This window comes from Camelus ferus, chromosome 34 (genome assembly GCF_009834535.1).
Source record: "Camelus ferus isolate YT-003-E chromosome 34, BCGSAC_Cfer_1.0, whole genome shotgun sequence".
In the NCBI taxonomy this organism is placed as follows: Eukaryota; Metazoa; Chordata; class Mammalia; order Artiodactyla; family Camelidae; genus Camelus; species Camelus ferus.
Window position 1 is genome coordinate 7422709 of NC_045729.1, and position 255197 is coordinate 7677905.

General features: G+C 37.4%; 2 protein-coding genes and 1 long non-coding RNA gene across 11 annotated transcripts; 1 reads left to right on the top strand and 2 right to left on the bottom strand.

The window, feature by feature from the left end:
• Positions 1-61226: 61226 nt before the first annotated feature.
• On the bottom strand, positions 61227-108957 carry ETNK1 (ethanolamine kinase 1). Its single transcript, XM_006184542.3, has 8 exons — positions 107542-108957; positions 97535-97794; positions 87243-87383; positions 82559-82701; positions 73551-73634; positions 71621-71781; positions 67324-67397; positions 61227-66998 (listed from the first exon to the last, which is right to left on the bottom strand). The coding sequence occupies exons 1-8, from the start codon at positions 107695-107697 to the stop codon at positions 66926-66928; spliced, it is 1092 nt and encodes a 363-aa protein (XP_006184604.1). The 5' UTR covers positions 107698-108957; the 3' UTR covers positions 61227-66925.
• A 2260-nt stretch (positions 108958-111217) lies between these two features.
• On the bottom strand, positions 111218-153933 carry LOC116661322. Its single transcript, XR_004317199.1, has 4 exons — positions 153739-153933; positions 121467-121513; positions 116453-116498; positions 111218-113631 (listed from the first exon to the last, which is right to left on the bottom strand). It is a non-coding gene; the product is annotated as an uncharacterized LOC116661322 (long non-coding RNA).
• Positions 153934-154204: 271 nt separating this feature from the next.
• C2CD5 (C2 calcium dependent domain containing 5) lies at positions 154205-230872 on the top strand. Of its 9 annotated transcripts, none has more exons than XM_032473171.1 (27): positions 154205-154376; positions 154533-154651; positions 162700-162786; positions 163389-163560; positions 166070-166165; positions 166749-166904; positions 168153-168351; positions 172238-172362; positions 178407-178492; positions 184262-184370; positions 196156-196270; positions 198881-198976; positions 201461-201652; positions 205099-205285; positions 208181-208345; positions 209833-209973; positions 212119-212182; positions 212551-212612; positions 212826-212924; positions 213386-213475; positions 213924-214011; positions 215024-215110; positions 223500-223550; positions 224453-224554; positions 225855-226045; positions 228733-228879; positions 229570-230872. In XM_032473171.1, exons 2-27 carry the CDS (start codon positions 154562-154564, stop codon positions 229699-229701), a joined length of 3129 nt encoding a protein of 1042 aa, XP_032329062.1. In that variant the 5' UTR covers positions 154205-154376; positions 154533-154561; the 3' UTR covers positions 229702-230872. The 9 variants fall into 9 exon arrangements, with proteins under 9 accessions (XP_032329062.1, XP_032329059.1, XP_032329061.1 ...); XM_032473168.1 differs by lacking the exon at positions 172238-172362 and adding an exon at positions 173358-173509 and having other exon boundaries at positions 154207-154376; positions 215024-215119; XM_032473170.1 differs by lacking the exon at positions 172238-172362 and adding an exon at positions 173358-173509 and having other exon boundaries at positions 154207-154376; positions 215024-215119; positions 224483-224554.
• Positions 230873-255197: the final 24325 nt, after the last annotated feature.

Here is a 255197-nt window from a genome sequence, read left to right on the forward strand (position 1 = left end):
AATTACAGTTCCTAAACATAAATCCTCGATGGTACTTTTCTCACCATTACTCAAGCAGATTCTCCTGGATACTTGAGGTAACCCTGTAAGTATTGAGGGCTTTCTTGAGCCCTATGTCTTCCTAATATTTTCTGTTGACTTCAAATTCCCAGTTGTCTATCATGCTTTATATGGGCAATCAATAAACACTCATTGACTGAATAAGGTTGTGTCACTTGGGTTTTAAGAGGTCAACAGAAAGGATCCAAGAGCAGTCACTTTGGGAAACTAAGCCTCTGTCTCTGTTTTTGGGATATTTGCCAATCTGCCTTTTTGAAATTTACCTATGAGAGCTCACGTTAACTAATAATGAATCTATTAAATATTTGGTGAATGACTTACACATACATTCACTTATCTCCAAAATCAGAGGGAGAATTGTATTTTAAGACATTGTGTTAATACCATATTTGATATAGTTTCAAAAGAAAAGAAAGTCATGAATTCATTTTTGGGCAACGCAGAACACAAGTGGATAAAATATGCATGCAGAATATCTGAAGGCTGCCCACCCCCACCTCACCCTTCTTATAAAGGAGCAGGTGCAGGATTCTTTGAGGTTCAGGAGACAGATGAGAAAGGCAGACAGAAAGAAGCTGGGCTGTGAATGGCATAGCAGCAAAAAGTATATAGGAGATGCTAAAAGAGTCAGGATGGGTCAGATCAGATCCAAAAGGGTTGATAGAGTGGAAATAAATGTGAGAACAAAATAAAGAGCCTGGGACCAGGAGGCAAGACCAGGAGACAAAATTGTGCAGAGACATGCTACATTCAAACAGAAAAGGCAGAGACAAGGAAGACAGTCCTGCACCCACCATTGCCTAGAGCAGTGTTTCTCAAATGTGGGTGAGTATGAGAATCACCCCAAGGTCTAATAAAGGGCAAAAGGCCAGAGGAGCTCCTGGGAGTAGGAGATGGCCTGGACCTTCATGCTTTCACCAAGTTCCCCAAGCCATCCTGATTCCAAGCAACGTTTGAGAATCACTGGCCTAGAGCATCAGCTGATGGATGAGGAGAGTGGACTTTGAAATATTTTAATGACTTCCATAAGTGAGAAATTAGATTTCCCTAAAATCGTCTGTGTTGGATTTCCTACTTCACAGACTGTGTTTTAGGATAGGCAATGACCCACCCCCCTGCGCCCTTCGCCGCAGGTCTGAGGAGGTGTGAGGTCTTCAGGCAGGTTCTCCTTTCTCCCCTCACCTGTGCCTCTGGCTGATTCATTTGTGTGGTCTAGTTCTGCCTAACTTCTGTCTGACTTAATTAACTAACTAGTTAGTTAATCAGTTAAGCTCAAAATTAAACAAAACAAAACATGCAAAAACTTATCTCAAACACATGACATTCTTGTTTAGGAAGTGTGCTTCATTCTCTTTTATGATAATGATTGACGTGTGGCCAAAAGATCTTCTTTAGGGCTTTATGCCATTTTGCCAGGTAGAGGAACATTGTAGAAAAAAGGGAACCATCCAAACTCTGATGTTTTAACAGCAACTGAGGTGTGTCTGTGTATGTGGAGGAGGGAGGGGGATGTGTCATCAGGGTGTTTGTGATGAAACAGGTTAGCTATTAGACTCATAAATTACACATACTGAATGCGAAGTCTTCTGTCACTTGAGAGAAATTGAAGGTCTTGCCCATAATTGACATGATCACTGACTCTAGCAGCCAAAATCTGTTTCGTTTCACGTGAAGAGCAATCTTAAGGTTTTTGTATCCTTCTATTCTTTAAGACAACTTACCTTTGAACCAGTCACATCAGAAGCATAAATTAAATGCTTAATGCATTCATTTAAAGCTGTCTGAGTTACTCTGCCAGGCCTTGGGTATTCAAGATGAAAAAGGCATGTCTCTATCCTCCAAAAGTTCACAATCTAGTAGAAAAGCAGACGTAATTGAAAAACAGACTGGCTTACCCCTTTCCAACAATCTCCGTTTTCTTGGGAATCCCTTGATATAGTGATGCTCTTCTGTGAGTCTCTTTTTTCAAATCTATATTTATTATCTTCTTGTCTTTTTCTTTTCAAATCAAAGTGAATTCCTTTGAGTTTCCTTTCTGAAGCAGATTCAGAAGCATTTCAGTTCTATGATCAAAATGCATAAGAGCAATGGCACTTAAAGCACTAGAGCTATCTAGTTCTAGGATTTGCAAAACCCAAAGAATTCAAAACCTCCCCAGGAATGTAAAATGAGTGTGTTAAAAAAAAAAAAAGTACCTATGTGTAATGAAAAGCTTAAGGAGACCCAGAGCTACACAGCTGTCCACGTCGCAAAGAGAGATACAATATTGAAGAGAAAAGAAGGTGGGCTTGGAAGCAAATAGAACTGAGGTTAAATTTAAACTCAAACATTTCTGGCTATGTGATATTGAGGCATGTTGCTGAAGCTTTTGAAATTTAGTTTTCCAACGTTTAGGAGCATGTAAAAACTGCCCTGAACAGTGATGGTAGGACCAGAAACACGGGGCATGCCTTGTACACAATGGCTTCTTTATAAATGGTGGCTACTACTGCTTTAACTCCTATCTCAGTCGCTTCTAAAAATTAAATTATTAAGAATGACTTGGTTAATTACACACCAATAAAATGACTTCAAAAATCTGGCTTCGTAATAAAGGCCTAGGATCAAATAGTTTTGCTTCTCAGAACAGTAAGTTTTCTTGCCTTATAGACTTAAAATTACATGATTACTGACTTAGCATGATCACTGCTGGAAGACGCCGAGTCATCGTAAGCCTGTCCTAGAAGAGGAAGAAGCGAAGAGCCTCACTCAGCATCTCTCTGGTCACTTGGTGGCTTCCTCAGCCCCGTGTCCCTTCTGCCCTTTCTCTTCTTCTTGCCACACATGCTTTGTGTGCTTCTCTCCTCTGTAGTACTTCCATCCTGGACAGGAGACATGAAAATCGTACAGGACGAAATATACCGAGTAGTCAGTGCTCCTTAGGAGCAATTTACAGAAGGAAGGCTCCCTCCCGATCTAGCTTCAGTCTTCCAAATTCTCCTTACATTGTCATGTGTTGACTAAAACTGCTAAAAATCACTAGTTATGGACAACGACTGCACCATGACAAGAGTCTGAGTACGCAAAGACCAATAAAAATACAAGCCTTCTAGATGAGGGTCCCCCAGACTAGTTCTAACAATTCCTAAATCTAAATAGCTTTATGACTAGTTTACTCATGATGAGGCTGAAAGGCAAAAAAAACCCCAAAAAATCTAATCTAATTGTTTCTCGTGAGAAATATAGCAACTGTGTGATCTGTCATCAATTATCTCATGCTGGTCAGAACCTTTGAGACTCACTTAGTGTGTATATAGCATTGAAAATAATGGGAAAACAAATCACTTTAACAACAACTGTGCCAAAGACAATGTTCCAAACCAAGGGATCTGTGAGTGAAAAAAATAAAGCCTATTATTTGGAAGGTCAAATTTTGTAAGACAGTCTGTCTCATTTATCTAGCGGCGAGAATTGTATTAAACCATAACATGTTCTCAGCAGCCCTCCTCGTCGCCAACATCACACCTCTCAGAAGGGAGGGACTTGTGGCCGGTGATTGCTTGGGTGAGCCCCTTTATCTGTTCTTGGTGGTATCACACAGTTTCTAATGCCTCTCGCTGGCTAAATCATCAGCCACCATAGCTCAATGGATGATCAATACGGAGAACTAAAAGAATTAACATATTTTGTAAATTAAGTGCATTCTTGTGTTTTCCAGAACTGCATAATTTATAACAAAAAAATCAATTAGTCAAACTCATTCATTGTAATATATTCACAGAATACCTCCAGAGCTACAGTTAGAAATAAAAGATACTGCCCTAAAGCGTTCTCAGGTCTGTTAACATCCAAATACCCAATTGTCAACCAAAGTATTTATCACAACAAACCTGCTATAATTAATTTTATTTATTTATGGGCCTCTCTTAATTGCATTTCCCTTAAAGGACTCACACCTTTCTAACACTGTATGGTAGGATAAAATATAAGTGTGTCTGCCAAGAACAAATTCTTGTTGGACAATTACTAAGGAATTTTGTCTATCAAGGTAGATATTAAAGGCCATTTCCTGTTGGTGAAATGGATGCTTGACTTGCCCAGCCAATCATTTCATCTCTGTGAAAGAAGAAATAATGAAGAAGACAATGGAAATGCTGAGTCCAGTGGTGTTTAAGAAGTGAAGCTGGCTGGAGAACAAAAAGACCCCTGGAGGAATGCAATCATCTCATCTCAGTTATATTAACAGCCAGTGATGGGAAGACCAGAGCCCTAAGAAGATAGATTTCAAAAAGATGAGTTGGGTAGGGTCAAGTCAGATCCTTAGATCTGAGAAAGGAGATGGCCCCCAAGAGGGAAGGAAAGCTCACAAACACAAAATTCTGACAACACAATGTGAAATAATCCCACTGAGGAGGAAGAAAGAGAAGCCATGGCAATCCAAGGTAGGTGAGCGACAGACAAGTGACATGGAACCCAAAGAGCAGTGTCAGGGAGGGTGAAAGCCAAGAATGAGAAAAGGCTTTCAAAAATGCCAACAATCGGGGGAGGGTATAGCTCAGTGGTAGAGCCCATGCTTAGCATACACCAGGTCTTAGGTTCAATTCCCAGTACCTCCCTTAAATAAATAAAAACCTAGTTACTTTCCCCCAAAAGAAAAAAATTTTTTCAGAAATGCTAACAATCAACAAAAAGAGCTTTTTTTCTTTGAAGCAGATAAAGAAACTTAAAAAAAAAAAGAAAGAAAGAAAGAGAGAGGGGAAGAGAGTTACATGAGTTGGGGCCATGAAAAGTGAAGAAATGACAGGGAGTCCAGGATATCAGTTTCTGTTTTGTGTGTACCTTCCACCAAAGGAAATGTTAGCTAGCCAGGAAAGGTGAGAGTGAACCTCAGAATGTGGAATTAAAGACCAAGACTGGGCAGAATCACCTTCAAAATGCCAGGCAGTTTTATGAGATGAGCCAAGTGCTTCTGACCACGTGAATCCCATCCCAGGCTTCTGTCAGAAACCACAAAATTAAGTGGCTGAACCTCATTGGAATTTGCATCAGGGAAACTTGGTCTGAAGGAAACTTGGATAAAGAGAAGGCACCAGAAGATGGGGATGAGCTAATATTGACTTAATATACTTAGAAGATGAGGAATGGAAGAGCGTGGGTTTCATTAATGCACTCTTAAAATCTGTGTTGATTCTGAGCAGGGCTGGAGTTGAGAAAATCAAACAGGATCTGTATGGAACCAACCTAGATTTGTGATGAACAATTCACACCAGACCTAGATCATTTCCTTTTTTGATAAAATGACTAGAGTTGGGAGACAAGGAAAATACTGCGGATGTATGTGTCTGAGTTTCCCAGGGCATTTGACAGGCTCTCTCATTTTACCTTTGCAGGGAGTATTTCCCAAATTGGTGTCTGCAGAGAACAGACTTCCATGGGATGTGCATAGGTATTCAGGGAGCAGGAGTCATACACAAGAACATTTGGAAAGTACGAGTTAAGCAAAATATAGATTTTAAAGAAGAGTATGTAAAATAATGCTCACTGTAGCTCTCCAAGAAGAGAATGCAGTGAGGAGCATCTCCTAAACCTTTAAAAATATGGCACTGAATTTTGTTTAGGTACATCTCTTAACATCTTCTTGAAATAAAATTTGAGAACCACTTTATTGAGATGAGAAATATGTATTGACTAAAATCCACAGTTAGAAAGTGTCCTGATTATTAGATCAACCATATCCATAAACAGAGTACTGAGCTGAAGAGAGCCCTTCAGTGGGGGGGACATAGAAGTTTTGTCTGTAATGCCCCCCTTTACATCATCATCATTGACCTGTTTGAAGAATTGCATGGTACTTTTCAAAACTATGGATGCTATAGAAAAGGAATGGATAATCAATATGTCACCTTACAGAATCAAAATCCAGAAGGATTTCAGTTGGGTGCAACCATGAGTTGATTCAGACAAGATGAAGTTGGTCCTAACATAATAATATAAGGTCCTACAAGAGGTAGGGAGAAAAGGTACAAGGGAAAAGTGGAGGTAGATTGAGGGAGGAGAAAAGTTAATAGCTGTGTATATGAAAAAAAAATAACACTTCAGATTTTGGCCAAAAAAACTCATCATAAAATAACAGCACAATTACCCCCCCAAAAAAAGATGCTAATATGGTCTTAGATATGAGTAGAATTCTAGAACTCAGGACAATGGAAGCAGTAGGCTACATCTACTCTGCTCTGGTCCCACCATATCTGGGAATCATGTTATGCTTCAAAAACACATCACCAAGCTGGAAGGGTCCAAAGGAGCTACCCATAAAGGGGTACACAATCATGTCATGTAGCACTAAGAAATGAGGCAGACGCTAAGACTACAGAAGGAGGACTGAGGGACACAATAGTTAGAGATATTTGGAGACATGTCTTGTGAAAATAGAACAATAAACTTCTACAGGACAAAACTGTTGCGTGAAGGCACCAGGAGGTACGGTTTTGCATGAACCTATTCTCATAATTAGAGCTGTTTGTAGATGAGCTGATGCTGACATCTGGGAATTCCCTGACCTTGGCGTGTTCAGAGGCTTGACAGCTGGTTAATGGAGACAGAGTAGAGGTGTCCTACAGGGAGAGGAATGGACCCTATGGTTTTTAGAACTTCCTTCAGATCCTACAGTTCATACTTTGGGCTCGGGACACAGGCATGTTGATCCTCACGTGATGGCCTAGAATTGTTGGAGAGACTCAAAAAGCCAGAACCTAAGCCAGAGCCTGTGCACTAGGACTAAAGTGAAGGAAGGCATAGGTCCTAAAATCCTAATCTCTTGGTCTTAGTCTTAGACTTGAGGGCAGCCAGGCCACTCCAGAAGCAAGAGGGAGCCTCAGCCTTTATGATAGGGTCATCAGGTCCCAAATCTTATCAAACAGGATGCGTTTGGAAATGTTGACCTGCCTCAAGTTATGTATTCCCACCATCAGAACAAGCCCAGCAACTGAAGCAAAACGAGCACGGGCCAGGAGCGGGTGGAGGGGCGCTAGGTTAAGATATTAGCAGATCCTTCCAACCGTGGGAAAGAAGAGCAGTAGACACCTGGAAATGATAAGTTCATTATTTATAAATCTTGGACCTGTAATTTTTTCTGCAAAAATATCATCTCCAATGTTACAATTTTAGATTAAATAGCAATAGTTTCTATTTAAGTTTTAGTCTTAAGATAGAAAAAAGTGGTTTCCTATTTGGGTCCAAAAATGAATTTGAGTATGACTATTTGAAAAAAAAAATCATAGAACACGTGACTGTAAGAGAGAACAAGTAGACTGAATTTAAGATGGCTACATCATGGAGAATACATTAAAATTCAAAATAACCAAGGAAAGCTGGATTATCTAACACATAAAAATGATTTTCAAAGAGAAAAAGCAATAATAATGACCATAAGGATAGCGAAAGCCATGTGCCAAGCACTTTTCTATGCAGTGTCTACAAGAAAACAACAACATTGAGGTAACTACTGTCACTATGTCATTTTTTACAGAGGGAAAAGTGAGGCATAGAAAGGCAAAGTAATCAAGGTAAATACAGCTGAAGGGTAATACATTTAACAGAAAACAACCAAAAAAACCCACAAATTTAAAATGGAGCACACATTATAAAAGAGAAAAGAAGAGAATGCTAAAACCTCATGATGTTCGGGGTATAGGAAAGCAGACATCTCATATGCTGATGGTGGGAGTATAAACTGATATAGCATTTCTGGAAGGGAATTTGGCAATAGGTACAAGAACTCTTAAAAATATCCATTCTCTTCTTCAATCCAGTAATTCCACTTCTGGAACTTTTCCTAGAGAAAACTAAGTATGTGAACAAAGGTTTCTCCGTAAGATTATGCCTTGTGTCATTGCTTATAATGGGAAACGAATTGTTCCTGTAAATATGATGGCTAAAAATACTAAGACGCAATGCAGTCTTTGAAAGTTGTGCGGTAAATACACCCATACACATGTAAACATACTCCTAATATCTTCTGAGTGAAACAAGCAGCCAATTTGTTCTGGGAAAAAAGCTAGAAACACATGTAATCAAAATTAAAATGGAAGTTTATCTAAATGGTGGGATTATCAGTCAACGTTATTTTTTTTCCTTCGAGGTTTTTTTTGTATTTTTGGATATTGTGACAAGGAGCCCATCATATGAGAAGTAGCTAAGGGTGAATTCTGGAGCCGACATATTGGAGTTCAAATCCCAGCTCTATGGTTAGTCACTGAGTGATGGTGGGGAAGTTACTTAATTTCCTCATCTGTAAAATGGGAATAAAAATGGTACTTCTCAGGGTTCATATGGGAATTAAATGAATGAACGTAGTTAAAGCACCTAGCACAGTGCCTGGACCCTGGTAAGCAACAAAAGAACTAGTAACTATTATCGCTCATAATATTAAATTCTTAGCAACAACATAAAAAATATCATCAGCCAAGTCACATGTTCAGAATAGGAACTCCTTAACTTTCAACCTGTGTATTTGTGAATTCTCAGAGATAATAACCACGCAACATTCTAAAGAAGGAGAAAACTTAGTCCACTTGACCTGTTACCAAAAGATGGTGGAAACGGTCACACACAGCCACTGCCTTCTCAGCACCTGTGTGTTGTGTCTGCGTCTGGTTCTGAGGTATTTTATAGTTTACAGCTATTATTAGCCACACCGTGCCCAGTTGAAAAGCAAGTTTAAAGTAGAGCAATAAGAAGTATGTGATTGATTGAAATAAAGAGAGAAAACATTTTTAAAAACTAAAAGGAGTGGGAAGAGGATGAACGATGAGGTGAGATGGATCATGGGAACCGTAAGGAAAATTCTTTAGGGAGAAAGACAAATCATGTGACATGTGAAACATGCCAGACCTGGTTGATCTACAGCAATCAGGAACAGATGAGGAAAAGAAGTGAATAAGGACAAGGAACGACTTTGAGGATGTGGCTGGTTGAAGAGTATCAAAACTGGACACCTGGCCACCTAATGGCAATTCTCTGTAACCAACCATTCGCTTGAGAACGTTAATGATAAGCATGGTTAATATGCTGCAGATGATACCTTTGTTACAACCCACTGGTGAGTCCATTGGTCAAGATCTTATCTGAATCTGCCCAACTTCCTTACACAGCCGAGAGGTGATCCGAACTTCACCCAAGTCTCGGCGTTCCTCCACAGGAAGTTATGCAGAGAACCAGGCAGCAAGATTTTAATGGCCTCAACAGATTTGCTATGTAGACAAAAACCAATATTGGGGGAAAGTTCTCGAATAGACTATGTGTTAATTGGGAGAACAGCGTGCCTTGTTTCAACTCTCCAAACCTATATTTTGTGGGAATGCGCTTGGAAAATGCAAGCTTATGCACTTTGTAGGAATATTGCTCTGGCTTTGTTATTAATTTTAGATCAAATCCTAAAGCCTGTATTAAAATTTTCAAGTAAAATTGTGTCATCCTAATTTATGTGCAAATGGATTTAGGAATGACTTTTTTTTTTTTTGTATGTAGAGGGACTTCTGTACTTAGCCTCAGTGATGTGCCCAGAAAACTTAGAAAGAAGGAAAATAAAACCAGCTGATGAATACATCATGTAGAGATACACAAAGCCATCTGGAGGAAGCAGAATGGTACCTGGGTCAGCAAGACTTAATGATAATTATACATTATTTTAATATATCAAAACAAAGAACAAATGAGGCAAAAAAAACCCAAAAGTGTTCAGCCTGGAAAGTTTTAAAAAGTCATTGAGGAAAAGGCTGGCGGGGCCCATCCTAGCGTTGCCCAGGAAACAGGAGATGAGGCTAATGGTTAACTCTATGGAAAGATGGGTACATCTTATTATATCAGTTTGATTCCATTAAACATGAAATTCATCTAATTCTGCCCATTCTGTTTACTTGATCAGCGAGCAACCCTTAAATTATGAGCTGGCTTCCTATGTAGATATCCCTACAGAGACATAATGCTGTGTTGACAAAGCTCACGATAAACATTCTGGCTCTTGTGGCCATAATTTCACATGGTATATTATTAAATTGGCTGATTACTGCTTTGCTTTCTGTCTAGCTTGACAACAGAGGAAAAAATCCAGATTAATACTATGTCCATACATATGAAGTCATTTCTCACTGAAATTTTAAAAACTGACAATCTTATTTCTACTCAGTCTTCCTAAACTTGGTTGATGTGAGTCGGCCCTTAAGAAATGGATCCATTCTTCTTAAGGAGACAATGGGGGACGGAGGAACCTGAACTTGGGCATAGGTAGCCAAGGCCATCCTGTTCAGTTCCCATTGACCTTCCCTGAGAGTGATACTCTGATATTGCTGTTAGCTTCCGGTAAGCCGTCTACACTTCTACAAGGAATAAATTCAAGAATTCTCTCTGTAGGCAGTGGTGTTCAGGCTCCACTGAAAGACTCATAAATTGGGCATCATCCCTCGGCATCCGCAGGGAATTGGTTCCAGGAGCCCAGCGGATGCTCAAGTCCGTTGCATAAAATGACCGCTATAGTTGGCCCTCCATATCTGCAGGTGCCACATTTCCAAACTCAACCAACTGCAGATCAGTTTCAAATTTTGGTTAACACCATGGTGAAGAACCAGTGGGTGCTGAGGGCTGATTATAATACTCCTTTTTAAACGCGGTGCTCTCCTTGGCACTGGCTTAGAAACACCGAGGATCTGAATGCACTATGATTCTCTGCCTAGTATATAGTCGCACTGCTTGCTGTCCATGATAGTTATTAATCATATAGAAGCTACTGGGCCAAGTTACAAAATGTTACCACTTTGAATTCACTGCACAAATTTTACAATACGTGTCTGCCCCACAGTCACTTGAATGACTTAATCTAGACACACAGATCCTTCATCCTTTCCTCTGCTTCCTTGAGACAGTGCTTCTGGTAAGTTCACTAGCAAGGACAGTTGACCCTCTCCTTAAGTCAGACTTTTTTTCCACTGCAAGAATGCGTCACCCACTAAAGCTCCTCAAGAGGTGCACAGAAAGGAAGCAGTTAAATGATAAAAATGTGAAATGTTATGTGGCAAGCTGTGTACAATTAACTAGAATTCAAATATACACCTTGTTCCAATCCAAGCCATTTATCAGATAAAAATAGTCTGCTACAAGAATGTCATGATTAATGAGGTGAGACTCCAGCTAATTACTGTTTCCTCCAGAAGTAATTAGGTTGGCATTGCTAATCAAGATGAATGAACACTCTGACCCGCTTTTTTAAATGTAAAACTATGAGCCGCTACTACAATAACAACATTTAGTTCAGGCAATGTAGTCTTTATTAGGCTTGTAGTTTGATTAAATTCTTTTGTTACACCAGGCTTTCCACACATGAACAGATGAATGCTGTGATGTTCAAAGAGTTTTTCACCCTTAATTAAAGACTGAAAAGGCTTGTTCAATTCACAGGGCAATACACAGGACAGCTCTAAATTGATAGCTTTTAAGGATAGAATCAGAGAAGGCGGCTGAGGGCTTGTCCACCTGCGAGAGGTTCCCCCTCCCCCTGTAATTCTACTTATTAGGGCTGAGAAATGAATGTGAAATACTTTTATTATGTTTTATAAAACAGCTTTTTCATTCCATCCCAGCCTCTTTTAAGGAACACAGTGCTTATATCTGTACTTACTTATTTTTTAATGCAATGAATACAAGTGGGGAAGAGCACAGCTGATTTAATAGCATCCATAGAACGACTGCGGTGTGCAACGCGGGGCTGTAAAAGGCCGCGGCGTACACTGCAGGTTCCTGCCGATTAGTGAGCGACTAATGTTTCATACTCATGGTTATGGTGAAGGAAAAAACAAATTTTTCTCAAATGTGATTATATTTTACTTCCTTTGGAGCAAGGGAACTAACTCCTTGATCAGCAGCTAAATTTATCTCACATGAACTCTGAAGATGATCACTTATTAATCGTTCCCCCAAAATGTCAGTATCTTTGCTCCCAAATTAGTTTGCTAGTGGTTCGCCTTAAATCTTGGCGACCTCATTCCTGCCACACACTTAACAAGTTTTCTTCATCTGTCTCCCCTTGCTTTCCTTCTTCCCAAATTTCCATTTTCTGATTCTCAATGTTTTTCTATAGTTATTCCAAAAGAGCGGGATTATGCTCCCCACTCTTTCTCTGCCAGTTGGTTTATATTTCCACTTGCCAGGTTGGGAAATCCTATTTTTACATCTTCTACTTAATTATATTCCCAGTCTAGAATGTGCTGTCTCCTCTTTGATTGGCATGTTTAGACCTCCTGCTGCTTTGTTTTTCTCTGCAATTTTGTATACAGGAGGATAAAATAATCTTAAATGTTGACACCTTGTCTAGGTAGGAGTCAGTTTCTTTTTCGGGGTTTTTCCTTGTTGTAGAATTGTATAAATGGCTTTCAGTATTAGCAATTTCCTTTTTTTTTTTTAATTCTGTCTTCATTTAGAACCATATAAATACAGCTGACCTGAAGGTCCTACAGTGTCTGCTCTGAACTCCTTTTAACAAGCAGCAGAAGCCAGGCACTCGAAGACACAGAGATGGAAAATGGGCCACAGTGGTACACAAAGCCCCATTGTGCACACAGAAAGCCAGACACCAGTGCCTGCAGCACCAGGATAGGTAAATGTGTCAGGACACGCCCCACTGCTCGAGGGTAATTGTCAGGGTGTCATTATACACGACACTTCATTCTCTTTCCTAATTTTCCAGTTGGGTTTTGAATTTGTCATAGTTCCGTGTCATTTACTTTACTCCATCATTATTCTACACCAGGCTGCCTCTCTTAAATGCGTCTCCCCTCACGTCTTCGGGTAGCGTTAGATTTCGTCTTAGGATGTTGTATTAAATAGCTCCCAAGCTTTTTTAGACTTGTCTCTCGGGTTCTCTCTTTTCCTTGGTGCCTGTCTGTTTAGCACGAGGATAGCTCCTGTTCTGCCTGATAAACCCAAGCTGGTATCTTGTGCTTTCTGCCATGTGTTATTTAATTAAAACATGTAGTTCTTTCTGGGTCTTCTAAATAGTTCTGGCATCAGAATAGTTGCTGAGACTCAGGGCAGCAAAAGAACTTAACACAGAGCTCTTGACCTTGATCTAGCCTTTTACAGTGTCAAAATTTTTTGTTTGTTTCTTGTATTATGTAGTCTCGACTCCCTGGTAAGAAGGATAAGCTCTTTGAGTTCAGATACAGTGCCAGGGACTTTCAACATATTTCCCTAAAGCTCCAATATATACAAGAAATTCTTATTGGACTGAATTATACTTTCTAAAAAAAAAAAAAAAAAAAGCACCTCAGAAGAAATTTTCTATGAGAAAATAATGTCTTTAAGTTGGGCCCATGACACATCCACTGGTTGAGTTTATACAGAAAAAATGAAATTACATATTAAACCTGTAGCACAATATCCATCAGTGAAGTCATTCACAGTATTACCCTCCTGTCTTCATTCTTTTAAAATATCATCATATTTCATTGAATTATTCGGGTTTTCCGCAACTCTATACTTCACCAGTTTGTTTTGAAAATATTGCATGAAAAATAAAAGTTAATCTAATCCTCCTCAGGCTCTCTGTTCATTTTTTTCCAAGTTAGAGTTCCCGTGTTTCTAACCCAAGACTATAAGTTTTGTGATTCAATTTCCTAATTTTAAGGCAGGATTCTTTTTTTTAACTGAATTTTACTGAATTCATCAGAGTTGCATAAACGCTCAGTAAATACTACTGGCTGATCCCCAGAATCATGACCTCTAGGAGTGAGCAGGAATGAAAATTCTATCAAGGCAGCAGTGATAAGTTTAGAAAGTCAGAATCTCTTTTCTCACATTGTTACTTCAGGGATGGACAAAGGATGGACAGTGGCTTCTTGAATAAGATAGGTGAGGAAGCCAGAAGTTTGTGCACACCAATCTACCGAGCCCAAGACGCAAACCCAGCCAGGCACACAGCAGGGGCTCTTAGCAGTCAAGCAAGGCAAATGTCCAGGAAGAGTGGCAAATTCTGTCTTGATTTAGCCAACTGTCAGCACTAGGGTTGCAACAGATGGCGCCAGGTCCCAGCACAGTGAATGGAATCCAGGGAACCGCTGACATTTCGAAGCTTTGAGATCAGCCATTTCTAATCTAAGGCTAATCTAATCTAATCTATCCATTTAAATCACAGTGACTGGGAAAGAGGAAAGAGGACCGAGAATAGCAAGGCTTTATTCCCTTGCTGAGTTTCAAGAGCAAGGCTCCAGGAAGGGACTGTAAGCCAAGATCAAAGAAACCAAAGCATCAGCCCAGTCCAAGACAGTGGAGAACAGAGGAGAAGCAAAGCTATGACTTGACCGGAGCAACCCACTGGCCAACTGGTCTACCGAGGCACACTCACTTAACATCATTCAATTAGTGCCCACAATGTGCACTGCAAGAATGAGGGTTCCAATCCTCTCAGGGTTTACAAATGAGTGAGAAGTTCACTACAAGTCACTGGCAGTAAGGAAGTATGAAAATATAATAAAACAGCAGGAGTCCCTAACCGAGTCTGAGGTGGAAGGAGGAAGAAGTCAGGAAAGACCTCCCTGGAGGAACTTGTGCTTAAGCTGAAGCCAAATCCAGAGTCAGATCAGCTGCAAAGGAAAACCTGGGAGCAATTCCAGAGACCCATGTTCAAGCACACCTGCTAGACCCATGAGAATATGACAGAGGAAGTTAGGAAAATACACATTATTTTCTCACTAGCTAGGGATTTGACACTAGACAATTTTGTGGAAACCTTGATCCTGGTGAACTCATATGAGCAGAGAGTAATACTTTCTTCTTGGATGATAAGGGCTTTAAGCCATCTAGACTCACATTTTACCAAAATACGTTCCATGGATCACTAGTTCCATAGAATAATTCATGTCAAAATGATTGTATGGTCAAGAGCTTTTGAAAGCTTTGAATACTATTACCATCTCTTCAAGAATCATAAATCACATTATACAATTAAATAACAAACATAGATTATCTAATTCATCGAATAAATACTATTTTATATTTATATGTACAGTTATGAGATCTAGAATATTTATATAAATATGTATCTTTGTTTAAATATATAAATGAATAAGGACATATTAATTAAATACATATGCATTTAAGTTACTAAAAAGATTTACCATTAATAAATGTGCTTGAAGTTTTACAATCATGGTAATTCACAAACTTATTTAACCATGGAACTCATTTTTATGTGAAAACTATTAATATTTCTTGGAATTAGTGTTCTACATGCTGTCCATCAGCAAATTTTTTCTGTTAAGGGATCAAATATTAAATATTTTAGGCTTGTGTGGCAGCCCATATCTGTCACACTAATCAATTCCATTATAGTGCAAAAGCTGTCATGGAAAATACATAACTAAAACTCCAGGTACAAAAAGTAGAAGGAGAAAGCTCAAGAGATTACACTGAATAAAAACAAAACATTTAAATGTATTTGCTGAACATACAATGCTGCCATCACGTAGGACCATGGACTAATCATGTTCTTGGCCAGATCCCTCATCAGCATTTTCCTGGGTAGAGTGAGTGAGCAACACCTCAAGTCCCCCCAGAACCAGCATGCAGAAATACTTCAAGTAAAACTGAAGAAAGCAGAGACTGGAAGGTAAGAGCAGAGGTTGGCAATTGTCAGAGATGCCTCTCTCCACTCGTCCTGCTCCCTGTCTTCAACTAGCCAGTAATCGGGGTCTGCCCAAAGTAGGGGGTGATAAGGCAGCTTTACACCTCCTCAGGTTTCTGCAAATCTCTCCCCTTGCCCAAAATTCCATCTTAGGGATCTAAGTGATCCTGCATATTTTGTAGGAATGCAGAGTAGACAAGGGAACTGATGCTAGAACAGTCAGATACGTACTGTCCATGCTTCCAAGTCAAGGACCATCAAGAACACATCTGCAGTTAAACCAAGTGGGGCTTATCGACGTGTTGCAATGGAGGGGCATACACACCATGGAGAGTCATGGGGCCTCACAGTAAGAAACTCTTAAGAGTGTATTATAGGACCGGGGCTTGTCTTAGATGATAGTGGGAGGGTTTAAGGAGTGGAGGTTTGTTCTGGGTTAGATTTTTGTGATTGGATGATGCTTAGGTTTGAGGCTTTGTTTGGACATCATTATGGAACGGACTTGTTTTGTCTTGGACCCTCACAGTCACAGCGTGTCCTTGCCTAATGTTAATGTTCTATAACATTATAATGTTCTATAAAAATTGTTAGGTTCAACAAGAGGCCATGGTGTCAGGCCAATTTGTAGCAACACATCTTAGCTGAGCATGCCAGGTCAGTTCCTAGCTGTCAGGAGCTGCTTTTCCCTTTCTCAGTGCTGCAGATTTGAGAATAGCAGATTTGAGAAATAGCAGAGAGAAGACATGTGATTCAACAGGCATAAGGGTTACAAGGAAAGGTATCTAAAAGAGAGGAGACATTCTAAAACATAAAGTTAGGCAACATAATGTCAAGAAATTTCCAATGAAGAAGAAAAGGAGTGTGTTAAAAAAAAAAAATTCACAGCAGTAGCACAAGAAATACTTACATGTTCCAGGTTTTAGAGGGCTTATACAAAAGAAGAAAGGAGAAACACAAAACTAATGTTGGCTGAGAAAAGAGAGCATGAACAAATGGAATAGCGTAAACCCAGTGTAGTTGGTGACTTCCTCTTACTGCAGAGAATTTTTGATGGGGAGGAACGCTAGACTAAGTGACTTCTATATCAGAGAACCAGCAGGGAACAGATGGTATGCTCAACTGGGTAACTGAGAAGAGATTAATAAAGAAAGTCTTACAATCATTTAGGAAAAGGAATAGGAATGGCGTAGGCCCCCGGAGTTAGTGACAGCAGCAAGCTGTCACTATCTCCAGGTCTGAAGAGGCAAAGGGAGGGACGATCACTAGCACCAGAGGAGAGACAGTATGGAGAAGGCTGATGGCAATATGGCCTTTGCCAAAAGAAGGAGCCCACAGTGACGCAGCAGTGAGCAATCCGGGGAAATGAACACCCCAATCTCACTTTTCTTCCTCCCTCCCATCTCCCGCTGGTGACTCCCATCTTCTAACTCCAACTGGATACCAAAAGGCAAGGAAATCTGTGAATGCAGCCCATCCAGTCAGCCTCCTGGGGCACAGAGAAGGGTAGAGTGCAGATGTAGAGGGAAAAATGGAAAATAAGTCATCTTCAGCTCAAAGATTTCACTGCTCCATGGTACTCTTGAGCACCTGCCATTCCCAACCTGGCCAAGCAAATCAGTGCATAAAAATGAAGCTGCAACAGTCACATCCTAGTTTCCCCTTTCAACGTGGACATACCTTGTAGGGTTTTTTCACTTTTTGCTAGTTGCCTGCAATCTTCACTCCCCTCCCCATCAGAGATCTACTCTCTCCTCTCCCTATTTGCACCAGTATCCTTCCCCCTGTTGCACTCAGCTAGTGGACCCCTCTGGGCTGGTTCCTGGATGTGTCTCCCCTCCTCCACTCCCAGCCTCATGGCCCTATTCATACGACCTATACACAACTCCTCCCAGGTGGTCTGGTGCTCTTAAGGCCAAAACAAGTCATAATTCTTTAATGTATTAATTTGAGGGGAGTGAGAATAAGGAAACGTATTCAGAGCCAAAATTATTCAGAAATTGACTTCCTGACCTTTCCACAAGGAAACTCCACAATCTCACCATCCTATTAGTCTCAAACTGTTCAAGACATTATACAACTTACGAGTTTACACAGGCTCGTTTATCACCACATCCTAATTTAGGCAACAATTGGATTCAGGAAAATTCCTTTAGACTACTGTCTTGGTTAAAGTTTTCAGGCTAGAAACAGAAGTTGACTGTAATCTCCATGAGGGCAGGAACAACTTCACATTTTGTTCACTAATATCTCTAAAGCACCTAGCCAAAGGTTTGGCATATTTTTGGTTCTTAAAATTACCTAAGTTGAGTAAGTAATTAAATGATGACATCTACTGGATTTCCAAAAACAAAAAAAGGTGGCATCCCAATTTTAAGCATTATGTATTTTATATATTTTTCTTTTTTTTTTCCCCCTTTAAAAAAAAAAAAACCTAGGCGCAGAAATGAGCTTATCATTCCTGTCAGCTTCTGGCTCATACTCTTAATCCATTGAAAGATCTGCTAACTTTTTACTCTATTTTCCCCTTCATGTCTGTGGCCCATTCATAGTCCCCTCCTCAAAATAGGAGGAAGCTTAATGTATTTTTTACTTAAACTTTTTATTTTTGAAATAATTATGGATTCCAATGCCGTTGTAAAGAATAATAGAGAGATCTCTTTACTGATTTTCAGCATCTTGCAAAGCCAGATCCCAACCAGAATATTGAGATTGACGCAGTCAAAATTCAAAAGAGTTCCATTATCACAAGAATCCTTCATGTGGCCCACTTATAATCATACAGCTTTCCCCCGGCCCACACTGCCTCATTCAGCCCTGGCAACTGCAAATCTGTTCTCTATTGCCAAAATTTTGTTATCTCAAGAATGCTATACAAATGGAATTGTACAGTATATAATCCTTTGGAGACTGGGGTTTTCACTCAACATAACTCTGAAGATTCACCCAAGTTATTGCAAGTATCAAACATTTGTTCCTTTTCATTGGCAAATAATAGTCCATTGTATAAATGTGCCACAGTTTGTTTACCCATTCATCTGTTGTAGGACATTTTGATTATTTCCATTTCTGGCCACTTACAAATAAAGCTGCTATGGCCATTCAGCTTTGAGTAATGCCCAGAGAGCAAGCTATAACCAGGAAGCCGCCATACCCAAGGTCACCTGAGAACCAAGCAGAGGGCGTCACACAAGATGTTACAAGCTCCTTATCTCTAGTGCTTGAGGAAATTGGCTTATTTCACAGCCGGGGCAAAATTCTACTTTATCAACTTTCAAAGGCCTGTATCAAATATCAATTGCTGTGTAACAAATTGCTTCAAGACTTAGCACTTGAAACAACAAACATTTATTATTTCATAGTTTCTGTGGGTCGTGAATTCAGTAGCAGCTTAGCTGATTGGTGTGGCTCAAAGTCTCTCATGAGGTTCCAGGATAGATGACAGGAAAAGCTGCAGGTACCCGATAGCTTGACTAGAGCTTAGAGGATTGGCTTCGCTTAAATAAATAAATACCTAATTACCTTCCCCCGCCAAACAAACAAATAAAATAAAGAAACTAAAAAAAAAAAACAAAAAAAGATTGGCAATCTGATTTTACAGTCTGACTCTGTTAATATAATAGGGACTTGTTCTTCATCAGATGAGAGATGACAGATTATCTAGTCTGTCTGACTTTTTGGTTTGTTCCTTAGTCTGCGTGTGAGCCCAACTCAATTAGGAAAAAGCTTTATGTGCCCTGAAAAGGAGAAAATCTCTTTGAGATACAGACTGGTGAGTTTTTTGCTTCTGTACACTTTAGACCTGTTTCTGTAACTGTAGAGTTGAAGCTTCAAGCCTTCTGCGTGTCTCTATGCCAATAATTGAGAAAAGCATTTACCTTTCAGCGTAAAGATGAACTATTTTCCTGCCTCTGGAGAGAATTAATACATTAAACCATAAAACCTCTTAAATTAAAGAAGCTCTATTCTGCTCGGGTACGGAGACCTTATAAGGGCTTGCATACATTTAGTATGTTCAGAATTATTATAAAATAAAGAAACTGAATTTCTAATGCTCTAGCAGAGTAGGCTTAAAAAAAAAACAGAACCTTTCACAGAAATTGCTAGCTCATAAGCATGTTTTTAGATAATAATGCAAGTTCAAATAGTAAAAGTGAATATTATTGGGCAAATCACAATGGATTTTCTAATTTTGCTTAAAAAGAGCTTCTTGTTGGGGGGAGGGGATAGCTCAATTGGTAGAGTGCATGCTTAGCATGCACGAGGTCCTGGGTTCAATCCCCACTACCTCCACTAAGTAAATAAATTAATTAAATAAATAAGTAAATAAATAAACCTAAATACCTCCCCCCTCAAAAAATAAAAATAATAAAATAAAATTTTTTTTAAGAGCTTCTTGTCTTTTCCCTTCTTTATCAATGTGAAGGATAATAAAAGCATACTTTTTTTAAGATTTGTATTTTTTTATCACAAAGATGCTAGACATCTGAAGTTCCTAGATTTTTTATTTTTTATAACTTTGTAAGTTCAAATAATAATATTACATGCTTTTTTAATTGAGGAAAATTACACATTCAACTAAATAGAATTATAATTCTGATAAATATTTTATACCAACAGTAATTATGCCCTGTAGTGTATCAGCTAAAACTTGTTTTCAAAGTTTTTTAACTTTAAAACTAATATTAAATTGAGTTAGTGATTGGATTGTTCTTGGATTCCTGACATAATATCTAAGTAAGCATAATTTTAATGTATGTGCTTTTGTTTTTTTTTCTTTCCCACTGTAAAGAGACTATACCTCTGAGTTCTGTTAGCAAATGTGTTAGTTTTTGCTACTTTAAGAAGGTATAGAAAGATGTGTGTGGCTGTAGGTATAAAAAGATACATGTGCTAAGTTTTGTGATCTGCTAAAACCCTTGTGTATCATGAACAGTTCAAAATGAACTACCTCCAAATTTTCTCTGATTAATAGAAGCTATTTACTTTAGTTAAACACTGTTATTGAAGGTGTGCTGGGACAATTATGTGCAAATGTGAATGCAAGAAAGTGGAGTGTCTCAGAATTTTTTCCCAAAGGAAAAGGAGATTTGGTTTTGTTTTAAAGTGTCTTGTTTCAGAACATGGAAGAGAATAGCGGAAGAAAAACTTAAATGGATATAGAAAGTCATAGAAGTTTACAGGGTAAACTTTATTTGCTTTGGTTATGAATACCTGCAAAAACAATGAGTCCGAAAAGAAGAAATGATATGTGTAAAAGACAATCAGCAAAATATGCTTAGTTTGATGCATTAATGAAAAATACAATGCTTTAATGAAAGACTAGAATTAGGTTTTCTCTCTACTGACATAAAAAATTGGTCTCAGAATAATTAATTTGCTCTTAATAAGAGATAGTGAAGAGATATTCTTCATATGCTCTGTTATCTGTGCAGGTAACAGAAATCCTATATATCACCAGGATGATGTTCTATGCTTTGTGCTGAATTTTTATGCTATTTATTTTTTAAAGTAAACAACAGAATCAAGACAGACAATAGAAATTATACAAACTGAAGGAGAAAGAAATAAAAGATTGAAAAACAAAATGAAGAGAGCTTAAAGGACTTGCAAAACACTGTTGAAATGTCTAATGTACATGTAATTGGCGATGCCAATGGTGACCAGGAGAAGTTGATTCTCTGTCTTATTAGCTACTCATCACCATAGGGCTCTAGATTTGTCCACCATATTCTAGAGAGGCTTACATGTGCACGTTAACATCACATCAATGTAAACGAACAGAACAAAACACAATGTAATGAAATTTTCATGATCAAGAATAATCTTTGGAGTTAATTATTATTATCATGGGGTATGAGTTGTTAAGAAAAACTGCCCAAAAGTTGAAAATAGAGCAAAATGATGACAGCTTATCTTTTCTATGTCATACTGTGGCATTCTCTAATTGGTCTGCCCAAAATCTATTTAATTGTCTACAAGAATGTCCTTTTGCTTGACTTCTTTACCATTGATTATAACCCAGACTCTGAAGTCACACTCTAATTTGCAGACTTTTATCCAGCAGCGACACAAATGGTTTCTTTGATACGTGTTCACTTTCTATTTGTACAAGTCATAATTTTAATTTTTTCAAATATTTAATGTGACAGGAGGAAATCCCTGTAAGTCAATTTTTGGAAAGTCAAATGGCCGCATAGGAAACGTTGGTTGTAGGCAGAGATTGACACAGAATCTCCTCCAAAGAGTCACTTTGTGTGCCTGTTTTTTAGGGGATGACCGAAGTCACCTTAGACACTTTCATGTAGTAGCTGATTTCATGAGGCAAACAAAACCTAGATGTAGAGGATTAAATGCTGCTTTATAAGTCATTAAAAAGCCATCCTAAAATCAATTCAAAAATTGACCAGAAGCCACTTCACTCTGCTCCAAAGAGAAACAACATGCTGAATAAGCAATGCAAATGCTCCTTACTCTTCTCCAGACTGAAGGAAGCTGCTGGCTCAGCGTGGGGACAACAGCAGTAAAGCCAAAAAACAGTGAAACCTGCTGAATAAAAGCCAAAAGATGGAAATTTCATTTACTCTGTTGTTAGCGAGTATGTAAGTTTCTAGGAAATGCATAATGGCAGGACGTGGCGTAAAATCACATCCAAAAAAACCATTTGAAATATGCTCTAGAAAGCCATCTCAAAAACAAGAGAAATGGCATCAGTTCCCATAAGAGAAGGTAATCAGTGTTTTCATATCATCTGATATGTATTGATCAAGAGCTCTAAACACAAATCAGTTAGAGGTTCTGACTTTAAAGGATCATGGCCACGCTGGTAACAGAAGCAGTATATTCTCACAGAAGACGTGGCTTCTTTACACGACTTTTTCTGAAGTCACCAGAATCAGGTCCTCTAAGCTCACGTAAATACACTAAGGTCTTGCTGGAATGGTACACTTAGAGCCCTCATGCTTTTACTGTAGGTGGTATTTTTTTTAAGTGTCCTCTGGAATCTCAACTTAAACAGGCTCAGCTGGGTTCAGTAAATAAGTACAATCGTTTCCTTGCCCTCATCACCACCAACAAAAAACATAAAATTTCCAGATGATGCCTTGTAGTAACGAGGGACGCGCTGCTAACTGAAGATGAGATGCACACCTAGAAAACAATCTGAGAAAATGGAACAGCAAATGCTCTTAAAATCTGATACTTCGGAAGATCTTCACATAACTGCGTTGCTGTTTGGGCCTGAGATGACTACTTCCGGAAGCTTCCATTGGCATTGTGATGACAGCCGTGACGTGGAAAAGGAGTGGAAAGAGGCTAACCTTTCAAGTTTGTTTTATTTTCCTCACAAAGTCCATGGATTGTGGGAGAAAAGTAAAAAACATGAGGAGAAAAATAAAGCATCATTTAGGGGACACAGTTTTCAACAAATTTGGGGGAAAAATGCGTATTTTTCTGTAGCTGTTTTGTTTCACTGTGTTTTATTTGTATGAGTCTGCTATGATCTGAGCTCTGTGGTCCTGGGGCTGTTCCAGTAACCCCAACTCCTAGTGCTTGTAGTACCGAGAATGTGGTAGGCACTATGTAAATATGTGTTAAGGACATGATAAAGTCAAATAACTAATGAGCTATTAAAAAGTGCTGTGACGATTACCGTTATTTATAGATCAGATTCTGGTTAAGGCTAGATATAAAGAAGTGTTTCCAGCCGGAGCTTCTCAAACTTCAGTGTTCATACAGATCACCTGGATGTCTTGTTCAAAAGCGGTTTCTGACTCAGTCATTTAGGGTGGGGCTGAAGAGTCAGCATTTCTAACAAATTCTTAGGTGATGCTAATGCTGCGGTTTCGTGGACCACATTGTGAGAACCAAGATTCTGGACCATCTGATGCTTTGTGTCAACAAGGAGGCTGCAGAGCAGGGTGTCCATGAGAAATGTTAGGACACAGGACCAGCTAGGAAAGAGGAAGGCTTGGGCTGGGCAGGGGCGGCAGTAGCGGGAGGAGAGATGACCATGCTACAGGTCTGCACACTGCCCCATTCCTTTCTGGCCCTGTAAAATGAAAGCTTTTAGTTCCTGTTTGAAAAAAAAAAAGTTCCAAGAATCAGCAGGCAAGTGGGAGAAGGGACCAGAAACTGTCTCCTTACCCTTGAAATCATATTATGACCATCCATGTGACTCTTTATCAGTATATATATGATAATAATGATTATTAAAATGTATATAATGTCTCAGGAAGGTATCCGGGACCTTCATTACCTGCTGGGGAACTAGTGAGGTCATCTCCTGGCTTTGTAATAGAAACACAACTTATTGTCTCCTATATAGATGATTGAGCATTCCTAATGCTCACGCTTTTCAAGGACTAACGGATAATAGCAAACATGTCAGTTTATACTATTGGGAGTCTAAATTTAATTCAGCAATAACCTATAGGTTTTATTGTCGTTGGTATGTTTCCAAACCTGAAGTAAGAAGGGAAAAATTAGTAAAATTTCAACAAGAAATATACAAGAAAGATGAGCCACCTATAACGTAATCTACCCAAAGAGAAAAATTAAATGAGTAGTTGTGTTTCAGGAGAAACGAAAGACCAATCATGACTGGCATGTGTAATCCTTACCAAAAATAAGCAATGTTAAATGCTTGCCATTTTAAATGTAATGTGAAAAGCCACTGTGCTTAATCTCATTTAATCCTATCAACAATCCTATAAAATTGGTACAATTATTGTCTCCATTTCACCCCTAAGCAAAGGAAAGCACAAAGGGGATCAGTAACTCACCCAAGGCCATCGACTGCTGAGTCCAGGCTGGCTGGCTGCAGAGCCCAAGACTTTGCCACTAAGAAGTACAAAGTCCTTAGAACCAAAACCCACATTCAGCCCTCTGTACCTGACACTGAGCTGAGTGTTTTACATATACTATCTAAAGTATTAACATAAATCCATGGCCATATTCAGTTCTACTACAGCTAGTCTGAAAAAAGAAAGAGGGCTAGAAAAAGTGAGTCAAAAGAGGAAGAATTTCTTAAAGTTCATCCAGGACAGTCTGGGGGAGACAGCATTCTGGCCAAATGGTGTGAGCAGTCCAAATAATTTAGCCAGAAGGAGGGGTATTTCAGATCAAGATCATCCAACCATCCCCTTGTGCTGATGCCATAATTACCAAACCTTCTGATTATACTTCTATTTCTTGGGTTTTCTTTTTCCCCGACAAGGAGAGGATGGAGGAACCACTGGCATCCGTTCACAGCTTTCTCTGAGTAGAGTAATGAGTTGGTATTTTGGTTTATACATCAGTGCTTGTGAGTTGGGATAAAGCAAGTCTATCTGACTAAACAGTCAAAGCCAAGTTCTTTGATCCTTTACATCAAAGATCGCTCCGAAGTTTGGCCATCTTGAGACACTGTTGGTAAGACAGCTGACTTCCTGGCCTTCCAAGAGGATATACCTATTTTGTGCCAAACTAAATGTGTATTGTGCTCATTTTTTCACATGTTGTTTCTGCAGTCAGTCCCACACAATTTTTTAAACTAGGGGAAACATATCTGTTGACTATGAATTAGTTGCCATGAATTCTAAAGTATACAATTTCCTTGCAAGACATTTGATCTTGTTCAAAATGTCCAGAAGACATATGATCCACACCAAAATGTCCTTGAAATGTGGTCCTATCCAAAACGTCCATGAGCATATTTGGTCCGTGCCAAATGGTTTTGAACAGAACCAACTATCAAGGAATTTTTGGTGTGGACCAAATGTCTTATGAACATTTTAGACAGGACCAAATGTCTGCTAATCATACAACTCAACAAAAAGATGAAAAAAAAGTGGAAAGAGAAGAGAAATAACCATTGATTAATAGCCAGTAGTAGTGCTTTTGGGAAAGAATGACTTTGAAAAAAAATTATTCATGTTCCCAATAGAAGAAGTTGAACAGAAATATAAACTAAAGTCACACAACATTAAGGCTAAAATAACAGCCTCAGAGAAAGTCAGAGTTCTTTGGTCTATTCCTAATTTCCAAAAACTGCTTTTTACAAATGGTCAGGCAACTGAGCATCTGAGATCTAATTGTGTCACATCTAACAAACTGGTTTGATGTTCTCCTTTTAGAAGAGCAGATGGAGTAAAGACTATGAGAAACCCCTGAAGAAAGATGTGACAGTCTGAGGAACAGACTTAAAACTAATGTTTAAAAACTAAATGCTTTCATGAATTAGCAAGGCTTTTGCGATCCAGATCTAAATGAGATTTTCATCATTCTTTAAACAATGCCAAAGTGATTTTCTGGTTTTAAAGAAGGAAAAGGGACAAAAATTTAAGACATTAAATAAAAAGCAATTGATGAGGGAGAGTTCAGCATGAATGCGACATCCAGGAAAATGGCTTTAGATAGCTTTTCTTCTATTAAAAATTTCTTTAAAACATAAGGCAGTGCAAAGAGTAATATCATAAACACTTATGCATCCAACACACAGTTTTAATAAATGCTAATATTTTGTCATACTTGCTTCAAGTCACTTTTGAGAGGAATAAAACCTTACATATACGGTTGAAGCTCCCTGTATTCAATTATTCCCATTCCCAGTTCAATTGTCCTCCTTTTCTACCCAAACCTCATTATAATGAGTGTTGATGTTTACTCCATTTACTGTCTATGTATGTAGTATAAAAACAGATAGTACCATATATGCAGGTATATAGATGAAATGTGGGTAGAATTAAAACACAGACTAGAAAAACACCAAACTTGTGTATTTCATGTAACTCATATTATCTCATATGTTTTCAAAATATGTTCTTACAATTGCTTTTAACCTGAGAAATTTTAGAGAATAGATTTCAGAGTTAGTTGATATGGCTAAAAACCAGTTGGCCATTTCTTCTTGGAAAATAATAAGAATAGAGACAAAATTCAGAGCAAGGACTTTCTGACAGCAAGCGAATTCTGACAGCTATTGTATAAATTCTGTGAAGATCCTGAGAGTGAAGAAGGAGTTCTCAGTTTGGTGATGTGACCGAAAATTCCACCAAGAAGCTCACATATTATAAATCTGAAATTAGAAATGAAACAAGTCCAGAATGGATTTCAAAGGTGAACTCAGGTACTATAAAACATTATGGTGGCTCATTGAACTCTCTTCCAAGCATGCTAAGTTTCTCTCTGGGAATAATTTACACAGATTCAGAAGTTACATTAACTCTTCAAACCTCTAGGGTACTGTTTAGTAGGTTATTATCTGATGTACTAAATTTTCTTAGCACCTAAATTATTCTCACAACATCAGCTATTCCTTGAGATTGTTATGGCCTCCATAAACCATATAGTTTTCCGATTGCATAAGAGTTCACATGACTTTCAAATGTGCTCAGCTTATTCACAGAAGTGATTTAGGCCACTTAGAAAGTCCAGCTAAATAAGTGAAATTCACTCTGATACCACTGTGTCCATATGCTTAAAGACAACAGCACGGGGAAGGTCAATCTGATATACACACGCCTACTAAAAATAGGATCTATTGACCGTACCGTCAGTCCAAATGGCCACTGTGATTGGCAAGCAAAGCCAATTAAATAAAGAATGGTTCACTTACTGGTTTTATGTAGTCAGAGCTTCAGTAAGTTATAAATGCTCCATAAATCTGGCTCGCAGTCCAATTTTCTGGGATCACTAACAGTCCCCTGGTAATTTTATCAGAGAAAGAGGTATCGATCCCAGTATCTCAGCCAAATTCTAACTTACGGAATTATAGTGTACCCTTCCCAAATTCCCTCCGATTAAGTGAGATATTCTGAGAAGCCATCGACCCCTAGCTCCTAATGTGCTTCTCCCAACCCGAGCCTCTCTGGGAGGCCAAAATCAACTCTCTCTGGCCAACTCAGTAACACAGAAACCTTGATGGATTCACAGAAATCTCTTCTTCCCCCACACTCAACAGAAAAATGAACCTATTCTAATCCTTTTTTTAGCAAGAAATGTGTTCTTAGTCATTCCATTGGTAAGATCAACTGAACATGACATGAACAGATATTTATTTACCTAATAGCTAATATCTCTTTACTTACCATCTACTATCTCCTGCTGGAAGAAGAGAAAATCAATAATTAGACCGACTGTGATCTCCCTTGGAAATAAACATTAGCTTCAGTGGTTCAGAAATGGAGGCTGGCAAACATTGTACAAATACTTACATACATTAAATAAAATACATTATCTTAGCCAGTTCAGAAATATAATAATTACTTTTTTCCCTAAGAACACTTAGGGGAGAGCATCTTGAAAGGGGTACAAAGTGGCCGGGCAGGTGAGGTAACCAATGTGGTGTCCCACCAGTCTGTAGGATAACCTGGGATGAGAAACCATGGACTAGGTGATTTTTTTTTTTTAATCGTCATCAGTTTTATACATATATCAGCAGGAAACTAAATAATAGGGTATTGATTTGTTTGACTTCATTTGAAAAATCAGTTGATTCAATGAGAAAAAAAGTGAAATATCATGGTTTGGTATCACATAGATTTTAATCACATAGACATTAACAGGTTGACAGAGTTTTAGTTTTCATATGCTTGTTTTGTACGCATCAAGCTACCTATCAGCTCTAGGGAGGAATTTCGTTGGTAATAAAGATTCAGAGGCATGGTTATTGTGGGCAATAATACAAATGACCATAGCTCAGAAAACATTAATGCCATTTCTGTGCATTTAAACTACAGCATAGTTGGCTGTGAAACTTAAATACATCTAGTTAACACATAAGCACATATTGAGGGTCTAAAAAATAATCTTTTCTCTTTTTAAGCAACACTGACACTCATTAGCACCTTTGAATATAATTTCATGCAATTTAATTTTTTTATTTATAAAACTGTTTCCAGGTGTGATTGTTATTCATCCATCACGAGATATATTTTTAAAAATAAAAACTGACAGCATTCACTTCCAAAATTTTATGTATGCTGGTAGAATACTCTAATTATACAACAGAGTAATTTTGTTCATGTAATTTTTTTTTTTTTTTTTTTTGGAATTAGGTTATACTCCCTAAAGATGTTTGCAAAGTTACAAAGAAAATTAAACTCCAAAGTCCGGATATTTTCCATTAACTCTATTCACTATTTCCTTGTGGATTATAACTATGTAACCCAAGGTAATGGCTGGTAATTCTTTCTCAAGTTCCTTTTCTTAATCTGCATAACTGGAAACCCCAAGGATGGGGAGAAATAGCGTCTTTGATAGAATTGTGGGCTTACGGTTACCAGAGCAAACTGTGACAGGAGAGTATGAAAGAATTACTTCAGAAGGAAGGTCCTAAAAGTGAGAAAATTCAGGAAATTTGCAGACAGACAATCTGTTTGGGATTCCAGGCAATAAAAGTACAACAAATTACCCCCAATACCAGAGAACTCCAGAAAGGGGTTTCACTTCAGGTCCAGATACATCCATTCATTCATTCAGTATTTATTGAGTATCTATTAGAGGATAGGTAATATACTAGGTCACAGAGATCCAAGGATTAACAGGATGGGTCTCTGCTCCAGACTGATGGGGGAGACAGATACACGAGGGATTTGCCTGTGGTGGTGAAGACTGGGTATGGCGGACGAGATTCTCCTGAAAATGATGGTTATTCAGGAGAAACAGCAGCTCTGTAGGAAGATCGTCAGGTTACAGATCAACAAAGAGCAAAAGACACTGGTCTCCAGGCTCCCCTCCCCGCAACTGAGCATCAGAGTCAGCTGGCAGAGACCACCCCCCTTGCGTTATGAGTGATCACAGACAATGAGTCCTATAGGACACCCCCTGACAATGGTGCCCTGTGGGACTTCCTGCCTACTGCATTGTTTATTTTTCCTCTCTCATAATTAAACCTTCTTCTAATCCTACAAGTTAATAATATTTGCAAATGGAGAACACCTGGCTATCCAACATGATAAATTTTCCGGGCTTCTGGGGAAAGAGTTTTTCAAACCAAGGGAAATCTAACACGCCCCCAGAAAGTAACCCGACCCCTTCGCAATATGAATACACGGGCGCAGGGGTTAAATGTTTAATGTATATTCAGCACCGAGAAACCATGGATCTCGTGCCTCTGTGTATGCGTGTGTGTGTGTGTGTGTGTGTGTGTGTATGCGCAACCACAGAATTCTAAGCTTGCAGGGTGTGCTTTACGTCTATATCATATGTTATCCAGATACCAGTTGTATATTATAAGCTGCATATGCAGTACCATATGGACACCATAAAATATCACATGTGTTGTCAGGACAATTCTACATTTAGTGCATGATTAAAATGTCTTATATTATATACCTATCTCTTCTGGGTGCACATGGATTTGTCTCACAAATTGCTTTCATTATCAAATTCAGATAGAAATCAAAGTTAAAGTCTCTTGACTTAAATTTAATAAAAAGCAATATGGAAACGTGAATACAGTTTGTTTTTCTTCACTAGGTTTTTCTGCCGCGCAGCATTTAACACTGGTGCAGCTGTCAATATCCACTCATCTGCTATCGGGCAGCTTTTTCCCTTCACTCACTGTGACATTTTTAAAGTGGCAAAAAAAAAAAAGCTTAAAACAGCATATTTGTCACTTTTTTCTTTCTAGTGACCTTTTAAGCACTAGGGAAAATGACTCTATATGTACTCAACTCTTTAATCATTACACATACCTTTCACAATAGTGCTTTATACAGAGATATCCTGTAATTAAATTTAAGAAAGTTACATTGTACGTACTGCTGTTCATTTAATTTTTCAAAAATGTAAACATGAGGAAATCTCACAGCGTTTAGCTATGCAACCATGTGATGCAACTTTAATTTATATTAAGAATCATTTTTTCTAAATAGAATTTCAGAAATAACTTTGTACCCTCAGTTTCCAGCCTTTAAATCCTGATAGCTACATGAAGTACTTTTCTTCAGTATTTAACAATTTAAATTTCAGTCTGGTGAAGAGAAACAAACTGTGTTTATGTTTCCATATTGCTTTTTATTAAATTTAAGAAAAGTTAATATACACAAGATCTTATGGTAGCTCACAGAGAAAAAAATGTGACAATGAATATATATATGTTCATGTATAACTGAAAAATTGTGCTCTACACTGGAATTTGACACAACATTGTAAAATGATTATAAATCAATAAAAAATGTTAAAAAAAAAAGAGTAAAGTTAAGAAATTCAAGAAAAAAGATGAGTGGATGATGAGGCATTGCAGAGAACATTTTGAGGAGGAAGATGTTAAGATCTCAACCCTCTTTTGGATCAGCTGTGTGACCTTGAGGGTGTCACTGTGTATTTCTGATTGCACCTGGCATCTCATCAGATACAAAATAAGATACAGATACCCATCACAGTGTGATTGTCAGGACCAAATTAGCAAATATTTATGAATATTCTCTGAAATCTATTTTAAAAATGAAGAGTAACATGACTTTTCATTCAAAAACAATTATTCTGTTTTCGAGAAGTGGTGAAGAAATTTTAAATTCTTGTAACACACCAGAAAGAAATCAAATGTTTCAAACAAGCTAAAATATCAACATTAGCCATACGTTATTAAAAATGAGTGTCCTTTCTAAAAATAGAAACCGAAATGCTGCCATACCTGCTATAAAATAGCATTAAAAATTGCAACAAGTAATAACTCTGGACTGTCCATTTAGTCTTATTTTCATTCTTATCACTTTCACCATAATTGGTATATCTTTAGAAGTAACCGGGTCTTTTTCCTCCTACCCTTGCTATTCTGTGACATCGAATAATGGAAAGTGAATGGTGTACAAAGCCTCAGACAAAATATCTACTTTACCACTTATGAGTAACTTAGCTTCTCAAAGCATCAGCTTCCTTGTCTCTGCAAAGAGAACATAATACCTGTAACATAAGGTTCTTTTGAGAGTCATAAATAGTGTATATTTAAGGTCTGGAACTTAATAAGCTCTGGACAAGTGGTATTTACCGCCGCTGTTCTGGTAAGACATGCCTTACCCATACTTGGTTCTAACATTGACATGGAAGATTTATTAACTCCAGAGTTCAGCAAGAATCCAGCCAGGAATCAAGGTGCAGGTCTCCCCATCCTTCAAGCAGTCCTCTTGGAGGACTCACCAAAAGAAGACATACACATGGCAAATAAGCACATTAAAAGAATGCTACACATCATGTATCATCAGGGAAATGCAAATTAAAGCAACAATGAATTATTACTCCCCATGTGGCTTTGGCATACCTGGTGAAGCAAAAGCTGGGAAGGACAGCCCTCTCCTCAAGGCCAAGGGAGGCTTACCTGGGAGCCTAACTTATGAGGCTTGTCTTGGGACCATAAGATGAGTAGACCTCCGCACCTGCTGGCCAGAATCTTAAAAGTTTTTTAGAGGCCTTAACTGGGTTCTTAGGTTTGACTCAAACTGTACAAAACACACTAACTATTACTCAGAAAATATGAGAAGGAAAAAAACTCCAATATCTTACCCCTTCTTTAGTTTTTAGAAGAAGTCTTATCTCTGTCTCTGAGTGTTGGTGTGACCCTAGGTAATTCGTGGACTATAACAGGAACTGCTAGTCCAGGGGTAGAGTTAGGAGCAAGATATGGAGGAGAACCACACTCTTGACTTTACCGCTGCCCTTGCCCTCTGCTTGGTTGAATCCCAAGGTGTTCTGGAGCTGGCTCACACTGGATCTAGAATTTTGTGAGCTGGCTGACAATATATTGGAAGCTTGTCACTGGCCGTGGCGATAGTATTTAAACCACAGAAACTGGGAGACACTACACGTCAGTCCTCTCCCCATTGCCCAGAGCCAGTTGTTAAGCATGTACTGGAGTTCTCCTCCATCCTTGGGAAAGTTTGTCCCTGGGAAGGCATTTTATAAAAGCCCATTATCCTCTACGTCCCGTCTGGCTTCACAGGCTGCTCAACATAACTGCTTGGTGACGATGCTTAACGTGTTACTTGTGGACTCTTCAGTACCGTTTCTCTGAAGCATCCATGCCAGGGTCTCATGGACAGGCAGCTAAAATGACTCACCCTAAATAGACATCTCTGGGAAATCCTGCACTTCTATCTGGCAAGGCGTGCATTCCAGTCCTCCCCTAACCCTCTTACAGCAGCTAAGCTTTACTCAACGCTTCAGCCTGGCCATCGGAACAGACTCACTCCTTCTTCACTCAGTTGGCTGCCCCTGCAAGAGCAAGCTGGGCGAAGAGGCACAGTAGCCCCCAAAGCAAGCTGACACTGACAAATCCCTGAGCTTCAGTTTCAGGGCCAAGGAGAGTGAAGAGTTTTGTCAGCCTCCAGTCACTAGAGGCTTCAGATGTCAGTCAAGTCTGCTGACTCAACACATTTTGCTTTAAATAGGAAAATGCCAACTGAAGTTGAGTGGCGAAAGAGATTTCCAGGGAGTGGTGAAATTAAGGAGAAGGCAGGAGAAGGGAACATGCAGTGATAGTAACTATTCCTACCGCAAACACTCTGACAGCAATTTTACTGGTCATCCTGACTCCTTTCTCCACCACATCCTCTGAGCTAAGTATTATTTTGGCAATTTTACAGGTGGCAAAATTCGATTGGTCAGGTAAATAAGCTAGTTCCAGGACATTTGGAGAAATCAGAACTAAAATCCTGGTCTCCTAAGATCTTCCTCTCACTCACTCTGACTCGAGGGGCGTGTTCCCCATTTGGTAACATGAAGATAACATAACTAAAATATCGCTTGAACTGCATCCATGCTTAGACTTTTATGTCCATGGATGTCTTTTAAAATAGTTGAAAATAGTCAAACATCCATTTAGTTCGATTGAATTCTAGTGCGTTTTTAAAAAAATCAATATGAGCTTTAATAACTCCATAAAGTATTCAATCCTTACACCTTTTTTCTCTTCTTCTTTTTTGAAAGCAGCTTTACTGAGATATACCAAGCATGCAATAAACATAGTGAAGTGTGCAATGTGCTAAGTTTTACACATGTATAAACTCATAAAACAATGACCACATTTAAGATAATGATTTTTCTATCACCCTCAAAATTTCCTCATGACTTTTGTAATTCTTCCCACTTACCCATCCGACCTACCCCCTCAAGCTACACCTGTCAACAAAAATAAGTCAACATAGGTAAGCTTTCATTTTAAAAGTTTTATCAAAATGGATTCATACAATATATACTCAATTCCTGGCCTCTTTTATTTAGATAGTAATTTTGAGACATTTCCATAATGTTTTACAGACCATTTTGTTCCTTCCATTTTATTATTGAGTAGTATTCCATTGCACGAATATGCCATGATTTGTTTATCCATTCACCTACTGAAGGACATTTGGCTATTTTCCAGTTTGGGGCTATTACAAAGAAAGCTGCTATGAACACTCATGCAAAAGTCTCTGTGTGGACGAATGATTTCTTTTCTCTTGGGTTCATACCTTAGAGTGGAATGGCTGCATCATATGTAAGTGTCTGTTCAACTGTTGAGAAAGTTAAAGTGCCAAACTTTTCCGAAGCGACTTTACCATTTTATATTCCAACAGTATAGTTTGAACATTCCAGTTCCTCCACATCCTGCCCAACACGTAGTTTGTCAATCGTTTTCATTTTAGCCACACTAATAGGTGTGCAGTAGTATCTCATTATGGTTTTAACTTGCATTTTCCTAATAAATAGTGATATTATGGATCTGTTCATGTGTTTATTTGCCATACATGTAGTTTCTTTGGTGAAGTCTGTTTAAATAAGTTGCCCATTTTTAATTGGATTATTTTCATATTATTGAGTATTGAGAGTTCTTTATATATTGTGGATACTGTGCTTTAGTAGCTTGTATTAATGTTTCACTGCATAGATCATATTTTCGGTGTCATATCTAAGAAATCTTTGTCTAAACAAATGTCACAAATATTTTTACTTATGTTTCCTTTTGGATGTCTTATAGTTTTAGGTTTTCCATTTAGGTCTATGATCCATTTTGAGATTCTGAGTTAATTTTTGTATATGGTATAAGGTTTGGATGGAAGTTTGTTTTTGTTTGTTTTGCAAATAGATATCTACTTTTTCCAGCATCATTGTTAAAAAGACTATCTTTTGTCCACTGAATGATCTTTGCACCTTTGTCAAAAATCAGTTCATATATGTGTGACTCTCTTTCTAGATCCTTCTGTTTCATTTATCTTTTTTCTATCTTTATGCTATCACCATAGTTTAGTGATTCCTGTAGCTTTATACATCTTGAAATTAGGTGATACTAGTCTCCTGATTTTGTTCTTTTTCAAAGTCATTTTGGCAAGTCTATTTCCTTTGCATTTCCATGTGAATTTTAGAGTCAGCTTGTCAGTATCACACACACATACACACACACACACACACACACACAAACACAGCCTGCTAGGATTTTGACTGGGTTTGTATTGATTCTACAGATCAATTTGGAAAGTACTGACAACTGTTTTTCTCTATATGTGCAACAAACATTCAAAAGTTCAGTATTAAAAATAATATCACTTACAATAGCATCAAAAATGTGAAATACTTAAAAATAAATATGATGGATGATGTGAAAGACCTGTTTCCCCAGCTCATAGAATCACAGAAGACCTAAATAACCAGAACAATATAGCTTGTTCATGAGTCAGAAGACTCAATGTTGGAATGATTTCTTCCTTTTAATAATAGAAGCTACTGTATTTTAGCTTCTCCTGGAGGGTAGATGTAGACATTGGACTATGATCAGCCTGAAAGAATCTGAGCAGGAGAAATATGTGTGACCGCTGGGTCATATCTTTCTTATTTTCTGGCTTTCCCTTCCCACGGGCTGCTGAGGATGGGGCCAGCAGGCCAGGGCAATGTCTCTTCAAGTGTAGTCCCTCAGCCAGCATCATCATCACCCAGGTTTTCAGAAATGCAGGTTCTCATACCCCAGCCCAGACATATTGAATCAGAAACCCTGGAGTTGAAGCCCAGCACTCTGTGTCTTAAAAAGCCTTCTGGGGGGACTGATACATGCTAACCTTTGAAAACCGCTGCCCTGGGGAGGAATGAAAAGCATCCATTAGGACCTGATTGACTGATCCCCTCGCTGAACAGAGTTGCCCACTCTCCCCAGTCTGCCAGCCTACCTCCATCCTCATATACGATGGAGAAAGAAACTTCTCTTGCTTGAGATTTCCATAATTTTTGTCCCTTTGTTATACCAGCTTAACCCATCCCTGACTAGGCCCCCTTCTCGCCTCCATGTGATGTTACCCTGTCCTCGCGTCAGGGAAGATTCTCTTTCAGGATATGCTGCTTACCTCAGTGATGTTGAGATCATCACTGCACGCCAAGGATTGTGTTTGGAAGGACTGCACACTGAGAGGTACATCATAATAATATGTCATACCTTTCCTTAATAAATTCTGACACTTCGAAAGTTGGATAAATAATAAAGTTATATAATATGCTATATTCAAACAGATACAAATATGTATATATGAGTCAGTCTTAAAAATTAAAATATAAAACATGCATTTTCTGCCATCTTCTCTTTCTGCATAACTTCCTTTCTCTTTCTGCATAACTTCCTTTCTCTTTCTCTAACTTTGAAGAGAATCTATGGGGGTTTTCTTTTCCCTTCAAAGTATTAACTTTTTCCAATCCACTCCCATCTCATGGTACTTCAGCTATCAATGGCAGCAGGAAGTGCTCTGAAGACTTGTTTAAAGGAACTGAGAAGGTATGAGTAGCCCTAGTTGCTGAGAAGCAAAAGAAAAATACTTTAAATAAAATTCACACTTGACTGTCCTGATAAAATCTTCAAGCAGGAAAACAGAGAAAGAATTATAATGTGGGGGAAAAATTCTTATTATTTTAAACATTTAGATAAGTAGATAGAAACCTTTAATCATATAGATTATATATGTATATATGTATAGTAGATGCTTCCCCACATATAGTAAAATACAATCCAATAACTCTTGGTGGAAATTTTTCGATTCCTCATGAAACACTCCTTGTAACGCTTGGATGAGGCTGTCAAACAACTTGAATACTTCTGGTGGCAGGGGATTCAAGTGCTCACAGCTCATTCAATCTTCTACTTACTTGCTAAGCACTACTCTGTACCCGGCAGCCTCTTCAGGTTTTGAACAGCTGTAATTGTTTAGGAGTTTTAACTCACACTGAGATGAAATCCTCCCACAAAGAGCTTCCACACAGCTCTGTGGCAGAAACACACTGTCCCGGGGGCGCTGGGGACTTAGACCCGATCGCCTTCCGGGAGGGCACAGTGTCCTGAAGGCAGGGGCAAGGGGTCTGACAACGGGATTAATAAACACCAGTACACGGGCAGCCCCAGTGCTTTGAGAAACTGGAGGCCGAAGCCCCTACCTCTGCTAAGGGAGGGGTCAGAGACACCTTCGGAGAGAACATGGTATTGGGCCTGAATGATGAATAGGGATCAAAAGAGAAAGAATATTCCAGGTCCAAGGAAAAGTACAAATTCAAGCGTGGAGGCGTAGAAGAGTGTGACATGTTCAGGAAACTTCAAGTCGCTCGGTCTGTTCAGAATAAAAGGTGGTGGCGCGGAAGGGAAGACCGACAGAAGTCTGTAAGAGAAATATCAGGAAGAGACTTGTGCTTCCCGATAAGGCGTTTGGACTTCTGTCTCCAGGCAACGGGGAATCAGGAACGAATGTGAAGTGAGGGGGGGGGACGCGATTACTTTCTGATTTGAACAATTACTGTGACTGGAGTCGAGAGGATGCGTCAGAGGACGGGGAAAACATAAGGAAGAACAGAGAAGAGAACTGAAAATGGTCTGTATCTTTCCCTTTCCTCCTCCTACCCTCTCTCGGTTCCTTCCTCCTGAAAGATGAAATACATCTAAACCAAGGTGGTAGAAGAGAGGAGAGAGATGAATGAAGAGATCCCAGAGAGAAGGAAGTAAGATCGTGGCCAATTCGATATGGGGACTGAGGGAGAGGACCCTAACTCTGTCCGAGCCCCCTGGAGCATCACAAAATTCTTCCCGAGGCTGACTCGTCATCTGAGAATAATGATCGCATCCTTTCCCTCGTCATTCAAACAAAGCACTCCTCCTCTTCAACCCCAAAACAATAGAAAGCCACTCCCCAGTCCTACTGACGGCCAGTGCCTGATTAGATAAGGGGGTGCCCCACCTAAAACCCCTCACCTCAACAGTGTCCTCCAAAGTCAGTGAGTAGGTAATGGATTCTTCCTCAGCCTATAGGTATTTACACCCCCCCAAAACATCTCCCTCCCTGATCAGTTGTCAGGAAAATATATTAACGCTTCTAAATCAAGAACAAAAATAAAAAGCACTCAGAAATAAAGTTGAACATTTCATTTTTTTTTTTTGGCACTTAAAATAGCCTTCTATTTGTGCTATCCTAACATAAGCATATGACTTGCAAAGCGAAGTAGCCATAAATCAGGCTACTCTAACACCCCTCCTCGCAGACATGTGTCAGGAAAAATAATTAATACACTGGCTAAGGGAACACTAATAAGGCAGTGCACTGCATTTCATTTGGTCCTTATTCAACAACGGCAAAGAGCTCCAAAGCAAAAGACAAAGAAAATTAGAATTATCATTATCCTATACTCTGCCCTACTGATGAAGCACATTCTTGATGCTGGCAAAACTCCTGGACCTAATCTCTATTTTTTAACCTACTGATCATTTTCCATCAGTGGCTGGCTTGTTCTGCCACAAGAGATGGGGTTCCAAATTGGCCTGAGGGAGGCATGTGGGTTAGAAACAATATTGTCATTGGCCTACTTTTGGCATGATTGGTAGAAAATCAGACAACTGTTCTGTTTTGGAGTTGTAGGCTAATCGTGCCCTCTGTTTCCCATTTTTGCTCCCATCAACAGAATTACCAGATGGCTAAGAAGCCGCTATAATAGAAATAATATTCCAATATAGTGGGGAAAAGATCAACCAATAAACACTCTAACATTGATCGAGTCGCTTAAAAATAGCAATCTCAATCTTTAAAGATAAAAATTTTTCAAAAAGGAAACATAGCAAAAAAAAAAAAAAAACCTCTTGAAGCCTCATTCCTTTCACCAATATACTTGGTTTTTTTAGAGCAATAAATTCATTGCAGATTTTAGCACTCTCAAATTATCTCACCCATCCTCCCAAATGCCAAACTTTACAATCCAGTGGACCACAACCACCTGAGAGATTGAAAGACTCTTCCTAAACCTCCCAGAGATTCTGAGTCAGGGTGGGTACGATGGAGCATAGGAATCCGTAATTTCAAAATAAATCTTTCCTGAAGATTCTGTTAGTCGCATTGGGGAAACATTTAGGGGAGTCTGAGGTCTACCTGTGGGAGGAATTTTCAAGCGAGGGTGCTCGACAGGGAGAAACATAATAAGTTGGGTAGCTTCTCAAGTTTATATGCGTCCTCTGCTCCCACTCCTGGGTTTCTATGTGTCTCCTAGTGGACAGAGGGCATAGCACCCAGGGTGAGTGTAACATGTGGGTTGGAAACCAGTGATCTTTGGAATAAAGAATCAAGGAACTGCCTGAAGAAAAAAAACAAAAACAGAAACAATTTCCTCTCTGAAAGTGTGACCACATGGAATGAGTAGAATTCAATGATCAAACCACTGTTTTCCTGTTTTCCTCATCACCACCCTCAATTTTGGTTCATTCTTCCTCTGCGCTTGTAAGAAATTCTTGGAAAATGGAATTGGTCTTTCCAGGTATTCTCAGATAGTAAAGTCATTTCCTCTGAAGTAGAGTCTCATCCTATAATGAACAGTTTAAGTCAAAACTACAAAATTTAAAGTTAAAATTTTCTTCCTTCCCCATTTGGACCTGCACTCCCATTTGGGGCCTGTACATTCAATCTCATCTCAGTTTCTTCTCTTGCTTCCCCTCCTCCCCCACCGCACTCAGTCAGCTCCGTCTCCCCTACGCAAGACTGCAAGTAGAACTGAGGTCAGGAGAGAGACGAGAGAAGAGGAAGGATACAGAGAGAAGGTGTTGCCTGGCCAGGACCGGTGCCGCCTGACACAGGCCGCCTCTGGTTGGCTGACGTTTAAAGCTGACTCACTCATGACATGCATGAAGGGCCCTTTCTAGAGCTCCTGCCCTCGCTGAGACCTCTCACCTGCAGAGCGAGGAGAATTCCTTTGCTCTGGCTCACGGCTCACAGGTCCTCCATCAGCTCCTGACATCCTGAACACACCTGCAGCCTTTCTTAATGAGCTCTCTTGCCCTCCATACCCCAAGTACTTGGGGAGGATTCAAGGCAGTTCAAGGCCAGCTTTCTTTTGTACATGTGGCCCAGGGAAAAGATTCATATGTCTTCCCCTGTCCCACCATCAAAGCAAAAAGCTCTAGCCAGAGAATCTTGCTTTTAGGTACTTCAAGCATGTGTCAGACATCAGTCAACTGTGCCCCTTGGACAACAGGAGACCAATGTGTTCCTCTGAAGCACAATTTCATCTCCTTGAGGAAAGGGGATGAGCAGCATATTAAAAACTCTAAAAACTCCTCTCATATCTCCAACCAGCTCCTCTCAGCCTCTCCACCTTTGCTCATAGATTGGAGGTAGAGCGTTTGCAAAATCAGTTCATAACTACCATCTTCTCAAAATGTGTTTAAATGATCTTGCACCCCCCCTTGGCACACAGTGCTCCTATTGTCTTGAGGACTCAGATGAAACAGCAATTTAAAGAGTCCCCTGTTACATTTGGGTGGCTAACATCCTAGTCTTTCAGACTGCCAAACTGAGAAGGGCAATGGATTTCCATTAGAGGATCTGAACATGTCCAGACTGGCAGGTCCCATTTGCCAAGGAGCAATTACTTCTGCAGTAATTAGGTCTAAAATCATGTTCCCTCTTTGAATCAAAAGTAGTCATCTGCACAAGAGAACATTCAACCAGTGCAGACACGGAAGAATACATAAACAACCAATGTTTCTTCAACCAGATGCGGCACTAAATTTCTTAGCAGATAAAGATTCTGAGAGCATTAAACATTACAAGACAACACTCATAAGGATACCAAAGAGATTTATTAACTGAAGCCAAAATCTGAAAACATAAGCCAAAGTTATTATTATTTATATCACAATAGGAAAGGAACAAAGGGACAATGAGAGAAAAAAAAGAAGAAATCTTAAGTGATAAAATGGAAAGCAAAAATTCAGATACATCAAGGATTCTGAAGATCAACTAGTTTGATTGCTTTGTTTTACAAAAAATAATACCAATAGGAATAGCCAAACCTGCTGAGCATTTACTTTGTTTTTAAGCATACAGTATATGTTATTTAATTTAATCATCATGTATATGAAAGGCCGTGGTAGATTAGTGTTGTTCTTGGGTCTTCCCTCGCTCCTTTTTCTGCTATGTAGCCTGACAGCACACTGCAGTGAGCAGAGTATATGTCTCTACCCCACTGATGTTGGGCTGAGCCAAGGTCAATCAGTGAGTATCTTGAAGCAGCTTTGGCCCAGCAAATTTGCAGACCTACAAGCTAGGAAAATGAAGGCTGGGGTAAGCCACTAAGCTCTGGGCAGATACAGATGTGGCATTATTTTGGCAACAGCTAACTAATATGGAGGCCTCGATAAGGAAAAAGAATTTCTGCCTATTCCCAATACTGAAATAAAGTTCAAAATAGTCGTGTTTCCAGTTTTCCCCATACTACCAATGTATCTCAATTTATGTAACTTGACTCTAACCCCTGGTCACTGCTGGAAGTTAAGGATTTTGTTTGGATAAAAGTTCTCTAAGAAACTCACAGAAATTCTGAATTACTAAAAGAATTAAAAGTTTTGCCCCTCCCTTTTTTTTTGTTTTTGTTTTTGCTCTGAGTGGGATATAAAAACAAGCAAATGGACATCTACAGTTTGACTCAAGCAACATATCAGCTTTAGCATGAGTAAGAATCAGCAGATTGGCAAAAGTTTCCAGGCAAAATGAACCATCGAATCCCAGGACTAGAAGCATATAAATCTTAGACATTAATCAATGGGTGTTTACTGAGTGCTTATGCAATATTAAGCTGAGGACAAAGGTGGCCGTGGTGGGTGGGTGCTTGTGGAGTGGTTAAAAATAAAAGTATGAAAGACAGTTCTTCCCTTGAGAAATTTTACCCTCATTAAAAAGTAACTCACTTTGCTTCAAACATCAAAACATTTGGAACTGCATGAAAAGTCATTATTTGCTTTGAAAATAAATTCCAAATTTGCTAACAAAAACATCCACCCAACTCCCAAATAAAACCTACAGCAAATATCAACACAGTAGTGAAATTTTTAAAGTATTAACTTTAAAATTAAAAACAAGACAAAAACTCTGATATTACGACTTCTATTCACATTATACAGGATATCTGAACCAGTAAAATAGGAAAGAAAAAACAAGTCAAAATCATGAGAATGGAACAGGAAAAATCAACAGCCATCATTATATAATTGTATACATATAAAACTCAAAAAATTATATAGATAAAGTATTAGAACCATATATAGATTTTAATAAGGTATCTGGATATAAGATTGTTAGTTTTTAAATCCATATTAAAAAGTCAGTTGCACTTCTACCTACCAGGAACAAACATTTAGAATATATAACTTTTAGAAATACCACTTAAAAATCAACAATAAAAAGAAGCTGTGTGAATAAATTGAACAAAATCTTTGCAAGAGCTCCAAGAAGAAAAATATAATACTCTACTGGAAGGCATGAAATATGAGTTAAATAAATGAGACATTGCCCCTGTTCATGGATTACGTGAACATGAATGTATTGTAATCATGTCAATTATTCCTAACTTGTTCTGTATATTTAATTCCAATCACAGATTAATAAAGTTTTATGGAACATTGAAAGCTAATTTTTGATCATACGTAGATTAAAGGATGGACAGAGAGATGGACAGTTCTGTGACAAGGCAATATAATAAAATGTTCTAAGTAGTGGGTTCATGAGTGTTTGCTATAAAAGTCTTTCAACTTCTTTTCATCTTTCAATAATATGGAAATCATATGGAAATGTCCACAGCTAAGAATAGCCCAGACATTCCTAAAAAGGAAGAACCAAGTGCTTTACCACATAGAAGTTTGAATTAAAGTTATAATAATTATATAATTATTTATATTTTGGAAATAATCCAAAACAAAGGTGTCACTGGCTTATACTTTACTTTGATAAATTTGGTAAAGCTTCTCTGAAGTATAATCTAGAAGCTTAAAAACCGTACAGGACTTCATGAAGTTCTTTTTTATTAGCTGCCCCAAAATTTACAAATTATAGCTAAGAATGCTTTTTCTGTTTTAGGAAAGACAGCAGGGGAGTGGAAATTATGATCAAATATCCTTCACTCCCTCCTTCCTTCCATCCTTTCTCTCTCCTTCTGCATTCGTTTTCTAATACTGTATAAAAATTTTTTTAAACCATAATCTTAAAATCAAGCAAATGTGTTATTTCACAATTTCAGGTCAGGAGCCTGGTCACGGGTTAACTGGGTCCTCCACTGAGGGTCTCGCCAGGCAGAAAACAAGGTAGTGACCAGGCCTGTGATCTCATCTGTGACTCTTCCAAGCTCATTCAGGTTGTTGTCAAAATTCAGTTCCTTGTGGTGGTAGGACTGAGGTCCCAGCAGTCTTTGCTCAGTGTTGACTGGGGGTCACTCTCAGATCCTAGAGGCTGCCCTCTGGTCCTAGTTTCATGACATTCTTCCAACCTGCAGCTTACTTCTTCAAAGGCAGTGGAAGAATCTCTCATGATTCAAATCTAACTTCTTTTAAGAGTTCACCTGATTAGGTCAGGCCATTCTAATCTCTCTTTTGATTAATACAAATTTAACTGAATTACCAGTCAGATACCACACATTATTTAAGATATCTGAAACTTAGAGTGAAAAGTGGCATTGAGTGGGAAAAAATTAAAGGAAAAAAGCTAAGTCACATAGGACTTTGTAAGCCATATATGGGATGTGGCTTTTATCCTAGCAACAGTCAGAACCCATTAACGGAGTAAAGGTTGTTAAGAACAAAAATGTTAGAATAGAATGGTTAGATCTGCATTTTAGAAGAACAGCTCTCAGGGGCAGTAAGAATGATAAAGAGGACAATTCATTTGAGCAAGTATTTTGGGGATGAAAGGGAAACCTGTGGTGACAATAACTCTAGAAACCCCCAGAATACAATGGCATGGTCTCAGAAATGCTTTAATTTGAAAAACAATTATTGAGTATCTAGTCTCTGCCCAAGAACAAAGATTATAACCCCCAAAACAGTGGGTGACATCAATGCAAGTGATTAATAGGGGCTCTCTAAGGTCTGGCGGGGGGATGCAGACAGACATTTCCCCCATGTGACAGTATAGGTCACCTCCTAATCAACCTTTGAAAACACACACCCTGATACTCTCCATACTAATGGAACATTTCTAATTAAGATTTAGACTATCCATAGGAATTCTGTTTTGCACTGGTACCAGCGGTTTTTCACAAGTGTATGAGACCTCCTCAGTGCTGTAAAACAGAATTCATTAACTCAACGTTGTTTAGTCATTCTAGAAGCATCAGTAGTAGCGGCAGAATGAAAGTCAAATCCAGGGTGAATCAGTCATAGTTTTCCTGTGATGCTGTTTTGAAAAAAGGGGCATTAGCTAACATTTTTATTCCATTGACCCCTGCACCGTCCTGGTTGTCTACAGCCTAAATACTCACCACGGAGAAGCACACTCCTGTCTTCTCTCTTCCTTGTCTATTTACAGCCTGTCATGCTATCTTGGGGCCTGAGAGTCATTTCATCCAAATATCCACTTTCGTACAAAATGTTCCGACACCTTCCCAGTACAATCCTTGACATTTTCTCTCCCTTCCCTGAGGGGCGTGTGCTGTGAACCTGCTCCTTTTCGCATGTGAAATGGCAGCTGGGCTCATTAATGGTTCCCTCAGATCCTCTACCTCCTTTATTTCTCAAAATGAGCTCTTTGGCTCAGTTCATAACAGGTCTGATGACACCCTAAATAAAGTGCCACCAAGATTCTGCTTCCCACCAAAGGGTACCGGTTAAACCCAGATGGAGGTGTAACACAGCACGTGTCCTATCAAAGCATTCCCAGATTCCCTTAATTACACTATGGAATCATTCCCTTTGACTCCTCTAAACGAGTGGCGAGCAATCTTTTCTTTCTCCCTCCGGGGCCACTAGCTTCCATTGTAATCATTTAACTAAGGATTGCACAGGTTATGCTAATGTCATTCATTTTATAAGCATCTGGTATAGCTAGCATTCCTGAGCATATATGGTTACCATGCACTATGTGAAGCAATTTATATGCATTATTTCCATCAATCTTTACAATGATTCTGCAAGATATGTTCAATTACCAATATCCATTTAAATGTAAGGAGACTGAGGCACAGGGAGGGTATGTAACTTGTCCAAAGCCACTCAGCTGGTGAGTGGCCAGACCAGGAGTCAGACCTGGTCTGCCTGGCCCCAGATCGTAGGCTGGACTCACTGACTGCCTTCCCCTTCACCATGGTGAAGCTGGGCTGTGGGTCCTAGAGTCATGTGGATAGATGAGTCACATGGATGCTGAAGACAATATTTCTGCCCCACCTCCACCTGGAGCATAAATTCCAAGAAAAACATGTAAAAATCTATTACAAGCACAGGAAAATATATTTAATTTCTTGTAATAATGTATAATGGAGAAGAATCTGAAAAGAAAAAATATATATGTATGTGTATAGATAACTGAATCACTTTGCTGTACACCTGAAACTAACACTGTAAGTCAACTACACATCAATAAAAAAGAAAAAGAAAAATCGTTAACCTCTGATCTACACCGCATACTTAACAATAAGTGTTCCTAGGAAAACTTTAAAAGGTGAAGTTCGACACGATTAGTCAATAGATTTTTTTGAAGAATGAAAGCCCTCGCAGACCACCATTCTCACCTGAAGCAAGGGCCAGGTGGTGCTACTGATTGATGATAAAACCGCATACGAGCTCCTCAGGTGAAATGTATTGGATCCAGCAAGGATATTATGATAGGATAATTATTTGGGCGTGTTTGTGGAACCAACTGATCATACAGAAGCATGATTTTGAAGGGAAAAAAAAATCTACTACAGAGCTAAGAACAGAGTGGCAGTCCAGCACGGTGAATGGAATAGCTAACAGCCTAGAGGATCTCAGAAAGCTTCCCCGGAGGGGTGACACTCAAGCCGTCAACGTGGTAAAGACAATATACTCTAAAGTACAGTGTTAGAGGCGGGGACAGACCAGCCAGGGCAAGAAACTTGACGTGATGGCATGGGACGTGGGACCGTGGAGAGAGGAAGAGAGGACAGTGACAAGAGACTGAAAGGTTAAGTGAGGCCTTAATTGCAATTCTAAAAAGTCTGGATTGTATTTTCAGGTAAGGGGGCCAATTGCTCTTAAGCAAAAGGATTACATTATTAATGTTAACTCTTGGATTTGTTTGTTTGTTTCAAGGAATATTAGCCAAGTTGAAGTGCAGATAATGGAGCAGAGAGAACGAGCAGAAGCAAAGGCACTTGTTTTGGACACCAAGGCAATAACAAAAGCAAAACATGAAGAGGACGTGAGCCAGACCAGTGCAGATGACAGATCAGAACAAGACACGTTAAAAAATTTCTCTAATTTTAATCCAATCTCACACTAATTACTGCCATCTTTCATACCATGTATTTCCTTAATAATTTGCTTATTTTCTGTCTCCCAGTAGATTGTAAGTTCCAGAAGAGCAGGGGTTTTTGCTGAATCCCTAGAGCCTGGGGTGCTGCCCCCAGAGAACCCCCATAAGTCTATTTAGAATAAGTGAAGTAAATTCAAGGGAATTCAGGGATTGACTGGATTTAATAGAGAAGAGAGTTAAATGACTAGAATTTCTAGCTTGGGAAACTGAATGGATGGTGTTAGAGATCAAGAATCCACAAGACAGTTTTTGAAGTGTCTACAGAATTTCAGATTGATACGTGTTGAAGGCTGTTGAATGTTTGGAACTGGAATGCCAGGGGAAAGCTGAGACTGGTTTTAGAGATTTCAGAGTCACCACTATAGAGCTGGAAAGAGTGCTGAAGTCACAGGAATGGACAAAACCAGGCAGAGCTTATGAGGGGTAAAGAGGAAGGAGGTAGGGAAACCATGAGCAACCACAAATTTTAAGAGTTAGTGTAACTGACAAAGACCCTGTGGGGTCTTCCCAGGACAGATCCCACCCCCACCCCCATGTCCTCTGCTTGCTTCCTGTCTGTAGGAAAAAATTTAGCCAAAGAATAAATTTAATCAGAGAAGTGAGAAAATGCAAAAAAAAAAAAAAAAAATGGAGAATAGTCAAACAAGATAAAATAATAATAGTTTAACCATTAAGCAAAGTCAAGGACCTTTAGTTCCTCCTCAAGGGCTACAGATAATATTCTGAGCCATGTCCTTTGAGCTGCCTTGCCGAGACTCAAACCCCCACCAGATGGAAGAAGTTAAGGACGAGGACCACACTGTAGCCATGACATAGCTGCTCCGTCTTACAGGCTCCTGAGAACTGGCCTCAAGGAAATGGGGAATAACAATCCTGGAACTGAAGATTAACTGTCCTTACAAGCATCAAGATAATGCTGATCAGACCACTGCATGACTAATTTCAAGATGACTGTCAGGGCTGACTGTGCTGTTCTGCACATAGCCCCCTCCCTCCTCCCATACACCCCCAGAATTCCTCTTTCAAAGCTCTTGCCCCGTGATCGGCAGCTGGGAGTTGGTTCTATGGAACATGAGTCTATCTTTTCCTCAAGTTGCCGGCCTCCTGAAGAAAGCGACCTTTCCTTTCCTATCAACACTTGCCTCTCAAATATTGGCTTTTGAGTGGCAAGCAGCCTGACTTGAGTTTGGTAACAGTAGGAGAGCCGGCAACAGAAATAAAGAAGAAACAAGGAGAAAGCTAAGCAGGAAACTGGGAGAGAAGGGCATTCTGGGAACACCAGAGGGGAGAGTCTTGAAAAGTAGAACCTGGGGATGACCAGTTGTGCCCTTAACCATATCCGAGTAAAATCAAATGAAAACAATCAAATGAACATACAAAATAGGGCTTTTTCCCCTTTATTAAAAAAAAAAAAAAGATAACTTGCACCAGGGCACCTGGCCTGGCAGGCAGAGTGACACCTCCTCTTGGGCTGAGAATCTTTGTGCAAAACAAAACCTGTCCGACACTATGAGGTGGGTCTTGCTAGGAATTAGGCAAGGAATTATTTCAGGATAATGAGACCAGAATGCAAGGACCAACAGCGCCGTCAATCTAAGATAAAGGAGAAAAGAAAACTAACGGAGATCAGGGCAGAAAATGGGAAGAATCCACCTTAGCGTTTAAGGAGCACAGGAGAGGTTGAAACAGAGGAAAACAGAACTTATTAGAGGCAAGAAAAGGGATGATCTGATCTGTTTTGATAGTTCACCTGACGTTGGATGCTAGTGCCCACGAATTGTACAGGTGTGTAATTTTTTTCCCACCAGGGTTCAGAAGCTCAGTAACAGGAACAAAGGAAACAAGTGGTTAGCTTCCTCTTAAATTTTTGGGAAAAAAATTGCAAAATGCTCGTATCCGTTTTAAAAATTGACAGCAATCAGAAGGGTCTAGACTTGTAGGAAACTCTAGGAAGAATAACTTTAGCTCCCTTAACAAATAAATTGCAAGGGGAAAGAAAGCAGGAATCTGTACAGTGTAAAAATATGAAAAGAAAGAGCCACTAATCACAATGTGTGGATTTATTTGGATTCTGATTCCAACAGGCAAATTATAAAATAATATTTTAAAACTGGCTTAGGGGGGGCATTGGAAACTTGAACATTAACTGGATCTTGTAATATTAAGGAATCATTAACATTTTTGGAGTGATACTGGCACTGTGGTTTAGTTTAAGAGTCTTCAGGTATGAGAGATAGATACGGATGTACTGACTTGGCACAGAACTGGAGCTTGCTTCAAAATAATTTGGGAAGCGGGAAAGTGAATGGGGATACAGGTAAAGAAAGCTTGGCTGTGAACTGACAACTTTGCAGCTGGATGATAGGAACCTAGGGACTCAAACTATTCTGTGCAGTTTCATATAGATATCAATATTTCTAAAACAGATTTTGTTTGAGGACAAAACAAGATTCTACTCAGTGAATAATGGAAAAATTGTATTCCTTCTAATGACGGCCAGTGAAGGAGATAAGAAATGAAAGACAAGGAAAAAATTTTAAAGGGAGGACACATAAGTCAGAAAAAGGCAGAAAGATGAAAAGGACTGGAACACAGAGAAATAAAGGCATAAATACAAACAGAAAAAGAGGAAGCAACCCAGTGAAAGACAGACTTGTGAAATGACATTACCACCTTGTGGTCTTCTCGGATATTGCCCCTAAATACGCAAGCCGTGATGTTTTTTCACACCTGTAGGCATTTGTGGGGATGGCGTGCCTGCACTTGCCCCGGTGTAACAGAGGTAACTGCCATACCTCAGCTTCGGTCTGCAGGTTTCTTATTTGTGACTTAAAGTTTGTTGACTCTCCTAATATTTTCAGACTATATCTCCCCTTGTTGTCACAAGGTCCCCACACTTACTAAGTTTTATTGTCTTAAATTTCCCATTTTACATATGCAGTGTTAGCTCCTCGTTTGGTATTTTGGGACTTTATGAATAAATCTTTTTGCACCTTATCCAAGCCTTTAATGATTTTCTTTTTGAAAAACAGCTTTATTGAGATATAACTGACATACAAAAAAACTGGACATATTTAATGTATACAATTTGATGAACTTGGAGATGTGTTTGTACCTTCTCCAAAATCAAGGTAATAAATATCGCCTTTACTTACTGTGTCGTCTATTCACCCGTCTGTCTCCAGCCTGCCTAACCTTTATTTCTAACTCCTCCATCTCCCTGGGCACTCAGCTCACCTTTTTCCAGCCATTTCCAGCTCCACAGAAGTCATTTTTCTTGCGCTCTGTGATAAAGCAGGGTACGGTATTCACACAGTGTGGGAGGGGCCCCCCAAGACAAGGGAAAGGGTTGGGGATGTGGAGCCACAGGGGTCCTACAGCTAAAATGGCCCCAGGATTCAGCCAGATGACCCAACTGAGAACACTCCGTCTCATACTTAACAGCCCAAAAGCCCCAGTGCTATCACCTCGTATTACCTTTTATTTTATTTTTTTACATTTTTTTATTGAGTTATAGTCATTTTACAATGTGTCAAATTCCAGTGTAGAGCGCAATTTTTCAGTCATACATGAACATACATACATTCATTGTCACATTTTTTTTCACTGTGAGCTACCACAAGATCTTGTATATATTTCCCTGTGCTGTACAGTATAATCTTGTTTATCTGTTCTGCATATGCTTGTCAGTATCTGCAAATTTTGAAATTCCAGTCTGTCCCTTCCCACCCCCCAACACCCTTAGCAACTACAAGTTTGTATTCTATGTCTGGGAGTCTGTTTCTGGTATTACCTTTTAAATTTCTCCTCCTCCCCAGCCACAATGCTCCTGTGTGAGCTCCTGCTGGCATCTCTGACAAGGACGATGCTGGACGCCAAGCCAGCCTCCTTGCTTCCAGCCGGTCGCCTCGCCTACTGACCCTCCACACTGCATCCACTTACTTCTCCCAAATGCAGATTCATCCTGTGACTCTTTGCTTCGTATCTTCAAGCATTTCCTAACATCCACAAGACAAGAATTGCAAATCCAGACAGCCAAGCTCTTCCTAACACAGCTCCTGCTTCCTAGCCTCACGTACTGCAGTGCCCCCAACTTACACACTCTGCTCCAGCCATGCCAGGCTGCTGGCTGTCCCCAACAAGGCCACTGTTTGTGTCACATTGCCTTGGTAGAGATCCTTACCCCTGTCTGAAAACCGACTTTTATGCCTGGTTAACTCCTAATCTTGGTTTGTCTTAACTCAGACAGAGTTAGGACTCAGACCTAAGACTCATGATTGACCTCCCTTCCCCACTGAGTGTTCCCATAGCATTTTCACACTATTACCCTTAACTCACTGTGTTGTGATGTGTTTACTGGTCTCTCTACACCCCTGCCTCCAGCCCCATTAGACTCCAATGGAAGGGAACTGGAACTGTGCTGTATTTATTTAAGCTTTCCTAGAACTCAGCACTGTGCCCAGCAAGGCATGGATATGCAATGAAGATTGACTGCTTTCTCCTCTGCAGACATTTGTGGAAATCTGATCTCCAGCAGACAGAGTGGGTGGCCAGAGCTTTAATGAAGAAAAGAGGTAACATTTGGGGTTTATTATATTGGGTATTTTTTTAATGATAATTAGCCAGTGTTAGCAAACATTCTCAAACTTCAGGTCGTGTGGAAGAAAATACAACAAAATATATCAAAATATGCATATCATTAAACCCAGAATTCCACTTGTAGAAACTGAAATTGACAATATGCGCTAAGATCTGGATATAAGACTATTTGTATTAATACAGCCTAAAAAAGCCTGGGAACCCAAAATGTCCAGAATAACAGCTTAAGAAAGCAAATTGTGGTATAACCACATAATGGAATTCTAGGCAGTCATTAAAAATTATATAATATGAAATTTAAAAGTATTCTCTTAAAAAGCAAAAAAAACAAATGCTGGTTATAAACAACTGTGGTCAAGTTTAGAGTGCACGTATGAATGCTGTTTGTGTGTGTGTGTGTGTGTGTGTGTGTGTGTGTGTGTGTGTGTGCGCGCGCGCGCGCGCGCATGCGTGCCTGTTTGTTTCCATCATGGACTAACGCAGTAGACTTACATACAAACACTTACACACAAACGGAAGGCCCCCACGCATAATGAAAGTTTGGAAAATACCTATAACCAAAACGAAAATAGGTTTATAAATAACTTACTTGCTGTCTTCTCTGTATTTTCTGATTTTTATCCAGTGAACAGGTATCACCTTTATCACAATAAGGGGGAAAAATTAGGGTTTTTTTTTTTAAGAGAAGAGGAAGAAGAAAGGAAAGGCGAATGAGTCCCTGAGGCGATCAAGACGAGAACCTAGGAAGCTGGCCTGAATTTAAAAGAGCATCTGAAGCTTAATAACAGAAAGGCCTATGGAGTTTTACAGAAGGTTAAGCCAATTGGTCATATGTGCCAAGTGTCAAGTACTCAGATCAATACGTACCTGAGGGTCCGCGTCAGTGGATGGAAATGTCTGGGAGAGGAGGCAGTTAGGAAGAAGAGGTGATATCTGCCGATATTATGGGTCAGACTATTCACATAACCCTTCTTTCCTTGGTTGCCCCAGCCTGCCCCTCCACTATGCTGCTGCTCTTATTAGTACAGGGAGTTGGAGAATACTAGAAGCTTCCTTTATTCATGGAAAGCAGGAAAGATATCTGTGGAGGTGGTGCACAGAGAGCACCCGGGCCACACGCCTGCCCGGGCAATCAGGATCTGCGTCACCAGACTCGGCAGCCCTCGCCTCAGCAGAGCTCAGCGGACAGACCGATTCTCCCAAGTGCTTGGAAATTTAAGTGTAGGTTTCATCAAAAACTTCATACTGTGATTTTCTTTATGAAAATCTCATCTCTTTAGAAGGCATATCAAATATTCATTCTGAAAACTCTTTTGTTCCAACAACAACAAAAAATAAAACATTAAAATCAGGCCAGATGAAAGAGGAAGTTGCGACGGTTCATTTTATGTGCCAACTTGACTGGTGCCAAGGGATACCCTGCGTGCGTTTCTGAGGCTGTTTCCTTTAGAGGTTAGCATTTGAATCGGTGGACTGGGTAGAGCAGATTATCCTCTAGAACTCTGACTGACAAATACAAAGATGAAGAAGTAGAGATAGCAAGTGTACACTAATTTTAAAATAGATAAACAACAAGTTTATACTGTATAGTACAGGGAACTATATTCAATATCTACCTTATAGGGACCTACAATAAAAAAAAATACGAAAACAAATAAATGTATGTATATGTAGGACTGAACTATTATGCTGCACACCAAAAACTGACACAACATTGTAAACTGACTATACTTCAATTAAAAAAAAAAAATAAGAGTACACTAATTTTAAAGAAATTTGGCTCTGAAGTTGAAAGAGACGGGTGCACGTAAAGCAAGGCATGTATTATTATTTTGTTCGCTTTAAGGCAAAAAGAGACTTACATTCTCATGTCTTATGAGGAAAGCCATTAAAGGAGAAATATTGAACATAAAGGAGGCGACACAGAAGGAGGCACTGGTATTGAACGAGGTAAAGAGCATCAGAGCGTCTCTACTTCTGAGGCTGCAGAAAGGTAGACGATGGGGACACGTAATATTTGTAGTTTTGAAGATGTAACGTGATGGGACTGTTTGATTCTTTGTGAAATTGGAAGCAAGATCAAGTGCTAGAGAGAAAAGAGGGTACAGGGGTGACATCGTGGTTTTAGGAGCATGATAGATTTTTGGAAAAGCCACAGAAGATACTATATTCTTGCAAAAGACAGATCTATCATCCCAGGTGACGTTCTCTGGGAAGGAGACGCTGGGACAGAGTTGGGAGTACCAGGGGTCTCTGGAAGGTAACACCTGTAGAGAGGAGTTACGCCATGCCACGGGCTCGGCGTCGTTCTCTGTTGTTGGCTGCATGGACACTCAGAGGAAGCAGATCCAACTTGGTAGGTAGGAATTCATGCTATTGATCTCACCCATCGTAGCCTTCATCCTTCATCACTGCTAATGTGGCCACCTCATCTATGTGCCCACCGGGCTAGCCCTAGGGTGGTCACTGACAAAGTCTGGCTAACATCAAACAGCCAAGCCATTTTAACTGCTCAGATGTTTAGTGCCTCTTCCATGGTGGATTCTAGCCAGGGCGTGGCTAATGTAAGAAAGATTTTTACACTTCGTGTCTACTCCGATGTAAGAAAGATTTTTACACTTCGTGTCCACTCGCATATATCCATCCCTATGTCTCTATCTTAGATCTTGTCACCAATCTTCCCACCTTTTTTCCTTCTGTCTCTGACTGGCTTGTCACTGCCACGAGTCCTTATATAGCATCACCTCCTTCCACACAAAGTGGACACCCTTGTGTATGACCCAGAACTCTGTCCACTGGAAATATTTTCCTTCCCACAGCTTTTCAAGACCACCCTGAATGGAGCAGTAATTCAGCTGCTGCCCCCATTTAGTTTACATCCATATACCAAGCCAGCCATCTATAAACCAAGCTGATGCCTTTTTCTCTTTCCTTCAGCTGGCCATACAGGCCCTCCCACAGGACCATAGGTGTGGACTGGAGGAAGGACCGATGCCAAGAGTTTGGAATGTAAAAGGCTTACTGGGAAATGGCACCTGCAAAAGGAAAGGGGAAGAAGCAGATTTCTCAGGGGGAAATTCCAGACGATGAAGCTGACCTGACAAAGTCTCCACCAGCTCAACGGGGACTTCTGTGGCAAAGATGTCATACCTGGGCAGAAATGGCTAGGTCTTTGTACCATTGCTGGGGGCTGCCCTGAAAAAAGTGTGATGTCAGTTTGAATGAAGTAGAGCCTAAAAGAGCTAACAGCTGAAGGCTGCCAGCTAATCACATTCCACACAAAGCAAGTTCTTTCTAGAAGGGAGATCTGAGCAGTGTATTTCCAGATCTGCCATAGATATTGATAGACATGCAAATATTGATAAGTTCAAATACCTCCTTCATTAGGATAAACAAATATGAGCATGGTCTACAAATTAAGGTCAACCACCATAGGAATAAAAATAGAATGTAAAAGTTTTAACCCAGCCCTGGTAAATTTTATATATACAACAGAAAGTAAAGAGTAAAAAGAAATGAGAATACAATACATAAAATGAAACAGTGAGATGGAACTGAGTTTTAATACAATAAATGCACCAAAAGTAAATGTTTTAACTCATCAATTAAAAGACAGAGACTCTCAGATTGAATTTAAAATGTACAATATGTTGTCTTCAAGAGCCACTCAAAGCAAAAAGACACAAAAATTTGAATATAATGGAAAAAAGATGTGCCAGGCAAATATGAACCAAAATAAATCTAGGAAATCCAATGGTAGCAGGTTTAATATCTGACAAAATATTTATATTCTGTATGAGGTAAGTGATAGATATAAATGTAGCAGAAACATTATTCACTGACAAAAGGAACATTAGAACAATCCAGAGAGCAATCTGGCACTTGCTGGTCAAAATAAACACAACGCATACTCTATGACCCAGCAAAAGCTAAGCAGAATGGCCTTTACTTGGCAGGAACCTACATAATATTTCAGAGATAAGAGAGTGGAAGAAGTAAAACTCAAAGGCTGAGACCTCCAAAGATAAGGTACCTCCCTGCGGTGGCCAGCGTTCAGACAAGGTGGAGCTAAAGGGACAGTCGGTTCGGGCACCAGCCGAGTGAGCTGGGAGCTGAAGTTGGGAGCACAAGGAAGGACGAGCAGTGACGTGCCCAAGTGCAGAATAATACCAAAGAGTTCTAATTTTTACATGAAATCCTTTCAAAAACTATTTTGGTTACCATATTCCAGCATTTTAGAACCAGAAGAGACTCCAGGGGTAATCTCATTTAATCTGATCACTTTACACATGAGAAAACAACCCCACAGCACTCCTGGTCATCACTGGGAGTTCCTGCCACCTGAACGGGATCCTTCCAGTATGCAACACGTTCCCTCCAGTTTCTGGCTGTCTCCATGACGATACGGAGTTGACAAGGAAACAGAACAGAAACTAAACTCCACTCAACCTACACAAAGACTGGTGCTACTAGGCACCTCCCCTTAGCTTTCATTTTTTTATTGCAAAAGATAAATGAGCTGACGTTGTCAACACAGTTATCAGGTAACAGTGAGACGAAGGAAAAGAACTCTGCTCCTCTAATCAAGGAAGGAAACTTGCTGGCAAATGTAGCCACATGGTTATGTTTTCTTTCTTGTTGATTTTTCTTTTTAGACCATTTCAAAAGCTGGAAATCTTTTTTAGCAGGATTGCTTTAAGTTCTTGTTAGGGATGTCACCACGACAGCCTTTTACAAGGCACCTACACAGCCTTCTGCTTTCGTGTGAAAAGGAGAAAAAAAAAAACTGCAAGAAGCACAATAAAATTTTAAATTTTTTTCAAAGTGTTACAAAGAGGAAAAAAGAACAGTTTGAGCTAGATTCTTAAAATGTGGTGAGATTAAAAAGGCAATCCTGTATCAATTAATTACTAAATAGATACAGTTTTTATAAAAGAGACTAAATAATTTCCAGCTAGTAAGATTTACAATATAAGGAGTTGTGAAAATCAACTAGAAAAATTGTGGTAGAAACTCAGATGTTTGATTCATGATCTTGTGTTGTACAGTAAAAATACTTGGTATGTCAGAGTCGTCTCAGGCCGATTCCTCTTTTGTGATATTCAGGTTGTGTCAAGGGAACAGGAGACAATCCAACGCAACTGCCGAATCTTTGGAAAAAAGTAGATTGTTGCCTGCATAACAAATTATTAATGATGGCCACTTTCAAAAAATAATAAATTTCCGGTATAAGTCAATAATGCTTGGTTTTACTGACATTACTCAATATTATGAGAAAAACAATTACAGCTTTTGATGGAAACTCATCTAGAGAGAACAAGTCTTTCACTGCTCGTTATTTTAATGTTACGGACATACATTTTTAAAAATATACACTGGTTGGGGGGGCGGCTTGAAAAGCTGCTGGCATGCTAGATTCTAAGAACACTGAATTCTGGTCATCTCTAGGAAATCAACAACAGTTAACGAAATATCTACATGCTCCTCTAAATTTGGGCTCAACTAAATAAAGTAAAACCAAGACGTGCAGAAGTATGCAGTGAAAAATAAAATGCATTTCTGACTTCCAAAGTAGTGAAGCACAGCTTCACCAGTGAAACAGCTTTCCAGGTGTCTCGTCAACTCGGGAAAAGTTCTTGCATTGTCATCTCCAAGGTTCATCTCTCTCCAGGATCAAATACTGATATTTTATTTACTTACTTTTTGCTTGATGGGAAATCTTTCCTAACCATTCAGTGCTTTGATTCATCCATCTAACAAACATAAAGTGAAACCCCAGTAGGTGCGCAGCACTGTGTAAAGTTATTACACCATAAAGACATATGAGACTCATGATGTCAAGGCCCACAGAGTCTATTCAGGGAGGCAAACTGATAAACAATGATAATGAGATAAGCTCATTGATCAGAGGCGTCCCTGGGTGCTGCAGTGAGGTAAGGGAAAAGGGCCAGGAGGGACACTTGTGCAAGCAGGGGTAGCTTTCTGGAAGTGACACTTCCAAAGCAGTTTGCAGAGGTTTTAAAAGCTTTACCAAAGTTAAGAATTAGCCTGGTCAAGAGGGTTAGAAGCACGGAAAAAAGCAGAGTTTTGAACAAGACTGCGACGTGCCAGAACTCTAAGCAGATGGGTGTGCCTCCGTCTGAAAGCACAAGGCAGGAGGGGAGGACTTGAAGGTGAAGAAAAGCGCTGAGACCAAGGAAGTTGTCGTAAATCGTGAAATCGCCAACAAAAAGCACAAAAATGCAAAAAAAAAAAAAAAAAAAGTGGTACTAAACACATAGTGAAAAAACATTTACGGTAAGAGAGCTGAAGCAAAAGGCAGAGTATCAGCTTGTTCAACCTTAGCTGGGAATTTAAGTGTCAGGTGCCTCACATTTTTCATCACTCTGCCCAGGCATGTGTCCGCAAATGGCAAGAAAAGTGCCCCAAAAACTGGCTTCGGGTTATAAATTTTAGCAGTCAGGCAAACTCACAGATATGGAATCCATGAGTAATGAGGATAGACTGTGTGTATACACACATGTACATAAATATATATATAAAACACATACACGCATAGCTGTGTGTATAACACCACCCACTGACAACAGAGAATATACCTTCTTCCCAAGGACAAAGGGAACATTCCCCAGAGTGGATCATATGTTAGGTCAGAACATCAATAGCTACCATAAAGTGGAAGTAGCAACACTCTCTGATTGCAATGGAATAAATTCAGATATGTTCTTAAGAACAAACTCAAAACTAAAAAGGCCATTCCACTTAGAAATTAAACAACTTTCTATTAAACAACTTGGGTAAGAAGAGAAACACATACAAATTATGCAATTTCTGAAAATTAATTAAAACACTGCAAGTTAGAATATATGGTATTTGTTGAAGTTGGTAATTGGAGAAAATTTCAGGACCTTTAACATCTATGCCAATTTACAGTATCAATTAAATCCCCAACTGAAAAAGCTACATTAAAGATTTCCACACTGAATGATAGAGGAATATTTCCTACTGAAACAAAGTTCCTACAGATAATTACAAAATTGAGATATGAAACTACCTAAAAGCACTAGAAAGCAATCAACAGCAAAAAGAAAACAGAGCAGATGTTACACTTAGAAAAAAGGAATGGCACTGAGTTTCCCATTTTATTAACCAGAGGACAAGCCACAAGTCAGAGGTTTGCAAGGCACCTAAAACTCAAAAAACCTGCTGCCTTCAGTTGCAGAACCAGAGAACAGAGTTCAAAGCAACCTCAAAGGCTAGAAAGTATGGAAACAAATTCCAAGAAAGATCCAGAGAGAGACGACACTAAAATCTGTGTACAGACTGCCCAGATCTCTGGCTGACCTCTGAACTACACACATGTGGGGCATAATCTCCAAATTTTAGTTGCGGTCCAAAGAGAAGCCAGAGTTTGAGGTTTGAGTACAGTCTAGTTATACGCCTGCTAAAACAAACAAAATCAATACTTTTCAGAGGATCGTAAGAGTCGAGAGTCTGTACAACGTATCAATCACAATGTCTAGGAAACAAATCAAAACTACTAGAAGCACAAGGAAACAAGATATAAACCACACTCAAAAGAAACCAAATCAGTACATGGTCCCTGAGATGACCCACTGTTGAAATTTGTGGACAAGGATTTTAAAGGAACCGTCGTGCTCAAGGACATACAGGAGACTATGCTTATACTGAATAAATAGAAAATTTTAAAAAAAGAAATAGAAACTCTAAAAAGAATAAAATGGAAATTATAGGACTGAAAATAATGTACAAAATTTAAAGTCACCGAATAGGCACAACAGCAGTTTGGAAATTAGAGGGGAGGAGAAAGTCAGTGAAGTGTGAAGACAGACCAACAGAAAGAATCCAGTCTGGGAAAGAGAAAACAGATACTGGAAACATAATGAACAGAGCACTGGAGACCTCTTAAACGATTTCACAAAGTCTAATCACGTGTAATTAAAGACTCATAAAGAGAAGGCAGAATGGGCCAAAACATATACTTGAAGAAATAATGGCCGAAAATTCCCCAAGTTCAGTAAAAGATAAATTTATGGATTCAAAATGGTCAAAACCAAAGGATAATAAATCAAAGAAAATCACATCTAAATGCAGCATAATCAAATTACTGAAAACCAGTTAAAAAGAGAAGGTCTTGAGAGCAAAAGAAAAATAACCCACTACAAACAGAGGAATATTCATCTGAACCAACACCAACTATCGGAGGAGGTCCAAAGAGACTGGTCTTTGGAAATACAAGTACTGAGAGGTAAAGATTTATGTGTGCAGACTGCTCAAGTAACTCACAAATTACGTGGAAAAGGATATATGGGAGCGCACTGAACTATTCCTGTGACTTTTCTAGCATTTCCTAATTCTGTCAAACTAATGGAATTTAGAAGCGGTAACACCCAACAATGGACACACCTGGTATCCAGGTCTTAATTTCTAAATATTCTCTAAAAATCAAATGTCAAGGCTCCTTGAAGAAATAGTTGAATTGAGGGTTGGGGCAGGGAAGGTACAAGCCTAGCTTGGAACACCTTACGTTGCCAGAAACGGAAATGCTCAAAAAATGATGTGGGCAACGCAGAAAGAATACAGCAGCCAACTTGAAGGAGCCGTCCATCACCAAGCTGGAATAAACCGAGCAACAGAATGTGTGTGATAGTTTATAGCCTATAGAATTAAATACTCTTGAGTCCTTACTGATACGGTTGGATAAACAAATCAAGTGTTTAAGTAAATAAAGGTACAGCTCTTCCTTACAGTGAAACTCCAATTACGAATATAGAAGAAAAGGGGAATCGAAAATCAACATCATGTAAACACCACAATTGCTGCAGGCAAAACCTGACGACGGACACTAAAATTAATAGCAAACAACCCTGCATAGTTTCAGAGTATCCTCTCCCACGAGATACTTATTTAAAGGAAAAAATGGGGAGAAACCTGACAGACACTTTAATCAGGTAACTAAGGTTAAAATCACTAGTAACATACATATAAACATCTTATGCCTCATATAATACAGTTAGAAGGGCACATTTCTATGGTATTCTTAACAAAAATACAAACCTGTATTATCAGAGTAAGGAAAAAGGAGGAAAGTATGAAATGGGAGAGGCAACTCTGAAGTTGAATCAGAAATTAGAGGTGTCAGCAAGGACACATGACTTTTAAAACATTATTTATATCTGAGTGTGTGTGTGTGTGTGTGTGTGTGTGTGTGTGTGTGTGTGTGTGTGTTTCCTTGCTCTGCCAGTTAACAGGTCCTAGGATCAGTGACATCTCAGGGGCAGTAAGCGTCCCTGGGTCTCAAATATAAGTTTCTAAATACTATTCCTCCCCAAAGGAACCAGGCTCCTTGGAGAAAACGGTTGATTCCAGGGCTCAGGAAGGGAAGTACAAAATTAGTCTGGAATTTCTTATTTTACTAGAAAGTAAGGAAGTGCTCGAAAAATGTTGGGGTCTGACAAGGGGCACAATGCCCCACAGACTGCTTGCTAGTTACAACAGGGACAACAACTGGACAGGGAAGACACAACAATACTTTGACCAGGTGGTCAAAGTGAACATCAACAGTGACTCCCTCGGAGGGATACCCTAACAAGGACACAGCACTTCTGTGGTTGCTACCCAACCTAGTCATCAGAAAACACCAGAAAAACCCAAACTGGGAAACATTCTATAACTCTCTCTCTCTCTCTCTCTCTCACACACACACACACACACACACACACAGAGCTGACTATTTTTGTTATAGAGAATTGACATTCATGATAAACTCTATCTTAAGGGGGAAATCACATCTTATCTTTGTATTTCCACCATCGATCACACTCCCTGAGAATCAGAAGGAGCATAATAAACCTTAGTTGAATGGACAGTCCCTGCGTAGACAGATGTGAAGTCCCAGATGGTGCCTTTATTCATCTGTGCCTCCAGCCCCAAGCACAGTGAAGACACAAAGTACAGTGGTTAGAATAATGAATTTTTAAACTAGGTAAACAGAATTTGTTCATAAGTGATACAATATTCTATACTCTATCAATCAAATTTTCAAAAGTAAAACTTTCTGAAAACTTTTTAACACTATAAAACCAGAGAATTAGGAATGTAAAGAATCACTTCAGATATACAAATAGTTATGCACTAACTTTGAGAAGTTTTGTTTTTCTACAAAAGGAAAACCACAAAATAAGTTGAAGTAACAAGATTTATGGATACAAGCAGTTAGAACCCAACTTTATTGTTACAATTTTTATTTACAGAATATAAATCTCTTCAAAAAGATACATTCCTTCATTTAATCAATGGTAAAAGGCCTTATGAAACAGAAATAAAGCCTGAACATCACTTATATTTAAACAGAAATACAAACAGATTCATTAAAAGTTTATGAACACATAGCAAGAATGTATTTTTATTTAAGCAGTTACATGAATGGGGTTGTTTTTAATTACCTTCACTGGCAACCCCATTTTAACCACAGAACAAATTTTACTTAAATTAACAGTAGTAAAAATGTAAAAATTAAGTTTTAAACATGAAAATATGCAATAACAACAACAACAACAACAAAAAAAAAAAACAGGAAGTATCTTCATTACCAAACAGATGAACAAGTTCTCAGACACTCAGATACTTTCCGAGGCGTATCAGAACACCTACATCAAACGCTGCGTTCATTTGAGAGGTATCGATACATTGTCAGTGCTGAGACTATCTGTAGCACTCACAGTATATACAGAGCAGCATTATACTACTGTGGTTCACATTTAATAAACACAATTTTAACCTCTAGGTCGCAATTTCCCAATTCAACATACAGCAAATGCAATGACAATTATTTTGTTTTTTTCTTCTGAAACTGATAAGGACGTTATCTTATAAGAACATGGAATAATGCCAGGTCTTCTTTCTTAAAATAACAGTGTATTTTAACATATTGTGGAAACTTCACACAGCTATACAAATGCTCCTAAATACAGTAGAGTTGAAACGTTTCCTCTTTGCAGATTCCACCAAACTATAGTTACTTTAAGTACACATAAGTAGCAGGAAACTTCTTCAGATTACTGGACAGTGAAAATTTCAGTGTGTCACTACGTAATCTAAGCAGCAGCACACCACTACCGTGTAAATACTCTCAATTCCTCCACTGCTTCTTAGGGGGTCTTTTCCAGTTCACAGGAGCTGGTTCACCTGGATACCATCAGGTCTCAACCTATCAAAGTCCTTTTCTTAAGAGTTTTGAAATGTAACTAATGGACCAATTCAAATCAGCCAGATTTTTCTTACCCCTTCAGTTATTAGTTCAAATAGAACATGTAATGTTTTCAATTTTTATAAACACCTTATAAGTGGTTTGTTAAAATGATTAATGGTATTTATCCATTAACAGGCAAGATGTAAACAAAAATATGCCTACATTTAGGGATTACGAGTATTTTACAGAGCAATTTTTCAGAACTAGAAAAGCCATAGGATGCATAATGAATAAATTTTGACTTGCTATTTGATAACATCAGAAGCATAGTAAGGGCATTAAGTAAAGAAGAGAAAGCAGATCTCAGGATAGAAACCTACTACAAACTTGAATTCCAAATGCCTCAGACTCAAAGGGGTATTTTCTACAAGCGCCATCATTATTTTTTCTATTCAAATAGTTGAAATCTGTCCATTTCAAAATATGATCCAGAAATGAAAATTTTAGTGTAAAAACTGTTCAGGAAAATCTAATTCATTATGTAATATATCTTCTTAATTTCAATTTTCAAGTATTCAAGTAATGCAAACCCAAGCATTTTCTTTTAGAGTAACATATTTACAGACTAAGCTTCAAAGACTAAATAATTGATACACTTTTCTGTCTGAAGACATCAAACTCAATCCATAACACTGTATTCACACAAGCGGTATGTAACAGGACCACAGGCAGTTCCATGTAACTAATGTCTTTCTTAAAAAAAAAAAAAAAAAGAAACAAAACAAAACAGACTGCCTTACATGTAACTAAGTTTTCAAAGACATTCTAAAATCTAGTGAACTACAGAAGAAAAATCAGAGCAAACCAGTTTTTTTCAATAAAGATAAAGCTGCCTTACCACACACTTAATAATTCACTTTGCGTTGCGCAAAACCGCTAGCACTTGCCTTTTGTGTGAAGTAGTGCAAGTCGCTGCCAATAACAAAACTCCCCCCCAGCATAAAGCGTTGTTAACTTTGTCTATCAACTGAATGACTGACTAGTAGTGAAAGCTTAAGTCTATATCACTTTGGAATGCAGTATAATATGCTTATTAAAAGCAATTTAAAGCAGAAAATCAAACTGTTAGTTTTCTCATTTATATCATGAAGGAATTCAAAAATGGTACAGAAGGCTTTGTGTAATTCAAAAAAGAAGTATCTATGTAAATTTAAAAGTCGAGGTTTTTAACTTTTAATTAAAAAGAGTATTTGGGTGAACTTTTTCCTTGAAATCTGGGAGCTTTCATAACATACTTCTGAAGTTAAATATTTTTCAGTTCAGCAAAAATGAAATTAGCAATCATTAAAAGATTACTTACATGTTTTCTATCTTTTACAACCCATAATGGTTTTTCTCTATACTCAGAGAAACCAACTGAGACATATGCTTAAGTTGAACTACGAGCTATTATTTATCATCTCTTGTATGGATGGGACCTAAGATTCACAATGAGATATATAAAAATTCAAAGATTATTTGTAGAAAAGGGTCAACAACCTTGAAAATAAGAAAGAATAATACTTCAGTATGCAATCATGAAATTATAATTTCAATTTGATTTAGCTTAGAATTATGACTCAAAAAATGGACGTCCTAACAATGTATTAATTTACTGCTTGCAGGAATATAACCCCTCAAAACTAATGGCCAACTAAAGAACGAAGGAAAGTCATATTAGGCACTGAGAGGCTAAATAAATATGTACTGACGTCAACAAAAATTGATAAACCCTATTTCCAGTTCCTCTTGTTATCCCACTGTGTGGCCAGAACTGTTGGCCATTTCCAGTCTAAAGCCAAAGAGCTGGATCATTCCCTTACACAAAAATGTCTACAAAAGGGGAGAGAATGCAAAAAACAATACACAATTGCCTATGCAAGATACAATTCACACTAATTTACAAATCTTTATTTACACTTTTTTATATACATTCCAGGCAGACCTAGTTGATGAGTTTTGTGCTCATATTGATCTCAAATGATCATGTGAACAGTATGATTTACTACCACGTCTCTGATTCTCAGAAAGCAGTGGTAGCATCAGGTCAGGAGGGAAAAACATCAAGTATTACTGGTCAGAAGATCATACAAGTATGTAAGGAACAAAGAGAACAAAATTTGTGGAATTTTGCTTATTAAAGCATTCAGGCCACTATGGTCTACTGACTAACAATCCGTTACACATGAATGCCACTTCGCTAACAACCATTTTCATATTTACACAATGAGCTTACTACCAGTTAAGTTATTAGGTAAGGCATTCAAGTTCCTTAGCTTAACATAAAAAGGCAAAAGACATCTCAGCATGCCACAGGACAAATTTTAGAGGGATGTCCTCCCTTTAGAATCCCTTAAATGGTCAATAAAAAGGGAAGCAATCTTGAACCCTATTATTAGCCTTAAGTGTGATCCCAAAAACCTGAATACGAAGTGGGAGAGTCAAAATAACCAAAATCTAGCCTAAGAGTTGGGGAAATATTTTAAATATCATATTTTGTTCCCAACACCCACTGCCTGGGGCTAAAGTGAGAGCCTTTATTCCCCTTTACATTCACTTCTATATGAACCTCTCTGCACCGCTTACAACAGTATCACAGCTCGCAGCTACGCACAGTCTACAGCAATGGCTCAGTGAATCTCTACTCAAAACAGTTTGAAGAACATGGAGTAAGGTAGAAAAATGATCTTCTCTCCTCCCATAGTTCTCCAAGATATACACCGCTGCACTTTAAGAAGTCAGAAAGCAAAAAAAAAAAAAAAAAAAAAAAAAAATCAAGAGTATTAAGCATTCTTCATTGTCTAAGAAAATGTTCCAACCACAGATGAAAATTCCATCAAAAACAACTTTTCAAGTCCATTCTAACATTACATAAAAAGCTATTGTTTAGTTGGTTCCTTTCATTTAGTTAATTACATAAAATTCTACTGATCCTACAGTAATATCGTTTATAAAAACAGAATTCAACATTTGTAACATTGGGGAGGTAGAAAACAAACCTTGGTCTAACACTGTTATAGATGCAAACAGATTTTAAGATTCTATTCATGTAACTAGAATTTACCATTTTAAATGGCCTGTAAGTGTTTCTACCTACTTTATTAACATTAAACATCTTGAGATAAGCCAAGTATTTCAAAGCACTTATCTGACACTCTAAGTCATTTGGAATAATACATCAGACTCCCCAGAAGATTTCTCAGAGGATAAATTTGTAGTTGCATATTCTGAATATGCAGATCCATTAAGCCAACTTTGTACATGGGCACTTATGTGACCAAAGTGCAAAGCTTGTCAGACTAATTTTCTAAGGGAAGTTAACCATGACTGCATAACCCCACATGGCAGTCTTCAGAACTTGAAGCCTGCTTATCTATCCCAACAACCTAACTTCCTTCCAAATAATAACTGCCATCCTCTCACTCTCAAACAAAACACTTAAACAAAAGCAAAAGAAATCAAAACAAACAGAAGCTCTCCTACCATGAATATTTCTGCTTAACTCATATTTCGTTGTATCAGATTTTACGTGTACAAGACCGATGTTCTAAAAGTTCCTTATTTAATTATTTTAACCACCTCAACTTATTTCTCTTAAACTACGTGTATCAAGGAATCATCTGCTATCATTCTAAAGACATGGAGCCAAACTAAAACATAAAACCAAAATGTAAGGAATGAATCTGGAAAGGTTAAAAAGAATTAATCCACATGACACTTTCTTGTTCCCAGGGATAATATGCATTCTACCTCTGCTTCAGAAATTAGCAACTGTTCTACTAGCGACTGTTTAGTAACAAACAAAACACAGAACATCTCAATAAGGAAAGCAAACTTTTTGGTTAGAAACAATTTGAGATAGTAAAATTTTAAAAACAAATTAGTAGTAACTAGTAACTAGTAACTTAAATGACCATATTTAGTATACGAAAACATCATTTAATGCAGGTTTTGGTAACATAACATCATCATATGTATTCCAGGATTATATGGTAAATACTAATATTTACACTGCCAGACTACATAGAAAGAGGGGAATTTAATTCTAAGGTATGTTCCCCCACCAAAAAAACTTTCTAACACTTCAGAAAGATGTACCACTAGCATAGATCGTGAATGTATTTCACTTTCCTAAACAGATATTTTTCTATGAACATCCTAAGTTACCTAAATCAGTGCCTGGCATTTCAAGAGTAAATGATTCACTTTACTTACAGTATGTCAAAATAAAAAGGTTATACTAAACATCTAAAATGCTTACTAAAATCAATCTTATTAAAGTAAAACTTAAAAAAACAATTTCTCTGGGAAATTTTCATTGCTTACACTCAACAAACATGAAACAGATGGAAGCAGTCGCAGAATCATGTTAAATTCATAATAAATAATTTACATATAACATAGATTAAATTATCAAAGGATTAAATCGACATCTTTATACCTTTTTGCTGATTTAACAAACTTCTAACCCACCACATACTGACAGCAGTAGGTATACTTCTCGACATCATTTGGACTATTTAAAAAATAAATTGGTTGTTTGGAGGCATAATTTGTAAAGCAAGATAACCAAATTAAAAGAATTTTAACAAATAATTGGCTTTTTGGAGTTTAAGATTCGCAAGCATTGTTCAGAATAGTTAAACGTCTTCTTTACTCAGGCACTTTTAATGCAGTAACCTCAGGCTTCATTTTAAAGTATTGGTTAAAGCGAACAATTGCATACCTAGTGAGAAACAAGAGTAACAACAGAATTAGAGCTAAAAATCTTAATCCTTCGTTATTTCCACTCACCCTTCTCAGCTGATTTTTTTAAGTTTTATAATTTTCAAAGGATATATTTTTAGTTTATTGCGCCACCTACTGGACATTTTTCTAACACTGAAAGCATTAAACAGATTCTACCAGATTTCTTTGCAGACCAATTAAATGCATGCAACCTTTATAACATTTAACTGAAAATAATAACTGCAATGTCCTCTGTGAGTTCTAAATGTTAATCCAAAAAAAAGTAGAGACAAACGTAATGCATACAGTCAAATTAAACTTACCCAAGGAAATCAAACTCAATAGTAGAGTATTTGGCTTGAATCAAAGCCCACAATCCCCAAAAGAAATGTGAAGCCTAAAAAGGAGGGAAGAAAAATCAAGAATTATGATAATGCATTTCTTTGTAAAATAAATATCACATTATTAATTTTTTTCTTTTTCATCAACTCCATGCACATTTTCTTGACGCTTTTTTAATATAAAGTGTCTAAAACATAGGTAATAGTTATCTGGGTGGTTTTTGATCACTTTTGTCCAAAAGACATTGTAGTAAATCATCATCACTTAAAAACAACAGAGCCCAGTTCCTGTAACCTGCTCGGTGTGGGCAGAGCTCAGCATGAGCACTGACAGACGTGGTTAGCTGTTTTTAATGGTTATAATCGCTAACAGGGTTTCCCATAAAACACATTATCAAAGGACTCTGTTACTTGCAATATAAACAAAAAGGAAAATCCAAATCTCAAAAACAAAAGATGTACTTGAATGTGAAGAATGTTCAAGGCATGCCAAATTTCTGAAACAATTTTTACTGACCCAACAATTCTGCAGAATCAACCGTGATAATAAAGTTACATAACTTGACTTAAGTTGGAGAAAAATGAGTCTTAGGACTTAAAAACATGACTGTGTGATTAGGAGCTGTGCCGCAATCTTGTGTGTGTGCTTTGCAATCTATTTTTAGTTAAACATGATATGTTAAGATTCTGGTAACACTTCACTTCCCAAGAAATACTCTGTTTTAACTAGAAAAAAATTACTAGTTGTGTGGCTGTGAGCAACTTAACCCCCCTGCACCTTTGTTTCCTCATCTGTAAAATGTAGATGTGACAATTTATAATAAGAGATATATATTTGGTCTTCATCCACTGTTCCTGGCTCATAGCTCCCAAATCCTTGGAACTTCCTAAGCACAAGAGAACCTGGAAGCCTCTTCTATTGCATTTTGCCTTTTGTTCCTGAAGTAGTTCCAGAGTCATGAAAGTAAAAGGAATTCCTGTCATTCTTAACAAGCCCCTTTCAACCACACCTGAGTTTCTGTTAATAAGGTGTCTTTTGGAAAGCTCCTAAGGATGAGGGCTGGCTGCCAGGGGGAGCCAACCACATGATTGGAAGGTTGGAACTTTTGGCCCCACCACTTCTATACCTCCAGGGAAAGAGAGAATGGAAATTAAGTTCAGTCAATGGCCAACGATTTAATCAATCTTGCCTAAGTAATGAAGAACCCATAAAAACCTAAAAGGAGGGGGTTTAGAGAGCTTCTAGACTGGTGAACCAGAACCCATGCACATTTTGGGAGGGTGGTGCACCCTAAACTTCATGAGAATAGAAGTTCCTGTGCTCAGGACATTTCCAGACCTCACCTTACTGTAAGCAGATAGGTTTAGGGGGTCCCTGGAGAAAAAGAACCAGGAATGGTTTTCTTGACATTCTGGCCTAAGTCATTCTGAGATCTAAGCCTGGCCAAAATGCTTGCCCTTGAACAGCTAATTCAGTAATTAATGAAAAGGTAATTCAGTAATTAATGATCTATGGGAACAAAGGAATGGCAGGAACAGAGAAAAGGCAGTCAACCAATAGAGCAGTGAGAAAGCAGAGTCCCAGTTCCTCCTCAAGGAATATACATAATGTATCTCTGAGTTCTGCGGGAACTAAGGCCCCCCATCCCAGTGGAAGATGGAATGATGATGTTGACCCTCTAGACCTCAATAAACTAAAGCTTGGACTCTGTTGCCCTTTGCCCCAATTCTATGCTGAATTCTCTGCTCAAGCCCCTTCATAAATATGCATGTACCCTTAGCTTAAAACGTCCCCAAATTAGCTGGGGGAGATACTGTTTTGGGAAAGATGCCTGGTGTTCTCCTTACTTGCTGCAGTAATAATAAATCCTTCCTTCTCCTAATCTTTGGCTTGGCTGTGTCTACTGACTCGACACCCAGCAAGAGGCAAGTGAACCCAGTTCCCAGGTAACACGACTGTACCTCTCTGTCTTGCTGTTCTTCTGTATCCTTGTGATATCCTTTACAATAAACTGGTAAAACATATGTAAATGTTTGAGTGCTGTGAGCTACTCTAGCAAATTAAGAGACCCCCAAGGAGAGAGTTGTAGAAACCCATTTATAGCCAGTGAGTAAGAAGCACAGGTAACACCCTAGACTTGTGAGTGGCATCTGAAGGGAAAAGGGGGCAGTCTTGTGAGACTGAACTCTTAAAGTATCTCCAAGTGGGAAGTGTCAGACTTGAGTTAAATGTACAGGACATCCAATCACTGACTGCTGTGAATTCAAGAATTGCTCGGCGGTATAGAAAAAACACACACTGGAGCAGGTAATAATAGTATTTACACTCAGCATACAAAAAACATTCAATAAAATGTTAACTATATAACTGTTATATGAAGTCAGAATGACAAAAATGAAGAAGATGTTTTACAATGGTCTTCTTTCTAAGGAAATATCTCAGGTATTGAGAAGTAAATTATGAGATGAGATACCTTTTTTTTTTGATAGTCTAAGTCAGTGGTTCTCAAAGTGGTCTATGAATCCATGGGAAGTTCTGAGGCCCCAAACTATTTTCATAATAATATGATACTTGTCTTTTTGACTATATTAACATTTGCAATGATGATTCAAAAGCAGTGGGGGGTGAAACTCCTGGGACCTTAACAGAAGTCAAGGCAGTGGCACCAAACAGTGTAGCCTTACTCTTCATCATCACACACTCACAGCGAAAATCCAGTCTCACTAAAGAGTGTCCTTTATGAAGTCATTAACACTATGTTATTAAATCTCCACCCTTGAGTACATGACATCCTCACATTCTGTGGGACGACGGGGGAGGGAAGAACACATAAAGCACACCTGCTGCGTCTTCGAAACAGGAAGGTGGTTCCAAGGAAAAATACGTCTGACTGAGCTGTGGTGCACATTTTTAATGGCACATCATTTTTACTTGAAAGAACGGACACATGAACTAGAGTTATTAGACTTGGGTATCTGGCAGGCACTTCTCAAATATAAAAAAGAGAACTTGTCATTTCAATGAAAATAACTGACAGCATTTGTTGCCAATGATAGACTTTTGACTATTCAACCTACAGTTAGAACTTCGGAAAATCTGCATTCAACTCTGTGAGCTTACCAGCTTCTTAATAAAGTACTTTTCTCATACTGGTGATGATATCAGTAAATGCAGTTTTTTAATATCATATAATGAGATGTATCATCATTTAGAAGATCTATGCAGTTCAATGAATCCACACTTTCCAAATAACTAATGAATGATGTTAAAATTACAAAATCACACATTGGATAAAAGAGCCATTCAAAGTGCAAGATAAACTAACAGAGTTTACTGTAATAGAGTAAAAAGCTAACTGATGTGTCCACACTGCACATTACAATTAACCTAAAAGAAACTATCACTTGTCGAACTTTAGTGAAGCATCACAAATATCCCCAATTCTCTGAAAAGGCAAAACACTCCTCTTTTCCAATAACATATGTGTGTGAAACAGGACTTTCTTCATATCCTCAACCAAAGCAATACATTGCAAGACATGAAATACAGAAGCAAATATGAGAATCCAGCTTTTATTAAGCCAGACATTATAGAGATTTCCAAAAGTATAACAATGTCATTTTTCTCACTAACGTGTTTTTGTTTTGGAAAATAGTTATTTTTCATTTTTAAAATGCTGTTTATGTTAACATGAGCTTTTTAAATATTTAATAAACACTTTGAATTTGTTTTAATTTCCAATACGGTAAATACTGATAATTAAACTATACAAACAAAATCTTGCAGAGGTCTTCAAAAAATTTTTGAACTATAAAAGGGTTCTGAGACCAAAAAGTTTGAGAATCAGCATATTCTAACGATATAAAAAACATCTGTGGGTGGTATCATACTCTCCTCCTTAATTAGCTTGGTTCTGCAGCAGAAAAGACTAAAATCAGGGGACATTCTACACCACAAAACAACATCAGACCAGCTCTTCCCACCAGTCCAGGCAGTACTGGCAACTGTATTTCTCATTTTTTATGTAATATAAAGTAAATGATTCTACACTAGAAAGCATTATACATAAAACCTTACAAAAACCTCCTCATTTTGGTAGTAACATCTTTTATAAGGTGAAAAATAAAAAAGTTTACATGTAACATCAGACTACTAAATGGATGAGAAGCACAGTGAGGAAAGACCCATTCATCCTTTTTAGTCTCAAAAAATGACACAGAGAGAATACTTAAGTATTATATTAAGAATTTCCCATTAATTACTTACACTTAAACTTACCAATGCAAACTGATTGACTTGAATAAAGAGGATTTCTACTTCCTTTTCAGTAACTTCAGTTGCAAAGCCCTTATACTCTTTATAGGCCTCGAGGTAAGAACGCAGCCACTGGCCCTGCAGCTCTCGATCTGGATAAAGGCTGTAGTCTACGTCACTCACACCTGAAGCGGGAACAAGTAAGCTGAGATGTCTAACACACAGCTTCTGCATGCTTTAATAATCCCCACCATCTGCATATTTTTTCAGAAAAAAATTATTAGATGTTTCCATGTTTGGCTGAAATACTAGATAAACTGAGTAAACAGCATTTACTAAAGCAAATAATCATCATGTATTCCAAATTGAATTCTAATGTACAATACAGCTGATCACCACAATCGTTGTTGCCTCAATTTTTCCTCAAAGTGTGAACGAAGCTTGAACCACCTGCATCAGAAGCTGCAAATCTTCATTTTAATAAGTACCCCAGGAGATTCTTAGGAGATTCTTATGCACATTAATATCTAGAGCATTTCCTAGAACTGTGGCTCTAAAACTTTTTTAACTATTTACTCACAGAGTAAGAAATACATTGTATGTTGAAACCTTATACACGCACTTGACATTAAATTTCACAAAACAATATTTACCCTAACTATACCTTCCAATTCTGATTAATTTCTATTTCTTTTCCATTCCCTGCTTTAAAATAATTATCTTGCAAATCTGACTTCATGATGTGGTTTGAAAAATGCTCATCTAGTTCATAGTGTCTTGCCTAGCATTCAAGGTTCTCCCTAAGTTGGTCCAAACTTACTTCTCTGGTCTATTCTCCATCATGAATTTTATACCCTACAGAAATATACTCACCTTGAAGTTTTCCTCCTTCCTACAGTGCCCTCCTTTCTCTTCAATCTGCACATCCAAATTCTACTTAACTCAAGTTTTAGCTCATTTTTTTTTCTACACAAAATCATATTAAGATCATTGAAGTTTCCACTTCATCTGTATCATTTGTATCACTGATAGCAGTAACTATCCACATTACTAGCAAGGTGATATCTCATTATATGCACAACTGCTTTCCCTTCCTATAGATCTATATGTACAACATGTATGTGGGGATAAGGCATGTACATGATAAGCTTGGTGGAGGAAAATAACTAAAACCATGTAAATTAAAACTTTCCCCCAACTCTTTCCACAGTCCGGTAACTTAAAAGCATATGAAAATACATGAATGCGTAAATGTATGCAAATACAAATTCAGCAATAAAAAATTCGCACTTAGGTGTAAACCATCCAGATGAATTTCCTAATCTTTAATTTTAGAATATTTCAAGTTTCTAAACATAGCCATAAAATGTATTTTAAATTAATTCCACTTACATTTTTAAAAAAGCTTTTATATTTGATGGTAAAAAAAGATTACTTTAAGGGGTAAAAATGATCAGCTTTCCAATTATTCATAGACAATGACAAAAAAAAATTCTTGCGCTTTTTTAATTAAACAACATTCCAAAAGTCCAAGTATACCATGGAAACAGCAAAGACTTTTAAATGAGAAAAAACTGGCTTCAAATCTTAGTTCTTTGTATTTTACTATGACCTTGGTGAGTTACTTTACTCATCTGTAAACTCGGAATATTACCCAACTTACAGGATTGTTGTGAAGAAAAAAATTAGATTAAGATTTATGAAGCAACTAGCATTATGTCAATTTTTAGTAAAAGCCATAATCATTATTTTTCTCTTATTTTCTTTAAATTAAAGAAGAAGTCATCACCTCTTTCCTTCAATAATAAAAAACAAAAACAAAAAGGTCAGGAAGAAAATAAAAATTGTTGCTCTAGCCCCTAGCTGACCTTTCAAGAGAAAAAAAAAAAATTCCAAAAGTATGATTTCAGTTACATGCTACTCCACTAGAGGAACATGTTCCTCTGGATTTTACCTGCGAATTCATTGAAATGATTTCCAATATCATATGCCAGGTAGTTGTATCCAGAATATTCATAATCAATGAACTGTACATCACCTATGTGAGACACAAAAACAAAGACATAAGAAATCACATACAGGATCAGAAAACCCCTATGCTATTTGTAATTAAACAGCTTCCAATTTTGTCTCATTGTACGTGCTTGGTTACATGCACTTCTGAGACAATACAGGGTAAGGCTGTGAATTTTATGGCAATGAGCTTTACAAAATTCAAATTATGTATCTTGGTCAACAGCTTCTCTGTGAACATTAATGTTCACTAAAGAAAAGTCAAAATTCAGTCATTCTCCAAGTTCAAACAAAAGCAAAATATGTCTTTAACCACATGGGGGCATCAGTTACTTAAAAATTCAAGTTTAATTAGAAATGTAAATCCTATCTTTGGAAACTTAATAATCTGCAATTTAAACAAAAAACTAATCTATGATATTCCAACAGTGAACTGACAAGCTAATCTACATATGGAAATAAAATATAGACTTTCAAAGACCTGAATTCTATGAACCCTGCAATTATGCTATTAACACTTGCTGATCAATGTAACATCCCTAATTTAAGAAGTTAGTTGCTATCAAACTCTTAAATTTTTCTGGAATGCTACTATAATTAAGTTCACAATAGCATACTTAAGCAGTATTAAGGTGGTTGTTTTATCATTTAAAAAGAGCAAACGTATAGTTGCTTTTAAACATTTTTTTAACTTGAGAAATTTTTATATAAACTAAATTAGTGGTAAATATATATATATATGCATATTTCATTATAATTCTCCAAAGACTATCCTGTTCTGCCTGCCCAAGGGACATATTCCTGCTTAGGAACACTTCATTCTTGAGTACTGAGTACTATAGAGGATTTGGCTCAACAAAGAAACAGGTCCTATTGTTTAAGAGAGAGACAAGAGAAAAAGAGAGAGAGAAAGAGAGTGAAACATTAAAAAAAAAAAATAAAAGTGGGTCACTGTCTGCACCAGGGGATCACAAACTCAAAGGCTCACAGTTAAAATGGATACACGAACAGAGATGGCTGTAAGAACCATTTCTAAAGTGCTGATGCTGAGAAAATGTATAGCATATGAACTACCTTTTAAAACATCAAGCAGAGGTAACAAAACAAAATCCTGGTCTATACACATTGGCTTTCCCCAGATAAAAGAGCTTTTGAACTGTCATGTGCTGATGTAGATTTATATGTTTAATCTGGGGATGTATGCTGATCACATTCAAATTCAGAAAAAGAATGATAAGACAAAAAAAAAAGTCATGGCAAGAGGAATATTTTACACAAAAGCAAAAAAATTTATTGTAACTGCATTTAATATAAAATTCTAAACTTTTATAAATAGTCAAGTCTAGAGTAAAGTAAGTGAGATCATCAAAGTATAAAAGCTCAGTTACCAAATCTACATTCATATTGACAAAATAAAGTCTTTAAAAGTTGGTGACTACATAAACCACTGAAATTCAACCAATTTATATTCTTGAATTCACAAAAAAATGATCCCACACAAAGTCTTAAAGTTAACTAAATCACTTTACTAAACTACAGGATGGGAAGACAGAACAAGTTTTAACCAAATCACTTTATTAAATTGCAGAATGAAAAGCCAGAACGTATTTTAAATTTTTTTCTAGGTACCCTTGGGAATGTGAGGGTGAAGACCATACTTTGCAGCCATGATAAAAATGTCATTTAAAAAAATTATTTAATGACCAGGAGCATTACAAATGTCATATGAAAAAGGACACGAAACAGTAAACACAGTGATCCAGATTATTAAAAATATTATGCTGAAGAAAGAAAAAAACAATGCATAGGGAAAAAAAAAAAAAGATGAATGGAAATAAACCAAACAAAATGTTTCTACTAATTTCTTTTCAGGTGATAGACAAGTGACCTTTTTTCCTTATATTTGAAGTTCTTTACAATAAATATCACTTTAAGGAGGAAAGAAATGATAGTTTAAAAGGATAAGAAAAAATAAGAAACTAAACACAATGATTTGGGAAATACCTATCCACTCAACCTTCAAGAAATTAGGATTCCACAGAATTTACCAACACATTACTGAGTCAACTGAACAGTTTTAATAAACAATTTTTTAAATTGCAGCTGTTGACTGCGTTAGCTCTTTAAATACAAATTCTTGTAGAGCTCATATTAAGTGTTACATGCCAATAAAAATACACAGCCCAGTCCTGAAGCTTACTTTTGCCACATAAACAAAAGCTTCAATTTCAATTTTCAAAATTATATTTAGAATTTGGCAAATAGAAATAAAACGGCAGGTAAAACATGCCTGCTTGTAGAGTACATACAATTTAAATAAAGCACAGATCATTTTAACAAAAGTTAAAATCTGTTTCAGCATGAACATTTTAGCAATGACTTTTTGTAGTAGCATTAATTCATTAAAACTAGCCTTTATTTTTAAATACTATGTTGAGTTTAGAAATAATGAAATTTTAAAAATAAGAAAATGAAGCTAACAAGATACAGATGAGGCTGTTACCAGGCTCCGTGCATGTGAACAAGTGATGCGATAAACCTCCAGTCAGTGCGTTTAAGAAGCACGGGGTGCGCCGCCACATGGCAGCAACAATGGCATACCTAATCTGTAGCAGATGAAGAAAATTTGGCAAACTCACATTTTACAAGACACAAAGCTTAAAAGGAAAAAAAATTTTTTTTTAATCTGCATTAACTATTCTTTTCAAACTACTGCAAACAAAGTGGAACTCAACCTTAAATTTAATCTTCTGCAACAAAGTAAAATTAAAGAGGCCTGCTTCCCTTATTTCGGGCGCCAGAAAAATCAAATTACTGGAAAATGCTTTCCTACCAAAAAAAAAAAATTACACTGAATTTTTTTCTCCTGCAAATTTAACTCCTGATTTCTAGCATCTCCAACTATTTAGAGGAAAGTCCACATCACTATTAATAAGTGATAGTTCATAAGGAATAACTATTTTGTTAATTTATTAAGATAAGAATTTTTAATCAAGGATTCAAGGGCAGAAAGAAAATGAGAATACTCTAAAATTTTATACAAAATGTTATGTGTATGTGCATTTTCTGAGGGGATTCTCAAGAGATCCATGACCTCTAAAAAGTAAAGAAGCACTGCTGTAAGGGCCAGGACTATATTTTATGTATATAATTGGCACACTGACTAGCACATGACGAGTAAGGCATAAGATTAATGAATAAAACTATAATCTGAATTTTCAGAAGCTACATTTGTCTTTTTATTATATTTTTCTTATATATCTTCACAGTAATGAAATCCACACCCTACTGAGTTAAATAAATTGCTCAAATCTCAGTACAGCTGAAAATAAACAATATTTAAAGTACTTTAAAACCAAAAATTAAGTTTAGTTAACTAAGGCTATATAATTCACAAGACAAATTCATTTGGACTCCTTTATTTTGCTGTTAAGGAGGAATGGATAAAGATAAAAAGTAAAATAACCAATATGAGAACCTGAACATCTTTCTAACTCACTCCACTCGCTCTACAGTCCTATGTAATGCAGAAAGAGAACAGAGAGAAAAAGTAAGCATGATTACGTTAATGATGGCAAACTGCTTTCACTCTTACACAGAAAAAGGAAGTATTCTGCTCTAGGAAACTTTCTCTTCAGCTCTCACTCTGATGTCCAGAAACTTTACCCTGGACACGTACACTTTCACCACAGCACTTATCATTCTGAATGCAAATATCTGTTTGGTGATTTGACTCCTCCACCACACGGCATGCGGCTTCCTGGAGGGGTAGCAGGAGGGTAGGAGGTCCCTTCCATCTTTCATCATGCAATCCACAGAGCCATCCTGAGCACACAGGAAGTATTCAAATGCTAGTGAAATAAACGGAGTTTTTGCAAAGAATGCTCAGACACATTGATAACACATGCTTAAACGGGGGAGGTGGGATAGGCATGAAATATTAAGGAACAAAGTGTGGCCTGCCATTCTCATTCAAGTACATGATTGAACATACAGTGCGCTCAATGTATGAGGAGGGAAAAAACACTGAACTAGTAACTATTTTAGATATCTCTTCCTTAATAGTCCCAGTTTTTACAGTCCATTTAAGTGTTCTATGACCTGATATAGGGATATTTTATTTTATACTAGTGATCCAGAATACAAGTTAAAACAAGGTTAAGATTATCCTTCATAAAAATTCCACCCTGGAAAATATAGGTTAGCAAATTTAAAAATAAACTTATACTTGCTTATATTTTAAAATAAAACGAACAAAAAAATTCTCAGTAAAACATCAATAAAATAACTACAACCACAACAATGCCTTTTCATGAATAATGAAGTGGATTAGATTTAGAGCCAATCAAGTGGCTAAGAATGGTGACTCACTCTCACTCGTTTTCTATTTATATCATTTAAAATGCTAAAGGAAAACCTGGTTTACTCTACCACTCTCAGAAAAAGCTTTTCTTCCAACTCATTGTATTTCCTTAAGTAGCTGTAAATCAGCTTCGTGTATTTGCTGACAGAGTAAATAATCAATGGCTGCCATTACTAAAATTTAAAGTTATATATTAGATTTTTACATGAGCTTTTATGAAGAAATGGAGGGAAAGGAGAAACAAAACAGCCACCAATAAACATTCCGACAGAGCAGCAAGACACGGACAATAAACTCAAAAGCTTCTAACATTCAGCAGTTAAAAAGTTAGCTGAAATTAAAATATGAGATTTGAAGTCAACCAATAAGCAATATTGAAATTTGTTCTGTTCAGCATAAATTTTTTTAATTGCTGATTAATTTAAAAGATGACTGGTAAGTCATATCTTATCTAGAGCAAGAACCACTGCTTTTGGTTTTCTTATTGTGTAACAAATTCTATCATCATATCATTAAACATTCTTTTCTTACCTTTTTAAAGATGTCATTTCACTGAAGGCAAGGAATGGGCCGCTGTCTTACCAACCACCTAATTCCTGGCACTGACTAACTTTTCAAAAATCTTGACAGCTACCATCAACTTCAGAAAGGAAGCTTACTCTTCTCCCATATTCCTGAGTCCTGTCAACTGACATGACGAAAACAAGTAGAAGCAGTGTTTCTCCTGTGATGCCTACCAGTTCCCGTAACATTTGCAGGTGAAAATGCCTATAAACTGCAGGGTGCTCGTGGTCTTTGTGGTACATATACACTTTTAAACTTTAATCACTCAAGTTACAGTTAATAAATAATCTGTAAGTTGTGCTTAAAGACAGTCTGAACTGTCATCTCATACCAATGAGTCATAAACCCTTCTGGCTTACAGTAAACCATTTTCACATTTTCAGAGTCAGATACATTTTATATAATGCATCCCATAAACATAATACTGGGCTGGCAAACAATGTGTTCTCAGGCCAAATCCAGCCCAGTGCCTGTTTTTGTAAATAAAGCTTTATTGGAACACAGGCACATGTATTTGTTTATGAATTATATGAACAGTATATGACTGGGTTCGTGCCACAACACAGAGCTGAATAGTGGAAACACAGGCTATAATATGGTATGCAAAGCCTAAAATACGTACTACCCAGCCCCTTACAGAAAATGTTTGCCAACCCCTGTCGTGGTATTAGCGCTGCAGCTAAAAGCTGTTAAGTACCCAGTCCGGTGCTACACACTTTACATGTTATCATCCAAAATCTTGTCAGGAACCATGTGAAGTAGGTATTATCTCTAAGCAACAAATAAAGCAAACTAAAGTTCCAGATTACCAACAGTATAAGCACTCCCTAGACACCTGTTTAATACGTAGAGTCTTAAGCCCAGAAATTCTTGTTCGGCTGATCTTGGATGGACTCAGAAAACTTCATTTTTTTCCAAGTACCTTAGGTGATTCTGGCACAGACAGTAAAGGATCAAATATAAACACTTAATGAAGAGACAAAATGAGCTGTCTAATACCACTTACTTCCATATGTGATTTGAGCAGGAATCTGAACACAAGTGTTCTTGATTCCAAAATCGGTATTCTTTTTGACTTCTCTTTTAAGTTACTTAAGAGTTAAAAGTTTGATTACTCTCTTTTAAGAGTAATATATGTGCTTTTAAGAGCTACTTAGAGATTTTTTAATGTAGTTACAATACACAAAATCTAAGTTATCATGGTTGAAAAGTACACATAAAGACTTCAAGATGATCAAATATAAACTCACGAAGTTTAACTAAAATTTGCAATCCCAAGAAACTAAGGGCCTGAGATACACTAGAGAGAGATACTGAGCTTGACAATGCAAAGGCCAGTCCTGTGGCTTCCAACTTACCATTTTTATATATCTCATAGGTGGGTACAAAATAGTGAAGCTCTGAGCTCACATCACATGAATGATTTAACAAGTGATAATAAATCAAACACATTTGTGAACATAATACACAGCTGAATCATTTATTCTATGTAGAATCTATTTTAATTCCACAAGATTTAACACTTGGCTTTTAGAAGCCATAACAATGTAAAATTTAAGGTAAAGAGCTCTGCAGTCCATATTTCTAACTTTAATGATTCTCCTTAAAAATGACAACTGTAAGTAAAGTACTAATGCTATGCTACAATTCAAATACAATTTTTTGCTTATTAAAAAATGAGAAGTATATAAATTTAGTAAATTTAAGTATGAGACATGGCATCCTCTCCTTATAACTAAAGACAAATATGTCATACAGTCACAATACTTCAAAACCATTAACTCCTAATCTGAAACAGAGTAAGATGATAATAAGAAGAATAAGCTTCTTGCCATGTTTTCATGAGTTTTAGTTTTTACCTGAACAACATTCCAACCATGTTTTCTTAATGCTTATGTATCAACTAATCACAAAGGAATTAATTTTTTTAATGGATGCCATGAAGTCCAAAGTAGCCTTCCTAATAGACAGTATAAAACCATTGGTAAGAAAAAAATAACAGAACATCTCCATAACTAACACACAAACATAACCACAAAGACAAGGAGAAACAAATGGTACATAATAGATTTCTATGAAGAAGGGTAAACTCTAAAAACTGTATCAACACAGTTACACTTGTTGAACTGTGAGCTTTATTTCCGTGTAGGGAAGAAAAATTAGGTGCAAAAGTATGATTTAGGTAACTCTTGGTAAAGTAAACAAATGACAACCTTGAACTCTTAAAGCCAAACTGAAGCACAGAGATTTTATTTGAAAATATGAGAACTTCTCATATCACTAATCAACAGTTTAAATAGGCAACTGGTTAAATAAAAAAGTAAAAGTGTATTTTTTACACCTAAGACATAATAGTAATCTGATTTTTTTGGTCCCTTATATTTTAGTTTATAAACAAGTTTGTTCTGTGAAATGAATATGCAAAATAAACTTATAAAATAAAAATATGAAAAGTTAAAATTATATTCCAAAGGAAATAACAGTCTCTTGATTAACTTGCAGTTAAAAATAAAGCTGAGTGTCCACTTCAAATGTAAGATGAAGACCCTCACTTGAAACTCCATTATATAAAATAATGTGTTATTAGATCTTGCACTGAACTTAAAAGCTTATATATCGCTTTAATGCATGACTAATACTCTGTCTCACAAATGGCATTGAGATTTGGTTACCAGAATATAATGCAGTACATATATACTATGACAATTATATGTAATAAATGGGTAATAATAAATTAAAGGACACTGTCAAGTACTTTAATGTTTTAGGGTACACCTAAAGTTTAAAAAAAAATGATTCCATACAAATCCTTCAAGACATTCAAAATAAAGATGTTAGCTCAGAAAATTTTTAAAAACTAGAATCTCTAATTCACATTAAAATATCAAACATAAAAAATACTCAAGCATGTTTTTGAAAATACATGCTTCAGTCTACCACCCTTGACAGTGTTCTTTGATGGGTTTTCTTCAAATTAAAGTGAGTCACAAAAATTAAAAATAACCTTTGCATTACAGTAGTCTCAACCCACTATATGATAATGGTCATAAATAATAATTTAGTATATTATGACCACTAAATCAGAATTCTCTGACTTCAATATTTTCACAACAGCACACTTTTAGTTCAAAATAATCTTTCAACTATAACACCTATCTTCAAAACCTGTCTCCCTCAAAATGCAACAGCTTCAAAGTTTCAAACAGATTTTTTGAATTAATACTAATTTCTTAACCAAAATTGCATTTTAAAAATTTTAATTCTGTATTGAAGGGTATCCACCATTTAGCAACCAAATCTCAAACCACTTTATCCAATAATATAAACAACCGAGTGTTTCTTAAATATGAAAACAAAGAATTTGAACACAGCAAGATAGGAACACTCTCAAAAAAAAATTTCACCAAAAGGTATCACTGTCTACCTTAAAAAGTTATAAAACAATTTACTAGAGCATCTTGATTATTATTTTAGCAGATAGAAATTTCAACAACTACAAATAATATTTCCTCCATCTGTGGCTCTCTCTTAGCATCAAAATACCCAACAAAATCAGTATAATAAACAGGTAATAGGAAACCTGGAGACGTATTTGTTTCTAATACTGCTGTCTCCCCCATCACTCAGAAAATTTCTGTATTTATAAAACAGCGCAATGTCAGCTGGTTTTTCAATAACCCCCATTACAAGCATGTGCATTTTCAAACCATGATTACCAAGTAGGTTTTACAATTAAAATTTTTAAACAAAGTCATTTTATTATTTTTCATCTAAACCTCTAACAGAAACCAAAAACTGTTTCTAATAAACCAATTCTAAGAAACGCATTTCATATAAATATGTATAGACATATTCATAATTCAGCACAGTTACCATGACTTTGTAACCAAAAGAAAACATTTGAAGACTTCATAAATATTTTTAATCTTTGCATCTGAATTAAATTTCTTGATAAAAAGATCAAAGGACCATTAAGAACATACAGAAAAAAACTTTACTTACTGCTAAAGTCAAATACCTACCTTGTTTCTCATTGTAGATTATATTCTTACACAATAGGTCATTATGGCAAAGCACAACAGGCGAGCCCAGGTTGGAAAGAATCTCCTTCATCCAAGTCATTTCTTCCTGAAGAATCTGAGAGCTCGGGATATCACTTAGGAACCTTTTAGTTTAAAACAAAACAAACAAAAAAAGTTACATCTTGTTTGTATTAATGACAACATTGTTTTAAAGTCTCATTAAGGATTAAAATCTTTTTTCGTTTTTTTTGGTCATATACAACTTAATTTTTTTCCCTCCAGTTTTATTAAAATATAATTGCATACAGCACTGTATAAGTTTAAGGTGTACAGCATAATGATCTGATTTACACACATCATGAAATGATGACCACAATAAGCTTAGTAAGTATCCATCATCTCATACAGATACAAAGTAAAAGAAAAACGAAACAATTTTTTTTTACTTATGATGAGAACGCTCAGGATTTACTCTCTTAAAAACTTTCATATATAACACAGAGCAATGCTGATTTATGATGTTGTACATAACATCACTAATATTTATTTATTCTATAATTAGAAGTTTGTTACCTTTTGACTACCTTTTCAATTCCCCCTCCCCCATACTCCACAGATCCTCTTTCTCTGAGTTAGTCTGTTTGTTTTTGTAATATATATAAACTGTAACTATGTAGCTTCCTGGTACATGAAATAATGACTCACTATTCACATACTATAATATCGTAATGATTCACATACCAAAAAAATTTATTTTTAATGAGTTCTTTCATTTAATTGCTCAGACTTCTGAATTATAACAAGCCAATTATTCTAAAAGTTGGAATTAAAAAGAAAACACTATAATGAACTTCAGCATAAATAAAAAGAAACTAAGCAACAGTAAAACTGAGGGGCAGAAAGGTAAAATATTTTTCAGTACAAATTTGGGTGTGGGAGTAATATATATAGCTAATAGCTAACTTCTACTAACACTACATTAATGTTTTATATTTATCTCTATTTTGTAGGTGAGGAAACCAAGACACAAGGAGTTTAATAAAAACAGGTTTAACTATATTATTTAAAGTTACAAAGATTGTCCATTAAAGAACTAAAACATCTATTTAAAGCTTGGTAGAGTGAATGTAGTAATATAAATCAGCTAAAGTCACATTTGAAAGTCAATACATACTATCTACTATTGATAAATCAACTCACATTATCATACAATCATTAATCATTATATCATCATGATAACAATATCACAGAATACTTATCTATTATAAAAATGGCCTCAGTAGTGAGACTGGGAAGGGTGGGAGTTCGTATGGCAAGCAGGATTACCGATCATGGCTTTTTATCCTACACTCCGTCTGTAGTATTTATCATATTGTGTTTGTAATAATTTGATTAAAATAAAATGGAACAAAAATGGGTTGCTACTTCTTCAATAGCACCATCGGGCTTGCAAAACTGCTGTGAGTCTACTCTTTCTCTTCTTCCCTTCATACTTTAAGCCAAGTTCTCTTCATTCTTTCTCTATACAGTCTCTCAAATTACCCCTCGCGTGTCCATTTTACAACACCAAATTTACTTCAGTGAATTTGCCTTCAGGTGGCTGTGGCCAGGGTTCTCCCCACTGCTGCATTCTCTTCTGCACAGAGCTTCCAACAGAAATTCTTACATGCTCTTTTCAAAATGGTATAGTTATTCAAGAATTTATTTTAAAAGTATCGAATTGAATGGAAATAACAGAACTCAAAGGATTATTAACATGACAATTACAAACAAAAAGGAATGGAAGAAAGTATGAAAAATATTTTTAATATTTTAATTGTCTTTAATGTTTCAGTTGTATATTTTCTACCGGGCAAGGTGCTTTTGCTTTGTTATTTATGACACTGCATCTCTAGCTTTTCCAAAGTATCACTAACCTCAAGGATTTAAAGTATGCCTCGGCAAGTCTAGAAAATGTAACCCAAAATCTACCTAAACAACCTTCTCTGAATTGTAATAACAATAATTTTTAAAATAGTAGCTAACATTTATTTAGCTGCTTTATGTGGCCAGGCACTGTTCTAAGCAATTTATATATACTGACTCAATTAAGCCTCACCAAAAACACCCATAAAAGGTAAATATACTACCTTTGCTACTTCCATAAGTCACACAACAGAACTGTTAATTAGCAGAACTGAGATTTTATCCCAGGCTGTCTGGCTCCAGTCTTGTACTCTTAACCCATACAATACCATACTGCCTCTCAACTCTGCCTCAAGTCAAGAAAATCTTGCATTTACCATTGCCACCTACTTCATTATTTTTACGTGTTTTTCCCCAAAATCTCTCAATAAGAAGCTATTTCAAAAGAGAATGTTTTGTCTTTATGTTATCACTTCCTGAATATCCAGCACACTGGACGCAGTTCCAGATGTGTGCCTATCCCAGTTAAAAGGGTCTAACAGCCCTATCCATTCAAAGCTTGACAAACTATATGCAAATAGAAACACATACTCAGAGTGAATCAAACTAATTTTTGAAATAATCAAACTCAAAAGAATAATACAGCTATTTTTCCCTAATGAATTATAAAAAATAAAAAGAAACAAGAAAAAAATCCTTAGGTCCTGCTTATCTCTGTCGTTCTTAAAACAGACTTCCTGAATATAAAAGGTGAAGTCTTCGTGTACATTTAGATATAAGGACAAAATAAAATTTCCAATTTTTGTACTAGTATTAATCACATTATGTGAAATCATGTTTGGTGTAAATTCTCAGGTGGGAGCCACAGAGTATGTCAGAGGGTCCCAGCAGGACTGTGCTCGGGGTAAAGAGTGGCCAAAATGGCAGAGGAGGAAGACTCTGAGCTCACCTGCTCCCACAAGCACACCAAATTACAACTATTTACAGAGCAACTACTGATGAGAAAGACCAGAAGGCTAACACAAAAGATTTTCTACAACTACAGATATAAATAAGGAACCACAGTGAGTTGAGTGGAAGGGGCTGGGATGTGGTGCAGTCAGTACCCACACCCCCGGGTGGGCGACCCACAAATGGGAGGATCATCACAACTGCAGGAGCTCTCCATGAGGAGTGAGAGGTCCAAGCCCACATCAGGCTCCCTAGTCCGGGAATCCTGCACCAGGAAGACCAGCCCCAGAATGTTTGGGTTTTGAAGGGCACACTTTTCGAGAGCCAGAGGGCTGTGGGAAACAAAGACTCCCTCCATTCTTAGAGGGCACACACAAAATCCCACATGCCCCGGGGCCCAGGGGAGAAGAGCCTGGCTCAGATCCACCCGCTGACCTTCAAGAGTGTCCGGAGAGGCAGAAGGCAACTGGCGCTCACCCTGGGGACCCTCACACTGGCAGCAGCCATTTGGGGAGCCCATTCTCCCAGGAGGACACTGGAGCTGGCAAGCGCCATATTGGAATCCTCACTTTAGCTTATTAGCACCAGAACACAGGCCCACCCCAGCAGGCAAAGCTATAGGACAACTTGGGCCCCTCAGGCAGCACCCAGGGATCTGGCCCCACCCACCAGCAAGCTGACACTAACTTCCAGACACCCCGAAACCCAAGGCCAGCTGTGCCAGGAACCAGCCCCCATCTACTGGGTGGGCTGACACCAACTCTGGAGACCCCCAGGGCCCTGCAGCCAGAGACCCCGGAACCTGGATCCACCCAACAGCAGGCTGGTACTAGGTCCCAGACCCTCTGGGATCTGGGCCCTGTCCACCAGCAGGCCGCCACTAGATCTGGGATACTGGGCCCCATAACCACCCACCCTAGAACCTGGTTCCACCCAAGTGGGCCAGCACTAGACCCACTGACACTCCTGTATGCTATATATGGTAGTTGTTAAGAGAGTAAATCCTAAGAGTTCTCATCATAAAGGAAAAAATTTTTTCTATGTGTTTAACTTTGTGTCTATTTGAGACTACAGATGCTCACTAAACTTACTGTGGCCATCATTTCATGATGTGTGTAAGTCAGATCATTACGCAGTACATCTTAAACTCATACAGTGCTGTATGTCAATTATATCTCAATAAAACTGGGAGAAAAAAAGTTCAAAAAATTGAGATTCTAAATACTGATTTACAAATTTTTCTATATAGGAAATAATGAAATACCTTAGTTTGAACCTGGAGAGTCAGTCTTACAAAAGCTGAGTAAGACTTCAGTAAATGAATTTTCAACCTCATTATTTGAGACTTAAATAGTCCCAAAGAACTAAGACAACCCAAACTTTTCCACACTCTGTTATTACTACACTGCCCAATATAGATCTCCAGGCCCATGCAAAACAGCTTTTCTTTGGGCACAACGAACTTTTTTAAAAGGTCTCTATGGCCAACTCAAATTATGCAAAAATGCACCCATTCATAGTGATATTTATATCATGTTCACATTATGTTTACTTTCAAATAAATGTTCTATACTTGTTTCTTGCACCCCCCCCATTTCCCCACTTTTATAAGGGTTGCTTTTTGGTTTTTTAAGTTGACTGGTAGAAGAGAAGTGGTTATTTCTGTAGTGCCTTCTGAGAGTCAAATGAATTAATGCTTATTTTACTTAAATGCAAAGCAGTAAACGAAACCAGATTTTATATACAGAAACCTTATAGTTATCTTTGAAACCCTATATATAGAACAAAGCAATGTAAAACATAATTTCAAATGTAAAAATAATTTTACCTTTTATTAATGTCTTCATCTGCAAATCCTGTGGGAATGAGAGAGAAATATTTTCCCATCTTTAGCCATAGATTAGATTTGGGAATCCAGCCATTGTGTGCATGAATAGCATGGATTTTAGCCAGCTGACGTGCTATTAGCCTGTTTAAAAACAAAACATAAAAAGAAAATGTTAAGCACCATACAGTTCATATCTACACAAAGGTAAACTAAAATAATTAGGGTGCATTTATCTTATAATATGATTTATTTTTACCATATATAAGATTCAAAATAATATGGCAAGCCAACTCTCACAAGGAGAGGCAAACAAATGTTTAAAGCATAAGTAGGAAGAAATGCCTAAAATTAATACAGCAATTAAGTATTATGTCTAAAAGAGGATGAGTATCTGGAAGTAGGCAGCCTATTTTGTTTATACAGTGTTTGGGATCAGCAGAACAACACACAACTATAAATCACTTCAAGGCACATATTTAGACATTAATCACTGATACATTTAAATTGTACTGAGTCGTTTTAACTTTGAGCTTTTGAAGTCACTGAAGTAAAAGGGCAAAAGGGACTAAAGTAAAAAGGTAACAGGGCAGAAACACAGGTTCTAAGAGCTGATTTCTATAAGGGTGTTAACCAATTCTCTGCAGAAACGTTAGGATTTTATGATTTTAGAATCAATCCTGATACAACAACAAAGTGATCTGAAGCTGTGTATACACTATCTTTGTACCTACAGAACTTAGCACAGCAAATGTTAAAGGAGGAATAAGCATACCAAACAGAAATAAGAAATAAATGACAATACAGCCCACAGAATTGTAGGTAGAAAAGTGACTTAACAGTCATCTACCAAAAAAAGAACTTAAAAATCGCAAATTTTCAAGATGCTAGCCATCTAACATAATATTCCTCAAAGTACAGCTGAAGGGTGTACAACAAAGCGCCACCTAGGGATGGCTGAGGTTCTGCCTCGGATCTGTTCAATCAGGATTCAGGGGTGGGACCCAGCACCCTCATTTTAAACAAGATTTACAGGTGATCTTAATCCACTGTAAAGTTCGAGGAGCACTGATATAATGCCCAATTCTGCTTTTGAAGTCACTGACGTTAAAGGGCAAAAGGGACTGAAGTAAAAAAGTGGGCAGATAAACAGGTTCTATGAATTAATTTCTGTAACTGTGTTAACAAGAAATTCTCTGAAAAACATTAGCTTTGCTATGTACTGAAATCAACCTATGAAAATTAAAAAAAAAACAACACAGAGGCTGAGCACTACCCAACTACCCCCAGAAACTCTAATTTAATTGTTTCGGGGTACAGCCAGGGCATCAAGCTGTTTTTTAAAAGATTCCCAGATGAACTTAATATGCAAAAACCACCTAACTAAGGCACACAGGGAATCTAGCAGTGTAGTAATCCCTCACCAATCTGTGATTAAGTAACAGTTTTATCATATTTTTACACTACAATGAATATTTCTATCTACCTAAGAGTCCTGATTTTCCTTCGGTGAAACTTCCATCTCCTCACTTTCAGTTCATGTGCTTCATACTGAGCTGATCTCGATCCTAACTCCCTATTCCATCTGCACCGCTAACTTTAGGAGAGAACGTATGACACAGACTTGCCCAGAGTATTCAACCTTCAGGCCACAGTGACTGGTTCAGGACATATAACCCAAGCTAGGGCAAAAGGATTTGTCCCCAGGGCTCTTGTTGAAGCTACTGACTTTGATTGCAGCTATCAGGAAAAGAGGAACATACGCCGCATCCCTACAACACATACACTGCAAACTGACAAGTCAGAAACTGCTGATATTATATTTGCCCTTCTTAAAGCTTGCCAGAAAATAAAGCTAACGCACAATAAAACAGAGACTGATATTCCTAATGACACTGCTAGAGCACCTGGATCTATCCATGCCTGACTTCAGTATTCTTAGATACATGCATCAACAAATTCCTTCTTCTTTGAGTCAATTTGAATTTTCAAATTATCATCCTCAATCAAGAGTCCTAATTCATTACCAAAATATTAAAATCTGTGATCTTTTTAGGTATGTGTGTTTTGGTTCATACCTCTCAAATCAGCAAATAAACATTTTTATATAAATTAAATAATTATTACTTAGCTGAATTTCCCTAAGAGCACATATTCTACAAGAATACAGGGGAAAAAATTCTATTTTTATGCCAATCTCTCATACATGCATAGAAAGCTAGGCCCAAATGAACATACAGTACTTTAAGCACTAGGAAACTTCATGAAAAAGCCAAGTGATAACAAAATCAAAACAAAGAAGAGTGCAAATACACACATACATATGCACACACATGTGTATGTATGTATGTATGTATACATATGTACGTGTGTGTGTGTGTGTGTGTAAGAACTGGTTTTAAAATTTTAAGGATGGAAGCTGGGACAAGAGGCTTGAAGAAAGGTAATCCACGTTACATAAAACTCACAGGGCAATCTATACCACTGTTCTGAATGTAATTCAGGAGAAGCATCACATATTAGAACAGGAATTCAATACTAACAAATTTTATTTGCTGTTTTAAAAATAAATCATAATGTCTTTTTTTTATAGTTTTACCCCAGAGTTTGTAGAAGACTCTAATTTGCAAAATACAAAATGTAGTCTCAGAAGTTGCCTGTATATAAGTTATTCAGCTAGGAGCGTCCGGAATGACAATTCTATGGTAAATACATCAAAAGTGAATAAAATATCATGGCCACGACTCCAAAGGGCTCTTAGATGATAACTGAATCTGTTGAACATGAACAGCTGCTAGAAGAAAAAGCACCTACTAATTCTGAGTGTCAGTTTTTCTAGAGGAATGGGGGCTCGCCAGAGCTGAGCCAGGATTTGAACTGGTGACGTGACGCAGAAGCCAAGGCCCTTCACTGCAGGGCACCGCAGTTAGCACTGCAGGGCACTGCAGTTAGTGCTGCAGAGCTAGCTGGGCTGTCATCGGGCTTTGCCACTGCATTTTCAGTCTAAACTTAAGCAAATCATTTCACTTCTCTGAGTCTCAGCTTCCTTACAAGGAAAATCAAATTACTGGCCTATTACACAATCTTAACTCTTCTTCAAATCTAACATGATACGCCCTGAATACCAGAAAAAAATTTACATAAAAATTTACTAAATTTAAAGATGTAAGTTCAATAATGACAGCATGAATTTCACATTTGTACTCATATACAAAGATCCTGAAGACTAACTTCCTATCTCATACCAATTTCCTACTAGTTACAATGGAAATATTAAACTATGGAATGAAAGAGGCAAAATTTTCCAAATGATATTGATATTTATCAAAAATTATCAAATGTAATTTTCTTCTTTGAACAAATTTCTAAAATTACAGGTGAAACAATAAAATTTTATATGAAATTTTAAAAACAGTTCTATATAACATGATATATACCTACTTAAATGGAAAACAAACTAAAATATTAATGATCATCATACAATAACAAAATTAATATTTACAAAAATGTGTATCAAAACTTAAGAGCTAATGTAATATCTTAAAAGTAAATTACAGACATATGTGCCTTATTATAGGTGCACTGTTAAAACAGAATTTGATTATATAAGGGACAAAATTAGTATTAAATGATAGTATCATGTTTACATAATGGCAAAAATATATTCAGTGTTGTTTAAAATGTTTCATAGCATTTTCCTATGTAATTTTTCTAAATAGCAGCAAATAAAAATAGCAATAGTTGAAACTGCTTTATTAACAGTTTTGATAAATACTGTCACTAAGTTATTCTACAAGGGGCAAAGACCATGCCTTATTCTATCTTAGCATTCAGCACTAAGAAAAGGCACTAGATATTTAATGAATGAGAGACATTACCCTGGCAACAGACTCAGGATTTAGAAATTTACCAAAGAATTCTACCACTTTAGATTTATTGTCAGGTAGGTTAAAATCTACCCTGGATTTTTTAAAAATCTCAAATAATAAGAATTGTACCAAAATTAATGCCTTGCTATAGAAAAACAAAGTGACTATCCACTTGAAATAGTCTTTGTTCTCTGACAAGTCATATCTTGTATAAGCCTTCTTTCAAAATCTAGAATTCAAGTCAATTTCTCAGAACTGTTGGTCTATCTTTTCTACAGCAAAATTAACAAGGAAAGGAAGAAAATCCATGTATTATACAAATATCCTCATGGAAATAAGTATAGTTCAATTGCAAGCATAGCAGCTACATATTTAAAAATAGGCTTTGCTAACAGATTTAAAAAATAAGTAAATCCTATTTACAAGTTCTATATTCATCTAAAGTTAATTGGGCTTTAACAAAACATGCAATTTGTGAAGGATGGCTTTGTTAAGAAAATGAATGGTTTTTATTAGTAAATGAACTCAACAAAGTGGCAGAACACAAAATCAATATATAACATCAGTTGTAGTTCTACATTAACAATAAGTAATCCAAAAAGAAAATTAAGAAAATAATTCCATTTACAACAGCATCAAAAAGAATACTTAGGAATAAACTTAACCAAGGAGGTGAAAGATTTCTACACTTAAAACAAAAGACTGCTGAAAAAAATTAAACACAGAAACAAACAGAAAGACATCCCATGTTCATGGACTGGAAGATAATATTGTTAAGATGTCAATATTACCCAAAATGATCTACAGATTCAAAATAATTCCTATCAAAATCCCAACTGCATTTTTTGCATAAATAGAAAAAAATCCACCCTAAAATTCAAATATAATTTTAAGGAAGCCCAGATAACTCAAACAACCTGGGGGAAAAAGTTAGAGGACTCACACTTCCTGATTTCAAAACTTACTACAAAGTTATAGTTATCAAAACAGTGGTAGTGGCACAGTGATGGATATATAGACCAATTGAACAAACAGCCCAGAAATAAACCCTCAAGTTTATGATCAAATGACTTTCAATAAGGATGCCAAGACCATTCAAAGACAAAGGACAGTCTTTTCAAAACTTGGTGTTGGAAAACAGGATATCCACAAGTAAAAGAAAGAAGTTCCTTAATACTTTCCTTAAATCATATACATATACAGTATTTGTAAGTCATACATGTGATAAGGGGTTAATGGCCAGGATATATAAAGTACTCTTATACCTCAACAACAAAAAATAAATAATCCAACTAGAAAATTGGTAAAGGACTAGAATTGACATTTCCTCCAAGAAGAGACACAAATGACCAACAAGCATAAGAAAAGATGCTAAACATGACTAACCCATCATTAGAGAAATAAAAATCAAAAGCACAATGAGACATTACCTTCTTGCAATTAGGATGCCTACTATCAAAAAAACAAAGAAACTAAAAAGTGTTAGGAAGGACCTGGAGAAATCAGAACCCTTGTGCACTATTGGTGGGAATGTAAATTGGTGCCGCCGCTATGGAAAACAGCATAGCAGTTCCTAAAAGTATTAAAAATGGAATTACTGTATGACCTAGCAATTCTACTTCTGGTTATACACCCAAAAGAATTGAAAGTAGGGTCTCAAAAAGATATTTGCACTCTCACATTCATAAGAGCATTGTGAAAAAAAAACAAAAAAGTAGAAGAAACCCAAATGTACATCCATGGATTAATGGATAAACAAAACACAGTACATACATATAATGGAATATTATTCCACCTTAAAAAAAGGAAATTCTGTCTGACACATGCTACAACATGGATGAACCTTGAAGACATTGTGCTAAGTGAAATAAGCCAGCCACAAAAAGACAAAAGTAAGATTCCACTTACAAAAGGTACCTAGAGTCAAATTCATTCAGATAGAAAGCAGAATGATGGTTGCCAAGGATAGGGGTAGGGGAGAATGGGAAGCTGTTGTTTAATGCATATAAAATTTTAGTTTTGCAAGATGAAAAGAACTATGGAGACCAGCTGTACAACAACATGAATGTATTATGGAACAGTATACTTTAAAAATGATTTAAGATGGTAAATGTTGCTATATCTATTTTATCACAATTAAAAAGAAAAAATTTAATTAAATAAATGGTCATTAAAAAAGAATATAGTTCTTAAAAACACTTGATTAGAGCTCTTTGCCTTCTAGAAGTAAATTTTATATACAACAGGAAAAAACTATTTTAAAAACATCTCTTTACTAAAGTAACTTAACATTATTTAATAAACTATTAATTTGTTTTTGTATATACAAAAGGGCAATAAAAAATTAAAGATTTCTGATTTCCACTATCATAGATTGGTCCTTCTACCTAGTCTCAGTAAGTAAGGTTTACTGCACTAAAATCAAGGCAAATGCTACTTTAAAATCCCATACTCAATAAAGCCAAATGCTTGAAAATCTCAAGGCTTCAGAAAATCTCCTCCAATACCCACTAATACTCACTAATTGCTCCCCCTTTTGGAAGCTTTTAAAAAATTAAGAGCATTATAAAAAGAATAGGCATTTTTTGAAACTGGAAAAAAATCCCTAATCCTACCTTCCTACCAGAATTTATTTCTTTTTTTTACAAACTCCCCTTGAGTCTTCACATAAGCAAATTATTGCCTGATTGTAGCCACAGTTCAACTATTAAGCTGATTTTTTTCCTCTTAGCCCTGCATCAGACATTTTGCATGTTTTAAACAATATTCAAAATCATCATTTCAATAGTTATGTAAACACTTACTTGTGCTGATATACCTTAGTTATAGCTAAACGTAAGAGCTGTTGTGACAGAAACAAGCATATAGCTTTTTTAATGAGTTACTGTATATTGCCCTATCGATTTCCAAAAGAGAACATTACCAATTTTACTTGCAACTCAGTGTACCAGTTCCACTACAACACCCTCAGTACTGGAAGTTGGTGTTTTTGGTTATGCTCCTTGATAAGTGTGCAATATAACTCATTTTAAACTGCATTTCTCCCAATATGTCTATTGCTGGCTGGTTTTAATTAAATCTCAGGCAGGATTCCCAGCCAAGAGGCAAGTTTTAGAGAAATATCTGATCAGAAAATTCCCAAACACCTTTGAATTAAAAAAAAAAAAAATTTAAGGTCTCTCCAATATTTGACTGCTACAGAAAAGTTCAAGTAAAAAATCTGAAAGGTCATAATAAATTTCCGTAAATCAAATTACTACTTAAACATTAACTTGATGCAACTCAGTCTTTAACCTGTCATCTCCCTCAGCCTTCTCCATGTTCTGCCTCATCCTTTAAAGTCCAGTTCAAATGTTATCACAGTTAAACATTGCCTAACTTCCCAACTATACCAAAGTAAACTATCTGTACTTCTTTGAAAACTGTTTCTGTTCCTCTGTATACTATTTAGCTTATTTTTTCCCAAGGTTATTGTCTGTCACAGACTAAATTTCTCCACTTAAGGTAGCTTTAAAAGATCAATTATGAAAAGCTTTCCTGTTAGAACAGCAATTCTGTGGTGAGCTTAATGATAATTAATTATATAAAAAGATCAGAAATCAATAAATAGGAAAACAAATCATTTATTTTCTTATTGAGTCTATTCACTTTATACAAATTTTCATAACAAGTTAATTATTATAAGTGGTATTACAAAGGCTTTACTATTTTCCTTACATTTTATGTTCTTTTCTCAATAAGTAAGTAGAAAGGTAGTTACTCACCATTAGTATTCTTTGGAGTTGTACTTTCACTAGTCATGTGATCTTAGGCAAATTACGTAAAATCTTTGCACTTCACTTTTCTTATCTATTAAAATGTGATCATATTACCTATCCCCTAGGATTGTTATGAGTTGAATGTATTAATATACATAAGGTGTTTAGAACAGTATCCAGCCAATTAAGTGCTATATCAGAATTAGCCACCATCATCACTTTATTATCTCTCCAAGTAACAGAACTGTAATATATGCATTACTATTGTTATTCAGTATTAGTGAAAAAAATAAATCCTGAATTTTTAGTATAAAATGATCTCTGCAAGGAAGTTAAAATAAAACCAAAACAAGAGAGAACCAATGGGTAATAAATACCTAAAACTGTCTAGCTGAAGGATTCTGAGGTCTCATCTAGGTTCAGGAAGAAAGAATTTCAAAATAGGTTAGTATTGTCTGTTACAAACCAAGGGCTGGAGGCGGGGGTGCAGGGAGGGGTAGTGGCAATAAATATTTGCTATGCCACATCCATATGCTGCTTTCCCACCTCAAGGAACACTATATGCCATAATAGCTAGTTTTCAAAAGCATAAAAGTCTGTCTGAATTTTAAAATTCAAGGTATGTTCCTAAAAGCATAACAAAGACAATAGATTGGTAATATCCATGATAATTTGCCTAAGTAGCATTTTAAAACTTTCTTCAGTTAATGTTCAAATTGTTAGAAGTTCTGTAGAAGTTGATAACGGTGTGAAAAGTCTTAAGAAAAACAATAATTATAAAAGCTAACTGTTTATTATGTGCCAGGAACTGTTCTAAGCTTTTTACATCCTTACAACAACCTTGGAGGTAGAAACTATTATTAATCCCATTGTTTAGATGAGGAAATAAAGGCAGAAAACATATAAGTAGTATGCCCAAAGTCACAGTTCATAAAACTGAGTAAGGCAATCTGGCTCCACAGTGTACTCTTAGGGACAGAGCTATACCGCCTAAAACAGAATCTCACATGGCTCCTGATCCCACAACTTCCCACCATCACTGAAAGAGAAAAAACTGCTCCAGACATCCAGTTTCCATCATGTAATAGTAAAATGAGTTGAAAACCTCATGAATATGAACTTCTGAGCAGCAGACAGTACCATTGCCAGCAGTTCAACTGAAAGCTTAAATTCAGTATATTAAAGAGAGCTTAAGAATATCAAAGTAGAATGTATGAAAACGTGGTTTTTATAAAGTCAGCTAAGACTGCTACACCAGTGAAAACAGTATTAGTCTTAAACAACTTTTTTCTTAAATCTTCTGGACATTGACTCTTAAAACTAGTATTTTCCTCCCTGCTTTAGTTACTAGGAAGCTCGTATGTCCCTTCTCTAACAATATCATGGAATATATTTTTTTTGTAATTGAATCTAATTCCAGCTTTTCCTTTGGTGTAATTTATGCATCTATTCATTTTTAATCCTGTTACATAGATATTTCTCAACCACAATGAACAAGATTGAGGGTTTATAAATAAATAACTTACATGCAAACTTGAAGACTACAAAAAAATTCTAACACAAAAGAACAAACATAAATTAATCAGGATCCTTCAACATATTCTAAACAGCACACTCATGTAAGAGAAGAGACCATATCTGACAACTAAAAACTAGGATTTAAGTAGATTCCTATGCCAAAATACCTTAAAATACGATTTGAAACAGGTTTAAAATAAATAAATGATACCAGTCCATTCTGTTTTTACCAGTGCGTTAACTCAGCAAGTATCAAAATGTAATCTAGGATCCCTAGACCCTAGTCCCTTTCAGGAGGTTTATGAGGTTAAAACTATTTTCATAAAGTATTACTCACTTTTTTCACTCTCATTTTCTAATGAGTATACGGTGTAGTTCTGAGAAGCTACATGAACTGCTGTGATGATGTCATCACATAACAGCTAAAAAAATATGCACTTGATAATCTTTTATTATAAAAAATCTGCCTTAATATCTAACATGGTATATATTGATAAATATAACTCATATAAACAAAAGCTCTTTGGGTCCTCAATAATCTTTTAGAGTTGTAAAAGGGTCTTGAGACCAAAATCATTGAGAACTTTTAAACTACAAATGAACTTGTTGTTTTCAAATCAAGCCCATTTACAAGTTTTCAAGAGCAGAAAGAGAGTTTTAAAAGACAGCAATTTTAGAAAAATGATCAAGCATATGCAAGACATTATTCTACAGAAAACATAGTATTCTGAATTAAATAATTAAAAGTTTAAAGAGTAACAAAGAAGCATTAAAAGAATGAAAAGAATCTTAATAAGCAAGAACTCAAACTATGAGCAGCTGAGTAACAAAACTTAGTAATAAGAAATATGTAATGCTTTAACTCAAGCACTGCTTTAAAAAATGAAGGGGAAGCCTTGACGCTCTGCAGCAGGCTCAGGTAACACTGCTCACAGTCCTTTCTTTTGCAAAGAGTTAGCTATAAGAATGGCAGATGGAATGTTTCTTCTTTAGCAAAAACAAGACAAAACAAACCCCAAACTAAAGGAAGTTTCTAAGTTAACCAAACAGCTGCTCAAAGGAAGAAAAGGCAGTTTTGAAAAATATTTCCTTAGTGCACTTAATACTCTCATTTTTCAAAAGGAAAAATTATTAAGAAAAAGAAATATACCTGAAAATGGCAGGGTTACAGACATGCTTTGGATCCAGTGCCTCTCCCTGTATAAATTCATAACACAGTCCGTTATTGAAGGTACAGTAGAGCTGTGGTGCACAGCCATGAGCCTGCAACACTCGGAAACTCTTCACTTCCTCATCTCGATCGACCAATAGTTCAGTCTTATTGCCATAAATTCGCACCAGGACTACATCCTCCATTGTATTACCCACATAACAGCCAATAAGTTTATTTGTGATTCCATCTGTGAAAAGCTGTCCAAAAAAAGAGAGAGAGATGGGGAAAAAACAATTACTTACTTTTAAGGAATAGGAGATAAGCTAAAAATAATTAAATACTAGATGAATGAAAATACCTACTTTTTAACACAACTTTTAAATACTTTTGCCTAACATAGCTATTATTTTAATTCTCGATTTAAACAAAAAGGAATGCTACTGTTTAATATATTACCCTTAATTCCTACAACATTTTGTCTTTTTTGATCTAAAAGTATTAATTATTCAATCTCCAGTATTTCTATACAATCTAGGGAGGGTACAGCTCAGTAGTAAAGAGTGTGCCTAGCAAGCACGAGGCCCTGGGTTAAATCCCCAATACCTCCATTAAAATAGCTAAATAAATAAATACAACCTAATTATCTCCCCCCTCCACCAAAAAAAAAAAAAAAAAAGTATACAGTGCTGTATGTCTCAGTAAAGCTGGAAGAAGAAAATTTTTTTAAAAAACCTATTGTATCTCACTGCTTTGTACCAGAATCATTACAAATGTGTAGGCGTGTGTGTGTGTGTGTGTGTGTGTGTGTGTGTGTACACAATACACACTCTCTCCCTCCTATGTCTAATAGATTAGAAAGTCTCTGAAGATAGGGAAAATGGCTTTCTTGCTAGCACAGTATGTGACATAAAGTCCTTAATAACGTTCACAATTTTAAATACATACATATAATGTACTATAACTTACAGTAAATCTCCAATTTATAAAAAACTATATTTTAAATGTTATTTTCAAAGATTACTTAATGTAATACGCATTAGACATTGTTTTAAATATTCAGGTTATAATTTAAAATTGAAAACTACAGCTAATAAAAGAACAACCTTAATTCGAGGAACACAGAGAAGTAGCTAAAGATTTCTCTGATATTTTCTAAAAGGCAGTTTGGGGACTTTTCAAGAGCTTTAAGTCAAGTACTTAAAGTCCTTTTTTAGATTTGAGCACAAATTACATACTAAAATACAAACAGATCATTAGTAATATTAATTCTCTAACTCTATTCAAAAAGTGCAACTTTTGTTTTCCTCTACACTAGTTTGACGCTAAAACTAACTTTCTATTTACTCAATTATAATTCAGAGCTTTTGGAGGCTCTCAGGTGGAATAAAGGGATAAGAGGTAAAAGTGAAACCAAGAGTTAAGGACATTTTTCCCAAGACAACTAGGAAAGACCAGGAATAGTGCACAGAGGGTAAGTTATAACCGTAAACACATTTAACTAATGCTTGAGAAAGAGGGTAAATATTTTTATTTTCACAAGATTGTTGTAATGACATCTGAAAAGGCTTCAGATTAGATCTTCAGGTAAAATTTGAAAGAAAGTATTTACTAAAGTTAGTGTAACTCTAACAAATTTTTATATTTTTTATTATATACAGATTTGACTGTTACCCTTATTCACCTAATACAGATAAATTTTATGAGCTAATGTGAAAAAACTTATTTTGAGTATCTGTTTTTCATATATGCAGAAACATACAAACATTGCTTTCCGCCTAGATTTCAAAAAGATTATATGTAGGAAGACATTGGCAAGAAGCATATGCACTTAAAACTCAATTCCAATCATCATTTTATTAAGATCTACGCTGAAGAGCACGCTATTTCTTTTTCTAAACATTTTTTAATTTTAATTTTTGATTTACAGTGTTGTATTAGTTTCTGGTGTACAGCATAGTGATTTAGTTATACATATACAGGTATATATACCTTTTCATTACAGGTTGCTACAAGCCATTGAATACAGTTTCCTGTGCTGTACACTAGGACCTTGTTTATCTACTCTGTCTACATATATATATCAAACATCATATAACATTAGTATTATCTCTGGCTAATGGGAATACAGGTCATTTTAATTTTCTTCCTGTTTTTCCACCATGTCTACAGTGAGTGTCTTTTAAGACTGTAATCAGACATAAAAGGAGCAACATTTTTAAAAAGAAAGAAAAAGCAATGGCTACTGTCCTGTAAAAGCATGTTATTTCTTATTAAAATGCCATATCAATTCACACATGTTTTTCTGTAACTTCTTCAGATGTCATGTAGGGATAAAATATTTCAATTACTGTAACAAAGTTTGAGAAACTAACATTCTGAACTGCTTATAATGAATGACACTCTATACTCCTCAAATGCCAGGACTCATAATCTATGTTTTATATACCCTCATAACAAATAGTAGGGACTTAAACACTAGAATTCATGTAGAATATTAATGTCATCTTGACCTAGCTTATAACAAATGCATTCTCTCACTCTTGCCTATAATAATAAATTTCCTTAATTGTGCATGCTATAATGTACATTTATGTGTACATACAGAAAAATACACATAAAGACATATGCACTTAAAAGGACTAGAAATGGATAATATTACTGGATAAGATCACTAAACACTGTATAGACATTTATAATAATGACATAGGATCACAACTCCAATAACACTAACATATTTTATTGCACAGTCACGTATTTGCAATGAAATGATAGTAACAATAAATCCCTGGGATGAAAAACTAAATATACGAATAATGTAACTTCATCTATAAAAATATTTTATCTATAAATATGAATTAAAATGTCTGCAAAGATATCCAATAAAAATATTAGGTAGTTTAAATCTTATTTCTTGCTTTCTTGTTTCTCTCTTAAGTAGTTTAAATTTCTTTCTTTCGGCTACTGTATGTTTTCTTACTTTTTTTTCCTGCAATGAATCTAGTTTACATGTGTAAAAAATTAAGCTCATGAGAGAAACAAAAGGAGCCCAATAGCTAGGAACTGACCTGACACACACAGCAAGGCCTTGAGATTCTGTTGAACATAAGCAATTTCACAAAACACCAACAACAGAGGAGGCCATTCTGTGGTCATAATGGATCAAGACAAAAACAAAACCACTCTGTAATCATGTCTGAACATAGACAAAACTATGACAATTTTCCAAACCACAAAAATGACCAGACATCACCCTATTCTGGCTAATATGAGAGACTCCTGCTCCTCTTCCAGTCGCAGCTTTGACCTGCTTCACTCCTCCAGTCTTCTAGGTAAGATAAACTACTCAGTCATAGACTTGCCCCCCTCCCTTCCTGACAGCACCCAATCCAGAGGAAAGCCTCGCTTCCTTGAACCCTCTTCCAAATCACCAGACAAATCCAAACCCTGTAAGTCCTTTCTAACACTCACTCACTGAGAGTCAAACCACTCCCTATGGAATAAATCTTCCTTAACTGCAGGGAGTAATAAACCCAATTTGTTCAGCTATTGGTATGTTCCTGGTGATCTCTTGATAGAGATTTCCGACTTTAAAGATGTATGGATGATGCTTTTTGCTCTTGGTAGTTTCCACCACATATATAAACCAGCAAGTAATTGAATGTGCTGAACTTTCCAAAACCTACAATTAAAATATAATAGGCACATACTAGATATGTGTACTGTATTAGGTATATGCTAGAAAAATAAAATTCCACCTCAAAGGAGGGGAAAAAACTAGTACAAATCTCATGGATCTCCTTTTCAGTTTGTCAAGTATTTAAGACAGTACTATTCAGCAGATGAGCTACAGAGCAAGACGACCTGAGTTTAAATTCTAGCTATGTATCTGTAACCTCAGGCAGGCCACTTAACCTGTATGAGCTTCATTCACTAAACTCATGTTTAGTATCAGCATATCAGAATCTACTTTATAGATTCTTACGAGGATTAATGAGTTCATACACACAGAAGCGCTTACAACAGTGCCTGACACACATTAAGCTCTTCACAAGTTTGTAGATAACTACATAAATTGTAACACAAAACAACGAAATAACTCATGATGAAATCATAGAATAAAATTAATTATGTATACAAAAAAGAATATAGTTATATTTACTATATTTATAAACACAGGTAGACAATGTATGCTAGTAAATCTATAATTTGATAATTTTTTATAAGTTCAAAAGAAACTGTTCACAAAATTACATTCGGGGAGAATCACTTGGTGTTGAGGGAGTTGGACTTTCTACCCTTCATTTTACAGCCTTGATTATGTTTTAAATATTTTACTAAGGGCATGTATCATTTGTAGTTTTTTAAACAAAATCAACAGGTTTATATAGAATATGAGTTCTAATTTTCTTCTGTATACTCCCTCTTCAGAAATTTTTAAAAACCTCATTTTAAAAATAATTAAGTCACGCGATGTTTAACATGACCAAATAATATGTAGCTTTCAAAAATTGTGGTCAATCCCATACAAACATGGAAAAATGTTTATGAAAGGCTACATAAAAAAAGGAATACAAAATTGTACATATGGGTCAATTACAATTATGTAAAATATTTCAGGGACAAGTCGAATGTAATAAAATAAAACAGTTGATTTCTTCAATAAAATATGAATAGGAAGTGGGGTCATTTTTCCTGTTCAAAGGTTTAACATTGTGGTTGGTACATCTTTTCAATAAAACTAAGTTACTTCGTGTCCATATATAGCCCCTTATCAAAAACTTCACACACTTACTATATTATTTTCCCAGAGTACTGACACAGTATTTAGTGTATTATTTTCTCAGAATACTGGAAAAAGTGACTAATTCAAAATATCCTGTTTTGTTAACTTAATTTTTTTTTTTTTTAACTGCTATTGTGATTACCGGTAGATGCAGAGAGAAGTTAGGAGAAGGAAGTGAAATGGGAGATTTTCTGGGTTGCTGGTAATATCTTCTTTCTTTTCCTGGGCTGGGGTTACAAAGGTATTTGTTCCACAATAATTAATGTTTCATGCATTTTTCTATATGTTTGTTGTATCTCACAATTTTTAAAAGGGTGATAGAAATTTATCTATTTATAGCCCATCTGTTAACTAAAGTAATTCCTATTAAGACAAAATCATGAGAAATATAACCTGATTCCTTAAATGTAGTTCTTTTATTACTTTCCTATCTTTGTCACCCACAGACACACACAAACCCTTAAGCTGCCCGCTTTCTCCCTCACCGGCAAGCAATTAACAAGTCCTGCACATTTATTTTTCTGAAATGTCAAATCTATACCTTATTTCCATCTTCAAGGCCACTGTCCTAATTTGGATCCCAGCATCTCTTTTCTGTACCAACAGTCTCTCCTAGGTTGTCTTTCACAAATGTTTTTAATGCAATATACAGAAAAATATATTTATCATCTAATTCAGTACATACATACTTTTATATAAAACTAAAACAAGCTTCACAAGATAATGCTTATCTTATTACTTGCAATGCTCTCTAATCTATCCTATCACATCTTATTCTAAGTCACCTTTTTAAACTGTAGTGGTTTTAACCCATATACGGATTTAGCATCCTCAGTAGGTGGTAACTGCCAGTGTTAAAACCAATGTCCTTCCCAAGGGATCACTTATTCCCCAATTCAAAACATTCCCTTCAATAGATGCTGCCTACATTGTAACCTGCCCATCTCTAAAAAATACATGATATAACTTACTTGCTTAAAAACATTCAACAGCTTCCCATTGTGTCCTAGATAATAAAATACCACCTCTTTAATGAGGTGTAGAACCTTCATACCTAACCAATCACTTTTCTGAAAATCACTCCTACTTCTTTTCTTGTTCGCACACCATTCTGCCCAAGATACTCATAGTCTAGCTTTGTGAAAGCAGTTTTTCTTTGCCCAGAAATACTTCCCCATTCCATCTATCTTTCCTTCCAAGCTCAGTTCAGGTACCGTCTCTTGTATGAAGCCTTCCCTCCTCCATTCTCCCACACCTACCTTCTGCTATAGTTAGTCATACAAAGCAAGGCTGCTGAAAATTAGTTATGCCTAGTACAAAAAACACCTGTTAAGATTACTAAATTTTAGGAGCTTAGAATTCTTTGAGATCAATTTTCCTCTTACAAATGGTGAGGGGAGAGCCAAGAGGAAGCTGGAGCTGAGAGATGGAGGCATGTAGTACTAAAACATACTATGTACAAATTTATGTATTTCATTGAATTTTCCTGATATTCTACGATTAATAGTAAAGTAGTAAAACTAGTACTGGTAGTAATATTACTGTTAGTAGTATAGTAGTTAAAGTCTACTATTCTCTACTGATCTACTATTTTCCAAGGTAGACAGCAATTCCATTTTTTTAGTTGGGGGCTGGTATAATTAGGTCTATTCATTTATTTGTTTGTTTTTAGAGAAAGTACTGGGATTGAACCCAGGACCTCACGCATGCTGAGCATGCGCTCGCTCTACCACTTGAGTATACCCTCCTCCCCCTCCATAGTAATTCCGCTTTATAGAGATTTTTAAACTTGTCAAAGGTGACAAATGGCTGGAATCAGGATTCAAAACCCATCCTCTTTCCACTACATCATGCTGAGGCCCCAGGGAGAAGTGAAGCGGTTTGCTCAGTCTAAGTCACACAGCTGTCAATACCTGAAAATGAACTAGCACGTCAGGCTCCTGACTTTTTGGTCACATGTTATCAAAATACATGGGAGCCTCTCAGACATTATCATACACACGTCTCTTAGCTGTAGTCAAGTAGTCTTAGGGCCTAACACCCACTCAAATACTTTACTATTAGATACTAACCGTCTTAAAAGAAAGTTAAGTGAATTCCTTTTCTAAAATGTCACATGTAGAAAAAGTAATGCAAATTTATGTCCAAGGGAAAATCTTCCTATGAGCCAAAGCTGTAATTTTTAAGAAATTAATCTTGCACAGAAATGGCTTTTCTGTCTTGATCATAATAAAGGAACATAAACTTTTCTTAGTCAAAGAGCAATAATTTATGAGATGAGTTCTCATTTGGCACTACAAACTACAAGTTCAGTTTCATTAACTATAAAATACACATTAACTGTCTTCATCTAGCTCGCAGGATTGTTGAGAGAAACGTATGTGAAAGTGCTTTCTTCACAAACAGTAAAACATTGCTAAATAAAAAACATTGCGACTGGTATTGCTTTAGATCTGCTCTGCCTATCCTCAGATGCTACGCTCCGCAAAGCTAACCACTCCTTTCATATCGTATTCCTTTATTCTCATCTAGATAGGGGAAAAAAATTAAGCTTGTTAAGACCTTATCTAAAATGAGATATATTATTCCCTGTGTCCATAAGTTTTGAGCAAAGACTGGGCCCGCTCTCATTTTGAATGCACTTATGTCTTTTTTGCTTGCTTCTGGATTTTCCAATTTGCTCTGAATAATTCAGCTGGCAGGAATGAGAGCCAGGTAAAATAAGTTATTACTAGAGTAAGCCTCTAAGGTATGTTTAAAGCGTATTTTAAATCACATAAGAATTTTAGAAAAAAAATCTTTTTAAAATATAGGCTATATTACTGACACCTGGTTTAATCTGTTGACTGTATGGTACATCCCTTCCCCTTCTGAAGTGAGATATGACTTTTATATTTTTATACCTCAAAGGAAATAAAAGCAAAGCTCAAAAGAAAGTATTCCCATTGACATTTACTAAAGAAATCCTGAATCAATCATCACAAAAGCAGAGTTTATAATGACCTAGAATGTGAGAGACAGATCTACTAAACTGAGAGATGAATAATCATCAATTAAGCTTAGTAGTTGTCCCAGCTTCCAGACCAAAAGCTTTGCTTGCTCGTGAAGGGATTGTATTTCTAAATAACAAACATCCTAAGTGCAAAATAAATGGTAGTATTTACCTTCACTTAAAAATAAGTATATCAGAAGTTTGGATAATGAGTCCAAAGGTCTTAAAAGTCAAAAGCTGCTACACACATATCAGACAAGACTCAACCCCAAGTACTTTCCAACAATCAAAAACAGTTCAATGTTACCACATTTTATCCCTTTTTTTACATATATCCTGGCTTTACTTCACTGAGTTTCACCAAAAAAAAAAAAAAGGTAGTACCTACTTACAACTGTTTTTTGAGCAATTAAATGATAAAAAATATAGATCACCTAACCCACAACCTGGCCCTCAGTACCTCTGGATTGCTATTTGCTACTATTCTACAAACATACGCATCATCTGAAATTCCAGGCTTCAAAGCTTCAAACTCTAAAGTCTCTGCTTTAAAAGTAATATGGGAGAGGGGAGGGTATAGCTCAAGTGCATGCTTGGCGTGCACGAGCGCCTGGGTTCAATCCCCAGTACCTCCATTTGAAAAAAAAAAAAAAAACTAATAATAAATAAATAAATAGACTTAGTGACTTCCCCCACACACACAAAAAAAGTAATATGGTTTGCCAGTACCAGAGTGTTCCAGGAAGTAGCAATGCCTTTAATTAATATCTGTTTAACTTACAAATGACTGCTAGAATATAAATCATTTTAATAAATATAAAAATCTATAATAAACTACAAATAAGTTAATGAACAATAAACTAAAGGAGTCTAGAATTTCAACTTGGAAGTTTCAATTAAACTAATGTTCCTTAATTAAAGAAAATAATAATTTTTTTTAAACTGCACATGAAAATCACTTTGGATTCACTATGTCTTATATACTTGGCTAACAAACACTTCCTTCAATTTTCAAAATTTTTGTTGAACAACTTTTTTCCAAAACATACGGGTCCTTTTAATCTGCTCAAAACTCTTCTAGGTGGTAAGAACTGAAGCCAATATTCAAGAAAGCTTGAAGTGTCAGGAACTGTTCTGGGCCCTGGGGCACTGCTCATGTTTTATTCATTTTTGTATAGGTGACTACTTTAGCAAAGAATCTGATACACTGTTAAGTCAATTAACAATGTTTAAATTAATCAGTCAGCAAACAAGGCAGATAACTTGGCTACTTCAAGTGAAATATTCTTACATTATTGCTCAGATTTGAAACAAACCTCAAATATGCCAGCCTTTGAAATTACTCTGTGTTTGCAAGGGAAAAGGAGGTTCATTTTTGTCTACAGTAACTGAAACTCCGAAAGTTAAAAACAAATCAGTATTCAAAATAAATTTCATGTATACTAAATCGTCACTTATTAGAAATAAGCTATTGGAAAACGCCTATGTTCTTAAGGACTCCCCCCACTAATTTTTGTCTATCTGTGGCTCAAGAAAAGGAAATATTCAGAAGCCACTGATCATTCTAACACCAGATACTGCTGGTTTTACCAACATGACTTAAAATTTTTCAGAAATACCGATATAAGTAAAATAATGTGTGTGGGGCTACCTAAGAACCCACTCGAGTAACGCACGATGACCATGGTCGTTACTTTGGAATCAAGTGTTCTCGCCAATCCCAGGATTTGAGAAGATAAAACGCAGGGTGAGCATCAGTGGGAGTGCACCAACGGGGGAGGGGATGGGAGGGGAAGGAAAAGATCAGAGAGGATTAATTACTGCATTATTTGTGAAAGGGGAGGAGATGGTGACTTGGGCCGATGGGCGAGGACCCCCTTGCAAGGGGAGTGGAAAAGGTCCGTTTTGCAATTGGAAGGGAGAGGGGAGGGGGAGGAGGGGCAACTATCAACAGGAACCTTCCCAAGGTGGAATCGGTGCGTCACTAATGTAGCCCCTTCGGGAAAGAGAAAATCGGCCCCCAGGACAACCTCAGTAAGCAAATGTGAAGGAAGGGGGAGTGACCTTCCTAGATGTGATGAAGGAAATACAGGGTCACTCCCCAAAGAACGGAGGCAGAAGACGCTCCCGTGGGTCCTCCCGGGCCAAGGCGGACGAGAAGGGACGGTGAGCACCCCCAGGGCCGCGTCAAGGTCGGGAGAGACTGGGGGGCTGAGGTGTGGGCGTTACCTGCAGGGTCACCTCCTGAGGGTCCCAGTGCGGCCGCAGGTGTTGCAGGAGGCTCAGGGCCCCCTCCCGGCAGCGCTGCTCCTCCTGGTCCTGAACCGTGACGTCCAGCTTGGGGACCTCCGGGGAGCCGGGCGGGACGTGGATGTAATTGGCCATGGCCCAGACGACGGCAGAGACTATCACAACGACGACGGCGACGGCGACCACGAGAACGGCGGGCGCCGACAGGCTGCTGGATCCTTCCGTCCCGGGGCGCCCTCGCGGGAGGGCTGGGGGCGTTCAGGCGGACGGGCGAGCGGTAGGGGAACGGCTGGAGGCGGCAGTCGCGCCGACCCACGTCTGGACAGCGGCTGAACTGAGCCTGGGCTGCTCACGAGGAAAATTCCTCTCCTCTGCGCTCGGCCGCCGGCGGGCGCGGAGCATGCCGGGACTGGCCTGACGCTGGCGTCACGCGCGGGGCGGGGCCTCCGCTGCGTCAGGGGCCAAGGCCGACTTTCTAGGCCCGGGCGTGACGGGCCTGGTGCGCCGAGCTCGCTACCCGGCCGTTACGGAGGATGCTGTGCCCGCTGCTAGTCTGAAAAACGAGGGGCTCCCCCTCCGGAATGAGCCGGAGCCCTGCCTAGACCCGAACGAAAGGCATTGCAGCTTTAGCTCACCTGATCAGGAGGGTTTCGGGGTCTGGGTTTGAAGTAGGGCTGAGTTTGTCTGGAAAGCAAGGGACACGTCCTAAACTAACCTTGGGATCAGCCTCTGAATTTGGCCTGGGGCTGGGCAAGCTGGTTAACTGGGTCGCCTTCATCCCGGTGCTGCTGTGTACTGGGGACCATATGGTTGGGTGGGTTGGCAACAAATTCCCGTCAGCAGGTTTTTTGGGACAGTTAAGATATTTGGGCACTTAAACATTTATTTTTAAGGTCAGATGTTTGACCATACTGGAATTATACAGAGTCGGGAAAAACAGGTTATAGTCTGGGCAGAAGATGAAAAGGAAGTAGTTTGGGGGCTTAGCGCTAGAGCAGCTTCATGCCTATTTCAGGGTATCCCTGAGTAGACCTTAAAACGGCTACCTTCGTACATTAGTCTCACTGCCATGCAGCAGCTATTTGCCCTGCTAGGGGACTACTAAACTGGGTAATCCACAAGTGATTTACTGAGACCTCTTAATTTTCCTTATGATTCAGGAAGATGGGTTGAGATCTAACCTCAACCTTTCTTCCCTGCAGCGCTTGGTAAATGGTGAAAACGTTTTGTTAGTGGTAAATTAAATCAGTAACTGGACTCAGGTTAATTTGCATTCAAAATGTTTAATTACCTCATTAGCATCAGTTTACATTCTGATTGTTCAGAAAGAACCTACTTACCTTTGTAAATCAAATCGCAAAATAAGCAGCTCACTACCAATAAAGGTGAACTTAAACTGGAAAGGAGAAGAAAATAGTTTTATAGATGGCAAGAAAGTTGATTCAACATTTTCCAGACTGAGTCTTTTCAGTTTTAAATCATATACTACAAGAAACAGTAAATTATGCATGCCTTCCAATTTGGGGAGAAATAAGCAGTATACTAAATTTCACATTTTAGGTAGTATCTCTTATTTTTTAATAATTTGTATTTTTTATTAAACAGTTGGCATTTTAAGAATTTTGAAACTATGTTTTGAGTTGTAAAATGATTTAAGAACAGATTACAAAAATTACTTTGGGAACTGCACAGGTCCATAATTTTAAAGAAGTGTCTATTAATTGAAAAAAAAAAAACTATTATGTACCTAAGAATAAAACTAATGAAAGATGTGTAAGACCTTTATAGGTGAAATTATATTAATGGAGAAATGAACCATATTCAAAAATAAGAAAAGATAGTTATTATAAGGATCTGTTTTCACTGAACTAATCAGTAAGTATAGTGCAATTACAATTAAATCTCAACTGGGTTTTTTCACAGAACTTGTTGACATTAAAATTCATACCAAAACTTAAGATCAAAGAAAAACTGCTATAATTCTTTCTGGGGGAGGCAGATTTGGAGAATAAGTTGAGAGAACCCATCCTACCAAGATTTATTATATAAACAGTTTAGGAATGGGCAAATAGATCAGTAGAACATAATAAAGATTCCAGAAAGAGACTTACAAATATATGAGATCTTTGACTAAGACAAAAATGGTATTAAAAGTTAGTGAGGAAATGATGGGCTAGTCAATAAATGGTACTGGAACAATTGCTATTTGGGAAAATTTTTTGATCCTGCTGTTACCAAAAACTGAGTTTACTCTTTGGTTGGTGTCAAGACAAAAGGCACAGCCAAGGCAAAGAGTTGGAGGAGGATTTATTACTTGCAGCAAGTAAGGAGAACACTGGAGATCTTTCTCAAAGCAGTGTCTCCTTGAACAGCAAAATTGGAGAAGTTTTAAGCTAAAGGTATATGCCTATTCATGAAGGGGCTTGAGCCGAGAATTCATCATCAAATTGGGGCAAAGATCAACAGAGTCCAAGCTTTAGTTGAGTGAAGTCATGAAGGTCAGAAAAGGTCAACATCTTCATTCCTCAGGTTCTGACTAGTTTGGGGTCTTAGCATGTTGTTAGCATACTCCACCTGGGAGGGGGGCCTTAGTTCCTGCAGGACAACTCAAAGACATGTATCATGTTATGTATATCCCTTGAGGAGGAATTAGGGCTCTGTTTTATACCTGCACTGTTGTTTCCTAACTGCTTTTCCTCTGTTCCTGCATTCCTTTGTCCCCTTAAGACCAATAATTACTGAGACTTTTTCTAGGGCAACATTGTGGCCAAGCTTAGATCACAAAATGATTTAGGCTAAAAGTGGCTTCTCTTACATCAAGAAACCATACCTGGTTTTCTTTCTCTGAGGACCTCCTATTTTATCTGCTTACAGACTTTATTAAACTTAAAAACTTCTGTGAAAAATTTCTCTGTGTTAAGAGAATGAAAAGTCAAGACACAGACTGGAAGAAGATATTTGTATAACACATATCTGATAAAAGGCTTGTACCCAAATATGCAAATAACTCTTTAAAGAAAATGAGCGATTTAAAAATGGGCAAAGGACCAGAAGAGCCACCTTATCAAGAAGATATAAAGACTTCAAACAAGTTTGTGAAGACATGTTCAACATCATGTTATTAGGTAATTGCGACTTAAAACAACAATGAGATACCACTACATGCCTAATAGAATGGCTAATATCCAAAATACAGACAGTAATTGCTGGTGAAGATGTGGAGAAAGAGGAACTTTCATTCATCACTGGTGGGATGTAAAATGGTACAGCCACTTTGGAAGAGAGTCTGGCAGATTCTTACAAACTAAACATAGTCTTAGCATATGATTCAGTAATCGTGCTCCTTGATATTTACCCCAAAAAGTTGAAAACTTATATCCCCACAAAAACCTGCACATGAATGTTTATAGCACCTCTATCCATAATTGCCAAAACTTGGAAACAACCAAGATATTCATCAATAGGCGAATAGGTAAAATGAAACAAAATTTTTAAAAACCACTGTGGTATATCTATACAATGGCATTTCATTCAGCAATAAAAAGAAATGAGGGATCAATCCAGGAAAAAAAAAACATGGAGGAACCTTAAATGCATATTGTTAGGTTAAGGCACTCAATCTGAAAAGGCTATATATTTTATGATTCCAACTATGTGACATTCTGGGGAAAACAAAACAATAATAGACAGTAAAAAGATCAGTGGTTACCAAGAGTTCGGCCAGAAGGAAGGATGCATAGGTGGGGCACAGGGAATGTTAGAGCAGTGAAACTATTCTGTATGATACAGTAATGGTGGGCACATGACATTATGAACTTTTCAAAACCCATAAAACTGTACAACACAAAGAGTGAACCCTAATGTAAACTAAGACAGTAGTTACTCAAAAAATGTAAAAAAATGGGGTAAAAAAAGAAAGAAAATACAGGATCAAGTTTCTATGATTGCAAGTTAAGGAAAGATTTCCTAAAGAAAACTCATAAAGTGCACACCATAAAGGAAAAGGACTGACAAATTGGAAAACATTAAAATTTAAAACTTCATGAAATTAAATAACAAGCCATAAAAAAGAAAAAAGATAATGTGTGACATATAATAAAAAAATTAGTATTCAGAACACCGCTGATCAATAAGAAAGCCAATTCACCCAATAGATACTGGGCATAGAATATTAAGTTCCAGAAGAGGAAATCCAAACAGAAAAAAAAAGCTTATGAAAACATATCTCCTCTAACTAATCATCAAGGCAATGCAAATGAAAACAACAATTAGACAGCATTTTATATTCATCCATTAGATTGGGAACATTTTTTAATTCTCATAGTGCCAAGTGTACATTACTGGTAGGAAGGTGAATTTATTTAAAACAATAGAACCATGGAGATCAATTTTGCAGTATTTAATAAAGCTGAAGATTGGCATTCTTTACCATCCATCAGTTTCAATTCCAAGTATATACAGAAATCCCACACATGTACATGAGAAAGCGTGTACAAGAATGTACAATACAGTATTTTTCATAATAGCTTAAAACTGGCAAGAACCTAGCTGTTCCTCAATAGGCAAATAATTGGATAGACGGTTGATGGATGATCAATAGATAAGTAGACAGATAGGAAGAAATATCCTACTACAGAATAACAATGGCAGATGGAATACATACATCTACTTATGCATACATTCAGGAGACAGCAGTGTCAGAAGTCTAGAAGTCAGAAATCGAGCAGTAGCTTTGAGGATCCACCGGCAATAATACCTCTGGTAGTTTGCAAACAGCTAACTTCTCTGCCTCTTCTCTCTCCGATTGTCTTTATTTCTATTCCATTTCTAATAGTTTTTTTTCCTTCCTTGTGATTTCTGCCCACTGAATGCTCTCCATGTATCCCCTAACATTCAGACCTTCCTCAAAAGTTGTTCTCACAGAGGCCTTTCTATTGCTTCCCTTATCACAATAACCTGTTTTGTTTTGTTTTTTAATGTAGATCACTTATCACTGTGTAATTGATTTTGAAATCAATGTATTTATTTTTTTCAGCAGCTACCTTTTGTATTACAGTGTTAGCCCCAGGAGAACAAAGCCACAGCCCATCTTGTCTATTGCCTCATTTCTGCTGCCTAGCATAGTGCCCAGAAAATAAAAGGTTCTCAATAAATAAATGCTTAAGTTCACCCAGTTTGCTCCTGAAACTGTCAGTCTCACATAAGAATAGCCCTCAGCCAGGGGTCATATTAGCCGACCACCACAGAATACTCTGATCATGCTGAACTTTCCAGCCTCCAACCCCTTCCTAGGCCTTAGGCCAACTCATAAATTATCTTGAGCTTTGGAACAAATCCTTAGCTACAAGACATCGTTAAAACTGTCCAGCCCTTTGCAACATGTTTAGAGGATATCAGATAGTCATGAAGGTACACCAGCAATAAAAGGTGTCTAACACATTTTAGTCCCCTTCCTGTTTTTGGCACGACATTAGGGCCTTCAGACAACTTGAAAGACCTGCCTCCTATCTCTTCTTGAAATCACACTCATTCTTCAGAGCTTTACTCTCCAGCAATCATCTTCATGGAACTTACCTGGGTTTTCCTAGTCTAAGTTTACTTTCCCTTTCATACATCTGTTAGAACACCTAACAAATTCTGCCCTGTGCCACCCACATTGTGGAATTAAGTCATAAAGTTTGTGCCACACGTAAAAGACTAGTGAAACGTTTATAACTTGCTATATAATAAGCATTCTGTATAAGGGAATAAAAGGATCACTGTCTATAAATCCAGAAGTTCTAATCATAAATCTATTAATTACAATGGAGTTAACTTCAGTTACCAGAGTAATAACAAAAAGAATTTGCTGAAGAAAATATTCTGTGAAATAAGATGATGCGGGCACATCTAATAGCCAGATAAACCACCAAATTGAAAACATGTTTCAAATGAAATCACTCTTATATGCCTAACAGAGAATTGGGGTTAGTTAACGTCATTGCAGAGAGAACTAAAAATTCAGAAACCCCAAACATCTGTGATCTCTGACGCTCAAAGACATGCATGCTCTGTTCCTCTGCTCCCTCTCTAAAAAAAAAAAGAAAAAAGAAAAGAAAAGAAAAAGGAAGCATATCTACGTGTTTAGATTTTCAGATGCTTCATAAAAGCAAAGCTGCATCTCCTGCACGTCACAGCTTTAAGACAGCCTAAGGGAGCTGGCCATCTATAAAGCTACCACAACGACCACATTAAACAGCTAAGAACGGCTGTGTTACTTATATGTGTGCTCAGTTTTAACAGTAATAAATGTTTAACTCTATAAAACATGTCTGTCAGTGCATATTCTAGCTTGCCTCTTTCCTATTCCTAGAATCAGATTATAACTCTATTACGTATAATAACTTTTTAAAGATACTCATATGGTTAATGAACGGGGATGCACTTTCGCAAACACTGAATAATATTATAAAGCCACAAATTGTGAGGTTAGCACAGGAATAAGCAGATCAAAAATAAAGAAAAATCATGTATATAAATGGGTAATTGTATGTAATAAAGGTGATATTTTACTTCAGTGGGGGAAAGGAGATTACTTAAAATATGTTGAGATCATATTTTTGTAGAACTTGTTGAAATTAGTTTAGCAGCTTTTGTTATTATTTAAGTAGTGTTAATTAAAAGTTCACAAGTGCTGATTAATATTTCACCTTAAATTCTATATCAATCAGTGGCAAAAAGCATCACTTTAAAAGTGAAAAAACAAGATATTTAGCTTACTTAAATCCTGTGGGGTTTTTTTTTCTAATCTGTTTTTCCAGGACTTAGCTGATGATTGGCATTGAATAGGCACTGAAAAATTATTTGTTGATTAATAAAATGGGCGACAGGCTAAATATGTTCTACATTATAGTTTAAAGCAATTTTTTCAGACTCCTAAGGTATATTGACTCTATATTGTTTTACTATCATTCCAACTTCTCCCCAAGTGCATCTAATATCTTAAACACCAATTCCCAAGTTAAACATTTGATATCTGTATTCTCATCTGTATTCGGTCCTCCGTAAGAAGTGTTTGAAACAGTACTTTCATAGTTGGAAAGAAGGATTTTAAGCAATTGTGTCTGCACGCAAACTACAAAGGGCTAATGCCTACTACTTGTCTGCCTACAGCGTATGGAAAACACACACCAGGAAAGGGCCACTCTCTCCAGCTTCAGATTCTACTCTATCCTGCTCCAAAGGATGAAGCTTTGCTTTCTAGCTCATTAAAGCACGTTATACAGAGGCTGGAGAGATCATGAAATGGATGAAAAGGATCCGAGCTTTGTAATCAGGCAGTTCTGCTATAGAATTTGAGCAATTTATTTAATCTCTTTTAACCTCAGTTTCCCCAACTGAAAAACAGTGATCATAACAGGGATGCTGGGAAGATTTAAATAGATGATTATCAACTCTTCAGGATAATGCCTGGTCCTAGTAAGGGCTCATTTGAGCCCTTATTGTTAAGTTTTTATCTGGATTAAATGAAATGGTTCATAATAATCAGCTATTTATTAAATGAGATGGTGCTATTATTATTAGATAGTGAAAGATAAAAGACTTTCTTAACTTAGTTCAGGGGAATTGTTCCAATGCTTAAACCTTAGTTCAGTAAAGAGATTTCAAAATCTAGAAATAAATTATGGTTTTGGGTTCTGCTTAGCCTAAGGAAGCTTCTCTCTTCTTTCCTTGGGAGAGGTGTTATCGGAGGCTAGAGGAGATTCTGGGGGAAGGGTAAGGAGAATACCAAGGACCTACTTTCTCTGGCCCTTTGTAATCCACTAGGTCTGCTCATGTTACTCGCCTTTTCTTCTCATTGTATATTTTAAAGCTACCCTGAGTAACATGACCCGAGGAGAGGGCAAAATAGCAAGGAATGAGAAGTGGCTGGCGGCTCAGTGATGAAGTCTGCAAAGGCACCTAAAACCAGAGCAGATGTGGGGAGATGGGCCATTATTTTGGAGGACTGATGGAAATGAAAACTCTGAAGACTGCTAAACAGTTCAATGAAACACTAGTTGTTTAAGGAAGATGGTTAGAATGTAGCCCTATTAATCGTCACCTGGTGAGATAAACCAGGATGCCCAGGTAACTACTAGGTAACAAATTATCAAGCAATCCAATTAATAGCCATCCAGAAGAGCTTTAAGTACAGCAAGGCAAAATCCTGGTGGCTTAAAAAGGACAAAGCCTACTGCCCTTTAATTAATTTAATTAACTTTTATGATAGTGTCAGGCCATTAGCAATAATGACGAAACATTGGATTTCATGTATTTGGACTTTGGTAAGATGTAATTCTTCCTTCTCGTCAACACGTTAGGACCACAGATTCTAGAATCCAGTATTATAAATTAGAAAGAAAATTGACTGAATATCTTATCCAAATGGTTAAAAGTACCATGGATGCTGAAATGTGACAAATGGGACTACTTAAGGATCAGTGCTAGGGTTTTTTTATACATATGACAAATATGAGACATTGTACCAAAACCAGCAGGAGATTCTACCCACTCCCACACCTCTGAGTCAGTGCTCAGTGGTAATAATAGCTAAACCAAGGTGTACCTTCTTGACCCAAAACCGTATGTCTGAAACAAATATAGAAGAGGTAGCTAATACACAAACCTTCTTATGGAAAAAATGAAAAGTTGGGATGGGGAGGAAAGAAAAAGGGGCAAAGTGGTAAAAAAAAAAAAAGTCCAAATAATGTAAAATATTCTAATTAGCCATAAAAAAGAATATAAAACTTATGTATTTATATGGATACAAATGATTCTTTTACCGTTAATTGTATCTTGAGTTTATTACAATATAATAAATGTTAAAACAGGACACATGTCAAGTCATACAAAAATCAAAATTACTAACCTGTGCTTAAAAAGAAGGGCCCAATCTGAAGAAGCAAATGAATACTCTGTCAAAAAGGAAATTAAAAATATAGTAACAATATTTGGGAAATAATTGATATAAAAACAATACACACAAGATAGGCCTCTGCTAAATCAGGATTTACACTTGTAGATTGATTTATGATTTTGTATCATCAAAATAAAAAAAGAAAATAAGCATTGTATTTTTCATTAAAAAAATACCCCAAGAAGGGGAAATTGAGGGGTGGGGCACAAGCCCCATGAAATTCATCTCTCTTTTCAGCTCAACCAAGTCTCTCTTAGCTATAATAGGATATGCAAATATAAATGGGATTCCTCTGAACCACCAATAAGTAGTTTGGGAGAAAATTTTTTTTAATTATATTGGCAATTGCAGCAAAAAGAATGCATTACCCAGAAATACAGATGTGCAAGAATGTTTTTCCTATAGTACATACTCATTTTTTAAACTATAAAATATTAACATATATAAAGAAAAATCCGATATTCTCTTTTACTTAGCAATAATTATCAGTAAAGTTAGCTCCAGATGCTTTGGTTAAAAGTAATTTAATCAACACAGCAACTGAGCAAAATGACAGTAGTCAAAACATATTTCCAGTACCTTTAAATTTTACTCACAATGCCTTACTTAGCAATTTCTTTGTCTTTATATATCTTAAAACCTTTATCTGTTTCAGAATTTTTTTCAGCTTATTTTTGCTTTTCTTCCTAAGTATTTACTGCTCTGAGCAATTTAAAATAGTGAAGTTTGAAAGTAACTTAAATATTTAGAACTAGGGAGAAACAGACGATTTGTGATATGACTGTGCAGCATAAATTTATGTAATCAATAAAGTAAAATGTGATTTCAAAATTGTACCTTTTAAAATGAAAGACAAAATGAAAAGATGACCAGACAATGTGTATAATGTGTTTGCAAGTTAAAAAAACGTATGTGTGTGTGTTTGTGTGTGTGTGTGTCTTTGAGCAGAAAAGGAATTAGAGATACATGCCATTGCTTTAACAAATACCATGATTGCATTTTCTTTTCTAGTCAATCTTTTCTGATTATTCAATAGGAAATGAAAAGAAAATTATTAAAAGACAATGAAATTTTAAAACAAAATGATATTGAATTTAGGAGGAATGAAGTATCGTTTTTCAACTTTATTTTTTACTTTCTAATTTAGCCATCATAGCTCTTCTACATCTTTGGCGATGTTTTGTTTGTTTGTTTTTCCTTTTTTTCTTTTCTCTCTTGGTCTTGCCTTTTCCCCAGCTTGTCAAAACCAAATTATTATAATCAGTAGTTCCGATTTTTATCTCTTTCAAGACCAAAAAAATCATCATAAGCCTAACATCAATTGTTTTAAAGTTACTTAGGTATATAAAAGTGGAGGAGAAAAAATTCTGAAAATATCTGATAATCATAATATGAAAACTAATGACTGGAAATATTAATGTTTGAGCAAATTATTTTAAAGTTAATCTACTATATTTAACATACACCCCTAAATTATACATGGATATATGTGTGTACACATAGATATACACAATTTTGCACAATATATTTTTACATGGCTTATACTATATTGTATATCAAGTTTTGTATAATGCTATTAATGTTATGTTATATGCCTTTCTTCATGTCTTTAAAATTCCTGGTAAGCATAATTTTGATGGTTGCATACTGTTGCATCATGTAACATAGTATGATTTGTATTACTTGGTTTGTGTGTGTGTGTGTGGTAAAAAGCCACATAATATGAAATCTAGCCTCTGGATACAGTTTTAGCTGTATGGTGCTGCACTGTTACCTGTGTGCACACTGCTGTACAGCAGATCTCTAGAATTTTTTCATCTTGCATGACTGAAACTCTGTACCTATTGAACAGCAACACTCCATTTCCCCACTACCCCCAGCAGCTCCTGGCAACCACCATCGTACTTTCTGCTTCTAAGAGTTTGACTACCTCGGACACTTTATAGAAGTGAATCATGCAGTATTTGTCCTTTAGTGACTGGTTTATTTCACTCAACGTGATATCCTCCAAGTTCGCCCATGTTGTGGCATGTGATCGAATTCCCTTCGTTTTAAGGGTGAATAATATTCCATTGTTTGTATGTACCTCATTTTTTTTAACCCATTTATTCATCTGTGGACTTTTAGATTGTTTCTATTTCTTGACTATTGTCAATAATGCTGCAAATAACATAATGGTGCAATTATCTCTTTGAGATCCTGTTTGCAGTTCTTTTGAATAAATCCCCAGAAATGAGATTGCTGGATCATGTTGTTCTACTTTTAATTTTTGAGGAACTTCCATACCATTTTCCATAGCGATTGTACCATTTTACAATCCTACCAAGAGTGTACAAAGGTTCCAATTTCCCTTGGTTCATATCTCTGCTGGCACTCATTTTGTTGTCATCTTTTTTTAATAATGGCCATTCTACCAAGTGTCAGGTGATATCTATTGTAGGTTTGAATGCATTTCCTTGATGATTAGTGATGCCGAACATCTTTTTACATACTTGTTGTCTATTTGTATGTCTCCTTTGGAGATATACTATTTATTAAGTCCTTTGCCCATTTTTAAATTGGATTATTTGGGATTTTTTTGCTATTGAATTGTAGGATTTTCTTATATATTTTGGATATTAGGCCTTTTTCAAATATATGGTTTGCAAATATTTTCTCTCATTCCATAGGTTGGTTACCTTTCACTCTGTTGATTGTTTGCTGCACAGGAAGTTTTTAGGTTGATGTTCTCCCACTTGTCTATTTTTGCATTTGCTGTATGTGCTTTTGGTGCACATATCCAAAAAAAAAAAAATATATATATATATATATATATACACACACATATATATATATATATATCATTTCCAAGACCACTGTTATAAAGTTTTCCCCCTCAGTTTTCTTCCAGGAATTTTATGTAGTTTCAGGTCTTATGCTTAAGTCTTTAATCCATTTTGCATTGATTTTTGGTTTGGTGTAAGAGAAGGGTCCTAATTTCACTTTTTTTGCAATCTTCCCATCATCATTCATTGAAGAGATTATCCTTTCCCTATTGTATATAGTCCTGGCACCCCTGTCAAAGATCATTTCCATGTATATGTATGGGTTTATTTCTGGATTCTGGATTCTGTTCAGTTGATCTATATGTTGAGCTCTATGCCAGTACCATACTGTTTTGATTACTTTAGCTTTGTAATGTGTTTTGAAATTAGAAGTGTGAGGTCTCCAGCTTTATTCTTCTTTATCAAGATTGTTTTGGCAATTTAGGGTCCTTTATGGTTCCATATGAATTTTAAGATTTTTTTTCTATTTTACTAAATAACTTGAATTTGTTGAGTCTGAAAGGAAGAACTATTTAGGTCTCCCTAAATGACACAGACAAAATATAATTACAGCACGTGATATTTTGTGTCACTTTCTCACCTCACTAAACCTGTGGCAAAGATTTTCCAAATCAATTTTTGTTGAAATATAACAGATAAATAAAATTGTAAGGTATTTTAAAGGTACAACATGATGATTTGATATAGCCATTGACATTATAATAGGGACTGCCCTGAATCTGTAGCTTGTTTTGGGTAGTATGGACATTTTAACAATATTAATTCTTCTAATCCATGAACACAGAATGTCTTTTGATAGATTTGTGTCTAATTTCTCTCAGCAGTTTGTCTTATTGAATCATTCTATTTCAGTAGATTTTCTTGCTTTTCCCAAATGTCTTCTATTATAATTAACGTTTTTGAGTAACATCTTTGTGCATGCATTTTTACTTTCATTTCTGATTACTTCCTTATGGTAGGTTCGAAAAATAGAATCACTGTGTCAAAGGCTATAACTATATTTAAGATTTGATTCATGATGCCACACTGCCTTCCCAAAAGTCTTTTTCAGATTACATTTTTATAAGCTAACATGCATGCCCATCTGTCTTAATTGTTGAAGCCATGGAGATTTGGAGGACTATATGTTAGCTGCAATAAAATCCAGTCCACCCTCAATGATGCTTGTGAGTTAAAAAGTTTTCAGATTACAGCATGAAAATGATTAAAATTTGGGAAGATTTTATATGGTTTTTGAAATTTCATGGCACAAAGTAAAATCTAAATGTGAATCAAAAGCTTTGTATTAGGGAGCTAGAAGAAATTTTATACTGATATAAAATGTCTTTTGGAAACTCTGAAATGGAAACTCAATTAAGAGATCTTTCATGAAGCAGATGAAATGAAATTGGTTATGTCAGATAATATCACTGAGTATTAAATTCTTTCAAGTAACCGATAGGAAAATTTTACATGAGAACTATTCCTTTGAATCCCATTTGAAATTCTAGAGCCTTAAGTAAAGATGATTTGGATCATTATGGGACAGGTAATATAACTTAGCTGTTAATTATAGGCCTTTTATCAAAATTTTCAAATCCCAAAGGCTCTAAAAATTAAAAAAAAAAAAAAATTTACATTTACCATAGATGAATTGGGTAACAAATTCAGACCTGAAGTGAAATCAAACTACTTGTAGTCCTCATTTGCTCCACTTTGCATGAATTCCTAAGTTTAAATAAGATATATTCATTTCTTTGCTTATGGGGCACTTCTCAGACTCTGCTGAAAATGTTATACAAAATTTGGTGAAAGCTTTCACTTACCTCCCTAAGATCTGAAAAATTCTGAATTCCAAAATATATCAAACTTCATGCGTTTCTGGCAAGCGGTTATGGACTTGTAATAGTTAAGTTTCTTTTTACAATGGGTGCTCTGTGCCAGATTATTCTAAGTGCTTTATTTTCACTTAATTTACCTCACAAAACTTGCAAGAAAGATAAAGCGGTTACTTCCATTTCACAGATGAGACAACTGACACGCAAAAAGGTGAAATAAGTTGCAAAACTAACAAGAGGTGACACCTAGCTTCAGATCACGCTCCAATCAGACAGCTGGACTAGCTCAGCTGGCTTTTGAATCAGAGGACAAGACTCACTTACCAGTAAAATCAGGCTCGTTTAATGACCCATCACGCTCGGTTTTCTCACTGTAAAATGAGAATAATATTACTAGCTAGCTTATCTGATTATTACCTAGATTAAATAAAACATGTAAATCACTTAACACAGCGGCACATGGTGCCTATTCAATGTATGTTTGCTATTGTTATAAGTGTTGGTCACTTTCAGTCAACCTGAACATATCGATCACAATGGGGACCTTGAAATAGAAGCAACTTAGAATTTGCATCCAGAAAAAAGAAAATGTCTGTTCGGACTACCTAGGAAGGCACCTTAAAAATACATAATACTCCAAATGAAATTGATTTTGTTCCTCGTGCTACGGTTTGACCTATGAAACAGTGTTTGACGTAGACTGGGAAATCAATAAATACTTCTTGAATGAACGGTGTTGTAAAGTTATAAAGAGGCAACCACATGCTTCAAATTGTGAAATGCTGACGATATATAATGGTAGATAATGAAAATGTTAATGGGTTTATTGACTTCCTGTAAACAAAGAGTAGAGTCCACAATCTGTATTTCATTAGAGTTGTGCTGGAGATCCTGCCGTGCTTGTCTGACAAGGAGTCTGTGGAAGAATAAAAGAGAGTTTTGCTGTCTGTCTCAATCCCTCAGGCAGCAGACTGGCTAACGTGGGGGAAGCCAGGTGCTTGGGTGAGCAGAAGTGGGTCAAAGGAGGCCGAATTTTAAATAACTGAATATGATTGGGAAGCTCTGGGATCTGACTGGGATGTCCTTAAGAGATGAGTCAAAGGGATGTGATAGAACAGTTGAAATCATTTAGAAAAATATAAGCTTTCTGTTGTATTGAGGGGAGACTGATTATTAAACCAGTTATGTATATTTTTTTGACAAAAGGGCTCTGAAAATCTTTTAGAGCCCTGAAAGGGCTTAAGAACCCATAAGATACTTCAGATGAAAATAATTTATAATATGTATGCATCACCTGATATAACATTCGTAACTAATAGTGTACCAAACTATTACATTAATTTCACTTACTTTTATCATGACAGAAATATCACTTGTGAATTGTGATTAATGAGTTATAATAAAAACAGTAGAACACTGGAACTATGTTCTTCCTTCAGTTTGGGCCTGAAAAAAGCTCCTACTCCTATTTCAAGTCCAGTACAGATCAACAAAATGAAAAGGCAACATATGGAATGGGAGAAAATATTTGCAAACCTAGTATCTGGTAAGTATTTAATATCCAAAATATGTAAGGCACTCAGACAACTCAACAGCAAAACAAGAAATTATCTGATTGCAAAATGGGCATCAGACCCAAATAGACATTTTTTCAAATAAAACATACACATGGGCTACAGTGTATGTCTTCTTTGGAAAGGTACTCAACAGTATTAATCATCAGGAAAATGCAAATCAAAACCCCAATGAGGTATCACCTTTTACCTGTTAGAATGGCTGTCATCAAAAAGACAAGTGACAATAAGTACTAGTGAGGATGTGGAGAAAAGGGAACACTAGTGCACTGGTGGTGGGAATGTAAACTGATGCAGCTTCTAAGGAAAACAGTATGGAGGGGCCTCGAAAGTTAAAAATAGAACTACCATATGATCCAGCAACTCCACTTCTGGGTATTTATCCAAAGAAACTGAAAACAATAACTCAAAAAGATACATACAACTGTATGTTTATTGCAGCATTACTTATAATAGCCAAAACATGGAAATAACTGAAGTGTCCATTGATAGATGGATGGATAAAGACAATTTGGCATATTTATATATATTATTCACCCATGAAAAAGAAACAAATCATGCCATTTTCTACAACATGGATGAAACTGGAAGGACATTATGCTAAGTGAAATAAGACAGACAGAGAAAGACAAATATTGTATGATCTCATTAATATGTGGAATCTAAAACAATCAAACTCATACAAACAGAGAGCAGACTGGGCATGGGAGGTTAGGGAGAGAAAAGAATGAGTGAAGACAGTCAAAGGATACAAACTTCCAGTTATAAGATGATTAAGTTCTGGGGTCTGATGTTCAGAGTGGTGAGCAGAGTTAACTATACTGTATTGTACACTTGAAAGTTGCTGAAAGTGAATCCTAAAAATTCATACCACACCCACAAAAAGTGGTAACGATGTGAGGTGATGGATGTGTTAACCTCATTGCACAATATATACTTAAATCATCACACTGTACACCTTAAACTTATACAGTGTTGTATGTCAATTATATCTCAATAAAGATAAAAACAAAAAGGAAAAGAAAGTGTTTTGGAACTAGATAGAGATGAATGTACTAAATGCCACTGAATTGTTGTTTTAAATGGTTAATTTTATATTATGTCAATTTCATGTCAGTAAAAAAAGAGAGAGAAAGACCATTACAAACGTCACCTTTAGTAAAGTTATTACTAATATATCTCCACATCATATTGTATTACAAGTATCCGTTTATGTTTCTATTTCCCTAACTGGATGTATGTTCTTAAGGATAGGAACTACATTTTACTTGTTTTGTATCCCCTACCTAGCACCATGCCTCAAATAGTAGACATTTAAGAAATCATTGAGATAATTACTGAATTGAATAAGTCACGTATATTTCTCATCAGCGAAAAGTTGAAGTTAAGTTTTGGATAACCAGCACATTTTTGGAAAGTCATTGATGTTCATGATCATGAAGTGCTAAATGTGCTAGGTTAATGAGACCTTTTTCCATAAAGTTTCAGGAGATTTACTTAACAGAGCTGATAATCGACTTTATTGCTCACCAAATTGCTGACAATAACAAAGCTGTTAAAATAATGAAAAACATCTAAATTGTGTCTGCTTTTTAAAGATTGGTCTGTTTACTGCAGGCTATGATGAATTTATTACTGGAAAGTCAGCGAACAGTTCTAAGAGATCTTAATTTCCCAGTAAGATGAGAGTGAGCTCAGTGGTGGAATATGACCCAAGGCTTGCAATTCAACACGAGTGTTTAACTTCTTCAGGTAACTCATTAACCATTTGCATTGCAAATATAAAGGGCATGATGCTTCTGAAAGCTTTAAATAGACTAATAAATATTTTGGAAGTGGGAAATCCTTCACACTTTTATGCTGTAATAGTGCTTCACTGGTTGTGAGCTGTCTTTCATTCTCTGAGATGGCCCCTCAGATTTTCACTCTGTGTGTAACTATCCCACCTTCAAACATGGTGCAGTTAGTGTTGTAAATAAGACTCCAGCTGAACTTTGTTTTGTGACTCACTTCTCATAACAAGGAACTTTCAGCTTGGCTCAGACTCAAATATGTGTATGGAAGTATTCTTCAAAGAAATAAACACAGTGATACAGTAGTGAGTTAAGAAAACATTCTATTATAAAAGCTTATTTAATATTGTCTTTTTCAGATTTTTACATATGGTATACCTTTTAGATTCTAACTAAAGTAATACTGGTATTAATATGGCTATTATCTCAGTTTTACAAGCCTGGATAAAGGTATCTTCATATCTGTTGACTTGGGTAAAGAGTCTAATGTAAACATAAAATTTCCTTAAATAAAGACAGAACATTTTCAGAAGCGGTACTAAGTGAAAACCCAGCTTAGCAACAATCTAGATACTTACGTCTGTCTTGCTCATCTTTTGTTTTCCTGTGCAAAGAACCTGAATTAATTATTTTGCAATTTGTGCAAATAAACTGAACAATAATTAAAGAATTTTCTTCCTTTTTGGTACATAACTATGTTTTCCACGTGTAGATTGGTATCTTGAAAACTGGACTGAATGCATCAAACTTTTATAGGCTTGTTATTAATTTATAATGTCATTAAAATAAAGACAAAATAATGTCATTAAATAATGTCATTAAAATAAAGACAGAAGAAGAATAATACTCTTCTAATGAATATGTGGATAAATATAACCAGAAAATCTAAGCCGATTATATCTGTGCCTCCTGGGAGCAGAAGTAATATGGTAGTTACTAACACACAGCTAACATTTAATGATCATTACTCTATGGCAGCCAGTGGTCTACACACTTGTGAATATTATTAACTTTCACAAACACTATGAAAGAGAACCATGATGAGACACATAGTGCTCTTTAAGGAAAGAACTTTTTACTAAAACTTAGCAATATGAAACAATTGAGTCTGTTCCTCAAGGATATTTCCAACATAGTGGACAATTATTTTCAGTTGTAGCTTTACAGATGATGTCTAATGCCACATCTGAAATTCTGCGGTCAACTCTGGGCGAGTGAAGAAGGGTGCATCCAGGAATGTGGAGCGTTATTGAAGCATTTCCTAACGTTGCTGCTTGTGGACAGGTTAAAGTCACTGCAGCTCTTTGTCACAGAGAAAACAATACTTCAACAGCTGTCTTCAGACCTTGGAAGGGTATTTTAGACAGAACAGATTAGCTTTTGTTTTGTATTGCTTTGCGGCACAAAGAAGTAAATGAAATGGGAGAGTTTGTGAGTGAATGAGTTCCCTTTGCAGTGCTTGCAGAAAGCATTCAAGATTATATAAATATATTCAGATTATCTTCTATTATAGGTTATTACAAGACATTGAATACAGTTTGACTTGGTTTTCAAAGGCAACATTTGGGGAGAGAGTTGCAGCTTATGGAATTTCTTCTAATTGGTTAGTGATAAGATAACAGGGTGATGTTTCTGGAATCTTAACAATCAACCTTCTGGTTCCAACCACTCTGGGGTCTATGCGCTTATGGTCAGCATGTAGTCACCATCGTCTGCCTTGGGGGAGGGTCTTAGTTTCCACAAAACAACTCAGAGCCATGCATCAGATTGTTATGTTCTTTTTGGAGGAACCAAGACTCTGTCTTGTTGCAGCACTGTTGTTTAAACTATCATTACTTTTCCTGCTTGACTGCTTTTCCTTTGTTTCTGCATTCCCTCACTCCTTTAATTAGTAAACGCCTGAGTCTGCTCTTTGGAACTCAGAGAAGGCCTAGGAGACCAAAGCCTTTTTTCTACAAACAAGAAACAGGGGACACGGAGAGATCTTTGTACCCAGGGAGGCCCTGCAGGGTCCTGCTGGGTTTCAGTCTTCCCTTTTCTTTGATACTGCTCAATTCTGAGGGGAAAAGGGGCGGGACAGAAAAGAAAGAACGTTTTGGCTAGAGACATTAATTATAAACTCCACAGGGGAGCTCAGTTTTAGGGGGACCCAGTTTCAATTCTACTTCTGTGCATTTTTCCTAGTGAAATGTTCTTCAGTAAGAAAGAAGCTGTGAGTACAAATATACTCATCACAGTGGTTTTTAAATAGTAGAAAAATAGAAATAATATAAATCCAATTATAGATGAATGGTGCATTACCAACAGTACAGTCACTTTTATATTCACCTTATGCTGTCATCAAAATGATGCTTCAAATAATGTGAACCAGTATCGAAAAATATTTGTTGATCAATGGAAACCCTCTTAAAGAAATATAGTTCAAAGAGCCAAATTATTTTTTAAAGGAATTCTAATAATTTACGTGGCTCTCCTCTAAAACTGTTAATAAATTCCCATTGATACACCCCAGTAACACTGCGCACATCTCTTCTCTCCTTTTCAAATTTCTGTAAGCCCATATTATCTTGGAGTCTCTTACAAACCACATTCTAATAACCTCTTCCCCCTTTCTCAAATGCTTTCCCTTTCTCTCCAGCCCTCTTTGTCACTTTTGTAAAAAAAAAATTACCCTAGATTGGTTAGCTTTTCTAGTCTTCCCACCCCTTCCTAATCTTGAATTTTGCATCTCGAAAGTCCATCAATCCAGTCTGACAGAGTGACCTTTTCTCTGGAGGAAAAGGATGGGAGGCTAGAAAAAAAACAAAACCAACCAAACAGACCAAAAATACGCCACCAAATCAGCATTCTCTCTTTTAGCAGAGGGAGGGTCATTTCCATGTGAAGAATTGTTTATCCTGTTCAATTATGAACAGGCTTACAGAATTTAAGATACCAAAGATCGAAATTTGGTAGCAAGTTTCAAATATTGAAACTTGGTATTCAAATCTTATTATCAAACTGGTTTTTTGTTTAAATCTATCAACTTCCAAATACTCCCACCAGAAATCCATCATATAAATCTTCATCAACATTAGGTATTTTATTTCTTTGTCTCTTTTTTTTCATGAGCAACTAAGAAAAAAGTGATGAATGCACAATTGCCCTCATAGTAACATAAATGAAAGTGCTAAATAGAAAGCACTAGAAAGCTCTCCTAGCAGGAAGGGCCAGGATTTTTTTTTAGTACAAATAAAAACTTCTATTGGACCTATGTCCTAGGATCCTGCCAATCCCTTGCTGAGTCACACAAGTCTGATCTACACATGTCCTAGTTACACTGAGGGGCCAGATGCTGAAAAGTAGCCAGTGGTTAATAGGCAATATGTCAAGAGGAAGGAAAACACAAGTGAGGGCTTAGAACTGCTTGAAACTGCTTCCTTGTTTTTTGAGTTTTTAAAAATTTCCACTTCTAAACATAATTGATGTGACTAGAGCCCTGCTGCTCTCTCTGATTAAATGAGAAAAAATTAATTGCTGCCCTTTGCACCTCACGAGATACTTCCTGTAATATCCTGTTTTCTGTTAACTACTTCATCAATAATTCAATTAAAACTCAGAATTATAAGTGGGTGGGATGAAGTCTCATGAGGTCTTGGATTTACTTTAAAATACTTTACTAATAGAAAGAAAAAGAGGGTAGATTAAGTCAGTATGGCTAATATTGATCATTTTTAAAATCTTTGTGTTACATGTTTTAGAGTTCATCATTATACAAAGGTGGAGAGACTAGTACAATTGTTCATAATAAGATTGTTTTCATAATATTTTTCTCAATAAGATTGTAATTTTTTGTAAGATTAAAATCCGTGGTTACACTGAAGGCAATTTTAAGCTCTTCGCTTTAAAAAAATAAAGTTTCATATCCCACCAACATCTTTTGTTACATCTTGATTTATCAAGAATAGTATTGAAAATTTCAGATATCTAAAAAGTTTCTAACTATCCAAGGTTGAAAAAAAAATGTATATGATAAATATCAGATTCAAGACATTTTGACATAAAAGTAATACCAATTTAAAAAAAAAAAAAGTAACACCAACTTGCATTTCCCGTCACAAGTGAAAAATCCTCTCTCCCAACTCCCATCTCACTCCTCTTCTTGCTCTTGTAACTCTGGAAATTTAGCTCTAAATTTTTTTTTTTATCCCATACCTCTACTTCCTTAAGAAAATTACCTATGTTTAAAATAGTGTTGCCTGTATTTTAAAATTAAAGAAAAATAATTTAGAGACAGTTTTAGTGACGAAAGCAAGAAGTATTTAAATCCATACCACCTGCTCCACCACCACAGACTTCCTCGTCCTAAACCCTGACTTAGTTCCCACTTATCTAAACCCACTTAACTAAACCCACTTAATTCCTTTCTTATCTGAATGGTTCTAACGCAATTTCCCACCACAAGTCTCATTTTCACCTTAAAATCTCACCAAGCATCTCACTTCACAGAGATGCGTTTCTGCCTCTGAATTCCTATCCTGTTTACCATTCATGTTTATATTCTATCGTTACATTTAAAGTATATGAACTAAAACATAACACATTCGGGAGCAGTGACTGCATTCTGGATCCCTCTGGACTCTTCCGGGGCTGAATGTGGTATTTTACACATAGGCTGAACATCAGACCAAGACTGATTTGGTCAGAAAACATGCATTCTTCCCCTACCTCTCTGGCTTTTTTTTTAGCTTGGTAACCGTCAGGGACAACTGAATGTGAATCTTAGGGCTGTTATTGGTCTACCTAGCAACCAGGAGGGTTCCCAAGGATACAAACCCTGAAGACGAACCCTTTTGATATGGTAATGGATGAAACAAAGGAGGACGTCCTAAAACAGAGCACAGTTCCATATAAACCGAAATCATATGTCAATATTAGAACTGCTGTATAATTGACTGTGGCTTTATGGTCACAGGAGGAGCCTTTAATGCCTTCTATAATCAAACTTTTCATTACACAAATGTTATATAATACATAGCTTCCTGCAAACTGCTTCTTCGTTGAAAATTATGTACAGGTTTCCCTCACTATCGGAAACTTCATAGAATGTTCCTATGAAAACTTTCCTAAGCCAAAATTATGTAAAGTGAAGAAACAATTTCCTTAGGACACATCCTGCTAACTGATTCACAAAATAAGTGAAGATAGAGCACAGGTGTTCACAGACAGTTCAAAGCTATGGCAGCTTGATGCTGAGATGCTGAGTGTAATTCCCAGGGAAGGAGTTTGGCCGGGCCATTCTCACTGCTTCAGCACACACTATCTCTATAATCACTGGCTGTAAAACAAATGCTGAAGGCTATTTTCACCTGTTACCTTTTTTCCTAAAGGCAAAAATCCTCTTTGGATTTCTTTCAGTTAGCATAAACAGGTACTAATGTAGGTCTTTGGTAAAAGGGAAGTGTTATATCGCACACTTTTGGAAAGTGAGGGATATCTGTATGTGAGCTTGATGCAAGCAGATATATGTAATAGATTCATTCCTATTCATTGCTGCATAGGATTCCACAGAGTGAATAACATGCAATTTGCTTATCTATTCTCTCATTGAAAAGCATTTAGATTATTTCCAGTGTTTTGGAAATTACACACACAAGCAAAGCTATAGTGAATAGCTTTTATATGACAACATGTATGAGAAATCTCTTTACTGTAAACATTTAACATGAAATGATCTTAATATGATAAATTGTCACAGATTTTTGGGGGGTTGGACCATGCTTATATTGATGGAATAAACCTTATCTGGGCACAACTTTTTTCAATTACCAGGTTGGAAAGAAATTTTGATTATGATCTATGGCTCTGCATTCATAAGTGAGGTTTGTCTATAATGTTATTTTCCTGTAGAGTCTTTACTTAATTTTGAGACCAAGGCTATACAGCTTCATAAAATGATTTGGTGAGTTCCTCACCATATTACTATTTCTAAAAAAGTCTGACTACAGCAAAAGTTATCTCACACTTTAAAAGCACTGGTGTATGTCTGTTTTGTTGATATATTCTGAACTTTTTCAATAAATATTGGAAAGTTAACTTTTCCAGAATATTATCCATTTAACAATGTTCTTATATTCATTGATGATTCATAATATTTAAAAAATCTAAACTAGATCTACAGTTATATTCTCTTTTCATCCAAATATTATTTATCTACAGCTTATCTTTATTCTTCATTTTTGCTGAAGGCTTACTATTTTATTTCTTCAAAGAATCAGCTTCTCAATTGCTTGTCTACTCTCATTACTTTCTACTATTATTATTTCTATTTTCTTTGGCATTAGTTTATTATTCTTTTTGTAAATATTCCACATGTGCTTAAAAATATACATATTTTCTGATTGTTGTGTGTAGGCCTATTAAAAGATGAATCAAACTCATTCAGTTATACCACTCAAATGTTCTATATCCTTTAAAATTACTAGTTCGATTCATCAGTTTCTACTAGTGTTAGTGGAGATTTGACAGTTTTACCTTGAAATTTATTGTTAGGAAAACATATGCCAATCCTGCACTATTAAAGCTCTTAAGTAGGTTGACTCCTTTCCATGATGCAGCATTCATTTTTAACCCTACTAATTTTTTTTGCCTTTAATTTTTGTCTGCTTCTAATATTTCCATATTAAGGGGAGAGAGTAGCTCAAGTGGGACAATGTGTGCTCAGCATGCATGAGGTCCTGGGTTCAATCCCCAGTACCTCCTCCAAAAATAAAATAAATGAATAAACCTAATTACCCTCCCCACACACACAGATTTCTATATCAACTGTCCTTATTATTTTTTTTATTTAAAAATTTTATCAACTGTCTTTAGTGTAGTATTTGTCCTTACTTAATTTTTCCTTGTTTGACTTTTTCTATCATTTTACTTTCAGTCTTTTCACATTGTTTTGTACTCAGTATGTCTTTCCTAAGCTGCGTGTAGCTGTATTTTTATGAATTTCTATTTTGAAATTATTTTAGACTTGCAAAAAGTTGAAAAACTAGTACAAAGAATTCGTATATACCCTTCACAAATCTTCCCCTAGCTGTTTACATTTTGAATAATTGGAATACAATGATAAAAATCAGGAAATTAACACCAATGCAACAATATTAACTAACCAATAGAATTTATTTAAATTTTGCCAATTATCCACTAATGTCATTTTTTAAGCCCAGGATTCAATCTAGATATTATCTTTCTTTAATCTTGACAATTTTCCAGTCTTTCTTTGTATATCATGACCTTAACACTTCTGAAGAGTACCAACAGTTGGCTTACACAATGTCCTCAATTTGGGTCTGATTTTTCCTCATGACGACATTCAGGTTATATATTTTTGACAAGAATACAATGTAAGTGATATTTTGTCCATCTCGGTGCATCATATCAAGACATGCATCCTACTGATGTGTAAACTGTAGTCACAAGTTAAGATAATGTCTTCTAGGTTTCTCCACTGTAAAATTTCTATTTTTCTTTTTATAATTAACGTGTATCTTATGAGAAGATACTCTAAGACTATGTAAACATCCTGTTTCTCAACACGTATTTGCCTACAACCATTGATGACACTTGTCTACAATAATTATTACTATGGTATTTGCCAAGTGGTTATTTTCTAAACGCACCATTCTTTCTACATTTGTTAATTAAATTTCCACTGTAAAGAAGAGTTTTCCCTCTCTGCCTGTGGAATAAAAAGAAAGATATTTGGTCTTTGTTCCCAGTTCCTGGCACAGAGCTCCTAAAACCCTTGGAATTTCCTGAGTGATAAGGATGCTAGGAGTGTCTTTTGTTCTAATTCAGTGAGTCTTGGCTGGCCCCTAGATAGCTTCAGGATGAGAACTGGTCTCCAGAAAGACCAAACATAGAATAGAAGCTTAGTTATGGTTTAATGACAACCATAACTCTGAAGCAGGATTGAGCATAAATGATAAAGTAATCTGAAAAAATGTTAACATGAGATGAAAATATTCTTTTTGGTGGCAAATTCACTGGAACTTCTAACACTACACTGTTTTTTTGACCTACATTCATAATTGAAGAAAATATTAATTTTGGCTCAGTTAGTGACTATAAGGATGTAATATATTCCCATCCATGTTCATGAAATAAGGTTAAGAACCCCTGCCCTAGGGTTTCTCTTTGGCTTGAAACTGAGTCCTAAGCAACTCAGTGTTCTTACTTACAGAAAGGGGAAGAGCATGAATATATAAGTGCACACTCAGTGTTTCAAAGTTACACTCTGGGAGTATACTACTTCTGCTCAAAAGGACTCAGTCAGTGGCCACTTTTGCTACAACATAAGTTGGGAAATGTGGTCTTTAGCCCAGTACCCATGTGTCCAAATATAACTATGTTACATGAGTTTTAGTAAGTAACTAGCAATCTCTTCCATGTTCTTGTAAGAAAAAATGATTTTTACAAAATTTGACATACAGAACAGATAAATGAGAGAGTGGCTTTAACTGAGCATTTCTTTGATATGAAAACTTCACCAGCATTGGAAGCATTTTTCTATGTTTTAGTCAGATGAAATATATTTTCAAATTGCAAGCCTAAAGCAAATAACCTAAGCTAGGGTAGAACCAGTTGAATTAGCTCACCAGAAAGTTGTGAATTAGGTCAGATTTATTTCAGTCATTACAATATTCTTTTTCCAATCCATTTTTTTTCAAATAACCTCTCCTTTTCTCTCCCAATTTATGAATCTGCATCTTTTAGCCTTTATTTCCAACATTTTCTTTTGTAAACTTTCAAACAAACTGGAAAGTTGAAAAAATAGTGTAAATGAATATATACCTTCCACCTACATTCAATAACTGTTAACATTTGCTTTATCCCTCTTTATTTAATATTATATATATATATATATATATATTCTAAACAATTTGAATGTAGATTACAAATGTCTGGGAAGAAGAAATTTCCTCTACCCGACTGGATGTGGTCCAAGAATGAAATTGGCAAGAGACAGATTAATAGGAAAAAATCAAACAAGAGTTTAATAACATGCATATGTGAGAGAGATCCAGGAAAACTGAGTAACTTACCAAAATGGCTGAAGCCTTTACCTGAAATACCATCATCAGCTAAAGACAAAAGAGGATGTTGGGGGTAGTGGTTTGGGACTTCAAAGGGGAGGAAGGCAACTGACAAGGAGATGGAGAAGCAAGTGCTCCAGGTTGCAGGTTGGGTTCAGGTGTGCTCTGTGTGTTTCTGCAGCATCCCCAGGGGAGGATGCAGGGAGACTGTCGAGGGAGGCTGGAAAGGCAGGGAGGAGGCTGTCAATAAAGACCAGAAAAACTGAAAAGTAACACTTAGTGGAGACTGGAACGGCAATAAGGAAGTTACTGCTGGGGACTCAGAAAGAGGAACCCAGAGTGTGGAGTGGCAGAACAATTAGCAAGCCTGCCATCCATAGCAACTTGGAAGAGAACAAAGTACTCAGTGAACCTATACATTTGTGTATGGGATTTTCCAGGCAGATCATTGGAAGTGATTGTTTTCCACTAACAACAGTATATGATAAGGTATTACAAGAGAAAGGTGAGGGTAAAAAAAGGGACTGTTCTGTTTTCGAGCAAAATTTAGAAGACATATAGAGGGCCTCGGACAGTACTTACAGCAAGCAAAAAAACAAAACAAAACAAAACAAAACCCTCAAAGGTCAGAAATATCCTGAGAGCAAAGTTAAAATTCAGATTTCTGACAGTAAAACACGCAGTTAAGAGCAAATCAAGGGTGCAGCTGTAAGACCCTTTGTTGAGACCTGAGAACGATTTAGAGAGTCTCGTGGATCCTAAGAGTTACACAGAAGGGCTTCTAAGAATCCTAAGGGCATTGTCCCACTGCAGCCTAATATGCCCCAAATAGAGACACGTACCTCAACCTTCTAATGGTAAAAAGCAGGCTGGGAGAATGACTTATGGAGAAGGAATGATAACATAGGTGAAGCAAAGATCCCACAGAAGCCAAGCCAAGGATCAATAAAACAATGAATTTGGATACTGGGCAATGGGCCACAGACTGGCCAGACTTCAGTGCTAGGGACCTGTGACTTCTCTTTTTTCTTTTTCTTTTTCTTTCTTTCTTTTTTTTTTTTTAACTGGAGGTACCGGGGATTGAATCCAGGACCTGTGCATGCTAAGCATGCGCTCTACCACTGAGCTACACCCATCCCTGACCAGTGATTCTTAAGCGTCTCACATTTCCTTTTTCAGAGCACGAGTTCCTCCTGCAGCTATGCTATCCTTCTCTCATCAATGTATACTGATCTGTTGGGGAGCTGGGGGTGGGGGTGGGTAGACAGGTGTTTTTAACTCACAGGTCTCCAGATCAAGGTGAAGTTAACCTGAGGAATCTCGTCCACATCTGGACCTAGGAGAGAGGACAAGATCTTGCACTTTGAGCTAGCGGAGTAATGGGATGAGATTCGCGGCAGAGGGAGAGATGAATGTATTGTGAAGGTGGGTGGAAGGTAAATTGTGTTGCCAGAGGACAGACTGTGGTAGGTTGTTTCTAAAGATAGCTACAAACAACTCCTCCCATCTCTGCATGTGTGTGTTACTCCATCAATCAGAAGGTACAGCCTCATTCCCCTCCCCCAGAAGTTGGGCTGGACTGTGATTTACATTGACCTATAGAATGTGTTAGAAGTAGCATTCTAGAACATTCAAGCACAACGCCTTAAGAGGCTTCTGGTTTAAGAGGGTTCCAGCAGCAATAAAAATAAGCCTGGGCTGGACTATCGAATAGTGAGAGACCAGGGACTTCAAAAGGCAACCCCTGGCTTCCAGTGCTCCTTGCCAAGTCCCCAGATGGGACAGAAGCCATCCCGGATATTTCAGCCCAGCTTAGCTCGTAGATGCATGAACAACTTCAGCTGACAACATGTGAAACAGAGATAAACCATCACATCTGAACTCTGCTCAAACTATGGAATCACAAACGAATGAATGAGTGTTTTTAAAAGGCACTGAATTATTGGGCTGGTTTGTTTTGTGGCAATAACTAAAACAAGGTGCTTGAGAACATTTTTGGGGATGGTGGAACACATTTCAGGAAACAGAGAGTGATCTAATAGTTAGGGATTCAAATAGGTTGAATTTGAAATCAGAGTGGGACATATAACAGAAATGTTCTGTTGACAAGTTTATAGCACCTTTAAGAAGAATAAATCAGGATTGTATATTTATATAACACATTAAGCACTGTCTGGTTTAACAACTATTTATCGATAATCTATTATGTTCCAGGCACTGGGCTAGGGGTTGAACGACAATGTAAGTATTTCAAGATGACTTAAGTCGATTCAGCCAATTTAGCAATTTTCAGAATACTTTTGTACACACTGGTAGCTTCTAGCAACGGCAGACAGGGCTGTTTCTCTGCATCCCCTCTGCCTCTACTGCCAACAGCCTTGATATCAGTCATATCTTACAATTAAAGTCATGGATCAAATTCTGACAGATGTACTAACACTTACTAGAATATCGTTTTAATATATATAAAAATGTTGGCCCTTCCATGATGGGCCAACAGCATTCTATTTAAGAAATACATATTAAGATGATGAAGCAAGACAAAAATTACAATATTAATTTTTCATGGTAGGTTTGAGAATAAGCTATTTGTCTTTGGTATATTTTGATGTTTTATGTTTTACTGCTTTAAGCAGTTGGGCATATTTAATATTTTACAGATTATCCTTATGATCCCGATATAAAATGTTTTGTTGATTTATGTTTGCAATTTTAAGTTGAGAGGCATAAGACAAAGTAATTAGGTTTATAGATAGTATTCTATCTTTTAAAATAACTTGAGATTCAATATAAATATATATACATATTTAATTTTCTGGAGTTAGGAGTTATTAAAATACTTGTGAAGTTCCGCTGATCAGATAATTGAATATTTAACTAATATTATAAATGGGACTAAATATTAATCAAAAGCCTCTTAAAAGTAATTGTTAAAATTTTTTCAGATTTATAAATTAATAATTTGATTTGTAAGTGAAGTTAAAAGCTTAAGAAGAAATAATTTTTTCATGTATAACTTTAATAAATCTAACATTAATTTTAATAACCTCAAGTAATCTTCTCTTGAGTCATTGTCAAGGACACCAAAATATTCTTTTTGACATAATGTAGACTGAGAGTTCAGCAATGTTAGGTACAGCTTTTGTTGAAAAGGAAAAATGCTACCACGTATGTGTGTTCTTTTGCTTTGCTTTCATATTTGTTTAATTTAATGGTTGTTTGATTTAGTGGCTAAAATGTACATTTCTAAAATTCAGTTTGGATGTTTAAATATTTAAAGTAATAAAATGCTACAAAAGAGATTCTTCTCTTTTTTGAGTACTGCACTGAGAGCAGCAGAATTGTTCAAAAGTGGCCCAGAGAACTCACAGCAGGTTTCCCAGACAACAATAAACAGCTATCTCCCAGGGGCTAGGGCTGCAGTCCAACTCAGCTTTTCACCAGCTGGTGACTTCTTCTACCTAGCAGGAGGGTTACAATTTTCCATGGGTCAAAGATCTCCAGGAAGAGCTGGATCTAGGTCTTACAGGGGCCTGAAGTTTATAGTGTCCCTTTGCTAACCTTTCACTTTTATTTCCCAAATAAATCTTGTTCCTTAACCATGCCATGCGACACTGTAGCGTTCAATTTTACCCTCTTCATCTCAGCTTCTGCTGTTTGTGTGCTGATCCAGGGCTATTACTTTACATCCCTTTCACATGGAGCACTAGAGGAAATTAATTGGAAATTTTATCCTGGTCAAATACAATGGGAGTGTAAGATACAGCCTTGCAGTCACAATTATGTGTAAATGGAAAGTAAGAAAGCTTAAAAAGATACTTGAAATAATTAAATTAGAAATCATCATTCCAATGAGCAAATTGCGACTGAGGTGAAAAACATTTTAGGAATAAAAGTGGCTGTTGCTGCAAATTATGTCCTTTTGCCCTCTATAACACTTTTTTATTTATGCAACTTGTCTTTATTATTAATTCAGGGTCTTCAAGAGGAAACTTATCTTGAGCTGGGGATACAAAAAAAATCTAAGTATATGGACTTTGGTTTCTTCAGATGGTCCTGGAGTGATAAATAGTTTTAGAAAGAAGACTAAGAGAGTGGGGTTTTGGTCCTGGCTCTTCCTTTTACTTGATTTAATGTGACTTCATTTTAGATCATATGTAAAGTGGAGACAGTACAGCTGACTCTGCCAACATCTGCAAATCTCAAACTCCCAAAGTTATCTCTTCCCACCCCTTTTCCCCCAGTAACCATAAGATTGTTTACTATGTCTGTGAATCTATTTCTGTTTTGTAGATGAGTTCATTAGTGTCCTCTTTTTTTCTTTTTTTTTAGATTCCACATATGAATGATATCATATGGTATTTTTCTTTCTCTCTCTGGCTTACTTCACTTAGAATGACGATCTCTAGGTCCATCCATGTTGCTGCAAATGGCATTATTTTATTCTTTTTTCTGGCTAAGTAGTATTCCATTGTATAAATATACCACAACTTTTTTATCCAGTCATCTGTTGATGGACATTTAGGTTGTTTCTATGTCAAGGATTATATATAGTGCTGCTATGAACATTGGGGTGCATGTATCTTTTCAAATTAGAGTTCCCTCTGCATATATATGCCCAGGAATGGGATTGCTGGATCATATGGTAAGTCTATTTTTAGTTTTTGAGAAATGGAGATAGAGACTTTAAAGCTAAATAAAGCCATACGAGTGTAGGGAGGCCTAATCCAAAAGGACTGGTGTTCTTATAAGAAGAGGGAGAGACACCAGCAATAGGCCTGTCTCCCACAATCTATTTTCCAAGGGAAGCTAACTGCAATACATGTGCAACACAATAAATGTGCAATCATGCCACGTTTCTGCTTAAAATTCAATGGATTACTCTCAGGCTAATTCGACAAGACCTCAGTCAGCTCAGTCTTTTTCCAGTTCCTGCTTACTATTTTAGCTTCTTCTCTCTGTTTCCTCTGCCTTCTTTTCTCACCATCACCGTGGCTAAGATTATATTTGAGCATGTAATAAGAATGAGCAAGTAAGAATGAACACGCTGTTCTTGAAGTTTTACCTGTATTGCCTCACCCTATATGACGAGGGGGGTTAAATACTCATTTTATTTATATACTACTTTATACCCAAAGACATCGAGCTATAAACTTCCATGACTCCTCTCTTCTAGGTTTTGTAGGGGTTTTTTTAGGCTTTTCTGCATGTTTCCACTACCTGAAAGAGCCCCTGACCTCCTCCTGTGGTTCCTTCCTGTGGCAGACTAACGGCTTTCCAAAGACATCCACATCCCAGTTCTTGGAACTTGTTACTTTACATGGCAAAAGGGACTTTGTAGATGTGATTAGTTAGGTTAAGAATTTCGAGATACGGAGATTGTCCTGGATTATCTGAATGGGTTCAGCGTCATCACAAACGCCCTTACAGGAAGGAGGCAGGAAGATCAGAGGGGAAGAGAGAGAGAGAGAATGTCATGTGGAAGCAGAGGTCAAAGTGATGCCATTGCTGGAAGCGGGCCATGAGCCAAGCAATGCAGGAGCTTACAGAAGCAGGAAAGGACAAGGAACTGATTCTCCCCTAGAGCATCCAGAAGGAATACAGCCCTGCTGACACCTTTGAAGGAGAATTAATAAAATGGGCTGCACTTATGCTAACAGATTGCTTATTCTTATGCTTGCCCTTAAAATGGTCAACTAACCTGACTGACCAGTTGCTACTTATAGCTCCAGGCCTGTTGTTAAAATAAAGCTATTAATTTTACTATTTCTGCTTTATTCCAGTAATTGAAAGTAATAATCATACTTGGTTTCTGAGTCGATCTCCAGGGAGGTCAGGGAACCGTAACCTTACAAAATTGCCTGAATTACCAAGGAGACCATGCCTTAGGTACTTATGAGATAAAGAGACTGAAAAAGTGACAACCACTAGCCTCTACAGAATGGGTCGCCTGGAGGCATCATGACGCCATTGAGTCTTATGACGAGAATATGATTCTGTTGATTATTATCGGAGCTTTATTGTTTAAGCTATGACTTAAAATCACCCTGCCCCATCCCCAAGGTTCACAGTTTTGAAGGCACCAGACTGCTCTGAGTCCCATTTGCCCAGCAAATAAAGCTGTCTCTTTTCTTCTAAGCTCCATGACCCTACCTCTGAGTTTCAATTCGATTCATCAGGGATGGGGGCCGATCTTTCAGCAACACCTTGACTTTGGAATTCCCATGTCCAGAAGTGCAAGATAATAAAACTGTGAGGTTTTAAAAATGGAGACACAATTGACATAGAACACTAGATGAGTTCAGGTGTATGGCATAATGTTCAGTATCCGTACATAAGGCAAAATGAGCACCACAATAAATCTGGTTAACCTCCATTGCCACACATAGTCACATTTTTCTCCCCTTGTGATGAGAACTTCTAATGTCTATTCTCTTAACAACTTTCAAAAATGCAATACAATATTACTAACTCTAGTTACCACGCTGTACAAATGTGTGTTGTTTGACGTTACTAACTTTGTGGCAATTTGTTACAGCAGCAATAGGAAACACTTCCTCAGGGTAGTTGATGCCCCCAGGCTGAGTCAGACCCTTCTCCTCCATGCTCCCTCCCCTCCTTGTCCTTGCCTCTCTCATAGCATTTGCCTTGCTGTGTTGCATTTCTGGGTTAGGAGTGTAGGGGAGCAAAACTTGCCACCCCCAAATGTCCCTTTGGCATGTGAATTATTTTGAGCTTAAAACAATCAAGGCCCAAAAGACTCAGAAAGCAACTTTGACCTTCCCCCTAGCTGCTTATAAGAATTAAAGAGAGGACCTGCTACAGGAGGGGAGCTATCACCATAGGTAAGTACAGTGTGAACCAGGTTTGTAGACAGGGAGGAACCTAGCAAAGTCTGTCAAGATCCCTCTTTATGTCTCATTGTCTCTATGTGGCCCAGCAAACACTTGTTTACATTTGCTTTTCTCCATGTAAATTGCCTTCCTCCCCTCTGAAGTCTCAACTCACTGCCCCAGCATCCTCTTTCATGTTTGGCTGAAGATGGTGTTTCATGTGAGGGTTTCGGCCACTTGGGCGGGTTACTCAGTTTTCCTGGGTGTCTCCCATGTACACATGTTATTAAACTTTTCTTTGCTTTTTATCCTGTCCAGCAGTCTCACATCAATTTAATTCTTGGACCAGTCACAACAACACGGAGGGGTACAGGGAAATTTCTTCCTCCCCAATGGGAGACCGAGACCATCTCTACCTCTAGACTGTAAACTCCTTCAGAAGAGATTGTGTCAGTTCTTTGTATCCCCAGAGCCTAACTTAAAGACTCACAGCTTCAGTTCAATAGATATTTGTTGAGTGAATGAATGAAAATATGACCTCTCAATCAGAGGGCTGAGATGATGTGTTGACTGGAATCAAAATGCGCAACAGAAAAACTGTGAGTTAAGTTTTATTTGGGGATCTTACTGAAGACGATGGCCTGGGAGACACCCTCACAGACACCTCTGAGCAACTGCTCTAAAGAGGTAAGGGGGGTGTCAGGACACATACAAATTGTTTTGTGCTTGAAGTCTGTCAAGCATAAAAATGATACTGCTCATCACAAAGAACAGGTATCTAAAGTTAATGATTTTAGTGCTTTTCTTTGGGAAGGTGCAGGAATCTGGGATCATTGAAATTTTTCCTTAGACATGTATCTTAACTGTCTAGGGGCCCAAGATATTCAAGGCACAGAACGCTTCTTGTTTTTCTCCACCATGAATTCCTCTCAGGCTGCACTGTCGGTGGGCGACTTAGGTGGCTAATGGCTTGACCCTTGTAGAATTAGAACAGGCAATATTTTTTTTTAACCTATGTTTATACTAAAATCATGTGTAGTGGCTATTAAGTTTAGAAGGCAGCTGAGTTTGTCTTCCTGGCCAGAAAAAAAATTAAAATTAAAAAGGCATGGAGCGGGCTTTTTCCTAAACGCCCCATGAATGCAGAGAGAGGGAGTGGTTACCTTGACAAACGAGAAACCTGCTTTCCTTAGGGAAACAAATAAAAGCAACAAAGTGAGAGAGAGTGAACATTTGAGAAAATCTAAGGTTTAACAGGGGCTTCTAAGTTTTTTACACAGTAAGACACATGCTTAGTCATGACATGGGCACCAGATGCCAGAAGTTTTTATTCATCATAATCATGAATTGAATTGGGCTGGGCTGGTCTTGCTGCTACTGAATGTGACTCTGAGCTGAGTCAGGGCCACATGACGCTTTATTTATTCCTATTTTCCTTTTGTCGTGAATCTTTGCTATGCTCTAGTTTCATATGTAATTTTGGTATGCGAATGCTCAAAGGGAGAAATTACCAAGTTGTGATGGCTTGTTACAGAGCCACCTGAGTTTCTTTCCCATCCTCCCCCTCATCAATTGTTTAGAAGTCCAGCCTGATGTGGCTGGGTTTCTCTTCAGAGCATCACAAAGCTGAAATCAAAGTGCCAGCTGAACTGAGATTTGTGTCTGGAGGCTCTGGGGGAAAATTCATTTCCCAGTTCATTGGTGTCATTGGCAGAATTCAGTTCCCTGCAGTTGTTGTAGGACTGAAGTCCTGTTTCCTTGCTGGCTGTCAGCCAGGGGCTACTCTCGGCAACTAAAAGCTGCTCTAAGCCCCGTTCCCCATGGCTGCCATTGACAAACTTCACAACATGGAAGGCCAGTCGGTGGACAGTTCTCGAACTTTCTCTTCTTCAACTAGCTGGAGAAAATACCCTACTTTTAATCTAATTAGGTCAGGCCACCCAGAGCTTCTCCTTATCTTAAGGTCACTTCTTTCACGTAACAACATAATCACGGGAGGAAAAATTCATCATATTCACAGTCTCAGTGATTATCAGGGCACGCACAACATGTCAGCGGGAAATTTAGGGACCAATTTAGAATTCTGCCCACCACGCTACCACCCATGAAAGTTTATCAGAATGGGGAAAGGGAGTATATTTTGAAAACAATCCAGTAAGTAAACAAAGAACACTTAAGGATTTTCTTAGTAACTTTTTCCACATTCTCATCCAGAACCATTCCTTTAATGGAATTAAATCTGAACAACTTATAATTACATAATTAGTTTCTTTCATTATGACTTATATGGCCAATTCAGTTCCAACATGACTCAACTTCAATTGGTTACACAATGATGGTGCAGGTAATTAACCCTTGGTGGATATCCCTGTTGGCCAATGAGTTCACCTGATTTAGCTAACCCCTAAAATAACAACCAAACTTTTTTTTTTTTTTGGAGAGCTGACAATATCAGGTGATGATTGTATTATTGTACTAGAGTTTTGCTTGCAAGATGCTACTTACTACTGGGTGAAACTGGGTAAAGGGTACATTGGATTTCTTTGTGTATTATGTCTGACAACTGCATGTGACTCTACAAATTTTACCTTAAAACTAAAAGTTTAATTTAAAAGCTACTAATTTTTTGGTGGCACGCTGAATCCCAGTGTCACATGTCAGCTGTCTGGAATGTAGGCATTCATTTAGTTCTTTCCAGAAGAAAAAGCTGTATGAATGAGGACAGGATAGAATTAGAAGCTTGAGGGGTGGGAAAGGGGTTCGGAATATCCTAAGAGAGGCATCTGACAAGAGCTCAATGGACAACGAACAAAAGCCCTAGACAGGCTCTTCTTCAGCTGACTTGGCAGTTTCTAGATTCTATGGAGTGGGTAAATGATCTACTCGTGCTTGGGGATTTGTGTATTTAGAAGATTAGAAATCCAAAGCTTCTCCTAAGTTCCCATTATATTATTCAGAGAACCAGATGTGTTGAGCACCACATTGTGACTTTTGTAACCAGGTGATAGTGAGTGATAGAAAAACATTCTAAGCCCCCAAAGAGTGAGGTACCTATTTTCTTCTAGACGTTGCTTCTGTGATTTCAGTTACCATCACCACGTGCCCAGGAGGGCTGTCAATGTGGTCTTCTCTGTGCACAGCCATAACCCAGGCAAGAAGAGAAGGCAGCTGAAACGAGGCTTTGATTTCCATCCATTATGATTTCTACTATAAAAAGGATTTTAAGGAACTATTAAATTTTAGCTTGCTACATCATGAAACATCTAAACAAAAGTATCGTATTTTAAGGTTGACTTCAACTTCTAACTTATCTATTCTAATGGACCTGAAACAAAAATTTCCCAGGCAATTTCCACCTGCCATCCCCCAACTCTTTTCTCCTCCCATCTTAGTTATTAAATCCTCATGCATTATTACTCCAAGCCTGTAATAACTGAGGTCATTGACGAAGGTGTCCTCACTCTTGCTAATCCCTGCTTATTTTTCACAAAATCACTAATCTTCAGGGAACATCTCAAACCATCATTTCTATTTCTGAGTCAGAAAAACAAAACGTGGAGAAGGTTACGGGTGACAAGGACTCTTGGAACATCAGACTTCAGCATGGGCCATGTGACAATCTCTACTTTATCTGGAAAGAGAGAGATTTGATACACTGTCATTAGAAGTTCAAGGCACCAGAAAGCTAGGATCATTCTATTCTCAATATGTAACTTTTAAAAACTAAAACAAGACCTAGGGAAACTGTATGAAGGATGTTTTTGTCTTTGTATCTTGCTCTGTGCCATGAGAATTTCTGTATGCCTGTGTTGGGGAGACAGAAATTCTCCCTTCTACCCCTCTTGCATTCTTGTGGCTGGATTAATCATAGCATTGATACAAGACTGATTACTAGGAGAAAAAGAAACAAAATTTAATTCATGCACTGGGAGTTCTCATAGAAATGGGACCTAAGTGGCCAAAGTAGGCAGCTCTTATACCTCTTAGATAAACAAACAATAAATTTGCGAGGAATTGACAGAGCAAAGAAACTTAGGTTTCGGGAGCCCAAATGGTGAAGGATCTAAAGAGAATTCGGGCTTGGGGTGGTAAGTGAAAGACATCACCAGGTTTATTCACACAGGCTTCCTAGCCTCAGTTGCCTATCTCTGGTGATAAGGGCTTCCTCCACCTCCAGATGAAGCGAGTGCAAATTTCACACGGGAGATTTGTTTTCTGACTTCAGGGAGACAGAAAGGCGTGTCAGACTATCTCTCTAGCATTGGCTGTTTCTTAAGAAACTTTATAATAATCAGTATGCTACTAAAGTACATTTTGGGGTGGCCTACTCTGAACTGCAACGTATGTGACACTTCAATTAATTAAAGGAAGCCCACCTCTTAAGGCCCTAAATATGAAAAATAAAATGTTTTAATTTGATGTCATTTAAGGTATCGAGGTCACTTTGCAAGGAAAGAGGTGATCAGGTCATGAAAATGGGTCCTGACCATAGATGGACTTTTCAAACTTTGGAAGAAATTTCACCAGCAGATAGCTTTGGTCCTACTGGAATGCTGCCTCAGACTACCATGTGAGAGCTAATCTACCCTACCACAGGAGGGCAGGCCATGCAGAGAACACCCGGGACCCCTCAGTGATAACCAGTGTCAAACTGCCAGCCTTATATGGCCACATTGCAGTCTGGCCAACCTATATGCAGCCACGTGAGTGAGCCCAGCAAAACTGACAGAGGAACCTTCCAACCAGCCCACAGAACTGGCATAATAAGTCTTTGCTGTTAAGTCACCAAGTTTTGGGGTGGTCAAAAGAAATTGGAACCATTGAGGAAGACTTCATGGACCTCAACATGGATCAAAAGAAACAACAGGCCCCAAATGGAGTACTTATGTTAAGCCCACATCACCAAACCAAGACTTGATACTCAACTTAATTGCTATCTCAACCCCCTGGGAATGTAATCTTTAACCAGCCAACCTGGAATTACCTGGTCGGCACTAAGGGAAGTAATCTGCCCAATGGGCCCTTTCTTTCCCCTTAGGAGGGTGGCCTTGCCTGAAACTGAATTCTTTGCTAATAATTTTCTGTTTCACCCCCTTTCTGCTTTTAGTAACCTTTCCTTTTCTCAGGGAAGCTTTTATCTAACTACTAGATGAGTGCCACCTGACTCACGAGTCATTTAATAAAGCCAATTTGACCCTTAAATTGACTCTGTTGAATTTCTGTTGTTTACCAACAGGTACAAAACTAGACTCATTTTTCTTGACTTGACTTGACTTTTTCTAGTAATGGTGCCTTCATTTCTCGTCCATTGCGTTTTGAAACAGAGGCACGCTTCCCCCTTCATTTTCTTTATTTCCCTCTGGATATATGATGTTTAAGCCTCGTCAGTTCTTCCTAATCATTTCCGCCTCAACTCTCCCTTCTATTAACACTGTTACCATGTTCACGTTAATTTAATAACGAAAGCACGGCAATGATTCTTTGTTTTCGGTCTTCAGCAGTTGAGTTTATCCCGAATCCTCACAGAACTGTCACTGTAACAAAATATTGCTCCAGTTACTCTTCTTTCCTCCAAAAAATCCTTAACTGGCTTCCTCTGCTACATAATAATGGTCTTGCTCCTTATCAATTGAATCACCTCCCTCCCAAGTCTGGTTGCCACGTGTACTCCTGCACATAACTAACTTTCTTCCAAGTTGTTCTTTTTCTCCAAAAGTCCCAATTCCAGCCAAATAATCCTAGTAATTACTTCTAGAGTATGCCATAAGCATTCTTTAAAAACTTTGCTCTTGATTTTATTCCTCAAACGAATCCCCACTATCTAGACCTTGATCATCCAAAAATTTCCAATCAAATTTACCTTCTACGTGAGGCTTCCTCTCAGACCATTCCCAGATTATTTTTTAATTTCTTTAATATTTTGTCCAAATGATTCAGTTAAGACCCACTGTGTTATCATTTATTACAGTTACACTTGTCATGTGTAATAAATGTTTTATTCACACACCTAAACTGCAAACTTTTGGAGCTCAAGGTCCAATATCTTCCACCTTGTAGAAGTATAAAGTGTTGTCAGTAAATAGTAATTGGTGTTGAAGGAGGCAGTAAGGTTTAGGTAGGTGGGGAGAGAAAGAGCATATTAAAACAAGAGTAACAAGAGAAGATGCACTATTTGTCCCTGGAGACTGGAAAGATAACATCAAATAAAGGTTCAATTTAATTCCCTAACCAAAACTACCACCACCACCACCACAAAAGCATCACTCAGCCATTCTTCTTCCCCTTGCTTACTTTTCTCCAAGGCACAAGGGTGCTCATTTGTGCCTCAAGACTTTTACACTTGTTGTGGAAAAATGTGATTACCAAAATAGAATTTTAAAATTACTTTGTTGTTTGCAAAAGCTGTGTCACAGGAAGGAAAGAGGCGGAGTGTTCACTAACCGTAGGCAAATTACCACCATACCCCAGTTCCTTAACATATAACATTATGGATCTATTTCGTACCCTCCCCCACGCCCCCAGAGCTGCCTTGTGGTTAGCAGGGGAGGAAATGCCTTCTAACACCCAGTGCCATGGGGAAGGGAGAGCCCTGTAGTCACAAGTTCAGGAGAGCTCTTGAAAGGGGTGTTGTTTGCATGTATTTGAAACAGTCACACAGTCAGTCCAGTAAGACACTCGGGAACCACCATTTATATGAGCCCTTAACTTTCTCTAACAAGTGACAGAGAAAGTTGCCTCTATTCAACAAATTCATTTATTCAACAAATAGTCTCAGTGACAACTACAGGATACACTCTTCTAGGGGAAACATGCCTCACAATAAAAATATACAAAAAAAACAAAGTTTTATGAAAGTAGGAAAAATATATATACCATGGGAATACTGAGCAAAAGAAAGCTAGTCTAGCTGTTGAAGGAGAATGAGGCGTGAGAGGATGGTCATGTCCCAGGTCTCAGGAGTCCCTGGGACTGGCCACCAAGTGAGGGTCCTTGGCTTCGTGCAGGAAAGAATTCAAGAGCGAGCTGAAGTAGAGTGGAAGTCGATTTATTCAGGGAGACGCACACTCCATAGGTAGAGTGTGGGCCGTCTTAGAAGGCAAGAGTGGCCCCAGGGTGCAGGGGTAGTTAATTTTTACAGGCTGGGTAATTTCATATGCTAACAAGTGGGAGGATTATTTCAACTGTTTAGGGGAAGGGGTGGGATTTCTAGGGACTGGGCCAACACCCACTTTTTGGCCTTTTATGGTCAGCCTCAACTGTCATGGCGCCTGTGGGAGTGCCATCCAGCATGCTGGTATACCACAATGAGTGTCTAATGAGGCCCAAGGTCTACTGGAAATGGAATCTTTCACCATCTGGGGCCCAGCTGATTTTGACCAGTATTTGTCCTATCCTCAATGGCTGTGTCATTCTTTCAATGGCTGTGCCCTCTCCCCTCCTTCCCTCCTGTCTCATTGCAACATGAGTATAAATGAAACATACCTTAATGAAAAAAATATTACTACCAGTTCACTTTGTAATGTTGAGATGTTCATCAGGAAGATCACAATTTTATTTCTGTATCCTCTGAATAACAGTCTCAATATATATATAAAGCAAAAAGTTTGACAGGACTGTAGTAAAAAATAAATAAACCCACAATCATAACAGATTATAACGGAGAAGCTTAACTTCTTTACCATCCCTTTTCTCCCTACATCTTTGCTCCTTTTTTTTTTCCAGATATTATCTTCTTAGAGAGCTATTTTCAAGTTATTCTATTTAAAATAATGCCTCCCTATCATTCTTTATTGGATGTATACTTGCCCGAAGTTACAATATTCATTTATTGCTTATTAACTTCTCATCCACTGAAATGTATTCCATGAGGGCAGAGATGTTTCTCATCCACCATGAAATCTCTGGTTCCCTAAACAGTTTCTGTCACATAAAAATGTTTGCTGAATAAACAACAATTAACAACTGTTGGATACTTCTGTGTACAAGAAACTTTAAATGCATTATCTTAATTCTCCCAGCAATTCATAATTTTATAGAAATCCTGATTTTTTTTTTTTTTACAGAGTAATTTACTCAGGCTCACACAGTTAGTAGAAGACAGAGTTAAGATTTGAACCCAGGGACACTGTCTCCTTGCAAGTCCTTGGCAGTCCATTGAACCTGGGAATCCACCATGCTCTCTTCTTACACAGGGATGTGACATTTTATTCATCCAATAAACACGGATTAAATTGCTTACTCTGTGTAATATGCTAGAGATGCAATGGCGAGGCAGAAATAGACAGTGACTGGTTTCATGGGGCTTCTGTGTTATTAGGGCAGGAGACTTTAAACTAAACTACCTGCCTAATTATTGAATCACAATTATTTTAGTATCAGAAGCAGTCACTTGAAGTACTATGACATTGCACAAGAGGAGAAGCTGCCCTAGCCTGGGAATTCAGGGAAAGTTTCTTTGAGGAAGTGACATTTGGTTTGAAATTGATTCCAGTCATCTTTCCGATTTTAGCCCAAATATCAGGAGCACCCCTGACACAGAGTGAGTAAAGCAACTCATGGGAGAAGAAGCTTTAAAAGAAAACATATTAATTGCGTGAACTTCTTGTAGGCGGTGAAAAAAATTTCTCCTCTTCTAGGTTCTTTGGCTGCTCTGATTATTAAATATGACAGAATAACAGGAGAAAACATTTAAATACATGTGTATGGGAGCCCCACCGAGATGGTGAGACTCAAAGGCAGTCAGGAAATTGAGGCTTATATGCCATTTCGAGCTAAAGAGAAGTGGGTGGGAGGGGGGCTGGGGCTTCAAAGGGGAGGAAGAGAATTCACAGGAAGATGAGAAGAGTAGATGTTTGCTAGTCAGATGTCTGCCCTGCCATGCAAAGACTGGAGAAAAACACATTATTTGTTAAAGACAGAGCAGGCGGAGAAGACAGATGTCTGAACAGGTAGGAGAAGCTTGGAAGAGTATTTCAAGGGGAGTGTGATCAACTGTCAAGTGCCATTGAGAGTCATGGAAAATGCAAACTCTCCACTGGATTTTGCAAACAGAGTTTTAGTGATGGCTCTATGGACAGCTGTTTTGGTAGAGTGGTGGTAGCCAATATAGAAATAGTTTTAGGAGTGCCGGGGAGGTGAGGAGATGGCACCAGATACAGGCAATCCTTAAGAAGTCTTAACTTTGAGGGGATGGAGAGAGATTAAAAGATTTTAGGAAGCCAGGAAAGAAGAGCGAGCAAAGCAGTAATAGTGTACGTGTTGAAATGTTACTTAGATTTAACTCCACAAACATTTCTTGATCACATAAAGGGCACAGGGCAGGGGACTGACAACTGAGAGATGAGGGAGTAGGAACCAGCCCTTCCCCTCAAGGTGCTCAAAGTTGCACAGGGGAGAGAAGGTAAACAATTATGCATTTGGAGAGTGCAGTAATGCACGGACTAGATAAAGTGGTAGCATAGGGGTGGGAATGCAGAGGATGTTTATTAGGAAGGAGAACTGGAAGACATCTTAAAGCACATTTAAAATGAGTTAGGAGTTCTTAAGCATTTTCTAGGATGACTATGAGAAAGGCATTCCAGGCAGAGAAAAGCAGTTTATCAGAAAACCAGATGTAGACTTTAAAGAGCCTGGGTTCTTGGAATCACATTGTCTAGATAGAAATCCTGCCTCCAGCATTACCAGCTCCATGACTTGGTGTAATTACCATACCTTTGCAAAGCTTCGATATCCTCATCTATAAAATGAAAGCTGATAACTCCTATCTCAGGATTTTAGAGAGGTTTAAGAGGTGTGATGCACTGAGTTCAGTAGCTGATATGCAGCAAATACTCAACATACATTAAGTCTTGTTATCACTGTAGGATGGAAAATGCAAAAAGAGCGGCAAAGTATAAAGATGAAGGTAATTGCAGCAAAGTATAAAGCTCTGAAGATAATCAGGAGCCCGATGGTGATAGATTTGTCAGGAAAGTTAGCATTGTTCTCGGCACTAATTAAAAGAAGCTAGTACAATTATTAGAAAATAAACTAAAGTTAGGCTTAATTCTACTAAAAAAAAAGTCTTCAGGAAGCATCTTAATTATAATCTCCTGTCGATGAGGCCTCAGGCAACAGCGATGTACAAGTACTTACAGGCTACTAATTAAGAGGCTGAACAGCTAACTTCTAATTGTGCAATTTGCAATTTTTTTTTTTTTTACATTACAACATCTTGTTAATAGATGCCTTACTTTCCATTAAGATTGCGGCTAAACTTCAATTTTCTAACTTTTTTCTTTATGTGTTTTGGTATTTAAAAAATAAACTAGTACCATGGCAATACTGTGATTTCAGTAAAACAAACACACAGAAGAACATTTTCAACTCTACTACCAAAACAAAGCAAAATACACCAGAATAGCTGATCACAGTGTGTAGATGACCTTGAGAGTATGGTCAGGGGATTTTAAGTGCACAGTTATAGACTCCACAAAAATCTGCAGGGAGATCTAAGGAAATGTGCATACGAACTGCGGTCTCCATCCTTTTTTGTCACAATGTGAATGGATAAAGGTTTCTCTAGTCCAACAAGTCAGCGATTTACCTTCCAGATTTTTACTTTCAGGGACTTTTTCTTTTCTCTTTGTGGGTCAACTGCTCACTTATGTGAACAATATTCCTTCTACAGAAGAAATTTTTGCCTTGAAAAGACAGTTCTGAGTCACCACTGTCTAGAGTACTTAATTTAAACTGCTGAGTATTTTTTTTTTGAGGCAAAACTAGTATATAACATTATATTAATTTCAGGCGGACAACATAATAATTTGATATTTGTATACACTACAAAGTGACCAACACATTAAGTGTAGCTACCATTCATTAACATACAATTGATACAGTTGATTGCCTTCACCCATTTTGCCCACCCCCACCCCTCTTCTCCTTCCGTAACCACAAATCTTTTCTCTGTATCTTTGACTTTGGTTTGGTTTTGTTTGTTTGCTTTTTTTGTTTTTTAGATTCCATGTATAACTGAAATCATATGGTATTTGTCTTTCTTTGACTTATTTCACTTAGCATGATACCCTCAAGGTCCATCCATGTTGTCACAAATGGCAAGATTTCCTTATTTTTTATGTTTAAGTAGTATTCCATTGTGTGTTACATATATATATTATATATATGTAATATATATATATATACAAGCACACTTATTACATCTTCTTTATCCATTCATCTATCATAGGACACTTAGGTTGCTTCCATATCTTGGCTATTTTATAAATAATGCTGTAATGAAAATGCTTGCATCTTCTCAAATTAGTGTTTTCATGCTCTGCAGACAAATACCCACAAACAGAAGAGCTGGACCATATAGTAGTTTTATTTTTAATTTTTTGAGGAACGTCCATCATGTTTTCCACAATGGCTGCACCAACTTACACGTCCATTAACAATGTACAAGGGTTCCCTTTTCTTCACATCCTCTCCAACACCTTTTTTAGAAATTTTTTTTTGAATTTTTTGTCTTTTTGAAAGTAGCCATCCTAATCAGTGTGAGTTATCTCATTAGTTTTGATTTGCATTTCCATGTCAATTAGTGATTAGATGGCCACATGCCTGTTAGGACTTCTCTAGAAAAATGTCTATTCAGAGCCTCTGTTCATTTTTTAATCAGATTGCTTAATTTTTTGCTATTGAGTTGTTTAAATTCTTTATGCATTTTGGATATTAACCTCTTATCAGCTATATGATTTGCCTTTCTATTCAGTAGGTTACCTTTTCATTTTGATAGTCTTCTTTGCTGTGCAGGAGCTTTCTAGTTTGAGGTAGTCCCACTTATTTATTTTTGCTTTTGTTGCCACTGCTTTTGGAGTCGGATCCAAAAATTCAATACCAAGGCCAGTGTCAAGGAGCTTACTGGCTATGTTTTCCTCTAGGGGTTTTAATGGTTTCAGGTCTTACATTCAAGTCTTAAATCCATTTTGAGTTAATTGTTGTGTATGGTGTAACACAGTGCTCTAGTTTCATTCTTTTGCATGTAGCTGTCCAGTTTCGTACTGTGTATTCTTGGCTTCTTTGTTGTAAGTTAATTGACTATATATGTGGGTCTATTTCTGGGCTCTCTATTGTGTTCCATTGATCTGTGTGCTTATTTTTAAGACAATACCATAGTGTTTAGATACTTTAGCTTTGCAGTGCCATTTGAAATTAGGGAGCATACCCCAGTATTGTTCTTCTTTCTCCAGATTACTTCGGCTATTCATAATCTTTTGCGGTTCCATATAAATTTTAGAATTGTTTGTTCTAGTCCTGTGTAAAATGCTATTGTAATTATGATAGGGATTGCAATGTATTGGTAGATTGCCTTGGGTAATATGAACATTTTTAAACAATATTAATTCCTCTAATCAATAAGCATGGAGTATTTTCAATTTTTTGTGTCTTACTTGATTTCTTTAGTCAATGTCTATAATTTCCAGTATATAAGTCTTTCACCTCTTTGGTTAAATTTATTCCTAGATATTTTATCCTTTTTGATACAATTATAAATGGGATTGCTTTCTTTCTCTTTCTAATAATTGGCTGTTAGTTTATAGAAAGCAACAGATTTCTGTATACTGATATTGTGTACTGCAACTATAGCGATTTCATTTATTTGGTCTAATAGTTTTTTAGTGGAGTCTTTATATATACAGTATCATGTCATCTGCAAACAGACAGTTTTACTTTTTCCTTTCCAATTTGGATGCCTTTCTTGTGGAGCATTCTTAAAGTTAAAATATCACCCTGATATCTTCCTGTGGGAATTTTCCACTCTCGATGAATCCAGTGGTATGATCTTCCTACCGAAATTGGTAATGCTGATTTTGGTACTGGATATGGCATGTACTGTTAATGTTGTTTTTGATAACTTGGTATGCAGTGATTGGCATTACTTCCTGTGTGTGTCTCAATTTCCCTAATCATTTTCTGATGGTCTGAGCCTATAGGTTAGGCCTCATTTTAGCACGTTTATATATATATATAAAATTGGGTCGATTCTTCAAGAAGTTTAATCAAGCTCATCTAGTTCATTTCTTGTAGTTGAAGGTAAACTCCTATGGTAGGTCTTGAACTCTCGCCAGCATTGTGGACCTTATCTTTAAGTTTGTAGCTGTTTAATAACCATACGGAGAGTGCAGGGTAAATTCCCTCAAGCAGTGGCTTTGGATTTTGAAGTTTTTTTGTTTGTTTTGCCCAAGACCTACCGTAAATCTGCTACACAGTACACGTGCATATGACTGAATAAAGAATGTTACTACAAAAATAAATAAATAAAAAGAATGTTACTACAGAATACTTACTCGACTTCCGAGATGTCTCTGAAATTTCTCACTCTGTTTCATATAAAACAAAAACTTCACCCCTTCCAGATAGAAATTAGTTGATTTCACGAACTACTAATTGGTCCTTAAAGGCAGCCCGAAATCGCTCCTCTAGCGGTCTCTGCTGCTGCTCCTTCTGTTCCAGCCTTTCGGAAATGCAGCGTTTGCAGCTGGGAGGCAGCGGCCCTCTGAAAAGTTACGGGGCCACACCTGCGATTCACCCCTGGAGGATGCAGCCGGCTTTCCTCCCGGGAGGCAGCAGGGCGCTACCCTACTCGGTGGATGACGCGGCGCTCGACCCGCTCCCCTGTCCTCCAGCTTCCTCGAAGTCCGCCCCGCCTCCTTGACTGGACTCCGCGAATTTAGTTTCTCCCCTGAGCGGTGGGCCGAGCGCCGAGTGATCGATGCCTCCTCCCCGCCCAGGGAGCCGCCATTTTCGGGGGAGGAGAAATACGGGTAGGGGCGGCAGCGGCTCAACGGGATGTTGACTGGCTTTTGCTTCTCTTGCCAGCGCTGTGGGGCCAGGGCAGAAGCCTCCACCGGGGCCACTCCTCGGGCTGCCTCTCCGGAATGAGGCCTCAGCGCCCGCGCGGGACGGGCCCCTTTCCCCTCCGAGAGTAAGTGGCTGCCGCTAGCGCGGCGCGCCCCCGCGCGCCCTCCGCTGTCAGTTACCCTGCGCGCTCCCGGCGGCGCGCGCCGCTCCCCGCGCGCTCCCGCCCCTCCCCCGCCCCGCTGGGCGCGCTCGGCGCAGACTCGCTTGTTTGTTTCTGCAGGAGCCCAAGGAGAGGCCGAAACCGAGACGATGCCTGGGAAGCTGAAGGTGAAAATCGTGGCCGGGCGCCATTTGCCAGTGATGGACAGAGCTAGTGACCTGACAGATGCCTTCGTGGAGGTTGGTGCAAGGTCCTGCCCCTCCAAACACAGGGAGCGCCGAGCCCTGTGAAGGATCCTACCCACCTCTCCCGCAGCCCCTCAGCCCGTTCCTCTTCCGACTGCCCTGCGGGGTGCGGTGCTTGGCCACCCCTCCGTCGAGGGCTGACTGCCGAGACTACAGCCCATGTGATGGATGCACCGCTCGCAGGCGTCCGCGGCACGCTCTGCCGCGCGGGGAGGCTGTTAGTGCTCTGCCTGCTGGGGTGACCCTGATGTCAGGACTCCTAACAGGCCACCTGCCAGTCAGGAGATCCCAAGGCGTGGCCGCGCGGCCACCGGAACACACACACACACACCCTTCTTTTGGGGGAGGGTAGCTGGCTCTTTTAATACTAGAGGTGATGGAGATGTTGTTTTAAGAATGTAGATACAGACCGTTATGGACACTTGGAGACCTAGAAGACGATCCACTCTTTGACATAGTATATTCTGAATCATCTTGTTAGGTTCTAAAGCGCAGTTGTAACACTTCCCTGCTCTTGTATAGACTGGTAGGTCTGATGAGCTGTTTCAGGGCAAATTAGTGCCTTGAGGTAGGAAGCCAATTAAGTGCCATAGATTTAAATTGCAAAATTACTTTTTACATCTAATGATTAGTTTAAAGCTCATGCAAATTAGCACAGGCCTAGGGCCCGGAAAGTAATAATCCAGAGTCTGAACGAAGCCAAGTAAAATTGTAATAAAAATTGCCTATGAAGATCCCAGAGCCTTAGAACAGTAATCGTTTGGGCTATTAATGCTTAGAGTTGATAGGTACATGATAAAATACCACCTGATTTTATTTATTTTATGAAATATTGTTGATGTTCCTTAAAGATTCTCTAACCTAGTTAAACATTGCCACTGCAGTTCTGACTCTCAGCTTCATTTTTATTTGAGAAAGTTACTGAGTGTATTTTGGGGCCAGTTGATGGGTAGTGGAGATACACAGATTGTCAAAGCATAGTCTTTGCTTTCAGGTATCTCAGAGACCGACCCACACAGTTTAGGTTAATAAATAATAGCGAAAATGTATCATCTCATTATTGCCAGGTCTGTGCTGAATATTTTTTTAATTCTTAGTCTTTGCAGCAGTCCTGCTATTGTATTGTTATTATCCCATATTTCAGTGGAAGTACCTGAAAGTCACAACAGGGTATTTTGTTTGTTTTAATATCATATGGACTTTTGTTTCAGAGCAGTATATACATAAAATCAATTAAAAAAAAAAATCTGGAAAGGACCATGAAACCCAAGAAGTGCTAATGGAGATTTGCTGGTACATAGGAGCCTGGAAAATTCAGGCACCAAGGAGAAATGTTCTGAGATAACATTTGTGTTATCAACCTGTGTTGACTGCTGTTTTTACAGGAAAAGCTATATTAGAACTTAAAAAAAAAAACCCTAGGAACAGTTAAAAAAAATTTGCCTAAGTTGACTTAACCTTGTAAATCTCCGCAGCCTTGTGGTCTGTTAAATCCACTGCCTCCTGCAGACAAGATGATGAGAGTTGTAGAATGTGGAACCTTAATGTCTGTCTCTGAAGGTCTAAAGAGGCTTCCTAAGGCAGTAACCTTTGAGCTGGGACTTCTGGGCACCCAGGAGTTCACCAGGCAGAGGGAACATCAGAGGCACAGAATAAGATACGTGGCATGTGTAGAAAACCATCTTAGTTTTAGGGTGTGTCTGGAGTCAGAGGGGACGTACGGATAGTGGAGGTTGTGGAGGGGTAAGTCTGGAAAGGTAGGTTGGCACCAAACCTGCTTTTCTGTTTTAAAGGATTTTTTCTTTATTCTGTAAGCAGAGGGTAAGCCAGAGAAGCTTTTCAAGCAGAAGACTTGGTTCCTGTTTTTATGGCATTTAGGTTTTGGTGGGAGAGCCAGACATTAAAAAGTAAAGACACGATTGCGTTTATAATGTTACAAGTTGTGATGTGTGCCATGAAAGAAAATGATAGAAAGAAAAATCAGGAACTTTAGGTTGAATAATCAGGGGAGGCCTCCGAGAAAGTGTCAGTTGGGCAGACCTGCTGGGTGAGAAGGAGCTAGCTGCTCAGGGAGTGTGTGTGTGTGTGTGTGTGTGTGTGTGTGTGTAGAGGGCGGTGGGGCAAGAGAGGCTAGAGGAGAAGAGGGTCTCAGTGGAGGGAGGATCCTGAGGATTTGCTTTGTTTTAGGAAGTGAATGAATATAGTGAGTGAAGGGGAGGGTGCCAGAAAGTAAGGTTGGAGAGTTAGTCAGGAAGCCAATTGTGCAGGACCTTAGAGACCATGACCAAAGTCTGGATTTTATTCTCAGTTCAGTGGGAACCACTTGTTAAGATGAGCCCTTCTGTTGCTGTCTGGAGAATGGTCTGCAGAGGGGAAAGACTAAAACAGCCAGCTACTTAGATTTCATCACAGTTCAAAAAGATGTGGTGAGGGTCAAGGTGATGGTTTTGGTAATAGAAAGAAGTGGATGGATTCCAGATGTACTTTGAAGATAGTAGAGGATTTGTTTGTAGATTGGAGTAGGTGAACAGGGAAAAAGAGGCTAAAAGATGACTCCTAGCTTTCGAGTCATTGGTGGAGACTGATTGATGGGTAGAGAATCAGCTTCCATTTGAGCATGTTAACTTTGAGCTGTCTTTGTGTCCTTTGATTGGAGTTGTCAAGGAGAAAGTTAGATATGTGAGTATGGTGTTTAGAAGAGAAGTATGGGTTAAAAGTGAACTCATACAGGCCAGTCCTCCTCAACTCTGTGAGGCCCAGGCCCCCTTTATACAGCAGGTGTTTTGACATCTACCCTCTACTATCTTGGCATGACATCCTGTAGCTAATATAACCTATCTGTGCTCACAATTAAAAAAATCAGTATAATGATCTAACTGTAATGTGACAGAGAGATAGAAGTATTTTTTAATATGCATTTCAATATTGAAGTGCTTGTTTATGACCACAGTAGAAGACATGACCTAATCAGATTGAGTCCATGAATATTTATTGAGCCTTTGTATATATCAGATACTATATTGAATATTGTACTGCATGCTGGGGACAGAGCAATGAGTAAAACAAAAATTTCTTTATGCATTAAATTTAGGTTTTAGCGGGTGGAGGGAGTTATAAAATAATTAAGTAAAAGATAAAGTATGCTAGATGGTGAGAAGTGCCCCACGCGAAGAAAATAAAGCAGGGGTGCAGGAAAGGGAGCACCTCTCCTCCACGTAAAATCACCCGAATGTGGCTGCTTCTCTCCACAGTGAGTCAGTCGTGTCGTTCTGGTGACTCAGAAAGGCCTTCGCTGCCATTGGTTGTGTGATTTTCCAAAATGGTCAACTCATGGGAAAAAAAGAGAGTTGTCCATTAATTTTACATGACAGTTGTATTTCTTGGCAATTACATGTATTAAAACCCCATCACAATACTTAAATCTGTAAAGCTGAGTTAGTTCTAGGGAGGTTTTTCACCCATGTGGCTATCTGGTGGGGCCGTTTGAAGGTCATGACACAAGACGTGTCTTCATTGTTGGGGACTGTCCTTGAACTGCAGGACACCTAGCATCTCTGGGTTTGCTCACTTAATACTACCACTATTCATCCTGAAAACATCCCTAGACATTTCTGAAGTTCCCTTAGAAGCTGGTTCTGTCCCTTTTGCAAACCTCTGAGTTCGGGGGAGAGAAGAGGGATGGATCCTTGAGTGAACTTGACATTAAGAGTTTTATTAGAGGTGGAGGACTAGGGGAAGGAAACTGAGATTGTTACCCTGGCGGGGGTGGGGGAAGTCAGGAAAGTAATGTCTCAGAAGACAAGAAAAGATGTTTCTAGAAAGAGGAAGCCCTCAACAGTCAAATGGCACTGAGAGGTCAAGTGAAAGGGACAGGGCAGTCACTGAATTGGACAACGCGGAGGTGTTACAGGTCCTGACTGGAGAAGTGAGAAGGACAGAAGCCCGTACTGGAGTGGTTTAAAGAGGGCTGAAGTACATGGGTGTAAGTTAGAGCAGCATGAATTGGCAACTGTTTCAAGAAACATGGCTCAAAGGGAGAGGAGAAATCGTGCGCTCTTTAGGGGAGTTTGTAGCTTTCAGTACTTAAAAAAAATAAGATAGATGATTTTAGAACATACTTGTGTACTAATGAGAATAATCCAGCAGGAAGGGAAAGATTAATGCAGGAAACAGGATAATGAAGGATTACGAGATAATAAAGGGCTAAATAGTGTGATGTCAACTCTTGAGAACTATAATGAAGCTGGGCTGGTGATGAGGAATCTTTGTACTGGGCTTGAAGGATGGTAGCATTTCCTTAGGCAGAAAGGAAAAAGGGGCGTTTTTTTTGATAAATAGACTTGATAAGAGCAAAAGGAGGGGATAGAGCAGGTGTAACTGGCAGGAGGGTTCTTGTTGAGTAGAAATGGGAAATAAGATTTGGCTGAGTGGAGGGGGAACAGATGACCGAGTGGGCTGGAAATGAGGTGGAGAAGTCTCTACATTAGAAGCTCTCAACCCATTCCCATTTACTGACTCCTTCAGTCTTCAGTGCTCTGCGTTTCTGCCATACACACATGCTTTTGTTCTTGTTTTATTTTCATATTCTTTTTCATCATAGGTTACTACGAGATACTGAATGTAGTTCCCTGTGCTATACAGAAGGAACTTGTTATTTCTCTATTTTATATATAGTAATTAGTATCTGCAAATCTCGAATTCCCAATTTATCCCTTCCCACCCTCTTTCCCCACTGGTAACCATGAGTTTGTTTTCTCTGTGAGTCTGGTAAACACATTCTTGAATACCCATGTTGTCGGATTATCCGCCAGCATGCCTGCTGCTTCCATTTGCTGGCTGATGTGCTTTACCAAGGGGCAGTTATGTTTATCCTCAAATCTGTCTACCCCAACTCTGTTTGTTATTTTTATTTATTTAAACCGGGTATAAATCAGTGGAAATAAGTGTGAAAATGAAATTGATAATGCTATGTGAAGACTTATGGATACAGTCACTAAAAATTACTCCTAAATTAGATGAAGATTGTGAAAGATCAAGGATTCTATGTTCATAGTTTTTCACAATTTTAAGTTCTACCATCACATTTTAAAGACACCCCAACTGGCAAACACAGATGATACATTAAGGGTGTGGTTTATGCAAAAAAAGATGACACAGAACTGTCAGCAGTGGATCCTTACTCAGAGAAGAGGCCTTAGTCTTATGATAAAAGATAGAGGAATGACTATTTATATACTTGCTTATTTGGAAATGTTTACTGTTTGCATCGTTTTTAATGATTATCTGATCTTACCAGTTATTTGACTGACTGATCAAATACTGGTCCTGATTGCTTGGCTGAGTGAATTTTTACTGTATATGATCTGAGAAGTTTAGGAAGCCAGGGAAGACCAAGTAGTATTTAAAGATGATTATGGCAGGCATCTCCAGGGTGAATGGGATGGGAGTCTGCACAAGGGAAGGATTAATCAAAATATATCCCAGTATTAATGTACATGTTACAAACTGTTCTGCTAACCTACACGGTCATTTTGTGTTTATCCAGGAGCCTTTGAGGGAACAGGGAGAGGAAAAGAAATTAATATTTAATGAGCATTTTCTACCAGACATCTTGCTAGGTCTCTGCATGCATGATCCCGCTTAATGCTTGCAGCAATTCCCCTTTCCAGAGGAGGAAGCGGCTTTAAATAACAGGTTAAATCTCTTTCTCAAGGTAATTTAGCTAATGAGTGGGGAAGGAGAATGCTTTTACTTTACTAGGGAATCTCGTTAAAATCCCTGATGTTCTCTGAGTTGTAAAGGCGTTCACTTAATTGCTGAGTAATAAAATCTTCCTTGGATTAAATAAGACCAAATGAACTGTGATTCTTCTTTAGTAGAAGGGGAATCTTCGCAATGCTGGCAAAGTACAAGCTCTAGCCTTTTTCTAAGATCTTGTCTTTTGCTTGTTTTTTTTAATGCAACAGGGGGACTATGAATCTTTACTACAGCTGGAGTGGACAGTTGACTATAAAAAGAAAAAAAGGCACAGTAAATAATCCATTAAAAAATAGGGACTATATGTGCATGGTTCAAAACTCAAAAGGTCCAAAATGAGTCAGCTTCTCACTGCCTTTCCTTTAACTGATCTGTTGAGTGGCCACTGTTGACATTTTTTGTATATCCTTCTAGAAATTACCTGTGCATATATAGGCATATATTACATGCTTTATAACACTTTGTCATTTTTTTTCCTCAGCAAAGAATGTCATACTGCTCTGCAGCATAGAGCTGTATCTTGGACCTTGTTCGGTACTAGTGCAGAGAGAAGTACTCGGTTCTTTTATTTAGCACTGCATTGTGTGGCTGTACCACCCTTAATTTAGTCAGTGACAGATCAGTGGACCTCTAGGCTACTTCCAATCCTTGCTACTATAATGCTGCTGATATATGTCTTTGTGCACCTCTGTTTAAATTTAAAGGGTATAGGCATTTACATTTTTGATAAATGTTGTCAAAGTGCCCATCGTAAAGATTTTTCTAATCTGCACTCACACCATTGGAGTATGAGTGCCTCACCCACACTGTGTTTTCAAACTTTGATCTTTGCCAACCTGACTAGTAAAAATGCTGGTTTAGTTCGATTTCTCTTAGTATGAATGAGGTTATCATCTAGATATGTTTAAAAGACATCTGTATTTCCATTTCTTTGAATTTCCTTTTTTCTGTTTGTTGATCTTTTTCTTATTGCTTTATAGGAACTTGTTGAAATTGAGGAAATTTGCTCTTTGTGACATATTTGGCAAATCCTTTCTCTCTGTTTCTTATTTATCTTTGACTTTGTCATACTCCTTACCATGTAAGAAGTTATTATTTTTATGTAATTTCTTAAAACTTTTCTATCCTCTAACCAAACTGCCTAGGTACCAAATGGTTGGTATCATTCCTGATAATTCACATTGAACAATAAAATGACTAGAAAAATAGACTGAAGATAATAACTATAGTTTTGGATATTTTTGCCTTTAGAAAGTTCTCTGGACTGATTAAACATTAATATCTGCAGGTAGTATAATACCAAAAATAGGATTGTAAGTCAAGAGGGAAAGGAGATTACATAGATTATCTGCTTGAACCAGCATTGCCTAAGTGTCTACAATGTACAAAACTCTTTGCTGGGCATTGGGGTAAAAGGGAGAACCTTTAATGGATTTTGTGGTTAAGATAGATATGTAATGGTGATAACTGACAGAATTAGGGAAGAGCTTGAGAAAAAGATCAAATTTAGGAAAGGCGAGACAATCTAGGAAGTGGTTACCTAGCTATTTTGCTCCGAAGCTTCCTGACCACTTCTCAGGTCCAGTCTGAGGTTTCACAGCCTCCATTCTTTGTTAGGAGCAAATCCCAGAGATTTAGCCTGCTCTCTGCCTTCTGCATTTTCTTCTTATTTACTTTTGGATTTTGATTTAGTGCCCGCCAAGACTGGCTAAGAAATAAGATAGTCTCCCCACCCAGCCCCTTTTATTGTCCTTGAAGATAAGAACATAAAGCCCTTAATGATCATAGTTCATTGGTGCTCACTGTGTATGCCCAGATAAGGATTAAAAAAATAACAAAGATGAGGAAGTTAGGAAATACACCTACTGCTAAATTCTTAGAATAATAAGCTGTAGTTCTGAATTCCCTTGATGGGATGGTAAGAGTCAGCTGTCCTTTTTACCGTCTGATTTTATTTTGCTGGCTCTCCACCCTTAAGACTTTCCTCTTTTGTCTGAGCTCCTGTTTAGCGAAGGTGGTGTTGACTGCTTCCTCCAGACTGACACAGTGGTCTGTTTTTAATTCCCCTGTGGAACTAGTCAAGCAGAATGGTAGGCAATCCCTTGTTCCAGGTGTAGTCTGTAAACTTATCTGGACCCCTCCATAATTTCTTTCCTTTTGTCTCAGGGGATGGTTGTCCTTTTAACCCTGGTTGGCTAATCTTCCCATTGTTTGGCTGACATTCAATTTTATTTTTATTCACGTTTTTGACACTTATATTTATATTGTTTCTTACTTGTTTTTAGGTAAAATTTGGTAATACCACCTTTAAAACAGATGTGTGTCTCAAGTCCCTCAACCCTCAGTGGAACTCAGAATGGTTTAAATTTGAGGTAAGTTTTTAAATGTCAGCATTTTTGACTGTTTTTTTGAGGTGACCCCTTTTCCACAGGAATGGAGTACCTTTCATTTCAGGTATAGTGATTTTTTTCTAAAAATATTTCCTAGTAATAACTGAGGTCTTAAAAATCATGTTACAGTTTGGAAAATGATAGTATATGAATAGGAGAAGCCAGATTAAAAATGTATTATATTATTATATAGTAATTTTCTCTGGATTTTAGCATATACCAAAAATTTTCTCTGGATTTTAGCATATACCAATGTACAGATTAAAAATTTTTTGAAATTGTAAAAAATGTATATCATAAATATTGTCATTTTAAGCATTTCTAAGAGTACGAGTTAGTAGCATTAATTGCATTCCCATGCATATAATGTGGAACCATCGTGACTATTCCCAAAGCTTTTTCATTACTCCAAGGAGAAATGACTCATTCAGCAATAACTCCCCATGCCCTCCTCTCCCCAGCCCCTGGTAACTGCTAATCTACTTTCTACTTTAATTAATATTTCTATCTGGTATATGTACACATTGATGGTAATGAAGATTTTTAAATTACAAGATTTATTTTTAAAAGGTATACTTTTTTAGGTGGACGATGAAGATTTACAGGATGAACCTCTCCAGATCACAGTTCTTGACCACGATACTTACAGTGCAAATGATGCCATTGGCAAAGTCTACATTGATATCGATCCTTTACTCTACAGTGAGGCTGCCACTGTCATCTCAGGATGGTTTCCAATTTATGATACCATTCATGGTAAGCAATATAGTTTAAGAAAATAAGTCACAATCCTTTAATTTATCTTTAAAGACTTCTGTGCTCTACTTGGTGGTTTAAAAAATATGTCTCTTCAAAAGATGTCTTCTTTTTAGTGGACATGTGGTAGTATGTATTGTTGATAGAGCTGTTACTTTTCTGAACATAATTTGATATAACGCCTGCTAACTTTGTACCAGACAGTAAGCAAATGCATCATTTAAAAATCATCTAATATTGGCACTCCGTTTCTAAAACATATTTTTAAGTGAATAATCTTGAAACTTGTCTGCCTAAAAAATTCTTCGAAGGAAAAAATATTCTTCAAAAGCTTTTTGTTGCCTAAAGCAAAGTTCTCAGAGTGTGGTCTGGGGACATCTAGGGTCCCTGAGATACTTCCACAGACTCTGTGAAGTAAGATGAGAACTGTTTTTAGCGTAATGCTTACATGTCATTGCCATTTTAATTCTAATTTTCTTACAGGTGTATAAAGAAGTTTTCTAGAGGTTTTATGATGTATGATGTTACCACACATTGATTGCAGAGCAGAAATGAGAACCTAACTATTCCATTAAGCTAGACACTAGAAATTTGCAAAAACGTAATATAATGCCACTCTTACTGCTAAATTTTTTTGTTTTTCAAGTTTTTATAAAAATGTTTATTTTAACATAAAGTGATTTACTATTATTACTTTAAATGAGTAAGTAAATATTTTTCTAAATTTTCAATTTAAATTTATAATATAGTAAATATTGAAGGTTTTAACCCACATAGACAAAGACTCTTTGAGGTCCTCAGTGATTTTGGAGATTGTAAAGGGGTCCTGTGATCAAAAAGTTTGAGAACTGCTGGTGTAGAAATATGTTCTCTCTTTACAATGGCAGATGGACCCATAAGGAACTGGCAGGTGCTTCTGTCTACAGTCTTGCATTCTTCTCCCTGTTTTACATTCTTGACCATTCGAGTCCATTAATATAGTTTATTATAAGAAAATAAGACGTTTGATGAGAGTTATGTATATTTGTTGTGGCAATATTTGTGTTCTACTCTTATTTACTAATATTTAAAATGGCAAAATAAATTGGAAAACAGGATTTACTTAAATAAATTTGAGTATATATAGACCATCAGTTATATAGCCGGAACAAAACACATGTTTTCAAAACAATGGCATAAGGAAATGTGCGTGATATACTACGAATTGCAAATTTCAGATCATGAAAGACTGTTATTAGACAATCTCCAATTTGTTTAGAAACAAAAAAAAAATTACATATATGTGATATCATTGGATAAATTGGTAGAATACGTGATAAAATGTTTATCCTTGAATAGTTTCATTTTGAGACTATAATTTAACTTTTCTTCTTTGTCCTCTTTTGCTTTATTTCCATATTTTCTACACTGTATGTATATAATCTTTGTAATCAGGAAATAAAATCCAGTCAAATGTTACATTACCAGTAAGAAAAGCTGCTGGAGAATTAATCTGGGCTTGGATTAAAGGCAGTAGCTATATGAGTGAAAGAATTTTCCAGACATTTCATATAAAATATTATTTACAGTTGGTTTAATATGCTCAATGGGCCCTTTGTTAGGAAAGCAGTCGTCTCTTATTTCATGGGTAATGAACAAGTCACTCTTCTTGGAAGGTCTTTCTCCACAAGTGTGAATTTGACATGAAGTCAGAGCAGTCAGAAATATTTAGCAAACATTTCGACATAGGGGCTAGGCCATTTTTATGTGTTCATTTCATCTTCTGAAAAAATTTTTTTCTTGGAAATTAAAGTTTAATAAAAGTTAAATAAGTTACATCGTGTCAATAGCTAGTTCAGAGGTGGGGCCAGGATTAAAAGTCAGATCTTTATTATCCCAAAGTAAATGCTCTTCACAACTAACACAAGAATCTGATTTAACACAAAAGAAGCTTTATTCTTCTCAGTGAATTAGTTAAAATAAGCTAACAAAGAGATTTCAAGAAAGAGGGTTTTTCAGAAGATGCCCTAACACATTAAAATGACTCAGCCCCTATCTCTGAACATTTATTAAATATTTTCATTTGACTGTCCTGACTTCATGTCAGAGTCGTACTTGTGGCAGAAGACCTTATTTTAACTCATAATTCTATAGAAATTACCTTATTGGGTTGGTGTGTGCACTATGACATACTGCACCTAAAGCGTTTAGAACGTTATCAGTGCTCAGCAAACGTTATTGTCATCATCATCATTGTCATCGATATAAATGGAACTCCTTTCCAGTTAGTCTTGGTTCCAGTAAGTGGAGACTTGTGCTGAAGATGAAAATTACTCATTCCCTAATGCATACATAGTTTTCAGGAAATGTAAAAAAAAACTACTTAGGAATGAAAATAACACGGAGAAAAGTTAACCTTGCTATTTTGATTGGTACATTATTTTAAAATAATTGGCATTTATTTGCTTGATTGTTTAATTATACTTTAGTTTCTTGAGGTAGTAACTTGATTTTCCTTTTGAAATTATAGGTATCCGTGGGGAAATCAATGTAGTTGTCAAAGTAGACCTCTTCAACGATTTAAACCGATTCAGGCAGTCGTCATGTGGAGTGAAATTCTTCTGCAGTGAGTAAATATATTTTATTACTCACTTGACAGGAAATTTAATAATGTTAAATATGGGAAGTCAAATTAATATTTCAGAAGGCCAATGGAAAACCTACTATACTTTGGTTTTAAGGCCAATGAGAAAATTGTTAATTTTTCAGAAACAATTCTGGGGACTCTCTCTGATTTTCAAAAATTATTTTTTAATTTATTATTTAAAAAAAAATTTTTTTCGTTTCAAACCCTTGTGTCAAGGGCTGACTTTCAGTAAATCACAGTGAGGGAGTTGCTCTGCTACGTACGAAGCCCTGACCCAGAAACAGACTCTACCTGATTTTAAAGTAAATGATACTTAATTTGTTTTACAAGTTCAGAGAAATTTTTTTTAAGAAAAATCCAGTGGCCACGTGCATACACACAGTAGTCATGTTGAACTTAGAAGACTGATTAGAAATATTATTATAATTGCATCGAGCTTATCACAGTAAATGATATTCTCGTACTATATATCCAAAAGGTAAGAATTTAGTTGTACATTTTTAAAAAGTTGAATTTAACCTTGTGATAAATAGAAGCATAACAGATAATTTTCTTTTAACAGCAACATCTATTCCAAAATGCTACAGAGCTGTGATAATTCATGGATTTGTAGAAGAACTTGTGGTCAATGAAGACCCAGAATATCAATGGATTGATCGAATTCGCACACCAAGGGCATCAAATGAGGCCAGACAGAGACTCATTTCCTTAATGTCAGGTATTTTAAAAAAATAATAACTTCATTACTGATTGACTTAACATGCTAAAATTCTTCACTTCCTTTTGGCATGCCACCTAAAATTCTACAATGAAGACTGAATTGTAAGTGGCTGATTCCCTACCCCTGGCCCCATCCTCCTAAGGTGCATTGCCACCTCATAGCAAGAAGAAATCAGAATCAGAAACGTGTAGCTCCTTCTTAACTAGGTAGAAAAAGGAAATTGTGCTCATGAGGTAGCATAGTGGAAAGTTCCCTGCTGAGCAGAAAAGTAGGAAACTGGGTTCTGGTTTTCCTCCTTTGATCATTCCTTTGTAATCACAGTTTGCATAATCTCTCTAAGGCTTTTTGTTTAAATGTTGCCTTTTCATAGTCCTTCTCTGACATCTTGAAGCTCCTTCTGCACCTCGCCCCCCTCCCCCCCAGCCTTGCAACTCTTACTGTATTATCTTTATTTTTCTTTGAAGAACTTATTTCCATCTAAAATGTATATTTATGAGTGTGTGTGTGTATATATATTAATAAAAATAAATGTTATATTTATATTTAACAAGTATATATTTGTATTTATAAGTACAAATGTTAATTTGTATATATTAAACATATAGTTAAATAGAAAAATACAACTATGTACTTATATTAATGCATTAATTGTATTTAATTGATATAAGTATATATAAATGTTGTATGTAACATAATATATGTTATACTTTATATACTAAATAGTAATTTAATTATATGCTTTATATTTGTATTTATTCTACATATTTGTATCATATATACATTACATACAATCATATGTAATGAATATATACTATATTTATATTAGAATATATTACATGCTGTGTATTCTGTATGTTATATTTATGTTGTATTTGTTTCCTTATTTTTTATCCATTTCTCCTGCCATTACATAAACTCTGATAGACTTGGGGCTTCGTCTTGTTCACCTCTGTGTCTCTAGCACTTAAAAGAAAGGAAAAGTGCCAGGCACATGGTACACAAGCAGAAATTATTTGGTAAACGAATGCATGAATGAGTGAACCGCACTTGCCCCATCCGCGAAATGTAGCCAATAATATCTTACCTTCCTGAAAGTAGGAGGCTGGACCAGATAATCTTTTAGGTTCCCTTCAAGTTCTAAAGATCTACAATTTGGGGGTCTCTTTTCTGTTACTACTGTATCCGGCTTTATATTATGTAACGTGGAGCTATGAGGCCGACTGAGTTTTCTTCCTTTTCTCGTAGGCGAACTGCAGAGGAAGATTGGCTTGAAAGTGCTTGAAATGAGAGGAAATGCGGTGGTTGGGTACTTACAGTGCTTCGATCTGGAAGGCGAATCTGGGTTAGTGGTACGAGCCATAGGAACAGCGTGCACACTGGATAAATTAAGTAGCCCAGCGGCATTCCTTCCCGCATGTAATTCCCCATCCAAAGAAATGAAGGAGTAAGTATGACTCGATGAACTGTTCTTACGGAGCTTCTTTTCTTTCACCTACATTATTTTCATTTGATTTGAAGCATTTTAGTAGAATTGTTCAACATAACATTTTTCCTGTGGCGATTTTTCTTATCAGAGATGACCATCAAAGTTTGAAGCTTAAAACCATGTAGATATTCGTCGTATTTTCTTTATACTGTCTTAATATGAAATTCAAATCAAGTAACGTAAAATTAAACTCGTTTCAGATCTTTAGACACTGTATACCTAAAGCATAAAATGAATGTTTATGTATTGTGTGGGATTTTACTTATTGTCTGGGGAATGCTTAAAACTCTATACCTGATAATCCAGTTATGCTCGTTACTAGCACACAGGATAGAGAGCAGCAAAGACTGACCTGTGCAGGGGTCTCAAACTCTGTATCTATAGAAGCCAAGCAGTTTATATAAATAAAATAATTGGGAATAAGTAAATGGGGAATACTGGGGAATGTGTAAAGCAGATGTTGGCAGACGTTTTCTATAAAAGGCCAGATAGTAAATATTTCAGGCACTGGCCGTATATAGTTTTTATCTTTGTTTACCAAAAAAAAGAGTTTGTCAATCTTGATCTAAAGGAATTTAGACTCTTACATTTTTAAAAAAAACTATTTGTGATCCAACAAAACACTTCTCTTGGCTCGTTTTGGCTTCTTTGTCCTCATTTGTGCCTAAGGCAGAGATTCTCACCGTGGTGGTGGTGGTGGTGCTGTCAACAAGGAATGCTTGAAATGAAAATTTGCTGTTGTAATAATTGGAGTGAGGGGGATGATTCTGTTGAGGACCAGGAATGCTGACTGTCCTACACAGCAAGGGACAACTCTGTACAACAAAGACCTGTTCCAACCTAAATGCCAGTAGTACTTCCATTGAGAACCATTGCTCTACAGATTCTTCTAGATCAAGGAAGGATCAGCAGAGTTTTTCTATAAATGACCAGAAGGGACATAATTTAGTCTTTGCCAACAGCAAGGACCCCACTCTGCCGGTGTTGCCTGAAAGCAGCCATCAATAGTAAATGAATGCCAGTATCAGTGTTCCAATAAACCTTATTTATTTCCCAAACAGATGGCAAGGTGGGTTTGGCCTGTAGCGTGTAGTTTGCTGACCCCTGTCCTGTGTCATCAGGGAGTCAGAGTTCTGTGGTCACAAAACCCGAAATGTTTTCCAGTTCAGCAGTAGTCAAGAGAGGTTGACTAGAAAGCAGTCCCAATCTTTGTAAAAGTGAGATTTTTCTCTTTATCTCAGCTTATTCTCTTTTAATCATTTCCCTTCTGCTGGCCTTTAGTGATTAGGATTAAATTTTAGTTACAAGAGGGAGCACAGTATTACATATGTTGCCTAATTTTATTCGGAAATACATTAATAAGTTAAAAATTTGTTTTAAATAAATTGAGTGACTTTGCTGTATATGCCATTTAAAATATGTCTTCAAAAGATATGAACTGCTTGCTGCTATAGGTTAAGTCAGATTGCTATAGGTAACTTTTTGAGGGATTTAGATTTGTTTTTTTCTCCTTCCGTAGTAAATTTAAGTAAAGACCTGGGTCCCTTCTTCTGCCACCCTCCCACTTTTTCTGTGCTGCCTGAAGGGGCCTGGCCTTTGCAGCTATGATGTCTGAAGTTCTCCTCTTTCCATTAAATTACTTAATGGAAAGAAAGCTGTACTTAGAATGGTATGTGGGTAATGGAGGAGCACATTTTGCCTGCATTCAGGAAGAGTTCCATTAATGTAAATCTGGGATTGTCTAATAAGTTTTCTTTTTTTCTAATTTTGTTGTAGCCATTTGCCTTAAATTATCTAACGTTCACACCATGCTTCATTAAGATTTTCTGACGGCATCTTACTACCTAAGTCATGTTATTTAAAGAACAAAACAAAACCCTCAGGCCGCTTTATTTCAAGCAGTTTCTTTCTATTTTTGATAATGAATCCATTTGGGTGCTAGTTTAAAATTGTTTGACTCAGCTGATTATAATTATTCTGGTATTTAATTTTAACATTCTTGATTCTAGACAGGAATTTGATAAAAGGTAGTTTGAATTATGTCCCTGTCTGAATGGATTTAATGTTAGAAATAGTACTAGGGTTTTATTGTAAGGCAACCTTTCATGAAAGGAGACTGAAAGAATTAGTACTCCAGGAATACATTATGGTAAGGATCCCCGCAGTGTCCTTGGATTTTAATTTGATGTCATTATTTGACCGTTTATCAATGTTCATATTATTTTATTCATTTTATTTTACTTTTATTAATGGTATGTTCTACTCCATCAGTTTATGTTTTCCTTTTAGATGTTTAGTATAAGTCTCTTTGGTGTTCCCTAGTTGAACTATCCTGATGGTAGAAAGTGCATTTAAATGATCTATCGATTCTCTACTTTAAAAAAAAAGTACTTTCTAGGAGACTTGAGCCATAATTTATCCTCTGTACAGCATTGATTCTTAGACTTTTTAACTCCATTAGTCACTTCAACAGAGAAAGAAAAAGCAAAAATAAAGCCTCACTCAATTGTTTGTATATAAACTGATCACCAATGGATATTTGATTTATATCAAATACGTTTAAAATTTAAATTAGCAACAAAAGCAGAATCACTTGTCCTATTGTAAAAGCAATGATATTTCAGAAAGTAGTCTACAGACCCTACAAAAGACCATTATTGTCCATTAATGGTAACTCATGTTTGGAATCTTGACAAATTGTGATTGTTGGGAATGTTCACTGGGCAATGGAAAAGGGGAAAAAAAGGCCAGGGAAGGTTGTGCTCTTGACCTCCTTTCAACTTGAATTCTGAAAAATGGGAATATGATAGTTTTTCAGAGGGCAGTCACTTATGATTCTTTTCATCTCATTGAGCTTAAGGGAAGGCATTACACAGTGAAATAATTGCTAATATGAAGTCTAGGATTCTTAATTATATGAGATACCATTTTGCCTCATCCACTATCACTAAACCCTTTTATCTAAATTTCTTCATGAAAATTTTAAATGACACAGATGAATACATATCTATGTGTCTGGTCTAATCTTTACACATGCATAGCTGCGGTCTCTTCCCGGATGTAAGTTGATATCTTACAAAATTTCAATTCAGAATGTAGTTTAAATAAGTTTTGTTTAAGTTTAAATAATATATTGTTAGAGAACTAGACAAAAGTCATTCATATTGCTTAGTTAGTGTGTTTTTAAAAGCAGTGCCCCTTTGCTTTGTTTTGTTCCCAGTGTAGCCTGGTTCTAAGCTCTGTACTTGGTGTGCTGAAATACAGAATGATCAGATCTGCTTACACTCATTCAGTTCACTCCTTTCTCTTGACGCTGTCTGTCTTTTTTATATTCTTAAGGACCCCTATCTTGAGATCCTAGATGGAAACAGTTCTGTTACATAAGCTTTCTTTATATAAAAATATAATTAATTACATCGGCAATTATCGATATCTCAGTTTCAAAGGTAGTATAAGAACTTCACCTTGGACTTTTCATTTTTATGAGTGTTTTCTCCCTGAAATACTGGTTAGAAAGCTCTATGGTGATCAAAATAATGACAAACATTTCAAAGCAAGCTAAAATCCAACTCTTAGTCTTTCTTAATCTAATGCCATTCACAGATCTGCTTGCAATTTTTCTTATTCACAATCCTAATTTATTAATCTGATCCTTGATACCTGTATCCTAACAAATTAATAATTAGCTGTTCCTTTTCATTTCAACCTGTTTTGTGCATGCCAGGGAATAAATAATAATTCCTCTCCCCTAACTAAAGCGCCTTTGAAATTATTTTAACATGACTTTGCTATCTGTTGTATGTATTGTTTTCTTTTCTTCCACTTTGACCGCAAATTCCCCCAGGTCTCCGCTGGTTCATCCTCCAAGCCATGGATGCCGCTCGACTCACAACAGCCCAATTCACACTGCTACTGGCTCACGACTTACTCAGAACTTCTCTGTGTCTGTTCCCACTCTCATCTATACTGGTACGAGACCGCTCAGACTGAAGAGCTGGGGAGGCAGGCCACGGGCAGAGTGGCTGCAGAGGGCAGGCAGGCAGGGAGCGTAGGCAGGTACCACCAGTCTTTGCTTCCTCCCTTTCTCACTCCTAGTCCAGCGGCAGCGAAGAAATCCTGTGTTTAGCCGCCGCTCTGAGAAGCTCTAACTACATGGAAGTGAAAGTGTTCTTCCCACTTCCAAAGTCTCTTCCACAGATCCTCCAGGAACCCTATCTTGTGTATCTGTTCTGTGAGTTTTTAGGAGCATCCTCCAGTATGTATTTTTTGCTGATATTTCTGCATTTGGTTAGAAACAAAATTGCTGATTGGAAGACTCTAAACACGAAAGCTGCCAAAGCTTCCAATTTGTTTATTTTTTTACTTTATGTACAAAACTTGTTGCAGTAGGGTCTGATTTGTTCTGTGGAAGAGAGCTGTGGAAAACAGGTAAGTGACTATTCTGCATCAAGTGCAATGTTTCTGTGTAGCTGTATTCATGTTCCACTCTGCTGTGTTTTTAGCTGTGGCACTCTTGATGCTATAGGATAAGGAAACATGCTTTTCTTTTAAAGATATCTGTGTGTGCAAATATAAAAACTATTGTGAATATTTACACACACTGTTTGCAGTCATCATTTTTTCTTTTGTAACTTAAAAAAGCATTGTTTGAAAATATTTTGTCATGTATTTATTCTTTTCTTTTACTTCTTCTTTTATTAATGTTTTTTACCCCCTTGGTCTGCCATTTCATGCTTTTTTCCTTTTTTATGTGGCTTATTAACTGTTTCAATGCAGATAATTATTTATCTGGAGAATGATGAATGGTTAAACAGCAATTGGATGTCTTTGGCCTCATACCCAGCTCCACTCTTAAGAAATGACTGCTGGCCCTGCCCAATACTTTCCTGGTGTTTGGATCATGCTGCCGCCGTCGAGTCCTTTGGCACATGATTACTTAATATTTTTCCACCTTCTTCTGGCAGGATTCCCTTCAATGAAGATCCCAACCCCAATACTCACTCATCAGGACCCTCAACCCCTCTGAAAAACCAAACTTATTCCTTTTCACCTTCCAAGTCCTACAGTCGACAGTCCTCTTCTTCTGACACAGATTTGAGTTTGACACCCAAAACTGGTAAGGCGCTTCCACTCACCTTTTCTTTTTTTCTTTTTTTTTTCTCCCAGATTTGTTTCTGTTCCTTATTAGCTTTCCATCCAAGCCTTTCTTCCTGTTTTTGGCGTTCAAGTTAAAAGAGAATGTGAATGCTGATCGTTTTCAGTTACAATTAAAATGTGAAAATTTTGTATAGTTCAGAAGTTATCTTGTTCAGAGATTGACATTTTGTTGATTGAATCATACTGTAGATATGAAATCTAGGATTTACTTTTGCATGTAGACATATTTCATTTCATGCTCAAATTAAAAGGAATAACATCTTAATGCATTTGAATAGAAAGTGACATTAGTAGCTTGTAATCCAATTCCTCATGCAGTATAAGCATTTTTTAATTCATTGTTTTTATTTCTGGATTTAATTCTAAGATTTTTATTATGAAAAAATCTTAAGAACAGCTGATATGCTTATATTAGAGCACATATATCTGTCTATTAGCTTCTTATTTAAAATGTTTGATTTTGCTAGTCTTATTCTCTAGGTTAGAAAACAGCATTTTTGCTTTATTTATTCTTGCATATTTCTCAGTGTATGAAATTTATCATTTTTCCCTCTCCTATTTGTATTTTGATAATCTGCACTTTTATAAATGTTTTATGATACAAATTGATTAAAAAATCAAATTAGTTTCATACTCCTTAAAATAGAATTAGCTTATTTAAATCACTAAATTATTATTCTTAAGAAAAATAGGAAAGTAACAACATTTAAAAGTTAATAGTTTGCAATTTTTGTAGATAGTATTTTTGTCTGAGAGATTTCTTGCCAGATTAATGAAAACATTTTGCCTGATTCTTGTTTGCATTTTTTAAACTTACCTTTAATAACCTATTTTTGTGTTAGGCAAGCAATTTATAAAATGACCCCAGATTTTATGAAAACAGTGAAAAGAAATCTAATTCTAGAACCAGGGCTAGTTCCAAGGTAAAGAAAGGGCATTTTTAAAAGGCCTATAGATCATAACATTTATTTTTATAAATATAGTCACAAAACATAAAGAAGATAATAATATCTACTTCTTTGAAAAGAATAGCCTTATTTTTACATATATAATTATGAGTAACATCTTAAAATAATATGACATTTGATAGTAATGGATGCTTTGGAATGTGACATTTTAACCATATTCATGTCATAAAAACTGAACCACTGAAATTGTAAGGAAGTGGGTTTTTTTGTTTTGTTTGTTTTTAAATAAAGAATGAGAGTCTGGCCTTGAAATTCATGACAGTCAAAACAAGAAAGACTTAGGATAGTATTGAAGAGTAAGTTTTCTTAAAAATATTTTTGAGGCTTTGTCCACTGATGGTTTATTTGTGTATTCCAGGCCAATTTTCAGTATTCTTGTCTTTATTTTTCTTTGCCATTACTGTAGACGCAGTTTTGAAAGTCTTTCCTTGGTCTTTCTGCTGCTTTTTCTTTAATTCACCAGAAAGGCCAAGCCTAAAGAAAACTGAACCAGACTTTTCTCCCCTTAGCTTTCAAGTAGGCAGTCAATTGTATTATCAATGAAAACACTTTTGCATTTTATTTTCTAGCTTCAAATTTTTAGTTTCCAAGAATTCTTTTATAATAGAGGTATTGTTCTTATGTATTTATTTATAAGCTGCCTCTAAATAAGTTATTTTGTTTTGCCAATAATTATTCACTACCTCAATTTCATATTTATAGGATATTAGCAGGTTTTAGTCCTTTGGCCTTATCATGAGTCCCTAAAAATTTCTGAATACTCCTGAGGAAGGTTCCTATTTCTCATGGAAATTTAAAATGGCAAAATTATGAATGATCTAAAATTTCTAAAGCTGTAATTCAGCAAGTGTTTCATGATTCTTTGCCTTCTGATTTACCTACATACAAACTCAATCTCTTAAATAGAATAGGTAAGTTGTTTATGATTGATTGATTCTGTGTAAATTGGAGAGCCAAAAATACAGTTAATAAAACTTAAACTGAGAAAGTTGGTTTTCTGTTTATTAAGCTATCACCTACCTTCAGATGGGTCTTGTTTTTAAAAGATTTCCTGTAACTTTATTTCTGTAGATTCTAATTTTTGACATTTTACAAGGCTTTACAATTTCATATATTTTTTTCAAGTACTCAATTAGTAGAATTGGAACTTTTAGAATGCTAGTATAAGGATATTGTTTTGACACCTGACTCAGGCTAATTTTTACTTTTTTTGGTCAGACTTTTTGCCACGTATATTTTTTTCTTTGGCCCTTAGGTACTCTTTTTAAATGCAAACAATACTATGATCAGATTTGAGCATGTACAATTTTAGAGGAAAAAGAAAAGCGTAATTACATCTTGAAGCTGGACAGAAAGATGATAATATTTTATTTGAACTTAATAATGGCAACTGTCTGCTTAACATGGTAGCAAATATTTGATTTTTTTTATGGGTATTCAATTAAAAATACCCATAAGTGATATATTTTAGTTAGGAATATTTGAAGACCTGTACTTTTGCCACTTTAGTGTTTATTTTTTTGTAGAACTTATTTATTTTAATTTTGAGGGTAATTAGGTTTATTTATTTATTTATTTATTTATTTATTTATTTATTTATTTATTTAATGGAGGGACTGGGGGTTGAACCCAGGACCTCCTGCATGCTAAGTGTGCACTCTGCCACTGAGCCATACCCTCCCCCTTTAAATTAGTGTTTATATTTGAGTTAGCAAGTTTCCGGCTTTAAAAAATGTACATTTTAAACTTACACATTCTTCAGCAAAAAAGGCAGGTAATTTGTTTTTAAGAAGTCAGCTAAAAGTAGTTAGAATGGCATAAAATTCTTTATCAGTGATTTAAAAGTTTTTTAATGAATGCATAGTTTGTAAAGATCTTGTTAAGTTTTAGACTGTACCTTTTATTTATGTTATGTTGAATAGATGATCTTGCTAATGACTTCATAAGCTTACTGTACTTTGTACATGCATTTTGCACTTCATTTTTACTGTTATGTTTTGCTTCATCATTGCTTTCCTTATTCTGCATTTTCTGATCATCTTCTGAATCTGCATCTTTTCTCTGCTACTTTCCTCCACAGCACCTTACCCACAGGGGCCTAGGATTTACCTGTGTCCCAGCTCCCCCCCTCTCTCTCGTGGTTCCCTTCATCTTAAAAAGTCCTGTCTCCTCCTCTCGGAATCTAGCCTTCCCCCTCATCCTTCTAGCCTTGTCAGCCCAGTTCTGAGGAAAAGTGTTTCTTTCAGTGAAGAGCTGTTCCTGGCTGCTTCTGGTAGGATCACATTATGTCAGCTTTTTAATCCCTTTATTTGAAAGCATCTTTGAAAAAAATTAATTATTTCATACCATAAACAAGTGTTGGGTATTTTATGCAGAATGTACTTCTGATTTTTCTTACTGACAGAGTTAAATGATTGGAATTATCATGAAGACGTAATTGAGAATTACTTGATGGATAGTTATGAATATTCTGCTAAAATTATTTTATATGTTAAAAATTATATGTCTGAGGACATAGATCTGCATATTTCCAATAATTAGGTTCTCATTACTAGAGTTTCTGTTTTAGATGCTTTACTTTCTTTCCCTTCACACCAACTCCATTCATGTTGGACCCATATCATCATGTTGCTAAACCATATGGTTACATTATTAAATTATTCTGTTTGAATCAGTTTAAGTCTCATTTTTGTGACAATTCTTTCATTATGCATTTTTTTCTGTCCATTGCATTAATTTTCAAGTTACTCTGTATTTTCTGATGTTTCATTTATCTCGACAAAATTGCATTTTATTTTATGGCTTTCAGTATGCTTCATATAAAGATCTTAGTTTCATTTCTGTGTTTAGTATTGTATAGTCTCAAAAAACCGTATTTAGGTTACTACAAGAAAAATAAGTTTCTTTCTTATTTTTAAGGAACAAAATGGGACTATACACATGCTAACCTTTGTTTCCTTATCCAAGAACAGCTAAAAATGTAAAAGTAAATTAGTTCCTTTTTTAAGTCATTGTAGTAAATCTGCCTGTATGTATCTTTAGTTTTAAAAGGTGGGACTCAACTAATTAGCTGTAGTTCATAGAGTACTGGCTTTTCACCTGTCCCCTGCTTTCTATCATTCTTTGACCATAGTTGGTCTAGTAATATTATCAAAAGAATAAAACAAAGTAGGGAAAGAAATTTAAAATTAAGCCTTTAAAAAAATACATCTAAGAGCTTGGGAAATGTAATTATTTCATCCATAGTTGTATACATTTGTGATGTGTCTATTATATGTCCATGATTTTTAGTTTTTAAAAAGATTTTATGTTAATTTTTGTAAATGAGTGTTGAGAACTGTGATATGAGTATTAGTACTATGTTGTCATGAATGTTATGTTTAGGAATGGGAAGTTATCAGAAAACAGATATGACTGTGTTTCAAAGTTACCTAACTTTAGAGAATTTTAGAATATTTTAAGTGAGCACAGCTAGTGCTTTTTCTCTATATTTACTTTTAAATAAACATTTAATGTTTCTCTTATTTATTTGAGTATTCTTAAATTGTTAGCACAGTACAAGTAATTGATATTATATTGATTATTTTTTATTAGAAGTTTGAACTTTTAAAATGGAATATTATATAAAAATTCATTACCTTAGCATAATTTTACAAGTAACTTTTAGAATAAATTAAGTTTAAAACTAGCTGGGATTTGTAGGACTTTGACATCTTGCTTTTAAAGAAAACGTTGTGAATAAATAGAGTAAAATATGTTGCCATCACAAATGCTTTAAATATTTGGTTTGTTTTAACTGATTTTGATTCATGATATTTATGAAGATGAATGCAATTAAACTTTCTGTAGCTGTTTTTTGGTTGTCATTTATGTACTGATGTTCTGTAGGAATGGGAAGTGGTAGTGCTGGAAAAGAAGGGGGGCCCTTTAAAGCTCTTTTAAGACAACAGACTCAGTCAGCATTGGAACAGAGGGTAAGAGTCACTCAATATTCTTTATTCCTACACTGTTAATGTGATTTTATTATCATGTTTCCATGTACTTATAACTTATTTCCATAAACTGGTTTTGGTCATGTATCTATAATATTGTAATTTCAATCCAAAATGTACTTAAGGTATCAGAGTTTTGTTTTATGAATAATTACTTTTAATCTGGAATAATTCTATAACTATTTTTGTTTTGTCCTCCAGTCTTATATTAGAAATAGTCTATTTGGAAATATCCATTGAATGGTGAAATCATTTCTAATTTTATATGGAAATTATATAAAAGGAAAAGTAGACAGTTTCCTAGAAAAATATTTTATTTGTGTTGTATTAAAATAATTCTTTAGTATATTAATATTTATTTGCTGAATTTGATAAAATTAATATATTTGTTTTATCACTGGCCAATCTCTTATCAATAAGAAATGCAGATTCCATATTTCTGTAGATCAGCATAAATAATATGGTTGTTCAGTATGTGAATATATCTTTTAATTATTATAAATTTAATGTTTAGTTAAATATGTTAAATGGAACAATGAATAGTTAAAGTTTTTGGATGATTTTGTCTTTTTTTTTTTTTTTTTGTATAAACTTCATTGCTAAGGGAGGATCGCCTCATAGGTTCTGTAGAAGGCGGGTATGTTTCTGGATGTGTGAGAGCCTATTTCATGTGTTGGTAGCTGTTCTAGTTTTAATCTTGATCATTTAAGTTTTATTTAAGCTCTTAACAAATGTTGCCAGCTTTTTTTTCTTTTCGTAATGCAAAGTCCTTTTTTTTTTTAAATTTAATAGCACTATGAGGCTCATTTTTTTTTCTACTTAATAATACAGTGCATGATTTTATACGTCATGTCAGTTATTTTAAGGCACAGTTTCATAACTTTCATTATGTCTGATTTGGAAGTTATAAGCGTTTACAGAGTTTTCTTTCACATGTTCCATTTTACACTAGCATTAAATAATAAAAAAAAAAATGAAACATAAATACCTATAAAAGGATGCATTTTATAAAACAAAGATTTCTTCTCCAGAGGCTGGCTTTTGAGAATATTGTTTTTCAGATCCTGTTATTAGAAACAAAACAGCAAGTAATTTTTTTAGACTTTTCTTTTCTGGTGCTGAAATTATCTGTGTGCACTGTTTGCCTTGTAGACAAGGCTGGAAAGAACAGAGCTGACTAAGCAGAGTGATGGGACTTTAGCCATACCCAGTTCTTTGTTTTAAACCCTATCAGGCAGCAATCGCCTTTCAAGCTACTCTTGCATCTGGCTGGCATACCAGCCACTGCCCTCAAAGAGCCCACATAAGCATTCAAACTATACATTGAAACCAAATATAGAGAAAGACTGACAACACGGGGAAGAGGGGAAGAGTAAGGGTGTGTGTGTACACTTGTATTTTTGGACCAGAATGCTCTTCTCGCATCCCCCCTCCCAGTTTTACATTCTGTGGAGTCCCTCACACTAGGAATATTTCTTGTAATCTAATTACCATTTTAGAATTCACACGAACAGAAAAACTTGAGTTGCCTTGACATTTGATGTCATGAGATTTTGCCTGTATGTTGAGCCTGTGACTTCACTGTGTACTAAGAACTTTAAAAAGCACCTCGCTTTTAAAGAAAACAATACTAATCAATGGCAATTGTTTTGGCTTTAGTTTGGATGAAATCTGTGTTTTCAAATATGCTTTTAAACATTCTTAAAATTTTGGACACATGAACACATTGGGCACACATTACTAGATCATCCTGGCTGGCACTAACAGCAAAGGTGTGGACAACTGTAGTTTACATTTCCAACTTTGTAAAACCCGAGTTGGCAATGTATTTACATTGCTGAACCTTGCAGTGGCAGTTACTTGAATTTGTGAGACTCCCTCCCCACCCTGTGTATATAATAGAAAAAGCATTATCATGTTTGGCTTTCCCATCACCTTTGGCTGCCATTAGTATGGTTTTGTTTTGGGGAAAATTTGTACAGAAGTATGAAGAATTTTGGCTGGATGTGTTCAGATATACCTTAACTCTGCCAAGTTGGACACTAAATAAGTTGAACACAAGACCTACTTATCATTTTGTATCTTCATTTCAAAAATACTCCTTGCTGCTCTTAATAAATTACATGGCTTTTTTTTTCTTATAGAAAAGAGAAACTTTAATTTGCCTATTATCTTTTATTTCATGAGTTTTTCAAGCAGCAGTTCTCAAAAATATGTGTTGTTTTTTTCCTCTCACAAAAGCATTTAAAAATAAGTTGACAGGATCTTGGTAATAGATGTCAGGTTATTAGGAGATGAGAAATAGGATAAAAGATTTAGATTTAGGTTCTGCCTATGAACTATTTTATGTAAAGCCAATAGACTTTGTTTTCCAATATGATTCTTTTTTCACTTATAAGCAAAGTAAAGTTACTTTTTAGATCATGGGATTTATATTTTTCTTCAGTAAAGAAACCTAATTAACTTAGTTTAACCTAGTATTTCCCTAATGTATTTTAACACGAAATATTCCATTTAAAATACCCATTAGGAGCCCACTTTGTGAAACATTGATGTAAAGTAGGCTCTTGATAAATTATGATCTTTCTGAAAGTGGGGGTAAAATTATGTAATAAATCATGGTAGGAATCTGGCATGGAGTTTTATATCTGGAACGTTCGCTCTGGTGTCTTGGGATAATAAAAAGAATCTTTGGTTTCAAAAAAACCCAAACTGCTTAAATATCTTCTAAGAAAACTTCTATTTAAAGCTTAAAAAATACCTGTTTTGTTCTCAGAATTTTCAACTAGCTCATCTTTGAGCACATGCTCTTAAATAGATGTAGGCTGCATGTACTTGTCTTCTGTCAGAGCATCGACATACGAAGTCTTACTAGGTTCCTCAGGGTGAGACAGTCTAACTATAAGAAGTTTCCAGGGGAGATATCTTCTCCAGTTCCTGGCATTCCCATCTGGACACTGAAAGCAGGGTGTGCTTGGACTGACCTTAAGGAAGCTGTCCTTCTTGGTGGAAGAGAACCTATAAATTCATCAGGTGTAGTAACAGACTAGAGGTTGAAATCAGTTCTTTAACTCAGCGTTTTAACCAGAAAGGGCAAGAAGCAAGATGCTAAAGTCAGTTGCTCAGAAAGAATCTACACCCTCTTCATCTAAGTCTTCCACCTGAAATGTGGAGATGATAGTACCTCCCTCTCAGGGTTCGGGAAAGATTATAAAGCATAGTTGCAAGATACTGTGGCCAGGACAGGCGCAGGGTGAGCCACTGGTGATGGTGGTGGAGATGGTTGGTACTTACCAGTCAGCTGGGAAACTGGCAGTAGTTCTTCTGAGAGAGCTGTCTGGAGATGGTAGTTCTGGTTGAGTAAGAAGGCCGTTTTTATTCTAGGTTAAGTTTTGTGTGTTCAGGTGAGGGCATGTGCAGACGGGATGAAATGGGGACCTGTAGGACAGAGTGGAACTTGGCACGGGGGGCCTCCGCCTCTGGGCAGCCAGTCTCCTCCTTCTTCTGTGACCAGCGTCAGAGTGGTGCTTTCCCTCCTGTCCCTTGGTCTCATCTTCTGAAATTTGGGGAGAAGAGTCAAAGAATCCCGAATAGAGAAATCACTTGGGTTCATTTTTTTTTCATACTTAGCTAAAATCTTACATGCATGTGTTTCCCAGTATGTGAATTTACCTGTTATTTCTCAATTTTAGGAGGAAGTACTACCTTCCATTTAAGCATGCAAAAATTTTATTTTCAGCGTCTCTCACCCAGAGAATTTAAAATGTTCAGTATAATGATTAAGTGCCAAGTGCTCAGTAGCTTGAGGAAATTTTAAAACTTCAGTATTCTTTAAACTGAAAACATATCTTAAAGCTCTAACTCATTAGGTAAAACACTCAGGTTTCTCATATCATAAGCTTACCTGTACATTGCTCATTAAAAAGATTTTTTTTTAAACCTTCTTCTTTTTTATTTATTTTTGAAGGGGGAGGTAATTAGGTTTGTTTGTTTGTTTGTTTGTTAATTTATTTTTTTTTTAGAGGAGTAACTGGGGATTGAACCCAGGACCTTGTGCATGCTTAAATTTATGCTTAAAAATTTCAGATAGAAATTAGGAGGCATTCTGACTAACCATTTAATAATACTTTTAAGTGAAATTCCCCTCCTGTCCTCTCCCTTCTCTTCGTTTTCCTCTGCTGATCAGCTGTGCCACACCTGTCTGCCCCATTGACTGGGTTTTTACTCTTTTTTTTTTTTTTTTTACATAGCTGAGGTTTTTCTTGCCCTTGTTAATTTAAAAATTACTTTTAAACTTTAATGAATTTATTTCCAAATACGTGGAAATAATACGTATTTTTTAATACCGTATCTTCGTGGATTGCTGAAGTGTGTAGGACTGTCTGCCTCTGTGCTAAATGACTCCAGGTTGCTGTGCTGTGTGAATTATGCTTTGGTCAGTTCGTATTCTCCATGCTTTAAGCAGCCAGTCAGTAATCTTGCTGTGTCAAAGGTGCCTGCTTCTATTAGTATTCTGTATCTCTCTATCTCCCAGCTTTTATTTGCTGCATTTAATCTGCGGTGGTCCAGAAAAAAAAGATACCGATAGATTTTAGAATATGTTCCTAAAATTATATATTTATAATGACCATATGTCATGGTATGAATAGGGCCCGTGGGGATCTCTTACGAATGAAGTACATGCAGTTGAGTGCTTGGGACGATAATAGTTCTTTGACTGTTGAGAGCCCTGTGCTGCTTACTTTCAGTTCTCAGTTATGTCCTGAACAGCTCAGGCTACTGATACGTGACTTCAGGTTAAGTGAGCTACATTAATATTGCAGCCAGATGAGTTGGCTGTTAAGTTTCCTTTACTTTGTATAATGTGAGAGGCATATTTGGGCAGTCTCAGGAACTCCCTGTCGTCCTGGCTGCTGTTTCAGTGAATCTCCTTTCTCTGCTGCACCGTTTCTCTCTTGCATGCTTCTGTCAATTGATGAATTTGATGTCCTTGAGAGAGAAAGGGAGAATGAAGCCTGAAAGAACTCGTACAGTTGTATTCCCTCCCTTGCTGTCATCTACAGACCTGTCCCCTTCCTTTACCATGCACTTATGTACTCCCATTTTTCCCTGCTGCCCCTGTGTTGAGAGAGTAAATAGTCTCACAAGGCAATTCTCTGCCCACCTGAACTTAACATTTGCTCGTCTCTTCACCTTTCTCTGTAGCCCTAAAGCTACTCTGCTCATCCTCTCACTCCTCCTCGCTCAGTCCCACATTCTTTTAGATCTCCTGCCCCAGGCCTTCAGAGCCTTCACCTGTAGTCTGGAACTGAGTGTGTGTGTGTGTGTGTGTGTGTGTGTGTGTGTGTGTGTGTGTGTGTGTCTGTGTGTTGGGGGATCTACCCCACCAAGAAGTAGATGCGGGGAGTGGGGCAGGCAAATCCCCCCATCTCATTGCAAGGTTGAATCAGAGTAGGAGCTTGAGAGGAAGAATGTGTTTAGATATCCCAAACTGCAACTCTGAGAACGTTTTTTTTCTCATTGAGAATTGATAAAAAGAGTGTTCGGATTCTGTATAACATGATATATGTGGGAAAGTGGCTGCACAACTCTGACCATCCAAGGAGAATGACTTACAACACATCTGTAGTGTATAATGGGTATCTTTTGTTAAGGGATAGAATTCCTTTTCTTAATGACCGGCTTTTTAACAAGCACGTTGTTGTACTTTACACATGGTCAGTTGTGTTTCCCCCCCATTCTTTCCATTAGGAATTTCCGTTTTTCACCTTGACGGCGTTCCCTCCTGGATTTCTCGTGCACGTTGGGGGTGTAGTTAGCGCGCGCTCAGTGAAGCTTTTGGATCGTATCCACAATCCTGGTATGTTCTTTAAAAGTTTGTTTTCAGTGTTTCATTTACTTGCATGGTAATTATTAACATCGATTTTTGTAATTTTTTTAAAGCCAACTCTATTGGAAAAGAGAAATGAAGCAAAAGTATAAACTGGCACATGTTTCTTTAAATATTTGCAGTGATTTTTAATCTTTAATCAAACTAAGTATTCCTGTATATTTTAGTTACTTTTTTATACAAAGCAAACAAATCTTGATTCATCTTTGGCCAAAGCGGATCACTTTGAGGGGATCCTTAAGTCACTTTTTTTTTTTTTCAAACAAATATAGTCAGTTTACAGTGTTGTGTCAGTTCACTTTTGAGTCAGCTACTTTCTTTGACCCAGGCAGATAACAAATTTTACAATTTGACTATTGTGGCCATTAGCTTAAGATGTTAATTGTTTTCACTAGTAATAACTCTTTATAGATTATTTGAATAATTTTCTTATTCATAAAAGAATTACATCAATTATAAACATTGTGTAGAGTACCTAAGAATTTTAAAAAAGCAAATACTCCTTCTGGGTCCTCGGCTTCTCTTATGAAGATGTTCTATCTAAGCAAACGGGGAAAAAATAGCTCTCTTCTTTAAAGCGTGGAGCCTTGTTATAAAAGAGGAAAGGCGTCCAAGTCCCAGTAATTTCAGGCCCTTGGATTAGAAATGCTTTGGTGATTTTTCTAAATCTAAAATAAGCACGACAAATGTGATACGAACTTTCCATAAGGAATGTGTTCTTGCATCTCTCATTGTCAAGATAGATGCCCAATGACTTGCGCAAGTCATTTAATATTCTGACGACATACCTTAAACCTGAAGCCATATGAGTCTTCTTACTTGGCACGTGTACATAAGTATTTTTGAAAATTTTAAATTGTCAATTCCGATAACCCCTTCCTGAGGCTTGTGCTCACAGCTATAAAAAGAGAAAAATGCTTTGAAATTACTGTATGCCAAACACAGATAGTTATTTTGAGGATCCAGAGCATTACCATTCTTTTATATTTTTAAAAAAATTTAATCTGTGCCCCATGGTTTGTCATTTGAGTTAAACAGAATGGAATTTTTCAAGACCCTGAATGAGATTTCAGAAAAACAATACTAGCCAGGATTATTTAACTCTAAAACTGAGCAAATATGTCTTTAAGGCATCAGTCTTCTCTTTTTCTTCTCTGGTTTATTTTTTTTTCCCGTTTCTTATTTTTTGGGGCCAATTTAGGATCCTTTCTTCATGATATAGTATTTGTACATTCTGCAGTAATTAAAGGCAAATTAGACTGATGCCAGTTTAGTATTTTGAGACCTGGAAGACTATGCCAGGTTTCATTTCTATGTGTTTAGGAACTTGAATTATTTGGAAAGTGCAAGGAAATACTGAGTTAAGATACCTGACGTTAGCTGGGTGACCCAAGGCTAGCTAGCTACCTGTGTTTCTGTTGACCATTGACTCAAATATTTTGATAGATGGCACCCATCCGTGGATCTAATTGCTCTAAAAATGGTTACAGGAATACATTCAGTTGTTGGTGATGTTTTCCGTTTACTGTAAACATTTTGATTCCATTCTTGCTTCCATGTACTCTGAGTAAGTAAGCTATAGAGTCTGGGAGAACAGAGGTTACTTGAGTAAATTTAAGAGCCATATTTAAAATTGTATTACTTTTTACAAAAACCCCCCTTCTTTGGGGGGTTTTCCCTACTTACCAGTTTATTCTGGCTGTGTAAGAAATGTAAGAATCCAGGCCCAGGGAAGAATGGGTTTTGTATATCGCACTGCAGCTCATCCATTCTCTTCCTTTCCTCCCCTATCAGACTGTTTTTCTCAGTTCACATGTAGAAATCCTCAGTTACTAATGGACTATTTTCCAGAAGATTATGGGCATATACATACACATATTTTTAATGGTATATAAGTTATATTTCAATTTTGTTTCATTTTCAGTTAAATACAAATCAATTATATATGCTAACAGTCCAGATATTACATTATTTTGATATAATTATCATCTTTTTTGGATTATATATATATATATATATATATATAAAATGCATTAAAAAGGAACATTTGCTTAACATTTTATTAATCTCCAGGCCCTTTAAATAATTATTTATGAAAATTTTTAATTTGTTGAGAAAAGCTGAATGTTAAAACTCAGTTAACAACTACTGTAATGATGGTGTATTGATTTTATGACGCTAAGTTACTCTACCAAGAGAAACTTAAGATGGATTGAGATGCATGTGCTAATATCAAAAGTGCTATATTTGCACCCTCAAAGGAATCTTGCTGCTGTTTTATGACTAGCAAATATGGGAAATTTTCATTTCACACTGAGTGTAGAAGAAAAAGTCTCATTTTAAAGCCACTACCACCTGCTAACTCTATGAGTTATTATTTCTTTTAGAACTTCTTCCTTTTAAAATATTAAGCAAACAGGGTCATACCGTAAGAGAAAGAATGGGGTGGTTTTGAAAGTCAAGGTAATTATCTGAAATAATTAGACTTGAGTTAATGTTAGATTATGATAGCATGTTCCTTCTTCTCTTTCTATTTCTTCTTCTTGTTAACTCTGCTGTCTGTGTCTTTCCAGTTCCTGTTGAGTGGTGTTGTCAATTGTGTTCTTATTTGTAGTGTTTTTTGTTTTTTTCCTACTATTCTGCACCTAAAACTGATCTACTAATTTGCTGTTTTAAACTCAGCCTTTGTCGGAATTATGGGTAACACGAGATCTTACAAACTGCTAGACTGGAATAGTTTCAATTCAGGTATTTTAATGGTCATTCAGTACTACATATGCTGACAAAAATTATGGCAGCTCAGTGAAGTTTTTAGACATGTTCTGGATTAAATAGGTTTAATGTCAATTCAGTTACACAGATACATTTTACATTACATATGTGAAACTTTCATAATTTCTGTGGAAATGTAAATACAAAAATGTGTTAATGAAAATGAATTAATCAAACCCATAGAAATACGATAAATTATGAATGACTTTTGTTTGGTGATTAACTTTCAGAATGATAATTTTAAATTATATTTATTTCATTTTGGACAGTTTTTTTCATATCAGGTAAATGACAGGCATTAACTTGATGAATAAAGACATATTAATTGTTAAATATATAAGTATTAAATGACTAGTTTGATAATCTTAAAGTACATTTAAACTTCAGTTTAGTTTTGAATATAATTTATTCAGTGTTCTATAAATACTATAAAAGTATAATTGTTAACATTTTTATTTATAATTCTAGAAGTGTTCCAGCATTTGACAAGAGCAGATTTTGGGGGGATTAACAGCTTTCATAAGCTTTCCTCCTTCCTTTTCTACATAAGAATATATTTTTCCTTTTTAAGTAATTTTATATATGGATATAGTTTGTAGTGTTTAAAGAAACTAAACTAAGATAACTTTACAGCTGATGATGTGGTTAGAGTCAAAGCCAATTAATTTTTCTTTTTGATAAAAGCATATTCTCTTAATACAAACATCTACATTTTATGTTATTTATAGTTTAGAATTAAATAGTAGAACTATTTTGATTTAGTATCAGGAACCGATATTTTGTCTAAAGAACTTTCTCAGTTATTTTTGTCAGAAAGAACATCTATTTATAGAAAAACAGAAACAGAAACACCAAGAGGATCAGCATTTTAGATAATATCCCATCATCTTTTCAATATTGTAAACCTTTTTTGTTCTTAAGAGTCCAGGATGTAAGTTCTGATCTAAGTAATGCATGTTTGATTATGAAGCAACTCATGTTCATCGTGAAGATTTACCTACAGTCAGTCTAGTAAACAATCTGACCAGGTCCAACCTTTGCAGATATAGACCGACATCAATTGGTAAATCTTTAGGGAAACTACCTCTGTTTCCTATCCAGGTTTTTGCCAGCATGTATCACATTGATTAGAATAGATGGAATCATTTGTAATGTCATGCTTTATACTTGGTTTTTAGTGAGAAATTAAAGATACCCTGCTGGATTCATTTAGTAAAAATAAGGATATATTTTTAAAACATGGCCAGATTAGTAGAGTGGACAGAAAAAAAGGCTAATTATTTAAGAAAAGGACATTGAGGGTATTGATCATTAGTGATTTAAGGAGCTGAAACCTTGTGGGGGCAAAGATGTTTAGGATGAGAGATGTATTAGATGATGGAACAGCACTGGAAAGTGGAAAAGGCAAAATTAAACCTTACAGCAACAAAAAAGACTTTGTCCCATGTACGCAGTATTACAGAATTTGGCAAGGAGAAACATGATTGAGGAAGCAGTATATCTTGCCATCATTTAAAATAAAGTCAAGTAGTAAGTATATGAAAGAAAAGATGGATATAAGCTCTAACATATTAAAAGATCATGAAAGATGATGCTTTCAGTGTAGTGGTCTCATAGTTGTATGCTTTTGATTGAGGTATTAGAATCTTTCTGGTAATAGTTGGTATATATTCAGAAATCAAGCTTTTAGTACTCGTTTAGAAAAATAACTCAGTAAGTCTAAAAAAATGTGATAGATTTGATAAATATATTCAAATAACTTATATATTAATCTCAGTAATTGGGGAGTATTTAGCCACTCCTGTTCTGTATTACCATAGGAAATCAAGAATTGACCATGTCAGTAAGAAAAGTAATTATTGATACAATTTCTATTAATGCTAGAAATTGTTCCTCAATACTGTACTTCCTGGACTCGGTGACACCATAGATTGTATGATGTATCACCAATTTATTAATAGCCTTCTAAGAGGAAAGAAAAAGAAGCACGTGGTAGTGAAACATTAATTATTAGACATTCTCATTTCAGAAACATTAAAATGTGGAAAGATATAGGAAAACATATCACACAACAATATTTCACAGAATCTATTGTGCAAGCATTCATTAGAATTTATCTTGTGCCATGCAGCTTGCTAGATAATAGGTGTGCAGGGAGGCTAATCCCCCTGTTTTCAGAAAGCTCATATTCTGGTAGGAGAGAAGGAAATGTGAATGGCTTACTGTGTGGTACGGTGTGTGAGACAAGATACAGGGTTAAAGGAAGGCAGGATTAACTCTATGTGCCGGGGGACCTTGTAGATGTGGTGATTCTTGATCTCAGTTTTGGATGATATATGGGAGGTTCACGTAGATTTATATTTCAGACTGTGTTTGGAGCCATGTTAGTATGTTCTTTGAATGTAGTTTTGAAACTTCAAGCATTTGTAAGACAGTATACTAGTCGTTGCTCGTTTGATGATGTTTGCATAGTTGCTTCATACTTGCTTTGGGTTGTTTGCCATTGAACACAAGATGTCTTGGTTAGCTTGGCTTTTTTTTTTTTCTATCCCCTTTCCTCCTGCTTTGTTGTTTTAGTTTGTGTTAACTACAGTGATAGAAAATATTTTTATAGAGGAGGAATAAGGAAACTCAGTATCTAAGGATTTATTTTTAAATGATTACTTTTTCTTATCTTGTTTCTTATTTTTCTGATGTGTCAACAGACTGTGAGAAAGACAAGATGAATCTTGCTGCTTGGAAGGAGGACATAGCACTTAAAAACTTGTGTGCGTGACATAGCAGGACCAGGAGGTGCACAGGAGTAAGACAGTGTAGCCCATGATCACATTTACGTTAAATCATTGACTATAGGACGGCGAATGGATTTAAAGACAGCAAGACTAGAGACAGGGAGACTGCTTGGTAGACTGCGGTGGTCCTGGCCAGATAAGTGCCGTAGGATTTGGTGGGGATAGGAGGGCTGACGGCTTATAAAGCACTTACTGTGTGCTACATACTCTTGGATCTGCTTTGCGGTAGTACCTCGTTTAATCCTCAAAACACAGCCCTGAGATAGGCACTATTCCTGTTCTAGAGATGAACAGTATGAAATGTAGTGGTTTTCCCAAGGTAAGAAGCAAATGGCTGAGCCACAGTGTGAACCTTACTGCGTTGGCTTCAGGGCTAATGCTCTTAACCGTAAACTTACAAAATATTTATGACTATGAAACCAGCAGGACTTGGTAACTGATAGAACGTGGCAAGTGAAACAGGCTCTTGGCAACTTTCAGCTGAGAGAGGAAGATAGCTTATGATTATCCTGCACATCTGCAAGTCTGAAATCCCAGGGAGCAAGTGAGGCCCATCTTTTGGAAACTCAAGTCTATTTGAAAGTTGAGTTGTGAATTTTAAGAGTAAATTTTAATGGTCCTAGGTCATTGTCTCTCAAATGGCTGTTGTCCTGTTTTTCTTCTGAGTTCACCACTAACAGCATTTCTGAATAGCTCACACACATATTTTTTAATTAGTAATAGTCTCAGTGAGTTGAGGAAAGTCTGTTATTCTTTCTTGTATGTCAGCTTAGATATTTTGGGGGGAAGTGACAAGAGGAAATGTAAAGTAGTGATACAACGTGGTTTAAAAAGTACTAGTTTGAAATAACGTACAAACTTAGACAGTATTTTTAAGAGTGAATGTTTTATATCTTGAATTAGTAAAACAAGATGTAACTAGATAACTTTTCTTTTTGGGAAGATTCTAGAAGGCTTTTTTTCTTTTTTAATGTTTTGGACAGATTGTAGATTTTAAGACATATTAGCCTTAAGGTTGTCTCAACCTTAAAATAAGTGAACTTTTGCTAGTGATAATGGAAGCTTTAGATTAGTGGTCTGAATTTAGAAGATGTTATTCCTTTTTGTTAGTTTTCAGAATTGTAGTTGTTTAGAAATTTTACTTTAGTTGGGGGGCAAAAATTAATAGTTAAAAACCTAAAAAAAGTATTAAGTATTTCTTTAAAATATTTAATTTTAACAAAAATGTGAGCCAGCTGATGTGTAAGGGAATATTTATAGAATATACATATCAGTGTGATCATCCAGACTTTTTCCAGTGGGTGTGGAGTGCCTGCCATGGCTTGAGCACAGTGTTAGAGGCTGGGAACACAATTTTCAGCCAGGCAAACATCCTGTTCACATACCCAGTCTAGGCTATCTCTTACGTTGTTTTGCTGTGTGTGTGTGTGTGTGTGTGTGTGTGTGTGTGTGTGTTAGTTACATGGAGATAGGCTTTCTTGGAACTCGAATTCTGCTAATGGTCTCAGCAGTTATTTTTGTACATCTGAGAGGCAGCAATGAGGAAATGTGCAAACTGAACCTGAAGTAATTAAGCAGCTTTTGGTTTTTAGTATTTAAATAAGGTTTTCAGGAAGTCGCTACATAGAATTCACTAAGGCATAAATATAGCATGTATGATATGTGAGCTTTTCTTTATATGTAATGTGACGTATAAATATAATATATAATTTTCCTTCTATACATAATGTAACTGGATATTCATTACTATCCATTCTTTACTGTCTGTAAAAAAAGTCAGATATTTAATCTCCTTAATTGTGAAATTTCACTCTTTATATATTTATCTGTAAAATGTAACTGGATATTCCATTACATTATTATAGTATATTGTAAATGTAATAGATCATTTTCTCTCTATACAGAATAATGTAAACTGGTCTCCAGTTACAGTTACATTATATATATGAAGAGTGAAATTTCACAGTTAAGGAGTAGATTACATATTTGACTTTGTTTTTTAACAAACAGTGAAGACTCTAGCTTGGTTCAAAATGGATCATATCCCAGCTAGCATCCTAATATTCCGATTACGTCTTGATAATTTGCTCTGAATCTGCACAGTCACCTCTTCTGTAGTGAGATTCTTCTTAGTCTGGTCCTAGAACCCAATTTGAAGGTGTATACTCCCTTGAGTCTGAACTTTCCAATTTCTGTTTCGTTAGGGGAAATTGATCTTCTTCAAAAGGTTGTTTTAGGTTGGAATATTACTTTTAGGTATTTGAGAATGTAGCTTTTTAGGCTGTACATTAACAAGATAGACTGTCATTGTATTAAAAATCCTACCTAACACTTTTTCTTGTTTATTTAAAAATTAGATTGAATAACTGTTTCCTCCTTTTTTTCTTTTAAGTAGGTTAAAAGATTCCTGAGGGCTGAGTTACTCTCTTCTAGAGCTGAATAAAAATAGAACTAAATTTAACAGTTTAGGGAGTCAGTGTTTCTTAGTTGCAAATGTATAATTTCTAAAACCTCAAAGGGGTTGAGTTTTATGAACACATATTAGGTTGAGTGTTCAGTTCTTTATTTTTTTGAGATGTAAACTATTACTGTCATTTGAGGAATCTCTGTTAGTGTCACCTGTACTTCAAAAACAAGATAAAATGCTAAAAAGATGGCAAGATATCAAACTATGGCTATGCGCTAAAAACCTAACAATAGAAAAATGAGTTAATTGTGATGTCAACCCAAGTGAGAAGGCCATTACCCCTAAAAGAGGCATCAGTGAGATATTGATCTAGAACTCAGTTCATACTTACAATTAAAAGGATATATTAAAAGATTTCTGATATTATCTATGAGTTTTGACCCAAAGAAGAAAAACATAAAATAGTATGAACTCTAACTTGTATAATTAATGTTATCATCTCCCCAAATGGTATCTTTTTATAATTATAAATAATTCTGTAGATTATTGGGAGGAGCGTGGTATTCAAAGGGAAGATATTTTTTCCTGACATCTCTGAAATGTTTTTTGGCAGCCTCACATCTTAGCTGTATATCCTTCAAGTGACCAAGTTGTATCCAGTTTCATATACGGCTTGTAAAGTTGCCAGTCAGTTTTTAAGCCAGACTCCTTGTTCTGCATTTTATGTAAGTGTGGTAAATCCTCAGATTTTACTTTTGTAGGGTGAATAAAACAATTCAAATTTACTAATGCATTTCCTATAAGAAGTGTAATTAGCAGTTTTTAAGCTTTAAAAATTCCATTAATAGAGATCAAATGCTATGACATTCCTGAATTTTCAGCGACCATAAATTAGGCTGAATCATAATTACTGCTTGAATATTCTCTGGCTCATCTCTGGCATAAGTATAATATAAGCTTTGAAGATAAATTTAGTTTTCCTGTAATATTAAATAAATTGATTTATCTTAATTAAACAACCCCTAAATTTAATAGCCAAAAAAACTCATCCTTTGGCTTCTTGCTTACAGTTGTAGGTAACTATTGTTAATCCAATGGCTAGTTTGTGATGAAGTGCTCCTACTGTATGCTTGCCTTGCTTCCACCTAGAATCTAGGGCCATTACTTTCTGTAACCATTTCAGTGAGCTGCCATAGTTTTCAGTCTGTACTGTCACCTGATCCAAGCATGCGCCAAAATACCCACTGTTTCTGGCTCCTGTCTGCTGAATCTGCTTCGCAAAACCCTTCGTTCTTTGAGCTTTTGCTTTAGCCAAAAACCAAACTTAAGAAATTCTTTGGAGTGTGGACATATGCCATTTGCTTCCTTAGCAACCCCCTGTGATGTTAACTCTTGAGCTTTTATTAAACTTGTAAATACTTTGTTAAACACAACAATGGCTTCCCTATGTGCAACTGTGTGGCTCATGTGTCAAAATAAAAGCTGCTTGTGAACTTGTCAGAAGAATACGAATGCTCCACTTGGCGCTGCGTTCAGCTGTTTGTTTTGTTTCTTTCTTCAAATCAGCCACTTATTCTTTCATAGTGTTTGGTTTAATTATCTGATTATTTTATGTGTTATACCAAGGTAAGTTTGATGTAAATAAACTTTGTATTCTTTGTGGTTACATGTATCTCATAGTAATTTTTATTACATACTTTTCCATTTAGGCATGCTGACCTTTCTAAATAAATCGATCTTGAACTTAATATCAGTAGCTTCCTCTGTTTTTCATTAATTAAAAAAAATACTGCAGACTACTTCCCGTAAAATTCATTTTTAAAACAAAAAAGCTATCATGGGTTGCTCATAGTAAGATGTAGGCAAACCTAATACGAGAAGATCTATTTTTATAAAAATGTAGTATACAATTATGTGGCTTAGCAAACAATATTTTAAACTTCTGGAATGGTTTAAAAAATAAATAGCAGGTTCTATTACAGTTAAGAAAAGTTAGACTTTTTATTTTACGTAGCTTTTCAGGAAGTATATTTCTCTTATTATTTGTGGTATCTATTTTTAGAGAGTCATAAATAATTTGATGGATTGAGCAACTACTTGAATAATAGTTTGTCCTGTGATATAGAAATTCCCTATTAGGAAAGGATGATGTTAAGTCGATGTCCAAATTGGTCTGGAAACATGTATGTCTTAAAAAGAGAGAATGGATTTGAAAGTGTATTTGTGCTGTTAATGTCTACATTTCAGTTAGAATTAGAAAGAAATTCTCTAACGTAATGGTGTATGTGCAAAATAGGACCACCGAATTCCCTCACACATCTCAATTCATAATATTGATGTTAATACCCTATTGTAATATGTCCTATTTCTTTCCCTTCTTTATTTTATCTCATACTTTGATCTTTTCTCCAGTTTCCTGGAGTTTGCATTGCTTTCTTTTCTTCTGAAAGGAAGTCTTAAGGTAGTCTGTTTGGATCCAGAACTTTAAATCAGGAACTGCTGGCCTCATTTGTCAGTCCTGGCTTTTATCTCCTCATTTCTCCCTTTTGCTGGTTTCCTCCCCGTGGAGGAAACAAAATCACATCCTAGGAATGTGAGCTATAACAAGCCTTTTAACCTTTCGTACCTTGCTGTCTTCAGTATTTTACTAGTGAGTATGATTCTACTTGTTTTCCTTATTTTTAAAAAAACATATTTGAAACCTGCCTGTGTCCTGAGATTCAAAAAAAGGAGGCTTTTGGGTTGTTTGGTTTTCAGTTTTAATAGTGCCTTTTATGTGGAAAATTTACAACAGGAGCTTAGCATCTTGTTTAGAGTTGATGAAGATTTTTCTGTTTCAAATTGTTCCCAAACGGAATTGGCCACAAAAAGAAACACATTAGAATATGCTGATTATAGACTGTTTCCGTTTTTAACATCTTTGCACATAAAAAGTTACTGTACATGCAGCTGCTGCTCACCAGTAGTTTGCAGCTAAATACAAGCGATTAGGAAGTATGTGTGACAGATGTTCCATTTATGATGCTCCGTTCCAAGCAGTATTGGGCTTCTCTGCGATTGTAAAGTGCAGTTCTGTGATCCAAAGGCACTTTCTTAATGACAGAGCCATGTATGGAGTTACAGTGTTCTGTCTGGAATTTGTCCTAGTATACGTTAACCAGATTCTTTGTATTAATCTTTTAAATGTATTTGCTTTCTTTATTTTGCATTGGCCAGTCCCCTTATTTCTTGTCACTTTGCTTTAGGACCCACATCTCTTTAGAAGGTTGGCTACAGATGGCTTTCTCTTTTTTAGCATTGACAAATCTTTGCCTTGGAAAGAACCCAGAATATAGTGTGTTATAAAAAAAAAATAGATACCAGGAAGTGAAATCAGAATTTAAATTACATTTATGGATATGACTCATAAGGTGTTCACTCAGTGAGGTGAGACATGAGATGTCCTTGTAGTTTAAGATTAGAATCTGGAAACTCTGGGTCTACTTTTTAAGTTGTATCTAGTAAAATAAACTCCTGTAGATGCCCCTTAAAGTAATAAAGCAAAGAGAACTAGGTGGTTTATTTTCTAGCAATCAAGTTTAAAATGTTAAACTTTTTGAGCAGTAGCATCAAATTAAAGTGTCCATAAGCCTTTTGAGAAGTAGCATTTTAAAGATGTGAAGATTTCAAAGCTGCTATAGAACAGTACTTCTTTGCCTTCCAGAGTCTGCTTATTTTGAACATTTCTTGTTCCAGTAGACAATGTGCTATTGAGTAGTGAACTGATTTAAAATTTATTTTTCAGATGAACCAGAAACTCGAGACGCGTGGTGGGCAGAAATCAGACAAGAAATAAAGTCACATGCCAAAGCGTTAGGCTGTCATGCTGTAGTGGGCTACAGTGAATCAACTAGCATCTGGTAAATGATAATAACGACTTGATTTTCTAGATGGTGTAATTTACAGATTGTCATCTGAAAGGGGAAGAGCTTTATGCAAATGTAGAGGAAAGAAGAATAGTGGAGTGATCCAGGAGCTTTTTTTTTTTTTTTTTTTAGAGTACGTCGGACTGAGGTTCATCTGCCATTTTTGCTATTTAATTAATGTGAAACTTTGAGAAAGTTACTCTACTCTTCTGAGCCCCAGTTTATATGTTGTGCTGGAGAGAATAACCACCCATCAATTAAGGTTCTTGAGGGATTAAATGAGAATATAATACTGGCACATAGCAGATATTAACTCCAGGCCTACTTTACTCCAGTTGGTGACTCCACTAACTCCTTCCTCTGGGATTTTGGAACACTTGATCTGTTGTAAATGAATGGCCACGTGTCTTTAGAGTTCATGTGTAAACTCTTTCTGTCTTCTTTTACTGACTGTAACTGAACTTTCCTGCCAACGAATCATCCTTCCTAACTCCATCCGGTTAGGAGGGGGCCTGCCATACTCTTAGTTCTCAATTCCTTTTACTCCTACTTTTCATTTGGACAACCTCTCCTCCTTAAAAAGTCCATGCCATTCCACAGTTCAGAATTTTCTACCTCCAAAACTTTCTCCTGCCTTTCTTAATTACTACTCTGCCCATCTCCTCCAGCTAAACACGAACATCTCCCTTCTCACAGCCTAACTTTGTCCTTTCTCATTCTGAAGTCCTCTGCCCTCACTTGACTTTCAGCCTTATTTTGGACCTCATTATGGCTCGAAACTGTTCCTCTTTAAAAATTTGGAGCCGTAAAATTTCACTCTTGGATCGCAACTTGATGTTTTTCCACCCATCCCATTTGCTCATTTACATCTGGTTTGTTTTGACCGTTACTTTCACCAAGAGTTTTCCCAGTTCCTTTCTCAGGTTCTGACTTTACTTGCTGTCTGCTGTCTTTGAACCCTCCTTTCCATTTCTTCAAAAGTTTTATAAAAGATACCCCCTAGAAATGGTTTGACCGTTGGCTGTCTTTTCCAGCTTCTGTTGGACAGTTCTTACTGCTGCCTCTTGTGTGCATCACTCCCTTGCGGTTCTGGCGATCACTTTTGTTGGAGAAGCACGATTAGACTGTAGTAAATGAGGGTGTTGCAGAGCTACGCCATTCCACCTTCTGAGCACCCACCCCTTCTTTTCCTTTGCACACCACGTGTGATAGTCCGGAACTCCCTGTTCCCATTGTAGCTGTTCTGCTCTTGTTAAACTCCTAGCTATGCTATGCTTATCCTGCCCTATGCCCCAGTGGGTAGTCTTGCCTCATTGATGGATTTAGTGTCATACAGCCTTCAGGTCTTTGGGATATGGTTATAAAAGACATAGTTCTTGCCATCAGATTCACAGTCTTCTGGAGAATTTTGACAAGTATAATATATTTTATGGATAGAGATATCCCAGGATGCTTTAGGATTCCAGAGGGCTGGAGGTTAGACGTAGGATTGGAAGAAAGTGTTAATGATGTAACTGAAGCTTGAACTGAATCTCGAGAGATGAGTATGAAATATATAAATGAACAGAAAAGGTACAGGGAGAGTGTTCAAGGCCAAATGAATAGCACATGTACAATGACTGGAGAGAAATCACAGAGGCAGGCGTCTACAGAAATGCATCCAATGAATAATTAGAAGTTTGGATTCATCTGGAACAAGCTTCTCTTTTCCCTCTAGACCTCAAGAAATCTTTGTATTTAAATCCTGTCTTCACTAATTTTTTTTTTCTCTGTTCTGACCCATCCTACTTACTCTTACTGGATTAAATTCATTGAGATGCTCACCTGCTCCTGTAGCTCCTTGATGCAGTGACTTCAGTGGCTCTGTTATTTTTCCGATGTTCTCAGTTCCCACTTAAATGTTGTAAGCCTGGCCTCTCACAGATCAAGTGACCATTTCTTTAATGTCCTCTCTCCTGGTCTATTTATGCTTGGTTTCCGGTGTTGTGTCCCCAGGCTGCTCCTTTTCTCATTAGCTTTGGATGATCTCATTCAATAATTGTGTAGGTTAATTTTTTGGCTTTCAAGTTGGGTGATATGCAACAAAGGATTCTTTTGAAAATCAATTTTTGTGATACATATAATGATGTAGCTTAAGCTCTGTTTAGTATGTTTTAGATATTATTTGCTTCAGATATGTATCTTTTTATTACTAAGTTTAAATGAAGCTGTAGCAATGTAGATACTTATGTAGTTGGGCTTTTAGAATAATTTCAATAAAATTGAATATGCATTTAAAGAGTGTTTTGATACAGCTTAATGGGCTGTTGCTGGATTCAGCAATATATTTTATTTCTACTTTTATTTTGAAACATTCTAGTCTTTTTCAGCTTTACCATATTTTAAAGGAATCAATTGTTATTAATATACTTCATCTTCTATAAATAAAGAACTCTTACCCTCTCCGTTTTAACAACATTACTTCTATTTTCTATCCTAGGTTTAGGAGGTAATCCTGTGATATTAGTATTTAGTAGAGTCTAATTGTGATCACTTTGATATTGAACATTTTCCAAAGTTAGATTGCCTGAAAATGTTAACGTGTTATGTTTTCTTCTTTTATAGTGAAGAGGTCTGTATTTTATCCGCGTCCGGCACGGCAGCTGTACTGAACCCTAGATTTCTGCAGGATGGCACCGTGGAGGGCTGTTTGGAACAGAGGTTGTCATGACAGCCTGGCTTGTTTTCCTTAAGGGTGGAGAAGAGAGGGACTGACTGTCTTCCTCTCAGAGCTGGGACGGTTCTTCTCTGTGAGGGCGGGTTTTAGGGGTGCAGCGTAGAAATCAGGACCAGGCACTTTACTGATTTTTACCTCATCTGTAGCAACAGAGACGTATTGGGTTCTGCACTGCATGATACACACTATTATTTCTAGTATCTTGATAAGTGACCCATGTGATTACCAGTTGAAGAGTTACAGGCATACATTGTTTTGCTTGCTACAATGCAGAAATAATTTTTCTGATTTGGTTTTTCTCTTCCTTTCCTTTTCCTTTCTCTTACCTCCAAAACAGAAAAAAAGGTTATGAAACAATTTTCTTAAAGAAAATTCTTAATTTACAAAACAATCAAAACACTATGTTGTATGAAAATTATGTATAAAAAGCTTCATGGAAAGTGAAATATAACTTTAATATGTGTGAAAGAGAAAGTAAAAGTGAAAGCATTAGGTAAAGTGAGATTACTTTTTGGTTTATTTGATAATTGTCCCTTTAATGTTACTTTCTATAAATGTCATAAGCACTTTCCATAAAAGGATAAAATGATCAAATTTATGTACAGAAAACTATCAGTCTGGTGGTAGAATTTACCCAAATAATATAAATTTTAAATACTCTTTACTTCAGTGTGCATTATCTGCTTTTTTCCTCCTAGTATTATGTATTAGTGTGTATTAAGGAAGAAAGCAAAAAAAAAAACCTGCATGTGATCAAATTTAGTATAAATTTGCAAATCTCTATCTAGCAAAGAAAAATATGCTAGCTCTGGCAGGCAGACAGAAGACCCGGTCAGTTTCTTCTTTTGTCAGTGTTAAAAACGGATGTCGACTGTAGTATATTTCAGGGCATTAAAAGTCATAGTAATTAGGGAGATGAAGGTGGGAAATTTTGAAGTCTATTAAGCAACTGGAGTATTCTGTTGAGAAAACTGACTTTGCCAGTAAGTTGTCCCACTGCTGCCATTTGGTGGTCACAAATGTCGGTAGATTTCATTCTTCAGGAGATAGAAGCCTCATTTAACAAGTGACTTTTCCCGTGCCGCTTGCTTGTTCTGGTACTGTGGCTTGGATGGACACAGTGAATTCTCTTAAGTGGCAGGCTGATGCAACAGATACCATCCCTGTTTGTAAAAAAGGAAACTTTTTCTTTTCTGTTATGAAATGATTGGTGCTTACTAGAGAAACTGAAAAATATAGGAAAGTAGAAGGAAGAAAAAATTCCCTATGATATCAGTATTTGGAGAGAGTCCCTTTTGTACCTTCCCTATTTCAAATGCTTTCATAAATTTTAATACTTTTATTTTTTTATGCCTTATGTTATACGACTTTTGTTTGAATTTCTGTCAGGCTTTTAGTTAAAAATGGTCCCAGTTTTCATCTTTTTGTACCCTCTTGGAACATAGGGGCTTTGGATTCAAACAAAGTGGCATTAAAATCTGAGGTCTGCTACTTAGTTAGTACCTAATGTGACTAAGCACGTTGCATACTTGTCTCAGGTTGGTTTTAGGCCGAGTGGAACTAGTTTTTGTTGCTCTCTGCCGTGCAGTATATTGCAGGGGGTGTGTGTTTGGCTAGTTTTCTTACTTAATCTTCAAAAAAAAAAAAAAAAGAACCTTTCTATAGAGATACATATTGTTGTTCTAGGATGGAAAAGGCTCTGAGAGGTTAAATGGCTTGGTCGGGGTCACACAGCTCCCCAGATCTGTCCGATGGCCCTTTGACTTCTAATAGGCCAGAATACCATCTCAACAAGAAAGGAGTTCTGTCTGGGAGTAACTTAGAAACTTAGAGGATGCCTGTTTTTTTATTGAAGTATAGAAGCTGTGTAATATTATGTAAGTTACAGGTATGCGACCTACTGATTCACAGTTTTTAAAGGCTGTGCTCCATTTATAGTTCTTATAAAATATTGGCTACATTCTCCGTGTTGTACAGCACATCCTTGTAGCTTATTTTATGCCTGTCTTTAACTTACTTTTTTCTTCTTAAATAGATTGGTTTTAATGGTAATGTTTTTCATATTGTTAGGTTGTCTGGTTAAAAAACACTTTTTTTTCCTTTTAGAATTTTTTTGTGTGATTGTATTTGAGTCCTATTTGTCAGACAGTAGGAAGATGTCAGCCTTACGGTCTAGCCATTTGTTTTTATGCTGAAAACCTTCGGGATAATCATGGGTTTTGTCAGGTTTTAAGTCATCAGACATAAAAATTGATGCAAAATGACTTTCTATTTATATAAGCTTTTTCTTTCATAGCGAAGTGTATGGTTCTGATTTGGTGGTCATTTCTTACCGGTCATAGTGGTACCTACCGTGGTGGAAGTTGTGGTGTAGCTTGTATGCAAGTACTGTATATATAACATATATTTCTGAAAAAATGTGTACAATTTTCAAGGATGCTTTTTTTTTTCTTACCTTATTTATATAGGCTAGAAGAAAATTTGCCTGCAGGCTGTGGATTTTGCCATATACCATATGATGAACTGAATATGCCATTTCCAGCTCATCTCACCCATTGCTACAACTGCAGGAAACAAAAAGTTCCCGATGTTCTCTTTACAACCATAGACCTGCCAGTGGATGCGACGGTTATAGGAAAAGGTTGTCTCATTCAAGCAAGGTACTTTTTAGAGACAATATTTGGGATTCTTGAGGGAGAATGGGGTATGGAGTCAAATGGACCTATTTTCAGATATCTACTCTGCTGTTTCCTACCTGTGTGTTACTGCTCAGACAGGCTAGGCAGCTCTGTCCAAACCTTGTATTTTCCTGTATGGAAAATTGGGAGGGAAAAAAAACCTCTTTATGAAACTCTTAAGTTTTTTATGCAAAAACAATTTTAAACATTGAAATTCTGTACAAGTGTTCATCATTATGAGAATTGTTAATTAACCCATTACAGGCTAAGGATGTGATTCAGGATGCTTTAACAACATTAAATATGTAACACATTTGGAAAATTTAATTTTTTTTTCCATTTAAAAAACGGTACACTGAAGTGTTTCTTTTACAACTACACCTAGCTATGAGGAGTTCCTTTTAAAGTGTCCTGGAGTAGGAAATGCTAAACTGTGGTAGGCACACAGGAAACAGCTGTGACTATCCAGGTTACTGATGGCTGCCAGGTTACCAAATCCAGTGAGCACATCTGTCCTCTTTTTACTTGGCATCTCATCAGTAATCCCACAGCTGATCATCTTCTCCTTCTTGAAACCCCTTTGACTTCACTTTGCCACGCCTCCTCTTTCTGCCTACCTGTATGTATAGTTTCCAGTCTCCTTGCTGGTGCCTCCCTGGTGCCTCCTCATTTCTCAATCCTTGAGAGCCATGGGTTTGGACCCTCTTCTCGAAGCTAGTTGACTTCATCGACTCCTCTAAGTCTGTGTGCTGTCTGTAAGTCTACAACTGCCAAATTTATGGCTCTAGTCCAGAGCTTGCTTCTGCATTTCAGGCCCATACACTTCCCTGTCTACTTCACACCCCATTTTCATGGCATCTCATACTTGTTCCAAATTGAACTGCTGATTTTTTTCCACTTCTTTCATATTAGCCTTTTCTATTTTAAGAAATGAGACCTCGCTCCATCCAGTTCTTCATTCCAAATATGGTATTCTCAGACAGTGTCCTCTTTCCTAACCTCCCCACATCAAAGTTGTTACAAAGGCGTGTTGCATTCTCCTCTAAAATATATTTCTAATCCATTTGCTTTTGCTTTCATTCCCTCTTTCACCATAGACCTCCATTTAGCACTTGTAGTTTTTCTATTGCCTGAGCTATCTCAAGTATGTTTTTGGTGGGTCTGCTGGTGGTGAACTGTCTATTTTTGGTCGTGTGAAAATGTGTCTGTTTTATCTTTAAAAGATATTTTGGGCTGGCAGTTATTTTCTTTCAACACAGCAAAGATACCCTTCCACTGCCTTCTAGATTTCATTGTGACTGTTGAGAAACAGCCTGTTTGACTGTTGTTCCTGTGAGGGTTTTGCCTGTTTTGTTTTCCCCAGGCTGCACGTGAACGGTTCCATTTGTCTTTGGTTTTCTGCAGGTTCCTGTGACCCTGTGAAGTGTTAGGCATGCAGTTCCCTTCATCCTAATTGTTACACATTGAGCTGCTTGAATCTGTAGATTGGTGTCTTTCATGTATTTTAGAAAAAATTTAGATTAGTTCTTCTATGTTTCAACTCTTCCCTCTTCTTGATACTCCAATTGAAAGTACGTTAGACTTTTTCACCGCCTCCTCTATGTCTGTTACTCCTTTGTATTTTTTATCTTTTGGTTTCTTTATGCTGTATTTTGGATATTTTCTTATTTATCTTTCAGTTCTTTAATTCTCCTTTCTGTTGTCTTTAATATGCTATTAAGCCTAATAATTGGGGTTTTTAATTTTTGATAGTCTATTTTTTCTGGAAGCTTTTCTTTTCTTTAATATCACATACTATAGTCTGTGACTGATTCTGTAACTGATCATTTCAGTATCTAAAATTTCTTTGTCTTCTGTTGTTTCTGCTGGTTATGGTTCATTGCATTTTATTTGCTTTGACTCACAGGAAGTTGCAGAGATTGTACAGGGTCCTTCGTCCCCTTCAACTAGCTCCCCCCATTGGTGACATCTGATTCAGCTGTAGTTGAGTACCAGCTGGGAAGTTGACATTGTTATGCTGCTGTTAACTATGCCACAGACCTTATTCAGTTTTTCCGTTTTTCAGACTTGCATTCATTTCTGTATTTGTGTATAAATGTATAGATCTGTGCAGTTTTATCCCACAAGTAGATTTGTGTAAACCGCCACCACATTCAAGATACAGAACGGTTCCACCACCACAGAAGAACTTCCCTGTGCTGCCTCCTTATAGTTATACCCTACACTTCCCCTTGCCCTGGTCCTGTGATGCTTTTAAGAAGACTTTTAAAAATACATAATTTACCCAGCTTTTTTGGTTTCAGGGAGGAGGGGATTAGTCTTCAGCAGCAGTCCTCAGAGTGTGCCCTCGACCAGTAGCATCACTGTCCTTGGGGGAATGTGCAGAAACGCAAAATCTCAGGCTCTGTGCCAGAACTGCTAAATCAGAAACTGCGGATGGAGCCCAGTAATTATTTTTTAACAAGCCCTCCCAGTGATTCTGATGCAAGCTAAAGTTTGAGAACTCCTGGCCTAAATAGCCTGACTTGCCAGTTTGGGAGTCTTTCCTTCATCTTCACTGCTGCCTTTTCAGTCCAGGCTCACTGTCTCACAGCCTAAATAGCCTCTTGTCTACCATCCCCACGTCAGTTCTCTCATCTTTACTCCATTCTCGGTGTAGCAGTGTAAGTGATGTCCTTAAGTTTCCTTTTCATCATATTACTACTTAAAAACCTAGCTGGGTGTTCCCATTGCTGGTAGAATAAAATCGAACTCCTTACCATGACCCATAAACCCCTAAGGTGATCCCACCTCTGCTTACCTGCACCTCACCTGTGCTGCGCTCACCTCTGCTCCCCTCACCTGAGCTACAGTCATCTCCTTTGGTTCTTCGACTCCATTCTGCCAGCTCCATTCTGTCATCGTCTCTGTCTGGCTCTTCCAGTTCCATCGTGTCTTTACAATCTCAGCCCAGTTGTCGCCTCTGCTGTGAAGCCTGTATGGTTATTGTCACTTTCTTCACCTGATTTATTTTCTGCGCACACGTGATTCTTAAGCATTATCTGTGGTCGCCTTGTTGCTTTGTTTGTTCCTTCCCCACGTCCACTGAAATATAAGCATGAGCAGGGACTTTGTGTTTTATTCATCGATCAGTGCTCACCAACTGGAACAGTATCTGGCACACGGTAGATACTCAAGTTAAGGTTTTTATTCTTTAAATGAGTAAATTAGCTTTTTCCTTCTGCTATCCGCCCATCATATGATCACATGGAATTATGAAACCTAAGATTTAAAATTATATTCTCTAGTGCTTTTGATCTGTGTTTATTTCATTTGAGATTTCTCCTTTTTGTTTATTGAAACAGGACTTTTAGAAAATTTAAAAAATTGGACATTTCTTAAGGTTGTACCAACAACACCGTCCGCTGACGAAATGTTTTCCTTAACAGGTTGTGTCGCTTAAAAAAGAAAGCACAGGCAGAAGCAAATGCCACAGCTATCAGTAATCTGCTGCCATTTATGGAGTATGAAGTGCACACTCAGCTGATGAATAAGCTGAAACTCAAAGGAATGAATGCTTTATTTGGACTGAGAATCCAGATCTCAGTGGGTGAAAACATGCTCATGGGCTTAGCGGTGAGTTTAGAGGTCTTGGTTTTGTTTTGTGATTCCTGTAGTTGTGGTACATTCTCTTTCATGTGATTCAAAGAGTCTTTTAAAAATGGAAAAGAAAAAAAAAAAAATATATATATATATAAAATAGACTTACCTGAGGAACTGGCATCAAGACTTAAGCATTACAGGGACATTATATAGAAGTAAAAAAATCTAGTGATAGGCTTTCAAATACTTTTATATTTATTTATAAAATTATTATTTGAAATTAAATTAATAAATTATTATACAAGTTTTATCTATTTATATTTCTGTTATTACTATATTTTTGCATTCTGATCATGACCTCTGTAGTCAGATTTCTAAGAATCACCGTGTACAGCTTGTTTAGTAAGTTGGCCATCGTTGTTCTGGACTTTATTCTTGTTTATACGTTGCTAAAATAGGGTTTCTCCTCCTCGGCGCTGTTGACGTTTGGGGCTGGATAACTCTGTTTTAGGAGGCTGTCTTTGTCTTGTTCATTGCAGGATGTTCAGCATCCCTTGCCTCTGACCACGAGATGCTAACATCCTCCCCACAGTGTGACAGCCAGCACCGTCTCCAGACGTTACCGGTTGTCCTCTGGGGGATGGAGTCACTCCTGAGCGAGTGGACCACTGTGCCTGAAATAGTCTTCAGTTTTAATGGAGAAAATAAGGCAATACATTTGAGACACAAGCACCAGTGACCAGTAGTAGAATGTGCAATAAAATACACTTCTTAAGTGCTAATAAATTGTGAGGCAGTGAAAAGCTCTTCATCTCAGCTTCATGCTTGCCTTGGCTTGTCAGAAAGTAAGTTCTGACTAGAAAGTTGTCAGGGGAGAAAGTGAGAACTGCCTGAGACCCAGAGAACTCGAGGCCTACAAAATATTTATGGAAGTCCTCTCAAATGCTAGACATTTTACCAGCCAGAATTTTTGTCTGTGTCACCAGCGTTTCTCAAATTGGTATTCTCTGCCATCTTTCTGAGACATGCATAGAAATGTAAGCTTAAGAAATTTATGGAACTTGGATTCTTTTTCTCGGTATGAATTTACAGATAAAATGCTAAGTTGTTTCCTGTTTCATCTGTTCTTAAGAGCAAATACGCAGATTTCTGTATGTAAGGGATAATTGTGTAATGATGATAAACTAATTGGGTAATCTCAGGTTTTTAACAAGAGGAGTTTGTAGTGATTAATAAGATAATTTGATTCATATTAAAATATTTGATATTTAGATTAACTTGGGGAATAAAGCGTTCATTATGATTCATCCATCTGAAAACTCGTGTGCTTAGCAAGGGCATAACATAAATGTGTAATTGGGCTGAATGCAAAACTGTGGTTATTGGTGAGTGTCTTGGGAACTCAGAGCTTGGTTCAGATCCGGAAGGTTAGAGGATGCTGTGCCAACTGTATCAAATGATGGTTGAGCCCCAGGAAACCAGTTTGTGGTCCTGGTGTAATCCTTCAATGCCGGCCTGAAATACTGCCATTTCTGATTCTTAATAATTTTGTCTTCTTGATCACTAGTGACACGAATTATAACTGTTTGAGATTTTGATCTTTGTGCTGTTTTAGCCGGGCAGTTAAATCTCAAGAGTAGCTTCCACGATAGCGAGTCTCTGAAGAGGGCGTCCTGGGTGTCCGGCACCCGGCCGCTCCAGAGCGAGTGTGGGGTTATCTTCACGTTCTAAGAGGGGAGAACGGAGGCCGCGATAGGTTGAGACTTGTCCAGAGTGATGTGATGTGGTTACATGGACCAGAACTCGATTTCAAAGCCCTCGCCTGTCTCGTTCCAGAGTTTGTGTCATCAGTCTTCTGGGGCTGTTGCCTCGTTAGTGAATGCAGTCCAGGAGGTGCTAGAGATGGTGCCCTAAGACCGCATGAGGCACAGAGGGCGTTCTGAGCTGGGTCGTGGGTGCAGTCGTGGGCACAGATGAGCAACCCAGGTGGGAGAGCTGGGGGTCAGTTTCATCTGCGGTACAGACTTCATCACAGAGCACCATACCTTTCTAGGATGGACTTCTACAAAATCAGCACTTGTTTAATGTAATAATAATAACAACTTTAACAATTCAGAATATACAAGTATCCAGAGCTAAAGGATTATCTTCTCTTTCCCCATTCCGCTCTTTTTATGTCAACAATTTGATGTTTAAGCTTTTTTACATTTTTTTTGCTTTGCTTTGCTTATATAAGCATATATAAACATAAATCCACATAGGAGTGTGTGTGTGTGTGTATTTTTTTGCATTTCCCCTAGTAGTTTTTCAGTACTAATGGCATGTTAGTACTATTACAGAGTCAGAATTTAATAGTCCTTTGATTAAATATTTAAAATAAATCTGTATGAAGTTTTCTTTCTCGGTGATTATGGAGGCAAGATGGTATAGTGAAAAGTTCTTGGTTTTTGGAGTCAGAAACAGATTCAAATCTCGCCACCACGTTTATTGAGTGTGCTCTTGCCTAAGTTTCCTGTCCTTCCTGCTTCACTTGCTTTGTAGAAGTTTCCCTTCTCCTTTTGCCACTTTAAAGGTAGACTTCTCATTCATTAAAAAATTTACTTTTTAAACAACTTTCAATCACTTTTTCCTAAGCTGTTGTTTCAGTGCTGTTTTTTTTTTTTCAACCATAAGGGAAACCTTTGAAATGCAGTTAGGTGCACAGTGGAAAGTAAATGAGCTTTTCACTGCTGTCCCCGAGCTGTGCAGGGTGCCCATCAGAAGGAACCACCCACCGTTTTTCTGGGCCCTTCCACGTATGTCCTGTGCAAACACTGGTGCTGATTATCTGTCTCTTGCAGGGCGAAGTCCACATCCCTGAATATGAAAACATAAGGACTGTTATTCTTTAGGCACTTTTTCTGATTATAGCCCCATTGTTTTCACCAGTCGGCCACAGGTGTGTACTTAGCAGCCTTACCAACGCCCGGAGGTATTCAGATTGCCGGCAAGACTCCTAACGATGGCTCTTACGAGCAGCACATATCTCACATGCAGAAGAAGATAAACGACACGATTGCTAAGAATAAAGAGCTGTATGAAATCAACCCTCCGGTAAGTAAAATCAATCAACACTGTGAATACGTAAGTTATTGTTTAGATATTAGTATATTTGTAAGTTATCTTAAGGAATTTTTTTCCCCCACTGCCTGGCTTTGCTCTCCTCATTACTCATTCTTTCACCTCCCTTTGTGTCCGTGCTCAAATGCCTTATTTTTGGGGGGGGAGGCCAACTCTGGCCACCCTATTTACAAAATTGTAACTCTCCCATCAATTCTGGGGACTTCCTACCCCCTTCTTTGTTTTGTTGTTTTCTGTTTCTTTTATCTCTGTGTGTCTCTGTGTGTGAGACATGTTTTTGGCTCTTGTCTCTTGCTTGATACTCCCAACAGAATGACCTTCCATCGGGGCTCTGTTCCTCATGGCCAGACCACTCCCTCCCAGCAGTAGCTTCTTAATAAATACTTGTTGGATGACTAAATAAATGGCTTAAAAATTTTTTTTTTAGTGATAAGAAAGATTGCTTATCTATGGTAAAAACGTTAAAGGATACAGAGTTTTTAACTTTCTCATTTTGTAGTCACTGTAATAGGCACCCTGTCAGATTTATATGGGGCAGGTTAACGTAAGGTATGCACGAGCAGTGAGCATTTAAAACATAATTTCCTGATCCTTTTAAAAGATGGCTTTGTTACACCAACAACAGGCTATGTCTTTTGCATTTGTGCTCACATATCCACATTCTCTTGATATTTATTCCTTGTGGACAGTAGATATTTAGGACCTCCAGTCAGCTGTGATCTTTGGCTATAAAATAGGTAAAAGCTTACAAACCCATGTAAGATTGCACCATACACTGACCTCAATGAGATTGTTATTGTAACTGTCAAAGTTTATTTAGCTTAGTAAGTTGCACAGCAAAATACATGCATAATGTATGTATCTATATATATATGTGTACATATATTATATTCTCCATTTTACTATCTGGGGCTTTGAAAAGTTCCTACTGAGTAAAATAGAAAAGATTAGAATCTTATTTGGGTATATAAATCTCTAATTATTGGTTATTAGGACTTTTAAATGCTGCGTAGACAATACCTTCTGAGGCTGGAAGGACTGCCAGTTCCCTACTGGTTGTAGTGTCTTCTTTGTACACTAGGTGTCAGTATTGCCTCACCGTGTCTGTGACAATGTATGGATGGATTAGTGTATCAAGATTGCTCTTATTAATTAAAGGAAATATCTATGTACTCTGTAAAAGGTTAATTAGCCACAAAAGTTATAATTAAATATGGACTTTGAATACATTTTACAGACCCCCTCCCCTGGTAGTTTTCTACTAAATATAAAAATTTAAAACCAAACTAAAACGTCCAACTATCAAATCATCATGCTGAACACCTGAAACTAATATGTTACATGTCAATGATACTTCAATTGAAAAAAAGAAAAAAAGATAAGACTGCAGTTTCCCCCCCAAAAAAAACCCCAAAGCAGAAAAAGACAGTCATGCTACAAAGCCATTATATTTCTTTTAGGAGATGTCTGAAGAGATTATAGGGTCACCCATTCCAGAACCGAGACAGCGCTCAAGACTTCTGAGATCGCAGTCAGAAAGCTCTGATGAAGTTGCCGAATTGGACCTTTCACATGGGAAAAAAGATGCGTTTGTTTTGGAGGTATTATTGTATTGGACTAATTTTTTTTTAAGTTTTTGGAAGACGAGATATGTGTTTTTACAGTCAGATCCTACATTGGTGCAATGCTTTTGTACCATTACAGCTGTTATAAATATCAACTAATATTTTATTATAGAAGTTACAAAAAGCTTGAAAATATCAGAACTTGGTAATATGCTTTTTTTGTTTAGCCAGCAGATGACTGATACAATAATGTAGATGGTTCTGGGAAAATTAATGTTTGGGTTTAAATGAAATTAAATATTAAACTTTCGGAGCCATTTTTGTAAACTGGGACTAACTTAAATAAGAAAGTTCTTCTCTTCCACTTAGTACAATTAACTATAATTATTACCTGCTTTATATGTTATGTTACTATAATTATAATGGCATTTTACAGGTAATAATATAAGCACTATGAATTCTGATTGTAGTGGTTTCCTACTGAATTCAGAAGATGTAATTGAACTTTTATGATAAAAATACATTCAGAATGAACTTTCCTAGAGAGTAAAGGAGGCATGATTGGTCTATGGAGCCTCTGCCCTCACAGATCTACTTCCTTCCCCTCTGGGGTGATTAGAATCTCTTTGAAAGAGATAAATGATCTTCCTTTGATATTGAAGGAAAGGAAAATAAATGAGGAACTTAGAAATGTTTTCCGGTTAAGTGTCAGTTGAGAGAAAAAAAAATCAGATGCCTGGGTCTCAGTAAAGCAGGGAGCTGATGGTGGAATTGTATTGGGTTGGGATTGGGGGTTTGAAGATTCTAGAACAGTGCCTGTGACGGTGGTCAGGATGTCAGCTGTGGGGTGCGCGAGACTTCACCGAGGTGAGGGTGTTACCTGGTAGAAAACTCAGACTGGGTGGATTCGTGCCTCTTTCTCATGTATTCTTCAGCCTGAGAATTGGGGGGAAAAGGGAAGTTAGTGAAAGAATGTGTCAGGTTAAGGACGTGGAGTTTCCGGGGACCGCTCCGAGCCGTGCTGCTCAGTGTGCTGTGCCGGCGGCGGCAGCGTCTGGGCGCTTGTAAGAAATACACAAATCCCTCAGACCTGGTAAATGAACATTTCAAGGCGGGGCCCAGGAGTTTGTTAGCAAACCCTCCAGGTGATTCTTAGCATTACTTGAACTTTGATCTGGAGCGGTTTTTGGAGTTTCTGATCCTGGGATCCAGGCTAAGCAGAGAACAGAAGTGCTTCGGGTGCGGGCAGAACGCTGAGGGGAAGGCGTTGGGTTCAGCAGGAGACGGGCGGGGAGGCGGGACTGCGGTTGGAAAACCCTTGAGATCTGCGTGCGGAGTACCTGGGGGACAGTGGATTGAGGTAGGGCCACAACTCGGCAGCTAAGGTGAAGTGCAGGGGAAAGTAGTGCTTGAAATCCCAAGGGCGTGAGTCAGAACTTACACCCCCAGGGTACAGGTGAATGTCAGTGTACGTCCATTTGGGTATGTTCACCGTTTATAATTCACAGCCGAATATTGTGTCGGAAAAATGGAATTTGGACTTACTCTTTTAAGACGTACCTTTAAATTTAGTCCTATGTAATTTTATTTTAAAACAGTTCTATATTCAGTCAAAAGATTTTTTTAAATTGTACTTTATTAATTTAAACAAATAAAGGTAATGTGCTTATGTTATCTTTGAAAATATTTTGAGGGAGGAGGGTGTAGCTCTACTAGAGTTTGTGTGCTTAGCATGCACAAGGTCCTGGGTTCAAGCCCCAGTACTTCCACTAAAAAATAAAGTAAAATAAAAAATTAATTAAAAAGTGTATAAAGAAACTTAATTACCACCACCCCCCCCAAAAACAGAAGCAAAACAAAACAAAAAAATCTTTTGAAACATGCCCTTATAAAGGCTTCAGGAAAGGCTTGCTTTTAAAAATTCAATATACTTTATAATGTAAAAGATTTCATTTAGAAGTATTTATAAGTATAAATATTTATAAGTATTGATAATATAGAGAAATGTACAGGTACTGGAAACTTTTTTTTCAAGTTCTGTGTTTTAATTTAGGAAAACATGGCTCTGCTTGTCCTTGACCCTTATGTTTTCTCTTTAATAAATAATAAAAACAATTTTTTAGATGTGAAATGATTATATATTTACTACTTATGTGATAGTTTTAATCTTTTTATTTTCAGATCGACGACACAGATGCTATGGAAGACGTACATTCTCTCCTGACTGATGTTCCACCTCCTTCAGGTGAACAGAAAAAAATTACCTTTAGTTTGAGACTCATTTCGCGTATCAGTATTTTAGTTCATAATTGTTATAGCACTAACTTTATTTTAAAGGCTTTATCAAGTGTTTCACTGTCATGTTTTTTGCTGCTCCAAAAGCACATAGTTTAAAAATATTTACATTAGAACTTAGGTGAACTGATTTTTAATCTTTTTATGTTTACCTTATTATTTATTAAGATGGTCTATAATTTCCCAAAGGTATAGAGTTTTAGGAAAAAAGAATAATGGATCTTATAGTTAGAACTTTATGTAATAATTAAAAAATATTACTAACACAAAAATGAATGAAATATTATCATATGTTTTAACTATAATTTATTTTGACAGGCTTTTATAGTTGTAATACAGAAATTATGCCTGGTATAAATAATTGGACATCTGAAATACAGGTAAACCTTTCTTAATTTTAAGCAAATACAGTGTATGTGATTTTGGCAAGTTTCTTCTTAATATGTGTTTTCTTTTTGGCCTCCTTGTTGTAATTAAAGTGTTCTTTTTTTTTTTTTAATATCGCATTAGTTATTATTGTTTATTTTATTAACTGTTACAGTATTTAGTTAAAAATAATAAAATGACATGCTCTCGTGTCTCCCTGTGTTTAGATGTTCACATCAGTGAGAGTAATCCGATTAAGCAGCCTCAACCTGACAAATCAAGCTCTCAATAAGAACTTCAATGATCTCTGTGAAAATTTGCTTAAGGTAAGAATCTTCTTACTAACTGTATTTTAGATGCTCCTGAGAATCGTGAAATTTAAGAAAGGGGTTATGTGGTGCGGAACACCTTACACAGTTACAGGCCAAGTTATTTTTATTTACTGATCAATCTTAATCTGCCGTCAAGTAAAATGCTAAAGTTGTCCTCTCCATCTTAATATACCATCTTCTAAAAGAAATATACTTTATTTCATAACTTTAAGCTTGATAAAAATCCAGATGTGTCAATTTTAAAAACCCTTTTTTCTTTTTTTTAATGACTTACAAATGTGACTAAATCTTATTGTCCACTTAAGTATTAAAAATGTATTCTTAATTTAAGAGTAGACAAAACAGGAGCATTTTAATCTCTTAAACTTCATTTGCCATAATATGCATTAAACATCAGCTTTTATAAATGTTTAAATTAAAAGAAGTGATGTTCCTAATATTTTCTGTTTGTTTAGAGCCTGTATTTTAAGCTACGGTCTATGATCCCCTGCTGCCTTTGCCATGTAAATTTCACAGTGTCTCTCCCAGAAGATGAATTAATTCAGGTAATTAAAGAGTCAGTCTGTTATTAAAGAAGATGTCTAACTTTGACAGGTTTTAATAGTGTAAGTTTGCCATAATTAAATAAGTATAAGCTGTTTTATTTCAAGGTGTTTTTAAACATATTAGTGTGAGTCAGACTGGGTATTCATTTTTGTGAACGCTGGTTATCTGAAGGTGGAATCACACGTGTGTTCCAGCATATATACACGTGTGCTTCTGTGGGGTTTCTCCAGGCCCCATCTTTTAGAGAAGGTTCTTGAGCTCTTTCTGGAATATCTAGGTTGAGGTATACATGTTGGGCTTAGCTGTGGTCTGAATATCTGAACTTATGTGTGAAAAGGCATGTTAGCCAGTTAGTGTCTAAGTTGTTCCATGGCACTGAAGAATATTTGTAAGGAGCTCATTTGGGGAGTGATTGTTGTGCTAATCATACTGTTTCTGTGATTCTAGGTTACAGTCACGGCAGTTGCAATAACTTTTGACAAAAATCAGGCTTTACAAACCGCAAAAACTCACGCTGAGAAGTCATTGCAAAGAGGTAAACCTGTGATGTGTGGGAGCATAGCTCATGCCTGTCGATGTGGTAGTTCAGTGATGAAATATGGAGGATCAGCAGAAGAAGTCAATGGCTTGTTTCTTGACCAGATGCTGGCACATTTCTGTTTATCTTTATTGAGATAACCATGTGGATAAGCATATGGCTGACGTGATCTTTTTCACACACGAATAGGTAGTTGACTGATGTTTACATAGAGAATGCTGCTGTTTTTAGACTTACATTATGTAGCATATTAATTTTTCAGTAATTTAGAGGCTCCCATCCTGGGAACTCTGGAGAGATCCTCAAAGACATCTAAGAACCTACCGATGCAGTAAGCACCATGGGTTTTTCTCAGGAAAGGTCCTAAAGTGTTCAGCAGATTTTCAGAATTGTCCTTCTATCCAGTAAACTTTAGGAAGCACCATTCTTAGTATGTTCCAAAGAAACCCAAAATATTAGACACCATTTATGTATTTTGGAAAAAAAGAAGAGGGAAATAGTATACTTTCTAAAGTTTAATGACTTATTGGCTAAATAAATATTCATGATTACCCTGTAATTTTTTAAGTTGAATATATTCTGCATGGATAGCACTGAATTTATGTCAAATAGATATATTAAATGATTATGTGTTCAGATATTTATTGGAGAAGATAGACAATAACTGGTTTAAGTTTCCTAGAATTAGTACAGTACAAAGAGTAGGATGATTATTGAGTAGAATGATTTTGATTATTTATAAACTTGCTTAAGTAATAATACTGCTTATTGTTTGCAAGGCACTGTGCTAAGAGGTTTGTCCACATTGTCCTTTCTAAATCTCCAACAGTCCTACCAGGGAACATAGCAACCACTCTTAGTGTCGTGCAGGGGAAGGGACCCCATCAAGGAGAAAATGACCAGAATAATCGAGTTGGGGGAAAATACATATGTTATCCTAGACTCTTAATATTTAAAAAAAAAATAATAGATCATTACTAAATAACTAGTGTTTTTCTTGCCTCTCAAGCCTCTACAGATAATGAAGAACTCCTGCAGTTTCCACTGGAGCTCTGCTCAGACTCACTCCCTTCTCATCCTTTTCCACCGGCTAAAGGTTGGTCAAGTAAGGGAAACACACAAATACTAGTGTCTGGTTCCTTTCACTTGCTTCTTCATTCTAGGTAATCTTACTTAATTTTGAGATGGAGATTTGTACTTCATTCCCTCATTGTATGTTTCTTCATGTTCATAAAGGGGAGCGAGCAATGTTGCTTTTAGTTTAATTTCTCAAATAACCTCATCATAAATTATTAAGGTAATTTTTCATAAGATATTCAATTCTTATACCTTAAACATACGATAGTTTTATTTTCAGAGATTTGGATTTCCCAAAATAATTGTTCACGTATGGTATATCTGATATTTATATTACATCTGGTAAACTTTTTTTCCAGCAACAGTCAAACCTTTGCAGAAATTTTTAGATTTTCATAGACAGCAAAATTCTTATTTTCTCCAGAAGATATGTGGAGAGATTTCAGGTGGAGGTCAGTACAAGTGAGAAAGGGGTGAGATTTCTGTCTTTCGGGTGGGTGCCTTGGTTATATTTGAGGAACATGGTTACTTACTTACAAGACGCTGCCATTTGTTCAAATACAAAATGATTGTCCCTTAACTCAGTAACAGCAAATCTCCTTAGATCTGTAACAATATTTGGAGAAAAATGGGAGAGAGTTTTTTCCATTCCTCTTACAATTTCAGTGTAATTTTTATTATAAAAATTCCAGAATTACTGTACCTTATATTGTAACATTACATACACAATAAATGTAGTTTGTGTTTTTTTCCTAAATTTTTTATTCCGAGAAATGATGCATTTGTTATTTAAAACAAAATTGGCTTTTCTAATTTTTGCATTTTGTAATGCAAGTGACATCATTTTATGGTTTCTACTTGGCAGTTATTTTATTGACATTAAATTAGTTATACTTTAACAGAACAGTTTTAGATTCACATTGTGTGGTTGTCTGTGGCGTCTTTACCAAATCACTGCAAGGCCTGTCTGTGTAGAGAAGTAGCTCCCGTCTCATGTCTTGAAGCTGAGGAGATAAGCTGCGTTCACATTCTGAACTTCCTAACGTGGTAACTGTGGTTCTTCTTCCTTTTTGTCTAAATTAAAATTCTAGTTTAGAACTCCATAGAGAATTTTAGCATACTCAACTCCTTGAAAGGATAGAGAGGAGAAATCAGATTCAAAGATAATCTGAGTTCAGATTTAAAAATTAAATACAGCTTCCAGAACAAAAAGCAGAATTGTCAAGAATCTTCCTTGAAATAACTAGATAGGAATTAAAAAAAACCCAAAAAAACAACTTGCATAGAAACTAACATTTAACACAGGGTTAGTTTCAAAGCACTTTTAAATATCACTTCATTTGTCCTTCCCTTGCAGTCGGGATTGAGGGGAAACTAAAACCAAAACCCCAGTCAACAACAGCAAAAATATGTGACCCGTTGCTGATCTATACAAATACAGGTCTGTGGGTTTGGAGTCTCAGTGAGCTCGCTTTTACCATGTTAATGGCTACTGAATTCTGCAGATTAGATTTAAACTCTGTAAGTTTGTCATGTCTGTGTCTGTAACTTACAGATTCTGCAGGAGGTTTCAAAATGTTTTCAAAGGTGCTTAGAACTAGTGCTTATTGCAGGAAGGAAGAATTTGAGTAGAATACCGTCATATCTGAGCAGCACCTGAAGTACTTGTGATCCACTTTAAGGGGGTGTTGGCAGGGTAATAACGCAGCCGCCCTGGCTTCTCTCTGCAGTCCTGCTGCTGGGAACGCGTGGGCACCTGGGTCAGTTAGCCTCTGATGAAGCCAGTTCAGCCTCACATTGTAAAGTGTGAAAGGATTAGAATTCTCTCCAGCCTTTAAAATTCTCTGATTTCTTGGGTTTCCATAGTTTATGGTTCTTCAATGATTAACATGCCCCTTTTATTAAAAACATAAAAGCTAAATTATGCCTGAGGTCCCACTGAGCTTCTGTGAATTAAGTTTCCAAATAGTTTCAAATCGGTTAAACCGATAATTTTTCAATTCTGTTCCTCCAAATGGCAGAGTTTGTTTAGAGGTGCCTGATGGCCTTCCAGGAGGCAGGGGGTGGTGGGGTGACAGCCCAGGTCTCCCGCCCCCGCCTCAGAACTAGAGGAGCTTCGATCCAGCACACTTCACGTGTCAGTTTTCTATCTGTGATTTTGTTGGAAGGAAGAATTTCCACAAGTTTGTAAATCACTGAATGAGGTCATGCCACCTTCATCGTCACCGTCATCACCATTGTCAGCTTCATAATGATCCGTGTCATCACGTGTAATACTAATATGTATACAGCTTCTAACACTGAGTGCTTAACTACAAAACCTATGTGCCTTTCCTTGAATATTACATTTTAAAATCATCAGTGAACCCTGAAAAGTTTATCTGTACTTTTTTTTTTTTTTTTTTTTTTTACAGTTGTGTAAATTGTGGTCCATGTTGCATGCTAACTTACCGTCTTTGCTTCCTTGTGTCTTTTCAGGAGAACATGGGCTAAACTATGTATATTAGAAAAAGTTATTCCAAAGTATTTTGGAAAATTGGAGGACAGAATGGGTTTTGAAAAGGTCTGAAGGGTGTGAGAATAGTGTTACAACATGAAGGTAGTCATTGAGCATTGGAACATTTGAAGGAAGGCTTTGAATAGAGGATAGAAGTAGCTGGGGAAAGTTAAGCTCAGTGGTTTAGAGGAAATAGGTGGGAGGGAGAGAGGTCAGAGTGCTAGGAAGAAATGCTCAGAAAACCTCTGCTCTCTTTCATGCAACCGCAAGGGGCTTAAAAGTCGACTACCCCTGATAAGTAAAGAAATACATAGTTTTTTTTTTTATAGTTTTGTTAGATCAGTTATCTAACCTGATCGAGCTTTATGCTGAATTCCAAAAGCCTTGAATACTAATTTATTTTTCATGTTCTCATCACAGATAGGATGATTTACTTAATTTTTTGTTTCGTCTTAACACTGACAGTAGTTTCAAGAGCTGTGCACAGTATGTTTATCAATATTTCCATCTTTTCACTTGTAGATAAACCTTTCCTTATCGTTTTGTGTTGTTGAAAAGGAGTATTATGTGAAGAAAAGATGCTTCAGTTACATGTGTCCTAACTGACTGTGTAGAGTAAACCTGCGCCTGAATTGTCCATCCGTGTTCAATTTTTTTCCCTCCATCTTTTGTTATATGTGGTTTTGTTTCTCAAGGTAACAAAATAGTTTGATGGATTTCTCAAATTTATGGTTGATTTGGTGTTACCTTTCTAGTTATCTTGATTTTTCTGAGTTGAAATATTAAAAAGTGTCGAGCCTAAACAGTTTCTTCACGGACATTATCATGCGAAGGTCGTCAGGGTTCTTTGATGACTTCTGTGAGGAGCACAGGTGATGTGGCATCAGAATAAATTGCTTTTTAAAATATGAGGCTGTGTTATGAGAAAAAAATGACTATAGCAAATATTTTATACCATTTTCATGTTTTTTCCTCATCATTAATGTCTACATGTCACCTTTCTGAATATCTACCACTTCACTGCATAATGGTTTTTAAGAGAATTTTAAAATGACATATATAAAAAAAAAGAGAACACATATAGTAAAAGTGGGGAATATGAGTGAATGTCATCTTGGTGAAAATTTTTTAAAATATCAGTAAGACATTTCTCATAGGCTGTAATTAATCGCAAAAATTTTATGCATGTAATTTTTATAAAAGGTTAGCATGTTACATTAGATACATGTCTAAAGACCCGAATCTCGAGATGTTTAGATACTGTGGAACTTAAGAACTTATATTAGACAGATGTGTGTGAATCATATACCATATAAATAGATCTTTAATACTTTATAAATCTCATCTATAATGGGATAATAGTTTTCATTAAAATTCTGAGCATTGAAGGCTCTAATGATTAAGTCAAATTTAGTTTTTATATACTGTTGGATGAAACTGTATAGAGGAAGAGTTCTTTTGTCCCCCCGGTCCCTCAGCCGTGTTCCTGCATTCATTTTTCTTCATGCTGGGGTGATATTCTCATGTTCAGTGGCAGGAGCTATAGGCTGGCAAGAGTTCTCTCTTCACTGAGCAGTTGCTGACTGATGTGACAAGCAGAGGTCAGATTCTGGATTTCAGTGTAAAAGAAAACAAGTTTGCTTATAGCTTCAATACGTTGTACTCCATATTAGGTACCCACGTTTCAAGTTTTTTTATCTTTATTTTATTGTACGCTAGAAGAGTTACTTTTTGTTAAACCAATTTCAATTTTAAAAGAGAGTTTAACTTTTAAAATGTAATGACTTGTCACATGATTTTAAACTAGTAATTAGAAATATAAATTTATAAAAACTGTGAAAGTTAGGTTTTATTTTTTTCCTGCCAACTAATGATTCTGATTTCTTACAAGTGTATGTAATTCTTTATACTAACTAAAAATATTTTTATATATTAGCACTTCATTGCATGTTTTCTCCCTCTGTGTTATTTTTGTAAGATAATATTTTGTCACTATGACCAAATGGTGGCAACAGGAAAAATTGCTCAAGTTCTCCATGTTATTGGTGGCCACAACAATCAGTTGGGGTGGGGGATACTGAAAGGGGAGAGAAGCTGAGGGAAAGGAGAATGAGAGGAAAACAGAAACTGAAGAGTAGAAAACATGAAAAACTCATCCAAGAAATGGGAAGGGAGGAAAGGGAGATTTGATGGAGATGCAGGGATGAGGAATTGCAGCTTCTGCAAGGCAGCTTGAGGGCAGAGAAATCCAGAGTCAAAGGGAGAGGGAGTAAAAAGCACAGAAAATTGAATTGAAATTGAATTGACAGAAAACAGGGATTATTTGGAAAAAAAGATACAAAAGATGGGAGTGAGAGGAGGAGTGAATACCTGGAAACAGAGGAGGCAGGAAAATAGAAGATAGGGGTTGAAGAAGAAAGACAGGTGGGTTAGCGTGTTGTACACCTGTAGTTGGAGGCTTTCCTGACCCACAGAGAGCAGTTAATTGTCTTGTCACTTGCTGTGTGTGTTACCTGTGTATTGTAGCTGAATTGCTTTTCCCTAGTGGAATATCCAGATTGAAGCAGTTTCTGTCTTTCTCTGTGCCTTAGTTAGTTTTAACTGCAATATGGCAGTTTTTTTTCCATCAGTCCACCGATATTTGAATACCATTGTGGACCAGGTTTACACTGAGTGTTCATGTACATTATTTGTTTAACTCAACCATTAAGCCAGATTTTGTAGTTATATGACATAGCTGATCAATGCATTAGAGATTGATGGAAATGCCTAAATGAATATAAAGCCAAATTTTGATCATAATAATTTAAAACCGAAACTGCTTACATAGATCAATAAAACATATATTTTAAAGATCCCAGATTGCATATGTTTTAGTCAGCTAGAGAGTCTTTTCAGAATTTGCAGGGATTTTTTTCAGTGTTAATAATTCTCTTTTAAATTGGATAAGACTCTCAATCTGGGTAAGATTGTCTCAAATATTTTTTAACTATTCAGAGCAAAGATCGTCTGTAAATTCTAATGGTAAGTTGTCAGATGAGTAGTCAGCGTGAAACCTTACCAGAGCCAGCTCACACCTCTGTCGTTGGCGATGACAGATTATTCAGGACAGTGGAGAATTATCAAACCTTGGAAGCACTGGAGCACGTGTGATTGAGGGAGGAAGGATTCTTGCCACACTTCTTTCTGTTTGCCATAAGTATGCTCATTTCCACTAAACTGCTTTTTAACCTAGGTTAATCCTCCTCCCCATACCGCGAAGACTTGTTAAAAATTGCTAGAATGTACTAAGAGAATCGGAAAAGTGTGTGGTCTATTTGCCTTACTTTCTAGGGTTATTTGGGGAGAGGGGGATCATCACTTACTGGTGACTTCTTGAAAAGCAAAACTGTTCAGTGGGAAAGGATAAGGGGGTTGCTGCGGGACCTAGCGTGTTGGTCTCAAACTCTTCCACGTAGATGTTCAAATGGTCAGCACTGAGCATCAGCTCCTCAGCAAAGCCCCAGAGACTTTTAGTAAGATTTCTACCCCTGAATATGAAATAAATTCTTTATTTTTTTTATAAGCACTGGCTTAGAGATTGCATACAGATTTACTTCTTTTCAACCAGAATCACTGCTTTGTCATCGGGCCGGACAGCTTCTGTCTGCAGGACCTACTCTTTTGAAAAGCCTGTTACCTGGGAAGCCGAACTGCTCAGAAAGAGCGAGTGACTGAGAGTCTGAGTCACTAGATTATTTGAGGTGTTCAGACCAGTCCGAGGTGCCGATGTCCGTCTGCGGCCGGGACCAGCTGGCCTTGGGCCTTTTCCCTGAGAGAGAAAGTGAACATCGTAGCGAGCACGTTGGGGGGGGACCCCGCTCCCCTTCAGTGAGGTCAGGTTTCTCCCTCAGCCTGTCCCTTCATGCCGCCGATGTAAAAACTTTATTCTTTTCAAATTTCACTTCAACCACATTCATACTTGAGGGCAGGGAATAAATACTTTCTCTCACTTTTTTTCTCCTCTTCCCCGCCTTCTGTAAAAAGTTTTTTGGGAAAAGTGATCAGTGTGCTAAGTGTCCATGGTGAAAATGTCAAATCCGATGAAAACTCATATAGTCCAGAATAAAGCTCCGTTCTCCCTTCATCTTCCTTCCTAAGAGGCAACTCTCGTTAACAGCGTCTCTGTCTTTGCAAGGATACCCTGTTTATCCTTTTTTTAAAAAACACAGATATTCTACAGATCATTGTATACCCTTGTTTTGTCCACTTGACACAGTTAGAGATGGGAGCAGATACCTTCTACATGGTTAGACTATTTCCGTGGACGTTTGCCGTTAACTTACACACACTGGTTACTGGGGAATTTCATATTACCTAGACAGTATCAAGGTATAGAGGATCATTTTAGTAATGTTCACTTTTGCTTTTAGTTGTTCTCTGCTGTCCCCACATTTTTTAAACTTTTCATGGCATACCTGATGCCAACTGTATGTTCTGTAAGTCTGTACTCACCGCATAGGACACATGAGAGCCCTGGGGCATGTAAGCCTGGGGTGGGCCGTTTGCTGCCCCAGCTTCTGCACTGGGTCTGTTTGGTCCTGAGCTGTCCCTAGGGGTCTGGTAAGCCTCTGACGGTCAGTTCTGTCCTGGTCTTCTTCCTCCTGGGCTTCCAGTGCCCCTCAGGATCCTGAATCAGGAGGACTCTCCCCGTCTAGGTGTACGGTCTGAGGGCATGATGGTCAGGGCGCATCCTCACAGTCACTTCGTGGACTCACCCAGTGATGCCTTTTACTGGGCAGCTCTGTATTGTAAGAGGAGTGTCAGGCCCTGCACACTCTCCGGTATTAGCTCGTGGTCACCTGCCTTATAAAAATGGGGGTGGGGGTGCAGGCAGTAGGTACTTCCACTGCACCCAGCTAGCAGAAACGTGCTGTACAAATCGTATTTTTGAGAAGTATAACTTTTATTAATTGAGGAAGATGACCAAAAGATCAACACACAAAGCAGGGACAAAAATATGTTTTTACTTAGGTTATCATTTAAAAAAAAAACCCAAACCCTGGCTGACCCAGATATTCTTAGTGTTTTTTATGGGCTATTTCTGCCTTGGCAGCACTATTCTCTCAGTTATAAAATCCCTTGAAACGAAAATTCAAATATGCTAGTGCGGGTGGAGCCTGAGCACTAGAAACAGATTACAAAGTTTTCTTTGTAGTACTGTGTAAGTGCGTGCAGTTCCTTAAGTAGCTATTCTAACGAGATGAAGCATCAGGGAGAATTCAGGATGCTGCTTTTGTGAGGCTCCTGGAGAGCGAGTGATTCTGGATTGGGATTCCTGGTTATTTCTGCAGAGACCAGTCACCCTGTCGTTCCACAGAGTCCGGGGGGCTCCAGAGAGGGCTGTCGGTAGGAAAGGCTTTGAGCAAAGGGGCTGGTGGTGACGGGGTGGGTTGGGCTGGTGAGCAGTTGGTATTTATCTGTGAGACATGGGCCATTGCCTTGTGTGTAATTTTTAATCTTACTGGCTTCTTTCCTCCCACAAACATCTCCCTTCCATGTTTCCTGTCAGATTTCCTTCCCAGTGCACCGACTCTTCTCTGTTCCGTGTTCTCACGTCCTGTGGCTTCCATCCCACTAACATTTGTTACTGTGTGGACATTTCCTCACGTCTCTGGAGTCTCTGAAACGCTTTTTGTGTTATAGTAACAAGTCATCTTTCTTGGCACGGTATTTGTTAACTGAGCTAGTTTTCCTGTATCGATAGAAACCGCGTTTTAAACCTAAATATCGTATTTCGTTTGCTTTTATAATGACGCCGTGAAGATTTCCTCCTATTCGCCTGGCTTATAGAGAGAATTAACAGAGCAAAGAAGAGATAACTGGCTTGTTCTTAGCATCCAAGCTAATGTTGTTCGTATTGTCTTATTAGAACACCTGGAGAGTGCAAGTTCTAACTCAGGTATACCAGCTGCACAGAGAGGTGAGTTTGTCTCATTAAGCAACTAGTCACCAAAGGTGTGAAATTCTAGTGTGATGGTGCAGAAACATACGGACATCGGAGAAGTGCCCCGGACAACGGAGTAGACACCAAAGTGTGGCTCTGTTGTAGTTGGAATGTGCCTTACAAAATACTAATTAAACTAACATTTAAGGGTTTGGTTTTTTTTGGCATTTTAATAGTTTCTCAGTTTCTGAAAATAAGATTTTAGCCTTTTCGCATTATTTTTTCAGTAATAGTAAAAGTTACTCTTTTTCAAAGGAGAACTTGTTAGGTACACACTTGTCCCTCACCCCATGTTATCAGAAGCTTAGCTGCCAAAATCAGACATGGAAATAGAATATTGACAAAAATAACCCTTTGGCTTTCCTGTTACTGCTGATAGAAAGAAGGTATTTTAATAAAAGATAAGTTCACTAGTGATTTTTTTTCATGTATTCTTCAATATACAGTTCTCATTTTTATATTTGGTTTTAGGATGGAAATAGGGAAGGGAATTACTCACAAAGTTTGGATTGTAAATTAAAGTCCTATGTGACTATAACAGCTAAAATGTTGTAAAGTAAAAAGAGTGGGGAAAGAAGTTAGTTAAAACCCAGCGTGCGGTCCTTTCACTGAGCTGTTAGACCCGCTTCCCTTCCTCCTAAGCGACCACACAGCTGTGACATCACCAGCGATGCTCTGCCAGCTGAGAACCTGGTTTTGCGCAAATTAGTGTCTAAAGCTTGACTCATTAACGTTTCTCCTGTCTGACTTGAAAGGGACCCTTTTCCCCCTAAGTTACAGTTAAATTACGTCATCGGAAGCAGTGTTATGACGAGTAAGAGACGTCATCCATGTTTTTTCTTTGTTTTTTTCTTTTGTTTTTCTGTCTGTGTTTTCAGCGACGTCAGTTGATTACAGTTCCTTTGCAGACAGATGCAGCAGCTGGATAGAGCTCATTAAACTGAAAGCTCAGACCATAAGGCGCGGATCGATTAAGACAAGTAGGCGAAGTTTCTACCACGTTTCGATCTGAGAAGCACATCCCTGATTTCCCGGTGGTGAAGGCTAGCTTTACTGCTCAGTGATAACATTGCCAATCAGCCACGCGCTGGAGTGTGAAAGCTGCAGACCCTGCTGGCCGTTTAGCAGAAGTTCCCGAAGGGCCTTTAGATTTGTTCATTTTGACTGTGGGCTTGTGTTTTTACAATTTTACCTTTTGTGAATGTATTCTTAAAAGTATACAAATAGATAGTATATCGTCTATTGGAAAGAAGTTACGAGGTCCCTTACGGAAGAGACCCTCTTCCAGGACCCAAGGTGCTAGAGAGTAAATGATGTTTGTCAGTTTACGAAGGGTGACATCCAGAGTGACAAAAGGGAGAGGAAGTAGTCAGGTCTCATCTCACTGCCAGAATCAGCGTCATTACTCGTATGTTCTTTATACTCCAGGTGTTTTGGCAGATTTGGAGGTAAATATATTTAAGTAAAAGAACTTACAGTACATTAAAGGGACGGAACTGTGTTTGAGAGGGACGATCGCAGGGTACGGAACCAGCCAGATCTGGTTATGAATCCTATAAGTGCCGTTTTAAGAGCTGTGTGGCCTTGGGCAAGTTATTTAGCTTTTGTGAGCCTTAGTTTCCTCACATGTAACGTGGGGATAGTAACACCCAGGTTGCTGGGTTGTAAGGATTATGCATATATGTGTCTGGTTTATGGTAGTTATTCGCTAAGTGGTCGCTATTGTTTGTTCTTTCATGAACAGTCCACTTTCAGACAGCCCAGGTCATTTGTTAAGGTTTTTTAAATCACGAGTTTGAGCAAGAAGGTTTGGAAAAAAACCTACTACAACTAGTTATGATAAGGTTTATCTACAAGTTGACAATGATGAAGATGTCTGAAAAAAAGGTGGAAAAAACTGCACTGGGAAATATAACAACTTTCACACTCTCCTTGTAATGATTTGTTCCCACAGCAGATAATTTTTAATGCTTGACTGCTTTTTCTTTTTCTTCACTTAATAACGATCATCGTGTGTGTAGCTACACCGCATCGACATTTTCTTTTGCAGGAATGCCATTTTTCTTCCAAAAGATTCCATCCCAGCCTTTCCTCTTATGTTTTTCTTTCTCTCTCTATTTTTAATTGCATGCAGTGCATGAGAATTTCTTTTCTTTCATGACATGGCTTAGCCTCACAGATAGCTGAATGTTGTCACCGCTTATTTGGAAACCTTAAGGAATAATTGAATTACCAGCATATGATCTTGATTCTTTTTTTTATTTTTCTCTCCCATTTCAGCTGTGACAGTCGAAAAAGCGAGTCCAGTGGGTGAAGGAAATTTCCGGAATCGTTCTTCGCCACCTTGTGCCAATTCTACAGTTGGGGTTGTTAAGATGACACCCCTTTCCTTCATTCCTGGAGCAAAAATAACTAAATATCTTGGGATAATTAACATGTTTTTTATTCGGGAAACCACTTCTCTTCGTGAGGTAATTTTATAGTTGTTATTTCATCGTTTTTTGTGAATTTCCTTTGATTGAAGACATCAAAACCAAACAAGTTTCAAATTGTTTTTTTTTTTTTTGACCAAAAGTCTCTCACACACACACAACACACACACACACACAAACACACACAACATGCACACACCCCTTTTTGTCAGTAACCTGCCTGGATTGGTTCTAGATTAGACTTACCCAGTTTTGCATAGCAGCTGGTGTTATCACAGGAACTGTGTGTTATTAGAAATTCCAGATCCTTATCATATGGTAAGTAAATAAATGTATCCATGTTTGATTAGAGGTTTAAAATAGCCCTGAACACAGGTTGATTTCCTCAGTGGGTATTTACCTGAGATCTATTTAAATAGCAGTTTTTTAGCATTTACATCTAGAAAGAGTAGGACCCTGTATCACAGATGTATGTCTGTGGGAATTGTGTATATAATTTAGCTCTGTGGGTTTTCTCCCTCTGAAAAAGAATGAGGCTGCGTATTTTCTTCCCTTCTCTCCATCCGTGCATGAGAATGCCATTTATTCCAATTCTTACTTTACACTGGGTATCACTAAACTTTAATTTGTTTTCTAAATAACAGCAGTTAAAATATTTTATTTGTTGTTTGTCAAAGTTAAGAATCAGAGTCAGCCTCTTTTATCTTGCATTACACAGGCATTTAAACTCAAGAAAACATATCGTGTCAGGTTTTGGAGCAGGGCTGCTGAGCAAATTAATATTGTGAATAGGGAAATTTGTAAATTATTTAGGTGTGAAACCCAGTAAACGCCAAAATTTACTAAAGTGAATTTAAAGCAGTAGTTTCTGTTTTTGAAAGGTGTGTTCATTACCAACATGACTTAGCTGTGTTTTTTTTTCCTCTGTTGCTTCACCAGCCGTGTTTCTATACTTTCTTGGGAATAACAGCCCATTTACTCTTTTTTTATATCACCCTCCCCATTGTGCCCCTAGCCCAGTGCCCGGCACAGAGGAAAACATAAGACATTTTTGTGTAAATGAGTGAGTGACTTCGGGCTGATTAAGTAATAGATTGATGTTCCTTTGAGAGAAATCAGTTCTAATTGTGTTGAGATGGAAAAGAAGCTATCTTAATCAAGATATTCTCAAAAACCTTTTAATGTAGCATTAGATAGGTGACACTTTTAAGTCCATTTAAGTTTGACAAGGGAGTTTGGGTGTGAGTCGCTGCTGTAGACTGGTGAATTAACCTTTTCCAGTTGCTCTTAGTAGCATGTGGATGTTGTACCATTTTGAATCCATAAACTTTTATTTCCTCAGTGCCTTCCCTACTGCAGTCAGCAACCATACCCCACAGATTTCCCTTTAGCAGAGATTTGTCATACTAACTGTACGGCATAAAATCCCAGAATTATTCATTGTTCGACGAGTTACTTGCTTACAATTATGTAATCTCTTAAAAATCACCTCTCTGTAGTCCTGTTACTCTGCTATCAGAATCTCTTGATTTGAGATGAAGGAGGAAAACTGATCAAAAGTGAAAGAAAAAACTCTCCTGGACTATGATTGAGTTGGGGGCAGGCTGAAACAACTCACTTAATTCCATAATCACAGAGATCCCTGTACAAAACCACATGTTCCTAGGATCCTGTGGCTTTTCAGAAGGATGTGATCTGGTCAAATGGTTTTTCTAACAGTGCATTAAATGTTGCCCTTAACTTCCAATGTAAAGTTGGACATTTCTTCCTCAACTATAAATAACCTCCAATAAAACTTTGTGGAAAATTTCAGTTGAAAAGCATGTTAAGCTGTCAGCTAGCCTTTCATTTCTGTTTTGTTTATGAACGCTGACAAAGTTCCCCACACTACTGGATTTCATTCCCTAACACTTACGTGTGGAGCACGTAGTATTTGCATCTGCTGCCCCGGGTGTTAGCGTGTGCGGTTGTGAGCAGCGGACGCAGTGCCTGACCTGATGGCGCTTACCGTCCAGTGGAGCCGGAGCCTGGTGGACATGAGATAATCAGGCTAGTAGATAATTACTAGTAATAGTAACATAAAGAAATACGGCAGAGGCTATCAGAGAATCTAACAGGGGAACTCAATTTAGGTCTGGTAGGGAAGGTTTCTCGGAGGAAGTCAACATGTAAACCAGGACCTGAAGGACTGAGTACGCATCACCCTGGTGGAAAACTGGGCGAGGAGCCTTCAGGTGCAGGGTGCCCGAGGCAGGGTGGGTGTCACATCTTTAAGAAGCTGAAAAAGACAAGTGTGACTGGAACATGGTTCTTCTTCATAATGGGAGATGTGTGAGCAGAGAAATGTCACTGTTTGTATTCACCATCGTTTATTTGAATGATGATGATGGGAACCATTTGATGGGGGTGACACTGAAGACTGAGGCACTGTTTGGAGCCTTGCTCTGCCATCTGTTTACTAGCTTTGTGGTCATAGCCAGTCGTGGGCACGTCACAGACTCTCCGCGCTTCCCTCCCGTCATCTGTGAAATGAAGATACAAACCATGTAGACACATGTTCAGTAAAGGCTGGCTTGTTCGTTCATGCAACAAATCCCCATTATGAAGAAGTCAAAATGTTCGTCCATTATGTTGAGGTCACTTAAGATGTTCCAGTGCACTCTGGTGTTTCACAGACCCTCGCCTGTGCAGGCGTGGGGCTGATTTTCTCGGGCGTTGCTGTTTAGGAAGGAGGAGTCAGCGGCTTCCTCCACGCCTTCATCGCTGAAGTGTTCGCGATGGTGAGAGCCCACGTGGCGGCGCTCGGCGGGAACGCTGTTGTCTCCTACATCATGAAGCAGTGCGTCTTCATGGAGAACCCGAATAAAAACCAGGTGAGACGTGGGTGGAAACCTCCGCTGGGGGAGCCTGCGGATTTCCCCCGTGGCCTTTTCTCCTCCTGCCCTGTCCCCAAAAAGAGAATTGCTCCTTAGAGCTCTTTGATTCTCGATGCTTAGAACGTATTTTAATGAGCAGATTGATAACCATGATCATATGTAGGTCAGATGCTGTCTTCACATCCCCAGGGACTAGTTATTTTTCTTAAATACCTCTGGAAGTTTTGCTCCAAATGATTGTTTACACCGTCTTCTTGGTGTGTCTTTGGAATACAGCGGTGGCTAAGTGAGGAGGGCTGAAGATGCTCTCGGGTTTGGACTGTGACGCTGCCCAGTTCTAACCACCATCCTGGTGAAGGGTACATGGTGATGGGGCCGCACTGGTCATTTCTAACCAGTAATGTAATTCTGTGAATGGGGACGAAGGGGATGTGGCTTAGGTTAAATTCTAGAATCAGTTTCTTTTGTCAGTAGTGTTAACATAATAACCCACTTACAATTGTTAAAGATCCCTTAAAAAATTAAATAACTGTCTTAATGAGTGTTTTTGTTTCCTTCCCTGTGCGTCGCCTTCTTGTCCTCGGCTCACGTTTCTCTTGGGTCGTTCGCTTTTTCGGCTACACGGCACTGCCCCCAGGAGGGCAAATCGCCGAGTGTGTGACTGAGCGTGCCCTGTTCTTCTTACAGGCACAATGTCTGATAAACGTCAGTGGTGACGCAGTGGTTTTTGTTCGTGAATCTGAGCTAGAAGTGGTATCAACCCAGCAACCCACTGCCAACTGCCAGCCAGCCTGCGCTGGAGGGGAAGTTACAACCTGAAGTCAGTCAGAAAGGAAGCGCCCAGCTGAGTGGCATTCACCTGTCTCCATGGTTTTGTCATTAATTATCTTTCTCAACTTAAAAAGTGAACTTCATTTGAGATGCTAAGAATTGCTACATCTTATGAGTGTGTCTGATTTGTCTGGAATCACTTGGAGGCAGGAGAACTTTCAAATCGTGCCGAGACAGGCAGCCCCGTGGGGCCTTGACCCCCAGTCAGTTCAGGTAAATTTCTCAGAGGACTGTAGCAACGATGGAAGCTGTTTGTAATTTATTTTGATTTTAATAAAATCATAATTTAAAAAATGAGATGGTAAGGTTATCAGGAAATTGGGATAGCTCTCCTAGTATAGTTTAGAAAAACTAAGCAAGAAATTCGCAGTTTGTTAATGAGTAAATCATCCGAATGTTAATGGGAAAAATGGAGAAAAATTTTCAGAACACTGTGTGGGTTTCTTAGTGTGTGATTTTGATGAGGAATTTGGTAACAACTGAAAGGGAAGAGTGAGTCAGCCATCTTTAAAAAGAAGTTCAAATTCTGCAACCTGTATCCATAGTAAGTCCCAGAGACTGGAAAAGAAAAAGTCATTGATCAGAGCCAGTATCCTTCCATTGGAAGTTTAAATAATGTCTGTAAGGAAGGAGGGGAAAAAAATACCGTATAACTTTGTTTCTGGCCAAGTTTCAGTTTATCAGTTTGTCTAAAAGAGGCTTGGCTTCAACTGGGAAGAAAAGGCCAGTGAATTTTGTTGAAGTGGTTAAAATATAACTGACCTAGGAGGAATGTAAAATTGTTTTCTCATAAAATTGTACCGCACTCCTCCCAAATAAACAGCATTTTAATAATATCTTAGGGATTTTTGATGGTAAGTCAGACTGTATTTGGCATAGACTCTGGAAATGTAACTTGAATGTAAATACAATGCAGAATGCTGAATGTATAGAGAGAAACTCTTTTTCTGTCAATGCCAAATACGTGTACAAATGAACCTGCAAAAGTACATTCCTCCTTTGCACAATAAAATTTCTTCATAAAACTCATGGTTTTGCTCGTCCAGGATGGCAGCTGCCCTAACGATTAGGAGTCCTTTCCTGGTTATCACAGGCGTCAATATTTTTCTGTATTTTGTTTATAATTTTATTTTTTAAATAAAAAGTTTATAAAGATAAACGGGGATATTCCTAAATCTCTTTTTTTTTTCCTCTTTGACCTAAGCTGGTCAGTGGTGGGAAATCACTTTCTTTCTGATCCGCGCCATTCTTTCCTCTAGCCAACAGACATCTTTTGTGCTTCTGCTACGTGTACGGCCCTGTTCTTGATTTGGGAGAGAAAAAACTATACATGTAATTGTGCCACTCATTGCCTTTGGCAGGAAAGCTGCACCACTGAGAGAAAACTTGCGTAGCTTGGGATGAAGGTCGCTTCCCAAAGAAAACAATATTCAAGTTGGGAAAAATAGGCAGTTCCCTGGAATTGATGGGCTGGTTCATAGTTTTATTCATCCATCGATCCGCCCATCCAACAGCTACTTTGTGATTCCTCAGTATGTTTCTGAGTCCTGTCTTGGCAGGGGGTTAATACTGTAACTGTCACTAATTGAAGACCTATTTTGTGCCATGTCCTGTGCATATATATTATTACTAATTCTTAAAACAGAAAACCAGCTGGGTGGTGTTACTTATGTTTTGGCACGAGCAGCTGGACACTCAGCAGAGGCACAGGCTGATGTCTAGAAAAGCGGGCCGTTTGCGCCACCTCTGAAGCACCGTCAGCCCTCGCCAAGGCCGGCTCCTTCTAGAAAAGCTGATGTTACCTGATGCCCAAGAGCTGCTGCTGTTCCCCTGTGTGCAGATTCCCTTAGAAATACTGGTCATTTTAGACAGACGTGCCGGGACTGACTCTTGGAAATATTGAGGCCGGTTACAGAATTCATTGCAGTTCTTCATTGCTGCTCCAAAGCCAGACTACACAATTTGACCAATACTTTGTTAGATTTGCTGGACTCACTGCCCCACATCCTCCACCTCCTACTCTACCGTAATCCACTACCCACTGGCTTCCATCACCTAATCTGCCCCTGAACCGGACCATGCCAGGGATACAGGTATTGGACATTGCACAGCTGTACTGCAGGATTGGAGAGCTGGCAAGCTTTTTTATGCAGACACATACAGGTTTTCATCAGTGCATGAATGGGATCATGTACACAATTTTTAAAGTGGTTTTATTTTTTACCTTTTCCCCTGGCTTTCTCTTCTTCCCCATCACATCTCTCCCAATCCATGGTAATAGCCTGGTATGTATCCTTATGTATTAAAATACGGGAATGAGGCATAATTTACATTCAACAAAATTAATCTGTTTTTAAGGGTGCAGTTCAAGGAGTTTTACAAATGGATTCAGTTGTGTAGCCAGGATAAAGAACACTTCCATCACCCGAAGGGCCTCTGGCAGTCGGTGTGCTTCCCCTACTATGTAAATAGAATCCCATGTGCTTGGTAACTTTCACTGAGTATAATGGTTTCTAGATGCAGCCACATTTGGGCAACATTTTTGCTATTATGAATAATGCCTTTTTTTTAAACATAAGTTTTATTTACATTTCCTATGAAAACTGGGTTTCTTTTCTCAGAGTTGACTTTTTCTAAATGTCGATAATTTGCCATACGTGTGACATAATTTCCCCTTTTTCTGTTCTCCATCTGTGTAGTTTACGGCAGCTTTTGTCATGTCCATAACTTTTACTATGGACAACGTGACCATTCTTCCTTAGATTCCCTTAGTTAAGATGATCTCCCCTTGATTTTTTGGCTGCCTTGAAGGTCCATCAGTTAAACTGGTCCTGGATTGCTCTCATCTTGGTGGCTTCCCCTCAAAGTTGCTACTACCTTCATTATTTGTTATTAGGTAAATGCCATTATCACTTGGCCAGTTTTAGCTTGAATCAGACACCCAAGAGCTTCAAATAACCAGTACTCTTCCTGTGACACCACCCAGTCTAAGAACAAGATGCCCAAAAATATGCAAGCATGAAAGTGTAGGCTGTGTGAAAGCAATACGTTTGTTTACAAACCCTTTTGTAGTTTTTTCCTTTTTTTCAGGGGAGGGTCTTTCAAAGAGGACTCTGAGAATCTAAGCTCTGGACCTTTTCTCCAGAAAAATAAGCATACATGTGCAATTCTGCACACAATTTCAGGAGGTTTACTGAAACCCCTTCATTGACCTCAAGTTTAATCTAGTTTAGGCTGAACGGAGGGGAATAAGGAACCAGGCAGAAGGGAACATTACGAATGATTAGGTAAATGCTGTTCTAAAAAGTTTGGCTTTTCTCGCAGAAAAGTCTAGAGATTTCTAAGATTAGACTTTTAAATATTAAAAATATATGTATATTTATGGTAGTCAGGGTAATTCCCTCCCACCCCCAGAGATGTGCACAGTCTAATCCTCAGGACCTGTGAATATATTACCTTATACGACAAAAGGGACTTGCAGGTGGGATCAAAGCTGAAGACCTCGAGATGAGGAAACTATCCAAGTTTATCTGCGAGTGTTCTAGAATCTAATCTCAATCCTTAAAAGTGAAAAAGAGCAGGGGGAAGAGTAGGTCAGAGAGATTCCGTGAGAGGTGGGCTCAACCTGCAATCGCTGACTTTGAAGAAGGAAGAAGGAAGCTACAAGCCACGGACTGCGGGCGGCGTCTGGACGCTGGGAATGGCCCGCAGCTGACAGCCAGCGAGGAAACGGGGTTCTCAGTTCTGCACCTGCATGGAACTGGATTTCGCCAACAACTCAAGTGGATGAGGAAACGGATCCTCCCTGCGAGCCACCGGGAAGGAACAGAGTCCTGCCACAACTTGGTTTTAGCCTTGTGAGACCCACTTCTCGCTTAGGAGCTCCTGAATATAAGAGAAACTTGTTTAAGTCACTAAGTTTGTGATCATTTGTTATGGTAGTAACAAAAAACTAACACAAATTCTTGTAAGTTTGAATTACAGCGGTATATAAAGTGTCAAGTTACCATACAGTTGTGCTGTTTACGGTAACATCATATAATATGAAATGTTTCACCAACTCAGGGTGCAAGTACAGTTGACTCTCTTTTATTCTCTAATTTTTCAATATGCTCATCTGAATAATTAGCAGGAATCCATAATCTTCAGCCTTTGAAGTCGTCTTCAATTCTAGGAGCTACTCGCAGTCCCCAAAAGGTTCAATTCAGCTTCCACACTCAAGCAGTTAATTGTACAGGAACCTCTTTGCTTTGCATTTGCTTCTCACTGCCACATGGTGTCGCTGTCGGAATGGGTTCCATACGGCAAAGCAGAAGATGCAGGTCTTCTGCAGTAAGGATGCCAAACTGGCCAAGACTCCCACCCAGGTTTCCAGGATTCTTCAGCAGTCTTATTCCCATCATCGCTACTCCATCCGTGGAAGCTTGGCAAGTTTCATTTCCTAGTGCTGCACGCAGCTGTCAGTTGGGTTGTGAGAATTTCTTGTAAATTGTAGAGATCAGGGTTTTTTTGGGTTTTTTTTTTAACAAGATATGTATTTTGCAAATATTTCCCCTCAGTCTGTGGCTTATTTTGCATTCTTTAAACATCGTCTTTTAAGGAACATTCGTTTTTCATTTTGATGAAACCTAATTCTTTTTTTTTTTTTTAATTTCGCAGTTTGTGTTTTCTGTGCTCTATCTGAGAAATTTTTGCCTGACCAACCTCACATTTTCACAGTTTGGGGCTTAACATTTAGGTACATGATCATTTCAAGTTAGTTTTTCATATGGGTGAGGTACTGGTTAGGGATTTATTTATGTATTCACTGATTTATTCATTCATTTATCCATCTGCTTACATATGGATGTCTAATTGCTTCAGCAATGGCACAGTGTTGACTAACTTTTCTAAATTGGATTGACTTGTCATCTTTGTGGAAAATTGCTTGGCATATTTATCTCTATCCATTTCTGGACTCTCTCATGGTCTACATATCTGTCCTTTTTCTAACGTCAGACTGTCTTGATTCTTGTAGCTTTATAGTAGGTCTGGTCTGGAAATCAAGAAATGTGAGTCATAAAACTTTGTTCATCACACCAGTTAGAATGGCCATCATTAAAAAGTCCACAAACGATAAATGCTGGATTGGGTGTGGAGGAAAGGGAATCCTCCTACACTGCTGGTGGGAATGTAGTTTAGTGCAGCCACTATGGAAAACAGTATGGAAATTCCTCAAGAGACTTAAAAAAAGACTTACCATATGATCCAGCAGTCCCTCTCCTGGGCAATATCCAGAGGGAATCCAAATTCGAAAAGATTCATGCACCCCAATGTTCATAGCGGCACTATTTACAGTAGCCAAGACAAGAAAACAACCTAAATATCCATCGACAGATGACTGGATAAAGAAGCTGTGGTATATTTATACAATGGAATACTACTCAGCCATAAAAAAGAGTGAAATAATGCCATTTGCAGCAACATGGATGGACCTAGAGATTATCATACTAAGTGAAGTAAGCCAGACAGAAAAAGATATCATATGATCTCACTTATACATATAAACTTAAGATTCTCTTGGGCTGATGTGGAGATCACCTCGCCTTGTGGTCCCAAAACAAGCATCCTGAGTAAGTTCCCTTCCTGGTTACACCTGCCACCTACTAATCGGGAGTGATCTGCCTCTTTCTTCGGTCTCTCCTTGCCCTCCGTGAACAGGGGTCAGTTTGAGAACCAATGAGTTGCCTCTCCCAGATCATCAGTCAGTGACATCATTTTGTTTCTGCCAGATAGGAGCAGGAAGGAGGGGCCCTGAGCGACTTAATAAAAACCACCGTAGGAACATGAGGAGCAGGAGCGGAAGCGTTCCTCCCAAGTAAGCCATCAGTGCCACGTCTGCTCTTTCAGTGGTCACCCTCACAGCCTTAATATGTTGGTTTCTTACAGCTGCTATAACAACGACCACAGGCTGGGCGGTTTAGAACAACATATGTTTATTCTTTTACAGTTTTGAAGGCCAGAAGTCAGAGAGAGGTGTCACTGGGCTGAGGCTGAGGTGACGGCAGGACTGTGTTCCTTTCAGGGGCTCTGGGGTGTGAATCTGTTTCCTTTTCTTTTCCACCACCTAGAGCTGCATTCCTTGCTTTCCTTGGCTCATGGTCCCTTTCCCCATCTTCAAAGCCAGAAGTTCAGCATCTTGCTTCAGTCATCACATTGCCTTCTGTCCGTGCTGTCATCAGATCTCTTATATGGAAATTTGTGGTTACATTTAGGACCCACCTGGATAACATGGGATAATCTCCTCATCCCAAGATTCCTTTTTTTTTGTATATATATATATATATATATATATATTATTGAAATATAGTCAATTTACAGTGTTGTGTCAATTTCTGGTGTACAGCATAAGGTTCAGTCATACGTGAACATGTATTTTTTTCATATTCTTTTTCACCATAAATTACTACAAGATATTAAATATAGTTCCCTCTGCTATATAGTATGAACTTGTTGTTTATCTATTTTATATATATTAGCTAGTATATGCAAATCTTGAGTTCCCAGTTTATCCCTTACTCCATGATAACCATAAATTTGTTTTCTGTGTCTGTGAGTCTGTTTCTGTTTTGTAAACAAGTTCATTTGTGTCATTTTTTTTTTTTTTTTTAGATTCCACATATGAGCGATCTCACATGGTATTTTTCTTTCTTTTTCTGGCTTACTTCACTTAGTGTGATGATCTCTAGGTCCATCCATGTTGCTGCAAATGGCATCATTTGATTATTTTTTATGTCTGAGCAGTATTCCACTGTATACGTATACCACATCTTCTTTATCCAGTCCTCTGTTGATGGACATGTCTTGGCTATTGTTTTATTGTTTTTTGATCCCAATGTTTCAAGATCTTTCGTTTTACCACTTTTTTTGTAGGCTTGTTTTTGGAATCTCTGATATTTTAAAACTAAGGCCACTGGCCAAGAACCCTTTCATTCATTCTTTTATAAACATCCTGGCTTTAAATACCTGCTGTCTAAACAGCAATCAATGAAGAAGAGAATAAAAAGCCAGTGAGGTCAATTATCCCTCTGCCCAAACTCCAAATTGATACCCTTCAAGGATATTGGTATTGTCTAATTGTTTAAAGCTTTGGCAAAAGTCTTGATAAGAAAGTTGACATTAAGTATTTGTTTTCCTCCCTCCCTCCCTCCCTCCCTTCCCACCTTCCCTCCTTTCTTTTTTTCTTCGGCATTTCATAGGGCTTTTCAGGATTCAATCCTCCGAGGTCACTTACTGCATCAGAAATTCAATATGGTTGATGCATAAAACACCACCCAGCTAAGGTGTTTCCATTTAAAATGACCAGATGAAGGAGTAGGTGGCTCGAATAAAGTCCACATTCACTTTGAAATAAGAGCGAAAAAGCTGTGCTGAGGCTTTGGCACAGGAATTACTCCGCCCGCCTGCCGAGGTGTGTTGGCAGAGGCGCTGGTTTCCAGGAGCTGCTTCCAGCCCTGGCTCTTCCTGGGAACCTCCTAGTATTATTGCCCCTTCAGCTTCAAGCTGCCTTCAGGAAGTGAGCGACTTGATGATTTAAAGAAGCCCCGCAATCTCTCTCTTTCACATCACCTAATGCTTATTCTCTAGGTGGCCCTTGTCACTCACTGTTTGATGTTTCCCTTGTTTATTTCTTTCGATTGTCCTCCTCGAATTCAAGCTCCAGAGACTTACCTATCTTTCTTCTTTGCTGAATATCCAGCAAAGATAGAAGAGAGTCAGGAATACACCATATCTCATCAAATCAAACACGACATCAATTGTAAGGTGCATCATCATTTTACGTGTGTATGAAAGATAACGCCACCATTTAAGCTATGGGACAATGCCTTCTTGTCATGTTAGACTTTTAATTTTAATATATTGAAGAGACATTTTAGATTTATTTAGGAGGACCGTAAATTTATCATCCATCTTACTGGACACTTGAAAAATAAGAACATAAACAAAAATTAATTGGTTAAGCTTTTTCTGAAATAATTTCTCACTCAGAGTCCAACTCTCCAGTATCAATTTTTTTAATTGAAGTCTAGTCAATTTACAATGTTGTGTTAATATCTGAGGTACAGCATAGTGATTCATTTGTACACATACATATATATTTTCTTTTTCATATTCTTTTTTTACTATAGGCCACTACAGGTATTGAATATAGTTCCCTGTTCTGTACAGTGGGACCTTGTGGTTTCCAGTATCAACTTGCAATGAAAAGTTGCCAGTACACACAGTTTTCCACACAATGTCATTGTGTTACCAAGAACATCAGTGAAGCAGTATTTCTTAAAAGATTGACCCACTATTGTCTTTGAGATTTTCTTCCCAGATGGTGACATTCACTCTGCAGGTTCTGATGCTCCCACCTCGTCAATGCCTAGTGGACATCAACTCATCTTGATTTCCGAGATGTCAAAATGGGAAAAATTGTACATCCACAAATTGCAAAAATAGGATTGTAGATGATAAATCAGTGATTTTTTTGAATACTCAAATAAATGACTGTTTTCAGCTGTCTCTACCCTTGTTTATTGTTTGAGTCTTATTTTTCTTGTTTGGAAAATTAAGATGTCAGACTAGAAGCCCTCTAAGATCATTTTTTGCTAAAAGAAATTGCAAGTGCTTTGTAAGTGTGGCCGGAGTTTATAAATATAAGACAATATAGTTTTGGTGAATGGTTAAAAAAAAAAAGGTATTCTGTCCAACCTGGTCTTCAAAGGTTGAAGGCTCTAGTTCAAACAGCAAGAATCCCACCCAGCTGTTCTTTCAGATAATTGATCAGGACGGGGAGGTACAAGAGCTGAGCTCAGGAGATAAAGGTTGTGCAGTGTGTGGGGATTCGCGCCACACTTAACTGGCCCCTCTCTCTGTCTCCGTGGTGAATACAGTACACAGAGCACCGCCATCAGAGACCAAAAAAACTACTCAGAATTTACAAACAGGAAGAAATGTATGCTTCACCTGTCCGTGGTCAGTTTCAGGATGGGAGGAAGAGATGACCTCTGGATTCTTTGCCAAGTGAGAAAGCACACGGAGGGGCCAAGCAGAGACCAGGACTGTGGTTGTAGCCGGAAAAATCTCTCGCCAACACGGGACTCTGGCCTGACGGCAGGTGACCCATGGGTAGAAGTTAAAAAAATCTTGATTGTCAAGGTCTGTCCTAGTTCCGTCTATACATAGCCCTCAGAGTCCTATGTCTCCAGATATGGCTAAATGGTCGCTTTGTGAATACAGAATGGCTCCTGGAGCCTGAAGTCAATGCCTATAAATTTGGGGAGCAATGCCATGGCCCACCAGATAACCCGTGTATGTATGCAACCATCCAGCTACAAACGTCTGCGGACTTTGCCCCACGTGGCCACCTCTGCCAGTCAATCTCTATGGCCTTGAACTTGCTGTACACCTCACTGTGTCCCAGGAGGCCCCATCTTAGACACAGGGACCTCCCGCACATCAGTGAAAGGACGGACACTAGAACAGGGGAGGCTGGGACTGGTTTCCCCTTTGTTTCTTCTATTCCTGAAAGTATCCAGCTCTATTGTAATCAATTTCCTCCTGCCTGTTCCTTTGCCTACGTTACGAGATACTCCCTAGAGAAGGAGGAAGAACAATGGAGCACGTTATTAACTAAAATCAGCACATTCCTTTTTTTTTCTTTTTCGTTTTAGCTATCCTGGAATAGATAATTTATTGGAGTTTGATGCCTTAGGAAACATTCCATTTTGGTTACATGACACGGAGAGGAACTGACTTAAACTTCCCTCACAGACCCCTTCATGCACTTGGCATGGCGCTAACGCCTCCCACTGGTGTGGAAATCTCTCCCCAGCACAGTCTGAAATTCTGCTTCCAAGTCAGAATCAAAGAAGGATTAGAAAGATGTCCATTTCAATATTTAAAGACTGCTTCAGACGACGTATAATATCCTGCCGATTATGAATGTATTATATTTACTAAAAACTGCTAAGTACCCTGCCAAATTTTTTGCTAATATTATAATCAAACATCCTTAGTTATTGGTGCTTATGCAGCCACTGAAAATGCCAAGTAATTATATACAGAATATATTTTCTCCTTTGAAACTGCAAAGCCCCAGAGGTGCAAACTAATGGCCATGCTCTTCCACATACATTATTCATTATATACTGGCTTTCAAGAATCCTACATTATGGAAAACTAATTACCTGCCACATTTTAAGCCACATGTATGCTAATTTATATTATGAGCATTTTGAACAATCTTTCACTCCTGGTCAATTCGTTTTTTTTGTTTTTTTTTTTTCAATGATAAAGACACTGAAGATTTTTTGGTAAAGCTTAAAAAATAAGAAAAATAAGAAATTAGGACAATTCAACTAACCAAGAATTTGGTGGAATTCATTGTTAGACGCATGATAAACAAGTCAAATGGAAGATGGGTAAGAGATTTATGTGCTGGGTCAACTGTTTAAATGTGAGTCTTCATTGCTTATGATTCTGTATGGATGCTAAGTAAGGCCTGAAATGTCTCCCAGTTGAGGATGCGAAAGACACCTCTTACCAGTCTGCAGGCAACACCTTTGAGAGGATTAGACAGGATGCTTTTTCTAGGCGCCCTGCTCCCCAAATATGGAAGCTTCCCAAGGGATAGTGTATGGAATTATATGCCCCGAAGGGGCTTTCGGTTTCCCGAGGCCAGTATTCTGTCCATTAAGTTTATTCTTTGCTGCAGTTTTTAGGAAAGGATATTCAAAACTTTTCTCAAAGATAAGTCTTCAAAAACCCTAGGAAGCCCTGAAATATTATCACAGATAGAACAAATAGAGGGAAAATTAAACAGTAACAGCAAACCAGGTACGATTGTGTTAATGACCGCTAGAACACAGACTTCCGAGTCAAACTCTCTTCATTAACACCATGACTCCGCATGGATGTCATGCTAACTTAGGATGCAATTAAAATCCTGCAAGATTCTATGTGAATTGTCCTGTGCCACCATCTCTGGTGACATCAGCTCCTACCACTCTCTCCCAGCATCCCCCACTTCCTCTGCTTTAACTACAGGAAGGTGGCTACAATGTCTCTTGTTCATCACTGTGTCCCCCAGAGTGTTTCATGAATATTTATACAGGTCTACAAAATGGGGAAAGTTATATGTATACATATATATGTATATATATAAAAATACATGTTTCAGGGCATATATATATTATATATATATACACACATATATATATGTCATTATTTAAATAGCAGTGCTTTATATTTTTCAAAGGACTTTTACTTTTTTTCCCCTTTGATTTCTATCTTGTTTCTAGAAACTTTCTAGGAGTTTCTATCAGTTTTCTAAAAACTCACCTATTTTTGAATATTAAGATATTAGCAGTCAGGAGAAGTCACTGGTAAAAAGAGGAGTCAATCAATGTGGCACGTTGATGTCACTGAAAAATAAAGTAGTACCAACATAGAGGGGGAAAGTGCGTTTATTCGCTGTCGGAAAATACATGAAAACGTCGGTGATTCCGGTTAGAGAAATTAGACCAAACGTGTGAATTTGAGCCCCGTCCTTCTAGACGTGACGTAGCAGACGGAGCACACAGGGTGGCTCAGCCAGCTGAGGTGGAATTCATGCAAAGAGGCTACACTTAGGGGAAACTTTGTGAGTCACAGGCAACAGCCTCAACCCAGAGCAAAAAGTCACGCATCCTTAGACTGGAAAATCTGTCACGCCCTTAAGCCTCACCCGTATGAAGGCGATGACAATGCTTTCCATGATGGTGCCACTTAAGGAGAGGAGACAACCTGGGCTCATGTGCCCTGGACAGGACGAGTCATTACCGATAATTCACACGTGTTCAGATGCTGTTTGTGCTTTTGCCATGAATGGAAGTCATTTCCTAGGTTACATGAAAACAAACTTTTTTTTCCCTAATAGAACTATAGTTGCTGTACAATATTATACGTTACAGGTGTGTGATATAGTAATTCACAATTTTTAAAGGTTCTACTCCATGCATAGTTATTATAGATTATTAGCAATGCTCCCTGTGCTGTACAATATATCCTGGCAGCTTATTTTATACATAGTGTTTGTACCTCTTAGTTCTCTACCCTGCACAGCCCCAACCCTTCCCTCTCCCCTCTGATAACCAAGAGTTTGTTCTCTGTATCTGTGAGTCTGCTTCTTTTTTGTTATAGTCACAGGTTTGTTGTACTTTTTAGATTCCACATGTGAGTGATATCTTTCAGTATTTGTCTTTCTCTGTCTGACTTATCTCACTTAGCATAAGGCCCTCCAAGGCCATCTACGTTGCTGCAGTTGGCAAAATTTCAGTCTTTCTATGGCTGAGTAGTATTCCATTGTGTTTATACATTCACCACATCTTCTTTATTCATTCATCTGTAGATGGACACTTAGGTTGTTTCCATATCTTGGCAATTGTAAATAACGCTGCGATGAGCATTGAGATGCACATGTCTTTCGGAATGAGTGTGTTTATTTTTTTCAGATCGAGTGAAAACAATCTTACCTGCCTCATCGTAGCTCCAATTCCAGCTGCAGTGTGAGCTGGGTCCCGGCCACGTGGGCTGTGCGCCCTGCTCAGCACTGAGCCTTCCCCTCCCTTATTCAGGGTGGGACAAACATCAACAGAAAGTACTTGTGTATGTATCACCTGTCTCTGAGGTTGAAATTAAATGGTTTGGTTTAAAAGCGCTGTGGAGGTCTTTGAAGGCATCTGCATTTCTCATTTTTTTTGGAAGAGGAATCTTCTGCTGCCTTTAACGAGCTACATATAAAGTAATGTCTTGCTGATCCTCTTCGGGGGAGGCTGAGGTGCTTTGATATTTGTGTTGTTGAGGTTATAAAAATAAAGAAGTGGAAACATTGCATAAGTGGGTCAACGCGAGTACTTCCTAATATTGACTATATTTCCATTCTTATGGACAAAACTGCTTTTTGAATGACACGATTTTTCTTCTGCAAATCCCGAGGACTTATTTTATCTCTGTGCTCTATGGACTGGAGATCTTGGAAAACGGGCATCTGTCTTCATATTTCAGTAATAAGCCTCAACAGCCTCTGTTCAAATACTTCCTGTGACAAGAAACATATTACTCACAAGACAGTTTATTCTATTTTCAAAAACGACAATTCAAAGTATGAGAACATTGATACTGACACCTGGTAATTGTCAGAAAACGTTTTCATGATGTGTAAATACAAAATATTCTGACAGAGGTGTAATCAGGCGTTGGCTGAGGTCTTTAATCCCTAGTTTAAAGGACTCTCTCCTGAACCCATGTTTGGCCCCATGGCTGTCCGCTATGCTCACCCCAAATTGGGACCTGAACTTGGGACACACTTTAGTGTAAGTCATGTACTTGGTGACACCACCCAACTGAGCTCTGACGCAGACAAACTCTTCCAGTAGAATATTTAGGAGAGCAAACCTCTATGATTATATTTCCTAAATTTCTACTCGAGACAGTTTTTAATTTTTTGGACCTAAGGAGCCAGACCTCTCGCACAAACAGCAGACTTGTTTCAAAATTACATTGAAAAATTGTGCTGGTAAACAAGGAAATTCCCCCTTCTAATTGTCATGCGGACATAAACAAGTTGAAACACTCATGAGACAAAGCCTCTCTAATTTTTCAAAATGAAATATCCACACTGAAGTTCCCAGTGTGGCTTTAAGACAATGGCTGTAACTCAACACTCATCCGGAAAAAGGGGTCGAAGAAGTAATTACTGGAAGTTGATTGTGTAATATCGGATCTGAGAGTCATCCAGGATGTTAGTGTTGTCCTGGAAAGGGACGTTATGATAGCCCCAAATACCACACGATAATATTTGTTACAAGCAGGGCTGGAAGATGAGGCGTGGGGAGGAAAAATTATTAATGTTTTTAGTAGTTTCCCTTCAAGAGTGAGAGCGTTGAACAGATAGGCACTTGAAACAGTGGCGTGGTGTCTTTTTTTTTCCTTTAAATTGTGGTGTCCTGGGACTTTCCACTTAATGAACCAGCGGGTTTCAGAGCTTCGGAGGAAGGACAGAACATGCTATTTATTGCTTGGATGCGGTTGGGACTCTCGTGAAAGCAGGCTCCTGAGAGACAAGGATTGTTGAGAGAGAAAAGGATTTCGACACTTTCAAACTCCTTAAAGATTGGAGGTCTGGGCTTCAGCTTTTCCTGGGGGTCTCAGGAAGAGGGAGCAGACAGGCTGTGAGGGAGGAAGGCTGCTCTTTGCATGGGGAAGGATGGGGGTCTCCAGGGGTGAGTGGAGAAGAAAGAGGACACAGTGGGATCTATGACATCCTCCTCCCCGCTTCAAGTCAAGTCCAAGGGTGAGGTGTTATAAACAATGGATAAGGTTCGAGGGTGTGAGAGAAGAGAGACTTTCCCATCATTGTCCTGGACACTGGCTGGAATTTCAAGTCCCCTCCGAGCGAGGGAGCAACCAACAAAGGTGCCCACGGGTGGCAGGTTGGACCGGTTGAGGGGACCTCTGTCAACAGAGAAGAGGAAGAGTCAGCTCGTCTTCTCTCCGGCCAGGGCCAAGTTCACTCCTCATGGAGGGGCCAGAATAACGATCGGGTCAGGACAGAGAAAAAACTGCAAATTTTCCCTCCGGGGGTTTCAGCACAAAGCCCAGTGTCCAGGCAGGACGAGAAACAGCCTCGGAGATGTCAGGGAGGGTCGGAAGCACAGTGCACAAGCCACCCCCAGAGCCCCAGGCCCAGGAGCCTTTTCTCCTCACCTCCACCCCGACGCGTCCTCTGATACGGGTGACACAGGATGGCTGAGCAATCACCTGAAATAAAAGAAGGTAAACTCCGATAGACCTTTACGAAACAAGGGAGCCCAAGTTACTTTTAATTGGCAAGTTTAATCGCCCTTTTGCTTCAAGTCTTTCCCGTCCATCCTTCCATCCATCTATTCCTGCAGCAAAGTTGATCTGCTTTTCCATGAGGCTAAACATGATTACTCACTCTAGCCTGCATCTGCCTCTCCCACTCTTGGACACTGCTTTGTTTCTCTGACATTCTCTTTTTAAATTGGTTCTGCCAGCTTGGCTGTGTCAAGGCTCTGCGTGTGCAGGGATGGGGGAGCTCCATGGTCTTGCTGGAGTTTGAACAGCACGTGTCAGCTTTCAGTGTAAGGACCTCTCCCTTCTTCCAGACTCCTGGTATCTAATGCATGCTGCCTAACTCTGAGAATATATTTTTTTCTTTGACTAACATCAGTCTTTAACATCCCTCTCTCCTTTTATGAAAGAATGTGGTGAAGGAGAATTCAAACTTTGACTTCTTTGCTAAGCAATTCAGAAACTACAGGAGCTAAGGTCTCAAACTACCTAAGCCATATAATTTTTTTCTCATTGCTTGAAATGTCAGTGAGGTCCCAATGTAATCCAGAGTGTTCCTATTATAGTTTATGAAGACCACTCTTACCTAACCATATTTATACCTGAAATAGAAAAGTAATAAAATAGAAGTATTTGGAATCATAAAAAAGTAGAATAAGAAATAGTAAAATAATAGAAAATTTTGACACTATAGTGGCTTTGCCTGAGTGTCATTTTTTTAATTTGGTAAGACTGATCTCCCTGCAAATGGTGAAGCTTGTAAATGTCTCAAAGTCACTTAATCCGGATTATATTCTATTTTCCTTGGCCCAGATAATGTAGGTTTAAAAAGAAATAATGTTCTGTACATGTTGGCAATGAAAGTTTCAGGTATCTATTTAATATCTACCTCAAATAGAGAAGTGTTTCTAAGGCTCTGTATTTAAACAACAGATTTTTCTCTGAATCTGTTTTGTTTGTATAAATCTTAGTGACTCAGGCCAAGATGGTCACTAAGGAGAACAATTTTAGTTACATTTAAAAGAGTTAGTTGAAAATATGAATTTATGAACCAGCATTGGAACTAAACTATTTCCGCATAATTAGCCTTGTTTCATTATATCAGATACACAATATATATTTATCATGTAATATTTTAAAGTGGAAAGACTTTTTTTCATAATAAGAGGGACTGTTCCTCTTAGATGCAGATTTCTGATGTGACCTGATTCTTTCCGTCTCCCCGACATGTATGTACCTTGGGAAGTCCCTTAGCTTTCCTTGTGCCTTGGTTTCCTCCTCTACAAATTGGGTTAAATAACAGTAATCCATTTGCTAGAGCTGTGAGTGCTAGAAGCATTAATAGATGTAAATATATTGGAACAGCTCCTGGTGCATAGTTAGCGTTAGGTGTTACCTGCGATGGTTATTAACATGAAAAGCATTTTATTAACTTTATTGTTTCAGATAAACAAGTTATTATTACTGTGATAAAAGTAATTTTAAAAATGTTATATCCTCAGAGGCACATATCCGACCTAGCCTTTTTGGTGTAATGACTTCTCTGTCACTCACCACCCCTTCAAACCTGGACAATCTACTCAACTTCTCAGCATGTTAGCTTCTTCATTCACAAAAACGGATATCACACTAGTGCCCGCTTACAAGGATGTTCTGAAGACCAGTTGAGTGGACATGTCAAACACCCAGAAAAGGGTGTGGATGACAGGAAGCATCCAACAGACGAGAACCATGCCCACATTTTTGTCACCATCACTGTGAAACTCCATATGTCTCCTTTCATTCCAAATTTTCTCTCACCCTGGTCCAGTCGAGTATTAAACAAAACTCAGTGATGTATCTTAGGTTTTATTCTCAGCCTTGTAAATTTTTGTACTTTTGAATGCACCAGTATAACAGAGCATTTTACTAAAAGCAACTGTATATTTCTTTTACAGTTTTGGGAAGTCAAAGGTTAATTTTGAACATTTTTGTCCAGTGTCCCTTCTGATTTTCAGGATTGGGTCTCTGAAATGTAAAATAAAATAAAATAAAATAAAAACAACAACAGCAATCCCTGCTAACTCTAGGGGAGAGGGGGAAAGGTGTCAGTGTTTAGAGTAAAATAATAATGCTATCCATCTTTCAAATATTGTACTAAATCTTTACAAATCTTATCTCATTCGATCTCCATAGCAACCCTATAAGGTAGGTCCTGTTGTTACTGCCATTCACAGAGGAATACCCTGAGTCAGAAGATAGCTAACTGAGCGAAATGATTTGTCCGAGATGACACTACGGTTAAGTGGGTGAGCCACAGAAGTTGCACCCATGAAGTCTGGTTCTCAAGCATGATTCGGAGGAAGATTTTATAGTGGGGTAATTCAGTCTTCTCTGACAAGCACTTTCTCTCTGTGGGCTCTTTCTTTTCCTAAGAAAACATAATCAGAAAGACCTAAGGTAGGGACAGACAGATGCCAAGAGATAGTTTGTAAGATGAGTAATTTTCTTCTGGAGGGCTTCTGTGTAAAGATGATTCTTCACTTTTATTTGTATGTCAACTAATATTTGTTTAATCCTTAATACAACATTTTCCAATTATTTACAAACTCTTTTTTACAACCATACGTAGAAACTTATTTATGGCGTCGACTAAATTTTCCAAATATTTAAACATAGATTGTAGTTGCAATGCTTGTGAATTCTAACACAGCCAGTTTTCTTAAATGTTTTAAAGTTTTTTTTTAAATGCACATAAGACACACCACAATGATTACAATTTTTCTTCCTTTGTTCTTATACCCAAACCAGCTTTTAAAGTATTACTGTTGTGGCTCAAAATTTAGCTTTATCTTTTCACTCTGACCGAGAGGATTCACTACCTACAAACAAGGGAATTTTTCAGCGTTGCTCTCATTCCCTTCCCCGTGCTCTGACTCTTTTGTGAGAGTAAAAGTTTTATCTATTTAGATTTTCTCAGTTTAAAAGAATAAAGAATTTTCTCTGATTTATTTCATATACACATCATCTGTTTCCTTAACAGAGTGAACCTAAATTTTGCAGTTCCAGTGGCCAGTATGACCTTGTAATTATGCTGGTGCTTCACACTGAAAGCTAGTTTCCATCTTTTCTCCCTTTTGCAATTAGTTTTAATAAGCGCCACAGGAATATTATTACTTCCTTAGTGGAGGCCAGCTGCGTGATCTTCGGAGCTGTGGAAGTTTCCATTCCCAGCCACAGGATCTGTTCCTCTTCACAATTTATGGGGCTGCATAAATCAGGGCTCTGCTGACAGAGAGTCAGAAACTGACAGCAAAAGAAAAAAAGAAAAAGAAAAGAATAAAACAGAGAAACTGACTGCAAATGGTCAGTATTCCTGAAAACATCTTTTTTTTAAAGACTCTGCTAATGGATCCTGTGGTCTCTAATCCAGAACCAATGATGCTGATCAGAAAACCCCAAACATCCAAAACTACAAAAGCAACCAGAAACCCAAACAAGTACTTGATATAAAAATAAATACAGATAAAGATGTAGATGTTGATAAATGTAGATGAGCGTTTTCTAGCCGTGGTACTCTTGATATTTTGGGCTGGATAATTTTTCGTTATGGAAGGTGACCTGGTGCACGGCACAATATTTAACAGCATCCCTCTCCCTGGCCTCTATCACTGGATCCTAGGAGCACTCTTTCCCTAGTTATCACACTCAAAAGTATCTCTATCCAGACATTGCCCAGCGTTACCTGGAGCAAAATCTCCTTGGTTGAAGACTGCTGACATACTTATGCCATAATCCAAATGTATGTTGCTGATCGGAGACTCAGACCCAAGTAGAAACTTTAAAAAAATCTTCTCTCAACTTGATCTTACTGCTGGGAGATGAGGAGCAGGGTATCTCCATGCTTTTCCTGTCTTTCCCTCTTCACTTTTGCAATTAGCTTCCATGTCTACTGGCCCTTCACTCTCCCCACTGGTTGTTCTGTTTTGTTTTTGTTTTGTCTTGCTTTGTTTTTTCAGGAACTTGAATGATAAATGGAGAGCAAGGCTAGTTTATAAATTTTATTAGCCTGGATGTTTTCCACTAGATGTGGCAGATTCTTAACTCAAACAGTCTAATAAACATAGTAAACTTTTTTCTCTCAGCAACTGAAAAGTTCAAAGGTAGAAATACAGAAATAGATCCAGAGACGTGCGTGGTAGTATCAGGGACTCAGTTTCTGCATGTATCTCTCAGTTCTGCTTTCTCTGTGTTGGCTTCTCTCAACTCTCAGCACGTGGTAGTAAGATGGAAGCCAGTAGCTTAAGACGTGCACTCTACTAGTTCAAGTTCAATAGAAAAAGATCTTCACTTTCCCCACAATTAAAAAGAAAAGTCCTAAAACAGAGTATTATTGGCTCCAATTGGTCTGGGTTGGGTCAGGAGCCCATCCCTGAATCAATCACTGTAGTAAGAGGGGACTTAGAGTTCCGACTGTCCGTACTTAGTTCTCAAGAATAATTCTGAAACTGGGAGAGTCAGCTTCACCTGAGTCACCTGGACTGATATTAAAGGATGGTTGGCTCTCACTGTGCTCGGACCAGAAGAAGGGGAATTAGAGGCTTAGAAGGCAAAAAACTAAGATGTCCGCTCTAACTGTGCTCATTGGGAATGCCAGGAAGTAGGTGCTGAGCTGTTTTGATCTCTAGTTGAAGACTGTTCTTAACAATACATCCCACAGACCATGCATTTAGTGGAACTCCTTGGAATTTGACTGTGTCGTCTCTTAGCTTTCACTTATAGTGCTCTCGGCAGTCTTTCTGTGTATATTTTCATTGACATTTTAATGAATACAACTTGATTGGAAGAGTTTGGTGTTTCATTTTAATGAAAGATGTTATTTCCTTAGCCATGAAGATATCTATGCTACACTGCACTACTGTAAGTGTTAAAGCATCACATAGTTTACTGATAACTTTGGTAATCTTGTAAGTTGATTTTAATGAAATAAGTTGATTTCAACGGAACATCTATGGAGAAAGCCGTTTTCCGACACAAAGAAAATAAGAACCAGCATCAGAGATACTCAGAACATTTAGACAGTTTCATTTTCTGAGAAACACCATGATATTTTATATGCCAGCTCTAAGGGAAAATAATTGACAATATTTTTGCAAAGAAGAGAACTTTAAGCAATTTGTTTTGGTGTGTGAGAAACTTAATTCAACTTACCAAAAAGCTGTAACACTTTGTACCCAGTTGACGTTTTGGCTTTTATAGCTACATTATGGGAAATGTATTCTGCACAAGAAGGATAAAAAGATCTCATCCACTTCCTGTTTCTTCCATTTTATTTTCTCCCCCATTTATCTTGTCTTTCCTTTTCAACTCTACCTCTTCTCCCTTTATACACTGTATTCTTCTTTTACCCTGCCTTTTACGCTTCCATCTATTTCCTTTGGGTTAGTTTCTTCTTCCCTTAATAGTGTATTAAACAGCCTGCAATGGCTTTACTGAGTATCTATACGGATGAGAGAATTGCTAATTTTCTTTTATTCTACTGCTGGCAAATTTTTAATCCTCTCATCATTTCTCTTTATGTACCTGTATACAACAATTCTTCTTTAGCTAGCAATCCCATACAGAATTAAACTTTCTATGGTGGAGACTTCTGATTGTCCACAGAAGTCTGTTCTCCCCTTAAAACAATTATTGCTAGAAACAAGCATCCAGGCACAATAAAAAGTACGTGGAGGTGGGGTCTAACAAGGTTTTATTTTAAAATTTATTTTTATTGTTACGTTTTGTTTTTACATACAGTAAAATTGACACTTTTTGGCGTAAAGTTCTATGCATTGTGAAACATGCACAAAGTTACATGGTCACCACCATCACAATCAAGAAACATAACAAGTTTTGTCACCTAAAACCTGTGTCTTGCGCTACCCTTTTGTAGTCAAGCAAGTTTGTATAATGTAACTTGTTTCGAGTACGTTAAGGTTAGTTTTATGGCCAAATATGTGGTTTCACTTGGTGACTGTTCATGGAAGCTTGAAATGAATGTGTTGCATAGAATATTCTATATTCTTTTGTTGGGCAGAATATTCTATATCTTATAAAAGTCTATAAATGTCAACTAGGTCAAGGTGGTTGGTAGCATTATTTAAATCTTCTATATTCTTGCTGTTTGACTGTCTTCTTGTTCTAGCAATTACTAAAAGAAGACTTTTAAAGTCTCCAAGTATAACTGTGGATTTGTTTATTTTTTCTTTAAGTTTTATCAGTGTTGGACTCATATACTTTAAAGCTCTATCGTTAGGAGCAAAGCAGTTTAGGATTTTAAGTGTGTTTGAAGAACTGAGGTTTTATCGTTATGTCGTGGCGGGAAAACTACGGCCAGCCTAACCTGTGCCAAGATGTCGCTGGTAAGTGGGTTCTTTGTTTTTGTTTCATTACACCCGCAGTGCCATAAATTAAAAAGGCATTTCTATTCCCTAGGGCTCAAACTGGTTGGGTTTTGACAAGGCAAGATCATTGCTTTGCATGCGGAACAGTGGGCCTCTACCCCAAATGTTCTGAATCAGAATCCACGTTGTAACAAGACCCCCAGGTAAATTGTATGTTCATTAAAGTTTGGGGAGCCCTGCAATAGGCTTTCCCATCCTCCTCATGATGCAGGAGTGCCTCGATTCCTGTCAGTAGAGGAAGAAATAACAGGGACTTTACCTGGTTTTGATATTTACAAATATATTGTCTCACACAAAAGAGATTTTTGAACTGCCCAATGTTTACACAGAACCACCAGGTTACGTTTTTGTTACTCCTTCTGTAGCCAGACATTTCTATCTGTCGTTGGCTGGGGCAGCTCTAGCAAGGATAGTGGGAGCTTCAGCTAAATCCCCATCCTGGCCCCTTTGACCTCATCTTCCCCCATCTCATTGTTTCATTTACAACTTGTATTAGAGTTCTCCAGAGACACAGAACCAATAGGAAATATGTATTATATTATATTATTTATATAACATATTATGTATTGTATATGCATAATACAATGAGGAATTGGTTCATGTGATTATGGGGGCTGAGAGTCCCACGGTCTGCCATCTGCGAGCTGGGGACCCAGGAAAGCTGGTGGTGTAATTTCAGTCCAAGTCTGAAAGCTTGAGAACCAGGGGAGTTGATGGTATAAATTCCAGTGCAAAAGCAGAAGACCAGTGTGCCAGCTCAAGCATGTAGGCAGGAAAAAAAAAAGGACCAATTCCTCCTTTCTCTGCTTTTTGTTCCATTCACGCCCTCAGTGGGTTGCACAATGCTTACCCATACTGGTAAGAGTGATGTGTATACTTTACTGAATCCACTGATTCAAATGCTCATCTCCTGCAGAAACACCCTCACAGACGCACCCAGAAGTAGTGTTTAATATGGACACCCTGTTGGCACAGTCAAGTTGACAAATAAAATTTACCATCAAACAACCAAAGCAATTTTGTAACTTCCCATCCTTTCTACGTTTATCACTCTGATTCTAACTCTAGGTGGCGTGTATGTAGGTATAATTGTAGAATTTTATAACTGGAGGGACCTTCAAGATTATCATGTACAATTTTCTAATTTTAGAGGAAAGAAATACATGGTCTAGAAAAAGTAAGTGACTTTGTAATCTGTTGTGGGAGGAATTTGGTATGGTGAACCTATTAACATTTGGGAAGAATAAATATATTATGCCAGATGGAGTGGGCTTTTAGTCTCCACTAGGTCTCATAAAATAGATTACCTTACAAAGTACACAAAGAATTTATTTGAACATGGCCCTGTGATAAAATCACCGTAGACCACTGAAACAGGATTCAATACAAGTTTGCTTCTGGCTATTTTTACTGTCAGGAGCAAAGGTATTTGACCGTGGAGGAGAGGAAATTTCTGTGCTTTAGACAGTGAACTTGGGAATACAGACTTGTCTTGATAAACTTTTTCATGTTCCTTTGGCACTTTGTGTAACATAAAAGTCTGTTTCATGATCTGCTAGGAGGAGTTATGGGTAGGCATGGTCACTGAATACGGTTTTATCTCCATTATAACATGAAGAACTGATCGGTGCTAAAAAAGGATGGGCTTTAAGCAACGTGTGGATGGAGACTGGATCTGTCTTGTTCATAGTTGTATTTTTGTACCCAGTTTGGCTTTAAAAGATGGCCTTTTATCTGTATTTGATTGGTGGCTGCTCTGAGTAGTTTAAAATCTGAGCAGGCAAATCATGTAAATTCAATATGCAGATAGGAAAAGCGAGTGAAAATTCAAGCCATGTTGTAATTGTGCTACAAGCACTGCTGAAACAGGTTTATAGATATTGGCATATAATCCACAAGGGGGGGCTATGACCGTGGCCTGCAATGTTGTGGGAGAAAACATTCATGGAAGGGATGGGATTGGAAGATGGGTGGGATCTGTAGAGACCAAGCAAGTGAGACAGAATTTCAAATGAAGGTTTATATAAACGAAAGAAACACAAGAAAGGTAGGGACAGGAAGTAGAAGGACTTTGCGCGGTGGCCAAGCCATGCGGTCAGAAGCGGCTGGGGTCCTCCAGTGCCGTCTGCGGCCACTGCCTCATCCACTCCACAGTGGTCGCACACGGGCAGCTGGTTGGAGGCAATTGTTTGTCTGGGGATATAAGACTGAGAATAAGGGTCTCTCTAGAGAAGTAATCTCCTATTTTAAGCCAGGCTAGAGGATCATCCTATTCCTGGAAGCATCACTGTTCCTTCTAAAGGCTTTCAAACAAACCTCTTATTTTATTTCATCTATCACCTCCATCCCCAGAAGTGCCAGGTGCTTCTAATTTCTGAGCCTTTCAAGAGCTCAGTAGTTAGCTTGATTCTTGTCGGCTTCAATCTATACTCCCTGACCCTATGTACACACACACACACACACACACACACACACACACACAATTACTTGAAGGCCCAGAGCTTTCTCCATCCTAAAAAATCAGTTATCACTGTTCTATTGCTTACCTGCTTGTGAACTTTTTGACATCATCTGTCTACTTATGTATTCTTTTCTTTTCTCATTGTCTTTTGGTTTATGCCTCTTTTATTCCTTGAAGGTTCTTTTAGTGGGGTTGCAAGAGGAAGTGGAGATAAGCAAATGCATTTCTTCAGATAAACCATATTCACAGTCTTTCTCATCCTACAACCCTATTTGCGCCATTGTTGTAACTGGTTCTGAAAAGGGCATGCTTTTAACCCTTTCACTCTCCATTCCAAGCCATTCTGACAAGAACTTGAGACTGAAGACAGGGTGACAGTTTTGAATTTTTTAATCTCAAGTCACTGACAATTCTATTGAATCTTCGAATGAGAAACTTCTATGTGACCATTAATATTTGTCTTCACACCATTAGCATCCAAGCTAGCTTGTAAACTGTGTGTGTCCCATTCATTCTGGTCACCTTTCCACATCCACCTTGGACTCTCTCAATTTTTCAAGGAGAGGGATTCCTTTTCATCTCTTCTCCACAGTTTCAGTGTTGTGGTGACCCCATCTCTAATTCCAGCTTTCGCCACAAGTCTGATATCACAAAAGCCCTGCCCGTTAAGTTTACTTACAGTATAAAGTAGTTTTGCACATCATGTTTACTGGGTTCAGTAAAAGACATTTATAGCGTTTTAACAGTTTAGTCCCTGAGCAAACCCTGCTTATGTACTCAGATGCTAAACTATAAAATGGTACCTGAAATATTGCAGCAAAGTGTGTTACAGCTCAGTTGTGACAGCAACCTGGATCTGGGCGAGAGACCAAACAGCACTCTAAGGGTTGGAGAACTCAGGTTTATTAACGCCAGCAGGCCCAGAAGAGTTAACACTCCAAGCTCTGGACCCCACCTGTAGGTTTACACAGCCTCTTATAGGCTACCAGTCTAGACTTCGCAACATTTTGTAACATCATATACAAATAAGGTATAACAAAGGTGATAAATTGGGAAGAAGCTTTGTAGAAATGGACCAATCAGGAGTGAAGGAAATGGACCAATCAGGAGTTAGCTCAGGGAACCAACAGAATCGTAGGGGTAAGTTCCGCTTTCCTAGAAGTAAGCCATTTCAGAGTTTAAAAAGCAAGATAATGCCACTGGGCCAGGGAACCAGATGGTGCCGGCAGGAGAGTAGTGGTCCTGCCAGTCTTTTTCATGGGGCTTCCCACCTCAAAACTACCTACTAAAAGTCATATAAACCAGAGAGCTAAATATCAGGTAAAATATTTTATTTAAAACATTGAACATGGGCTTTATACCTTTCCGTTAGACAGTGCTGCCTTAGCAACAGCCCAGAGAAATTTTTGAGGCCCTCCAATTTATCAAGCAAACAATCAAGCAACAATTATTTGTTGAATACGCGTGTGCTCAAGCCTGAGGTGGTACCTCCAGGAATATGAAAAAATGTAAAATATTGTCCCTGCTCTTTCCCCCAGACGCAGAGGGGTGTCACGTGGACGCCTCATTCGAATCAAAAGCACAGGATTGTCATGTGATATATGAGACCAAGTACGCTTACCGCCCCTTTGCTGAGACAAAATTACGTATGAAAAACGCTAGCAACATAACACAACAGCATATCGAAGTGTTAAATCATCTGTCAGAGCCAGCAGATA

What these genes read in the sequence shown, in the direction of transcription:
- ETNK1 (XM_006184542.3), bottom strand. Translation starts at nt 107,697, where the DNA reads ATGGCCAATTACATCCACGTCCCGCCCGGCTCCCCGGAGGTCCCCAAG. An exon ending in CTCAGGAGGTGACCCTGCAG is followed by an intron (nt 97,795 to 107,541) that starts GTAACGCCCACA and finishes TTTTTTGGACAG; the next exon opens with CTTTTCACAGATGGAATCAC. An exon ending in TCATTTCAATGAATTCGCAG is followed by an intron (nt 71,782 to 73,550) that starts GTAAAATCCAGA and finishes TTCCCGCTTCAG; the next exon opens with GTGTGAGTGACGTAGACTAC.
- C2CD5 (XM_032473168.1), top strand. Translation starts at nt 154,562, where the DNA reads ATGCCTGGGAAGCTGAAGGTGAAAATCGTGGCCGGGCGCCATTTGCCA. An exon ending in TGGAGTGAAATTCTTCTGCA is followed by an intron (nt 166,166 to 166,748) that starts GTGAGTAAATAT and finishes TTCTTTTAACAG; the next exon opens with CAACATCTATTCCAAAATGC. An exon ending in TATACCAGCTGCACAGAGAG is followed by an intron (nt 223,551 to 224,452) that starts GTGAGTTTGTCT and finishes CTGTGTTTTCAG; the next exon opens with CGACGTCAGTTGATTACAGT.